The sequence below is a fragment of the Crotalus tigris genome, unplaced genomic scaffold (assembly GCF_016545835.1).
Source record: "Crotalus tigris isolate CLP2741 ecotype Arizona unplaced genomic scaffold, ASM1654583v1 scf7180000023579.1091882, whole genome shotgun sequence".
In the NCBI taxonomy this organism is placed as follows: domain Eukaryota; kingdom Metazoa; phylum Chordata; class Lepidosauria; order Squamata; family Viperidae; genus Crotalus; species Crotalus tigris.
In genome coordinates this window covers 729873-1018230 of record NW_024100054.1, presented here as the reverse complement: position 1 = coordinate 1018230, position 288358 = coordinate 729873, and the positions used below count along the sequence as shown (strand labels likewise).

Genomic DNA, 288358 nt, shown 5'->3' with positions numbered 1-288358 from the left:
ACTGCGCTCATCAGAATGACCCGTTGTCAACTGCAAAGAAAAATGCTTTTATAAACACTCGCAGGATTGTACAGAGCAAGCTCCGCAAGATGCAGGACTCCTGGCTGAGTGCCAAAGCAGATGAAATCCAGAAGTTTGCTGCTAGAAACGATGCCAAACGATTCTATGAAGCCCTTAGATCCCTTTATGGACCTCAGCCCTTAGGAAGCTCTCCTTTACTGGATTCGAGTGGTGCAACTCTTATCACTGAGAAGAGTTGGGCCAAGCATTTCCACTCTGTGCTGAACCGCCCATCCACCATCAATAATGAGGTGATTGACAGGATACCCCAGGTAAATATCAACTATAGCCTGGATGCCCTACCATCAGAGTCTGAAACCTCACAGGCCATCAGTCAATGTTCCAGTGGTAAGGCGCCAGGATCTGATGCAATCCCAGCGGAAGTCTATAAGGCTGGTGGTGCTGTGCTTGTTGAAAAACTTACCCAGTTGTTTAGATCTTTCTGGAAACAAAGTTCCATTCCTCAGGAACTGAAAGATGCGTCCATCGTGCACCTCTACAAGAGGAAGGGAAATCGACAAGTCTGCGATAATTATAGAGGAATATCACTTCTCTCTGTTGCAGGCAAGATCTTTGCACGAGTGTTGCTAAATCGCCTGATTGACCATCTGGAACAGGGTATACTACCTGAGACACAGTGTGGTTTCTGCAAAGAGCGTGGCACAGTGGACATGATATTTGCAGCTCGACAGCTCCAGGAGAAATGTCAGAAGCAGAATCGTGAACTATACACCACCTTCATGGATCTCACCAAGGCTTTTGACACAGTTAGTCGTGAAGGATTATGGCGTATTATGTCGAAGTTTGAGTGCCCTGACAGGTTTATTCTCATGATACGACAGTTCCATGATGGCATGGCGGCTCATGTTCTGAGTAACGGTGGAGCCTCAGAGGCCTTCCCTGTTACTAATGGCTTTAAGCAAGGCTGCGTGCTGGCACCAGCCCTGTTCAACATGATGTTCTCAGCCATGCTGTCAGATGCCTTTCAGAACAGATTAACAGTGGGAGTTAATCTGAGGTACAGAACCAATGGGAAACTGTTCAACCTGCGAAGACTTCAGACTGTCACCAAGGTAAAGGAGACTGTGCTACAAGATCTCCTCTTTGCTGATGACTGTGCCCTTAATGCAGGATCGGAGCAAGAAATGCAAGCCAGCATGGACAAATTTGCAGCCACTTGTGACAACTTTGGCCTCTTCATCAACACGAAGAAAACTGAAGTGATGTACCAGCCAGTTCCAAAAGCCCAATATCAAGAGCCTACCATACAGTAAAGGGACAAAAGCTGCAAGCAGTGGGCCAATTTATGTATCTTAGTAGTACCTTCTCCCGTGCAGTGACAATTGACATCGAGGTCAACTGTAAAATTGCCAAGGCAAGTTCTGCATTTGGCAGATTGCAGACTAATGTGTGGGACCACCGTGGAATAAGTCTTGCTACCAAGCTTAAAGTTTACCAGGCAGCAGTGCTAACTACCCTGTTGTATGCTAGTGAGACCTGGACAGTGTACGGGAGGCACGTTAGGCAACTGAACTACTTCCACATGACTTGCCTTCGTAGAATTCTGAGGATCCGGTGGCAGGATAAGATACCAGACAGATGTCCTCTCCAGAGCAGGCCTATCATCAGTTTGTTGATGAAAGCCCAGATGCGCTGGGCAGGCCATGTTATAAGGATGTCAGATCGTCGCATCCCTAAACAGCTCTTCTATGGTGAGCTGTCTCAAGGAAAGCGATCACACGGGGGACAAAAGAAGTGATACAAAGACACGTTGAAAGCCTCTCTTAAATCCCTGGATATTAACAACATCTCTTGGGAACTTCTGGTGCATGATCGAGCGACATGGCGCACCTTGGTGTACCAGGGTTGCCAGACATATGAACACAGAAGGACAATCTTGGCACAAGAGAAGCGAGCACTCTGCAAAGCCAGAGCTTTAAATGCAGAAGTAATAGTGTCTACATTTCTTTGTTCAGTATGTGGCAGAACATTCCATGCTAACATCGGTCTTATTAGCCACCTACGGACACATTGTTGATGGCCCATAACCCACAAGATGTCAAGGTCTTCATCGAAATCGATGGATGAACAATATGTATTTAAAAGTCTAATGATTTCATAAAAAGGTGGGCTTAACCATCATTCACACATTTACGAATGGGGGAAAGAGCTTAATATCTCCTCAAAGATCTTCCTTCTGACATCCTCTTCGAGTCATTCATTGTAAAGGAATTTATTTCCCAATAAACCAAGTTACTTGTACATCACAAGACATTCCCCTGTCTGTATATTTCTATTTCAGAGCCTTTTAAGAGCCAAGATTCATATCCACATTTGTCTTGCCTCTCCCTTTATCATTTTTATAAATTCCTCCCTCCCGTTCAGTTTTTATAATGAACGCCAAAATATGGTGAGAGAGGCTCTGATGCGTATCCTAGCAAGTATGAAAGGAAAGGTGCCAATGGTTTCCATTTCACATCGGTGTACATTCATTGTTGCGTACTACTCACATTAGAGTTACTCAAAGTAAAGAGTAAACACATGATGAATTCCAAGCCATCCTAGATATATTTGCACCAACATAAGGTAAAATAGCTTGCCTGCATATGTGGCCACACACACACACACCAAGGTTTCCATTTTTATTAGCATTGTAGTGATTTACAAAATGTCTACTGAATCAATTGGTCTTCCCCCCCCCCCTCATTTGCTGCTAAGTGTGTTGTTTTTCTGCCATGTTATCTTCCTTTTATTCCATCAATACCCTAAGTTGTACTTAGCTGGACTTGGGCAAAAGTAGTGTTTTCTCCTTATCCTAACCAAGAACAGCATCAAGCAGTATAAAATTTGTTAGGCATGTTTTCCATTCTCTTGAAGACTTCTGAGAAGACTGGCAGAGAGTGAGAAGAAAGGCGCAGAACATAGAACACAGAATAATAGAATTGGAAAAAACCTTGGAAGTCTTCCAGTTCTGCTCAAGCTGATATGCTTTGATGCTGCGCTGTGTATTGTCAAGAGATATGATGAAGGATATGAAGGTATTAGATAGAGAAGGTAAGTTGATTTATATTCCTAACAAATGTTAGCTAAATGAGTATTATTGCTTTTTTAGGTAATCTATAAATCATAGTGAATTTGACCATCTTTCAGATGCTTAATTCTTTCACAAGGGAGATACAAGAATTCCATTCTAGGACAGAAATTGGAGGCTGGTAAATGATACACACAAAAAAAAAATCAACCCTTATAAATGACTCTCTTCAGTTATCCTGGGCAGAATATGAATGGTACCAATGGCTATCCTAAAATGCAAGAATTAACACTGAGAATTCAAGTATGCCACTGGCCATTTTCTGGTATTAGAGATTGGGATAATGTGGATTTTTGCTTTGAGCACAAAAGACAGACTCAATAAAAATCACACAGTGTGGTCCACTTTGAAGTTGATATTCAAACTGTATATTTTAACCAAGTTATGATGAAGTAGGGTACTTGTACAATCAGTTCAGTCAGCAAGAACACATTTAAACTTCAAAACCTTTTACACCAAATTAGTTCTAGTGTTGCTCAAAGCAAGTGGAACCAGCATGATTTCTCTGAAATTTTTACAATCCTGAACAAAACATTAAATTGCCGGCTGGTTTTGCAAATCCAACTTTTCTTACAGCAACTTAACACTCTATTGCCTATTTCTCTCTTATGAAATGACTGAAATTAAGAGCGAAGAATGAAGGAAATGTATCTCACAGATAACGCATGAAAATGGAAATTTAAATTAAAAATCTCCTTCCTGCCATTTGGCATAAGATAACTATATATGTCACATAACTTTACAAGGGCTAATAATTGGATAAAACAGAATAACAGAATTACAGAGCTGGAATGGACCTTGGAGGTCTTCTAATCCAACTCCATTCTCAAACAGGAGACCCTATATATTTCAGACAAATGGTGGTCCAATCTCTTCTTAAAAACCTCCAGTATTGGAACACACACACACCTCCTGAAGGCAAGTAGTTCGACTGATTAATTGTTCTCACTGATAGGAAATTTCTCCTTAGTTCTTGTTTGGTTCTCTCATTGATTAGTTTCCATCCATTGATTATTATCTTGCCTACTGTATTTAACATCATACTAGCAGCAAATCCCACAACATCAAAATTCTTCATAGAATACGTATAGCTGAGTAGATGACCAGCCCTGGTCAACTCTGGCTATATTTCAGAAGGCTATATAGGGTTGTGAGTAGGCTGTAAGCTAGACTGAGAAATCAAACAAAAACAATGTAAGGCAGTAATGAACCACTTTGGTACTGTTGCCAAGAACAACTACATGAATGCATTTGTGAAATCATCAGAAGCCGACTTGGCAATATTTTGCTTCTTCCACCAACCCTGTCTGGCCTTAGTTACACTACTCCATTTCAGTATATGATGGATTATGCAATGAAAATTGGAAAGGAAATATTCACAACACTTTCAGTTGGACTAGTTTAAAGCAAAATACATTTTTGTGCCTAAGATATATTGTTTATTTCTTTTATTTGCATTCCTTATATTGGTAGCATGAAGGAGCTTCTGTAGGAGAAAGAAGGAAATGAATTCCCCTAGATCATATCTATACACTTTTTAAACTACAGCCACCCCACTTCTCCAGATAGATTTTCTTTCTCCCACATAGTAGAGTTCAAAGAAGCAAAGGTGGGAAATTGTTCATGTTTATAGTGGGCTGTCATACAGGGTGTTGATCTTAATGAATTAGGAGTTGTTCAGGGACACTCTATAGATAAACACACAAGGGAGATAAAAACAAAATAACCTAGTAGCTGGATCAATAAATTGTGAGCAGTTGGTAGTATTAACGCTCAATAATTAATGCCCAGTTGGTTCACCCAATAGTTTTATATGGCCAACCACCAAATCCACTGAGTCCTCTTTACACACTAATGAGATGCACATCCTTTGTTGATTGTTAGATGTTTCTCTTCTTGATCATGTCAGCAATGATACAGTATTGCAGCAAATGGACATTGCACCAATACCTAAAAAAATGAGGGGAAAACACCTACTGTGGTATGGCCACATCCTACAAGTAGCACCCCACACTGTTGCCTGCATTGCCTTCCACTTTAACACAGGTTGCAACACACAATAAAGGCAGACATGAAAAATGCCCAGTTGGACCCAGCCGCTGTGTTTGATTGTGCAAGATGGCCTTTGTCAATCCCAAAAAGCGGATCCTGTACCTGTAGGAATAACGCTAGGAAGATGACGAGTTGGTAGCATTAACCATCATAAATATATAACAGGTCCCTTGTAAATTAGTCCTACTGAAGTGGGCCTGAAAGAGGAATTAGAGAGGATGTGGAAAGTAAAAGCCAAAGTGATCTCAGTGGTGGTAGGAGCACTTGGGGCTGTGACTCCTAAGGTGGGAGAGTGGCTCCAACAGATCCCATGAACAACATCAGAGCTGCTCTCCAGAAGAGAGCAGTGCTTGGAACAGGTAAGATCCTGTGCAGAGCCCTCAAACTCCTAGGGCAGAAGGCCCAAGATCAAGAAAGATACGTTCCACCCATAGTGGTAAGAAGAGAATTTTTTTAAAATATATATGTAGATTTAGATATACGCATCAGACAGAGGATCCAAATAGATCCAGGATATTTCCTCATATCAATGATTTATACGTTAATACTCTGGTCATGAACTTGCTTCTGGCAGGGATGCTGGTTCTTGTTATGTTAAGCGTGGCTCAAACACACAGCCCTGTCATCCATAAATGCAGCAGATGGTTCAATTGGCTTTTCCTCCCTTCAGTCTCTCAGTATTTCCTTCCCTTTCTGTATTCTGCAGCTTCCATTGAAGAACAAGGGTTTTTTAGTTTCTATGGGTTGAGAGGCGCGTTTTCCCCTTTACATGTTCCACGAAAGGATAATGATGCTGTCAATGCTAGAAGCCTATTATTTCAGCTGGAGAGGAATGAATTGCACCAGAACGGGCGCCGTTTATCAAATCTCCTGAGGCTCATTCAATATCTCTCCCTTGCCAGTCCCCTGGCTGCTGATGCAGATAACTGGAGATGTCAACGTTCGGTGCAAACTGTTCCCTGAAAAGAAAAAGACTTATTACTGCTCATTTATTTCATCAGCAGTGCTCTGGACCCATCTGCCATAGCAATGTTTTCAATTCCTCTCGGAGAAGAGGAGTCCAGTAAGAATTGACTGTAAAAGGTAGACAAAAAGTTGCAAAACAATTCTGATGTTTCACTGCGTACACAAACAAAGGATTTGATTACTGTATATTGTTTTGTACAGAAACCCTGACAACAATTTCTTCAGTAGAATTGGCGTGCTTTAAAAAGCAAATGGATCATTCAACAGCGCATTACCGTTTTCTTGCAATACCTTATTAGTTTTTTTATACTCTTTATACTCCTCACTTTCCACTCCGCCCTTTAATAGCAACATGAAGCTGCTAGCGGTAGTAGCAGTAATCCATAAGGTCCAGGTAAGCTATTATCTGCTGAAGGTTGAAGTGTCCCATGCATATACAGGTAGTCCTCGACATACGACCATAATTGACTCCACAATTATAGTTGTAAATTGTGGCGGTCATTAAGAGGGTCACCACATGACCATGACTGATTTTATAACCATTTTTGCAGTGGTCTTTAAGTGAACATTGTGGACATTAAGTGAATGCTGAGGTAAATAGCTCTGACAAAAAAAAATTGCAGTATGCATTGGCCAGTTGCCAAGCAACCAAAATGTGATCGTGTGGCGGGGGGGGGGAGCAAATTTGGAATCTCAAAACCTTGTTATAAGTACCTTTTGTGGAGTCCGATATAACTTCAGACAGAAGTAAATCAAGGACTAAATGTCTATGTGAGTTTTCCTGAGAGTAGGAATCTCACCCAAGCAAGTTTTATGCTTTGGCAGAAAGGAGATTGATTTACAAGGGGGGGGGGCAGAATAGAAGTAGGCAAAGCCTTACACCTAACTAACTATATCTTCCCATCAGAATTCATGTATCCTAAAACCAAAGGCAAAAGGGAATGATCTCTGGTCATGATTTTATTATAGTGATTCTGATTAGCAAATTTCTAGGTAAAGAGGGACACAGAGCTGGGCCTTGACTCTTTATCTATACCCCACTGTTTCTTAGTCATTAAGTTATGAGATACTGAAGAGTCAGCAGCATTGAATTCACACTTCTGCTATTATTGAGACACTGATAATACCCTGCTATGCCTATACATTCATGGTAAAAACCTGGGGGTCAGAAGGGGGGGGAATGGAAGTCTTTACCTAGTGCCTGGGAGCATTGTCTAGGTTACACGGGTAGGCAACCTTGGCTCTTTTATGACTCGTGGACTTCAACTCCCAGAATCCCTGAGCCAGCCCTATCTGCCTATTGAAAAACATGAATTAGTTAAGCTGATTGGCTCAAAATCATCCAGGACATTTCCATGACTGAGGATAAACTTAAAGCTGGATCTTTTCACTTCTAATCCAATGACTTTCTCTTTACATCACACCGGATCCAAAATTACAAATAAATTCCAGGAGTAACATTAAAGCAAACTTACTAAAATCAGTGGGACAAATTTCTTTGCAGATATCAAACTCAGAACTGTATTCTAGCATGTCTCTAAGCACTATATGTGGTGTGAACTCTTTATGTTATTTCCACCCTATTTTTCACAAAGGTATTGTGTTTTGATCGAAAATAAGAACTTAACAGTTTTAATTAAATGTTGTACCATAAAATTCAGAAGAGACTTTTTTTTCACAGGGAGGTAATAGGACAATGTAACTTCAGTATGAAGAACTCCTTATCTAAATTAATGCAATAAAGTCATTGCTGTGTTTTTTATCTGCAATTGAAGAGCTAATCTCACTGTAGATTCTCTGCCTTTTTTCATACAAGATGAAAAATGATTTCCAGCAGTTGCCCTGTCATTGCTCTGTTATTCCACAGGATGTCCTCATTTACTCATTCCAAAAAGGCAGAGAGGCTGAAGGGCTTAAAGTACTGCTTTTTCAACCCTTTTTATAAAGTAATATCATGTACGTCTCCATAGAAGTCAGCCCTACTGATTGCAGTGGGTTGTCTTCTAAGTAAAAGAATTAAAGATTCACCCTAGCTCAGTGTTTCTCAACCTTGACAATTTTAAGGCATGTGGACTTCAACTCCCAGAATTCTGGGAGTTGCAGTCCACATGCCTTAAAATTGTCAAGGTTAGCTGCTCATCATTTAACTTATTTTTTTTATTTTATTTTATTTTATTTATTTGTTAAATTTATTTGCCACATAGTTCATCATGATAACTTACAATAATAAAAAGGAAGAAATGAAAAGAGTGTAAACAGAACAGAAGTGAAGTAATTAGAACAATAAAATAAGAAATGAAAAAGAACACAACTAGAATACATCAACATAATAACATTCTTGTTGCATATATTGAAAATGTTCTTTAGCAGCATACAATCTTAAAATATCTTTTGTTCAAAAATGGAGTAGTTAAGGAGGCCCAAATGCTACCTAATTATCAAGAATACATATGTAGATTTTTCTAAACAAAGAAGCATTCCTAGGAGGAGAGAAAGTAGAATATGTGGAGTTTCTCATCAAAACAATACACATTCTTGTGCAAGTTGGCTAAAGCTAATTGGATTGCAGTCCAGTGAGATTGGTCCCATGAGATTTGTCCATTAGGGGTATTTAGGCTTAATCAGCACAATCTTGCAATAATTAAATTAATGCTTCAACTCTCTTCTTCCATCTTGATGGTAAAAGACTTCATGCATCTTAAGTAAATGTGATCAAACGTAAGTGGAGAAACATTAATTGCCTTTTTCTTCATGGGTCTGAAAACTGGAAATGAATGCCAATATATCAATGCCCCTGGACAGGGATGGAAGATAATCAAAATCTCAGTAAGATGGCAGAGAGAGCATCAAGATGCAAGGCCTGCCCCATTGAAATATGTGTTGATGCACACACAAAAGAGACAGCTCTGGCATCGTGATACTCCCTTCACCATTTTGCTGATTTTACTCTCCTTGCAATACTCTTGGGCTTCTGTGTTACAAAATCATGTGCAGGTAGTCTTCAACTTATGACCTGTAACTGAGCCAGGAATTACGAACATAAGTCATTGTGGTCATTAAGTGGATCATCAAGTAACCAGACCTGACTTTAGGACATTTTTTGCGGTGGCCATTAAACAAACGGTGCAATTATTAAGTGACTCATTACACCCAACTGACGTTTTTTGGGAATCCAGAAATAAATTCTGAAAACCGGTGGGAAAAAAGTAAAAAAATGTGCACATATTGATTGTGGGAAGGTGCGAATGGTATAAAGGTGAGCTGGTTGCCAAGTACTCAAAATGAGATCATGTGACTGAGAGTGCAGCTATCATAATTTCAAAAGCATAAGTATCTTTGGGGGGGAGGGGGCTGCAGTCATTTTGAACAGTCACTAAGTGACTCCTCATATGTCAAGGACTTCCTGTATTCTGAATTGAGTTTTCCAGCTCTGCAAAATCAGAACAGTTATTAAGATTTGAATGCACTATTAAGGTTTATCCAGGATAAGTAAGACTTAGTCAGATTGTAGGAGAAGAAAAGGGAAAGCCTGGAAGTGGAGTCAAGAGAGGACTCACCTTAGAATTGTTATGTGACCACAAATGCTCCAAATCCAGCCCTCCCCCTTGAATTCCATTGACTGTTGTTCAGTCACTAAGTCATATCCAAATCTTCACAGCCCCATGGACCATAGCATGTCAGGCCCCCCGTCCTCAGTTATCTCCTGGATTTAGCCCAAATTCAAGAATGAAAGTGATGGATGGTTTACATGAAACACCTTAATTTACAGTTACATAATAATTAAAAGTTACAGACATAAGGAGAAGATGCATAGAAAGAGACCGGGTGAACTGACCCTGGTTCTGAAATTTGCTTTTTAATTCATTGGTGGAGGAAAATGGTCTTTGATAGTGCTGAATGCAGAATGTTCTGGTGACTGGATTACTATCTTGAACTCGAGAAAAAAATAAAATATAAATCTAACGAATGAATAAATAGATACCACTTACTTAATATATAGACCAGTGTTTCTCAACTTCGGCAAATTTAAGATGTGGAGACTTCAGCTCCCCAAAAATCTACAGCCAGCATTACTGCTAGAGAATTCTGGGAGTTCAAATTCCCACATCTTTAAGCTGCTGAAGTTAAGAAGCACTAGTATACACAAACACACTTTATTTCAGTCATTGACCACTCAGTGTATATGTTCTATATAGTAAATAAATACCCTGTATAGTCTAAAAAAATGTAGCAGATATTAGGCCTGCTTTGCTATTGTTATTCTTGTTTTAAAAAAGCATATTACTATGGAAACTGTTGGAGATATGTTTAGTTTATTAATATTAATAGGGTATCAGCACACCACTTTATTTTATTGCCAAATCCAAAGTTAGCACAGCCCATCTGTTGAGGCAAAATTGTTGTAGCTTTATTGGATGGCATATTTCTGCCATGGAAGTTTAATCTTTGGTAGAAAGGTGCCAACAGTTGATAAACACAGTGCCTCTGCTGTGGATATTACTCAGAACTGAAGAAAGAGTCATACATTTACATTTTGCATGGCTAATATAATTATTTTGAAAGCTCTGTGAAGAAAGATGTCAAAATCCTGATCGTATATCAAGGCTAGCTCTTATTATTCAGCTCACAAGCAATATTGCCTCCTCAATATCAATTGTATTGACTTTGCAATTAAGAATGTACTTACATAGTAAGAAAGAAGGAAGGAAGGAAGGAAGGAAGGAAGGAAGGAAGGAAGGAAGGAAGGAAGGAAGGAAGGAAGGAAGGAAGGAAGGAAGGTGCTCAGTGCAAACCTATCTAAAAACTGTTTCTATCAAGATGCTTGGAGCAAAAAAATGTAGGCAAAACAATTTTTTCAGTAAAAAGAGATGAAACATTGTATTGTCCATTGTGCAATAAAAGAAAAGAAAAAAAGACTGCTGTAGTATCCAAAGAAAAGTAAATCAAGGGATGGGTGTATATGTTTGCTTTTCTACTGGAGCTGGGGGTGGTAGGTTCTTCTGTTTGATGTATCCTCAGATTTCTTAAACTGTTGAAGACAACTGGGAAAGTTCAGCAGGCGAAGACCAGAACAAACAGGGGCAATTGTTCCCATGTTTTTCTCTTTACAATAGAATCTACCTCTTCAAATGGTGACTATTTTTCAGAGGCCATGTGTTCGGGTCCAATTTAGGAAAGGGGAGAAATGGCAGCCATCAAATAAGTTGTAAGTTGTGTCTCTGGTGGAAAACCAGTTCTCTTACATGGCTTTTTATCAAATCCTGACAATTCACTGCATGATATATCAGTTTTGTTGTTATCCCTTTCCTTTTTTGCTGATGCTAAGTTTGTACACCCTGATCTATGCAATGGGGTAGGGAAGAGGGAGAGAGAAATAAGCAGGATCCTTGGAATGACTATAGCCAAGGAGTCTGCATGTTACCATTTAACACGAGAGAAAAAAGAGTGATAGTGGGGAAAAAATACTTTAAAATCTGACTAACCAGTACTTTAGGATGGTATGTTTAAGAGCTAGAGGTCATGGGGAAGATGGGCTTCTGCTGCCCAAAAGCAGGTTCTAAATCAGGGGTTCTCAACCTTGGCAACTTTAAGACTTGTGGACTTCAACTCCCAGAATTCCTCAGCCAGCAAAGCTGGCTGAGGAATTCTGGGAGTTGAAGTCCACAAGTCTTAAAGTTGCCAAGGTTGAGAACCCCTGTTCTAAATATTTTGTCTTTACAAAATGCAGTTTTGTGGGTTGGAATTCTGTTGTTCTGGGCAGAGAAATATGATTCAGTTTGTATTTGCTATTTCCAAAGAAGTAAATGCACAACTCTGCATTGTGGTTAATGTTGAAAAGCCATTTTTTTCTGGTTATCTTTGCATATCAAGCATCATTGGTAGCCAGAATATACCCAGTATGAACCTACTTAAAGAAAGTGGTTTCAGTTACCCATGAGTGAGTTATATCCAGAATTCATTCTCTACTCTGAACTGTTTTAAAAACCTTAAATTCAGAAATGGCAGAAAGTCCAAAATACAGCTGCAAGAATGTTACGCCGTTGATCATTCAAATGTTTCCAGTATCAGTTTAAACTGCTGATAATAATCTACAGCTGGCTTTAAAAATTACCTTAAAAACTGATTTATTCAAATGTCCTTCCCTGGACATCAAGATCAGTATTGGATCTGGATTGCTTCTCTGAATCAACATTAGCAAAAAAAAAAAAAAAAAAATGCACCAAGGATATACACTTCTCATTGGTAACATCAAACCTTTTGACACTTCCCATCCAGCAAGATAACTTTCCTCTCCTCATTAATGTTGAATTTATTAACTGCAGCAAGGTTATTAGTAGGTTCATATTGGAAGAAAGATTCGTTGCCTACTTTAGAAGAATGGATATTTAAAGTTTCTAATTTAGCAGAAATGGCAAAAATTTCAGCTTATTTAAAGGATCATACACAAGAAAGATATATTATTGTATGGAGAAGATGGATAGATTATATTCAGAAGAAGTATGGGACTATAAAGTTTCATTTACTTTATGAGTAAATTTTATAGTAAATGTTTTATAAGAGATTTTTTTATGATGATATAATTTAAGGGGAGTTAAGGGTTAAGTATGATTTTTTTTTCCTTTCTCTTTTTTTTCTTTTTTTCTTTTTTACTCTATATTGTTAATTTTGTTATTAATAACCCTGTACTCTGCTCTGGGAAGTGAGGGGGGGTTGAGGGTGGGTGGGTGGGTGTGTGGGTGGGTAAATAGGTAGATAATTAGGATAATATAGATAGGGTAATTTAGAGAGGTGCTGCTTGGGCATTCCCCCTACGCTGTATTCCTGTATTCGTGAGGGATGAGAGGGGAGGAAGGTGAAGGGAGGAAGTAGGATGGTAAGAGGAGAAGGGGAGGGGAAGAGAGTAGTGAGGGGAGGAGAGAAAGAGGAGGGAAGTAAGTAAGGAAGGTATTAGGGAGGGTGGATGCAGCTTGGGGGGAGGGAGCAAGCGGCACCTATGGTTATGGTTATGATTATGAATTTATTTTATTTTGCAAAGTGAATTATGTTGGATAAATGGAAAATAAATTTTTTTTAAAAAAAAAGATCAGTATTGGATCTGGATTGCTTCTCTGAATCAACATTAGCAAAAAAAAAAAAAAATGCACCAAGGATATACACTTCTCATTGGTAACATCAAACCTTTTGGCACTTCCCATCCAGCAAGATAACTTTCCTCTCCTCATTAAGTAGTGCTTGGAAATATATATTTTTTATTCCATTCTGTCACCTTGTAATGCTACTGTTTGCTTTTAGTGTTTTATTAAATTTTTTAAACATAATTTTAACCAGAGGCAGTGTGATGCTGTGGTTAAGAAGCTGGACTAAGAGCAGCAAGCTTTGCATTCTCATCCCTTTGTAGGCATGGAAACCTAATTAGCATCAGGCTGTGGGACAAACTAACTGAAAAACAATGCTCTTTTGACTTCTTCGATGAAAAACAAAAAAAAATTGTCTAGCTGTATTATCATTTGGAACTATTTCGTGCTTGAAAAGGATAGAAATAAAACTATAGGATAGAAAATGAAATATCGGGGATCTGATGTCAAGACTTGTTTAGATTATAGAACTATCATGCATTGTTATGGTTTTTGTTTAGGTTCTATATGTTATGCTTTAATTTTTGTTTAAATTTAAAGTATAAGGCTATTTTATTATACATTTGTACCTGTGCTGAAGAAAGTTGGAAGTTACTCTTTTTCTATATCTTTTTTCTTATATTTCTTTTCTTTTCCTGTTACATCTTTAATTCTTTCTTTTGATTTTGTTTAACTTTCTCTTGCCATTGTTCTGTACTTTGTTAAATTGAATGAAGTTATATTTTATTTAAAAAGTAACGCTCTTTATTGCATCATTCATTGATATTCACTACAAAAGTTAGAGAAAGGACAGCATGAAGGAAGCAGACCCTGCAATTAATTGCGACAAAGACTAAGAACAACAAAATTTAATTCTTTGTTTCCTTTTATTGCTTTTATATGATCTTTAAATTTAAAAAGTGCAGACATTTGTCTTACTAAAAATAATTGTAAATGTGATCATACCAAAATGCAGCATTAGCAAAATCTTTCACTATAAACATTTAAATATAGACATAGCCAGTGGTGGGGTTCAAATATGTGAACAACCGGTACTCTGTGTGGATGCGCTTCAGGAAGTGCATTCTGGGCACTAAAAAATTAGCTACCAGCTGAATCCCACCACTGGGCATAGCCATAAACTACACTAATTTGGTGTAGTACAAGCATGTTCAGCCCACAACCCAGGGGACACATGTGGCCCTCAGCAAGTAGTAATGCAGCCCCACAGGATCATAAACTTTTAATATTATGTGATTTATACATATTAACTATATTATATATTTTATATGCGACCTAATACAATTTCTCTTCACTCAATGAAGTCGGGCAAGCCAAAAGGTTGGACACCTATGGTGTAGTGGTTAAGGCAACAGGCTAGAAACCAGGAGACTGTGAGTTTCAGTGCTGTCCCACTCACAAAGACAGCCGGCTGACCTTGGGCCAGACAATCTCTCTCAGCCTGGGAAGCAGACAAGAGAAAAACCTCTTTTGAAATCTTGTCAACAAAACTGTAGGGACTTATCACCACAAATGTGATAAGTTAAATGTGACTTGAAGATACACACACACACACACACACACAGCCATAAATATGTGATATTCTTAAGATAGGATAAAGGAGTGCAATTTCTGATTACTGAGACTGTGTTGTTTTCCTTTAAACACTGCAGAAGCAGTTATTAATTGTCTTAATAATATGAAGTCTGTGTGTCTCAAAAGCAGTTGCCTAATTGCTTTTACTCAGACAAGCAAAAGGTAACAGGCAAAATAGCAGAAATTGTGACAATCCATTTAACATAGTTTTTCACTCAAGCATTTCTCATATGTATGAAGAGACAAGAACAAAGTTTGTGTGACAAGGCCATTGCTTTCACTTGAACTGTGAGAAATAAAGCATTTATCTTTTGGATTACAGCTGAAAATGTCAGAACAGAGATGTAAATTAATGCATTATTTTCCTGACTTTACCAAGTCATTCATCCATTTCACCTTTTCCATGAACCCCATTACTGCTTCAAAGTGTGTGTGTCATTTGAATATCCATCTTTATTCCAGCATTCACTTACTCATGATTAGGACTAAAATGGGAAAGAGATGCAGCCTATACTCAAAACAACATCCTAAAGCCTTGCACACTCATATGGATTTCTGCATATTGGTTTGATGCTTGTATAGAGGCCTGCAAATATCAGAAAGGAGGCTGTGAGCCAATTGGCTTGATCATCATGATAAACCTATCCACAGTTACAGACTTCGGTAACCCCGGCTTTTCATATAGGACAGGTGTATGTGTTTATGGGCCTCTCCCAGATTACTTGCAAAGATTGTCAACAACCCACATGGATTCATAGAAAACTGAAAATATCATTTGCATTCAACTTTCATCAATTGTAACTACATAAACAGTAGGTATGGATAGACAATTCAATCCCCAGTCCCATCATTTAGAGGAGGGGGGTCTCCAAACCTAGCAACTTTGAGTTGAAATCTACAAGTCTTAAAGTTGCCAAGTTTGGAGACCTCTGATTTAGAGTAGCAATGATACAGGAGTAAGTAGCAGAGTAGCAGCTGTTGCACTAAGCAAAGAAAGTGTAATGGCACACAGCCCCTAATAATTTCATAGACCATAATAAACAATTGAGTTTCTGGCAACTCAGAAGAGGGATGCCAACATCTCTCTCCATTTATCCCACAACTATATAGTTTTTGCAGTTGTTATGGATATACAAACTTCTGAAAGAACTCAAAAGAGAAATGTTCTACCCATTGCATCCTGCCTTTTTAGCAGGATTTATCTAGATTTAAAGCATCCATCTAAGCTATCCCTAACGTCTGGAAGACTCCTATACTCAGTGAGCTAGCCTGAGTAGTACCAGGGTATCAGACGTCTACCTTCAATTTCATTTTAATTTTAAGCAATGAGAATTTGGTCCCCACTTTTAGCAAGGCAAAACAACCTAAAACATGAAGCCTTCCTGCAGATTTCAAAGATCAATTTCAATCAAAGAGCAGAAAGTGACAAAAAGTGCAACTCAGAGAATACAGGCACATCTTGACAAGCTTATGCCCAGAAGGGGAATGCACCTGCTTTTCTTCTGCTTTCACACACTTGGGTAATAAGCATGCCAGTATCAAGGTAGGGTGGGAGAAGCCATGCCATCTGCCTTCTCTTCCAAGGTTTCACATTTCTCCCTAGCTTTTTTCCTTGATCAAAGCTTAATGATGGCTTTGTTCCTACTCTAGAGAAGCTGTTCAGTGAGCGATTTCCTTTTTCGTCCAGAAAATTCAGATTCTGCGCTCCCTATCTCAAGGCAGCAGTAACAGCCAATGAAAGATTCATAATAGACTGTTAAAGCCAGGAGTGCAAACACTGTGATCAGTTAGCTTAGCTTGGCTGGTAATATTCCATATTCTGTAAAATTATAGTAAGGCATTCTCACTCTATGCCAGTAGTATTCCTGAACAAGTATCCAATTAATTGTTCCAGAGATGAACGGACCTGGTATGTACGAGCTATGAAGCACATAATTCAAATACTTACATTTTTTCAAGTGTGGTTCCAAAACAACTAAGAATTGGCTAGAAAAACCTAAAATTCTCAAGAGAGACCTCCATTTTGAATCAACCATCACTCTTTCCTTGCTCACTGAAAAGATAAACGAGAGGGAAGAGGATTGCTGGAAGCCATAATAAAATCTAATGAGGTTTGATGGAGTAAACTCTTACTGGGATTCTCATATGAGAATCCTCCCACGTTAGCGTTTTTCTAATGACTAACACAAGTAATTGGTAAGAAAAAAAATATGATCCTTAGGAATCTGCTCATGCTTTGGAGAGCAGAAAAGAGGCACTCATGTGTCTCTAACTTCAGCTGCCTTGAGTTTATTAGCTGAGCAACAGAGGCAGCTGCATACTTTCACTTTCATTGTTTTACACACTTTTGAAGCCCTACATAGCTTGGTGCTGAGGTATTGCTCCAACTTATGGTATTCTCCAGACATTTTTGATCTGCCCAACATACGTATACATGTGGGTTCCTATTATCAAAAAGTGAGAAATCCTAGAGATGCTGCACCTGCACTTTGAAATAGGCTTCACACACACACACACACACACACTCCCCTAAATTTAGTCATTCCTTACACTTCTGTCTTTCTGCAATCTGTTAAAAATTGAGCCTTTGAGGGATAAATTGTCACCGGTGGTTATAGATTTCTGCTTGCAAAGAGTGAATTGTGTTATGTTGTTGTCCCCATTTATTTCATACTGGGGATATTTTATTGCATTGTGAGTTTCTTGTAAACCACCCAGACTCTACTGTTTATGGGAAGAAATCCAACAAATAAATAAATAAGAGTTCAAGCCTTTTTTCCTCCCACTCCTAGAAGAGTTCTCTTCTTTCAATTTGGGGAGGGGTTGTCAGGAACCCCATTAATCCTTCCCTGCAAGAAGCCACAGGATGGATCAGAGTTTGATGGAAGAGACAGTCTTGCAAGAATCGAGTTCCAAAGCCAAAGTGACAATCAACACTTTGAAGTATAGTTGGAAACAAATTGGGCATCAGTGCAGTGACCATATATAGCAGTGCCATATTATTTTCCAATATAAATTTTATATGCTGTTTCTAAACAAGAAGGAACAACAGCAAGAAGGCAGTTTCAGATTTTCCTGGTTGTCTGTCTTCATCATACTGGAGAAATTTTCTAAAGATAAGTAACATGCCTGAGGCTCACAAATACAATGCAGATGAAAAACATGTTCATCATGGTGCTTATTGGCTGTCATTCTACAGTGTTGTTATTGGATTTCTATTCCATCTTAGATTTATCCAAATCTGTCTCTTCCCACCAATCAATATTCCCAATGAGAGAGCTTTTTACTAGGGTAGGTGAAATGACGATATCCATCACTCACACCTGGATATAGATTTTGTGGGACAACTCATCTTCTTCTAGATGAATTCCTGCTGCTGAACTTTTCAGTCTTGTCACAAGAGGAGGACTGAAGATTAGTCCCTGATCTCACCATCCAGACTTTTACCAACCAACTTCCTGTCATCCACAAATGACAATGATGATAGGTGAATGATGTCTCTTGAAGACTCTCTCAACTGAATTGCAATAACGTGACCTCATCCGTTGAAAAGACTGTGTTCACAATACTTGGTTAGTGTTTTGTGCATTATTTGAAATTAGGCCGTTTAGTTAGCTTAGGTTAAGTAACAGGATTTACAACCTTGCTTATAAGGGGATAAGTTCCTTTTTTATGACCAGAACACTCAAAACAATTTGAGTTTTGTTCTACATGGAATCCAGAAAACACAAGTTATGTTCAACTTTGTTCCAACAAATTATCAACTTTAAATGCTTGGAGAGAACATTCAAGAGGGCTGTTTGTTCTGAGTTCAAGACAAACATATTTTTCCATTTTATGTAGACTCTTCAATAGCTACTTTATTGAAATATTTTTGGAACTTTCTTAACAATTGCTAAAGCAAGTCAGAGAGTGTAATGTTTGCATATACCCTTGGACCTGCTCCAAATTTGCATCAGAGTCTCTTATTCTTGCAGAAAATTATTTCTGAGCTCATAAGGTTAACTGAGTAGTGTGCAAGCAAATCTCTTGGAAATATAATTGCCATGCTACATCAAACATCAATCTGCACTTTCTCCCTCATTAATTTCCACATCATTTTTGTCTTGCTATTCACATCATCATCTGAATCCCCTAACACCACAAACTATGTTTGAGTCCAAGTAAGGCTTTCAGACTTTCAATGGAAGAAGATTGAAGCAAATCAAACATATCATTGCAATTAAGAACCTCTTGGGATATTTCTCATGTTTTCTTGCTCTTCCAACATTCAATGTGCTTAGCTGGAAAAATGAAACTCATCTTGTAGGGGGGGAAAGTCTAGAATCAGAACTGGTTCACATATTTTCTGAGGCTCTTTTTTTGTACATGTAGCTTACATATTAAACCTATATTTAATATGTCAGCCCTACCATTAGACAGCAAGTCGGCTGTATCAGATTGCCTATTTGAGCTGTCATGAAAGAAAAATGAAATATGAGTTGTATGATTTATTATACTTATATTTTAGAGAAGGGAAATGGTGTCATATCTGCATTAGGGCCAAATTACAGTATGCGGCATGCTTTAGCTACTATGTTTTGCTTTGGATGTCTTAGTTCATTCCTGCGTACGTCAGGATCTTGATCACAGAATTAATGGAAGTTATCTAATGGAACATGGGAAAACAAAATGTTTCTTGTCCCTAATACCTCTCCATCCATTAGGTTTATGTCAACCCAAAGCAAATGATTTTATAATTAAGAACTCCAAAATTTCTCAATTTAATTCAGGAAAATATTTTTGTGCACTCTACTTGAAACACTCCCATCATTCTCTGGTAGATCTCTGCTCTTACAACCGCTACCTAACTGTCACAATGTCCTCTTCTGCCAAATAATGAAATCCATTTTATTTCTTACGTTAGATAATAGCATATTATTATCTTATTAATTGGAGAAGGGAGTGTATATTTTGCTGTTCTGTTAAAAAAGCATTATAGAATTTCTTCCTCCTTTTTTCTTCTATTTTTTTCAAGCAGCTGAGAAATGATATTATATAAATTATATACTTTCGTAATTCATTTTCAAAGAGTTGGACTTTTATCTGATTCTTTAGCAACAGGCCTGTATAAAACGTAGTGGAGGGGGAAAAAAAACCCCTGGGTTTTCTTTTCTTAAATTGACAATTTATCTAAAACCAGCTATGCTGACCCCTTTTCCCTACCAAGTTCCTTTCAGAGTCGAACTTCATTCCAGTGGCTATTCCTCTGGGAATATCCAAAGATAAATTACCCTCACTTGGAAAAAAAAAAAAAAGCAATAGCACCAATCTTTTAGAGAAGATTACATACATAAACTGTAAATAAAGTACAAAATCTACAGCAATAAAACTGATTAAAAAGCACATCAAGGGACTGTTGCATTTGAGGCCAAGGCCAACTCATCTTTGACACATCTTCATCTCCAGAAGACAGAGATGGCATTCTATTCGCCATATTGTCAGGAGATGCGTGCGTACATGGGCAAGTTGGCTTGATCACTGTTGCATCCTGTCCATTTTTCCCAGTATGCCCATTCACTTGTAGCCTAACACACAGCTGCAAAGTTGAGATCGGCTTCACCTCCTCCATCTCTGGGAAAGCATGGAGAGGGTCTTGCTAGCAACAAGCTAGAGGGGGAGAGAATAATTGGGAGAACAGGCTTCCCCATGCCTTTGTAACTCACCACTTCAAGACACCTTCCACCCAGTCCAACCAAAGGGGGATCCAACCAGGATGGCTGTGTTCAGGATGCAAGACAATGGCCACTTTGGGAAAGAAGAGCACAGGCCGGAAGCAGGAGGGCTGCAGACTCTCATAGCAGGCCTTCCCAGCAAGGGAATGCACCTCTAGACACAAAGGATGTGACACACATGTCTATGGAGATTCTCAATCATCCAGGTCATGGTTGTCCCAGAGGTGCTTTTCCAAAAGGCAACTGGATTTTCTTGGGGTTTTTTTTCTTGAAAACATTTTGCTTCTCATCCAAGAAGCTTCTTCAGTTCTTCATACCCGTCTTGCACGAAAAGCAAAACATTTCCAAGAGGGGGGAAAAACCCCAAGAAAACCCAGTTGCCTTTTGGAAAAGCGTGACACATACGCACTTCTGATGTGACCTGAAGCTTGAATCTGGAGAGCTTTCCATCAAGGCTGTTGCTCAGCCAGCACTCAAGACCTGCCTTCTGAAACTGTCTCCAATCGGCACCAGCCTTCCACACTTTCTTATATCTCCTGCCCAGGGGCCTTGGGTTTTTCCCTAGCCTCACCGTCTTCCCCCAGAGGGAGCTTTAAGAGTAGTGAATATCAACTCAAATAATGTTTGATTGAAAGACCCTACATTGTCAGGCTTCACAATTAACTGGAAAACACCAAATGCCAATTGCTTTTTTCTTCTTTGTCTTCTTCTAGGACAGAACACATTTATTTAATCCATTTTAGCTTGTTTTCCATTAAAAGCTGAGGCTGAACTAAATTTGCGCTAATTGCAGCTTCTTATAAGATGGTGACCTGTGCCAAATTGAAGGCAAAACATTTTTCCCCCTTTAAGAACTGCCAATATAATTTTTATTTCTTGCCAGAATAGGAAATAATTTTCAGGCATTGCTGCATCTTCCGAAGAGACAGATTCTGCCAAGTTTCAGATGATTAAGTTCAAAGGTTTTATATTACTATTCCACAACAATCAAACCAAATATTGGTGTTCTCATGAAATGAGAAATGCTGCCCTATTAGTTCTCTGCCACAGGCAAAGGGCAAAAAAATAGTTCTGTTTTGTAATAAAATGTGCTTTTATATCATAAATGTTATGCTTAATTGCATAATATAACACTTTTCGGTTTCAACTCACTAGAGGCTTTTGGATCAATGGAATGAAAAGATATCAGTGTTTCAGCCTTTGTGATAATGAACTAGTGACAAGCTGAGTTAAGACACTGGTCTAAATAAGCGAAGGTGATCAGATACCAGATCAAGTTCCCCTTCCCTTACCCCTAAAGTATAACATCACTAAAGCCAAGTAGCAACATCCTGTTGAAAGAAGTCTTCATCAGGGTCCAGTCCAAGCCGGGAATAAACAAAATGGAGACTGCTTTAGAACAAAGGCTGTAGTTTATTGAAGAGCAGAGCCAGATGGAGGACTCTGGGAAGGGGAGCACATGGAACAGGGAGTGGTGGGTTTTTATATCTTCTTGGGGTGTTTGGAGTTGTTCCTGTGGCATGAACTTTGACCTGAGGTTCAGTGTGCATTGCTGGTATTCTGATGGTGGTGGGTTAATCCTATTATATCCTAAAGGTCATATCCTGCTTCCCTGTGGCTGTGGCTGATGGCTATGTCCTGTGTTGGATTTTTTTGGGGTGAGGGGTTGTTAGTTCTAGGGATCTTTGTCTTTCTAATCCCATCAGCTCTAAGCTTCCTGGTGCCAGTCTTTCTGAAAGGATTATCATATTTGCATTTCTACAGAGCTGGTCTCTGCTTAGGTGAGGGAGATTTGGGGCTATTAAGAAAAACTGGGCATGCTTTTCTGCCTTTTTAAGATCCCTTGAGAAAATATAATATTCTGCCTTTTTAATATTTCCTTCTCTGGAGGGGTGACTTCCCACAATCCTTTTTGAAAATTCCTGTGCCATAGTCCAGAGGCCCCCAACCTTTTGAGCACCAGGGACCGGTTCTGTGGAGAGAAGTTTTTCCGTGGAAGAGACGGGGCGTGGTTTCATGTGCTGCCTGCATCCCAGGGATGGGGCTTCACTTGTTTGCACAGCCCAGTTGCTGGTATGCCATGGCCTGGTGCCGGTCCATGGACCAGGGATTGGGGACCCCTGCCATAGCCCATCAAGTTAGGAGAAGAGGCAGACTGAGCCTAGACTAGTTCCCACAAGTGCTCCAAATCCAGTCCCCTTGAATTCAGTTGATTCTTATCAGCCAATTTAGTACTGACCATTACTTGACTAGATTCTTATGTATAGGCTTAAGCAATAAATCTTCTTTACTGGGACTTAACATATAGTCCTGATTTTTTGCACCTGACATCAGGAGGTTTTTAATCCTGTATTTCTCTTAGATTGACTATAACCAGGGCTTTTTTTTCTCATAGAATGCCCAGAACGGATTTCTGGCATCTTTTTTGGATGGAACCTTGTAGAGTAGGCAAGGCAGGTTGTATGACGTGTGTGAGTTCCAGCACCTTTTTTTTTTTTTTTTTTAGAAAAAAAAGCACTGACTGTAACAACCACCGAAAACCTAGAAATTCTACTTGGAAGCATTCATAAATACTGACATTACCTTTAACATGGTCTGTTTAATAAGCCACAATTGGCTGAATTCAGATATCATACTAAACCATCCATTATCATACCATTTTAAATATCAGTAGAATATATTGATCCAAACCAAACATACCTTATAATCAATTTAGCATGATGTCTCTCCATCTAATAGATAGTGTAAGATTAGGCCTCAAGTCAAGATCAATTCTTTCACAGACTATATTAAGATGATTTTCTTGGCAATAGCATAACAGAAACAGTTTGCCACCTCTATCTTTAAGAGTTTTGTTTCAGCTTCCCAGTCCAGTCTATATTTCAGAGATTTCCTAATGTTCTTATATCCAGTTTTTTTTAAAGGAAATTGGTTGACTGAGTGCTTCCACTTGCTTATAAATTAATGATGAGTAGCTACTGATAATTAGCCCCAATAGTTAGGCCATTAGCATTATTCTCACATGATGGGGAATTAGGTGAATAATATACACATTGTTGACATATCTAAGACCATTTCATAACAACATGGCTAGGATATCAGTTAAGTCAGATACTTAAAGGAACATTAAATGCAGGGTTAAAAGCTGGCTGAGGAATTCTGGGAGTTGAAGTCCACAAATCTTAAAGTTGCCAAGGTTGAGGACCCCTGATTAAATGGATAATCTCAATGCCATAAACCAAATAAAATTTTATGATAAACCCATTGCTTCTTTTTCACTAATGGTCTGTCTGTCCATCCATGTATCTATCCATCCATCTTTTTGTTTCCTGGTAAGGAGAAAAGTGCCCAGTTCCAGTTCGACTTCAACAGTTCCCACATTCTTCTTTTATAACACAAAATAAATTAAGGATTGGAAGTTCATGCTAGATTCCAAGCCTGAAATAAACCCGATTCGAATCAATAACGCCAACTTCAACAGAGCATAGCTGTGAATATTTGGCAACAGGCTTCTGTGTTAATTCTTTGGTCTTCGTTAATATCCTTCTCGACCATTAAGATATGATGGGGGGGGGGTCCCCTTATCTTACAAATGCAAAGGTTGTCCGTCGCCTTAGATTCAGAAAAGCAAATCTCCCTCGCTTACAAGCCCTGCTTGACCTCCACCCAGCCCACGCATACACAACCGAAGAAGTCAAGAGGGGCTCCTTTGAACAAAGAACCCAAATCGCCCTCACAGCCTCTCCAAGCTCCTGAAATCCATCTTAAAATCGGGGAGGACTGAACCATTTTCTTCCAAATTGATCGATCTGCTCTTGTAGGACCCAGGAGAGAAAGGGAAGGAGAGGGGAGGTCGGGAGAGAGGGGGGGGGGAAGGACCCTTTCCTTCTCATTAATTCACTAATGACCAAAGCACGATCGCCTCCCTCGTTTAAAATAAGCCCGCTCTGGTGAAAAAAAATAACAACAATCTACCTCCCCCTCCCGTACCCCATTCTTGGGAGGGGGGGACGGAGGGGGGGGGAAAGGCGGTGTTATTTATAAACAGCCCTGGCTGCAATTTGCAGAGAGCTTTCTGGCTCGGCCGAGGATGCTGCAGCTTTAAGAGAAGGGATCAAGGCTGATTGGACCTAAAGGAGAGGGGTGGGGGGGATGGGGGAAAGAAGGGGAGGAGTGAGCGGCGAACGCGGGGGAGAGAAAATGGGCATCTTTTCTGGGCTTCTCCGGAGGGATGGCTGGGGTTTAGAAGAAAGAAGCGCCCGCTGGAGCTAGGCGGGGGCTCGTCCCTGGGACCGGCAAGCCAGCTTGGTCAAAGCGGGTGAGTAACACGCGCGGTGTCATTCAAGAACTTCACTCGCGTCCGTCCCGCTCGTGTAAACTGCCTTTCTGCTTCACCCCTTGCACTTTTTCTTTCTTTCTTTCTTTCTTTTTTTCAACTCTGGTACGATCTTCTTTGGTTGGGAAATATAGGAAAACATACATTTCGCAACTCTTCTGCAACTTCTTTCGGCAATAGTTTTCGGGGTAGCGAGCTGATCCTCTCTCTCTCTCTCTCTCTCTCTCTCTCTCTCTCTCTCTTCCACCCCACGCGGATTATTCATTCCTGCGCTTACTCTCCCCGTAAGCGTGATGCATTCGGGCACTATTCTCGAGGCAACCTATTTCGGCCACGGGTGCTGGCGAGACCGATCTTCAAAGGTCCACTTTTTCGAGAAAAGGCGTTTGGGGTTTTTTTGGGGGGGGGGTGTTGGTTTTTTTTTTTTTTTAAAGAGCCCGATTCAATAACGCCCCAGAGGACAAAGCCTTGGAAGGGAGCGGGCTGGATGCAAAGATGCAAAACCAGCCTTTCGAAACAGCGCTTCCGTAGCATAAACAAATTCGAATTAGGAATAGTCATTTTAATTAATCATGGTTTGTATAAGTAGGTTTGGAATTTGGGGGAGGAGAATGAAAATCTGAACCTGTTCAGGTGTGAAGGGAAAACAGAGTTAGGAAGAAAAACATAATGCCAAACAAGTGGCAAGCTGGTGAGAATAAACTGGTCAAATCCTTACAAACTTAGTCAAATGACTGTAAGGATGCTTCTCTGGATTAGGATTTGTGCAGGTAACATGCTATTAGAGTTGGTGGTAGAAGGTCAAGCCACACAATTTCTTGCTGTAAGCTTAAAGAAACAATGCTGATAACAAACAATTGAGAAATCAGATATTTAGCAACTTCTGTAGTTAATGATGTGAAAGAAGCAAAACTAATCCTCTGAAGATCCTCTAACAGTGGATCCTAATCCTTACAAGTTTATCCCATATTATCTGTTATTCCTTAAGGTACAGCATGATTCTTGTGCAGTTGTGGACCAGTTGTTGTGAACCTAGCATAGCCAGCTTAGCTGAAAATTTTAAGAAATGAAAGCAATCTTCTCGTTTCAGGATGAGCTTTGCTTCTGTAGACATTGCATGCAACTTGGCTCTTGAACGTGATCATGTGACACCTTTGCCACATAGCTAGCTTGCAACGCTGGGGGGGGGGTTGTTTTAGATGTGACAACTTTCCAGCACCAAGGCAACTTTCGTTTCACAAGGGAGAACGTAGTGTTCTGTCAAATCTGGGCTTTCATCACCTGTGGGGGTGTTGATCCAGTGTGTGGAAGTTGTCATCATGCTGTTACTGTATTTCAGCCTGTTTGTGATAGTGTAGTACAGAGGGAAGAGTGCTGCAGCTGGAAAGTGTGGTTAAAAAAAAAATAAAAAGAACTGCAACTGCATACACCATGTAATGAATTATGCAGGGATTTACACCTTCCAAATTCTCAGCAGATGTGTTCAACTTGCAAACTCACTGAATCTGTATTGACATAATACTAAAAGAACGCTGGAAATGTTCTTTATTCTTTGGCTCTTGGTATACAAAGTATTGGAATGGTGAAAAGGAGATGAATTCTGTGTTTGTATTATGAACAGATAAGATTCAGTATATTTTTCATGCTTCTCCGTTAACTAACATGCTGAATACATCTTAATATGGATCTCAGTAAGCAAACGCATAGGGAGTAGGAAGAATGAAAGTTATAAATCAGTGGTTCTCAGCCTTTTTAATGCCGCGACCCCCAACCGGTCGTAAGTCGAGGACTACTCAACCGGTCGTAAGTCGAGGACTACTCAACTGGTGCAGCACTATTTGCAGAATGGGACTTTTGGCGGGCTCAGCAGGGCAGAGACAGCCTGGACAATTCCTATTGGCTTTTGAAAGCCAATAGAATTAGACTCTATTCAAGAGAGTCTATTCTATTGGCTTTCAAAAGCCAATAGAATAAAAGGGAGTAGCACAGCTAAGGAAAAGGGGAAAAAAATGGCGGACTGCATTGTTTGGCGACCCCCGTGAAATGGTCGCCAAACAAGTCACATACTGTAAAATGGCTTGCTTCATTCTAGTGTAGCTTATTCTGCAAACCTAGGCAATTGTGATCTATCATCCAGGTTTGTGTATTACTGTGTGCCAGACTAGCAAACTGGTTTTATTAATAACCAATGATCAAAAACCCAGGGCTGAATACCATGTGCAAATCTTGTGGGGCTCCAGGAGTATAAACTATTGCCATTATAACAATAACAGATTAAGTATGTATTAAATGATACAAGAAAAAAGGATCCTAAATGAAATATTGGATTCCCAAGACCCCTTAAATTGATTCAGAAAGAATGGCTTCTGAAATGCCACAGTAAGACTGCATAGAAGCCCTTTTCTGTGCAATTATTCTATGATTATTTGAGTTAATTATTCTATGATTTGATTCTACAATTTAATTATTATAATAATTCTATAGTTATTCCTTCCTATTCATTATTTGTATGTAAATGGGCAGAATTTTGGTTATGTTCTATAGTAGACCAGTTCTTAAACAGGGGAGATTATACCAAAGGGATCATTTGAGCTTATCCTAGGCTAATGGACTAATGTTTAATTAGTTGTCTGTGAGTTGAGGATCCCGTTTGGGACTGCTGCTATGCTTGAATAACACAACACTCTGGGTTTTGAGGCTGGGGGTGGTGATGGTATTATTTGAGACTGAGGACAGGAGTAATTGGGTCAAACAATTTAAGATCTAAATTAAGCTTTGGCTTTCCTGAATTGCACATTCAAATAATAGTTCCTGTTCTACCGATTATGTACTTTGTTGAGATGCAAGAAATTCGAAGCTGGTGCCTTTGTCCAAGAGGTTCTTGTTTCATTTAGACATGATTATTGTTATCTTTGGGGCCATCTGACCCAGGCCATCTCCATTTCACAGAGGCCAAGAAGGTAGGATGAGAATCCCTCCCCTAGGAGAGGTTAAGGGGACAGAATCAAAATTCAAAATTCAGAAATCATGTTCTTTTAAAGGGCTGTTGGGGCTTGGGAATGCAATTTAGCAGTCAATCCATGAAAAAATATTTACTTAGCTAAGAAGTCATGTGGTTGGTGTTAACTTCGATTTTAATGTTTAACGGTTTACTGTGGTATGTGATTTTTACCCTATTGTGAATAATCTAGAATCGTTTGCTGGAGGTAGCATACGTGTTCCTTTATGTATAAATAAACATTTATGCCTAAATCCAATCCAGCGTGAAAACTAGTATGTTTCAGCAATTGAGGTGGGAAATTTGGATCAGGTGCACTCAGGTTCAAGTCTATATTCAATCATAGAATCCACGGGATAATTGGGGCCAGTTATTTTCTCCAAGCCCACTGAGCTTCACTTTCAAACATCATTAGTAGTCTAATCCTGAATAGCCAAAATAATCAAGGCATGGCTGAATTGATAAGGCTGAACTGAATCTGAGTTCCCTCCCACTCAAAAATGAGGGATTTTTTTGAGCTCCAATTGAATTCTGTTATGTATAAATGCTGTTTTAATTATGGTCTGCTGCATATTATTAGCTGGATTCACTCATAGCACTTAAGGTGTAAATTATGGTTTTCCAAATTGCATGGCTGGGATCACGCTAATCCAAAACCAAAAAGACCTAAAGTAAGACTTACCAAGATGTGCCGTTATCAAGTACACAATATACTAGAAATTACTTAGAAGTATATCTCAATTTCGCACCAGTGTTATGTGTATTTCCTTAGAGAAGGAATATTTTGTCCTTTTTTTTGCTTTATTTCTTCTTGGCTGCAGGAGGGGGTTATTTTTTTCACCTTACCTCCCTTGGTTCTGCCTACCAAAAATAAAAGTCAGCCCCTTTCCAAAAGATCCCTATTTTAACTATGATCATTCCCTAAATCTAAAATGATAGATTTTTGTAATCATAGTTTAAGTGATTATTAGTACTTGAGCTTTAGGAGAAGCCTTATGTGGATATTGAAATCTTTTTTTAAAGTAAGTGAGTCATATTTTTAGGAAGTTTCACCCATCTGTGTCTTAGTAAATATACAGCTTTAATTCACTGTAATGGGACTCTGCATTAATGTCCAAAATAAACAAGCTATGTCCTACCTAGACAGTACAAACAACAACTATAAGGTCCTGACCCTGAAATTGTAGTTGTCTATACTGTCTTGCAATCAATAAGCTTTCTGCAAAGACTCATGTGTACATAATTGGGACCTCAGTTGAATGCTATTTAGAGAAACTAGCAAGGGAGAATTAAAAAATGTGCATAGCAGCTTTGTTTCATTCATCGTCTTGATGCTCATTTTCAAAATCAAATTGGAAACTAACCCTCTGTGTACATTAAAATGTGTCTTGCACAACTGTGCCCACTGCCTGGGGTCAGTAGGGTCAAATATTCCATAATACTGGTAAGTAGGAACAGCTTGCATTAAGTGTAGGCAGAAAAAAGGTCAATACCCTTGAACGAAAAGGCTATGAACATTACACTGGACATATAACTAATTTACCATGTCACTAGAAGCCAAGATTCTGGAGAATAAAATGCAAATCAAGTTTGAAAAAGGCATACTTTATTTTATAGATCTGGGTTGTATGTAGCTTTGTCACCCCAGTACTAATTTGGGGGTGAGCCATTTATACTTTGCTGTGGCTATTTTGATACCCTGTCTTAGATCAAGGAATGGATATGTCACAACAATTATAATGCGCAAATCAAATGATGTTGCAGTGGAGAAATGACCCTGACTGTTGGTCCATCTATGCTTGTGTGGTCTGTTGTGATTAAATATATTTGTCCCAAATCTTGGGTAAGAGTTCAACAGTATAAGTAGATTTAGGCAGAAAGAGGGTTATCTGCATGTAACCTTCTTTCGTCAAAATAATGAATGCATCTTGATGCTGCAAGCTTCTCCCTTTCACACATACACTTGACATTATAACACATGTAGAACATAAGTGGGGTTTGCATCATGTTCTGTCCATCAACCAACCCACATCTCCTCTGGGTGCATCACTGATGCAACACATTCTCTTTGCCTGAGAAATCAGCACTGGAAATTTGGATTTTTCCCTGGGGGATAAAATGAGCAATATAAATAGGATAAGAAGATTCCAAAGCTATGTGAATAATTCTGAAACCATGGAATTCTTCTACTTAATAATATTTCTTTACACAATGATCTATGGAGAAAGACTATTTCATCAAAGCCAATCCTCCTCACCCCCTCAAATATCTGGCAACTAAATAGTTTGCCAACTGTTCTTAAATCTTAATCTCTCCAATATGAGTAGGAGATTATGAAATTCCAAGATCTGAAGGCTTTCAAAACAGTAAATTTTTTAGATGTTTCCTTATTTCTCAACCTTCTGAACATTGGCTCTTTTATTTATATTTATTAATTCTAATAAAACAGATAAGGGTGTCACATTCCCATTTATAAAGAAGAGATTACATTTATGGTTAGGGATGGCTTGAGTAAGGGAGGGCCAAAGACCAACTCAGATGAGAATGTTCAGACAGGAATGGCTGATAAAGCTTAAAGTCCTGTGTGCACATGTTTGAAGACTGAATGTTGACATGAGCACCTGTGTGACCTGCATGTTAATCAGCTCCTTTCGATGCAGGTATTAGGCTTAATAAATCCAACAGGCAGAGCCTCCAAAGTGGCCAGTCAGTGTGCAGCTCTCACAATACTAAGTCAGAATTCCCCTAGTATCTCATATGATTGGCTGCCATGCTGGCTAGGACAGCTGGCAACTGTGGTTTCCACAACATTTGAAGTATTGCACATCGTGCACTTCTTCCTAGAATAAACTGTGTCTCATATTTGAGAATCCAAAGGAGCTACCGTATTTTCCGGCGTATAAGACGATTTTCTAAACCAGTGGTTCTCAACCTTTCTAATGCCGTGACCCCATAATACAGTTCCCCATGTTGTGGTGACCACCAAGTGGGTATGGCCACCAATAAGAGGGAGTAGGACAGCTAGGAAAAAGGGAAAAAATGGCGGACAGCGTGGTTTGGCGACCCCCGTGAAATGGTCACTCGACCCCAAATGGGGTCCCGACCCACAGGTTGAGAACCACTGTTCTAAACCATGAAAATCTTCTCCGAAGTCGGGGGTTGTCTTATACGCCGAGTCGACTTATACGCCGAGTCGTCTTATACACTGGAAAATACTGTATTTTCCGGCGTATGAGACGACTTTCTAACCATGCAAATCGTCTCCGAAGTCGGGGGTCGTCTTATACGCTGAGTCATCTTATACACCAGAAAATACGGTACTCTGATTCCATAATCAACACTTTGTATTTTCCAACTGGTCATAATTTTAGTCTGTATACTTTGTTAATATTTAAAAGAGGAATCACATACAGTATCAGTAACCTACTATATCAACAGTGGTTCTAATGATTCTTTGTAGTGTACTCTCTCTCTCTCTCTCTCTCTCTCTCTCTCACACACACACACACACACAGAGAGAGAGAGAGAGAGAGAGAGAGAGAGAGAGAGAGAGAAGGATGACATTTAAGATTCTTCCCAACAAATAAAAATTGCATAAAATTCTTTTTCTTGATTTATTTGTAACAAGACAGAACTTCACATCTGCCTCTTTTCACCCAATCTACTCACGCATACCAAAAGAAGTTTCTTTCTAACGGTCTCAACCTAACAATGTTAACAATGCAAGGGTGGGGCTGCCAGAGAGGCACAACATAGACATTAAAAAATCAAAACTGATGAATTCCGTCTGCCCAAGCTATTGGACGCCTGCCCCGTCACACGTAGACTTCACTTTTATTTGGCAGTGAACCTTTGTGATGTAAGTGGATAGCATGATATGATGAATAATCATCTTAACTGGCATTGTTGTGCCTTGTGGATTTCCCTGCAGAAGATATAGCAAGAAGAGAAGGGATGCTGAGGAACACACATTGTTGTGAGTTTCTTTAGAACCTTCTAACATTCTCTGGCATATAAGTCACAAAAGTGGGTGCTCAGATCGCCCAATCTGTTCTGAGGCTCAATTCAGAACTAGGGGAATGGACTGATTTGGTATTGATTATTCTTGGACACTGTGATCCCACTTCATGGTCAGATTTAGTTTGAGGTTTGGAAAAAAAAGCAAAGAATGAGTCTGTCACATTTCAGCATACTTTGTTTTGTTTTTCATCAGAATAGGAAGAGATTTACAGTCACACTAGAGCAGGGGTAGGCAACCTTGGCTCTTTTATGACTCGTGGACTTCAACTCCCAGAATTCCTGAGTCAGCATAGTTGCCAACATAGCTGACTCAGGAATTCTGGGAGTTGAAGTCCACGAGTCATAAAAAAGCCAAGAATGCCTACCCCTGCACTAGAGCATTTATTGGGGAGGCAGCAATAGAAGTCACTTTCTATATTCTGGCATAAAATCTAATGGGTGAGCTACCACAAAACCACCACCATCACCAAATCCAGTAAAATCTCTGACCCACATCTGAAAATCTCCAGTGATAATCAGTCCACTGTCCTTGGCCGACCTTGTCTTGTCTTGTCTCTCTTTTAGTAAGGATATATATATATATATATATATATATATATATATATATATATATATATATATATATATATATATATATATATATTGCTATTCAATCTGAATTTCTCCCCCTTCCCCACCTCCACCCTTTTTATTTCAACCCATGGGTCTTCATTCCACCTTTGGCTTCAATAAAGAGTAGGTCATTCTGTTCAGTTGTATAGATCTGTTCAGTTGTATAGACTTCCCTCAGACCCTTCCTCTCCTTCTTTCCTTCTTTCCTTCCTTCCTTCCTTCCTAAGTACAGAGTGGTGGGAAAATATTTGAGATGAGGGAGGGAGAAAAACAGGCAAGAAACGCAGCTGGGGAGGTGTCACCCTTTGTGAGGAATGAAGAAATGCACCATCACCTGGAAGTGGCCAGCACATGGGCCTCACCTACTTCACATATCTGGCTTGGTGGGCTCTGGGGAAGGGGATGCCATGAGCAGCATGAGAGTCAACATTACCTGCGCAATGCTGCCCAGCCCCCAGCCTGCCCGGTGCTCTCCTCACAGCACCGAGAGGCTAAGCCAGGTGGCGTGAATCTGAAAAGAAGCGCGATGCCATCCAGTCCCCAGCCTGCCTGGTCTCGGCAGGCAGCAGTGCGCTCTCCTCACAGCACCAAGAGGTTGAGCCAGGCGGTGCAAAGCTCGCCAGCTTTGCACCTTGCTCCCTGCTGAAACTGGGCAGGCTGGGGGCTAAGCAGCATTGCACTTCTCATCAGATTCGCACCACCTGGCTCAGCTCTTGGTGCTGTGAGCAGACTGCCCCACTGCCTGATGAAACTGGGCAGGCTGGGAGCTGGGTGGCCTCGTGCTTGTTTTTGGATTCGCACCGCCCGGCTTAGCCTCTCGGCGCTGTGAGGAGAGCGCCCCACTGCCTGCTGAAACCCCTCCCCCGGAGCCCATCAAGCCGGATATGTGAAGTAGGTGAGGGCCATGTGGTGGCCACTTCCAGGCAATGGTGCATTTCTTCATTCCTCACAAAGGGTGACACCTCCCCAGCATACACCCAGTGGGCGGGGCCAACACAGCAGGAACTGGTTCCTCACTTTTTCCAGATGGCATTGTAGAGCTAAGACTGAATGTGTTTCAGCATAGACGGCCACCACAAAATTGTACATTGGCTCCCGGCTGGCCTGGGCAAGGGCCAAGGCAGCGGGGACCGTTCCCTCACTGTTTCCAGGATGGCTTTGTGGGCCACATGAAACCACTTTGGGCCGCATCCGGCCCCCAGGCCTTGTGTTTGACATGTCTGCCTTAATAGGTGAGTGGCTGACAGTAAACTCCCACAATAATATCACTTTTGTTGCTAACATTTTTTAATCTTACTCTAAGGCTTGCAACATAACTGTGGTATTTAGAGAATTTGTTTCAGAGGCATGTAGCTTCTTTACATACAAAGCCACATTAAGTCCCTTAAGTTTTATATCCTTCATTCTAATCCCATCAGGTTTATGTAGGGCTTTTTTTCTCATAGAACGCCCAGAACGGAGTTCTGGCACCTTTTTTGGATGGAACCTTATAGGGTAGGCAAGGCAGGTTGTATGACATGTGTGAGTTCTGGCACCTTTTTTTTTTTTTTTTTTAGAAAAAAAGCACTGGGTTGATGTGATGTGAAGGTACAATCGTGTTTGCCCTCCTGGTTTATTATCCATATTCTGAGCACAAATGTACAAACAATTGGCCCTAAGGATGTCCCTGTTGATCTCCATGCTACATATACTGGACCTTTCCATGTCCCCTTTCCTACCTTAAATTTCCTCGACTCTGTCCTACCATGTTTCTAAAGGCCAGGGCTTTTCTATCTGAGTCTAGGTCTCTTTTTAATCTCTTCTTTCTGGGTTAGGTTAAAGCTCCCTCGATCAGATTAAAAAAAAAACAAAACAAAAACCTCCTGCCAAGCCTATTTTTCTAGCAGTGTTGTTTGTGCTTGGTTAAGCAGGAATGGAGAACAATCAGTCCATTTGATGAGCCCGATAATCTTTTCATTATAACCTGGACACAAGCATTAGGAAGAGAGTACACGTCTAGCTTATCTGTTCTTTATGACGGTGAGCTTCTCACCGCTCACCGCCTTCCTTATTTTGCATCTCGGAGAAGAACTTTGCTTTTGGTGGTCCTTGTAGAATTGAGAGTCCTTTCCATTGCTCTGGAAAGGTTGAGATGATAGCTATTTTTTGGCTTGCTTTCCTTGTTTGTTTTTCAAAACCTCACATCAGTTGGTCAATTCCAGTGATACAGACTTCACCTTGACTTGTGCGCTTTCTGGCCACTTACCTCTCACCACTCCCTTTCAGCTGTTTTCCTTACAGAATCTTCCTTTTGCCACCTCTTGAATAGCGTTTTATATCCTGTCCTCCATAGAAGTCGCTTTATGTTGGCCTTAAATGTGTGCCCTCTGTGCTTCACTTTCATTTCTTCACTTTCTGTGATGTGTCCTAAAGAAGAAAGATTGACTCCCACTCCTTACCTCCCACAAAGCCGGGTTCTTTGTATGCTTCAAGTGTAATTAGTATACTTAGATACATACCTATCTTTTTTTTCCCCTCAAATGTGCTGTCAGAAATTTACTTGCAAGCTGAGGATATAGCTCCATCTGCTCCCTGATCGTAGGATTGGTCAGGTGCAACACAACCCTCTTCTTTTCATATCGTGCATTTAGATCATTTCTCAAGAAGTAAGGAAATAAATACATGCAGGAAAAAAAATTAGAGGCCAGTACAGTCAATTAAACAAATCTCTCCCCAAACTCTGCAGATCAACTTCCACAATTCACCACCTTCTTTCAAAGCTCTCCTTTCCCTATTTGCTTTCCTGGTCACATATTCCCAGCTGCTTGCCCTTTTCTAAAAACAAAATGGTTTAATTCAAGTAGAGTGGTAGAGTATGTAGGACATGAAGTCCATCAACATCAGGGAAGCTGCATGCAGCCATGTTTGTGCTACTGAACTGGATTTAGTGGAGTGACCTCCCTGGAAAAGGGTCTCAAAAAGGTACCATGGCATGTATGCAAACAGGTAGTCCTTGACTTCTAACAGTTCATTTAGTGACCATTCAAAGTTACAACGGCACTGAAAAAAGTGACTTATGACCATTTTTCACACAACCGTTGCAACATCCCCATAATCATATGATCAAAATTCAGGCGCTTGGCAACTGACTCATATTTATGATGGTTGCAGTGTCCCGGAGTCATGTGATCACCTTTTGTGACTTTCTGACAAGCAAAGTCAATGGGGAAGCCAGATTCACTTAACAGCCGTGCGACTAACTTGACAACTGCAGTCATTCGCTTAACAACTGTGGCAAGAAAAGTCGTAAAATGGGGCAAAACTCACTTAACAACTATCTCACTTAGCAACAGAAATGTTGGGCTCAATTGTGGTCATAAGTCAAGGACTACCTGTACTCAAAGCTACTTGAAAGAAATATCACTATTTTAATGTAAATGCTCATGAACAGTTCTTGGGCAACACAACTACTGGCAAACCTTGAATGTAGAAGAGCACTTATTGCTTCCTTCTTTGCCAATTGGTGCAGTCCACTGCATTTTGCACTTTATTTTGACAATTTTTTGAGCTTGGTGCAGGGACTGGAGAGAAGTGTTTTTCCACTCTGCCCTATAACAACAAATGACCAAGCCCAGCAGGAAAGCAAATCTGAGGATGAATTCAGGTTCAAGGCTGAAAGGGGAGGATATTATTCCCAGACTTGAGCAAGAGCAATAACTTAAAAGGTTAAAGAAACACCCCTCAAAGTACTGCTTTAAAGATCAAAGAGGTTGAGGCGGGCTAAGCGGGGTGGTGACCAACGTGAGGGATTGTATTCCAGTTTGAAACAGAAGTAGTGTCAACTCATGAGAGGGAGAAAAGCAGAGGTGGGATGTTTGGGCCATGGCTTTCTGTGAGTTGGTTCCACCTTCAAACCGTTTGAGACTCATGGGAGATGAATCTGGGTAGGCACAGCACTCTTCTCTAGAATGATATACATGAAATAAATGCTAGTGTGGAATCCTCTGAGAGTAGGAGGAGGAGATGGGAGGTAAATAACTTGGAATAAAAAAAAGAACTAAGTACCCCTCCCTTAGTTTTCCTATAGCAAATTGCCAACCTAAGACAGTGTAATTTCTGCTTCAGCAATTTATGTCACATTTGTAATACTGGATGTATTCTGGAGCTGGGAGAAGGCTACCAGATGGAAATTATCTCTTGTCTATAAAATAAGTGGACCTGATCTTTCTCCTGAATATCTTCTCCCACAAGGATCAACTTTCCTATTATAATTGTGACTCAGGAATGGCGCAGTAAAAATCAACTTTATTTATAGGTTTTATCTTCCCTTTTCTGCCCTAAATTGTATTCCGGAGCACCTTAGCCGGGTCTTTAAAATAGAAGAAATAAAATGTCTAATTGTGCCTTTTAAAAAATTGGGTGTTTTGCAGGGACAGGAGGAAAGCTAAACCATTAGGAGGAGGTGAGGTACCCAAATCTCACCAAAATCAATCCAGGAAATTTCAGATCACATGGTCTTTTGATTGCAACAACCACATGCTTCAGCTGTTTCTGCAGCATTCCTAGTAATCAGTTTGCAGCTCACAAGAGTACTTATTTATTTATAGCAATTAAGATGACTGCTCAGCTCACAACTGTGAGAATGCCATATCAAATAGAGCCTGAGATCACTTCAGATTCCTGGATAACAATAAGGTATTGTTAAAGCCAAAGCAATCCACATACCATCTTGCTCGCCACGCAAAACACTACCCCTGAGCATCTGATTGGGTGGGATCATTCTGATTGGAGCATGGATTTGTCAATCCTTAAATCCACTACTTCTCCCCCCCACACACACACTCCCACTCCCAAAACAATCCGTACAGTGACCATTTATTGCTTTTGGTTTGGTTAAATAATGTACACCTGTGTATGGGAGAAATTGTCCCAAACAAATATTGCTCTATCTGATTGTACAATGCCAGTGCAAGTCTTGGTAAGATATTATGGCAAGTTCTCAAATAGCACTCCAACAACAAAGGGGCACAAGTAGTCTTTTTGGTATTATCCTGTGTATGAGGACAGTTATAAGTGGCTATTAATCTAAACCAGGGGTCTTCAAACTTGGCCCTTTTATGACTTGTGGACTTCAACTCCCAGAATTTCTCAGCCAGCCACACTGGCTGAGAAATTCTGGGAGTTGAAGTCCACAAGTCATAAAAGGGCCAAGTTTGAAGACCCCTGATCTAAAACAGTTCATTATTAATTATGACAAAATACAGATTATAGATGTTGGGAAAACCAGGAAAATAAAAGAGGAGAATTACAAATGAGAGTCCAGTGTCAGTTTATATATCTAGTGATTATCTCATTCAATTTGTGCTTTTTAAAGCTAGATGAAAATGTTGGCCAAACATGAAATTGGTTTATTTTTGTTTTGGCAAACAAAGTATGTTGATTCTGCCTGCACTTAATGATTTACAGGCAAAACCAACAGGAAAGTTACTCCTTGCAGTATAAGCATAACCCTAACTTGGAACAGTGAAATAATTTATTTTATTTAAAGTTAACATCTGAGGGTGGTATTTTAGATCCCACACAAACTACTTTCCTTGTTAGGAGTTGAAGCCAGTTTGTTGACGTCTTTAGTATGTGGTGGGCTGATAGTTTATTGGAGTTAACTATTATATGGAAATAGTCAAAATCTTACAAAGCTTTAATATCCCACACAATGAGTGGATTTAATTATTCACAAGGTAATAGCCTTGATAGAGTTTTTGTCTGATTATCTTTTCTTTTTTCTTAAGTCAAGGAAGAAAAAAAAATCATCATGATGAATAAGCGTGTTGTGAATTTAGATTTTCGTGAATTGCTGGGAGTCATCATTATATGAGCATTGTCTCTTTTTTCTACCGAGTATCAGAAGCTGCCTTCTGTAGTGACTCCTCTGTGATTACTTTTGGGTTGTTCAGAATGCTTTCCTGGCAGAGTTTATGGATGGTTGCAATTAAAACCCAGGAATGTACATATTTTTTATAGGCAGAGGTGTACAGCAATATGGATAGAGAATAAAAAGGACTAAATTGAAAAAAGTAGCATTGGTTTTTCTTCTGATGAATCAGATCCACAGAAATAAGTCAGTCACTTACACCCTGGTTGCCTAACAGCTTGACTACTGCAATGCGCTCTAAATGGGGCTGCCCTTGAAAACCACCAGAAGGTTAGCTGGTCCAGAATGCAGTGGTACAGGAAATGATGGGTATGCCCATATATCACCTCTGTTTTGCCAGCTGCACTGGTTGCCAGTTTGCTTCCATGCACAGTTCAAAGTACAGCAGTTATCTATGAAACCTATATGGCAAAGAACTTGGTTCCTTATGGGAGTTCCTGTCTCCCCTTGTAGCTGCTTGGTCAATTTGATCTGGCAGGATTTGTATAATCCAGCTCCTTCAGATTAATGATGCCATTTATCAGGGCCCTGGAAGCAGATCTTTTCAGTAGCAACACCTGTCCTCTGGAATAAGATTCCCTGCAAGATCCAAATGATTCCAACCTACTGATGTTTTTGAATAACTTTGAAGACCTGGTTCTTCATCTAGGCCAGGGGTAGGCAACCTTGGCTCTTTTATGACTTGTGGACCTCAACTCCCAGAATTCCTGAGCCAAGGTGGCTCAGGAATTCTGGGAGTTGAAGTCCACGAGTCATAAAAGAGCCAAGGTTGCCTACCCCTGATCCAGGCCTTTGCCAAAAGAAAACAAAGCCTTCTTTGGATGATGTGGGTTTGTTCCATTTCATTCCTGTCCATTTTTTATTTGTTAACCTTGCCATATTTACTCTTCTTTTTTCCCCACCACTCTATTTTCTTCCTGTTTTTAACATTTTTATTTTTATTCCCAGGTTAATTTGGGAATCAGAGGGCATATAGATTTAATAAATAATATTAATAATCTACCTCAATTTCTAGTTGGCTTTCTGATTATGAAATCTGGCCTGTTGCCCTATCAATGTGATTAAAAATAGTGAATGAAGTTAGAGAATATTGTCAAATTATAAATGAGATCTTCCTTTAATTATCTTTTATATTGATATATAAATCATCTTGGATACAATAATACATTACAAATATTTGAATTATATTCCAAGTAGCATATTCTTCCTTGTCTGCTCTTTTCCATTATTTGTATGATCTTTTCTAAAACAGAACAGATGTGAAGATTTAATTTGCATTAAATGAAGATGACAGCTAAATACCTTTTTTATTTTAAAATTTGGTAGCATTCTTTTTCCTCATTCTGAGGAAAATAATGGACCTGGAGATAATTGAATTAAGATTGCTGCCCTAATGTGAACAATATGTGGCAAAACGATATCTATTTAGACTATTTCTTTATGAGAAAAAATGGATAATGCTTTTAAGATTCAATATTTTATTAATGAACTTGTCTTGAATTTCTAGAAAAACTCAATGTAGGGAAAAAGAGAGATACGGAGGCAGATAAGATAAAGCTTATTGATTGGGGGGGAAATAAAATGAGCCAAAGCTGAGGTGATGCTAAATGTAAGGCTTGAATTCCATTGACTTTTTTTTCAATTGCTGATATCTACAGTCAGAAAAGAAAGCCATTTTCATTAGGGTTGAGACTTAACTCTGTTAAGTTCCTGCTATGATCCCAATAAAAAACTCTTCTCCCCGGGCCTTAATATTAACAAAGTTTTAAAATGATGAGCTTTAAGTGATGCATTTAGTATGTCATGCACGTTGCTGCTAAAAAAAATCACTGATTAGAATCTGCTTTAAGATCTGGCAACATGCTTAGGATTATAATTCTCATAAAACTGCACACTTTGTAACTAGCCAAAGGAGCATTGTTTAGTCTTTAAGGCATCATTTCTCAGCCTTGGCAGCTTCAAGACGTGTGGACTTCAACTCTGCTTTGTTCTGTTGGCTTGCATGTTGTTCTCTTCTACAGGTATTCACTTTATCTTTGGAACAGTCCCAGGAATTAAATCAGGTTAACAGAATAAGTATAATGGTTCAAAATTCATGGCTGCGTAGAGATTGTACAGGTTTACCTTTTGCAGTCACTGAAACAGGTAAACCACAATGGAAAGCAATCCTACCTTGTTCCCCCAGGTCTTCACTCTTGTCAGTACAGCAACCGACTCCTGGATAACCTTGATCCTCCCCTTGATTTTTTTGTTCTTCTTTGCTATTGATTGTCATGCCCTTTGAAAGACCAGAAAGTCCCTTGCTTTCTGTGGAAATATCAGAGATCATTAATTGGAAATATCAGAGAACATTAGTTGGTTTAAGGCTCAGTCCTGCCTACAGCATTTTCAAGAGGACTTGTGACCACCCATTTAAACAGTTCCTCCTACTCATGAGAATGATTATCCTCAATCAAACACCAATGCCGCTGTACTTGGGCACTCCATAAATTTAAAAGAAAGGTAAAGGTTTCCCCTGCCCAATCTCAACCAACTCCCTTGAGCGGTGCTCATCTCCATTTCCTAAACAAGTGAGCCAATGTTGTCCAAAGATATTTCCATAGTCACGTGGCCAGCATGACTATATGGCAAGGTGCACAGAATGCTGTTACCTTCCCACCAAAGTGGTACCTATTTATCTACTACTATTTTCATGGTTTCGAACTGCTAGGTGGGCAGTTGCTGGAGCAAGGAACAGGAGCTCATGGCACGTCATTGGGTCTCTAACCTGGGTTGCCTGCTTTCCAGCTGACAAGCTCAGAGTCTTTAAACGCTGAGCCATTACGCCCCCTTCCTATATAATAAAAGCAAATAATTACAATGGGGAGCAGAAAAATAGCTACGTGCATTAGGATTAGTATATATTCTTCTCCCTTTCTGGTAAAATTAGGTCCATATAAAAAAAACTACAGTTCTTCATTCTGAAATTAGCAGTCAACTATGCTCAAGCCTGGCTACAATTGGTAATCCCAATTGTAACTGTTCACCATTTGTATCTTTACAACAGTTTAAGTTCACGGCCTGCTTCAGGTATTCAGCAGCTCTGGAACTGTTTTCTTCCACACTGCTCTTAAGATAATAAAACCCTTACTTTTCCACCCAATTTTATTCCTGAAAGTCTGAGAAGTTGGTTCTGAAAATTCTTTCCTAATAGCTGAGGTGTAATTCAATACAACAATGTCATATCTTTTTTTTTTCTTCACGAAACTAACGGGGTTTGCTGTAAATTCTGCACAGATGGCCGTATGTGGGAGGACATGCATTTCCAAATTTGTTCATGTTCATGCTGGTTTTCATTTTTTAAAAAAAGAACTAGAAAAAAATGTTTTATTCTTCTTAAAAAATAGATCTTAGAAAAAGAACCCACAGCTGTTTCTCTTTTTCTTCCATATTACAATTAAAGGCCTGATTCTGTTTTTTCTCTTTGTTCAGCAATTATATGTAATATGTATTGCAATCCCTTCAAGAGCTTGTATGAGATGTCACTTCTAGATTGACTCAAAGTGATAATCTGAACAATTCAGTTACTCATAAGCCATCCCTCCTTTCAGACAGCTAGGCAGTTCACAAATGTCATACTTTAATGAGAGGAACATATATGACCATAACCCAGAGTCACTGGGAGTCAGGCTGCATATAAATTTAAGCATTTAATAAATTGTTATTATCCTCCACCTGCTTCTCAATAAAATTTGCCAAAATAAAAATTGGAAGAAGGGGTTCTCTCTGCTGCTGTGAATAACCACTAGAAAACGCATAACCAAGTTTCTCTTTTCCATCCGAAATAATTTGGATTTCTCCATGACTATGGAGTCTTCAGAACTATGATGGTCAAATCCTTGAAAGCAAACAATTGGATATTGGTATATGGGTATGAACTGTATTTTGATCACTATGGAACAAATGTGGAATGAAATCACTTTAGTGGAAAGAAATGATATGGAGAGCTGGCTGAGAGGGGCTCTGAACAGACTATATAATTACACTTTGGTCTTAGAAGCAGGAGGCCGGCCTCCAAGATTTCATAAACAGCTTCAGGGGAATGCTTTGTTTCAATTTTCATTAATGTGACACACTCCTTCAGAGCTTTACCCAGCTCTCATGTGCATTGTCAGTTTTATCTCTAAAAACAAAGGGTAAGTATACATTGCCTGGATTTCATTCTTCCTGTCTGCTTTGAAAAAGCAGAGGAAAGTGTTAATTTCTTTGTGAGAAAGGGTAGATTCTTTGTTGCACAGCATGTTCCTTGGTATTGCGTAGCTCTTTGTTCAGAGATTCCAGGGTGTTTTGCTTCTGTTGAAATCAGTTGATTAGTTTTGCTGTGGCTTAATCAGTGAAGAAAAAATAATTAGCCTACAGTGTTTCTTCAGCTAAAGAGCCCCATGGTGCAGACAGTCAATAATGTGGAATGTTCTCTGGAAAGGTCTCCATTTCCCTCTCCCTAAATGCCAATGTTTTTCCCCAATGATCACCTAGACTCCATCCAGGTGACTTCCAACTGTATATATCTCAACTCCCAGACAGAGATTACCCTCATTGGGAATCTAGTCCTTTTTTGATTCCTCTTCTAGCAGGAGTTGTAAGTCCAGGAGTACCCCCAAAGTGCATATCAAGTTTGCCTGGGGCAATGATACACCATCCAGGACCAGAAATAGATAAACCTTGTCACTGAAAGGCCCAAATACTCAAAGCCACTCAGACTTGCTTGGGTTGAGTCAAAGCCCATTGCCCCCCATCAAAGCTCCTTCAGCCTCCAGGCACTCTGACAGGACATCCATGGTATCACTCAGGTAGCTGGGAGTGGAGACATAAAGATGGGTATCACCAACTTATTGATGATACCTCACCTGAAATCATTGGATCACCTATTCCAGTAGCTTCATGTAGATGTTACATAGGAAAAGAGAGAGAACAGAGTCCTGGACACCTTATAAAGTAGGGGTCACGGGCTAAATCTTCCCCCTATCAATACTGACTGGAACCAACCAGAAGGAAGGAGAACCAGAACAATACAGTGCCACCCATCCCCAACTTTGGAAGCTAGTCCATAAGGATATCATGATCAATGTATCAAAGGCCACTGAGAGGTCATAAAAAGCATGGATGGACAGCCCCATCCCAATCCTACTAGAAGTCGTCCAAGAGTATGAACAATGCCATCCCAGTCCCATAATCCAGCCTGAATCCTGATTAAAAGAGGTCCAGATAATCAATCCACTTCAGCCAGGGTCCTTTGAAGCTGCCATGTGACTACTCTCTTCCTGAAAAAATTGAAGGTTGGAGACTGAATCAAAATTGTCCAAACTAGTTGAGTCAACCAATAACTCTTTGGGGAGAGGGTGTACCACTTCCTCTTTAAGAGACAGCGAAACTACTCCATCCGTCAAGGAAGAATTAACCAAAACTCAGACCCAATTAAAGGTCCCCTCCTGCATAGCCTTTAATCAGCCAGCAGAGGCAGAGATCTAACACAAAAGTGGCCAAGCTAGCAGCTGCAAGGACCCTGTTGAGGTCCTCAGGTTTGATGGAACTCAAACCTCTGTAACCTCCTTTGGTTCTGCTCCAAGACTAGAGTCAAATGTAGAGAAAATATGAGTGACTGTATTTGCTGGATGTGGAGCATATTCCTCATAACAGCCCTATAGGTGAATCTCAGTATTACTCCCTTCAAGGAGAGACCAAGTCACCCAAAACAGGGTGGAGAAATTGTTTATGTTTTGCTGCCCTTACTGCCATAAGGTAGACTCTAACAGAGGCTCTAGCTCATATTTGATCGCCTTCACTCCCCATTTTCTGCCAGTGGTACTCTAGGCCAGGGGTCCCCAACCCTCAGTCCATGGACCAGCACCGGGCCACAACATGCCAGCAACCAGGCACATAAACAAGCAAAGTCCCATCCGCGAGATGCAGGCAGAACACAAAACCACATCCCCTCTGGTCCATGGAAAAACCTCTCCACAGAACCGGTCCCTGGTGCCCAAAAGGTTGGGGACCTCTGCTCTAGACACATCTCTTAGTATGTATTTCAGAGATCTTTAACCCCACTGACTCTGATATGACAACTTATTGGCTCTCTGACTGAGTCATACATTGGTACACTCTGCCTCCATTCTGTAGGAAATGTTTCAGAAATGTCACCTTTTTCATACTAGAGACAGTTTTCTATTCTTAAGCCATGCTTATTATTTCCATATGTTTTTTTCAAGATACTTGAATGTATGATACATATAGATAATCAATTAGCAATTACATAGAGATCTACACTCACCATAAACTAAACATGAAGTAGGAATAAAAGAGAAAAATCATTTTCCTCATCATCACCCTCCCAGAATTAGTCCTTTGTCAAAGAAGGTTACCTGAGGCATTTGAACTATCAATGGCTCACTATCTTGCTTACTGAAATATAAATTAAAGGCACAGAGAAGTGCCACAAAAATACTGAATAACCTATTTTGCACCCAATTCAACACAGAGAGAGTTTCTTTTCCCTCAGTCAAATTCTACATTGCGGAGGGTGAGAAGCCAAACCTGGCTGCCAATCTGTGGAAGCTGTACAGCAAAATGTGATTTACTCTTTCTTTTTGCTCCATTTTACAAAACTGTTTCTAATTAAGCATTTGGGGTTAGGATGCCAAAATTACAGCCCAGTTTCTGTCCATTGCCGATCTCCTCCTAATGTGCCTGCCAGGCCAGTTCTGACCTGTTTTTAAGAGAATCAATAGTGCAATCAGAATGGGGGATTCATTTCAGTTATTGGCCAGGGAGCTCACAAAATCCTTCCCAGATCCTAAAATAGTGCATAGGGCAGTGACTCCAAACAAACCTCTCCAATTATCTCATTTTCCATGGAAATTTGATAGCGTGCTAGTAGTGGAGTTCTGGTTGCTGAAATCTTTTGCCATTTTAACTATTGGTAAGTTGTACTTGATTAATGTTCTTCCTTTAGATTTGTGAGCTAGAGGTTTATTATCTCTGACAAAGTCTCATAGAAATATATTACCACCTCAGTGTTATTGCTGCCTGTACTGTAAATGTGGAAGACAACTATTAGGGCAAGGAAGTTTTTAGTGGTATTCTCCAGTTTCTTTGTGGGTTTTCTTTCTTTTGTACATAATGTGGTTAGTTAAAGTTTTAACTTTCCCCAAATTGTAGAACAGTGTTTCTCAACCTTGACAATTTTAAGGCATGTGAACTTCAACTCCCAGAATTCCACAGCCAGCAATGCTGACTGTGGAATTCTGGGAGTTGAAGTCCACATGCCTTAAAATTGTCAAGGTTGAGAAACACTGTTGTAGTACAATCTCTAAAGAAAGAAAAATATATAGATGCATATCAAGGATGATGTTTTAATTGAAATGTCCTTGGGTACTATTCAGATGATACACCTACTGAGAAGGTGTATCACTACACTATTAACAGGCATTGTGTTATTTACATTTCCTATAATTGTAAAGGGGCACGATGGCTCAGCGGTTAAAGACATTGAGCTTGTCATCTGGAAAGCTGACAGTTCAGCTTTGACACCCAAGCGCTGCGCAACAGGGTGACCTTCTGTTACTTGCCCCAGCTCCTGCCCACCTAGCAGTTCAACTAATGCAAATGTGAGTAGATAAATAGGTACCACTTTGGTAGGAAGATAACAGCACTCTACGCACTTTGGTGTATAGTAATGCTCACCACATGACAACAGAAATGTCTTTGAACAATGCTGGCTCCCTTGGCTAAGTAATGGAGATGAGCACCGTCTCCTAGAGTCGGACACAATTACCTATATTTGTAAACACCTAAAACAGTGGGCTACATCTGTTTGTGTCGTAAAGAAGCCGTTTTAATTTAGATAACACAGACGCAGAATAAAGTTTGAAAAGTAATAGGAATAAAATGCTAAGTAAAAGAAATTTGGCGGTAAGTTCTGTACTGGGAGCAAACAGCAGCATCCTTGGGGGAGGGGCAAGATGACAGTTATAGGCTTATGTACTAAAGCAGTGGTTCTCAACCTTTTCTAATGCCGCGACCCCATAATACAGTTCCCCATGTTGTGGTGACCCCCAACCACTTATGCATCACCGGGTGCCAGGGGTGTGGCCAAAGAAAAGGGGGGGAAATGGCAGACAGCCTTGTTTGGCCACCCCCGTGAAATGGTCGTTCGACCCCAAATGGGGTCCCGACCCACAGGTTGAGAACCACTGACCTAAAAGATGGCAAAAACTCTATTTGTTTTGAGAGTCAGTATAGACCTATCCTGGAAAGTTGCTGTAGACTAGAGGGAATAATATGGATAACATCCATAGGCTTTTGATGCGGATGGAGGCTTCCAGCCACTGAAAGAAAATGAGGTTCTGTCTTGTATTTACCCTTCTTTTCTAAGAGTTGACATGGCTTGTTTTATTGCTTTATCTCAATATTTCATGCTCATCTCAATAAAGTGACTTACACCTTGATTGAAGAGAAGAAGAAGTAAAACATTAGTTTACCATGTATTAGAAAAAGGAACCCTTCCCCAGGATGCAAATATCTTCTTCTTAAAAACTTCCAGAAGTGGAGCATTCACCACTTCTGGAGGCAGGTTGTTCCACTGGTTAATTGTTCTAACTGTCAGGAAGTTTCTCCTTAGTTCTAGGTTGCTTCTCTCCTTGCTTAGTTTCCACCCGTTGCTTCTTGTCCTGCCTTCAGGCCCCCTGGAAAACACTGTAGCTTGACTCCCTCTTCTTTGTGGCAGCCCCTGAGATATTAGAATACTGCTATCATGTTCCCCCTCATCCTTCTCTTCATTATATCTCAAGTATGTTAAATTAACACTTACTGCAGTAAGAAATATTGGTGCAAATTTGTTGAAAATATAGTGGATTTCTATGCATCCATCAAAAAGGTGTATGTAGGTTCTATATAAAGTTATGACAATATTTTTTTTTAACTTTTCAGTGTTGTTGGCACATTGGAAAAATACCCTGTGGATTTGCACTGTCTATGGGACCCTTTTCTGTTTCTTTTGAAGAGAGTTGGCACTAAGTTTTTCAATGGATGGTTTACAGCTTTTGTCCTTGGACAATTCATCTGATATGTTTCCTCTTCTTCTTCTTAGAAATCCATATATGGACTAAGGTTGACGTATCATAATTATCCCTAGCGTGATTTCAGATGTGTCGTGGTTCATTTCTGGGAATCCCTTCTTTGTTTACGCTGTTTTCTGTGTAAATTTTACAAAGGCAAGCCTCCAGAGACAGTGATCCATCTTGAAATTAGAGTGTGTGTGAGAGAGGGAGAATGTTTATTTTACTCCCAGGATATACTGTAGTGGCATTGAGCTAGAAGCAAATGAATGTATACATAGGCTGTGCACTGAATTTTGTCAATGAATGCTTGATGCACAGCAGTTTAGTCCAAAAATGAAACTCAACTGTGATTCAATGGGATTTGGCTGGGATACAATCCCAATCCTCTCTTGACATCCCCCAAGAAGGTTTATTTAATTCTATGTGTTTTGTTTAAGGATATTGTTTCAAAAATCAAGTCAGGCATATTTGCAGCAGAGAGAATTTTCTATCCACAAACTTCTCAAGAATATGAGCAATCCGTCTTGGATTGGTGGTCAACGTAAAGTATGAAACTGATAATGCTGCCTACATCCATTATAGGCAAAAGAAAATAAATCTTTTGTGGCGGAACTTTGCTTCTTTCTGGAAATTTAGAGAGCTTGTTTGATATGGAAATTGCTTGGGGGAGAGAGGACGTTAATAAACAGGATGAAATAAATGATAACAATAATGCACACTATTAGAGCTACTAATCTTGAATAAAAAAATGTATCTAAATCTAAAAAGGAACGTAAAAGTTCAACCTTAATAATTTAACAATGTAAACATAAAACATCCTGTAAAATTTAAAAAGCTGGGGTATTAATCCAGGAGAACCAAAAATAATTATTACAACACACAAAGCAAAGGAATTACTAATGTAAAGCTTGAGACCAATTGTTAACTCACATTCGTCATCCTAACGTGGATTTTTTTTTAATTTATAGCCAATTTGCATTTTTGTTAGAAAAAGTTGAAAAACATGGCCTTTAGAACTTCAAAGCAGGATTTCTTCCCCTCCGCTCCCCCTTCCCCCAGAGAAAGAGGATTTTACAGCCCTGGAATCTGGGATATTATTTTTATTTGGGTACTAAAACACAATGCTTATCCTTTATTTGTACAGCAGTTTCTGGCATTTAAAGATTCCTCCAGCTGAACAGAAGGAAAATTGTCAAGACATTATTTTAAAAATTTTATGTTTGTTTGTATCCTACCTTTATTATTTTTACAAATAACTCAAAGCAATGAGCATATCCAACACACTTTCCTCCTCCTATTTTCACCACAATAACAACCCTGTGAGATGAACTGTAAGGTGACCAACTGTCCTCCTTTAGGGAGGACAGTCCTCCTTTTGTAAGTTCTGTCCTCCCTCGAAAAGTGTCCTGCTACATGTCCTCCTTTTCGATATTTGAAGACTAATCTGCAGGGCTTTTTTTCTCATAGAATGCTCAGAACGGCGTTCCGGCACCTTTTTTGATGTTTTTTTTTTCAACTTTTGCATGAGCTGTTCTACTCCCGCTATTGGCTTTCGAAAGCCAATAGGAATTGCTACTGAGCGCACCAAAACACCCGGCTGGCAAACTTTGCACATGCAAGTTGTCTGTATTATTGTTGCAATGAATAAAATATTTCTTTTATTTATGATATTTGTTTTCTTCAATTTATTTGTGTCCTCCTTTTCATTGTAAAAAAGTTGGTCACCTTATGAATTGGGTTGGAAGAAAGTGACTGGCCCAAAGTCAGCCAACTGGCTTTCCTTGGCTAAGGTGTGACTAGAACTCATGGTCTCCCACTTTCTAGCATCATGCCTTAACCACTGCACCAAATTGTATATAAATAACTCAAGGCAGTAAACATGTATATTTCTTCCTCCTCCTATTTTCCCTACATTAACCCCGTGATGTGAGGGAGAGGGACTGATCCAAGGACGGATGATTTACATGTATGGCATTTCAGTTGTGAGGCCAAGGACATCCTCTGAATAAAGACTGTGCTCTAAAGTTTGTCAGAATCCTTCCTTGGATTCCACATATCTCTTTCTCGTCCAAAATAAACATAAAGGGAGAGTTATAACACTGATCAAAGGATTTCCCCTTTGATTTGCAATGCCTTGAGAAGTTTGATCTGTGGTGACCTAATTAATAATCTGAAGGCATTATTAATTGGGGTATCAGAGGGCTGTGGTTTCTAGGAGAGACTTGCCCATTTCCAGGGATTGTGTTAATGGGAAAGGCCACATTTTGAGAATTTCAAATCATTTCCTTTTTGGTTGGATGAGTGTCCTTTTTCTATTATATCTACATGGGCAGGCAACTGAACTTCTGGAATATCTGATTTCTTTCTGCTGAATAGTTAATTCAGATGCATTGTTTCTATGTTGCTATACAATAAGGAAAACATTCTTCACTTGAGCGTTAAAAATATTTAAGCAATGGTCACAGCTTTTTTTAAAAAAAATAAATCCTTGAAGGAATTCATCAAGGAATAGTATCTTCTATTTAAAAAAATGATGAGCACTTTGTATATAACCTATTCCAGCTGGAGAAATGGAAACATAACTATACTTTTTATGAAGTTTAAAGGGGCTTAATTAGAGAACCAGTATTGCGTAATTACTAGAGGACACATGCACAGCCTTTTACAGCTGGATGGCTACATTGGACCTTTGAGTGGTATATTTGCACATTTAATTAGAAGTAAATTCAAATTTAAACACAGTACAGATTAATGCAACATTTGGAGATTGGAAGAAGTACCAGTAAAGGAGAATGTTTGTAGTTCAAGTTTCAAATGAGGGCTCCTTGGCGCTCTCTGAGCTTGGTTACTTTCTTGCAGACATTTCATTATCCAAACTAGGTAACATCATCAGACTAACACTGATGATGTTATCTAATTTGGGTAATGAAACATCTGCAAGAAAACAACCAAGCTCAGAAAGCACCAAAGACCCCTCACTGGAAAAAATACCATGTTCATCTATGACACCTTCAAGATTAACCAACTTTATTGGGACATAGGCTTTTTTATCAGCAGCAAATTTCTTCATCAGATGTCACATTTGGCTAAATTTTAGAAAGTATCTGAGGGCTGCACCAAAGATTTTGAAGGTTGCAGGTTTTATACTCCTGAGCCATCCCATTCAACAGGCACTAGATAAGTCACTATTTTATCAGCCTAACCAACCTCGTAGGCATTTTAAAAGAAGAAAATAGGAAGTCCCTAAGTGAAATAAATGTGGTAAGAGTAGCAGAAACAACCAGTTGACATTAATTTGTTCAACATTGTTGCACCAAGCTAAAAAAAAAAAATCCAACAGTGGAAAGAGAGTTGTGTTTCTCCCAAGTGGCTATTTGCACATGATGATATGCAGTTAATCTTCTGCACTAGTCACTTCCATTCCAACATGCATCACAGAGAAAGGTATTAAACCTGTTGCCTTACACAGCACTATTACATTTAAATATCAGTGGAGCGGAAGGATAAAGGCAGAGTTTAAGTGTTTCTGTATATACTTCTGCAGAGCCAACTATCAGTGTAAATATATTTGAGCCTTAGGGGGGGTGTTTTTTTTCCTTTTTGCTCTTGTTTCTGTACTTGGTCCCTTCCCAAGGATCAATTATCTAATTCTGTCTTGCAGTTATGGGTCCTGAAATCTACTGATGGTGTTGATCTTGCCAATGAACTTGAGATCGGGAATGGGAAGAGAAAGACGTAATCTCTGCTCATCCCTTTAGCTGCAGGATTACTGAAGGGTTGAAGCTCAGCAACATTCTGCTTCTGCCTGCCCAAGTAATTGACAGTGATGTGAGTTGTATTTGCTGAGGTTATAATTTTGCGACTCCCGACGTTACAGCTCAGTGTTCATCAAGACGAAATGCTCTTGGCTGACTTTTTTGTGCCATTCAAGCACCATAAGTAGAATATGAATCATATTGCTCCTCTTTCAGCATAGATTGAGAAGAGCGGGTTTGTGGTTTTGTGTGTTCCCTGAGGTGAAGATGCCTGGCGAGCCTCAAATGGAGCTCGGGATTATAGAGAGGCTCTTTGAAAAGCTTCTTGTTGCTTACACAAACACTTAATAGAAAGGATTCATGTTGGCTGCCAGGTTTACACTAGGACTTTTAGATGGTGTTCATATTGAGGGACAGAATGGGGGTTTTACTGGGGGGAAAATGCAGGCCCTACACCGTCTTCCCCAGTTCTTGGTACTCTGCAAAAATCTCTAGCCAGCATGGTCATTGTGGGGACATTGTTGATAGAGAGAATGTCGTACAGGTAGTCCTCAACTTACAACCACAGTTGGCCCAAAATTTATGTTTCTAAATGAGACACGTGGTAAATGAGTTTTGCCCCATTTTACAACTGTTTGTTGCCACAGTTGTTAACTGAATCACTGCACTTGTTAAGTTAGTAACAGGACTGTTAAGTAAATCTGACTTCCCCACTGGTTTTGCTTAGGTCAGAAGGCCACAAAAGGTGATCATGTGACCCCGGGACACTGCAACCGTCATAAATATGAGCCAGTTGCCTTGTGCCTGAATTTTGATCACATGACCATGGGGATGCTGCAATGATCATAAGTGCGAAAAATGGTCATACGTCACTTTTTGCAATGCTATTGTAACTTTGAACGATCACTAAATGAACTATTGTAAATTGAGGATTGGCTGCATTGCTGTTCCATGGATTTTCTGTGAGGCATATTAAGGGCAAGGCCAGACTCCAGCATAAGCTAAACATGAGCTAAACAAGCTTCAAAATATGAAGGGGCCACCTAAAATTTCAGATTTTTTATTAAATCAGATATAGTTTTATTATTTTATACATGAAAATCTTCATAAAATTAAGTGCACCTGTATAGTTCACATAACCCTCATTACTAAATAAAGATAGGCTTTATTACTACTTGCATGCACACCTCCAAAATGGGACCTTCCCAATCCTATCATGGGTTTCTTAGGTTTCCTGGTAGCATTGTTGCCAAATTCAGTTGTTAACAGTCTTATTCTCTGTTAGTGCTTGTCAAGCAGACTCTCTATAGTTTCCCATAGCTTAGGTCTCACTATGTCTAAATCCTCTGCTGGTTTAGGTGCATGGATTTCACAGCCAGTGGAAAAATCATCAACAAATTGCTGTAAATGGTAAAATTTCTAACAGGTGGCTATTCAGTTAATGTTTGCTTCTTCCTCCAGCCCATTTTTGGAGGTGCAATTGCTGGCTAAGGAATTCTGGTAGTTGAAATCCACAAGTCATAAAAGGGCCAAGTTTGAAGACCCTTGCTTTAGGCTATATCACTTGCCTGGACATACTATCATGGCAAAGGAGACACTGGAAAATATTGCTTGACTTTTTTTGTTGCCTCACAAATTATAGTAAACTAACTTAAATAGGCTTTCCTGGATGTGCCCAGTATTTAGATCAGGGGTGTCAAACTCACAACGTCACATGACGTGTCATGACGTATCGTGACTTTTTCCCCATTGCCGCCAATGAGGTGGGCACGGTTTGGGCATGACGCCATCCGGGCCGGCAGCTTGACACCCCTGATTTAGATCCTCAGAAAAGCCATAAGCAGAGACAGCATAGCCACTGCAGACATCAGTATATCATATGCAACTTTAACTGCTCTAATGGTATGTGGGAATGACCTTGAGGGATGAGAGGAGGAGATACTGCCTAGGAAACAATCAGACAAGAGAGAGGGAAGCCCCCAGGGGCTAAATCAGTGTTTTTCAACCTTGACAATTTTAAGGCATGTGGACTTCAACTCCCAGAATTCCACAGCCAGCAATGCTGGCTGTGGAATTCTGGGAGTTGAAGTCCACATGCCTTAAAATTGTCAAGGTTGAGAAACACTGGGCTAAATAGTCAAAGGAAGAAATTTAGGAAGGACCTGTCCTAGTTGACCAGGCAGTTAAAAGTGGCTGCAGGAGATACGTGCCTTCAGACTTGAAAGATTCTTTTAATGTAGCCTTACAGTAAGGTAGATTTAGCTCATCTCATTGTCTTTCCTATCTGGGTTACCTGGAAGGGTTGACAGCTGAAGCTCTGAACACTCTATTGTGGGGGCCTATTATAAAATGTAGTAGGGAATATTTTGGTATAAACTTACTTAAGGTTGCACTGTTAGGGCTCTTTCTAAGCCATCAATTGAATGGGATGGATGAAGACCCAGATTTTATGTGTGTGTGTGTATTTTATATATCTGCATGAGGGTCCTACTGATTGCTTTTAAGCTGATTAGGAGACAGAAGAGGGCTACCACAAACATACCAAATGACAATCCAGCATCTGTTGTTGTGTATGAGTTGTGTGTTTTTTTCTGAAGGTTTCATAACAGGATTAAGCCATTTGAACGTCACACATGTTACCATGGCTACAGTAAATCATTTTCATGCACAGCTTCTGAGTCAGGAAGTTTCTCTCCAAAATGTCTCCTTATTTCCATAGAACTTTCTCTCTGTTTTTTTCCATGGCTGGGTTCTGAACTTCATAATCCCTTTCAAACTGTGAGGATTAATTACTGCTCAGAACGGGAAGCAAAATCGTATAACTTTAACTTACTTACTGACTTCCTCTTGAACTAATCTACTGTTTGTAAGTCCAGCCAGAAGGAACTACAGCAGCAGTTCTCAACCTGTGGGTCGGGACCCCATTTGGGGTCGAACGACCATTTCACGGGGGTCGCCAAACAACACAGTCTGCCATTTTTTCCCCCTTTTCCTTAGCTGTGCTACTCCCTTTTATTCTATTGGCTTTTGAAAGCCAATAGAATAGACTCTCTTGAATAGAGTCTAATTCTATTGGCTTTCAAAAGCCAATAGGAATTGTCCAGGCTGTCTCTGCCCTGCTGAGCCCGACAAAAGTCCCATTCTGCAAACAGTGCTGCACCAGTTGAGTAGTCCTCGACTTACGACCGGTTGAGTAGTCCTCGACGTACGACCGGTTGGGGGGGTCGTGGCACTAAAAAGGTTGAGAACCACTGAACTAGAGTATTAATGGCCGCTTTTAGGAAATGTAATGCTCACAAAAAATAAAACTTTTAGCAAGTGGTCCGAGTGAATGCCTCTGCTCAAAGTGTTCTTGAAGACCTTGCCTGAGTTTAGGAAGGCCCATATAATGGGGGCAATAATTAATTTTAACCTAAGCTTTGAAAGTTATATTTGAATGATCAGCTTCAACTTCAGGTAAAGAAATATTTTTGTTTGTCTGGAATTGTGGCAAATATCTGTAGCTCAGGTGTAGGATGAGGGCGAAGGTTTGTTCTACAAGCTTGTGGGTTGTTTCCAGACATATTGTTACCCATCTTCAGTGTGGTTTAGGGGATCCCCTAAATGCTGCTGAAGATGTTACCTAGCCTGGTAGGTAACATTTGGAAACCAACCCACAAGCTCGGAGAATGAACCTTCATCCTCAGTTTTGTTTGTGTCTGTGGTGGAAATCCAAGCCATGTCTTCCTGGTCCTCGGGCCTTTGCAAATCTTGTGAAAAGAACACAACTGCAAATCTGTAGTTCTTGGCAAAGCGGCATATATTTATTACTTCATCCACAAATCATTTGAGCCTTTACCGTATATTTTTCTTAATACAATACAAACAAAGAAGACAATAGAACAAATTTCCCAATAACAGAATAGCTAACAGATGGAGATATTTTTAACTCTTCTTTGTGCCTGACTTGTTATTTCGGAGAGCTCCTTGTTACTTCTTTTGACTTCTCCTTGATACATAAGCTAGACAACGATAAGCAAAATGAAATGACACCTGGAGAAGATCATGATGCTTTTGGTCAAAAGGAAATTGGATTTTGAGGTTTAGTGTTAAATCTGTTCAGGAAGGGTTGTGTCTTGCTGAAATAGTAGGTGGGGATTCTATTTGATTCTCTAGTGGGGTCAAGAAGCACCGTATGCACAACTTGGTCTGCCAATCATAAACATGAATCAGCTGGTAACAGGGCGTTCAACCGTTGTTCAACTTTCGACTGCAGCTATCTAAGCTGAAGTATAATGTGCTCCAGGAGAGAGGAAGAGAGCTTCCCCTGTTTCACTACCAAGAGACAAAATTCACATTGTATGATCTTTATCCTTTCCACTTTAAATTGGACTTCTGAATTACTTTTTTAAATAATGTGTCTATGCATTTTTTCAAAGTTTGCTTTGATATTTTATTTCAATTGCATTTGAATGGATGATGGGTTATACATCTTATAATAACAGCTAACACGCTGTTGCCAAACTACGCTGTTTCAAGCATGTCGTTTCTATTCTAGATTTGGCCCCATTCGACACCATGGCTACCAGCGCAGTGCCAAGTGAGAACCTGCCCACTTATAAATTAGTGGTGGTTGGAGATGGAGGTGTAGGGAAAAGCGCCCTCACCATTCAGTTTTTCCAGAAAATCTTCGTGCCAGATTATGACCCAACGATTGAAGACTCCTATCTGAAGCACACAGAGATAGATGGGCAGTGGGCAATTCTGGATGGTAAGTTACTTTTTCCAGATTTGACTGGCTTTTCAATGAAAGTCCCCAGTGTTTTCACACATAAATTTGTGCTATATGTTATACGCTTGATATCAAGGCAGCTAATAGAACTTAACTAGCTCAGTTCAGGTTATGCTTATTTTATCCATAGCAACTTTTTAAGTAAGTCCGCAAATAATTTACCAACAACTACTACTATAACTGTGGCTAGTTCAGGAAGGATGCTGCATTTTGACCATCTTCTGTGCCAGGAGCAGAGCGAGAGAGACTTTTTCTCTCCTCTCAATTCATCTGCAATAATTTGTTTAGTGACTGTTGGAAGTTAGAACAGCACTGAAAAAAGTGACTTATGACCTTTTTTTTCATACCTATGACAATTGCAGCATCCCCAGGCAATCAAGATTCAGTCGCTTGACAGTTGCAGCAGTTTCAGAGTCATTACCTTTTGCAACCTTCTGATAAGCAAAGTCATTGGGAAGCCAGATTCGCTTAATGCTTAGTAACGCTTAACAACCATGTTACTAACATAACAACTCCAGTGATTTATTTAACACTTGTGGCAAGGAAGGTCATAAAATGAGTAAAATTCACTTAACAGCTGTCTTGCCTAGCAACAGAAATTTTGAGCTTGGTTATGGTTGTAAATTGAGGACTACTGTACCCTTTGTTGAGCCAAAAGGGAGATCAAGGTGCTTAGTGTCCCCTCAACTACCAGCTATCCTGTGCACTGTTTCTTATGTAATAAGCTTAATGGACTGGGGGGCATAAGGTAGGATCTTAACATTTTTGAAATATTCTGGCCAGCAACTAGACTCTAGAAAGAGTACAGAGAAGAGCAACAAAGATGATTAGGGGACTGGAGGCTAAAACATATAAGGAATGGTTGCTGGAATTGGGTATGTCTAGTTTAATGAAGAGAAGGACGAGGGGGGACATGATAGCAGTGTTCCAATATCTCAGGGGCTGCCACAAAGAAGAGGGAGTCAAGCTATTCTCCAAAGCTCCTGAAGGCAGGACAATTAACCAGTGGAACAACCTGCCTCCAGAAACGGTGAATGCTCCAACACTGGAAGTCTTTAAGAAGAGACTGGACAGCCATTTGTCCGAAATGGTATAGAGTTTCTTGCCTGAGCAGGGGGTTGGACTAGATGACCTCCAAGGTCCCTTCCCACATTGTTGTTGTTGTTATACAACTTCAATGGCCAGAACTTATAATTGGATATAGAAAAGAAATGAGATGAATAATCTTGGGTCACTTTATTTGTTTGTTCATTATATTTATATAGCCACCATCTTTCAACCAATTCTGGGTTATTTCCAACTATTTCCAGCATAAATGGAATAATGCAGAAACTTTCTCCTTACGGTGTTCCTGGAAGCCTTTCCACAGAAATATTAAGAAATACTCTTGTGCCGGCTCTGGGGACACAAGATGACACAAAGAGATGAAGAAAGTTGCAATATAATTTATTTTATGGCAGTGCTTCAGTTCTAGCCAATATCCAAAGATGAATGGCAGATAAGAGTTTCTTTTTCATTAGAACTGGGGAGATAGAGAGTGTGAAATCTTCTATATGATCTCACAACTATTATGGCCAAACAGGTATTGAGACCTAGGCCTTCTTCAAGACTTTTGATTGCAAATAAATGTATTTCTTTTCCATTCAAAGTTTTCGTAACAGTGATTAAATAAACGTAAGTCATCTCTGAACTCAGCTCAGCCATGGCTGTCTTTCTGATTTTTTTTTTCACATGTGTTTTCTTTTTTAAGAACAAGTCCATCTGAAAAAGAAAAAAAGTGTAAAAAGCTATGAAAATGTATAAACAATGGGTTATTAGTGGTGGGATGCTGTCTGACAATTTCTGCAATTTCGTCCCCATGGAATTTTCATTCTTTCTTTCTTGGAATCAGCATGTCCAGTTCCTGATGGCTTAATATATATGCATATTTAGTTGATTTGCATATACTACGGCAATCTAAGAATGACAGTTGCTTGACCAATTAGTTTCATTTCAGTATCATCAAATACTATCCCCCCAAATCCTTAATTTTTGAAAAATTATTAACAGGTAGCTGTGAAGGAAGGAAGAAAGACAACATATAATTGTTTTGAGCCCTAATTGCTTTAATGCAAGCAGAGTTAAAAATAAAACAGCTTTTTCAACTGAGAAAATGTATTAACCCTGGAAAGAGGAGCCAATTTAATCTTCTTCTTCTTCTTTTGCAATATATGCTGAAGCTTAACTATAGAACGTTTGCTCATTATCTATTAGGAATTTTTATAACTCTGATGTTACAGGTATACAATTAAAATTCCAATAAAAACAATGGCTTAAGACTAAGTGCTACTTTACAAAACCACATTTATGAAAGATATGTTCAAGTGGTCCTCAGCTAACGAGCGTAATTAAACTGAAACTCCGTCACTAAGTATGCCAGCTGTAAAATGTCAAATTATGTGACTGCGCCAACTTACAATGGAAATTTTGGTGATCCCAGTTACAGTCATTAAGCCAGCGATGTGCAGTTATTCAGTACAACATGACATGACCACAACTTGCAATTTACTGCCTACTTCCAACAAGCAAAGTCAGTGGGGAAGCTGGCAGGAAGTCACAAGTCATGCTCATGACAAACTTCCCTTTGTTCAGGTCCTTTTCTTGCATTGAAATGTAATCTCGTGGAGTCCAATTAGATGAGGAAAAAAGCATATTTCCCAAACTTCATCGCACGCTCAGTGGCCTGAAATGCTTAGAAACCATTTGGTGCTCAGAAGGAGACGTAGGAAAGGGACAACCTGAAGTCTCAGGCACTGGTTTTCTCTTTGGGAAGAGACAGGAATCCAGAAGCTCTTGCTTGCACCACTGAAACTGTGTATCAGGCAAACAAGCAGGCAAGACATCTGCCATTGCAGGTGCAAGATCTTATAGTTGCTGGGCTGTTTGTGTCATGGCTCCAGAAGCTGTGGACTGTCACACCATGTGATGCTGATGCTGCTTTTCCTGGTGGCATTAGAGTGCCTGCAGGTTTCTCACTGGATGAGCATGGTGTACAAGCTAGACACCAACTGCACAGTGGAGACAGCACTGAAAGCAGACACTATGGGAACAGCTTACCCAAGAACAGCACACAAGGCCTAGTAGGCAACCGCTGTGGTGGAACAGCCCCCCACATAGAAGGCTGCAACCCAAAGTTGGAATACAAGTTCCCCACGTCACTCGGAGGCTCTTTGGGAGAAAAAGCAGCAGGAGTGACATGACTTCCTGCCAGCTTTCCCACTGACTTTGCCTGTGGGAAGTTGGCAGTGAAGGTTGCAAATGATTGTCCTAAATCAGGGGTCCCCAACCCCCAGTTCATGGACCGGTACCGGGCCACAGCGTGCCAGCACAAACAAGCAAAGCCCCGTCTGTGGGATGCAGGCAGCACACAAAACCATGCACACTCTGGTCCATGGAAAAACCTTTCTCCACGGAACCGGTCCCTGGTACCCAAAAGATTGGGGACCTCTGCCATAAATGATTGAGGGACACTGCAACCATCGTAATTACAAGCTAGTTGCCAAATGCCCAAATTGTGATCATATGATCATGGAGATGCTATGACGGCCACAACTTCAAGGACTGATTGCAAGTTCCCCTCAGTGTTATATGGCTGCTGAATGAATGGTCACTCAGTGAGAACTACTTGCATTGTCTCCTTCGATCCAGCATGTTGGTTGCTAGCCACAGGAAAGTGGAATCCAGATATTTGCAGTCCAGTTTATTCAGTGGCAAGCAACTATATTTCAAGTTTTAGTTTAAAATCTTCCCATAAGCTTTATTAGCATTGTTCACAATGTTTTGTTTGGACCACTAGTAGATGCATTTTTACTTCATTTTTAAAAAGCATATTTTTTCAGCTGTCTGCTTTTGTATAAACAGCCAAGGCAACTTGAGAGTGAATTGACCAGGTGCAATTGTCGATGATGATTTTGAAAAGCATTCAGTCTTGTGTGATTGGCTAAGGAGCTTATTGTTTCCTTTAAATAATAAGGGTTTTTTAAAAGAAGCATTATTTCCAGTTACCATTATATTACAGGACTTCTTAAAGATTATCACCAGATGGTTGTGAAAAGTAACTTTCTTTTTTTTAAAAAAAAAAAAAGAAAAGGGAATGGAAAAAACATCAAATCAAGATTAAAGTGGGGTACCTCTAAGCCAGGGGTCTTCAAACTTGGCCCTTTTATGACTTGTGAACTTCAACTCCCAGAATTCCTCAGCCAGGCACGCTGGCTGAGGAATTCTGGGAGTTGAAGTCCACAAGTCATAAAAGGGCCAAGTTTGAAGACCTCTGCTCTAAGCTTAGGTCAGAAAATCCCAGTGTTACCTCAGGCCTAATATTCATGAAGCAATGTAGAGTACAGTGAATCTGAATTTGCACCACAGGGGTTAGAGTAAGCCTGACCAATGGTGAAGAAAACTCCTGTTTCGGCAACATCCAAGAGAACTCACTCTGGTTTTATAGTTTGAACTTCATTAACATGAGCTGTGCTGTGCTGATCACTTCAAAAGCCTTTAGCAGGCGAATATCCCAGCAATAGGAGTCTTGCCCCACTGTCTTTCGGATTGGCTGATGCTGATCTTGAGCCAGACATTAAATGTTTCTCTCCTCTCATAGAAGAGAGGGACTGTTTTGAATCCTGACTTTTACCATGGTAGAAGGACAAATGTTCTTTCCACCACTCTTCAAAACAGAGGGTGGTTTCTCTCTTTTGTATTTCTTTCACAAATCATGCTTTAAAGCAACAAGCTTCAGGACTTCTTAACCCCATTTGTTTCCGATGAAGGAATGATTACAGCACATTTATTTACACAAGTAAATGTCATGCCAGAAGCATGCAATAAGATGTGCTGTAATATACCATAACATATTAATATAGTATATAACATACACACACACACACACACACACACACACACACACGGTACAAAAAAGACATCCAAGGTCCCTTCCAACTCTTATTCTGTTACACGTGTGGGTGTGGGTGTGCATGTGTGTTACATAACATATATATTGTACTATAACCAGAAATATTAAGAGCCAGTTTGGTATGGTAGCTAAGGAGCCGGGCTAGAAACTGGGAAACTGAGTTCTAGATTTGCCTTTGCATGAAGCAAAGAATCTAGGCCTATCCCTCTCTTTTCAACCTAATTCACAGAGATGTTGTTGTGGGAAAAATAGATGAAAGGAATCTTGAACCAACAGACAATATTGGTAGAATGACATAATCATCCCCATCATTGTACAATACTGTATTAGGAGCCTGCTACTGTTTGCTAAGCAAAGCACATGAAAAGTAGGAGAACTTTTTTCTGATATTGTTCTTTCTGGGTATAAAGAAAGGAATGGATCCAGCGTTATGAGTCACAATTTTGGGGATACTTATCTTAGTGTTGATGCTGTCTACCTATAGTTGCCATCTGTGAGTGTATAATAATAATAGTAATAATGATGATGATGATGATGATATCAAGAGAGGAATATTTCAAGGAGATTCATTATCACCACTACTATTTGTTATTGCACTGTTTCCTCTGTCAACCATAATTAAATAACTCAGGACATGGCTATCAAACATCAAAAACATCTGCCAGACTATCCCACCTCCTTTACATGGATGATCTGAAGCTGTATGGAAAAACATCATATGAAATAGAATTGCTGCTCAACACTGCCCGTATATATAGCCAAGATATTGCAGTGGAGTTTGGCTTGGACAAATGTGCCACATTTGCTATCAAACAAGGAAAAATAGTGAAAACTGAAGGAATCAAGATGCCCCATGAAAATAACATTAAGAATCTGAATGAGGAAGATTACTACAAATACTTGGGTACCCTTCAAGCTGACAACATCAAGCACACTGAAGTCAAGAAAAAGATTAGAGATGAATACATCAAGTGAGTGAAGAAGATCTTAAAGTCCAAACTCAATGGAGGAAATACCATGAAGGTAATCAACACCTGGGCAATTCCAGTCATTAGATACACAGCTGGAATAGTGGACTGGACTCAAGCAGAACTAAAAGCAATGGATAGGAAGACTAGAAAAATAATGACAATGAATCATGCCCTTCATCCATGCAGTAACATTGACAGACTCTATCTACCAAGGCAAATAGGTGGACGTGGAATGCTGCAAGCACATCAGATGGTTGAAGAAGAAAAAATGGCTTTGGAAGAATATCTGAAAAACAATGATGAAGATGCACTGAAATTAGTATATCAGAAAAGCTTGCTGACTACTGGAGAGACCAAACTGTTCTACAAGAAAGACCAAATGAAGAACAGAATAGAGGCATGGGAAGACAAAGCACTACATGGCCAGTACATTAAAAAAATAGCTGGGAAAGCAGATAATAACAAGACCTGGCAATAGCTAAGAGCAGGAAAGTTGAAGAAAGAGACCGAGGGACTAATTTGGACTTCACAAGACCAAGCCTTAAAGACAAATGCATACAAAGTCAAAATTGAGAAGACAGCAACAGACAGTAAGTGCCGCCTATGCAAAGAAGCTGAAGAAACAGTGGATCACCTGGTAAGTTGCTGCAAGAAGATTGCACAGACTGACTACAAGCAGCGGCATGACAAAGTAGCAACAATGGTGCATTGGAAGATCTGCAAGAAATATCATTTGCCTGTAAGCAAGAACTGGTGAGATCATAAAATAGAGAAAGTGATAGAAAATGATAAAATTAAACTGCTCTGGGACTTCAGAATTCAAACATACAAGCACCTGCAACATAACACCCTGGACTTAATAATTGTCGATAAGAATGACAAAAAAGTCTGGATAGTGGACGTGGCAGTGCCTGGAGACAGCAGAATAGACGAGAAAGAACTGGAGAAGGTAACAAAATACAAAGACCTACAAATAGAAATAGAAAGACTGTGGCAAAGGCAAGCAAGAGTAGTACCAATAGTCAGTGCTTTTTTTTCTAAAAAAAAAAAAAAAAAAGGTGCCGGAACTCACATACGTCATACAACCCGCCTTGCCTACCCTAAAAGGTTCCATCCAAAAAAGGTGCCAGAACTCCGTTCTGGGCGTTCTATGAGAAAAAAAAGCCCTGCCAATAGTAATAGGCGCCTTGGATGCAATCCCAAAACAACTGGAGCACCACTTGAACACCATTGGCATTGACAAATTCGCCATTAGTCATTTGCAAAAGGCAGGAACTTACTAGGAACTGCCTCCATCCTGTGATGATATCTGTAATAACATCAAACATCCACATCTGCCTATCCCAGGTCCTTGGTAAGGACTTGATACGTAGACAAAAATACCAAACCCAGTCTGAATATCTGGCTGACTGTGCGATGATCAATAATAATAATAATAATAATAATAATAATAAGAAGAAGAAGAAGAAGAAGAAGAAGAAGAAGAAGAAGAAGAAGAAGAGAAGAAGAAGAAGAAGAAGAAGAAGAAGAAGAAGAAGAAGAAGAAGAAGAAGAAGAAGAAGAAGAAGAAGAAGAAGAAGAAGTTGGAAAGGACCTTGGAGGTCATCTAGTCCAACCCCTGCTCAGGCAGAAAACCCTATACGATTTCTGACAAATGGCTATCCAGTCTCTTCTTAAAAACTTCCAGCGTTGGAGCATTCACAGCTTCTGGAGGCAAGTTGTTAATTGTTCTGACTGTCAGGAAATTTCTCCTTAGTTCTAGGTTGCTTCTCCCTTTGGTTAGTTTCCATCCGTTGCTTCTTGTCCTGCCTTCAGGTGCTTTGGAGAATAGTTTGACTCCCTCTTCTTTGTGGCAGCCCCTGAGTGACATAAGATATGTGATAGTTATGGGTGTTGCAGCTGCTGTATTTTCTTCCTTTCTGTCACTGTTGTGTGGCTGAATTGCTGCTTTCTAGATTCAGGGATGCTTCTGTTGCCTTTAATCATCAGGAACAATCTTCAGGCAGCCATAACATCTGATTCCCAGGAGCATTGAAATGGTTACACTGCTATGTAGTTGAGTGATGTCAGAAGAGAATAATTGCAGCTTTTTGTGGTAGCCATCCTGCCACTGGTGGTTTTCGTTACTTCCCACTATGCCCAGTGAGAGGATATTCAGTGGTTTTTAGATGCAGTATACAGAAACGCTGGCAGAAAAGAGAATAGTAATTAACTTTCAAGACCAGAGGTGTGTCCTTACCACAGTTTTTGATCAGGCTAGTTATGGATATCCAGGGAAGAAGGAGAATTTTTTCTATAAATGTTTTGAGACATTTCTGTCTTTATTTGTCATGTCCTTAAAAACCAAGTCCTAGTCTTGCAGACAAAACTTCAGCTGGGGTGGGAGATTAGCCTTCATTCAGATTAAAAACTGCCCTTGATTTGTCCTATCTTAGATTGCAAGTGGTGAGTCATTCAGCTGAAACCATAAGTCAGATCATACATTGCAGTGGCGAGAGAAGATTTGGACTAGTCCTTTCTAAGCATTTGTCCTAATGCAAGTAGTCCTTGTCTTACCACCACATCGAGCCCAAAGTTTCTGTTGCTAGGTGAGACAGTTGCTAAGTGAGCTTTGCCCCATTCTATGATCTTTCTTGCCACAGTTGTTAAGTGAATCACTGCTGTTGTTAAGTTAGTAACCCGGTGGTTAAGTGAAACTGCCTTCCCCGTTGACTTTTGCTTGTCTGAAGGTTGCAAAAGGTGATGAAGATCTGACCTTGGGGCACAGCAACAGTCATAAATATGAACCAGTTGCCAAGCATCTGAATTTTGATGAGGCACTATCCAGAACAGTCAATGTTCCATGAGATCTCAAGGCTTTTTTTTATTCCCTTCCATTCAGTCGTGTTCAATTCTCAGAGACAACCTGGACCAGTCCCTGCAGCTTTCTAGGCAAGATTTTCAGAAGTGGTTTGCCATTGACAATCTTCCTAGGGCAGTGATGGCAAACCTTTTAGAGATCGAGTGCCCAAAAACTGCCCACCCAGCCACCCACTGCCTCCCTAGACCGCCACAGATCACCCAGGCAGCCCTGCAGTGCCATAGCAGCCACGCCCTCCGTCTGCACCCCACAGCATCATCTGCATGCAATGGGGCATAAGGGCAGAGTCTTGTCCCCACTGCCCAGCCGCCATGTCCTTGGCTGCGCTGCTCCGTGCGGGCCGCTCTTGGGGGTGAATCTCCTCCGGGGGGCTGCTGGTGAGGTGGGGGCCACAGGGGAAGGTGGGGCTGGGGCGACAGCGCATGTGCCCACAGAGAGGGCTCTGAGTGCCACCTCTGGCATGCGTGCCATAGGTTTGCCACCACTGTCTTAGGGCTAAGAGAGAGGTGACTGGCCCAGTGTCACCCAGGAGGCTTTGTGTCTAAGGTGGGACTACAGTCTCTTTGTTTCTAGCCCGGTGCCTTTACCACTACACCAAAGTGGCTTTCAAGGCTTGAACCTCCTCAAATGAGGTTTTAATACAGATAGACTTTGACCTACAACCATTTGTTCAGTGGCCAGTGTTTACAACAGCACTGAAACAAGTGACATATGACCGTTTTTTCACACTGACAATCGTTGCAGCATTCCCATGATCACATAAATCAAACTTCAGACTTTTGGCAATTGGCATATATGTATGACAGTTGCAATGTCCCGGGGTCATAGGGTCACCTTTTGTGACCTTCTGACAAGCAAAGTCAATGGGGAAGCTAGAGTCACTTTGTGTTACTAATCTAACAACTCCAGCAATTCACTTAACAACAGCAAGAAAGGTTGTGAAATGGGTCAAAACTCACTTAACAACTCTCTTACCTAGCTACATAAATTTTGGGGTCAATTGTGGTCGTACGTTGAGGACTACCTATACTTAAAAAAAAAAAAGAGGGAACCATACCCACCATATCTCTGCTACTAGAACACAGCACAGTATGTCTCTTTTTCAGAGATCTTTCTTTTCTTAATGGCCTTAAATAATTATTTAACAATGGCTGTGAGGGTTGAGCTTCCCCCATTAGGAAGTGAAAAGGCATGAAAAATAATTTCCCTTATAATACAAGAGAAAGGCTCTTTCTGTGAAGAAAAGTACAAACCTAAAAAGGCCATTTATTACACAGCAGGCTTTGATCTGACCATATGGAAACTACAAAAAACACTGAGATTAAGGATAAGAACAGCCTCCTTTTAGACCAGATTGCTGGCTAGGAATTTTTGCAAAAGCAACCCAAATGCATCTGGAATCACCAAACCCAAAGGACTTGCAGTCTGAATCACCAAATTATATGTGCTCACATCTGAAATGCTCATTCTTCTGATGAGCTTTCGAAGGAGGGATGGGGAAAAACACGGCATTAATGATTCAGGGGCATTACATTCACCTAATCCAGGGGTCTTCAAACTTGGCCCTTTTATGACCTGTGGACTTCAATTCCCAGAATTCCTCAGCCAGGCACGCTGGCTGAGGAATTCTGGGAGTTGAAGTCCATAAGTCATAAAAGGGCCAAGTTTGAAGACCCCTGACCTAATCCATACCTACACACGCATAATAAACACCTGAGGCAAGGGGAGTCCTGCTTCCAAGGCATTCTTTGGAAAGTTTACTACTACTTTACTCATCTCATATAAAACCTTCACGTTGAGCTTGGCTCCTGGCTGCTGGGCCCTGTCTATGCCATTTACTAGGCAGCAGAATGGAAATGATTTGCCCTTGCCTTATTATGGGATTATTACTTCATTTTTTATTTGTTTTGTTATGGAACCACATGGGTTAATCCAGCTGGTTATCATTTGCTGAGACAAAAGAAACCTATAGCCTATCTACCATTGTGTTTAGGCTCCCCTTTGCATGGATCTTCCTTCAAATGTGAACAGTAGGGACAGAGCCAGAAAAAAGCCCATTTCCTTTTACATATTTACTATCTACATAGCGGCCCATGTTTGGATATAACGGGTCTGATGTGGTTTGGAGAAGTGACCAAAGTGGGCAAGTGATTTCTTTCAATCGTTTTCTTTTTTTTTCCCTCTCTGTTCTCACTAGTTCTGGACACTGCTGGTCAAGAAGAATTCAGTGCAATGAGAGAGCAGTACATGAGGACAGGAGATGGCTTTCTTATAGTCTATTCAGTCACAGATAAAGCCAGCTTTGAACACGTGGATAGGTTCCATCAACTCATTCTTCGGGTTAAGGACAGGTAGGTGCCCTCCAGCCTCTAGAAAAAATGTTTTTCAGTGTGGCCAATCCATGGTTTCAACTGGCAGTCATGTGTAGAAAACTAGAGATGTAAAATGTTGTTGAAGTGCTTTAGCTGCTACACTAGATGATGTTATTTGAGCGAACCATAAAACATCAGTTACTGTTTTGTGGAAGGATTTAAATCTGATATTCCCATACCAGCTGCAAAGATAGATTGTATTGATATTTCTTGTTCTTCTTTTTGTCTTTCAGAGAATCTTTTCCAATGATTTTAGTGGCCAACAAAGTTGATTTGATGCATTTGAGAAAAATCACCCAGGACCAAGGGAAGGAAATGGCAGCCAAGCACAATGTACGTCCCCTTGTTGTCTTCTCATCCTGTTCTGTGGCTGTGACTTGGAAATTGTCCAAGGGTGCTCACAAGGTGGAATAAAAATAGTCAGGGTGGTGACCATCAAATTGGCAAGTCACTTAAATCGCATGTCACAGTTGCCATCTTGACTTTTTTCACAATACCCTGCATATTTCTCTGATATTGTCCCTGACTCAAACTGTCCCCAGGATACCCTTTTAGAGTAAAATTGTTGTCAGAGCAGGAGGGATGTCATCAGTGGAATTAGAAAACAAATTATGAAGTGGATTTGGGATAAGCAACTTGATGGTGGCAAAGTTAAGGCAGGAAGAGTAAGTGTCTTTTTCCTTTACAGAATTGTAAATTCATTTTAATTCCACTGCAAAAAAAAAAATTCCTCAGAGGTTGCATGTCATGGAGTAGATCTGGAGTAGGAACTACTGAGGATCTTCTGGGTCCTAATCCCCTTTGTCACCCGTCTCCCACTATTCCCTTTAGCTGAGATGGGTTTAGAATCCAGAAAATCCTCAGCTCCATACTCTATAGGAGGATTGTTTGATATCATATCTGTCAGTGCCATAAAGAAAAGGATCAGAGACCAGTGGAGAAGGGAATGCTAAATTCCACTGCTGATCTAGAATCGTTTATGCATTGTTCTTACCCACAATCCTGTTCATTTTGCAAATATTTGTTTAAAAAAAACTAGTAAATAATGCATTTATGTCATTGCTTAAATGATATTTTGAGTATGTCAGATCTATTAGAAAAGCATAGCAACCCTCAGAGATACTGAACTGGTTTGTGAAAACTCCTCAGATATTTGTATACTGAGTTCATTACTTAAGAAGCAAATGGGAAACGACTATCTAGACATTGGGTGATTTAAATACTTCCCACTCACAATTTGAAGCTAGCTTGACAACATGCAAGTTTTCAGTGTACAGATATTGCAGAGAAAGTCTGAGATTTATTAGGCTCTAAAGGACGTTTGAAGGGAGGGGAAGGTGGGCGAAGTTTCAGTCAGACAGAAAGGCTCCATTTTAACAGTACCATTGCTTAGCATTTGCGATCTTAGTGCCAATATGCAGGGTCATAAAACCTCATTTAGAATACCATATATAGTTATGCCTGTCCCTTCTTCATCCCCTCCACCAATGAGAGAAAAAAAAATTGAGCAGAACTAGATACACTACACAAAGGTTATCCTTATAAATGGCCAACAAAAAGAATTACGTTAAAAACAAGCCTCTTTTTAACTTGGAAAAGACGATTGAGGGCACGTGCACACTGCATGCTTAAACTGGTACCTTTTTGTGAGGATACAGGCTTAACTTTAAGCTAATTTAAGAAAAACCTGTCTGTGCAGACACTTGGTCAGTGGCTGATAAGAAATTCAGTCTGAACTGGAAGGTAGCAGGGGCCTCCATTGGTCAATTCTACTGCAGCTCCACCTTCCCTTTCTCTGTTCCAGGAAAGTAATGGCCAGTTGCTTTTGTTTCCATGTGCTTTTTTTTACTGGAAATATATGCTTTTCTATGTTTGTGTTTGTAAATATACCAATCCACTCCTACACAAATATATGTTTGCAAAATTAAATAGACACACACATCCAAGCCTAAAGTATCAAAAGCACAGTTTTAACATAAGGAGGCCCATTTTGCATTTTCCCAGCTTTTCTTCCAGAAAGTCTGCTGTATGTTACAAGTCTTTCTCAGTGACTGAGTGCTTATTATATTTGTTTGAGATGCAGAATTGATATGTAGAATTCTACAGTTCAGATCCTGGTAAAAACATATTTTTAATTAGTGTTTTTCTTTTCCTGAGCAAACTATTTTTCTTACTGCGATATATATATATATATATATATATATATATATATATATATATATATATATATATATATATATATATATATATATATGTTTTCTGAGGTTTTCGCGGGTGTTTGTATGTAGGTCTTTGGTTATTCGCGTTTTCTCCCACGTAAAATTGGAAGTGTCTTGGCGACGTTTCGACGAAGTCTCATTCGTCATCTTCAGGCTGGTGCTTTTGGCTTCGTGCTTCTAGGAGCATTGCAGTATAGCAGTTAAAAAATGTCAAGGTGTAATCAATTAGACATCTGTCTGAAAAACTTCCTGCATATATATATGTACTTCCCCTCTCTTTTGGGGGATATACTGTTTTATTGTTTTTTTCAGTCATTTGAAGTAGAAATTGAAGAACTTTACTCCCAACTCTCAGCATTCACATAGTGCTACTCCAGTTATTCCAGCTCTCAACTCTGGGTATATAAAGGCAGTGATGTGAACTGCTTTCACCCAACAAGTATTCTTGGTTTTGTAATTTTGGAGGGAAATCCATGAACATGAGACCACTATGAAAGCTTGCAATGCTGTGCCCCTAAAAAACAACTTTATACAAGACTATAAAAGAAGCTTTTGAAAAATTGCCCATACTTCTTTCTTTATTAACCTTTTCTATAGCAATGTACAGATAGTCCTTGACTTACAACTGTTCATTTAGTGACCCTTTGAAGTGACAATGGCACTGAAAAAAGTGACTTAGTGACCGGTTTAACACTGTTGCACCAACCCCTGTGGTCACGTGATCAAAATTCAGATGTTTATTTATTTATTTATTTATGAGACTTATATACCACTTTAAGTGCAAGCACTCTCTAAGCTGTGTACACCAGTAAGCAATGTATATATATATATATATTTACATTGCCCCCAACAATCTGGGTCCTCATTTTACCTACCCCGGAAGGATGGAAGGCTGAGTCAACCTTGAGCCGGTGAGATTTGAACCTCTGACCTGCTGAACACAGTCAGATGTTTGGCAACTGGTTTGTATTTACGATGGTTGTTGTGTCCCAGGCTCATGTGATCACCTTTGGTGACCTTCTGACAAGCAAAATCAATGGGGAAATCGGAGTTATTTAACAACCGTGTTACAGTGATTCATTTAACTGTGGCAAGAAAGGTCATAAAATGGGACAAAATTCACTTAACAAATGTCTCACTTAGCAAAAGAATTTTTGGGCTCGATTGTGGTCATTAGTCAAAGATTACCTGTAAATGATGACCCCTCTGAATAGTTTTATTTTTCTACATCCCAGGAATTCAGCCTAGGGGAGAAAAAAACCCAATACCCTAACTTAGCATACAAAACAGTCTCTTTTCCTGTTTTAAATAGCATTTGCACTGTGCTTTCCCATATTTCTTACACTAAATGTGCATAGTATCTATGTAAACATCACTGAGCCTTTGTTTTCCAGATTCCATATATAGAAACTAGTGCTAAGGATCCTCCGCTGAATGTTGACAGAGCCTTCCATGATCTTGTTCGAGTAATCAGGTGAGCTATCCCACTATTAAATCGGTATGGTACTGATTCGGCTTCCACTCATATATCATGACTCAAACTTACTTTAGAAAGAATAGTTCATGAATCATTCACTAAGCATTAGTTTTCAGCCTCAGCCATAGACCCTATTTATTTAAATATTTATTCATACATTTTTTACTTACCAGGAAATCTGTAATGATTGTTATTTTTAATCCATATTTATCTTGGACAAATAAAACTTTCAAAGAATAACATCAAAACATAACCATCATATTCTATGGCAGGGGTGTCAAACTGCCAGCCCACAGGCCAGTTGCGGAGGCAATGCAAAAAAAGTCGCAACACATCATGTGATACAGTGAGTTTGACACCCGTGTTCTATGGCAATAAGGCTTTTTTTATTTTAAAATCTTAATAGTCTAAGAGGACTAAAAGATTCCCATTCCTAAATAATTGAGACATTAAGTAAAGCAGCCTTCCCCCCCCCCTTTGGAACAAAAACCTTTTTTGAATGAAGGCGAATATACATGTCCCAGGATAATGTTGCAGGATCCAATCTGGGTCGAAAACTGGGACCAGAGTTTCTGTCTTCTGAGCTTTTGGACTCTTGTACTGGAGCCCATCTAGAGAAAAGTTTCCTGAAGATGGGCTGCTAGAGAGAAGTTCCCTAAAGATGTGCTCCAGCATAAGTCTGAAAGCTCGGAAGATAGATCCAATCTGGTGACCGACCCAGATTGGATCCTACAAAAATCTCTTTGTCCATCTCTGAATAGGTTGAACCAACGGACAAATATCACAGGTTTGATGTCCTTCCAAACATTAAAAGAAGCTATTCCACTGAAAACCAAATAAAATTTGTCCCTTTTTGTGTGTGTAAAAAAGAAAAATGAAACTTCGGGGAACTGATTGACCTATCACTGTTTCAAGGCTTAATGCTAAACCAGGATTTTGAAGTTTTGAGTTTTATAATAAGAATTCTTCTGTTACCCTAATCTGGACTGGATATGAGAACTTCAGGTTCACGTTTCTGACCGCACTAAGCCCAGCCCACACACTCCAAAAGGAAGAAATAGTGTTACAGGTGAATATGGTGTATAAACTAAGCCTGGGAGAATCTGTGTTTGTTTTCAGAATGTTTGATCTTTCTAAGAAGCAAGCAAAATCTCTGAGAAGCAAGCTAAACATTCTGAAAAGCAAGCAAAACAACCATAGAAAGCCCAGCCAGATTATGAAGTGAGACTGGCTGGAAATATATATATATATATATATATAGGAGAGGTGAAGAGAATTCCCCCAAGAGGCTTTTTAAAACCTGTTCGTGGCTGACCTTAGCGATCAAGACAAAATTTCATTCTTGAGCCACCTCTTATGATCACATATCTTCTGGCAAACATAACCCTTCATTGTGCTAAGCAGGTTTGTAGCAACCTCCACCCTGAAGCACCAAGGGGGCAGGATGTTTTAGCAATCGTGTCCCGACCCATTGCTCTTCTTATATATAGAAGAAACTAGCCACCTTTCCTCAAAGGGTCATTGTTCTGCTTTCCAAACTTCATTAATCAAAGGGCTTTAGCTGTGATGTGACATCTGACACTAGATGCTTTGCATGTATACATTCTTATTTTTTGAAAAACGGGGGGGGGGGAGAGAAACATACTAATTATTTGAGCCAAGAAAGTTACACACCCTTGCCTTGCAGTTGTATTCTCAGGAAGCTTTCCTAGAATAGGGCCTTCTCTGACTTCCAGCCTTAGCTACACAAAATAGATAGTGTAGCCTTGATGTCTGCAGGATACAAGTTTTTCAGTCATTGCACATTCTTCTGGCTGTTTCTAGTTGGCAATGAAGGAATGCAAGGGAAGAGAGATTTAGAGGTCAAGAAAGCTTAATAAACACTGCTTAGTTTAGCCTGGCACTTAAAAAAACAGCATTATAGTTGCATTATATCATTGTACAGTTTTATTTTTGTTTTTGTTTCAAGAAAAATAATATATAGTAAAGTCCTTACATGCCTCATAAACAGCTTTGGGGCACTTTCTTGCTTCTTATGTTCGCCAATTTGAAACAGGACTTGCCCACAGAAGTTAGCAGAGACTGGGGCAGGGGTAGTTAGTGAGTGGATGAGAACAGAAGGACAACTTTACTGTAGTTTCTTTGGTTTGAGGTTGTGGGTAATCAAGCTGTCAACGAAAACCATCTTTCTAAAACTGGAAAGTACATCATATGGGCTACACTTGGTTTCACCAAAATGTTTCTAACTTAATGTTCTTCAGATGGATTCAACAATTTGCAGAATTTGGGGAAAGTTGGAAAAGGCTGCTAGAGGTTCTCTAGTGTAGATCAGTATTGACTACATGGTGTCTTTCAAATCTAAAAATGCAAGTAGTCCTCAACTTACAACAATTTGTTTAGCGACCATTCGAAGTTACAACAGTACTGAAAAAAAATGACTTATGACCATTTTTCACTCTTATGACCGTTGTAGCATCCCCATGGTCATGTGATCAAAATTCAGACCCGTGACAACTAACTCGTATTTATGACAGTCGCAGTGTCCCGGGGTCATGGGATCACCTTTTGTGACCTTCTGACAAGCGAAGTCAATAGAAAAACCAGATTCACTTAACAACTGTGGCAAGAAAGGTTGTAAAGTGGGGCAAAATTCACTTAACAAATGTTTCACTTAGCAACAGAAATTTTGGGCTCAGTTGAGGTCATAAGTCGAGGTATATCTGTAGTCCCATCGATACCCAAGATGAATTAAAAAGCAATGAAATCTCATGCAGTTTTAACAATCTTGAGTAAGAATGCAAAACGTACATGGGATGCTTTGCAGTCACATTATTCTTACAAAGATTTTACAAGAATCTGCATTCTTGCATGTGATTTCGGTGATCTCAATCTGAGTTCTCATGAAATAGTAGGAGATTTAGTGGATGGTCTTCAGGCTTGAAAATACTGCTGACTACTAAATGAATGATCAGTTCAGTCTTTTTAAATCATATCAGATGAAATTGTGCACAGATTTACTTTGGGGTTGATTTTCTTGAGATCAGTCGAAATTAACTTTTTAATAGTTACATATATTCCCTTGTGGCGTCTCATGTTTTCAATAGGTTATTTTTATCTGCTCATGCTAAGGATAGATACACTCACAAGTACTACTGATTTTCTATTATGGGGCTTACTGAACAGACTGCAGCTGGAATTGAGACTGGTTGTCTTTTTATTACAGTGGAACAGTGGGTTTAAAATATATCTTTATAGCTTAAAATGTAGGTGTTTTAGATAGATACAGTACATACACTGTCTGGCTGCCCATAAAACTATAAAAATTAAATACTGTATCTTTTTGCTGCAGCCACTAATTCCAAACTGCAGAAATAAATTTGTCCGTCCATCCATCCATCCATCCATCCATCCATATTGATTCTGCATAAGCTGAAAGTGGCATAAACTCTTTGTCTGTATTTAATTTCCCTTTGAGATTTTCATAGCAAAATTTTCTTTTGTCCTTCCAAAAAGTTTTTGCTTTAGAAAATTCATGTTTAGGCTTTAGAATCCCTATAGAAACTTTGGATCAAACCAGATATGGCATTCAGTCACTTGAGACTAAGTAGAATTATGAGATTCATATTGCACTAAGCCATGTTTACTTTTATCTTCGTATGATATGCACCTTAGGTCAGTGAAAAAAAGACATGGTTTATTTTAAGACAAGGAACCATAATGTGAATAATGAATCTTTATTAGTTTGTTGGTTCTAACTATTAGAATAACTATTAGCATAAAGTAAGAGCAGCAAAAATAGTATTGGGGAAAAAACATGGATTGCTAATCAAACCATGATAACTTTGAGTTACCTTGATGTGTGAATACAGGATTTTCCTTTAGTCTTTCATCTCCAATTCTTTGGGGAGTCATAATTTTTCCTCACAGTTCCTTTTAGTTTTCTGCCTGCAAAGGCTGCTACAATTACTGCTTTAGTTTTGACATCAAAATAATCAATTAATGTAACAAACACCAATTAGAATAGAGCTGGAAGGGATCTTGGAGCTCTTCTAGTCCAGGGGTGTCAAACTGCTGGCCTGCGGGCCAGACGCATCATGCGGAAGCTGCGCCCACCTCATTGCCGGCAATGGCAAAACTCTCCCAATACGTTGCACGATGTCACGCGATATCACGAGTTTGACATGTCTGTTCTAGTCCAACCCCCTGCTCAAGCAGGAAACCCTATACCATTTCAGACAGGTGGCTGTCCAGTATTTTCTTAAAAACCTCCAATGATGAAGCATCTTCAACTTCTGAAGGCAAGCTATTCTCAGTGATTAATTGTCCTCACTGTTAGGAACTTTCTTCTTAATTCCAGATTGCTTCTCTCCTTGAGTAGTTTTCATTGTTTCTTGTCTTGCCTTCTGGTGCTTTGGAAAATAAGTTGTGGCAGCCCCTCAAATACTGGAATACTGCTATCATGTCACCCCTAGTCCTTCTTTTCTCTAGACTAGCCATACCCAATTCCTGCAACTGTTCTTCATATGTTTTTGTCTCCAGGCCCTTAATCATCTTAGTTGTTATTCTTTGCCCTTTTTCCAAAGTCTCAACATCTTTTTTGTAATGTGATGACCAAAGTAAGGTTCTTGATTCAGCTGGCTTCTCTGTTCTCTGTGGTTCTGATCAGTTACTCTGTTCCCTCTGCAGGACACAAAGATGCCATCTGCTTATTTGTGTGACACTGTGCTTTTATTCTGTTTTCTATCTGATTTTGTGAGCTGCCCAGTCTCATTTTGGAGTCAGGTGGCGGGCGCCTAAATCCAATAAACAAATAAATAAATAATAACTCATGTGCAAGCTGTTCAGGAAAATAGTTTATTCAACTTCAAAGGCTTTCCAATGCTAAAGAGAGAAATCTTAACGACAGAGCTTCTGCTTTGCCTGCAGAGTCAAGACTCCTGGGGTAGATAGACCAATGGGCTCCATAGTGGGGAATCTATGTAGCTGACAAATGTTTTTGGATGGGGGGGTTGTGTTCCTTGCTTCTCTTTCTGGCAGATATTTCATTACTAGCCTGGAAATGAAAAGACTGCAAAAGGAGACCAAGCTCAAGAACGCAAAAAGCCCAACAGACTAATGCTCTGGCTCTGTAGATGGCAATTCTCAATGTAGCTAATATCTATGTTTCTAGCTTAGTGGAATTATTTAGCACTATTAAAATGAGGCATCATATTTTAGCCTCAACTGTACTGGGTTCCTTATTGCAACCAGGTTTGTTGACTACAGTTGGAAGGTTCATACACTCTGATGTCCTGTGAACATTAGTTGACAAACCATGTTAAGACAAAAGCAGACAAAGCACATTTTGGTTCTGCATGCAAAATCAGTCTAAATCATCAGACAAGCATGATGTAATTAAACTTTTCTCACAGGAGGAAAAAAATGCTCCTTCAAGGAGGGAGGGAGAATGTTTGGTTCATTCACCACTTTTGTAATGGAAATCACCCACCGCCACAACTATTGTGTGAGTTCTGTGCCCAGGACTTCTTAGCTCCTGGTTCTAGTTCTAGCTATAGCTAGAACCAAGAACTAAGGTGTCCTAGGCAGATGTCTAATTTTAGGCATAGAATCAAGTTCATGCGAAGTAATATTACCGCTTTATAAAGCCCTAGTAAGACCACACCTGGAATATTGCAGCCAATTTTGGTCACCATATCACAAAAAAGATGTTGAGAGCTTGGAAAAAATTCAGAGAAGAGCAACTAAGATTATCAGGGGCCTGGAGACTAAAACATATGAAGAACGGCTAAGGGACTTGGGTTTGGCTAGTCTAAAGAAAAGAAGAAATTGGGGAGACCTGAGCTCCAGTATCTGGGGCTGCCACAAGGCACAGGGGGCCAGTTTGTTCACCAAAGCACCAGATGGAAGGACGAGAAACAACAGTTGGAAACTGATCAAAGAGAGAAACAACCTGGAATTGAGGAGAAATTTGCTGACAGTGAGAACAATCAATCAGTGGAACAGCTTGCCTCCAGAAATCATGGACGCTCTATCACTGGACATTTTTAAAAGGAGACTGGACATTCACCCATCTGAGATGGTATAGGTTCTCCTGCTTGAGCAGGCGACTGGACTAGAAGACCTCCAAGGTCCCTTCCAGCTCCTATTCTATTCTATTCTATTCTATTCTATTCTATTCTATTCTATTCTAATATATAATATATTATTGACTGCTGACTGCCAGCAGTTCAGTCCTGGCCGGCTGAAGGTTAACTCAGCCTTCCATCCTTTCAAGATTGGTAAGATGAGGACCCAGATTGTTGGGGGCAATATGCTGACTCTGTAAACTGCTTAGAGAGGGCTGTGAAGTGGTATATAAGTCTATATGCTATTCTATTGCTATAGATAATAAAATGTCTAGTTCTAGAATTAAAATTCCAGTTCTAGCTAGTCCTTCAATCTTAAAAGCAGTACTGATATATCTTCTATGTTCCCAAACAGGCAACAGGTTCCAGAAAAGAACCAGAAGAAGAAAAAGACCAAGTGGCGAGGAGACAGAGCAACTGGTTCCCACAAACTGCATTGTGTGATTTTGTGACTGTCTCTCCCTGTGTTTTTCTGGGGGGTTTTCCCATTCCAACTTGAACCTAAAGAAACAATTGTACAACCTAACTGCAACTTGACTTTTCAAGGAAACAGTTCCTGCCCAAAAGAGCTCAAAGGGAAAAGTTCTGGGCATTTTTGAGTTTCAGCCACACGATTATTTGGCAAACGATGCAGAATGGTTTTACCTTTAAAAAAAGAAAAGAAAAGCATGTTACTCCAAAACAGGGGCAAAACAAAACCCAGGTTTTATGACTGTTGGCCATTTCAATAGTCATTATCTTAAAATTACTGGGGTGACTAAAAATGTTTTATGTGCAAGCATTCCTAAGGGGACCTTACTTCTAAAGAGTCACTAATGGCTTTACTTAGTACTGAGCGTCTTGTCAATCAGGGTCAATATTTCCTTTCTTGGCAGAATTTCCTTTTGCACTGGATTCCTGGTATGTCTTCAGTGATGCAAATCATGTATATGTGTGTCTGTGTGTGTATACAAAAGAAGCTGGTGTGTAGCCAGATCTTTATAAGGCAGTGCCAGCAAAAAGGATGAAGAAACATGAGGGGGAGGGGTTGTCAGTCCCCATCCGGGTTGTTCAACCTATGTGCAGGTTGTGTTTTGTCAGTGAAAGGTGGCTCTGAAAAGAGTGAGAGGGCAGCCATTTTGCTAGTCCTGAGAAGTATTTAAATTAAATGGTTATTTGCAAATAATAAATATTTGTAAATTTTGTTATTTACTTTTGTTATTTTGAAGAAAAGAAACATGGATAAAATGTTGATGTAGGTATAAACTGAACACATGATGCCTGGCTATGAAAGTGCTGATTCTGTAGTTTCTGCAGTTTTCGTGGCAAGAGTTTTTGGAAGTGGTTTGCTGATTCTGTGCTGGTTGATACTTTTGGCCTTTTTGTTTAAGCCCCATAATGTAACACCAGTTTTCCCATTATAGCTCTTTCTGGATAGCTTGGATTTTTATTTGGAAACAGAAAATGTCTTCTTCAGTAAAACAGTTGCTGTTCTCATGCTATTAATACAGTCTTATATTCAGAAGTTTTGCCTCTACTTCTAAAACTCAAGGATTACAGTATTTAATGCTTGGACTTATATGTAGGTGCAATACAACTGCATGTATTTTTCATGTAGGTTCCATCTGAGTCATAATCTTTTTAAAATGGAAAGGATTCCATGCTACTCTATATTCAGGAAGATATTTTCATAAACATACTGTCAGGCAGCATGGTGGATAATGGAATGATGTATATTGATCCATATCATGTATATTGTATATGTATATTGATTCATATTAACCACTTCATCAAGTTGGCTGAAAATGATCAGTGGTGTTCAAACATGATGCACGTATCTTTGTATTCAGAAATGAGATAGCAGAAGAACCACAATGTACTTGAAAGCAAAGGAACTAGGAAACAGGTTCCAAGCATTGGTAATCATTGTATCAAGTGTTTCAGAGATTTAGTTTTATTCTGGAGACTAAACAATACCACATTTTATTCCTTTATCAGATTGCATCATAAGGAAATGGGGCGCAAATTATAGCACAGTATGATATTTGAAGCAGTATAGCACAATTAAGACGTCAAGCTGTCCTGCCAAAGTTTATTTTTTTGTTCCAAATGTTACCTATCTTAAAGAACGAACGTAATTTAGATGAATGGCAAAAAGGTATTAATAAATTTGTTTGGGCAGGGAAAAAACCAAGGGTGAAACTTAAAATAATGCAAGATTTTAGGTGGATCAAGGTACCAAATATGAAATGTATGATGTAGTATTGACATTGATTAGCGATGAATTTAACAAATACAGAAATATATTTTGGGACCTATTTTTTGGATGGCATGCCTATTTAATATTTAATAAAAAAGTGGATTGAGTCTCATATTATAAGAAACTCTTTGCACTTCATCAAGTTGGCTGAAAATGATCAGTGGTGTTCAAACATGATGCACGTATCTTTGTATTCAGAAATGAGATAGCAGAAGAACCACAATGTACTTGAAAGCATTTGGATAAGGAACTAGGAAACAGGTTCCAAGCATTGGTAATCATTAAGTATCAAGTGAATTTCAGAGATTTAGTTTTATTCTGGAGACTAAAGGACAATACCACATTTTATTCCTTTATCAGATTGCATACAACATAAGGAAATGGGGCGCATATATGCTTTATAGCATTCATGTTATGATATTTGAAGCAGTATAGCACAATTAAGACGTCAAGCTGAAATTGGAAAGGTTCAAATTCAGGTCCCTCATTAAACATAACTTTCACTGGATAATCTTGGGCCAGATAGACTTTCTGCCTACTCCATATCCCTACTAAACCAATGGGAATTACTAGCATACATGTTTTGTTTCGAATTCAACCAACGTCACGCCCTCCAGGTATCTGTTGAATTATGTCTGCCATGCCTCTAGCCTTTACTAGTAAAAATGATTCTGTAACTCTGGCTTTAGACACAAAAACTTAGTATACCTTGTTTGGGTCAGGTTAAAGCCCATCTTAATCCAGCATTTGGTGTCTCATAATGGCTTACCAGACACTTCTGAACTACATACTGCACAAAAGTGATGGAAACATATCTCTCTTCCACATTCTCTCTACAACAATTATTTGGAGGTAATTATTACCCAGAGGTAATAATGAGACTTCAAAAATCAAGAGCCTTAAAATCAGGGGTCTCAAACTGCCAGCCCGCGGGCCGGTTTCATCATACCGAAGCCGCGCCCAACCCATTGCTGGCAATGCAAAAAGAGTTGTGATACTTTGCGACACATCACGTGACATGGCGAGTTTGACACCCGTGCCTTAAATAGAACTGTCCTACATGAATTTTTCCAATCTTTTTTTTAAAGCCATCCAAATTAGTGGCCCTCATCCTGTCTTATGATAATAAATAGATGGAGACCACTTTTAAAACTGCTGGCATGATATACAGCTCTGGGGAGCAAGCCGCTGCTCTAATTAATGTTGTGTGAATTACACCCGCACATATATAGACTTTGGATAAAGTGCATAATAGTGGAGGAAAACTCCAAAAGTATGCAGTGAGAGAATACAAATATATACAGAATTCAGGGCAGAGCAAACGGTCCAGAGAGAACAATTGTTCTTATGAACTGCAGCTCTGGGCTTAGTTGAAGCCAAATTATAAAGAGAGCTTTCAGTGCACACGTAAGAGAGGTTCACCCATTCCATGCTGGTTTTTCCCCCTTTAAAGCAACTGTTCTGCCAGATGAGAGTAATGAATATGCAGCAGTTCATGGGAATAGCCTCTCTGGCAATTAGCACAAGGGCTGATGTGGAAAGAGGGCAGGCAGACAGACCCTCTTTGCATCTCAATAACGGGAGCACCTCTGCTGTTGTAGCTGAGTGGTGGAAACCAGCCAGGAAGTCTGGCACACACTTCTGGTACAAACAGACCCTTGTATGCCTATTTCCCAATGAAAGCTGGTGTGGGTGTGGGCATGTGTGTAAAATACAAATGCAAAGCACCGAAACAACTGCAGGAAATTCAGAAGGAGAACTGATACCCCAACCCTTCTCACGCCATTGTGGAGAAGGAACAAAACACAATGATGTGATTTGGAGAACCAGCAGCTCCTTTCTTTCTTTTTTGACCTTCCTGTTCTTGGTCACTTGGATTGAGCTGAATTCCCATCACTTCTACATGTTCAAGAAGTATGGGGGGGGGGAAATGCTTCCATCTTCTCATAATTTCAGCTACTATGATGGGGTGGGGAGAACATCTGACCATTCCCTTGATTAAACATAAGCCATGTGTAAGGAAATAATGTCTAAGAAAAATTAAGAAAAAAAGGAAATGGTATATATGCTAGCTTAAGCTTCTGGAGGAAAGGCAGAGCATCCATTTAGGATAAAATATATTTTCCTGCTGACACAAAATTCAGAACTTAACAAACCACCTGTTATTCCTAAAAATAAAAAAGCTTGTGTAATCTTTCATGTGGGGAAGATTTAATGAGAAATCCCCTTGTAAAGCCAAGAAAATCACATAAGCAGAATCAGAGTAGAGCCAGTGGTCCAGAGAGAAAAATATCAGCATCAGTAAAAAGGAGTTTATGGAGGGGGAACCAGGAAAAGTGGCAATTGCATGTACAGAATTACAAATAATTCAGCACAGTCCATCTAATTTATTTGTTACATGTATCTTGGGTTTCAGGGCATCCTCAATTCCTTGTAGAGAAGATGGTTTGAGAGAGGACATTGGGACTTCTTGTAGTGAACTTAAGCAGGATCTCACTAATAATGCTTCTTCCCACTATCCTACTTATTGAAAATGGATGATACGTGAAGAAGCAGCTTTTTCAAAAACAAAAACTGAATTCCCTTTATTCAGGCTTCTTAGTCTGCAGCCAACCAATCAGATATTTCAGGAGATGATGCCAAAAACTAGAGATTGTCATAACATCTTGTATTCCAATATCAGAGGGTGGTTTTCTGCAAAGCATGAGTTATGTTTTTGCCCAAAATGACCTCTAAACAAGCCATCAACAATCAAACAAAGTCTCGTCTAGTGTGCCCTGGCTGCTGCTGTGCCATTTGGTGCTTGGAGATTCTGTGGACCAGAGTAGCCATAATACAGAGAAGGGTGAGAAAGGATAGGCTACATCTCCACTTGGTTCCCAGAAATGGAACTTGTGAAGCCATCAGAAGATAGCACTGTTGCTGCCCACTCAAGTTTATTACTTGCCATTCACAAATTAGCATGTTTTCGTGCTTCCCTTGTCTCTCACTACATATTAAAGAGAAGCCACAGGACATTATTGAGCCTGTTTTTAGTTTAATATGGTTCATGGATGAATGTCTATGCTCCACTAATTTTATTCCTTTCTAAAATACTTTAACCAACTTATTCTTAAAAGACTCTAAGCCATATGAAAACAGAAACAAGCCATTGCAAAAATAAATACAAAGAAATGGCAGATATGTCCTGTTTACTTGGATTGGGTGGGAGAGGCAGCCTTGTAGCTATGCAGCCCTTGAGCCATTTTGGATTTTATAGGTAAGAGCCAGCATCTTGAATGGCATTCAGAAACAAACTGATAAGTCAATACTACTCTCACTGCAAAGATATTACATAACAATAATAAGAATATCCCACCCGCATTTGAATGTATCTGAGTAAGAATGTGTGTATGTTTGTTATATTGAAAGAAGAAACCAGATACCATCTACTATACTTGCATTGAATTACTGGTGCATTTTTTAGCTCTATGGCATATGCAATACCAATCCTTCAGTTCATTAGAGGTTTCTGCCATGTGTTCCTAAGCATCAAGATCGAAAGCGTGATCCAGTTACAGTTACAGTTTCAAATCCATTTGAATGAAAAATGTGTTTGAGCAAGATCCAGGGGCACCTCTAGCAATTTTGCTTTCTGTTTTAGTTGAGCTAGAAGTCCAAAAAACAAAAAAGAGAAGCAGCTGATTTGGGGAGCCATAAACAGGCAGCCATTTTTAGCTATTTCATATATTTGGGGTAGAAAAACGTTCTTATACAATCATCAGCCTCAGGGTCTAAATAAGCTGGGTCTGTAGACTTTGCTCATGAGCTAAATGGGGAGGATTTATAAATCAGGCTTGTCTCCCATCAGCATTGATGACAAGTATGCCAGCTACAACCAAGATCCAGATAATATGTGGTGCTTGTTCCAAGTTATTATGTTTTAGTTCTTCATTAACAGATAGCTACCATATAGAAAGATTGTGAAGACTGCATTAGTAGTATGCATGGAAACTCTGCTAAAACTGAATTGGAACAGGATGTTTTGTTTTGCTTTGTTGTTTGCTTGTATTTTTTTTTAACTTCCATTTTGTTACCAACCTCCACGATTTAATGTTTTCCTTCCAAGCAGCACAAGAGAGCTATGCCATAAAGCCACCAGGGAAACAAGATTATTAGCTTGACCTCGTGGCATAATAAATCCACCATAAGCACAGTCATATCTTCTCCTTGCTGTTAAGAATGCATTCATTCGGATCTTAGAGGATTAGTCACTGGCAATAAATACATAATCTGGCATGCTCATCAAATGCATGAAATGTTAGGCATGCATTACCTTGATTTTTAAGTCACAATTAGAAAAGAAATAGGTTTTGTAAATTTAGGACAGGAATGTATCAACATAGTTTTGAAAATTTTCTTATTTGCATATGCCAAATAATTATGCTTTTCTATACATCAGACTGAAGTGCAATCTGGCATGCTCTTAGCTCTTGGGAAGGAGGACACTTGTGACAACATAATTGTCTTTCTCCTAGAAATAGTGATTACAATCGTATTAAAAAGGTCGGGTGAGGTAGCTGCCTGCCATTAAAAGCTTGTCTATTGGGAGAAGATGTTTTGTCCAGCCAAAGGGCAAGAAGAGATGTGGTGCATTTCTTCCCTTTTGTATTCCTTAAACAATTTTAACTCAACCTTTAAAGCACATCCTGCCCCGGAATAAGCCCTCAAGCCAGTAGTAGGAAAGAACATACCTATGACTCTTGGTGCTATCTGAGCTTGGTTGTTTTCTTGCAGACATTAAGACTGTCCATGTACTGTGAAATTAATTTACACTCACCAACACTGATAGGGCATGCTATTAGAATATAAAATGAGAGTAAACCGCATTCCGTACTAGTACTGATGATGTAACCTAGTTGGGTAATGAAACATCTGCAAGAAAACAACCAAGCTCAGAGAGCACTAAGGATCCCTCATTTCAACTCTGATCTACAAATATCCTAAGATTCTGTATATAAACAGAATCAAGGATATCATGGCTTCACTTCTGCCTCATGAGCACACAGTTGTAATACAAGTATGATCAGTGGGGATGGTAATTTTTTTACAGAAGGAAAAATAGCAAATGTGATGTATGGAGCACATATGATCCAGATGCCAAGATCCAGCCAGCAAGCAAAGTGGTTTTACAGAATTAGCACTGTTTGGCCTTGGATACTTGTGCATCATTTTTTACAATCTTCTGTGTCTTTCTCTTTAGCAGCAGCTTCACAAATAGAAAGTTGTGATATAGCAAATTCCCAATCAGCATGAGAGTTAGGTTTTATGTAACAAACTCGAAGAGGATGTATTAAAGACATGTTTTTCTATCTATAATCAATAAATATGCTATTATATGGAAGTGAAGACATCCACCTCAAATCCCAAACATAAAGAGGTAGCAGGGCAGGAGTTCCTGGTCTGGGCTGCAAAAATCCAGACTATCACAAGAAGACAGCAAAAAGCATATTTTCTGTAAGTCCATGCTGTCATCTCCTGGTTGTCCAGATATTTGCAGATGAACTCTGGTAAAACTAGGTGAGGGGGTTTTTTTGTTTTGTTTTTGCACTAAAATTGACAGGAACCCACTCACTTCATTCAAGAGATCATTTTGTTCTGCCAACTCAAAGTACATCGCATTTTGGGTGGCTGATTCAGATATTTGCATGCAGCTAAGTACTTCTGTGTGGAGCTTTTAACATTCACCTGATTCAAAAGGAGAAGGAGGAAGGTGAGGAAGATCGTGGGAACCTCCTGCTTAAGGATGTTTCAGTTCAGACATCATGACTGAGAGAAGCAATTGGGACCAGAGGCAAGCAGAAGGCTAAATTGAAATCAGGATGAAAACAGAAGGCAGCCCCATAGTTAGGATAAAGAATTAAACCATAAACAGAAGATCTGCCAGACATTGGGGGGGGGGGGTTTACTACAATAAGACATCAGTTGCAAGCCTCTTCCTGTCCAAAACAATCCATTGGCCATTAAGAATAGGGAAAGTCAGTCCATGTCTGAAAAGTGGCTGCAGGTATATATGGAAGCCTACTTCACCAGGTGTGGCAGAAAGCAGCAGTTTCTGACATGAATACTAGACTCTCTTCATCAAGGTCAAGAAGTGACCCAATTTGCTTCAATGAGGCACTTTGCATTGCCTCACAGTGTCAGCAGGTACTAATAACAATCGAAAGAGACTTTCAATTGTTTCAACAGTTCTATTTCCTCTTGTGGTGGTTCTAACAACTGCCTGTTAGTTGTTTCCTGTAAAAGTCCACATTCTTACCAGTGTCTTCATGCACAATTACAGTATTCTTGGTAATATGTATTTGGAGCTTGGTCTGGGTAAAAGAAAATAGGTAATCATTTTTGAATGTAAAGAAAAGCCAGTTTGGTGTTAAAAACTGAGAGGTTAAAAACTGGGAGGCCAGGAGTTCTAGTCCCTCTTTAGCTATGTAGAAATCACTCTATTTTAGCCCTAGGAAGGAAGAAATAGCAAACCACTTCTGAAAAACATTGCCAAGAAAATTGCAGGGACTTATTCAGGCAGTCTTTGAGAACTGAACACAATTGAACAGATTTTTTTAAAAAGGATATTTTTACAAAAAGGCACTTTTCAATTATCAGTTCTTAGCACAGGACTGCCAATCAAAATTCATAATGTGGCTCTGGCAACAGAGGTGTGTGTTAAAAATGGAAGTAATAGAAAATACAGGTGGTTTACAAATAGGAGACAATGTCATAGTCATATGAATTCCTGTCAAAATTCCTGTATATATTTGGCTAAATATCAGATAAGGCTGTTTTGTGGAAAAATCAATACTAATTCACAATTTTTGTGCAGCATTATTGTAATGAAGACACAGGTGAAACATCTTCATTGTTTAAGACTGAACTTATGTATTAAGTTCTGTGCAGTGCATTTTGAAGATTTTTTTTTTTTGTAAAGCTATAGAGAATCTGTCATCATGGAATGTTAGCTCGACAGAAGAGTTCTTTTTAAATTAAGAGCTTTGTTTCCAGTGTCATAAAAAGTGGAAGCAAATGGTTTTTCCATCTATTCATAATGGGCTAATGATAAGCACAATTGAGTGAGTCTACAGAAAGAATGGCACAATAGTACCATTTACGCCTAAGGTAGATAATTTGTAGAACCTGATTGATTGATTGACTGATTGACTGATTAGTTGATTGATTGGTTGGTTGGTTGATTGAATTGAATGAATGAATATATACTATTAATTCAGTGTTAGTATTTAGAAATCTGGTTTTAATAGAATCCTGGAATTCACCAGGTATAGCCAAGTATGAGCCATCTATATAGGTTTGATAGGTTGAACTAAGGAGAAATTTCCTAACAGTAAGAGCAATTAACCAACGATAAAGCTTGCCTCCCAAAGGTGTGGGTGCTCCAACATTGGGGGTTTTCTAGAAAAGATTGGATATCCATTTGTTCGGAATGGTATAAGGCAGGGGTAGGCAACCTTGGCTCTTTTATGACTCGTGGACTTCAACTCCCAGAATACCTGAGCCAGCGCTGGCTCAGGAATTCTGGGAGTTGAAGTCCACGAGTCATAAAAGAGCCAAGGTTGCCTATCCCTGGGGTAAGGACTCCTGTCTTGGGCAGGATGTTGGATTAGAAGACCTCCAAGGTCCCTTCCAGCCCCATGATTCTATGATATATTCAAAGAAGGAAACAACAGGATGTTTTGGAACAATAAGATATGTTGGTTTATTACAGGAAACCAAAAGCAGTGCTTTAGCAAGCAGTGCCTATTTTCTCACAAACTTTTACTTTGAGTCCTGCAGATGAACCAATATTAATATAAATAAAAATAAGGATAAAGATAAAGATAAATGCATACATATATACAAGAATGTAGAGGACTCACCAAAAGAAGGCAATCATCTTGGTGAGCCTATGAGTTATTATCAAATAAAAAACCCATTGTTCAGTGGTAGTTATAAGCAATTTTAACCTTATTGGTGCCTAGTTATCCAGAAGTCACCTGTCAAGTAATTCCTCCTTTCACATTGCCTCCAATTGTCCATTACAAGTCTACATATGGTCTATTAATTTTGCTACAGTATCAGACTTCCTGAACAATGTTGTGGATTCACCATCCCTTACTCTTTAAAGCCAGACAAAAGCCATGCATAATGCATCAACCCGTGGAGCAAATTCAGCAGAATATCTTCCTCTTTCACAAGTTCTGTTCTTGCTGCCACAAGTTAATAATACTAAAGGGTTCAAAATAAAAAGGAGAAATCGATGTGTAAATCAAAGAGACCATTACATGTATCATATATCTTCTTGAGATTAAGTGGTCCCTTGGTTCCCAAAGGGCTGAAGAAAACTGGGATCCCCTGAAAGCAGGAGGTAATTCTCTTGGATGTTATCCAGCAATTAAAACATTACTCAAGATAAAACAGATGTGCAGATTTTAGGAGCAGAGCCATAAATCCACCTTTATAAACGAGCTCTGGGCAATGACGTATATTTACAGAAATGAGTGATGAGTTGTAGTCTAAAAAAATCTATCTGCAGAATATCAGAGTGAGGCAAGGCTCCTTGTGAAGGCAAGAAGACTTAAAATAAGTACAGCACTGCGAGTTGGACAATGTACAGTTCCTCAATAACTCAGTTGGTGTTAGCTTTGCTCTGTTTAATTGTCGACACCAAATAAGAGAATGGAAACGTTAGCATTGACGTTAATGCTTAGTAAACATATATTTGGGGGATTTCCCTGTGCCTTGATGAAATATCGGTAATAATATTCAAGTTACACTATTCCTTAAATTGATTCTACCACTTATGTGCCAAATATGCATGCAAAGTGCTCTTGTTTGGTCTTGAGTATGTTTACTGCTTATTAACAGAGCAACAAGAACTCTCCAAGGCACTGCGGGATCTAAAACAGTAAGGAAACATCACATCCAATCTTCAAAGGATGAAATTGCAAGCAAAGCACTATAACTGCCCACTTGAAACTGATGATTTCTTCAGATGAGAATACAGATATGATAATGCATGCATGCATGCATTTGAAAATTGTTGCCAGCTTCTAATAGTATCAACAGAACACGATTTTGTGCAGTCATGCTGACTTTTTCTTCTAGATTCTTTGTTTTGTTTTGTTTTCCGGAAACATTAACCATGGGTGCTAATACAGGTACTCTTGTCCAGCTATGGTCAAGAACACTGAATAACAAGGCCCTCCCTGTTCACCAGGACAACACACAGTCCATTACAAGATTGAAATCCTGCAGGCCAACATGGAAAACACCTATTCATGGTCTATTGGTTTGATCTTCGAGCTTGGAGATTTGTCTCCATTTGGGGGGGGGGGACATCTTCAGTGCGCTTTGAATTGTGCTCGTCTATTCAAACATGTCTCAAACAGCTATTCATTTAATATCTATCCAGTTTAACCCCGAGAATGCTTGGAGAGAGGAGTGGGAGGACAGCACACACACCTCCAAGAAAGAAATGTTTTGGGAATATTCAAGGGCAGAATATTATATTTCCCCAAAGAATCTTAAAGGCAGAAAAGCAGGCCCAGTTTTTCTAATAACCCCAAGCAGAAACTAAGCAGAAGCTAGGTCTCTAGAAATGCAGATTTGATAATCCTATTCAGAAAGGTTGGGGCCAGGAAACTAGGAGCTGATGAGATTAGAAAGGCAAAGATCCCTAAAATCTACATATCCCACCCAAACTCTAAAGATATGACCTTTAAGACATAATATGATTAACCCACCACCATCAAAATACCAAAAGGACATGCTCAAAGTTCAGGTCAAAGTTCATGCCATAGGAACAGGAACTCCGAACACAAAAGCCCAAGAAGGTATACAAACCCACCACTCCCAGCTACATGTGGTCAACTTTCCCAGAGCCATCTTTCTGTCTGGCTCTGGGAAACAGAAAGAAAGAAACCTTCTTTCTAAACCAGTCTCCATTTTGTTTATTCCTGGCTTGGACTGATGAAGATTTTTCTTTTAACAAAGAAATGGTGCAAGGTGCCTTCTTCTGGCCTGACCATTAGTGATCCCTCTGTCAAACCACCTGGTTTTAACCTGCCTCGCTCTGTCTGGTCAAAATAGAACAAAATTAGGTGTGATACTGGAAGAAGTGCCTCTGACCTGTATCAATGGGGATGGAAAGATTCCCCTTGTTATGATTGTGGTGCCAGTGTGCAAACTATTAAACATATTGTACAAGATTGCCCATGATATGCATTCTCTGGTTCCCTAGAAGATCTGCACAAAGCAAATTGCCAGAGTGATCACTTGGATCGCTGAATTGGACGTCCAGTTATGAGACCACTGCCATACTCTGTAGAAGTTTTAGATCTTAAATTATGTGGGTTATGTGTATATGTTTACTTCTGTCATGTTCTCATCATATACTAAATAATAGCAGGTAGTCCTTGACTTGCAGCCACAATCGAGTCCAAAATTTCTGTTGCTAAGCGAGACATTTGTTAAGCGGGTTTGGCCCCATTTTACGATTTTCTTGCCACAGTTGTTAAGTGAATCAGTGCAGTTCTTAAGTTAGTAACATGGCTTCCCTATTGACTTTGCTTGTCAGAAGGTCACAAAAGGTGATTACATGACCCTGGGACACTGCAACTGTCATAAATATGAGTAACATATGACATTTGAAGTAAACTGGGTTCCCCACTCTGCTATGGAACTAAGTAGGGTGCCAAAAGGTTCTGTGTCTCTTTTCCCATCTTTTGTGAGCCCTCTGACACAATGGATAGAGCCAGAAAACCAAAAGGATGGAAGCAGCGGTGGAAAAATTGAGTTATGAGCAAAATATGACAATCACTGAGATTGAATGCTAACTTTAACCATATTTTTTTTCCACTGTGGTTTTCTGAACAACCCAAGTAGCTTGATTTATCTACAATACTAACCCATGCACCATGGCTGTATAGCCACAATCACATGCTGCAGATGCTCCAAACGAAGCAAAGCATACAATACATAGTGTAAATTGGATCCTCCCATAGAGCATCTTGAATGAAGTATAGTGGTTTTGGAATAAAAATCCTTGCCAGGGGAAGATCAGAAATCAGGTGAGAAAACAAAAATCACTGCTTCGGTCCCAGCCAGCTCTCAGTCATTCTTAAAAGGTATTTTTTTATTTGGGTTTGGGAAAATTTGTTTCAGAAATCCTGCTCCAGCCATGGTTAATCGTGTTATTGAATCTATCCCTTTAGGGCCTGAAAAAGAGAATGTGCTGGTAAGGAGGAATGAAAATAAAAAATGTGTGCACTACATGTAACCAGTCAGAGCTCAGTCAATGTTCTGATATAGTTCTGGTTTGAATATAGAAAATAAAATTTCCTCAGCCTGTTATTCCTGTCTGGTTTTGTGGGCTGCATCCCTTGAGGACTTGAAAGGCAGAACCTCTGCTAGTGGAATAGAGCAAAATATGACATGCCCTTTGCAACAGCTCTCCACCCATTCATGATCTTGACATGTAGTAGGCAGTTAGCTAGTTAATTTTACATTCTGCCTTTCCTCCAAGAGCTCAAAGTGATATGTTGACAGATATGCAGAGGGAGAGCATCACAGCTTCACAAAATAGCTACTACGCTAGCTCACCAGTTGTAAAATAGTGGCTTTGGGTTTCAGGTTCTTATTTATCTAAAGGATTTGCCATCTTTAGGGCAGATACTGTCCCAGACAGACCTCATGCATAATCTGGGGGTCCTTCTGCTCCAGTTGCACCCTTTCTGGACCAGGAGGCTCTACTGTCAATCACCCATGCCCTAAGACACCTCCCAGATGGACTACTGTAATTCACTGTACATGGGGCTGCCCTTGAAGAGTATCTGGAAGCTTCAGCTGGTGCAAAATGAAGCAGCATGGGCAGTTTACAAGTGCCCCCAAGAATAGCACATCTTACATCTCTGCTCTAGGACCTGCAATGGTTACCAGTTTCTCTGTATATCCTCTAGTTTACTACAACTACTAGCCTTTTCACTTGGCAGGTTTCCAAAGATTCTAAACAAAGTCCTGCCTGCTGTTTTTATTTTTTACAACTTTCTTAGAAGTGCTGTTCTTAATAGAGGATAATATTTTGTTTTTAATTAAAATCATCTTTAACAAACAAAAATCCTGTGGAGCACAGAGTTGGTAAATGCCAAGGAACATCCTACAGACACTTTGATGCCTGGGGTCATTATGATGGGAATTTCATTACTACCATGTTATTGGATATTTCTTTATGAAAAATACAATCCTATGCTTTCAATAGCTTTATGTGTCAAGGATTTACAGTCTTATCAAAACTGCTAATTTGCCAATCTGCATTTGGCAATATTCAGACCCTCATTAAGCTATGAATTATTGTTGCCTTTGTCTTATGAGAATGGATTTTAATAGAGCTTAATGAATTTTGAGCCTGTTTCTTCTTTAGCGATCCTCTTCAATGGTCATTTTAAGTGTTGTGGATACATGTGTATAAGACAAAGCTTGGTTCAAAATGAGAATGACCAAACCAATTATTAATTAAGCAAGTTTTATTTCTAACACAAAGGAGAATTTTTTTTTTAAGGAAATACATTATAAGCAAAGCCTAACACCTCTCTAGCTATATCCTACCAGGAGATTCAGAGAGCATTCACCCCAGGTAAGTGTTTCTAGGAACAAAGGCAGAAGAAGAGACCTAACATCAGCAATCTCTTATGTAGAACAAGCAGGCAGAGGGACAAAGAAAAGACACAGAGTGAATCCTGAACTGTCTAAGTGCACCCCATTGCCCTTGTGATCAGGAGATGAGATGCTGAAGAATGAGTGTTACCAAATATCCTGGGTACTGAACCAGTGTTATATATTGTTTTCAGAAAAGTTACAGGTAGTCCTTGACGTACGACCACAATTGGGAATTTCAGTCATTACGTTGTGATGGTTGTAAGTTGAGGCACCTATATGATGGGATGATCATTTTTATAGGGGTTGTTAAGTGAATCACAAGGTTGTACATTTTGCCAGACACTGGCACGAAACATCACAAATCATGGTCATTTAACTATGGGACCACGGCAACCAGTCATAAATGTGAGCCAATTGCCAAGTACACAAAATACAGCCATGACATGGGGAGGGGACAAAATTACAATGGTTGGAAATACTTTATGAGCCATACCCTTTCCAAGGCTGTTGTATCTTTGAACAGTGGTTTAATTACTGGTCATAAATTACTTGAACTACAAGTAACTTCTTAAATTGTACTACTATATCTTCTAGACTGCAAAGTTCAGAGGGCCACTAGATGATAGCAAAGAGTTAAAGATAATGCAAGGTCTTGGCTGTCATTTCGTGATTTTTTTTCTGCAGTCCAGAAAGGGTAGCCCAATGAATCAAGAAGAGAAGTCAGGTGTACAATTGCAGGTATTTTGTGGAAGAACCATTGCCTGCTCCCAAAACTGGAAATGTGAGAATAGAGTAGAGTAGAGTAGAATAGAATAGAATAGAATAGAATAGAATAGAATAGAATAGAATAGAATAGAATAGGAGGCTGGAAGGGACCTTGGAGGTCTTCTAGTCCAGCCCCCCACTCAAGCAGGAGAACCTATACCATCTCAGACAAGTGACTGTCCAGTCTCCTCTTAAAAATCTCCAGTGATGGAGCAGCCATGATTTCTGGAGGCAAGCTGTTCCACTGGTTAATTGTCCTCACTGTCAGGAAGTTTCTCCTTAATTTCAGGTTGCTTCTCTCTTTGATCAGTTTCCAACCATTGTTCCTTGTCCTGCCATCTGGTGCTTTGGAGAATAGTTTGATGCCCTCTTCTTTGTGGCAGCCCCTCAAATATTGGAATACTGCTATCATGTCACCCCTATTTCTTCTTTTCTTTAGACAAACCAAACCCAAGTCCTGCAGCCATTCTTCATATTTTAGTCTGCAGGCCTTGGCCCAAAGAGTTAGGTTTATTTTTTCTTCTGTTCAATCGTGTCCGATTTTCAGAGATTGCCTGGACAAGTCAATGCAGTTATTTTGGCAAGATTTTCAGAAGTGGTTTGCCATTAATTCCTTCCTAATGCTCAAAGAGAGTAGCCAATCCAAGGCCACCTAGCTGGCTTAATGCCCAAACAGCGACTAGAACTCACTATTTCCCAGTTCCTAGCCTAATGCCTTAATCTCTACACCAAATTGGCTCTCCATTTAGGAGTGGCTGTAATATTATTTTATAGAATTAAGTAACAGCTAAAAATCTATATGGGCCAAAGATAAAATCAAACACATTCAACACAGGTGTTCAGTTGCAAAAAGAAAAATGTAGGTTTCTGTAAGTTTCATTTTACATCAATCGTGGGAAGATGGTTCAACTATAATTACCAACACCCCCTGTCAACACGACCGGATTGTCCAGCAGTCTTTTAAGAGCTATACCTCTCATCTCCGTTTTTTGGCACAGACAGAATAATACGTTTCTTCGCAGAATTATTCTCCTAAAGAGATCGTAACATATATTATAATGTGTCATTGAAATGACAGAGTGAATAGAGACTTTCAGCCAAATTATCTCTTCAAAGCAAGCCTGACTAAACTCAGCACTGCAATTCTGCCACCAACGGCATACACAGCGGCTTAAAAGCAGCAAGATGGCAGTTACGGCATTGTGACAGGAACCCTTTAGTACATAAGCCTATAACTGCCATCTTGACCTTTTGCCCCTCCCCCAAGGATGCTGCTGTTTGCTCCCAGTACAGAACTTACCGCCAAATTTCTTTTACTTAGCATTTTATTCCTATTACTTTTCAAACTTTATTCTGCGTCTGTGTTATCTAAATTAAAACGGCTTCTTTACAACACAAACACATGGAGGCACAGATGTAGCCCTTTATCAGCTATCTGCAAATTGTCCAAATAGAAATCACTCTTCTTCTTTTAGCACAGCTCCCACATGAGATTTAACTTTGCCCAACTGCAAATAAATTAACAAGAATGTACCAATGCATTCAACATTATAAATAATGCCCAAGCCTTTCCTTCCAACTCTTTAGACTTGTCTGGGAGAATGTGAATTCTCAAATCTCCCGTGATGCCAAATTTGAGGGAGAAATTGCAATCTTTATACAGCATTAGAGTGCCCAGCAGGTTCCTGATATAAGAACTGAAAATGCATTGCAACCAGCAAGCAGTAGCTGGGGGATTTTTATAGCTCTGTCTCTGCCCTTCCGAGGCAGCAGCTTACACATACATTGTTGGCATTAAAACGTACTTTCAACTTCATTATTACAGTAAAACAGACATCTGACTTATTAACAAAGAACAGACTCATATTCATTCAGTTTCACACCCAGGCAAGCGTATAGTATCATGCACAGACTGAAAATGGAAGGAAAAAAAATCATAGACTTGTCAGAGATTCTGGATATGTTTTCTCAAGAAACCAGAGCTCAATTTTTATTAACTCTCCTTCCTACACACTGGATATTTCAGAGTGTTTGTTCCAGAGAGCAGTATGCCCCAGGCTTCTATGAAGGGAAAGCATAGGAAAACAGTTGTTTTCTCTCCTTCTGCTTTCTCCACTGGAAGGCCACCATTTCTCCATCTTTCAATATTTCAGAGCTATTCTGGATTTTACAAAATTGATCTGGGACTTGGATTTAACCTATGGAATAAAAAGGATGAAGATATTATATAATGAAACTTTAAAAAAAAGAAGTTTCAAATGTCTGGGAGTTATGTTCCATGCCACATGGGGTCACTGGAAGCAGACACAGATTTTATAGGTTCATATGTCCAAAAAAATGTTAGGGAAATTAAAATTGTTTTACACAAAAGGCAGGAAATGCATTCCTGTAGCCTTGAAATTATTGGTTGTCAGTTCCTTAGTTCAGCTGCTCTATAGCTGTCAGACTAGCCTCTACTCAGACTACAAGTAGGGGAAATAGTGCAATCTAAATTCATAATATTGCTGCTTTAATTGTCCATCCAAACCAGCTTTCAGACTACTATGGTGATCGCATTGCTGAAAATCATGTTACAAGTGTGGCTGTTAATACTTAACTATTGCTTGAGATGTCATTAGTTCCCTTGGGACTGACTCCCCTTGTCCTCTGTGACCAGTTTCAGTTTTCATGGTCCCAGGCATGTATGGAAAGTTTTTTATCATGCAGCCTTTGTTAGATTTCATATATATATAGTATTTTAGAATTTACTCAAGCTAAAGAACTAATCAGAAAAAGATTTCTAGATATCAAACATTAAATTGAGACTAACCTAATCTCAGAACCCTTTAATGTATGAACAGAACATGCCAGATAGAAATTGGTTATTAATTTTTTATTACATTTATATCCAATTCGTTTTGAGAACAACTTGATAATGATATCGGTAGATTTACTTTGCTATCCCATCGAAGATCCTTTGTTAAAGCCAGGTTCAGTACCGCACTTTCAGCAATTCCATATAAGAAATGTAATGGTGTCCTTATGGCCTATGTCTCAGGGGCTGTTGAATTTCTTCTTGTATTCTCAGCTGTCCTTTTACAAGGACAGGTAAGGGAGAGAGGAAAACCCTCTCTCTTCTTACTACAGTCTGGATTGCTCTTTTTATGTCAATCTTCGCCTCTCAAATAAGCTAAACTCAGTTGTACACAATGTTGACAAGTGTTATATGGTGGTAGTTAACCTCCATAAGCACAATATCAATATTTTGTATGATATTTTAGATCAGTGGTTCTCAACCTGTGGGTCGGGACCCCATTTGGGGTCAAACGACCATTTCATGGGGGTCGCCAAACAACGCAGTCCGCCTTTTTTTTTCCCCCCTTTTCCTTAGCTGTGCTACTCCCTTTTATTCTATTGGCTTTGAAAGCCAATAGAATAGACTCTCTTGAATAGAGTCTAATTCTATTGGCTTTCAAAAGCCAATAGGAATTGTCCAGGCTGTCTCTGCCCTGCTGAGCCCGCCAAAAGTCCCATTCTGCAAACGGTGCTGCACCAGTTGAGTAGTCCTCAACTTACGACCGGTTGGGGGTCGCGGCATTAAAAAGGTTGAAAACCACTGTTTTAGATTTATACAGTTGGCATTCAATTGTTACTCTATTTCATTTTAGTTTGTTTGCGGTTTATGATCAGAGCCTGAGCTCTGATTCATATTAAGTTCTGGCAAAATCCATTCAGAGACATGTATAATTCTTGCACTTGCATTAGGTTTGAAGGTGCAGAGAAGCTCAATCTTATCTGCATGCAGAACGCATCATAAAGCCCTACATTCATTTTACTGGTACTGTTCTTGAGTGCCAGGAAGATAAAAAGCATAACATTTGGCTCCAATTCTCTCTTCCCTATTCCCATCCATCCTGTTCTGCATGACCTACAAGTTAATCTCCCTCTGGAATTCTTTGACTGTATTGCACTACTGGCTATGGAACATTCTTGTGTGTTAAAGATTCAAGTCAGTAAGAATGCATTTTTAAAAATCACAGCTATTATATAACCTGGCTAGAAAAGTGTCAGTTTTACATTTGACCAAATTTGTCTGTATTTACAGCATACTTATAATGCAGTATTACAAAAAGGCTAGAACCCAGGTATAAGCAAAACAAAACAAAAACAAATTTGATATAGTTGTTTTTCCCTTTTCCTCTGCAAATCTATTCCGATACTAGAGGTCAGTAGTCAAGGACACAGTTGCATTAAGAGGCATTTCATCAGCAAATAACTAGAAGAGTGTCTAACCCACAGTCACAGGATCCAAGAGAAGTGAATATATGTTCCTCAAGGTTGAACTGTAGAGTCATCTCCTGATAGTACAATATAAAATTGATTTAAGTGCCAGCAATTCAGCACTACCTGTTACTAACCACATTGATAGTTTGTCTCCACAATGATCCGTGTCCTCAATTTTACCTTTCAAATATTTTGGTTGCACAGTCATTGCGATTGTAATCAAATATGTCCACTTTAGTGCTGGATGTGCTGTTCTTCTTTTTCTTGCAGGTTTTCAAGCATTATGGGTTTTTTTGAGGGAATTGGGTCTGCATACGCTGTGTCCAGAATGGACACAGCATATGCAGTGAGTGAGGATTCTGGCTTGATTTGTTCTATGATCCATTTTTTTGTGTGTGTATTCCTGGCTGTCTGTGGTATCCTTAAAAGTCTTCTCCAGCACTGAAGTTCAAATGTGCTAATAATTTTTTTATCCTATTTGTTACAAGTTCAGTTTTCATATCCATTGAGTGGCATAGGAAATATTAAATACAGTACATGATGATTAATCATACTTGTATTACTATAACTCTATTAATTTGTCCTGGTCGCATCATACTTTTGTTCAACTATTCCTACAGTATTTTTTGGAGTATAGCCCTTGGCCCAAACTTGCCCATCCCTAATATTTAGGAATTGTGGACCAGAAAATATTGCAGTATTTCTCACAAGCCAAGGTATTCTCAGTAATAGATTATTTGGTCTTCCAACTTACAAGATTCATTCATTCATTCATTCACTCACTCACTCACTTATTCACTCACTCACTCAATTTATATGAATGCCTATTTCGCTAAACAATTCTGGATGGCTAACAATATTAAAACCACACAAAATATACAATGAAAATTAGACAAGGAAAAAAACACACAAGAAAACCACATAACAACACCTAGGGTCAACATTTATCTCACACAAATTGGCTGTGTTATTTCAACAGAGATTTTAAAACACAGTAGGTCACACCAATGCAAATAGTTCTCAGATTTTATGATATTGTTATGTCCTAACATTTCAAATAAGATCAACCTATTTCATTACATTAATATCACAAATTCAGGACTTTGCTCTAAGTAAAAAAAGTTAAAGTAAAGTTTAAATCGAATCCTAATTTGGAAAATGTAAGCCTGACAGGAAAAATATATTTCACATACAGAATTTCCTTTAAATTTGATGACGTTTCTTTTTAATAACAAAAGGTTGTAAAATTTGTTTCTCTTTGGTCAGAGAACTCAAGGCAAAAATAGAAATGCTTTGATATCCCTCTTGAGTATAGATATTGAATCTATGACGTTTAGAATTTTCTTTTCTGTTATAAGTCCTTGATTTACCACAGTTCATTTAGTGACTATTCAAAGTTACAACAGCACTGAAAAATGTAACTTATGACTGTTTTTCTGTTACGACCTTTGCAGCATCCCCATGATCATGTGATCAAAATTCAGATGCTTGGCAACTGATTTATATTTATGACCTTAGCTGTGTCCCAAGGTCGTGTGATCCGCTTTTGCAACCTTCTGACAAGCAAAGTCAATGGGGGGGCCAGATTCACTTAACAACTGGGTTACTAACTTAACAACTGCAGTGATTCACTTAACAACTGTGGCAAGCAAGGTCGTAAAACTCACTTAACAAATGTCTCACTTAACAACAAACATTTTGGGCTCAGTTGTGGTCCTAAGTCAAGGACTACCTATATTTAGCTTTTCCTCTGTTCTTTTTAATAGTGCTAATAATCAAAAATACTAAAAATACATTAGTTAAGAAGCATCAGCTGCTTTTCTAAACCCATTAAATATACTTCTCCTTAGATCTGGGTTGAAATATTACAGTCTTGTGACCAGAATCCTCCTGAATGAAGTATGTATACGCATATATACTTGGGACAAATTTTCATTCATCAGTCATAATTATATGCATCAAGTTCCATTTTAAAAGAATCGAATGAAGTAACATTTTTATTAGGTGTTTAAATGCCAGCATTTGCAATATTGTTAGAACAACTAATCCTAAAATTTAACATTTTTCCCTTTCTGTTCAGACTGGAAAAAGTTTCTGGAAAGCACAATCTTGTCTAATCCTGTCAGACATTTTCCTTCCTGCTCTGACGGGACAAGCAGGAAAAATATGACTTTTAGGCTTAGCTATTTTAAAGTAGGCAAAAATTTAATAACCAGTCCTTGCAGCATTTTCTTTTAGTTAATTGGTTTTGTTTTTGTAATGTTCAGTTAATTTAATCACTAGCATACATTTACGCTTTTTTTTTTCTTTACTGCCTTATCGCTATTTAATGTTTTTCACTATTTTCACTTTATTTCCATGGACATTACTTCATTCTCCAGAAACTTTCTGGACTGAGAAATTGGAGGGGGGGGGGAAATAGCTCTCTAGCTTAGCTCAGAGCAATTTTTCATCTAAACTTTGCAATACGTAGAACAACAGATTTATTGTAGATGTGCCATTTAAGAAAATCATGTAAGCCATTATATTGCTACTGTCAACCACTGTGGGCCCTTTTTAACTCTCCAAATATTCCTTTACGTGTGTGTAACAGAGAGGGAATTGAAATGTCCTTTAAGACTTGATAAAGGGGCAGCAGAAAAATGTAATTGTGTTTCAATAAAGAGAAAGGTGGAAGGGATGAATGAACTACGTATGTATAAAGGATACATACAACTGAAGGCTTGAAAGAGGAGATAGCTTTCTTGACAAGACATCCTAGGATACCAAGGGTATCTTACAGAGATGAAATCCATTTTACTGTTACTATTGTGATCCTTAAGTTTGCCTAAGCTGAGCTTACATTGCAGAAATGGCATCAGTCTCCAGGGATTTTCTGCCAAAAAACCCTGAACCCTAGGTACAGGTTGACATAACCATAACCATTAGGAACTAGGATGCATTTGTTTAAACATATAAGCAGTAGGAAATACTATAGAGGACGTAATCAATTTTTAGCTGATGCCAAATCTGTTGTGCAATTTACACTGTGTTGCAAGTCATTTTTATACCAAATACAAATATACATCTAAGTTTTTTCAGACTAGAATAGAGTTGGAAGGGATCTTGGAGGTCTTCATACCATTTCAGACAAGTGGCTGTCCAGTCTCTAGTGATGAAGCACCCCCAACTTCTGAAGGCACTGGTTAATTGTCCTGTTAGGAAGTTTCTCCTTAATTCCAGGCTGCTTCTCTCCTTGATTAGTCTCCATCAGTTGTTTCTTATAATAATAATAATAATAATAAAGTTGGAAGGGACCTTGGAGGTCATCTAGTCCAACCCCCTGCTCAGGCAGGAAACCCTATACTATTTCAGACATTTCAGTCTTGTCTTCTGGTGCTTTGGAGAATAATTTGACCCCCTCTTCTTTGTGGCAGCCCCTCAAATACTGGAATACTGCTATCATGTCACCCTTAGTCCTTCTTTTCTCTAGACTAGCCATACCTTATTTCTGCAACCGTTCTTCATATGTTTTAGCCTCCAGGCCTTTAACCATCTTAGTTGCTCTTCTCTGCACTTTTTCCAATGTCTCAACATCTTTTTTGTAATGTGATAACCAAAATTGGATGCAGTATTCCAGGTGTGGTCTTACTAAGCTTTTATAAAGCGGTACTAATACTTCACATGATTTTGATTCTATGCCTCTGTTTATACAATCAAGGATTGTATTAGCTTTTTTGGCTGCTGCCACACTCTGCTAGCTCATATTTGATTGTTCACTAGGACTCTAAGATCCCCCTCACAGGGACCATTCACAACTATTTTAAAGTTGAAGATTAATCCAAATGGTAGTGCATTTTTGGCTGTATTTGCATAAATAATGATGGCATCACCCACCTGTACTGAATCACATCAACCCTTATTTCAGAGGTAAACAATTGTATTTTCCATTATTTTAATCTTAATAATATTATATAAAATATACATATAATTTATTTCCAATGGTTTGTAAATGAATGCAGTGTCTATCTGTCCTGCTGTTTTCTGTCCAATAAGCATGAACATCCCCACACCCTACTGCTTTGGGCAGATGATCAAAGCAGTGCTGCATTATCCACAGTGTTCCAGTAAAGGCAGAGCTACCAATTTCAAGCTTGATATACAACATTTGGAAATTGAAGTATTCCATAATAGACACGTTTTGTACAATCCTACTAAATACACATTTCCTCCTCTTAACATCAGTGAAACAGAATAATTCCAAATCAATCTTGGCATTCCTATGCTGGGTATGGTGGCAAACTTCAGTTGTCTTCCAGGATCCTAATGCTAGCATTTTGGCAAGTTTGCATTTGGACTCCTTTACCAAAACATACAAGCACGATGCAGAGGCATACATACTGTATTAAGTACATACTGTACAAAAAAAGGTAGGGCTTCAACTGCATAGTTACAACTATCTTTTCTATTTCTTTTCCTCTTTCCCCAATAGGAATCCCTGCTCAATCAAATTTTTCTTCTTCTGATTTCAATTACCTGTGTTTCCATTTTGATCCCAGTTTTCTCCTCTTTGTACCAATATTCTTGCTAGCTCCCTTTTGTCCAGAGATCCGCCACAGCTTTCTAAAATACAAAGTTTTCCCCCCCCTCCCCCCTTCAGAAGCAAATCAAAGCTTTTCCTTCTATGCAGAAGCTATTATCTGAGACAGTATGCTATTGATGACTGAGCCTGCCTGGAAGGTACTAAGTGTTATCTAGGATGCGCTGTTGTACTGCTGTGTTCTTAGTGATCAGCTTGTTTAGATGATCACATTGTATAGAATAGCCAATTGAGTGCAGAGGAAGCAAAGGCATGTTTCATACTGCAGGCCTTGGGGCAGATTGCAATAAAAAATGATTACCAACATTTTGGGACTGTGTGGCTAGTGTTAAGTCACTGGGGAATGGTAATTGTTGTGGTGTAGAAGTATCAGGTTATTAATCCATGCTGGCTCAGAAATTCTGGGAGTTGAAGTCCATGAGTCATAAAAGAGCCAAGGGTGCCTACCCCTGGCCTATACAGACTCCATCAGCCAAGGAATTTCAACTGTGGGATCTAGAGAAGAGCCTTTTCTGCCACGGACCTTTTGGAAAATCTTGTCATGGGAGATGAGATCTGCCCCTACCTTTCTGACCTTCAGGAAATTGGTGTGGGCCCTTGATAGGGAAGCTGCAGGCAGGAGGTAGTTGGTGCAGTGACAGAAAATGCACCATCTCCGCTCCACTCTGAGCTTGTAGTGTTTTGTCTATATTTAACCTTTTGCAATTTTAAACTGTTTTTATATTTCTAATTCCTTTTATATCTCTATTTTTACTAAATTTAATCCCCTCGGAGTCTCTTTGAACAGTGAGATGGACAGCATATTAAATCAATCAATGAATCAATCATGAAATGTGTTGGGTGAGAGAGAATGGCTGGCTCAAAGCCACCGAACCAGTTTTCATGCGAAAGGTAGGACTAGAACTCATGGTCTTCTGATTTCTAGCCAGGTGCCTTAATCATGAGACCAAACAGATGTTCTAATTTTCATTCTATAGGAAAGGGGGAGAATGGGAAAAATAAAATCCTTCTGTATTCAATTTCCTTATCCTATCACTACTGTGAAAGTATATTTTAAAATATTCAAAGAAATGAATTAAGCATTATTCTAAAGACATGGAACAGTTGGGAAAAAAATACCTTGTACACAAGCATTTTTTCCATTCCATCATTCCAATTTGACAGGAAACAAAGTATTGTGTTAAAAAAACCCTAGAATTGAAACAAATGAAAATCATGTATAATTTTACTTTTAGTTTGCTTCCAATGAAGCACAATAAATTGCTAAATTGGAATTACTTCAGAATATGTCCTATAGCACCATCTAGCAGGCTAATCTAAAAGTAAATTGTAATAATATTTTCAGGTACTCATTCCCAAAACATAAAACCTTTTGCAGTCAGAAATTGTCATTGCTACTAGCTGAGATAACTTTACAAGAAATGTATTTGTAAATGTAATGGCTATACGATACCTACATGTTCAGAACATGAGGCTATAGGTGGTGGGAAATAAATGATGATGGTTATCCTCATGCACAGAAACATCTGAAACTAAAATCCAGGTCTGTTTTTTCTTCACAGTCGCCTCTGTGGGGAGGAAAAACAGTCGTAGATTTTAGTTTCACTTACTTCCATTGCAGAACAGTAAAAATCTGTTGTAAATATGTTTGTCCAAAAAGTTAAGGTACCAGAACTTAGGCAAACAAACTATCATACACTGATATTACAACAAAACTTAGTTTTAAATTTTGTTAAGTAATGAAATAATTCATCTAAGTTACCAATCTTTCCATTCAAATCTCTTTCTATAAGTGGCACCAGTCCCAATGATGCGATTTCCATAGGGTTTGGAGCACTGGGCTGATTAATTATTAACTTGCTTTCAGTCTCAGAAGAAACACTGCAAAGGCGGTTTTGCTGAATTTCCTCTGGAGTTATGGTTTCTCATTGGCAGGAACTCCTGCCTCATCCTACCTTTTGATTTATTCTATTCCATTTCCACCTTTTCTTCTGGGATGGCCTTGCTGCTCCATCTGCACTGTAGCCAGTTGAAATTTTAATCTTTGTACCCTCTTTTGAAAACAAATTGTGGCAAAGGCAGAATAAGAAAGAGGATGGAGTGGTGACTAGCTGCCATTTTTAATAATCCCCAATAGGGGATTATTCAGAAAGTAATGATCAGATCAAGAAGGGGAAGGAGGTGATCCTTGCCAAGTATTAATGCTGCATGATTGCAAAGAGTTGGGTAGGGGGAGAAAACAATGTTAAGGGGGCCAAATACCTTCTCAAGTAAATCCCTGCCATTTAAGCCTCAAACCACAAATACAACAGTTCCAAAAATAGTAACCAATTTGCTCTGATCTAATAAAAAAATAAATACATGCATCAATTTGTAACTTAAATCATCTGCATTTTCTTAGTTAGCAATCCTCTTTCACATTAGAATATTATACAACGCCAATAAACATTTAAAAACAAAGCAAAATATCAACCATGATAAGAGAGCACCATGCAACTCTTGGAATATTATGAAAAATGTGCTATTGGTTAGATATACTGGTCAGTTCCATATATATTGCTACAGTGCTCTGGGATTAGTGTTAATTATGAAGTGGATGAGAGAAATCCATGATTTACAAACCACAAAATCAATCTATCTACCCATCTACACACACACACACACACACACACACACACTACTAAAGCCAAGCAAATCATTTTTTGGCTCAGCCCAAGTGAGTAAACACAGCCAGTGTGGTTGGGTGTATGTGCATATGCTAAAGCATTTTGATATATAATCGGAAACAATACTTTAAAAGGGATAGGAAGTGAGGAGAAAGCATACATTTATCTTGTTTTTTCCTTGATTAAAACAACATTGAAAAGATGATTCCATTGTTTGCTTTTGAATATTTTAAAAACACAGCAGCAGAATTTGTGTTTTAACAGCAAGTATCCACAGCTGTAACTCAAAGCAGCATGCAAACACACACACACATACACTCCAGTGTTCCATGACATGATCTAGTTGTAATATAGCAAGGACCCTGGATCATTCCCATTTCTAATATAAAATACTAATCACATAGCTAGTCAAAATACAAAATCGATGGCCTTGCCAAGGACTCTTTGGGTGGGAGTTCCTCTCAGGATCCCTCCAGCAAGGGAGTCTCGTTCCAGCCTTTCTGTGCTAAAGAGTCCTTTACTCCCTCCAAGGTATCTGGCCATTTCCACAACTGTCCAGAGTAGACAAGAGTAGGCCATATTTTCCCCAAGCCACATTTCCTGCCAACTTAACAGCTGCTTTTGGCTCCCTTCACCTCTAAGGCACAATTATATTAAATATAACATATGTTTGCAGATGATTACGGATGGTGTGTAGATAGGAATTCCCAGATAGGAAATACATTTAAAGTGCAGGAATCTCTGGGAACTGTGAGAGGTGGTTTCCACCTAAAAGACACCAATGGTCCTAAATGATATTCGCAGACGCAGTTTTTTTCTTTCTTCCTTTCTTCATTCTTTCTTTCTCCAGAAGACACTACTAGGTCTTAGGTTCGTCTGACTCCTCACTTTAAGTTTCCGAAGGCTGGATCTTAGGAGCCGGAAAACGAGCTCTGAGCGGAGAAAGAAAAAAACCAAAAGCAACGCAAAGTCCTACTCAGAGCAGAGGTGGGGAACGAGCCCTTTTACGACTTGTGGACTTCAACTCCCAGAATCATAAAAATCATAAAAGTCATAAAAGCCGCCCCCCTTCCCCAACCCCGAAGCAAGAAGTGACCTTGCGCCAGAATATAAAGACTTCCTCGTCGCCATAGCAACTCCGAGCTTCTGCGATGACGTCGGTCCCTCTCTGCGTTGCGACACTCGGCTTTTGCGGCAGCTCACCTGCTTTATGGCTTTCACGTGTTGTTTTCCCCCCCCCTTCTCTTCCTGGCGCAAGGTAAAAGGTAAAAGCGGGGTTCTGGGCAGTTTCTCTCCGTTAAATTGCACGCTAATGTAGAAACCTAGTCTTTCCGTGCCCGCCTAGGTATATTACGTGTACGCGTCTTGGTTTTCAGATTAAACGATAAATAACCCAATTGGGAGGCGATAGGCCAGGGTAAGCCAAAGTGAAAGGCCTTTTCTGTGTTCTGTATAAAGTCGGATATTTAGAAAGGGAAAAGCTTGATCTATACACATGTTGTATATAGTATGTTTAAATGCGTGTTATGTATGTGTACACTTTGAGAGCAAGCAACTAAATTTAATTTTTAATGTGTGCCATTGTGCCCACAGTAAAAAATAACAAGATTATCTATCTATCTATCTATCTATCTATCTACCTACCTATCTATCTATCTATCTATCTATCTGATGGAATGGACTGGAAATTAGCTCTGAATGGGATTCTTAATGGCGGTACAATGCTTTATATTGAGTTGAGGATAATAATTTTTATAATTTATGCCGCCCGATTCCCAGTCAAGAGTTGTAAAGTGATTTACAAAGCCAAAGAGGGTGAAATATGAATAAAGTACACGGTAATTAAATGCAAAGTTTATTTCAATAAGGAGATCCTTGAATTGTGCTATCAATCTATGAACTACAGACTAGCTATGCGATCTGGAATTAGCCCAGAGTTGCTGTTCTAGCCAAAAAGGAAAAAAAAAAAAAGGGTTGAGGCTGACATATTTCATGCATCGTTGCAGCATTGTACAGATATATGTATGTGCTTTAAGACTTTTAAGCTATTTTAAACTTATTGTTGCTTGGTATTTGAACAGAAAGTGAAGCAGCTTCCTTGCTGTGGTGGCAATACCCCAGTGAACTGTATTTCTTCTGACCTTCTTTGACTAATTGATCCTGTGATTTATCTACTTACTTTTACTATATTGCTATTCATAAAGTTGTCCATGGGGTCGCGATGGGTCGGACACGACTTTGCAAGTAACAACAACATTCATAAAGTGTCATCTGTAGTGCAGCTGCCCTTTGTATTGCTTTTTCTCATCATGATGATCAATTTAATTTTTAAAAAACTATTCAAAAACACAGGGCTGAAAAGAATGGTAGGACTGATAGAGAAAGAACTCAACATGCAATAGAATAATGCCTGTCAGATAAGCTTCTCTAACAAAAAGATAAAATTGAGAATGTATAGTAATTATTTGCGTGTATGTGTGTTGCGCGCGCGCGCAAACACACACACACACACACACACACACACACACACACACACACATATATATATATATATATATATATATATTTTCTGAGGTTTTCGCCTACATATATATACATATATATATATATTAGCTATACAAGTAAAAATATGACTCTTGGGTATTTCCATATTAAAATAAATTAAAATAGTCCCGCGTTGACTGGTCCGATAAGGGAACAGAGAATTATGAGCAGAGCATACTCGGCGACATGACGGAGAGACCGCCCAGTGAAAGATGAGGACGGAGGATCTAGACGCAATGAATGGAAGACTGACCAATTACGAACTAAACAGCAACAGACCGTCACTCATACAGTCCAAAGAGGTTGCTCTCAAGAACATAGAGGGGGGAGTGGCGTTGGACCCAATGAAACACAATTTGAGACAACATCTGTAAAAAGGGATGGGAGAGAGAATAACACAAAACAGGATGGAATACTCAAACCACGATTACAGAAGACGGGGGGATCGGACCGTAACTCGATCGAGATAGTTGGAGGAGCTAGGAGAAAACAGGAGATAACACACATACCCCCTAGCAAGCAGAACCATGGACAGGAGGTTGGTGGGAGGGAGACAACCACTACCCATGAGGGAAGTGAAAGGACTCCGACCAGCCCCAGGATTGGTGAAGGAGATATGCGCAATGGAGCACAGAGAAGGAGTAACAAAAGAACTACACCCTGATGTAGGACACACACTCAGATTACAGCGCGCTCAGCTGGGACCCATGACATGGTCTAGGAGCTGAGTGCAGATGATTAGTGGTTGCATATAAGCTTTCCCAACAACTGCCTTTTACACCCTGACGATGTCAAGAGCTCTTGACGAAAGCTAGGTTCAGTTAATAAATTTTCTATATTTTTATTCTCTTGGTGATCGACTTGTTATTGATTTTAATATGTGTGTGTGTGTGTAGGGAGAGAGAGTCTTGATGATTCAGGGCATTGCTTATAAACACAATCATGTGTGGCATAAATTGTAAAATAAGAAATTAACCCAACATTAATATTTTAATGGCTGACTGTCAAGTGAAATCAGAATCCATTTTTTTATCACTATTCTGCTAATACCAGTTATATTAACTTTAATGATCACATCTATACAGTAGACTATGCATCTAGAAAAGGAAGTAATTCTCTTGGCTTTCTGTGACTGTAATTTATGTTTGTAAGCACAAACTAGACATGTTTTTTGGCAATTGACTTACCTTCCATTGCTGTTCCCAGAGAACAGCTTGTACAGAAAGTGTTTCAATTCTTTGCTTTCATTGCAGTCAATCAGAAGTTACCTTCACAGATACACAGAGACCCTGCTTTCTGATCATCATGGAATGGGAATTTGCCTCTTATTGTAAATTGCATATATAAGAGCATCTGCATTCCAGTTGTGACTATATCAAGGCAAAACATCCATCCCTGACTGATTTGGACAGCTGTTTTGAATCATCATTATATAAGTAGTCCTTGACTTACAATCATTCATTTAGCAACTGTTTGAAGTTACAATAGCATTGAAAAAGTTGACTTATGACTATCTATGACCGCTGCAGCATCCCTGTGGTCATGTGATCAGAACTTGGGTGCTTGGCAACCAGTGTCTATTTGATGGTTGCAGCACCCTGGGGTTATGTAATCACCATCTGTGACCTCCCCAACTGGCTTCTGACAAGCAAAATCAATGGAGGAAATTGGATTTGCTTATCGACCAAGCGATTCACTTAAGAATTGTGCAATGATTTGTTTAACAATTGTGGAAAAAGGATTGTAAAGTTGAGCACAATTCACGTAATAACCACCTGGCTTAGCAAAGAAATTCTGGTCCCAATTGTGGTCATGTCAAAGACTACCGGCACAAAATTATAGTATAAGTAGGAGATTAAGGCTATATGTCAGGGTAATTATGAAGCTCCTCTGTTAACCCATGCCTTTTTCTAGCCATATCTTTCCCCAAATTTTGCTTCAGGCTGTTTCCTTATGCACATGCATGCACGCCCTCTTTGCTGTTGGAAAAGACGTGGCTTTGGTAACAGCATGAAAAGTTGTGCTTCATTACTGTACTCCTGCAGTTCCTTTCTGGTTATTGAATACAGTGTTATTGCTCTATCCATTTAAAGCAGGGGTGTCAAACTCAATTTCATTGAGGGCCGCATCAGCATTGCAGTTGCCCTCGGGGGTCGGGGGGGCTGTGGCCAGGGTGAGTACAGCCTACTGGGTGGGCGTGGATGGAGTGGGTGTGGCCTACTGGGTGGGTATGGCCAGCTCTACATTGTTCGCGTCAAGGGTGCCTGTGGGGGCCTGAGCAGGAGTGGGACAGATCTGAGGGTCTCTGGCAGAAGGGGGTGGGACCAGGGCAAGCGCCAAGGCATGGTCTATTTCTTCATTCCTCACAAAGGGTGACGCCTCCCAGCATGCACCAGGGGGCGGGGCGACACAGCAGGGGCTGGTTCCTCGCTGTTTCTAGATGGCCTTGTGGAGCTAAGACTGAATGCATTTCAGCATAATAGCCACCACAAAATTGTACATTTGATCCTGGCCGGACAGGGCCAAGGCAGTGGGGGCCGTTCCCTCACTGTTTCCAAGATGGCTTCGCAGGCCATATGAAACCACTTCGCGGGCCACATCTGGCCCCCGGGCCTTGTGTTTGACATGTCTGGTTTAAAGTAATTCCACTTAATCATTAAGATTTTTCTTTTTGTGCAGATATATTCCTCCTTGAACAGAATCTGGCTGGAAGTTGAACATGGCATTTCATTCTCTATGGAAGGCAGTCTCTTTAATGGAGAAACATAGGACTGCTTTTTTGTCCATTTCTTGTGCTGGATTGTTTGGTGCCAACTTGACTTTCCATGTCTTCTCAAAGGAGTTGTTCAAATCACTGTATCAGGCTTGGAACCATGGAAAGCCATTGGAGCTTTCAGAAGACTTGCAGAACCTGTTCTATAACATCCTCCAAGATGTCAAAGTGAAATCAGCAGATCGTTACGATGCCATTAAGACTTGCACATTGCATCCTGTAAGCGCTGGTCTACCATGGAGAGCCAAAGGCTGCATGGTGGGCATCCCATATCATTTCAATAATAGATCCAGTGACGAACAGCAGATTACCAAGATAGGTGTTCACCTTAAAGGCAAGAAAGTGGACTGGACAAGCCCAGAGGGCCTGGCCTTGAAGAATGCCTTGACACTTTCTCCAGAGGCTCAGAAGTTTGCCATTGCAAGAGAGATCATTGATTTGCAACAAAATAGGCCTCTAATATGTGCAACAGTTGGTCCCATTTGTCTGGCTGGGTCCTATATTTCTGGAGTAACTGTAAAGCAGGTCTTGGGTTTATATTATGCTCCAGTACTACTTCGAAGCATTTACAACATGGCAGTTGTGGCAGTTGGGCTGATGGGCTATTGTCTATTATATGATACCATAAGCCAGGCATTCGATTATAGGGCAGACAGAAAGGCAGCTTCCATTTCTCCCAGTTTTGCTAGAGGTGGGGTGGAATTCTACGATAAGGTTTTGTCACAGAATAAAGCTTTTCGGACTATCTTGGGTAAAGAAGGTAAGCAAATATATGCTTCAAATGGTAATATTCTCCCAAAGTTCAGATTAAAGCACCCACCGCACACTTCCAGAAGAAATCTCATTAGTAATACCTTAAACATACCCCAGGCACAGGAAAAACATGATTAAAAGTTAAGATAATAAATTATGGCTATTTTTTTTTTAATTTGCAGCCTGGCTTTGGTTTTCTTAAAATGTCATTACTGTTAATATATGAAAAAAAATAAGATTGGTGGTATTATCTGGCTCCAGCTTTCCATGAATTAAATAAAAAAAATGTAAAAGTCTCATCAAAGGTTGTAAATATCTTTTAAATCCATATTAAAACCTAAGTGTTGCCTACCAGGTCATGAGCTTAAAAAAAATTGCTTTTCCTTTCACTTAACATATTTTTGAAAGAAAATATTATTGCATCTTTACTTTGTAAAATATTTTGAACAAGAAAAAAAAGATAATGTGCATAGGTTTTGGTAACCATTTTATTATTAAAGGGTGATAACATGTAAGCTGCTATGTAAGTGCCAAAGTGTTATCTAGCGGAGGTATTCAGGGGAAAGCAGATTTATAACCTCAGACTGAAAAAAAAAGTTCAATATTGATCACTTAGCAGCCATCAGAAAGTTTTGCTTATATAGGTATATATATCCTATCTTTCTTCTGGAAGTTCATGGTAAAAGATACCTCATTTTCTTTCCATAATCTGTGAGGTAGGACATGGTGATAGGTAATGATTGATATTTAATCATAATGGTTTCAAATCGTGCAAGAATCCTGTCTCTTTAAATCTAATGCATCATCATCATCATCATCTCCATGTCATTTGTTTCCCTGATCCTTCTCATATAATATCAGAGTCTTTGGAAAATCCATAGAATAAAATTCCCACCGAAAGTCTACTAAGCATGTACCCTTCTCTTCCTTTCTTCCTTCATTAGCTCCTGCTTAAATTGTGTTGAGTATTCTGCAGCATTTACTTCTATACTTGTCTTTTGTGTCTCACATTGAAGAATGTGGAAGATGCTGCTAAAAACCCTGAGAAACACTGCAACTTCCACAGTCAAGGACGAAAATTATCGGGCAGCCCTTTCCTGTGAATGCAGATGCGCTAACTCAGACATGTCAAACACAAGGCCCGGGGGCCGGATGCACCCCGCGAAGTGGTTTCATGTGGCCCATGAAGCCATCCTGGAAACAGTGAGGGAACAGCCCCCACAGCCTTGGCCCTGGCCCAGGCCAGCCGGGAGCCAAAGTACAATTTTGTGGTGGCCATCTTGGCACTTACCCCAGTGGACCATGCCTTGGCACTTGACCCGGTCCCACCCCCTTCTGCCAGAGACCCTCAGATCTGTCCCACTCCTGCCCAGGCCTCCACAGGCACCCTTGACGCGAATGATGTAGAACTGGCCACGTCCACCCAGTAGGCCACACCCACTCTGGCCACGCCCACCCAGTAGGCTGCAACCACTCTGGCCACACCTACCCAGCCCCCCAAGGGCAACCTCAACGCTGATGCGGCCCTCAGTGAAATTGAGTTTGACACCCCTGCTCTTAACTTTTGCAATACTTTAGTGGAGCTCAAAAGGATGATTCTGTTTAATTGTATTCCATAGCATAAGAAAAGATTTGTATGCAATAGCTTAGGCCTTTTTGTGAGAGGTGAGACAAGACTGAGGGGGGAAAAGCGAAATGTCTCTGCCATGTAAATAATTATTTTTATAAAGAAGCAGAAGATATTAATTACAATTAGAGCAAAACACCATACCAATTTGAGGTTCAATAAAAAGTCATGCTTACAGAAGAAATAGTTTGAAAAAAACGTGTGGATGTACAGAAATCTGCAATTTTTGAATTGTAGAATTAGAACGTATTCTGAAGGTTGCAGTACATTTGTATAGATTTTAGCATTATTGTAGACATCCGCCAAACCTTATCATATAAGGTGTTTCAGTGAAGAACGTTACAATTTATCTGAGCATTAAAGCAAGGCTCATATCACTGTCCTCTTCAGTATACATTTGTGCTGTCTTCTAAGGTCGATCTGTCATTTTTCTTATAAGAAAACTCAGCAAGCTGCCTGCATTATCTTCATAAATCCCTAATTTTAATACATAACTAAGTACCATTTAATAATAATAATAAAGTTGGAAGGGACCTTGGAGGTCATCTGGTCCAACCCCCTGCTCAGGAAGGAAACCCTATACCATTTCAGACAAATGGCCGTCCAGTCTCTTCTTAAAAACAGGCTGATGTACTCGTTGCCCAGCCAATAATCTTCCCCAAAGTTACCAAAAACCATTTTACATGTCCAAAACCTCTGACCATCTCATTTCAATATTGTGGCTGATTTTTGAGATTGCTGTCCACAAGTTTGCAGGAGTTTTAAGGATATTTATTTTATTTGAAAAATTTATATTACCATCTACTAGCTCACAGGTGACTCAAGGCAACTTACAGGAAATAAAAAAAAACAATAGAAAAGAAATTTAAAAATGATACAAAATTAAAATAATAACCCCCACCTCCCTTTTTATATTATATAAAAGTTGCTGACTCTATCTGGAACATTTTTTTTTATTGAAAGTTTATAAAATTTTACAATAAAATACTCCCCCCGCCCAACCCCTCACCCCCTCCCCCTTACTTCCCAGAGCTAAATACAGTGTTAAAAAACAAAAAACAGAGAATTTAAAAGAACATCAAACAATTATACATATATCCAAAAAACAAAATTTTAAACGCTTTAACTCCAGTGCATAAAAACAAAAATTACCATCCTTGAACATAATCTATCTGGAACATTTTATTAGAGACACATATAAGGCGTAGCTAGGAAATAGAATTATTTAAATAATAATTAGGTATGGATGGCAAGGTTTTGTCCTAGACAGTGTTACTGTGAAATAATCCAGTTTACTATTGGTGCAAAACAGCGAAGTCTTAAATGTTTTTTGCCATATGCTAAATAAATAAATAAACTTAATGCTGATGTGTAAGAAATTCAAAGTATATTTTTAGCCAGCTGATAACTTTGAATAACAGAATTGGAAGGGACCTTGCCGGTCTTCTATTTATTTATTTATTTTATTTATTTATATGCCGCCCAATCCCAAAGGACTCAGGGCGGCGTACAAAATTAAAACAATCATCGAGAATAAAACAATAAAATAATACAATCATACCGCAAGTCCGATCATGTTCCCCCCCCCCCAGGGACATCAGCCCCAGGCCTGCCGGAACAGGAGAGTTTTAACGGCTTTCTTAAAGGCCGGCAGGGTGAGAGTTGTTCGAACCTCGGGGGGAAGTTGATTCCACCAGGTCGGAGCCACCACAGAAAAGGCCCTTCCCTGAGGGCCCACCAGCCGACATTGTCTGGCCGACGGGACCTGAAGGAGGCCCAATCTATGGGACCTCACCGGTCTCTGGGAACTGTGTGGCAGTATGCAGTCCTGTAAGTAACCTGGCCCTATGCCATGAAGGGCTTTAAAGGTGATAACCAACACCTTGAATTGCATCCAGAGACCCACAGGAAGCCAGTGCAGCTCGCGGAGGATAGGTGACACGTGGGCATACCTTGGCATGCCCACAATCGCTCTCGCGGCTGCATTCTGAACCAACTGCAGCCTCCGAACGCTCTTCAAGGGTAGCCTCATGTAGAGCGCATTACAGTAATCCAGTCTTGAGGTGACGAGGGCATGAGTGACTGTGAGTAAAGCCTCTCGGTCCAGATAAGGCCGCAACTGGTGCACCAGGCGAACCTGGGCAAAGGTCCCCCTGGCCACAGCCGATAGATGTTGTTCCAAATTTAGCTGTGAGTCCAGGAGGACACCCAAGTTGTGTGCCTGCACTGAGGGAGGTAAATTTGCCCCCCCCAGGACTAATGATGGACCATCCAGTTGACCTTTGGGAGGCAAGACCCAGAGCCACTCGGTCTTGTCAGGGTTGAGTCTAAGCCTGTTCACCCCCATCCAGACCCTCACATCTTCCAGGCACCGGCACATCACATCGACTGCTTCACTGAAAGGACACGGGGTGGAGATATATAATTGGGTATCATCCGCGTACTGATGATACCTCACCCCGTGTCGCCGAATGATCTCACCCAGGGGTTTCATGTAGATGTTAAAAAGGAGGGGGGACAGGACTGAGCCCTGAGGCACCCCATGATCAAGGCGCCTAGGGGTCGATCTCTGTCCGCCCAACACCGACTGCGACCTGTCAGAGAGGTAGGAGAACCACCGCAATACGGTGCCGCCCACCCCCACCTCTCCGAGACGATGCAGAAGGATACCATGGTCGATGGTATCGAAAGCCGCTGAGAGGTCAAGAAGCACCAGGATAGAGGAGTGACCCCTATCCCGGGCTCGCCAGAGGTCATCGGTCAGTGCGACCAAAGCAGTCTCAGTGCTGTAGCCGGGCCTGAAACCAGATTGAAAAGGGTCCAGATAATTAGTTTCATCCAAGGATCGCAAGAGTTGGGACGCCACCACCTTCTCTACAACCTTCCCCACAAAGGGGAAGTTGGAGACAGGACGAAAGTTCTTCAAAACAGCTGGGTCCAGGGAAGGCTTCTTGAGGAGGGGCCTCACCACCGCTTCCTTTAAAGGTTGCGGGAAAGACCCCTCCATCAAGGAGGCATTGATTATTGCCTGGAGCCAGCCTCGTGTCACCTCCCTACTGGCAGAGATCAGCCAGGAGGGGCACGGGTCCAATAAACAGGTGGCGGCATTCATTGCCCTCACGGCCTTGTCCACTTCATCAGGGGTCACAGGCTCAAACTTGCTCCAGATAACATGACTAAGACCAGCCCCCGGCAACTCGGCTGGCACTGCCCAGTCGGAGTCCAGGTCTCTCTGAATCTGAGTGATTTTGTCCGAAAGAAACTGAACAAACTCCTCAGCTCTCCCCTGCAAGGGTTCCTCCGCCTCCTCCACTTTAAGAAGGGAACGGGTCACCCTAAACAGGGCGTCCGGGCGAGATTCTGCGGATGCAATAAGTGCGGAAAAGTGAACATGCTTTGCCGCCCTTATCGCCACTAAATAAGTCCTAAGATAGGCTCTTAATAGTGATCAGTCAGATTCAGAGTTACTGGCCCTCCAACGTCGCTCTAGACGTCTCTTGTGGCGCTTCATCTCCCGGAGCTCCTCAGTAAACCAAGGCGCCCTCCGGGGACCACCACCACAGAGAGGTCGCAAAGGCGCAATTCGATCCAGGGCCCCGGACGCCGCCTCATTCCAGGCCGCAACCAGGGACCCGGACGAGTTGTGGACAAGGGAGTCAGGTATTTCCCCAAGATCCTCCTGGAACCGATCTGGGTCCATTAGGCGCCTGGGGCGGAACCACCTAGTCGGCTCCCTCTCCCTGCGGAAAGAATTACAAAATACTATCAATGATGGTTAAGTGACGTAAGAGTTTTTCAATTTGTTTATCCTCAATCATTCTTGAGGGAAATACAATATCATTTCTCCATTGCAAAAAAGATTGCCCACAAATATCTAGGGCAGTGTGATTTAACTAACTGATCTTCAGGATTGAATGTTTTCAGAGAACACTAGCTGCACGTAACATTATCCCAACATTTATTTCTCCATTTAATCTTCTTTTGCTCCTTTGCAGTAAATGACTTCCTTCTGAAGATATTGTGGAATCTATAACTAGTCCAACTAGCACTTAGCCAGCCGGAGTACAAGATTTAGTGAGACCCTCAGGACTCTAGTTTGGGAACAAGATATGCAATACCGGTAGTTCTCGACTTACGAGCACAATCGAGCCCAAAATTTCTGTTGCTAAGCAAGGCATTTATTAAGTGGCTTTTGCCCCCCATTTTACAACGTTTCTTGCCACAGTTAAGTGAATCGCTGCAGTTGTTGGTGACCCGGTTGTTAAGTGAATCTGGCTTCCCGATTGGCTTTGCTTGTCAGAAGGTGGGAAAAGGTGATCACATGACCCCCTCACATGAGACACTGCGACCGTCATAAATATGAATCAGTTGCCAAGCATCTGAATTTTGATCACATGACCATGGGGATGCTGCTACAGCGTAAGTTTGAAAAACGGTCGTAAGTGACTTTTTTTAGTGCTGTTGTAACTTTGAACGGTCACTAAACAAATTGTTGTAAGTTGAGAGCTACCTGCGTATAGTTTCTTCAGTCAGCAAAGTGATTTTTTTTTCAACAAAGTGATTCTGTTTTCCTTTCTGCCAGGTGTCTTTTGGTTAAGTTTTCAAACACCCAGGCTGCATTTCAGTGATACACGTCTTCTGTTCATGTCTAAATTAGGGAAGTGCAACAGGGAAGGGATGAGAAGGAAGCTACTGGCTAACTTTTGAGACAATGTAAAAAAAATAAGTGAATGCAAATGACCAAAGAAGCTGGATTCAGTTTTGCATTTAAATGACTTCTTAAATTATTTAGCTACTTTCACGCAAGGTCAAGAGCTTCCAGATCAGATCTGTCGGCACAACAGGGGGTGCAGTTTGTTGCTTTCCCTTGGCCACAGTGGGAGTTAGTGTGCTTAAAAAGAGGAGTGAGGGAAGGAAAATTCAGCAGAGGGGTTTTAAAAAGCAATTTCTGAATCTTTGCCTCAAAATTACCATTCACCTCTACCAATAGGTTATTTCTGTGGGTTAGCTGAATAGAGGCCCTATTGAAATCTAGGAGAAAAAAAAATAATCTTGGCTGATGTAAAGAGTAAAGAAAATCACCTTAATAGAAGCATTGCCTAGGTAAAGGAGGCTGAAGCTCTTAATTGAAGAAACAATCAAGAAAAATCTCTGCTTGAATTCGCTTTTTTTTTTTTTTTAGCTCTCTGCAGAAGCCTTCTGTTCTGCTGAATGGGCATTAATTAAAAAAAAAGGAGGTCAAGAAGCATTAAAGATGAGTGACAACTGAGCCATTCATTTGGGAAAAATTAATGTGGCAAAGCAATAGGAGATATTTACCGTGGTTATATGAATACAAAATGAGCGTATTGCTCTTGGTAAGTGGACCTAGAATGCATAAAATACCAATCCCTTGATACGATTTTTTTTATTTTCGGATATTTTAGAATCCTTAAATTTGGGTGATAATTTCTTCACGGCTTGCTTGATTTCTGACATAAAGGTGGAATGTTACTAAAATTATGCGGCCCAGATTCATTCGTAATGCATGGGGCTTGTACCTGTAAGGTAGTAGTTTTCCATGCCATATAGTGATTTTCTTAAAGAACAGGTGGATATTGCTTACTTAGGAAGTATGATAAAATCTATCATAGTTGAAAATGTAGGTGATCTGACAGATGACGACCTGTGAGGTAACATGGTAGTAAATAATAAGTAATGCCACAATCATGATCAAGAGTTACAAGATTCTTTACTATACCCAATCCTAATAATAGTGGTTTTCCTCTTATTATGGAGTTGATTTCTTGGTCTGATCTATGTCTTGGGATTGACAGAATTCTGGATTCAATACATAGACAGCCAAAGTAATAGACAATCATAAAAATATTCTTCCTGTCAACAAGTGTGTGTGTCTGTTTGTATACAAAATATATATACATTCAGCATGTACACACACACACACACACTATCTGGGAACAAACAGCTACTTCCAAACATGCCTGTCTTCCAAGAACAAGAAAACCTATATACAGATTTTTACATACTTGATGTGAATTGTTACCTTGCGGTGATCAGTAGAACCATCCTAAAGGCAGGTCATTGGAATAATAGACCTGGGCATGGGGAAATGGATTAGGGATTACAAGACAGACCCTCTGAGAACGAATGGCAATGTGGAACTGGAAGGACAGTTGCTAGTCTGATTACACTCCGATTATATTACCCTCTCATTCTTTTCCCAGCTACCATCATTCACATTCCACATTCAGCCTCAGAGGGAGATCATTCCAGAGCCCACCCTTCCAACCTCAGGTGTCATTTATTCCAGCCTCACCTTACATTTGCCAATGCATCTAATATTTTTGTTCTTCTATTCAGTCATGTCCAATTCTATGGTAGGTGACTGCCTGCAGTTTTTTTGGGCAAGGTTTTTCAGAGTAGTTTGCCACTGCTTCCTTCCTAGGGCTGAGAGGAAGTGACTGGCCCAAGGTACCCAACTGGCTTTGTGCCTTAGACAGGACTAGAACTCATGGTCTTCCGTTTTTTAGTCTGGTGCCTTAACCACTACACAAAATGCCTCTTTGGCTAGCATTTACTGAAGAAGAGAAACAGAATAGAAGATACATTGATGTTTGCAATAGAATATTTTAGTAGGAAGGAAATTTAAAATCATCTGGCAGCAAGGGTAACACAAACTCATTTCAATATTTTTGGCCCTTCTGCTTCCTTTCAGAATCCATTCCATGCTTTATTCCCTGTAGAGCTTCCACTGATTTCAATGGAGCCTATTCAGGGCAGTAATCTTTTCTCAGCTCCTATTATTTCCTAAGGCTGTTCACAGAGCTCTCATTATTTCCTATGGTAATTCTTATCCTTTGTTTTAATATGACCCTTTGTAGGCAATTTCCCTTTCTGTAACCTTTTAAAAAAAAGAAAAAAGAAAACCAGATTAATCTGCATGGGTTCTGCAGAAGAGTAATGCAAGATTTTTTTTTTTTTTTTTTAGAAAAAAAGGTAACCTGCTCTGTTGGAACAAAATGTTCCAAATATTAGGGAAGGCTGTTCAATGATTGAAAACTTCTCTACTGACATTTTAAAACCCTAGATAAATGTGATGGATAAGAATACTGTCTCAAACTTACAATGGGAAAAGAATTGCTCTTCATCTGGGCAAACTTAGAGCTGAGTTTGTCCTCAGGAAGAATTGTAAAGTATTAGTTTGCTTCTCCACAGATCTAAAGTGGAATCAGTAGATGTCATCATCTGGATTCTTGGAGCTCTGTCTCCATGTAGGCTATATCTGAATATTTATAATAATATAATAGAGTTGGGAGACAATTAGGTTTGAATCTTAGAAGAAGAGGCTGTTTTGATCGTAGAGGAATTTTTGCTATTCCATGCAAGAATTCACAGCAAAACATTCCAGAGAGATGGCTGTCTATTTTAGAATGATAAGGATAAGGTAAAATGTAAGATAGAACAAGACAAGACAACCTTGACCTTCCTCTGGATGACATTCCTTCAAGTATTCAAAATTTGTTATATGGTCCCTCCTCAGTCTTTTCCTCTCTATTATTGAGACTTATCCCATTCACCCTCTACAGCAAGGGTCTTCAAACTTGGCCCTTTTATGACTTGTGGACTTCAACTCCCAAATTCCTCAGCCAGGCACTCTGGCTGAGGAATTCTGGGAGTTGAAGTCCACAAGTCAAAAAAGGGCCAAGTTTGAAGACCCCTGCCCTACAGTATCTCTTCAGACAGCTTTCTGTCTAATCCCCCAATTATCCTTGTTGCCTTTTCCTAAACTTATTCCAATTTTTCCTAATCCTTAAAATCTCAGGTTCAGAATTAAACACAATACTTGAAATGGGCTGACCAAGGCAAAAAGAAAAATGTTGGAAGCATTACTTCCCATGACTTGGAAACTATATTTTTATTGATACAACCTACAATCCTACATGTTTTTTTTTTCAGAAATATGATTCTACCGATGTATAATTACTGTCTGATTATAGTTCCAAGAATGTTTTTCATAAGTACTATTGGCAAGCTATGTATTCTATATGTTTGCATTTGATTTCTGTTTTCTAACTGAAGCACTTTGCATTTGTCTTTAAATGTTACATTATTATTTGCAGTTCACTTCTCTAATTTTTCATTTATACATCCTTACCAAAATGAGATTGAATAATTTATTGTTCTTTATTGCATGTTCTTTTTCTCTTTCATTTTTGCACAGATGTAAACATTTTTCTTCACCATATGCTGTAAATAAAAACCACTAGATTTTTTTTAAAAAAAATGATTTAAGATAGTTAAAAATGTGAGAAAACAAAACTAATCAATTCATGCATTAAGGTTTATAATCTTTTGAGATTTTCCAATTTTTAAAATATTTACGATTTTTAACCTCTACAACCTAGATCTGATTCCTTGTCTTTGTTGTATTAATATTTGATCAGGCTACTTTTTTCCCAATGACATAATTCCTAGTTGTATGACAGCAAATCTTTAGAAGAAAGAAAAGGGAGGGAAAAAAACAATGGAAATTCAATCAAAAAGCCCATTTAATATAGTTTCCAACTCCTAGTGTTATTCATGTTTCCTGAGTTCCCCATATTATTATTATTATTATTAAAAAACTGCTATTGCCAGAGCCTACCCAGATTTTCTTAAAAAGAATATACACTGAATAACAGGAAATTTCATATGCTTGATAAAATACTTATGACAAATTCATTACATTTACTATAATGAAAGTATCAGGATGCCTTCTGTTGGTTTAGGAATTTGCCTCTTCTCTGCAGCACTGATAAAAGAGTAAGCATGATCATAAATGTAGAGTTCTTTGGGAAAGGAACACCAACCATTCTCCCTAGTGGGTTATGTCAAAACTTTCCATTTCTGTACATTCAATAATCTTGCTACAGTAATCATATATTGAAATAATCTTCCAGGGCTTTTTCTATCTTTTAATCCTAAAAGGAAAAGTTCCAGTTTCAATTTAATATTGATCTGTAAAATCTTCTGTATTAAAGTATGTACATGAATCCTTCATGTTGTTCACATTTCCAACATGCACCTAAACCATTTTTATACTCTTAATTTATAGAGTCCTATTATTTTTGGATCTTGCCAAATAGTTAACAGTTCTTTGAACTGGAAAACAAGAGCCAATTTAACTGGGGTATTTCTCTCAAAATACTGATACTACTAATTAATATTTGATTCTAACTGATACTTGAGTATTGTTTAACAACAGCACAGCTGTGGTCTTGTGCAATTTCTTTTCAGTGGGATTTATCTACAGGCCAATAACACACTGCTGCTTACTTTTCAAATCTGATCTAAAGTGAGAGGAGGCAATTAAGCAATTAAGAGGTATACCATTTATGTCCAGAAGATAGGCTGTGATTTTGTCCATTTGGTCTAATCATGATGAATGCTAATTTGCACTTCTTATTCTGTGTATATAAGCCCTTCCAAAAGATTGTTGAAATTGGTAAGGAAAGGCTGACTAATGGTTATCTTATCACCAGTTACCACCATTGTCTAGCGTGCAGTCATGATTTGGTAAATTTCCCATTGTCATGGATCCAAGACTGACCCATGGTGATTACAGTGTCCTCAGCATTCCCTGAATAATTGCGTAGCCTCAGAGTATAACCATTCCCTTTGTTATCTACTTTGAATCTTTGGTAATTTGCATGGTGGCTTTTTCCATTACTGTCGGTATGATAATTTTCACAGTGAAGACATTATGTCTTAGAGGTACATGAATTCATTACAAAAAAATTACCCAGTATTGTTGGATACAAGGAAGGTTTCTTGAGGAGATGGACCATAGCCTTGTTAAATGCTGTGGTACCACTTCCTCTTCAAGGAAGCATTTCATGTTATCTCTTGGAAGATCTTAACCAACGACTAATATATAGGAGCTGTGGTGGCACAGAATGCAGTTTTGCAGGCTAATTCTGCTGACTGCCAGCAGCAGCAGCAGTTCAATCCTTATTGGCTCAAAATTGACTCAGCCTCTCATCCTTCTGAGGTCAGCAAAGTGAGGACCCAGATTGTTGGGGGCAATATGCTGACTCTGTAAACCACTTAGAGAGGGCTGTAAAGCACTGTGAAGCAGCATATAAGTTTAAGTACTAGTGCTATTCTCATGGCACCGAGGATCCTGTCTGGTTTCTCAAGTACAATAAGTTCTAACTCTTCCTACTAAGTAACTACGCTAGACTGTGCCCTAAGGGACCTGCACAACTGTAGTGTAAAGCCAAGTAATTTAACTGACAGATGCCTAGAATAATCTTTGTAATGGCCCTGCAATTGTTTGCCGGTCCATTCTTCCCCAGGAAAGGTTACATTCCTCTGAACAAAGCTGTTGGATGGCTATCTACAGATGCAATAAGAACAAATACATTCATGTTTTGTCAGTCTTATCATCGTATGGTAATTCTTAAGAAAGGTTTTTACCTATGTTCAATCAGATTCATCCTTGCTTTCCTTCAACAGTGGTTTCATCTTCTGGAGCTCCTGAGGAATCAAGGGTAGAGTGTAGAGAGTAAGTAAGATAAACATGGTGGAAGTATGAAAGAACTCTACCCTAGGGGAAAGGAGGCAAGCCTTTTTTTTTTTTAAGTTCAGAGGAAAAAGAAAATATTAGGAAGGAGATTAGACAGATGCCCCCCTAATTCATAGGAGTATTAGAAGGGAGAGTAGATACAGCACAATAAGATTTGTAAGATTCTGTTATTATAGCCAAACTGTAGTTTTAACCTTCTTGTGGAGCTGACACAGAGAAAGGCCACAGCGACAATCCATGGATGTTTTTTCATTCCAGATAGCAGTTATAGCATTGGCCAAACCATGCATCAAAATCTCAGGAACCACTGCACCCTTCCTCTGAAACAACAAGGTCCATCAGATGCTGAAGGTGGAATCTAAAATAGATTCTTCTCTGCAGCAAGCAGTATCTGCACAAAATTCTAGGACTAACCCAGTGATCCAAGCATGGCAAGGAATTGATGGTGATAACTTCTAATTTCAGACCATGCCACCACTGCCTTGAGATAAAAACCGGGTTAAAATGTGATTACTACTGTGAATTGGCTCCATACACAACTGGATCAGGTCCATGGTGGCCATGAACTCCTAAGCCACCTCCAAAGTCATGCTCACAAAGGCAAATTAGTCTCCTAGTGCCATTAGTTTGGGAAAATCACTGCCAATCCAGACTTGGCCTCAGGTAACCCTAGTAGGGAAGCTGCTATGTAGCAAGGCCAATAGCAGCAGTGCTATCTAATCCTAGCACCTAATCTCAACAGGAGTCAAAATCAGCTATCTCAGCTGCAGTGTCTCTGAAAGCTACCAGGTTCTGAAATAACTAGCTATTCCATACTCTGCCTTGGGATCATGGCTGGTGCCACACTCAAAACCAGGTGGGTACACCTGCAAGAGGGGAATTCCCCTCTTTATGCCCAGGCAGTTCTCAGTTATACACTTCAAAACAGCCCTCTCGTCTAATGTTAAAACAGGGATGAAAGGAACTTTATTATAGACTGATCTGGCAGCAGACAAAAAATCCAGGACACTCAGCACATCATCCTCAATGGGGAAACCTAACACAGAGAGAACTCCACTAATACCAAGTGTCCCCTGATTCTCTTGCTTCTTTGGGTCACACTTCCACATTTTTGCCTCAGCTAAAGAGAGTTTTTCCTGTTCTGGGATGTTCTCTGGACTTCATTGCCTTTCCTGGAAGCTTCAGTTGCCCATTTGTGAATTTCTCATCTACCCTCATGTATTGTGGAGTAGAAACTCTTTCCTAAAGCTCCTTCCCTTTTGCTTCCAGTAAAGACATCAGCTTGCACATTTAGCAGCTTCAGTCATGATCTGGCACTTCAGATTGTGCAAACATTGCACAAACTTACCAGATCATGACCAAACTTCCCTCCCAGTCCATGTTCCTTGGAGTCTTCTCTGCTAACTTTCATAACCCTCCTTGTTTACTTGCTATATCTGTGAGATGCCTCTATGAATGAGGGCTAACCTGGACTAGGAGGATGGGAAAAAAAGTAGTGGAAACAGAGAAACTTTTTTGACTTTTTTTTGTTTTTGCTAAATTCATGCTTGTTGTTTGCTTGCTCAGTGAAATTGGGCTTGCTTTTCTGGAAACTGGATTCCTTCCATGCCCCTTGAGTACGTCAATAATCCCCCGTATTCCTCTGGTCCTTCTCCCTTTGTTTCTTTCTCTTGGGTTTTCATAATATAGAATAGTCTAATCTTTCCCACTAGGCACTAGGCCACTCAGGTATGAACTAAATCATATTCCTGATGAATATACAATAGAGGTGACAAATAGATTTAAGGAATTAGATCTGATAGACAGAGTGCCTGAAGAATTATGGATGGAAGTTCGCAACATTGTACAAGAGGTAGCAACTAAAACCATCCCAAAGAAAAAGAAATGCAAGAAAGCAAAATGGCTGTCTGAGGAAGCTTTGCAAATAGCTGAGGAAAGAAGGGAAGCGAAAGGCAAAGGAGAAAGAGAAAGATACACCCAATTGAATGCAGAATTCCAGAGAGTAGCTAGAAGAGATAAGAATGCCTTCTTAAATGAACAGTGCAAAGAAATAGAAGAAAACAACAGAACAGGGAGGACTAGAGATCTCTTCAAGAAAATTGGAGATATGAAGGGAACGTTTCATGCAAAGATGGGCATGATAAAGGACCAAAATGGCAGAGACCTAACAGAGGCAGAAGAGATTAAGAAGAGATAGCAAAACTACACAGAAGAACTATACAAAAATGAGCTTAACATCCCAGATAACCACAATGAGATGGTCACTGACCTCGAACCAGACATCCTAGAATGTGAAGTGAAAAGGGCCTTAGAAAATCTGAGCAACAACAAAGCTAGTGGAGGTGACAGTATTCCAGCTGAGCTATTCAAAATTTTAAAAGATGATGCAGTAAAAGTGCTACACTCAATTTGCCAGCAAATTTGGAAAACTCAATAGTGGCCACAGGATTGGAGAAGATCAGTTTACATTCCAATTCCAAAGAAAGGCAATGCCAAAGAATGTTCAAACTATCGCACCATTGCACTCATTTCACATGCTAGTAAAGTTATGCTTAAAATCCTACAAGCTAGACTCCAGCAGTATGTGGATCGAGAACTACCAGAAGTACAGGCAGGATTTCAAAGAGGCAGAGGAACTAGAGATCAAATTGCCAACATACGCTGGATCATGAAGAAAGCTAGGGAGTTCCAGAAAAACATCTACTTCTGCTTCATTGACTATGCAAAAGCCTTTGATTGTGTGGATCACAACAAATTGTGGCAAGTTCTTAAAGAGATGGGAGTACCAGACCATCTCATTTGTCTCTGGAGAAACCTATATGCGGGTCAAGAAGCAACAGTGAGAACTGGACACGGAACCACTGATTGGTTCAAAATTGGAAAAGGAGTCCGGCAAGGCTGTATACTGTCGCCCTGCCTATTTAACTTATATGCAAAGCACATCATGAGAAAGGCAGGGCTAGATGAAACAAAAGTTGGAATTAAGATTGCCGGGAGAAATATCAACAACCTCAGATATGCAGATGATACCACTCTAATGACAGAAAGTGAAGAGGAACTAAAGAGCCTCTTGATGCGGGTGAAGAAGGAGAGTGCAAAAGTTGGCTTGAAACTCAACATTAAGAAAACCAAAATCATGGCATCCGGTCCTCCCAATTCCTGGCAAATAGATGGGGAAGAAATGGAGGTAGTGACAGATTTTATTTTTCTGTGCTCCAAGATCACCTCAGATGGGGACTGCAGCCAAGAAATTAAAAGACGCTTGCTCATGGTGAGGAAAGCTATGGCAAATCTAGACAGCATACTAAAAAGTAGAGACATCACTCTGCCAACAAAAGTGCGTATAGTCCAGGCCATGGTTTTCCCAGTTGCAATGTATGGCTGTGAAAGTTGGACCATAAGAAAGGCTGAGCGCAAAAGAATTGAGGCCTTTGAACTATGGTGATGGAGAAGACTCCTGCAAGTCCCTTGGACTGCAAGGCGTTCAAACGGTCAGTCCTAGAAGAGGTCAACCCTGACTGCTCTTTAGAAGGCCAGATCCTGAAGTTGAAACTCAAATACTTTGGCCACCTAATGAGAAGGAAGGACTCACTGGAGAAGGGCCTAATGCTGGGAAAGATTGAGGGCAATAGAAGAAGGGGACGACAGAGAATGAGATGGCTGGATGGAGTCACTGAAGCAGTAGGTGTGAACTTAAATGGACTCCAGAAGATGGTAGAGGACAGGAAGACCTGGAGGAACGTTGTCCATGGGGTCGCGATGGGTCGGACACGACTTCGCAATTAACAACAACAACAACAATCTTTCCTAACTGGATGGTGCTTTTCAGAGATGCTTAGTTTTTGATGGTTCAAAAGTAGGAAAGACTATCTTTTGTTGTCTTTCTGATAGGGATGGGTAATTTGATTTAGGTAACAGCTCGTGCTAATTTGCCTTCTTTTTCATCGCTGTCTGAAAGGTTTTATAGCAAAAGGACAATAATTCCAGCTGTTCTATTAAAAAGAGCTTAGTGGGGTAGGCAACCTTGGCTCTTTTATGACTCGTGGACTGGCTCAGGAATTCTGGGAGTTGAAGTCCACGAGTCATAAAAGAGCCAAGGTTGCCTACCCCCTGGCTTAGACCAAACCAAAGGATTTCTTTTGACAATCATTAGGAAGGTGGCAAATAGATTGGATTGGAAATAGGCTACTTGCAGAAAAAGGGCCAGTCTTCTATTTTTTATTTTTGCCACAAAGTTAATCACCCTTGCTTCGGACTGTTTTGTCTAAGTTGGAGGGGGGAAAACCAGTGGCATTAATTATCAGCTTAAATTGATAAACCAACTTAAATTATCAACCTCTCATTTAATTGGTCTTAGAAGTTAAGCAATCGATCAAGGTCCTATTGTAGAATAAGGTGAAGACATGTTATTTCCTTCCCTTTGTGCCAGATTTACCTGACTATACTGCCTCCTAGAGGCACTTTTAAGTTAATGCAGGGTTTCCTCTCAGTATTGCCACAATCATGTCTGTTTTCCACTGATCGATATTGTAAAGAATTTAATGCTGGCTCTGCCATTGATGGCGTATCAGTTTTGTGGCCTCAGTGTTTGTCCATGCCCTGGTTTTAGGGACAGGTGAAATTTCACTGGGGCTTCACAGTCAGAACATATGTAAAAAAGCAAAGTGCCAATTCTCACCAGTGACATTAACAGCTATGCTACCCAGTTCACAAGAAAACACTGAACTATGCCAGCCCACTAATTGCATGTGACTGAGCATTTTGCCTAGCTGAAAAAAGCAAAGGCAGGCTTTCTTTGGTGTGTATGTGGAGTAATTATCTTAATATACAGTTTGAAGAGTTTCTGTAAATTTTTCAAATGAATGAGGGTTTTTTTTAAAAAAAAAAATGGGAAGATTAAAAGGTAGTATAAGTGATTTATATTACACGGGAACAGACAGCATATTTCTAACGCTTGAGTCTACGATTGAATTTCTGTTTTGGCTCTGAGATATCAAGTGTATGAATAATAAATAATCCTGTGTGTTATTGTATTTTTCAATCAGTGATGCTTTTTCTTCGATTTTCACTTGAGAAGCCTGGTGTTCACCCATTAATTCCACTTTGTTTTACATATTTGAGAGGGAACCGGAGTTTTCCTTGATTGCGCTGGGCATTTTTTGTGTAATAATCTTGGCTAATATCCCACAAGAAACACCCAAGTTCATCACACCCTGTTCCCTGGATAAATCAGAATATAGTCTGCTAACACAGATATATTTTAAACTGGATAAAGAAAGGATTGGAAAACTGAAAGGCTGGTCATTTGGTAGAACCCAGGCAGTTTACATTTTAAAATTTTACAAGTTGGAGAGATAAAAAAGAAACTCAATGTACGGTTATTATCAGGAAGACAATGCATCTACTGCTTTTTAACCTAAACATAGTCTGAAGCTCTGTTTCTATTTGCCCTTAATCATAGTAAAACTGACAACAAAATTTGGCTCATTCAGGGAATAGACACTGTAAGAAATTCTAGGACTGTACTGGTATAAGCCAGTGTTTTCCTACCTTAGCAACTTTAAAATGTATGGATTTTAACTTCGTGCTGGCTGGGAGTTGAAGTCCACGTGGATCTCTTAAAATGGCTTGAGGTTGAGAAATACTGATGTAAGCTACAATAATGGAATCTTGAAAGCCTGACAGAGTTTCTTCTTTCCTCTCTCTTTTATACCCAAGAGAGCCAATCTTGAGTCTCTTTTTCACCCTTCCTGTCTTCCTGGACCAAGCTGATGTTTTTGCAATGGCTGTTACATACTTTTTTCAAGCCTACCTTTGTACTCTTCTATGAACATTAATTTCCATTCTTGCTGCCATGACCTTGCACTTGTTTTGTTCCCAGCCCATTATGAGAACTTTAAATAACCATTAGCTGTGTTGATATAAAAGGAACAGTTCCCCTCTTATATTGGTGTAGGCTTTCACAGACAGTATCTCTTAGCCAGTGTTGGGCTTCAGGATTTAGTGACCGTAGTTCAGAGAACAGACTTCCTGACATTTTGTCAGCAACTGGTGACAGACTCGCCCTTGCCAATCTGCACCAATCAGAAACCAGCTCAGCTAAAGGCCAATCAGAAGTCAGCTGCCTATAAAGAAAGGAGCCCAGTTAATCTCTTCTCAGTTGCCTTTGGTCTGCATAGGAGGCTACTTTGCTTCTGAAAATGTCAACCGCGCTCGCCAGCCAAACATAAGAAATCTGTTTTCTAATCTAGACCATGTTCACTAATCCCTGAAGCCCAACACTACCCTGCAGTTCCCCTTTATTCAGATATTGTTAGCTTGGAACAAGTTAAACAGATATACACAACATCCAATCATTCCTAGTAAGTAGAATTTATTGTACAAAGACTAAAAAGCCATTAAAGAAAAGTTCTGGTGTCAGTGAGATAATATTGAAATGTTTGCTTCTCTTTTGCCTGCTCAAGTTATACAGTGGATCTTTTCTGGATGGGAGGGCCCATTCCCATCCATCTCCTGTTCTAGCAATAGGCAGATTGTTTTCTGCTGACTATGTGAGAACTAACTCTCATATCACTTCAAATTGTATAAAAGCCATTATGTTTTGCCTTCCATTACTGTGGAGAATTCAGCTGACCTGTTGTAAGTATAGTTGGAGGTGTTTGAAAAGTGTTGGGGGGGGGGGAGAGGGAAGACTCTATGTCCTCTCATCCAGTTGCTAGCCAGTCCATACTGCAGCCATTTCTCTCCCGTCCATCATTTGATTTCTCTGTTGCACTTGCTTCCTATGTTCCTTTCATATCCATCAACTGCAATCCACCTTTATTTTGACAGTAAATCTCTAAGCTTCCAACAAGATGGAGAACAAAACAGAATTCCGTTACTTTATCTAGGCAAAAAGGAACATTTTTCACCCTTTCATTTTAACACAAATTCAAAATGTAGCCTTATATTTAGCTGCAGCAGCCTCATTTCTCTTTATTGCCGTGTCCAAAATAACAGATGTTGAATTTGGTATGCGTGGCTTATTGGCCATTTACCCTGCACCGTATTTCTCAGTTGCAATCCCTTCATTCTGCCTTGGTGTAAAAAACCGGTTGTCTGCATTAGCCACCTTCAATTCTCCAGCTCTATAGGCTCAGCTAATTGCATAATTGGGAGCCCCTTCTCCCTGGGGCCATTTGTATTGTTATATCTTCCCCATTTAAGCTGGGAGAGGCCCAAAAAGGGAATAAGAGGAGGAGCAAACAAATGAGGAGCAAACAAATGATCCTTGTGAAGACAGGCAAGGTTTTGTAGTGTGCTAACATGTGCATGTTTTTCATGTTGGTTGCTGACATGCTAAAAGGCATTAGTAGCAAAGCCAAAGTAGAAAGCTAACCACTTCACTTATTATAAGTGGTAATCAGAAATCAGGACAATGCCATTCAGGGATGACAACGCAATGCAGTTGTCAAAGGGAGGACTTAATGACCATTACCATTGGAACCCTTGTAATATGTTAAACTCCATCAGAGTTGAATCCAAACTATATGGGATCAGAAGTGAAGCTGAATTTCTCCAACAGTGATGGTGTATTGGAGACCCAGATTTACTCCCCTCCCCCAAAAAAAAGTTTGGAAAAAAAAAATGAGTAGGATGCCCAGTCAAACCATAGAGAGTCAGTAGATGCCTAGAAGGCAAATTGTAACAATACATCAGTGTTTCTCAACCTTGACAATTTTAAGGCATGTGGACTTCAACTCCCAGAATTCCACAGCCAGCAATGCTGGCTGTGGAATTCTGGGAGTTGAAGTCCACATGCCTTAAAATTGTCAAGGTTGAGAAACACTGCAATACATTGAGTTCATTTAAAAATAGCGCCCTCTGTTGGGGAAGCTGAATAGTGGTAGTTTCTGTTTACTACATTTATTTTTAAATGGATGCTCTGAGGCTGTTAAGCAGAATCAAAGTTTACAGGCAATGTGGTAAATCAGTGGTGAAGCTTTCAGTTAAGATTTCTATTGTATCTGAGAGCAATAGACTGCCAAGAAGAAGATGATAAATAGAAAATAACACTCTTCATGACCGTATCTGGAGTAGATGCCCTTGAACTATATTGCACACTTATATTCAAGAAAAAAACCCTGTGGTTAAAAAAAAAAAGTGAGGCCAAGAAGGAATTTAATATAGTATATGAAAGATTCCAGTCATGCTTAAAAAAGGAGCTTGAACAAGTCAAAGACTTTATAATATGAAAAACCAACTATGGAGCAAATTTTGTGATGCTGCTATGTAGACTGAATATTTGATTAAAGATCTTATTACATAAGAAATAAAATAATGCAAGGAGGCTTACTTAGAGAGGTGAATTTGTACTGAGAAAGCACTACTGATGTATATCTAGCAGTATATCACTCACAATTGAAAATGATGGGATAGAGCAAGGATAATGCTCCAATATTGGCCATCATCCAAGTTAAAGAATTATTTAAGTCAGAAACACAACTTGGACCCTCAAAAACAAAACAAATGTTACAAGTGCGAAAAAAATAACCACATGGCTAAAATGTGCAAAATTACAAAAACAGTTCCAGGCCTGAGAAAGGAGACTGGCTTCAAACAATACTTGATGGTGGAATTTTCAATGAATATAAGATCAATACTAGCTTGCAACTTGGTATAAGAGCTAAAAGCGACTACAGTTGATTAAAATGCTATGCCAGATTTTTCCTTAATAGCCATAGACCTAAAGACAGATACTGAAAACCCAATAGCTACACTGGGAGGCTGTGAACCCACTTTGAAAGTGAAAATCACTATGATAGAAAAACATTGTGACAACAACCTTTCATACTGAGGTCTGGTGAGCATTTTGGTATGAGCCACCATTATCCAGGCTGATCATTTTTTCACAAGGCATGACAGTATAACTAGGCATATAAACCGTTGGCACACCTGTAGAATTTTGTCAATAATTTTGTCAAGATAAGAGCATTTTATCCTATTAGGAGCCATGGTGGAGCAATGGTTAGAATGCAGTCACTTTCCTCAGCATATGCCAGCCAAGTGGTATGAAAGCATGCAAATGCAAGTAGATAAATAGGTACCACTTTGTTGGGGGAAACATGGCATTTCCAGCGACAATACGAGTACAATTGGTGGGGAAAGCTCTGGATAATACAAGCCTTTTGAGTGGGAACTACCCTGCCCCCTGTGGTGTGCTCTGGATAGCGTGCAAGCATGAACTGAACAGACTAGCAATTGTCAACACCAAAAGCAACTATTTTGTATTAACTCTGTATGGCTGTGCATAACTCTGTAATGTAACATCGCCATACGCTAAATAATAACCTGGCATGGCATCACAGTGCCCATTAAAGCAACTGATAAATGAAGCCATTTTCAGACTAGATGGCCTGGAACTAAATTTGTATTTCCCCAAACTTTCCATGTAATCCCATTATAGAAATCTAGAATTCTTTTCTATAATTTCATCAAGGATTATTAGGAAGGTGGGTTTATTCTCTAGAGAATTTCTGATTTTCTAGGACTGCCCTTGACTGGACAAAGCAAAAAGCAGTCTCCCCCCAAAAGGCTTTCTCCCTCTTATTAAGGATTAGCAGAAATAAAACCAAGGAGAAAAAATAAATGCCTGTCTTTAAACTTCCAAATATAAGCCAAGATGTTCTTTTTCCAGCATCCTCTCTGCAGTGAATGTGTATCCTTAATGCAGGGATGTCAAACTGCCAGCCCGCAGGCTGGACGCGTCATCCAGAAGCCACGCACACCCCATTGCCGGCAATGGCAAACCCGTCCCGATATATTGCACGACATCACATGACGTCGCAAGTTTGACATGTCTGCCTTAATGAAATCTTATTTAAGGAGCTCAAAAGTAATAATGTATATCTAGTGTAGTGTGGCTGATTTTACTTGGAATTCTAGGTATGCATCATAGTTGCTTCCCATTTGTTTGTTTGTTTATTTATTAATTTATTTGATTGATCGATCGATTGATTGATTTCTATAGCCACCTATCTCAATAAATGAGTCTAGGTGGCTCACAATTTACAAACATATATTACAATTACAATCTTAACATTTTCAAACAATAAAAACCATTAGAACACTAACAAACATTAAAACATGCTCTAATTTAAGTATATACAAAGCAAAACACCTGGCCTGTTAACAATACAGCCAGGAAGCAGAGTCCTTGGCACACGTAGCATCCCAGGTTCAGAAGCATTAAAGCTTTACAAAAGACTAACAGAGCTGGGTCCAACCCTTCAGCCAGAATATTTATTTTTATGCCTAAAGCAGTGTTTCTCAACCTTGACAATTTTAAGGCATGTGGACTTCAACTCCCAGAATTCCACAGCCAGCAAAGCTGGCTGTGGAATTCTGGGAGTTGAAGTCCACATGCCTTAAAATTGTCAAGGTTGAGAAACACTGGCCTAAAGATTAAGCTTCACTGATTTTAGAAGGGAATTTTCCATTAGTCTCTTCTCCACATGCAGGACTATATGGTTAAACACCTTCTGTGTTTCAGGATTGACATTTCTGGACTTTGGGCAGGAAGAGCCAATCACCTTCCTTTCTAGGAAATAGAAAGCTTCCAAGAACTGAGCTGAAGGGGGGGGGGGAATCTGAGCTGATGGACCAAAAATTCCCTAACTTGTCAAACTAGGGAGGTATCAGGAAGTTCAGTCTGACCAATGATACCTACTGTCTAATTGGGGAAGCCTTGGGGAAAAAGGACTGCCAGGGAGGTTTCAAAGTATTTCTCCTCTTGGTTTCTAACAGGTTCAAGATTCTTTAGCACCAATTGCATATCGTGTGTACCTAGCCCAGGTTTTGGGTTCCTTCCTCCTACATATGCAGGTGTGTAGGCACACATGCATACAAAGCTGAGCCTGCATGCTTGATAACTACCCACTCCCAGTTAGGCTGAATTATGCTGAGCTTTGAGAACTATCTGGAAAAAAGAGGTGATATCATGGTGGGAAGCAATTTCATAAGAGACAGCATGGAGAAGTGAGCAAGCAAAACATCTTTAAGTGGCAGAAAATATTTGAATTGGACGAAAAGGGACTAAAAAAAGGCCACGATGGGTTCTAAAAGTTGGGATGAGATGCTATGGGAGCAGACCAAAAGACAGCAAAGAGATGTAGGATTTCAAAACTGGAAATGACCTCTAAGAACTAGTCCAACCAGATCAGGAATGGCTGCAGCTGGTGCACTAATCGCCTTTTGGATATAATGGCTTAATTACATTCTTTCTCCAGAGTTTCAGCAGTTATAAAAGCTCTGAGATTCTAGCCACAAGTCTCTGTTGGTGTCCTGTGATACACATTTGTTACTACATGCTGATGTAGCCTCTACCACTTTCTCTTCCTCAAAGTTTTTTTTTTTTTCTCCCAATGGTGAGGATCAAGTCCAAGACAGCCAAGCCTCATTTTTCGTTTTCCACCTTCTGGTCTGTTTTTTTTTTTTTTTAACCGAGAGGTAAAATCATGTTGGCATAACCTCCAATGCTGGACGACTGGGCCATTGTATTTTCGTAGGAACTTGTGTACTTTCCCAGGGAACCACTGCCAGCTGGCAACCTTGCTGATGACATGATAGAAGAGAGGAGACAAAGGGCAACAGCTGCAGCAAAACCAACATCAGTATCCATTCGGTCCGGCTGTTGTAGTATCCATTCTGACTGAGAAACAACTCATCATCATCAAGCAGTGGAGGTAGTTCCTTGTAACCAGAAAATTAAAGGAACAGGATATGAGTTCTGCATAAAATAATAAAACAAAACAAAACAAAACTGGCATTTCCAACCGAGAAGCAGCAGATAAGAAAAGAATGCTTAATCTTCCCCTTCTACACCCCATTTTTAATTCCCCCTGACCTTGGGGGAAAGAAAGAAAGTAGTCTCAAGAGGTAACTGTTGTTGGGTATGCAAAAGACTGAACATCCTTTTTTCACAAGAAACTCCTTCATTAGCTTTTGTGCCTTCTCAGACTGGGAAATTACAGAGTTGAACAAAACATGAAGTTACGCCTTTAGTAATATGTACCTCTTAACTTCACTTCCTAATTTGTGTTGTTTTCCAGTTCAACAACCTAGCACTAAATAACATATCAGCTAGAATCATGTGAAGATTCTGTTCCAATCCAAAAGCAACTTCATATCTTTGAAATCTCATCATGTCAAGAGCTTAAAGGGACATAGCTGAAATATAGGAAAACTAGTATATACTATATTAGTTCCCCAGCCAATATGACCATTCTGATGTCATGCTGGTTGGGGAATTTTGTGAGCTGAAGTCAACGCATTTCAAAATTCCCAAAGTTGAGAAATATCGATTAGAGAGCTATGTCTCTCCTCCTTAGCAATGAGAAGCTACCCTGTGTGTTTTCAACAGGCTCTGCAGATGATTGGTTTATAACATTTAGGCTTATATACTCCCCCATAGCTCTTTACAGCGCTCTTTGGGCGGTTTACAATGTAGAAGCATTATTTGCCTACTGCCGACAATCTGGGTCCTCATTTTACTGATCTCAGAAAGATGGAAGACTGAGTTAACGTTGAACCCCATCAGGATCAAACTCCAAAATGTGGGCCATTTGCCTGCAATACTGCACTTTAACCAGTGTGCCACCAGGGTTCTCCTTATGATCATGATTATATCATTAGGATTCCAGTAACTTCTGGAAGAATTACTTCCTCTCGTTGGGTGGAGCTTTTTGCACTGAGCAATTCTTTATATAAGTGCTTGGGTCTGTTTGGGCACCCAAAGATGGATCCTGTCAGGACTTGCATTTCTCTTTCTATATTTGGACAAGTATTTTATTATAGGGAAGCTCAAATGGAAGAATATTTAGAAATTTGGAATCCATGTAGTCATTTGCGTGTTCACTTACTCGTTTTCAAATGTGAATAATTTAATTGTATAGCATGACATGAATATATTTATGATACTGGGTTTGAGTGAGAAATGTTTTCACAGGACTTTTCCTATCATAATCATAATCAGATTTAATCTGATGTCACTATGTGCAAACTTACATGAAAACTGATGTACCCAATCTTGTTCTTTTAACACTTCCCTCTTGATTACTCTGCCTGCTTCTTTGTCAGCTTTGCCACTATAACAAAATTAATTGCACTTCTGATACAGATCTTTGGTTATGAACTTTGATTAGAGGTAGTGCCGGTCTTAAAATTCAAGCGAGGTGTTTTAAGTCTTGGCGGACTTTGATAAAGTATGTATGACCTACTAGCTATGTGAATAGTTCAGCTGATGATGCTGAAGTAAGCATCTATCTTATTATTTTGCTTACTGCTACAAATAAGCTTTGTTGTGCATTTTCACAAAAAACCCTAGCAATGCAGATCATGATGTCTAATGTCACTTGTTTCTTTAGTTGGGAAAATGCAAATTTAAGAAAGTCTGCTGGAATGTTTGGATCTGAGTTTTGAATTAACAGAACTGCTGAATTCAATTAACTCTAGTTTCAACTTCTAGATTTCTAAACTTCCTGAAAAGTTCCTCAGGACTACTGCAAATTCACGGAGTTTCCTAATCTTGGTCCTCCAGCTCTTTACCATCTGAGTGGGTGAACAATAAAAGACAATGAGCAGTTAGCTCTAAGCTACTGTATCTTGCTTTTCTTCATTACTGTAACACCGACTAGATCCAGAAAGGGGAAAAAAATGAGTAGTGACAATGGTGTCAAGATAAAGATGAAGGTCCAGAGGAAAAGGAAACCATTTTGGCCAGGGACCCCACCCATCCCAAACCTTGCAACTGGCAGTACATCTGATTTTCTAAACATGTCTTTCTAAATTGAATGATGCAAATTTCATAGTATCCATTGTTCTGTGATTACTATTGATTGTAAAGTCACTTCGGAAAGAACATAACACACGTTCCCTTAGTGGACTTGCATTGGTGCATTCCTTAGTAGTGAGATTGGCTCTATTCTGATGTCACAAATTCAGTTGTTTAGTTGAAGCATTTTTAGAGCTGTTCCTGGTAGGTAATATCGAATAAGCTCATGTCTGTTTGGAGTTCATTGCAGGTCAAAGTTTAGTCATTATTTCTAGGTTTATGCAACCAGCTAAGCTGTCCAGATAGTCCTTGCTTGATGTCCACACATTCTGTGACCATTTGAAGTTACAATGATGCTGAATGAAGAGGACTTATAGCAGGTTGTAAGTTGTGGCCATCACATTGTCCTTGCAAACATGTGGTTACAATTTGGGTACTCGGCAACTGCCTGCAATTATGACTTTATACCATTCTATGGACATCTTGCCCCTTCTATTTTTTTTTTTTATTTTTTAATTTGTATTAGTTCTTATATTTTTTTAATTGTAGTGTTTAATAAATTTATTATAACAATATTTACATTAAAACCTCCTATCCATCCTAACATGCACTTGGTGAGATCCATAATTAATTATTTTGTGCTTTCTAGTTTCAGCCTGCCTATAAAGTGAAAGCAACCTAATCCTGGCCATAAAACATGGATGCAGATTATGAGGCAGTTAATTCCACAGTTTCACTGTTGAACTTGTTTGGAATAGTTGATGTTACACTTCATCAGTTAAGAGGAGAAAAAGATATGCTGCTACATGCCACTTAAATTTCTAATGTTGGCCATATCAATGCAACGAGTATCAATGCAACTCTGACTGGGAGCCACCACAGTTGGCTGAAAAATGGGAAACTAAATATTTCAAATAAATAAATAAATACAGTAAGATTAAAACCACAGGAAATAATTTGCCTGTTAACTCATCCCAATCACTCTGGATTTTGTGACTGAATAATGTTCAAATGCAATATATTGCATCCCAATGTCAACTGAATTTTTTTGCTTTCCTTTTCAGGCCGAAGTTTCCAGAAAAGTTTGTATCTGGCAGAATTTGACTAGGTTGAGAAAAAAAAAAGATGGTAGGATAGCTAATTGTGTTATTTCAAGTAAAGGAAGCTATTTATCCATCATAGATGTTCTGATGAGAGCTTCAGTAGTTTAGCTTATTTTTAGGCCTCGGATCTAGCTCAAATCTCTGAATTATGCAAAGCTTATGAGTACAGCTAACTGTTTATCAAGTGCTGACTGATCATTGTACGATTATCATTAAGTGGTAAACCTGAAGTAAACTGAACAATTTCTTTGCATCTTTTCTGTAGCAGATGTGAGGCAGATACCTATGACTGAATTGACTTTCTCGGGAAAGGAATCTAAAAAAACAAAGTCAATAATGATGAACCAATATATAATACTAAACCTTTCTGGCAAACTGGAAATAGATATATCATTGAATCCAGATGAGATCCATCCAGCAGATTATTTTAAAAAAATCTGTAAGTGAAACTATTGATCTTCCAACCAGGATAGCTAATCTCCCCCCCCCCCCACAGTCTAGCCTCTGTACCAAAGATTGGCCAATCTAATCCTATAATTTAACAAAAAAAGTTTCAAGAATATATTAATGTAACCTTTTTTTCCTAAGCAAATTAATAGATAAATATCCAAGCAGTGTGACATTACTAATATTTTAGAATCTAAGAGATGATAAAGAATACTCAACAGATTTCTCCAACAGAAAAACAGGGTAGATATAATTGCAACTGTATTTCAATATAAGAAGTTTAGATTGTTGCAGTTTGAGACAAAAATAAATAAAATCCTAAATGCACATATCTCAGATATGTTAACTGAAAAGGAAATTACTCACACAGTGCATTAAAGTTATGATTGTTTTAGCCATGAATTGTTAAGTGAGTCATACTGGCTGGTTTCACTATAAAACATAATTTACAAACCACAATGATTATGTTAACACATTACACTAAACCTTAACCAAGCAAACAGGCACTAATTAAAAAATTAGTGGCAATATTATGCATAACAACAGAAATGTGTTTATGTAGTTTAATAAAACCTTTTCCTTCCTCCATCTATTTGGCTAAAGAATTCACTATGGCACAGGGAAGGAAGGAAGGAATTTTTTGTTTTTTGTTTATTTAATCCTTGTTATCTTTCATTTATGCTTACTATATAGACAATATATAAAAACAAGACATGAATGACAGAATTCAATGACATGGTTATGAATAATGCTTCATTTCTTGCACAGGAGAATATTTTGCCTTCTCCGGAAGGAGATAACATTAATCATTAACTCCCTGACAAAATATTTGACTGGTTAGAAGGTACATATGTAATTTGATTCTGTTCTCATACTACATGTCATCATCTCAAACTCTCCAAGCATGCCAAAGGTTTTGAAGTTAGTACTGACTTAGGTCGTTTCTTCAAAATCAGCTGGGAAGGAGAACTTTTATATTTCACCTCCAAAACCCTAGGTAGTCTCCCCTTTGTGCAAGACAAAAGAGATTTAGGATTTTCAGGCAACAGAAGGGGAGAAAAAAGCTCTTTCACCATGACTGCCAAAGTCAAATGATATTCCAGTTTTAAGCTGGAAAAAGATCCATTAGATCTTCGCCGTTAGAAATGTGATGTCCCAAATTATCAGCCTTCTCAGCCAACTAAATGTGATACAGGATTTCTGTGCTGTTACTAGGTGCAGAGAAAATTGCATATTGCTAAGTGATGATTGACTCCTACTGATTTTATTCTAAAAAATAAGTGTGCCATAATTAGGAGATATTATACGCAGAAGAAAATGGTTTAATATGCAAATCTGGCAACCCCTAAGGGATGGCAGAGCTCCACCCCTACCTAGTGAGTGCTCTTTAGAAGCAGGGGATAAAGTTGGCAAGCATTAAAAATATTCCAACTTCAAATAAATAAGTATCTGATATTGTCAAGATTGACCTGTTCTTCTAAAACACAAACATTGCCTGAAAACCTCCAATAGGCACCACACCCTGAAACACTCCCCAAGTTGGAGTTTAGTCAAGATTATGCAACAACTGAGAGCATAATTGTCTTTGATAGTATTCATTTGTTGCTAATGTTACAGGAGATTTTAGTGAATGTGCAACACCTTCGTTTAATGATACACAGCTTGCTTTCTGGTATGCACTATAGGAAGGGCTGAGTGAGTAATCCTTTGAACTGAGAAATGTAACATTCCTTTTTAGCTACAGATAGAGAGAAATGGGTCATGGTTTATTAATTCAACATATCTGATTCACCTACAATAGACTTCCATTTGAGTAATTCTTGGTATAATGACAATTATAAATTACCTCTTTGCTTCAAACTGGTTAGCTACACTGTATAAGTTGGTATATATAGGTCACAACTATTTCCTGCACATGATTGCAACCTAATTCAGATATGCTAAACTAGGTTTTGCGTAACTTTAGTTTTGCTAAGCTACAAATGAAGGATTCATACATTTCACTGAGCCATAAATCATGGCTTGCAGTCTACCATGATTAGTTTCACATTATGCCAAAGCCAAACTACGCTACAACTCGGTATGATTTGTGAATCCAGTCTTTTTAGTTTTCCAAAGCACAGATACATCTTTTTCCTGGTCTTGCTATAAAAGCCTTCTAATCAGTAGAAAGGATGAACCTTGGACCTTACGCTCCGTCAAGTAGACAAAGTCTAAATCACATGCTCTGCTGCTGAGCTGTAGGTCTCAAATAGCCTTGCTTAACAGGCACGTCTAGTTTTGTGCACTGCCAAAATATGCAGAACTGAACCAAGGGCTTTGGTGTGCAGCAGCTGATTTGACTGACACTCATCTGGGAACCAGTTCTTCTGGAACACCAGACTGCAGAGGTTCCTAGAACAAGATTCAATTTGTGAGTGAGAATCTCCACACAGCTTAAAAAAAAAAAGGCTGTGATTTATCAGATACAGATGCAGGCATTTCCCATCCGAACATATCTCAGTCCCCGTCCTGTTTTCAAGATTCTCCATCTCCAGTTTTCCAATTTTTTGTGAAAGTGCTTTTTGTACCACTTGGACTCCATGCCTTATTCTCTGCCCTTTGTCTACATACTGCTCTTATTTGGCTACAATCTTAAAACAACCCAGAGCATTATAAGTTTGTATTAAAGCAACAACTATCTGACATATTAACGTGTACAAAGAAACAGAAGTAAAGTGTGTAGTGTTTCCTGATAAGAATGTTGCCCATGATTATTTGCATTGTATTCATATATTTAAATGTACTGTATATTTCTAACGGTAAATACTGAACTGTCTTCCACCTTTGATATCAGCAAATCGGAAAATTGCCTAATGCTTCAGCCCACATTTCCAATCATCCATAACTTCCAATACTTGAATGATAAAGTGGCTGATTTGTTCTACCTGGTAATAAATTGTGTAAAATGAGCTTATGTTAAAAATGCTATTGCGGGTAAAATGGTCTAGGCATGCTTTGCAATTTGAATTATATTGGCAGAATCCAGGCCATTACTAAGTTACAGGCTGTTGAAGGGTTGAATATTATATTGCATTAATATTTAGTTGAAGAACTAAGGACTTTTAGAATAAAGTCAAGCAAGCCTCAAGAGTTTGCAGGTTAAAATACTCATTCAGATTTGTTTTCACCCCTGAAATTCCTTTAGCAAGATTCTACTAGTATTGCCACATTATCTCACAGCTAGTTTTCTTTTATTGTTACTCGACTGCAGCAGAAAAGCAAAACTCCCTCCCCCCAAAAAACAACAACAAAAAAGGACACATTTTCTTTCATGTTTTCTGTAATTTGTACTGATGTCAGTGATGCTTCACTGAATCCTGCATGAGATATACAATGAAACACAGATCACAGTATTCGGCTTGAATGGCACCAGGCAGGATGCCAGCACCGCATTCATCTCCACAGAAATTACCTCAAATGTTAATGCATGAGAATGTGCAGTTAATTTTCACAGCATCCCCTTCTGTTAATGGAGAAAAAGTACTTCTCCAAGTGACTGCACTGAACGAGGCCTTTAGGAAACTTCCCTTTAGAGAAGCCTTCAGGAGACGCCATTGAATATGGTCCTCTTGAGAGATCCATGGGGACCCAGGAAGCGTGTCTTCTCGGGCATGGCTCCTAGTGTCTGGGAATAAACTTCCGTGCAGCTCCTGTCGACATTCTGGAAGGCTTGAAGACCTGGCTGGTACCAAGCCTTGGGCTGAGATGGAGGGCTGGTTTTTTTTTTAATTATTGTTAATTATTGTTAAAATAATTATTGTGAGCAGTCCAGAGTGGGTTTAAAGTTGGGTGGTGCCTAAACTGAACTGAACTGAATATATACCCACCCCACACTCTGGTAATGGTATTGAATTCCATCGGGAAACCCCAACCAATTCCTTTTCCTGTTTAATAGGCTGTGATTTTGAGTTATCTTCTCTGAGATCAAAATTTATCTCATACTTAAAACAGAATAGCTATGTATTCTTCTGGCCTCTGATTTCTTTTTTTTTTAATTCAAAAAAAGGGACCCAGAAATACTTCAAATCAAGCGACCAGTCAAGCACCTCTGTAATGTCTTCAAGAAAACTCCTGTTCTCTCAGCGCTGGAACAAAACACAGTATCACTTATTTCATTATAGCCTTTTGACAAGAGTTGCTGCAAAATCACAAACTGCGTACTAGGGAGTACTATACAGAAGGTAATTCAGAAGTAGCTGTGCATGTTTTTGCACAGATTGCTTACCTGAAATTCTGTAAATATTCTTGAAGTTTGTTTAGATTACAGTGTTTCTCAACCTTGGCAACTTTACGAAGTGTGGACTTCAACTCCCAGAATTCTCCAGCTAGCGTTGCTGGAGGATTTTGGGAGTTGAAGTCCACACATCGTAAAGTTGCCAAGTTGAGAAACACTGGTTTAGAAGGAACAGTACATATTTACATGGGATGGAAACTGGACTTAGAAAATTGTTATGGATATATTATCAGTCTTTATTTAAATATAATAAACATTCTATTTAACAGGGTAATAGAGGAGAAACATCTATATACTATGAAAATTATTGTGCCTGTTTGTATCTTTCAACTGTGTGAAACACTGCATCATGGGGCAACAATATTTGAACCAAGGTACCTCAAATGGGCTAACTTACAGAAAATGCATCCAAAATCTGGGACCAGGATCACTCCTGTGGAATTGAAATTTGGCAAAGTTACGGCTGCCTCAGTGCTACCGTGCCTTCCGACTACACTTCCCAGAAACCTGTAGATTGTGTTGGTACAAGGGAAGATGTAGGGGTGTATTCCAATCTGATGGTGGCAATGCTGACAGGCAACCAACACCTGGTTGCTTTCGAATCAAGCTGAAATTTGAATTCTCTTAACAGCCGTGAGCAGCAAAGGAAAGACAAGGGATTGACTTGGTGTGCCTGCTGGTGAGGTAGGCCTGGCTGGGGGACACTGGTGATTGAAGGGTAAATGCTCTTCCTCCCTAGGAGGGGGATCTTGAGGACACATCAGGATGGGGAGTGGGGGTGCAGTTTTCTTCACAATCCTTGGCTCACTTTCTTCCCCCCTCCCTCCCAGCAAAGTGGCAGGGAGTTCCATCGGACAGTCAAGGCGGAGGAAGAGCTATTTTCCACACAAGCAACATCAACAGAGAAGTCAGCAGGAAGTCAGAGGTCAGTCCTGTTCACATTGCATTGTTTGGCTGCCCGTGAACACTCCGTTTCTCTGCTTGGGTAAGAGAATATCTTAGTCATCGGTTGTCTAATTATCCATTGAATGAATGAATGTCCATTAAATGGTAAATGGGACTTTGTGAGGTAAAAACACACTTGTACATGAAAAAAATAATGTACCTTTATTTGATAACAGTGAAAAACACTTTTGAGGGAAGCAGCAAACACTGCTAGGGAAAAAAAATGTTATTGACTGAAATGTGGGCAAAATTCATGAAACAGCAGACTCAATCCATTAAATGCAAAGCCTGCTAAATCAGTGGTTCTCAACCTTTTTAATGCTGCGACCCCCACCGGTCGTAAGTCGAGGACTACCCAACCGGTCGTAAGTCGAGGACTTTCCCTGCCCGGGAGCGCCGTGCATGCGTGGTGCCGCCCCCTGCGCCGGCCGAGGCGTAGCTGGCAAGCGGCAGAGACGGCACAGGCCGACCACCGGTTGGGCCACCAGCTCGCCCACCCCAAGGGAGGTAAGGCACCCGCCGGGCGTCATGCACGCCAGGAACCCTCCCTGCACCCACTGGCCTCCCACCTCCCACCCCTGACCCTCTTTTACTTACATTTTTAGTAGTTGCTCAGCAGGGAGGGGTGGAAGCTTCCAGACAGCTCGCCTTCGCTGCAGACAACTTGCAGCACCATTTGTAGAATGGGACTTTTGGCTGGCTGAGCAGGGCAGAGACAGCCTGGACAATTCCTATTGGCTTTTGAAAGCCAATAGAATTAGACTCTAGTCAAGAGAGTCTATTCTATTGGCTTTCAAAAGCCAATAGAATAAAAGGGAGTAGCACAGCTAAGGAAAAGGGGAAAAAAATGGCAGACTGCGTTGTTTGGCGACCCCCGTGAAATGGTCGTTCGACCCCAAATGGGGTCCCGACCCACAGGTTAAGAACCACTGTGCTAAACTGAGTCGATTAAATCATGCCCTTTGATTTAAAATCAGAAACCTTATGTACTACTACCTTGACTAATTATTTTTACTCCTTTCTGTTTTAGAAGTTTCAGTTCAGATTACTTTTTTCTAAATTAATCATCACAAATTGCTAGTACTATTGCTAATATTACTATTATTAAACCAGTAACAATGCTATCCAGTAACAAAATTCTTTGGGTTTCCCCCCCCCCCCAAAACTATGTCTATGGAACATGGAGAGGGGGAATATTTAATTCCCATCTCTCTCTGAATAGCCAAATATTCTCCAAAGTGACAGAAAAGGTTCCAGAGCATATTTAGGAAACACAGGCAAACAGGCAGGAGAAATTCCTACTGTGCAAATAAACCTTCATTCACTTCATCCTAAATAATATTTTTTTAAAAAAACTTTAAATTTTATGCAGTGAAAGATACAATAATCAGGGTCTATCAAACTGACACTTTTTGTAAATGTTGCATAGAAATACTTTTAAGAATAGCATATCTATCAAATCTGATAATGTAACAGATGTTATCAAAATCATTCCTGCCAATAAGTCTAATGTTATCTTCCAAAATTCCAGCTAAACTTAGACACCTGAGAGCTTCATGAAGAGGACAACATAAATATAAAGTCTTGGAGGTTAAATGTCTCATCTTTCTGTGAAAAGAATTGTTCCGCAGGCATAAGGAGGGAAGATCCTTTCTAGCTCAGGCCATAGCCCAACTAGTCCAGTGATCAACTGGGTGCAATTGGGAAGTTCACAAATCTGGACTGGATTTTAATTTTTCCTTCCATCAACCAATTATTACAGTCTGCTATTTTTCAGGTATGGTAAACAACAATGAGTATTAATAGCCATTGATGGCTTGGTCACCTATTCCACAAAAGCTGTGAATGCTCCAACACTGGAAGTTTTTAAGAAGAGACTGGACAGCCATTTGTCTCTGTGATGGTGAACTTTTTAGAGACTGAGTGCCCAAACTGCAACCCCAAACTCACTTATGCATCGTCGAGTGTCAGGTGGGTGTGGCCAATTGGTTGGGCATGACCCACTGGGTGGGCGTGGCTGCGGTGGTAATGGCAGACTGGGTGGAACTAAAAAGTTCAATCAATTCCAACTTTGCAAGATCTTTTTTTTTCCCATGAGAAGTTGAAATTGACTGATTGAACCTTTTTTTTTGCACATGACGGCGGAGGCCTAAAGCGAAAAGGTTTTATAAAACCCAGCTGAAGGCCTAGGACTGGGGCGACAGCTTGCGTGCCCACAGAGAGGGCTCTGAGTGCCGCCTCTGGCACTCGTGCCATAGGTTCACCACCACTGGTATAGGGTTTCCTGCCTGAATAGGGAGCTGGACTAGAAAACCTCCAAGGTCCCTTCCAACATCATCATCATTATATACTCTTTTAAAATCATCTAAAGGATACCTCAAGCTCCAACACTGTCAAAGGAGGAGGAAAATTGTCTGTGTTATTTATGCCATACGTGATCTTATATAGCTTCTTTTACTCATCTTCATTCCAAGCGAATGAAGCCCAATTGCTGTAGGCTTTCCTTATAGATTTACACCAGCTCTGAACATTGTGGTTGTCCTGTCTTCTAAATCTATATTTTTAAGGGGTGACCAAAATGATACATATCTCTTCACAGACACATTTATCACTGTGATGTTCGTTTTCTTTCTAAAGATTTACGTGTGAATTTACATGTCTTTTTTCTTCTAGCACCAGTTGACAGTTTCTTCAAAGGGTCGACCATGATTCCAGATTTCCTTTCCCTTCCTACTGCAGGGTTAAAATCCAGTAACATACAGATGAAGTAATTTTGTGTCAGCATAAATATTTTATGCTTGTCTGCACTGAATGATATTTGCCATTTTGAAATTGTTCATTTCATCCGAACAGCTTCTTTTGCAGGACCTCACAATCTTTCTTTTCAATTATTTATTCTAAACTCAGTATCACCAACAAATAAAATTACTTTTCATAGTTTACACCAGCTACAAAGTTATAAAGCACTGATCCTTGGTAGACTCTCACTAGTGCCAAAGTGAGAAATGCCCACTGATTCCTCTTAAAGGATGATACTGTATATATTTTTTTGCCTTTAATAGCATCTCTGATCTTGTGCATTTGCTACTTTGGCACTCCGTTGGATAGAGAAAGCTTCATTCTCATGACTACTATGGCATCATCATCATCATGAACTGGGTAATGCTATTATCACCCCAAAAGTCACTCCCAGCTTCTCTAATTCAACTGCGTTGGCCCTACAGGAACAAATTAGCTTGATGACACCCAAGCACTCATTGCACTAATCACACACACACACACACACACATACACACTTTCTGCCAAGAAGTGAAACCATGACACAAATGACATTCTGTACAAAAAAACTAAATATCACCGCACCCTTTCTGTTTGATCTTTGATATATTAATTTTCAGATATTCTTCACTGTGCTATGTCATCTAAAGTTTACTGCACGTTCTTTGAAGTCTTAGTCAACAATATGGCAATGTCTCCATACTAAAGTTTACAGTGCTCACATTTATATCTCCAAGCAATACTCATCTAATGTCACCAAAAACATTCTTGAATATTTTTGCCCAAAATAAGCTCAACAAGTCAGAACACCACACATCCTTTATTTTATTCCATGGTCCATCTGGAGCCATTTGCTAAGCATTCCATTAAATCTTATCCATATTTTTCTTCCATCATCTACTGCTCATACTGACTTGGTTTTTAACTAAATGAATTCTTGCCAAATCTGAATCTTATTGATCAGTCTTTTCACAATATAAAGAAAACCCAATTCCAATTCAGTTACAGTCTGTTTTGAGTGCTTTTCCTACTTCAGCAATTCTCTGAAAATTAGGTTTTAACTTGGAATGTCAGGATTGAGGTTTTGTAATAAAGTACTTTTCAACCAAATGCCTTTCTTTTTCATCTCCATGTTCTGCTATACTGTATGCTCTCCTGCTTTTATTCAATTCATTACTGAACTCTCAAGGTCATGTCAAATATATTTCACAGTCTTTAAAACACAAAGACTTTTGCTTTGTTAAAATACGATATTCCAACTCTGTTTCCCCAAGTTCATACCAATATATATCTTAATTATATTTTTAAGCTGCCTATAAAAAGAAACTGTGTGTTTAAACTTTTAAAACCTGGCACAATGAGTAATTTAGGAGCTTCAGAAGTTATTAGCACAACAAAAAAGTATTTTAACTGAATATATTGCCATTTAGAAGCTTTAAGGCAATCTAATTTTTTCTTGCACTACATCAAATGCTGAAGAAGTTATTAAAAATAACCTTGTCCACGGCATTAAAGCCATTTTTGCCTAAATAGGAAGGAAAAGGAAAGTGCATGGCGTAGCATAATACAGCATCTGTCTACAGTTGCTTAATTCAGATCATCTCAAAGTGTAAATTTTTCAAGTGCACAGAGGTCAAATGTAAACTTTTGCCCCTAAGTGCTCAATATAGTTCTTGCCGTCTTTAATTCTAAAAGAAAAGTTGAAACGAGAACTAGGACAAGAGGATTCATGTGTGTAGTTGTGTCCAAATCACTTGGATTCCAATAAAACAGCATCTCCATCTACATACAGAAGTTGCAGTCTAGATTTTTTTTAAAAAAAACCCCTCAGCTGTGTACCTTCCTTAGGCTATTAGTAGACGTAATAATAATTTAATATTTCTTCTTACCATAAATAATTGAATTTTAACTACCTATTGTATCAATAGAAAATTGGATTAAACAGTCTAAGATGCTTAAAAGAAATACTGTATTTCCCCCAAAAAACAATATCAAGGTATTTTTAACAAATGCTCCAAGTTTGACAAATTTCAGATATGCTAGATCCAATGAATGACAATTTAGCAAATGACTGTACACCATTCTTTTCCACATTCCACATTCTTGCACCCTTTTGGCTTTGCAGTAATACTGAGAGGTGCAGACTAGTTACCAGCCTTGGCTGAACCTATACCAGAAGCCTCACAGGCTATTCTATGAATAGTAAGATCTCCAATCAAAACTGCTGCCAGAATCTTGCCATCCAGGAGATATGTGCAATATATAGCCAGTGGTAGTACTGTGAGAAGAGAAAAATGCTGTAGAAGTATTTCTTAGCTAATAAAGCCATTGTAGGGGCTCACTGCATTTTAAATCATTTATGTGCCCCAATACGACTAAGGCACTGCCATGCTATTTCTGAATCACTTTTTCAGCTGTTCCTGTTTTGCATATAGCTTTTCATACAGAAACATCCACCTAAGTTTAATACACTTAATTATAATTACATTTTTTAAAGTTTAGCTTGAAATCTAAAACTCATGGCATTGAGGAGTGAACACTTCCAAACAGCCTACATATTATTAATGCATTATGCAAAGGTTGGGCAAAACTGATAGTATCTCTTAGCTTATGAAATACCTGCTACTAGCCCAAAAGGATGACTCATGGTTAAGATTAAACAAGATCATCAACAGGGAATGCACTAATGAGTTCTTACCAGCAAATGTAATGGTAATTCATTAAAAAGCAGCTTTCAACAATAACTGCATTATTTTTAAACTGCTTATACAGGTTGCCTATTCTGTGGCAAACATCTTTTTATAGAGACCTGGCTTTCTCCATCTAATGCATGGAAAGGTAGTATCTGAGAGAAGGTTATACTGGTAAAATGTTTTGGCACCCTTCAGAATGCAATATTGCAACTCTTTAATGTAATTACACATACCCTCGTGTCCGTCTGCAGGGAAGTTTCCTCCACAGTATCCTAATCCTGAAATAAATACAACTGCTTTAATGAGTTGCATTTGTGTTCTGAAGCACCTCTTCTAAACAGGAGGTACAGCCAGAGCACTCAAAGCTTTATCATTTAACTTCATTTCTTTATGCAGAACAGCTATTATTTTTCAATAGCAAATAATGCTGCTTCGTTGTAGTCATGCAGTTCAAACAGGCAGAATGCTGGTGAATATAAATTTAAAACCTAACCCACTTTTTTGTTTTGAAAATTACTGAACGAATTTGAACAAGGCCAGATTTGACCCGTCGTGTACAGAGTTATTAGATTAAGGCTGCTCTCTCTCATTTTTAGTAAGTGTACTAAATGAATAAATAAATGCTGATTTTTTTTTGTGCCCAGTGATAGCAGCTAGTGTCCTTCCTAGAGCATTAATTGCTGCAATGTATCTGACTTAGCCAAATGCTCCAATTGATACAAAATGCAGGGACTTATTTGTGTAAGTTTGAGAGCCATTGGCACCATATAACTCTGGTTTTGTGAGCACTGCATTGACTAGCAATAGATTTCAGAGTGCAATTTGAAATGCTTGTTTTTAAACTGTACACCTTGTTGCTTCCTCATGCACAGAAATGCCTGCTTTTTCTAAAAACCTACTGGTCTGGTTTATTCAGCCAGAATGAAGATGTTGAGAGAGCATCCTTATCAGTGAAATTAGGAAAAAGGGCTAGAAACCTGGTATTTTTTTCTGGATATGCTCTAGTACTTTGGAACATATCTCCAAAGATCCATCTCTCCCTAACACCCTTGCAGAACTTTTAACAATGAGAAAGAAGTTATTATTGGATGCTGGTTGTTGCTAGGGATAGGATATTTTTTTTATGTTTCTATGTTTCATGAGTAATTTCTATAAACTGTCAAGAGACCTTGGAGAGTCAGCAATATAGGAATGATGTAAGTAAATAAATAGGTTTTCAAAAACATAAAACTGTGGTGCTGGAATAAAAAATATACTATCGCCAGAGCTTCCTATGATTGACTGCTCTATTTTCCAATTTTAAAAAGTTTCATGAAGAAAATGTCAAGGGTTTTTCAATTACCAAAAGATATGATATATACCTTGCAATCCCCAAGAACCTTTTAAACAACTCATAACCTTTTAAATGACTCAGGTATCACACTCCATGGTTCTAATGTTATATTAACACAGGAAGCACCAATAATTCTCTAGCTAATTCCCTATAAATACCCTGTAAAACTGGTGAGTTTTTAAAATAATGCATTAGAAATAATAGTTCCAAAACTGGTTTAGGATCTACAGTTGGTACAGCTGCCAAGATTTTTTTTTTTTAAACTGTTCATAGTTTAGCTGTTTCAAGAGCTCCATTGGGTAATGATCCTCTTCTAAACCCAACAAAGTAAATAATTGGTATTTTTTTCCAATTCAAAGTTGTCCAGCAGTATTCTGTATTTTCTCCCTGTTTTTCCCCCCTAAACCATTACAATCTGCACCATCTATGTCTGCAATTCTTCATTACACACACAGTTTTTATGCACAATTTTCCTTCTTTGATCTACCTCTTTCTGCATACTGGACAGGTTTTTTTTTGTCCAGGCCACCCCTATCATTGAAGTAATTACCAGGGAGAAAGTAACCTTCCCCAAGCATCATGGGTACTTTGGGATGTGAATTTTATTGGCAATTGTCCTTACTACCCCAAGGACTTTTATGGGCCAGGGAGAGGGCGCCAAACATTTTCATCTTCCATTTTTAACAATATCATAACCTCTCACTACTTTTTTTCCATACAACAAAAAATCTTTTAAGAAAAAAAAAACCAGATATGCTGCACAATGTCTTTTGATTCATAGCTACAAATCTTCCATCTGAGCATTTGTAGAGCAATAAACAAAAATTCATTAGTGAAGGTGGGAGGCATCAGGAGTGCCTTGAAGCAATGGCTACCATAAAGGCAGCTAATTTTTGCCTTTCCCACTGAAGTGCATATACATGTATATTGATTACATGAGGTGAAAAGAAAGAAAGGTTGTCCATTATGGAAAAAGACTCTGCATATATATGGCAGAAATTATAAGTGTGTGCATCCATGAGTGGAAAAAGACACTGGATTTTTGTCTACAAAGGGAATCTTTGCTCTCATTTATGTAAGAAAAGAGCAGAAGGAAATGATATGTACCGTATATTCCGGCGTATAAGACGACTTTCTAAACACTTAAAATCTTCGCAAAAGTGGGGGGTCGTCTTATACGCCGGAAAAATATTACTCAGCAAGTTTTCTCTTCCCCCCCCCCTCTCTCTCACTCAAAAAGAGTCCTAGGGTTATTATTAAAACCAGCCGATCAACTAAAGATATCTCTGAGAGTACGATAGGCATTATCTGGCTGTTGTGACGGTAAGATTTCCTGGAGGTTTAATCCCCATTCTATAATGCTACATTGCAAACCGTCTCCTCTCTTCTTCCCTCCCTTTTGCATCCCAATTCCTTGCCCACCCCTCCAGAACTGCGGATTGGTAGTGGCCATCCCCTGATTAATTCATTCAAAGGAAGTAGAAAGGGATGGCCCATGTAATGGGGAAGGGGGGAAAAGAATTGTAGGGTGGTTTTTTTATATAATGAAAACAAACCTAAGCATCTGCGTCCATTCGAGGCACTTTTCAGTGCTTCTTCATGCAAGCTTTTCAGCGTTTACCTCTCACTGCCGGTGAGAGTAGCTTGGGGGAGGCGGAGCTTATGGGTCTGGAAGGGGAGGGGTGTCAGCTAAATTCCTCTCGGAGTTAAGAAGCAGGAATGGAGTGGGGACAGAAAACAGCTACACAATCCTTTTGCCCGAGCTTATGCAAGCAGTTTCTCCCCCCCCTGCCTAAATAAACTTGCATGGTGCATTTGTGGTGTTATTTATGACAGATCCTGGCTGGTCAATCTGGCTCCCATCTATAAGTACTGTAGTGCACTGAGTTTTAATAACAAATTAAAAGGAAAGCATTTACTCCCCCCCCCATTACCTGAAAAGGGGGCAACTTATCACATTTATGGAAATGCAAGTTTTCGAAGGGCGAATGCCTTTCTTACTTAGCTTATTAACTGCTTCCTTTCCTTCTTCCCTAAACATTCTGGCTGTCTCCAATTTCATTCTTGGTAGTGTTGCTTTAAAAAACTGCTGAGAAGTCCTTTTGCAGGCAGGGCAATTTTCATCAAGGTGTGTGTGCGATTGACAAGGCAGAGCCTTTGAAAAACAGGCAGGCTTTCTGCTCACTCAGCTTGGAGAGGCTGTGGAGTATTCGCAGGGTGGAAGACTGAGAGGAGGAGATCCCTGTGTGCAGCCTGTTTGCTCCAAGCCAAAGCTTGCTACTGGGGGGAGGGCAATGGAAGGGACCCAGGGAGTCACACGCATGCCTACATGTGCACGCACACACCCTGAGCTACTCATTTGGACTTACAGGTGGCCAATGAGAACTCAGAAACTGTGCTCCCTTTCCCCCTCCCTCATGGAATTAGCTTGTCCATTTTTTCCCTAGGGCCTATACAGGAGTAGGCAACCTTGGCTCTTTTATGACTCATGGACTTCAACTCCCAGAATTCCTGAGCCAGCATAGCTGGCTCAGGAATTCTGGAAGTTGAAGTCCATGAGTCATAAAAGAGCCAAGGTTGCCTACCCCTGGCCTATAAGATGACAGGAAGGGTTGGGCAGGCAGGGAGAGCTGATCCACCCAATCCAAGCAGGCTTTGTATACAACAACCAGCTAAGGTTCATCGCTTGCTGTGATTGGCTGGTTGTTGTATACTGGGTACATACAGTACAGCACCAGTATCTGTACCAGTTCATACAGTACAGCACCAATACATACAGTACAGTATACAATGTCCAATAGTCAAGACCCATCATGGCTACACCAGCAAGAAGAAGAAATATGAAGCCAGTTTCAAACTTAAAGTTGTAAACTTTGCCATGGAACATAATAACTGCGCTGCTGCAAGACAATATGGAGTAACAGAAAAGATGGTTCGGGACTGGAAGCAAATGAAAAAGCATTAAAGAGTATGCCAAGGGGTAAGTGTGCATTAAGAAGAGGCACCCCACATTGGCCAGAACTTGAAAAACATGTAGCAGACATGGTGAATGAGCATCGCCAAAACGGTTATGTAGTGACACGAAATAAAATACGTTTGTTTGCACTTCAGTGGGCCAAATCTAACCCAGATCACAGCAACAGATTTAAGGCCACTGCATCCTGGTGTACTAGATTCTTGGAAAGGCATAATATGGTACTGAGGCAAAAGACGAAAATTGCACAAAAATTACCTGCAGATCTTGATAGCAAAGTAATTAGTTTCCATCAATACATAATACAACAGCGCATTAAACATGGCTATGCATTAAGTAGTATTGGAAATATGGATGAAACTCCAATGAATTTTGATATGGTTGGAAATAAAACTGTCCATCAGAAAGGTGAAAAAACAATTTTAATTAAAACAACAGGACATGAGAAGTCCAGTTTTACAGTGGTACTAGCATGCACAGCTGATGGTGCCAAACTGAGACCAATGATTATTTTTAAAAGAAAAACAATGCCAAAACTCAAGTTCCCTGTTGGTTGTTTTGTACATGTGAATGAAAAAGGCTGGATGGATGAAGAAGGGGTAAAGCTATGGCTTGATAATGTATGGAGCAGGCGACCAGGTGGACTTATTCAAAAACGTAGTCTACTGGTGTGGGATATGTTCAGGGCTCATTTAACTCCCAGCACCAAGCAAAAGCTTGCAAGACTAAACACAGATGTGGCAGTTATTCCTGCAGGATTAACATCGTTAGTACAGCCACTGGATGTATGCCTAAACAAGCCATTTAAAGATCGCATTCGAGAACAGTGGAATGAATGGATGGTTAGTGGCGAAAAGTCATTCACAAAAGGAGGAAACATGCGTGCTCCACAATTGGATGTTTTGTGCAAGTTTGTCATAAAAGCCTGGAATGATATTGATGCAGAAACAATAATCAAGTCTTTCAAGAAGTGTGGCATATCAAATTCATTAGATGGTATGGAGGACGACTACTTGTGGCAAGATGAAGAGGAAGCCGAAGCTGAGACCACACCATCTGATACGGAATTCGATCCATACGATGACTGCCTTGCAAATGTATCACAAGATGTCATTGATATTTTTATGATATCAGATGATGAACAGGATGATTTTAAAGGCTTTTAAAGGGAAAGTATATGCCAGCAAAACCTATAAAAATAGCTTGCAGTTATGATGGGCGTTGCTGACTCGCCAGGGACTTGCCCGGCACTTGCTCTCTCTATTGTTTGTTATCTTCCTCCTATCATCATCAGTTCCAGTTTGGTTGACAGCTTAGAAAACAAATAGCATGGCAGCTCCCATGGGTTTATTGTCTTATCCTTCCTTTCAGCTTTAGAGTGAATTAGGAAAAGTTTAATCACTTGCACTGTTTTATGTTTACATGTTTGATGACAAACAGCCTTATGTTTATAAGTGACAGTTTTCCTGCTAAGTACCTTTATGTAATAAGCATTTGAATTAAAATTACCATATTGAAATCAAATCTGATGTTTTTTAATTTTTATTTGGTGTGCGTTGAAAGAGGGGTAGTCTTATACGGCGAGTATAGCCCAAACTCTATATTTTAACTGGAAAAGTTGGGGGTCGTCTTATACGCCCAGTCGTCTTATACGCCGGAATATACGGTATGTATGCAAGCAAGAGGAGGCTGCATGTATTGGGCGGGTGCCCTCATTGCTCAGTTTTGCATAAACATGACCCCCTGAAGACTTAATTTATGTGTCCTAGGGCTAATCCTACTCAAGACATAGGTTTTAATACGTAAAAAGCTTCAGAATTCTAAACAATTTAAAAGTCTATAAGACTGTATCATTTTTTACTTTTCTACTGTTAATTTGTTACATTGAATGCAAAATATTTATACATACATATACATCTTTTATAAAAACTTTCATATACAAATATTGGATTTGCATGAAGTTCTCAATTTAAATTTACTTTTCTTTTATGTGTGTGTGTGTGTGTGTATGTGTGCGCACGCATTATAAAACAAGCAGAGTAATAAAGTAAGAAACGAAAGGAAAAAAAGTAAATAAAAAGTGGAAAAAACTTGAAGAAACAGAAAAGACAGATTGATATAAAGAGGTGGCTTCCTACAATCTTGACAGCAGTTATAAGTACAAATATATAGGTAGTCCTTGACTTACAACAGTTCATTTAGTGATTGTTCAAAATTATAATAGTGCTAAAAAAAGTGTTTTTCACAATTACAACTGTTGCAGCATCCCCATGTTCATGTGATCAAAATTCAGATGCTGGTTTATATTTATGAGTGTTGCAGTGTCCTGAGGTCCTGTGGTTAGCTTTGGCAAACTTCTGACACGCAAAGCCAATGAGGAAGCCAGATTCACTTAACAACCATGTTACTAACTTAACAATTGCAATGATTAACAACTATGGCAAGAAAGGTCATAAAATGGGGCAAAACTCACTTAACAAATGTCTCACTTTGCAACATAAATTTTGGGCTCAATTGTGATCATAAGTCAAGGACTACCTGTATTTCAACTTCTCTCTCCCAAATTACATTGTATATTTTTTATTTCTATAAAGTAAACTGTCTAATCATCAAAACCCTATATCACAAGTTCATTTTTTTTCATTTTTATGCAAAAAGTCTCCAGTCACCAATAAACATAGATACTGTTTTTACTTTAATCAAAGAATTCATTTATTTCAGAAAAATCTTCACCAACCAGTGCGTAGAGTTGGATCTTTCCATCTCTGTGCCTGTAATAATCTCGCTGCAGTAATCATAGATTGAAATCTTCCATGGCTGTTTTTAAATTGATTATCCATTAATCCTGAAAGGAAATTATTATGGGCGTATAAAACAGCTTAAAAAATTGAATTCAAATACATACTTATACAGAGGATTTGAAGCCGGAACTTTATTTTATAGAATTACTGGATAGATTTAAATGGCTTTTCCTAATTTTTAGACAGGACTTCTATTTGAAAAAAACCAACCATCCACCATCCATGAATGAAACGAACAACAGAAAAATATACGATACACACGAATCTACACAAATATACGTTTTTGAAGAGTCGCCCCCTCTTCAGACATACCAGCAGATATCACTTCTCTGCTCTTTACTATAAGCGCCTTCAATCTCCGTTATCTTTTGCAAACAAAATGCTACAAACCCACAAAACCATCCCGAACGGCCCGAAAAGTAATTCGGGACTCGCAGAGAAAAAGGTTTCCTTTAATGCTCTAGAAGCGCTCTAGATTTTTTTCAGACATTAACAGACGTGTTGGCCAACCAATGGGCCGGCCGAGAAAAGGAAAGGGCGGAGCTTCAGGTAGCAACATCCAATCTCGTGGCAGACACAGCCAAGCAGCGGCCGCTGAAGAGGCGCGTCCTGCGGGAAAGGGCAAGAGAGAGAGGCGAGGAGGTGGAAGTCGGAAGCTCTCGCGAGAGCCGGCCCGTCCACTCGAGACTGGGTGACTGCGCAGCTGCCATGTTGGTTGCTATGCTGCTGCCTGTCTGAGGGCAGGCGGGAGGAAAGGAAGGAGGGAGGCTGGCTCTGGGGAGGGGAGAAAGACGGAGGAGGCGGCAGCACCAGCACCCGCGGTTGCTGCCAGTCCTCGACCCCCCCTCCCCTTCTTTCCTCAGCGCAGACAGGCTTTACCCTGCTGGATAGCTACCGCGCCTCCCCCCCTCCTCACCCTCCGTTCCAGAAGAAGGAAGCGAGAGAAGAGGAAGAAATTCTCCTTGGGGGTGGGTGGGGTAAGACGAGGGTGCTTTCCCCTCAGGGAAGCGACGACTGAACCCTCCTTTGCCCCTTCTCGCTCGATTTCCCCTGCGGCTGGGGAGGCGGGAAGACTCGGTCGCCTTCCGCGGCTCCTCTCTCCAGATCTCCCTCTCTCTCTCTCTCTCTCTCCCTCATCCTCGCCTTTTCTGCTTGCAGTAGGAATGTGGGGGGGCCTTGAGTTGAGAGCGGGGCGCTCGGGGCAACGGCTGCTGGAGACCCCCCTTCCTTTTGGCCTGCTGTCGCGTGGGGACACAAGAACTAAATTGAACTGAGCGGGGAAGGGCTTGAACTCGCCCTTTGGGGGGGTAAATACCCCCCCTTCCTTTTTTTACTTTACCTTTCGGCTTTCGAGTTGGTTTGTGGCTTCATTTATCGTTCTCTGGAAGGACGAGGCTTGTTTTATGAAGGTAAGGAAATCTCTGCTTTTTTTTTTTTTTTAAAGAAACTTGCCAGGTTAACGTGAGAAACCCCCCCCCCCGAACACCACCCCTTCTCCTTACCGCTCCAAATATTATTACGTAGTTCTCTATAGTAAGGTAGGTAGAGCAAGCAAAATTGCCACTTCGCTCTCCCTGTGGATGATTGCTCGGGTCTTGAGTGTGAATTGTGGGCTGACCTCAACATATGCATGCGTGTGTGTGACAACACTTTGAAGGTGCGTGGGGTGATCGATGGTTGGAGTTGCCAGATCGACGTTGTCTCGCGTTGGGTTGAACAATTTTGAATTTCCTGAGGACGGAGAATACAACGTCCCCTGAAAAGAAACCCTGTCCGATTATCCGAATTGCTCCAGAAAACAGTTGAAGAGGCGGTTAGAATTAATGCTGGTGTCTGCTTGCAAAAGACAGCAAAAGATCCCGATGACTCTTTTTTCTTTCCTTCTTATTTTGTGAAGCTGTGCTACACTAATAGCAATAGAGGGACATATTCGGAATATATTCGTTTCGAAAATCCAAAGGATGAGAATGGCTGTCCTGAAGCGTGCAGTGTTGTGTTGCGTCCTATTATATTAGCCGGAGAAGCAGCAGGATTACGTTATTCTTTAAGAGGGAGTGAAGAAACGACAAAATTAGGTTGCCTGAAGGCATGCTGGGGTCCCCAATTGAATTACTTAGTTGCAGAGATAAAGATATTGGAAAATAAGTAGCAAAGGCATGGAAATGATTTATAATATGAAAGAATGTATTTTTCAAGAGTGAAATTAAAATAGATGAAATGTTATGTTTAAAAAATTGAAACAGCCTGCTAGCCTTTACCTTAAAGCATCTTTTCTAAATCTACTCTGAGAGTTAAAAATGAAACTAGAGTTATATTACTTTACCTGTTTAAGAGATGCATATCTATATATTGAATTGCATCTGTAAGGATTTAGTGTGGCAATATCACAATCTCAGAGCAGCCACTTACGCTGCTGCATAGGTAATGTAGCATGATAAAATGTTGATAAATCATAAAGATATTTTTATGAAGACCCTTTGCAGTTTGTTTTACAATTCTTAAGTAAACCTTTAAGAAGAGTAAAATATGATACTCTAAGGAGTACCTTGTGTAAAACTGCCTTTTTACCTTTTCTCATAGGAAAAAAAATGCATTAAGCCAGAAGCTGAGATTCAAAATGCCATTCAGAAAAACAGAAATAGTGACAATGTGCAACTTTAAAGTATGAAAAGAGTTTTTCAATTTTAAGATTAAATTAGACCACTCTACTGATAGATTAACTTATTTATGGTTTATGTTTTAGTGTAGAAAATTGTTCCTTGTTTATCAAAATTCCAGTGCATCTGGATACTTTCTATGCCTAGGTTACATACTTGCTGAATGTACTCCTTCATGCTGTTCTCACTTGCAGAGAAAAAATGATTATAAGTCGGCTATAATTTTAAATTTATATAGTGCTAATATCAAAACAATATAATACTGATGTGAAAATAATAGTTATTTGTAAAAGTAGTATAATTAGAACTTTAGAAACTTAAAATAGTGAAACAGTTTAATTTCACTATCATTTTTATGGTTTTTGAAAATCCAAAATAATACATTGCATGTATTAACTGAAAACCAAATAACAGTAATTATATATGTTTTATCTTCATATTTTAGGTTATAATCTTTGTATTAGCTAAGAAAGCAGTATATTTGTACTTTGAGACATTTTATACTAGGAAATCAATAAATGGTACCCATCAAATGTTTTGGACCACAGTTCTTAAAATCTGGCCATATTTGGATACAGCTGATGGAGATTGTATTCCCCTCAAATAGAAAGCACATGAAGTTACTAACTGCAATTTTGTTCACCAATTTTTATAATAAAAATATTGGTATGTGATATAGGTTTATTAGTATAATAAGCACATTATATAAAGATATGCTTATGTTTGTTTATTTATTTGGTTTTTATCCCACTTTTATTACTTTATAAGTAACTCAAGGTGGTGAACATTTATAATACACCTTCCTTCTCTTATTTTCCCCAACAACAACCCTTTGAGATGTGTTGGAGTGAGAATAAATGACTGGCCCAATGTCACCCAGTTTCATGCCTAAGGCAAAATTAGAACACACAGTCTTAACCACTATATTAAACTGCTGTTTATTAACCCTATCATAATATTTGCTAGGCTCTGCGTAGATCTGGATTCAAAATGTACATTGTGTTTCAATACATGCAATGGGTATGCAAGAAGCAGCTGTTGGGAACACCTTAAAGCAGGGGTCTCCAATCCCCGGTCTATGGACCGGTACCGGTCTGTGGCATGCCAGCAACCAGTCTGCATAAACAAGGAAAGCCCCATCTGTGGGATGCAGGCAGCACACAAAACCACTCACGTTGTGGTCCATGGAAAAACTTTTCTCCACAGAACCAGTCCCTGGTGCCCAAAAGGTTGGGGGCCTCTGCCTTAAAGCAGCTATATCTTTTCCTTGGCTCATGCAATTGCTTTCTTCAGATGCAGACAAACCCAGAAAAAGACATTAGTTTAAAATGCTTCTGAACATGCTATGTGTGAATTAATGGATAACCTGAATTGTATTTTTCTTTTTGAATTCAGATCACTGCGCAACTCTTACACTTGTATTCATTCTTTTTAATTTTATATTTAATAAGATTTTTTTCTCAATACATTTTATGGAATAAATTCAAAGTATACTTTATACATTTTAATGATAAAACATTTAGGATGTTTCATTGGAAGCCACATTATAAGTTGTGTGCTTTGGAGGAAGTCACTTAGTAAAATAATGCTTTTTGAATGATCTTAGTGAGTGGCAACAATTTTGTTGTCCTTGAGTGATCTTGGAAGCTAAGCAAAGTTGACTCTTAATATGTGGATGGGTGCTCTCTGGGAATTTCACAGCTGATGGCAAGATTGAGAATTTTTAAAAAAAATCTTAGCAGAAGGAATGATAGATCACTTCCATAAAGTTGCCAAAACTGCATGGATGCAGTTACAAGAGTGGAGCTTGACCTAATAATGTATTCTACTTGTTTTAACTCTTGATTTCATTTGGCTTAGAGGTTCTATTAGCATGTCAGGCAATTAATATTTGTGAAATATTTGTTGTACAAATGTATTGTCATGTTCTTTTATTGAAGACATGCCATAAATATATTGAAATTAGACGTTTTGATGTTTTGCTAAGAATCAGGGATATATTCAGTTCAATTAAAAATGATCCACATGTGCAAACAAGTTTCTCTGCATCCTGTTATATAGTATGGGTTATCACATCTGCTTAATTAAATGGTTGTGGTGGTCTGTTATCTTGTTACTCTGTTAGTCTGCTTGGTTGTCTCCTGTACTAGAGCTGGAAAATGTAACAGCAAAAACCATTGGATTAGATGAAATGGGAGGTGTCAGTGTAAGCTACCTGTTTATATGGATTAAGCTGAGCGGAAGGCAAAGAGAAGAAAACTACTTCATTTATATCAGTGGTTCTCAACCTTTTTAATGCCGCGACCCCCAACCAGTCGTAGGTTGAGGACTACTCAACCGGTCGTAAGTCGAGGACTACTCAACTGGTGCAGCACCGTTTGCAGAATGGGGCTTTTGGCGGGCTCAGCAGGGCAGAGACAGCCTGGACAATTCTTATTGGCTTTTGAAAGCCAATAAAATTAGACTCTATTCAAGAAACTCTATTCTATTGGCTTTCAAAAGCCAATAGAATAAAAGGGAGTAGCACAGCTAAGGAAAAGGGGAAAAAAATGGCGGACTGCATTGTTTGGCGACCCCCGTGAAATGGTCATTCGACCCCAAATGGGGTCCCGACCCACAGATTAAGAACCACTGATTTTTATGATAACGAGTCAATGAAAAGACATGGAAATGAACTGCTTACTTTTATCTTGTGAATTTAGGCTACTCTCACTACAAGATTAAATGATGACAAGTATTTGTTTAAAGAATGCTATGGATTTAAAGCCAAATTGAAGACTACAGTACTAAAATTATGTGATGCTGCAAAATATTACATGGATTATACCGAATAACAAAAGCCTGTTTTCCCTTTCCTAGTTCTCATTTCTTTTATTTTAGAGATTCAGGCTAAGAACTTTAATTATCACTGTGTGTGTTTGTGTGGTTCAATACATAATTTACTATCTAGAAAAATCTAAATATCACAGTGTCTTTTTATTTGGTATGTTGACCTGAATATATTTCAAAAAGATACTGCAAGGATTAAATATTAGTTTTTCCAGTTGCAAAAACTCTTCAGGGTTTATTTGGATTGCATCTTGTCCCCAATTATTGTAGAGTTCTTAAGCTATTCTGATTGTGATGAGTAGGTGATATGTTGCCTGCATTATATTAAAACTGGACTACAAAAGACCTGTTTCACACAACTAGACCTGCAGATCACTTTCTCAGAAAATGGCATATCATTGTGTCTTCCCATGTTGCTTGTTACTTGCTCATTTAGCTCAAGAGAAAAGAATAAAAGAAAATGAAAAAAATCTTTGTGTACAATATTGCATTACATGGTTGAGTTATATTGGTAACACTATTTTGGATTGGATTGAAATTTGAAGTAAATGAATGTGTTTAATATTTTTGTCATCTAAAGTCTTATTGACATGTAGATTTAAATACTTGAAGCTGCAAACAAAATTGCTTTTCGTAATATGTACATTGGACATTGTTTTAGCATTTAGGTATATAGATTCTGAATACATATGACATAATTTGTTTCTTTTGCTTCCTGAATCAAAAAGAAAAGAGGAAACCTTCTCCTTGCTCAAACATTGAAACAAATAAACATTGGAAAGTACTACTCCAGTTAGATTTGGTATGCATCCTCTGCATAGGAGAAAGCTAGCAGTCTGCTTCTGCTCTAAACATGTAATCAGTTCAAATGTATCTTGTATGTACAAGGAAGCCAGATCTTGCTGCAATTTCCTATTATAGTGGCAAGCCTATAAATGGAATTGCCACACCTAAACTCAATTAAAGCTAATTATAAAGTGCTGGGTTTCTTTTTTTTAATTTGATATACATTGAATCCAATAATAATGCTCCTCATACCATTGAGTTTTTCTTACAATTGCTATGGTCTTGTTTTCTGGTAATTTGGGGTCAAGATACTCTGTAGTCCCTCTGAGCTTCTGGAAGCTCAGAGGGACTACAGCTGCAGCTGCCAAAAAGGCCAACACAGTGCTAGGCTGCATTAACAGAGGGATAGAATCAAGATCACGTGAAGTATTGATACCACTCTTCAATGCCTTGATAAGGCCACACTTGGAATACTGCATCCAGTTTTGGTCACCACGATGTAAAAAAGATGTTGAGACTCTAGAAAGAGTACAGAGAAGAGCAACAAAGATGATTAGGGGACTGGAGGCTAAAACATATAAGGAATTGGGTATGTCTAGTTTAACAAAGAGAAGGACAAGGAGGGACATGATAGCAGTATTCCAATATCTCAGGGGCTGCCATAAAGAAGAGGGAATTAAGCTATTTTCCAAAGCACCTGAAGGCAGGACAAGAAGCAACGGGTGGAAACTAATCAAGGAGAGAAGCAACCTAGAACTAAGGAGAAACTTCCTGACAGTGAGAACAATTAATCAGTGTAACAGCCTGCCTCCAGAAGCAGTAAATGCTCCAACACTGGAAGTTTTTAAGAAGAGACTGGACAGCCATTTGTCCGAAATGGTGTAGGGTTTCCTGCCTGAGCAGGGGGTTGGACTAGATGACCTCCAAGGTCCCTTCCAACTTTACTACTATTACTATTACTAAATTATTCTGTGCTGTGTTGAAGGGATTTGGCTTTTTTGTAGCTTTCTAGAATGCCCACATAAGACTTTGTTTAAAATAAATTTGATTATTTTATTTCTAAGTTTAACTTTAATGTATCTAATTTTAACTTTAGTTTTGTGATTTTTATTGTATACTACAGAATGACTTCGATACATACTGTACAGGTAGATCACAGTTGAGCCCAAAATTTCTCTTGCAAAAGAGTTGTTGAGTTTTGCCTCATTTTATGACCTTTCTTGCCACAGTTGGTAAGTGAATCACTGCAGTTGATAAGTTAGCAACACAGTTGTTAAATGAATCTGACTTCCCTGTTGACTTTGCTTGTTAGAAGTTGCAAAAGGTGATTACATGGCCCTAGGACGCAGGTCGGCAACCTGTAGCTCCGGAGCCACCTGCGGCTCCCTCCTCCTCTGCCATTTGCAGAGAGAGACAGAGAGAGGCTTCCCTTCTCTCTCTCTCTCTCTCTCTCTCTCTCTCTCTCTCTCTCTCTCTCTCTCTCTCTGTGTGTGTGTGTGTGTAAAAAAGAGAGGGTGCCATCACCCTGTTTGACGAGCCGACAAGCTTACTGGCCGGGGCTCCTGCCTTGGCTGAGTCTCTGCAGGAAACAGGAAACAGGAAGGGCAGAAGAGAGCTAGCTAGACCAGCTATGCTGGCTCAGGAATTCTGGGAGTTGAAGTCCATGAGTCATAAAAGAGCCGAGGTTGCCTACCCCTGAACTTGTTGGAGAACAGTTTGAAGCCAGCTTGCCAGGTGAGCAGAAGATCGGAGAGAGGGAGAGAGAGGGGGGAGGGAGAGAGAGAGAGAGAGGAAAGAGTGAGGGAAGAGGACTGGCAGAACAAGGGCAGAAAGAGGGAGAGGGAGGGAGGGAGAGAAAGAGAGACAGACCCTTTTGATATCTAAAATGAAGATAACACTGCATACAGTATATCCTTTTTTACCTTTATTATATCTATATCATAAAGGTAAAAAAGGATATATGCAGTGTTATCTTCATTTTAGATATCAAAAGGGTTTTGCGGCTCCCAGTGTTTTGTTTTCGGTGGGAAATGGCTCCAAGTGGCTCTTTGAGTGTTTTCGGTTGCCTACCCCTGCCCTAGGACATCGCAACCCTCGTAAACATGAACCAATTGCCAAGCATCCAAATTTTGATCACATGACCATAGGGATGCTGGAATGGTTATAAGTGTGAAAAACAGTCATATGTTACTTTTTTCAGTGCCATTGTAACTTTGAATGGTCATTAAATGAATGGTTGTAAGCCCAGGACTATCTGTAGTATATTTCATTTAACAAACATGCATAATTTATTTAATTCTTGGATTTTTCCTTGATAGCAATGCATCCTTGTCTTTTTTCAACAAGAAACTTCCTGATATTTTGATCTACAATTCTACTGCATGTGCAGTTAACATTAAGGTATATATAGGATCACACTTAACAAAAACATTGTAAACATCTATTTTTTGTCCCAGTACAGAGAAATTATGTTCCTTTTTTCTATTAAGCTGCTGTTTTATATGCTGGTTGGGGAATAATATAGTTAATGGGAATGGTATAAAGAGAAACATGGAGGATTTAGTCCTCTTCAGTAATGTCTGTTGCATTGATGTTGCTGGATAATTAAATTTCGCTTCTAATGATCCCATTTTATTTTACTCTTTTGCTGTTGTATTGGGATTACTAATAGCACTGAGGTAGCACAGAAGTCCTTTATGGATTGCATAAATCCTTTGGCTTGACCATCCTTTTGCTTACAAGAAAATCCAGAGAAACTGCTTTAATGTCACAACTATCACTAATAGTGGGCTATTGAAAAGGACTTTGTATTAAAAATTAATCTGTATCGAAGGTTGAAAAGAAGGCAAGTTTCCTTTCTGATGGGGAGGAGGTTTTGGGGAAATTTGATCTTAGGAGTGCTATGATAAGAAATGGTTAAGAAAAATGATTGTATCTGGCATTAGCAGATGCTATTATGATATTGAAAAGTAGCAGTCTAGAAGACCGTGTATATATTAAACTTATTAGTACAATACATTTAATACATACAATACATTAGTACATACATTTAAGGATGATTTGTTAAAAGAAGGCATCAATAAATATGTTCCTAAATATTACTGATTTGGGTTCCTTGTCTCATCTTGGGTCCTTTTATTTTCAAATTGACTAATCATAAGCTTTCAGTATGACTGATTTTGCCACCTATTATCCACACTATAAACATTAGTGAACAAGCAAATCTTTCTTTGGAGTCTAACAACTGTTCTTTCTTTTGTGCCATGTGCATTCTGGTACCATCACTGCTTGTAAAGTAATAGAAAGCCACCAATCATACTGCTTTTAACTAAACAGCTATAACATAATTATGTATAGAAGAATAGTGTTGCAAGTAGGCAAATGGAAGCCAAGGTATAACGGGGAATGGTAAGGGTAAGAAATTATAACTAAGGGTCAGTTGTTTTATGAGATGGGCAACTATATAAATTTGAAGAATAAAAAATAAAACCTTTGGCTCAAAATTCAGCTGTCTCTTGACTGAATTTGAGGATATTATAGCTGCAGTAGTGTTTTCTGAAATGCTAATCATGTCTCATTGATTCCAGTGGGAATTGATCAATGTGAATAGCAGATTTAATGTGCCAAGACTGTATATCTAATAACTCTTAGCAGCTTTAAATAAGTGGTATTTACCGGGGATCCATCTTGGATGACAACGAGGATCGCCAGCAACGGATGGAACAGTGGGAGACAGCTAGTGTAAAGAGCACCAGGGTGGGAGACGAAGGTAGAAGCGCCAGACCATATGATGTCTGGATTAGTGCTACTTGCGCAGGAAAGGGGAAGAGGATGGGGAACATGGAACAGGGAGAGACCACCGACTCACAGTTGGAGAGGGCGAGGGGAGATGCTTGGAGCCCTAATACAGCGTGGGGAAGTACTAAGGGAATATCAAAGGGTCCCCCCAAGACCCGTGGTAGAGAGAAGGGTGGCACGGGAGTAAATGCCATTAAAGGGGGGGAAGATAAAAGGATTTTAACAAACTTAAGAACCAACATTGAGACAGTGAGTAGCAATGCTCAAAGGAGTAATAGAGGAGGGCTGGATGCACACGTCAAAGAAACAACTAGAACACAAATTATTCAGCCAGGACCAGTGACGCGGTCTAGGAGCCGGGTGTAAGCGTTAGCTAACCTTATTTAAGGTGTCCCCATTAACTGCCTTTTAACCCTGACGATGTGGGAAGTTTCCAACGAAAGCTAGGTTTTATTAATCACATGAACTGTATGTATGTATATATACATACACACATACATACATACATAATACAACAGAACTGAATGTCAGTGTTTAGAAGTGTGCAGTGTTTGGCTCCAAAGTAGGAAAGGTACTTCAGATTTGATGTTGGCCCACCTGCTGTACCTGTCTATGGATCTCCAAAAAAAAAAGAACTCTCTTTTCGGGACTCATTTGGTAGCTATGTGGTTGCAGAAAAATCCATGTTTTGAGTTAAAGAGGCAGCTAATAGCTTATTGTAGAACAATTTTCCATACAATGCAGGTAGTTACAACTATTAGTTTAGTGACTGTTTGGGGTTACAAAGGCACTGAAAAAATTATGACTGTTTTTCACACTTTTTCACACATTTCAACATCCTCAAGATCATGTGATCAAAATTCGGCACTTGGCAACTGGCATGTATTTATGATCATTGCACTGTCGGGTCATGTGATCATCATTTGTAATCTTCCCAGCTGGCTTCCAACAAGTAAAGTCAATGGGAGAAACCAGATTTGCATGATTTGCTTAACAACTGTGGCAAAAAGGTTGTAAAATGGGGCAAAACTCACTTAACTGTTTTGCTTAGCAATGGAAATGTTGGATTCAATGGGGGTCATAAATTGAAGACTTCCTGTAGTGTAATCTATCTAAGTGTTCCTCATTACATTTCATGTTAATGATAAAGGAATATAATACTACATTGAAATAGTTAATAATGCTTTGAGTGAATTTTTTTTCTGTTGACATTCAGTGTCATGTGATTCCTCTTTTTGTAAATTCAGGAATGGAGAAGATACAATATAGCTGTTGAATTTCAACCTAGAGTGGCTTAGCCAGCAGTTCTTCATTTGTAAGATGTTCCATCTCATTGACTAGTTCACACATCACATTAAGCCTTAGTGTGGCTTATCGTATTATGTAAGTCCAACCAATTGTATTTTATTTGAGAAGCAAGTTTGCAATAAATAATAGCTTTTAAGAAACCAGTCACTGGATTCAGTCCAGACCTATGGGTGATTTTTTCCCCAGTGAGATACTTTTAAGTCAAAGAAGAGGGAAAAACAATTTTAGTTTGAAAGGTTGCTCTGAAAAATTGCTCCAGAAAGTTGGAGAATTCTACAAAGTAACATAAGTAAACATTGCTGCAGGCTGAATGTATTATGAACCCCCCCCCACCTTATTTCATTTGTAGCTTTTACTTAATAGATTTCATTTCATTTTGTTTCACTCTCATGGAATCTCTTGCCATCTGGAGATGTGGGGATTTATTCTAGGGCCTTTTACATTATATACATTGCATAGGACTACAACTTTTTGTCAGCCTCAGTTGGAACAAACATAAAACACCTGATATGCACATCTGCTCAAATGCTTTTCATGGAACTGTACAAGAATGTCAGAAGGTTCAGTTGCCCCTTCTCCAATAAAGAACAATCCTCAGATTTCTAGTCTATATATTTTAACATATATTTTAACATTATATGAGGCACACCTCAAAATTATGACACAATCTTTCTTCAGAATTAAATGTGGAAAAACTTGGAAAGTCTCCTCCTGTTCCCATGATAATTTCTCAATAGTCCTTGCTTTTGGTAAGCCTTAAGGGTGGAGAAGTGAATGGGAATTCTGAAAAGTAAATGCTCCTGTTCTTACATTTAAAACAACCCCAATCCTCTTAAAAGTCAGAAATTGTCCTGAAAGGGGGAAAAAAAACAGTTTGGGGAGGGGAGGGTTAAAAGTAGGAATGCAATAATGACTTCCAAAGTCCACCTGTTTCCATTTTCACCCATGATTCTCCTGCCTACCAAAAAAGAGGCAAAGCATTTTTGGCCATTCTTGCTGATAGTATCACGAAAAATACTTAATAATTTATTAAGACTGTTTCTTTCATGGAATATAACTTTCAACTAAAAGAATGGGCAAGTGTGGATAAATGGTGGTATATTCTGCAAGTACAAGTATGTGCTGTTTGTAATAGCTTTGTCTGTTCTGGTGAAAGTTTTACTAATATGTTTGCTGCTGATTTAAAATCTTCAGTTGCACAATGCCTTTCCACTTACATATGAATTACCAATTTCCCTAGCAAGATGCTGAACCAGTGGAAAAAAGGGGTTGCAGGGCAAGGTATAAAATTTTATAACCCAAATGTAAATACTCGCATACATTTATTCTTAAGCACTATGTTATTCAACCATGTTTTTTTTCTTGACTTGGCTTGCGTATGCAGTGAAAGAATTTTATCCATTTTGCTGGTTTTCTAATGCTAATGGTTATCTGGCAGACAAAGAGGTAGAATGCATCAAAGCACTAAGAATTAGCATTTGTTATATTGTGCACAGTAATTTTGCCCAAGTTAAAAGCTTATCTTAGGACTGAAGATTCCATTCAGCTTCAACACAATGTAATACATCTAATTTTGTTTCTAATGTCAGACAGGTCCTTTTCGTTTTGGACAAAATGTTGATGGTCTGTTTAAACCCATAATAAAAGTACCAACTATTGCAGGTTTGGAAGTTGGAGACAGGATGTCCAACAGGAATAACCAAGTAGCATGAGGGTAAATGTATAAGTAAAGACAAAGAGGTTTTGGCAGGAAAATATTTGAGTGGTTTTAACGGGGAGAAATCATGGCATGTTTGCAAACTTTTGGTATACATTAACTAGTACAAATTGCCTAGTAGCAAATTCTTAGGTGAGAACTATCAATTGCTTAAAGTGACAGAATATTTAAGTTTTACAAATGTCTACCCTTCATATCATCTGTTTATATTTCATTTTTAGATATGGAAAATTGTGTAGCATTTCTTAAAGCTGCGGCTGGTTTGATGTTTACATTTAGTTATAGCAGTGGTTCTCAACCTTTTTAATGCCGCGACCCCCAACCGGTTGTAAATCGAGGATTACTCAACCGGTCATAAGTCGAGGACTACTCAATTAGTGCAGCACCGTTTGCAGAATGGGACTTTTGGCGGGCAGAGCAGGGCAGAGACAGCCTGGACAATTCCTATTGGCTTTTGAAAGCCAATAGAATTAGACTCTATTCAAGAGAGTCTATTCTATTGGCTTTCAAAAGCCAATAGAATAAAAGGGAGTAGCACAGCTAAGGAAAAGGGGGAAAAATAGCGGACTGCATTTGGCGACCCCCGTGAAATGGTCATTCGACCCCAAATGGGGTCCCGACCCACAGGTTGAGAACCACTGAGTTATAGAGATTGCCTATGGACTGTAGTATTAACAATAGATTGCCTTATTTTGAAGTTGCTCTTGTCTTCTTCTAAGTGTGTATGAGAGAAAATTGTTATTGTTGGGAGGAACTCTAGTTCTATACCATCTTTTGTGCTGGATGGGGTTTCATTGCCCGAAACCAACCCTGTGCATAATCTGGGGCCATCCTGGACTGAAAAAGCAGGTGTCAATCATGGCTAGAAGGGCCTTTAATTATGCCACCAGTTGTATCCATTCTATATCAAGGGGTCCTGCTCTCTGTCACTGATGCCGTGGGCCCCTCCCAATTGGCCTATTGCAATGGTCTTTACATGGGACTGTCCTTGAGGAATATACAAAAATTTCAGCCTCTGCAAAATGTAGCAACACAAGCAGTTATGTGTGTTTCTGGTAAAACATATGTTACATCTCTACTGCATGAGCTACATTGGTTACCAGTTTGTTTCTGGGTCTAATTCAAGGTGTTGTTGTTGACCTGTAAAGGTCTACATAGCATGGGACCAGTTTATTTGAGGGACCACTGTGTCTTTCCCACCAATCCAACTGAGTGTTACGGGTTCAGTTGCCTATGCAGTTACAATCAGGTGAAAAAGAAAATACACCCTCATTAAGTTCTATGGTTTTATATATCAGGACATAGTAAAAATCAGGGTAGATTTGATTTAAATCATGATTTAAATCATTAGTAAAAAAGCTTGATTTAAATCAACTTGATTTAAATCATAATTTTTAAAGAGCAAGTGTCATCTCTGTCCCGCAGCGGCTCCTCTTACCCTCTGTTGATTCACTGACAGTCCCATTCACTTTAATGGGATGGCTGATGATGCGGCAGTGACACAACAAGGTGAGGGATGTGGCGGGCAGCAGGTGAAAGGATGCCCGTTAACAAGTGCTGCCATGATGGATCTGAAATGACAGGTGCTCTTTAAATGTAAGGACTCATTCTTGCTAGTAGTTAGAATCTTTAACATTATTTGCAAACAAAATGAAGGTTTCCTATTTAGAATAATAAGCTGTCAGATTAGCAAAACAGCGATATCAGAACCGATTTTAGGTTAGTAGGTTAATCACACATACGTGTTTCCCCGAAAATTAGACCTACCTCGAAAATAAGACCTTCCCATTCTCCATTCTCTTCAGTGGTGGTGATGGAGGGCTAGCGGCAGGGGAGGCTTGCACTGCCTGGTCACGGCGCAAGCCATGGGAGAGTTGGTGGAGGAGGATGCGGTGGCTGCCATTGGCAGATGATCTGTGGGGTGAAGTGCGAAGAAAGCCCCTCCAGCGGCACACAGCAGCAGCAGAGCCTTTCACCATCACTCCCCTCTGGCTCTGAAATGCGGAGGGGGACCGAGCCTACTCCACCCATCCTCTATAGCATGGTAGTCCAGCTTGGGAGTGGAGTGGAAGGGAAGATCATCAAGCAAGGAATGGCTTGGCTGGTGAGGCCCTGAAATAAATGGGGCCCGTAGGGTAGCTCCCCCACCTGCCTCAACTTGTGGCAGCAGTGTGATGTGCTGTGCAGCCTCCTGCCACGAGCGGCCGTAGTAGAAGTAGGCCAACAGCCACACGGGCACCTGCTGGCGGGGCTGTTGGTACCCCATCACAAAAAATATAAGACACCTGCCCAAAATAAGACCTAATGCCTCTTTTGGAGGCAAAAATAATGTAAGACCGGATCTTACTTTTGGAGAAACATAGTTGGAGAACTACTCAAATTCTTTTGTTTAATTAAAACACTTAGAGCCTGGTACAGATGCATTTTTCTTCAAACAATCATACAGTTTGTAGTGTACATAGATTTGCAAAACAATGGGATGAAAGAATATTTCTGAACTTTGTTTTATGATTTATCTCATGGTTACTGTGAAATTGTGTGAATGCATCAATGCAGTGCATGTTATCTCAACTTGCAAACTCATTCATTGAATGAGTTTACCAAAAATGTAAATATTGCAGAATATGCAGCAGGGGTCTTCAAATTTGGCCCTTTTATGACTTGTGGACTTCAACTCCCAGAATTCCTCAGCCAGCATGCCTGGCTGAGGAATTCTAGGAGTTGAAGTCCACAAGTCATAAAAGGGCCAAGTTTGAAGACCCCTGATATACAGCCTCATGCTCCATAACTAAGCTCCATTTCATGCTGAATAAACTGAATTATTAATGTATCCTAAATAGAAAACTATATTTAGATAGATTTTTACTCCAAAAGCATTTTATTAAAGTAAATTTGATAAAAATAAAAAAATCAATTTAAATAAAAAAATCTGATTTAAATAAAAGAAAATACATTTTTTTTATTTTTAAAATCAATTATTATGCACCCTGGTAAAAATCATCTGGTCGTTAGAGTTCTTAAAAGTAGGTAAATACAACCTCAGATGAACAGCAACACATGGCCTTGTACATCAAGTGTGCCTTTGCTGTGGTACCCACATTGTAGAATATTTTCCCCCTGACTCTTCTGAGCTTCTGAAGGTTCCTCAAGAACTGGTTGCCAAAAGGCCTAGGGAGGGCAGGTTAACAATTGAGGGGGCAGGTTAACAATTGAGGGGGCTCCATTATTATTAGCATCCCTTCGTTTACTATTTGTTTTAGCCCTATTTGTATTTTTTTTTTTAATAATGATGTTGCTTTTAGATACTGTTTGGTTTTGTTGTACACTGTCTATAATCACTTGTTTGTAAGATATGGCTATGTGAATTAAATAAAAAAATAAGATAAAAGAACACAAATTTTAGAAAAGGAATTTAAAAATAGAGAAAATAGTGAATAGGTAGGAAAAAGATTATAAAGATTATAATAGATTATATAATTATAAAAGATTATAAAGAAGTGGTTTTCAGTCTTTTAAATAGCTGTTACAAACACGTGTGTTTTACCTCTCCCTCTAAAAATGCATCATAATTTCCTTCTTTCCATAATCTATCCTTTCAAGTCATCAAACTCATAAATCACAAGTTCATTTTTTTCTTTTTTCAACAAAAAGCCCATAAGGGATTTCCAGTTACTAATAAATGAAGTTATTGTCTTTTTTTCTAATCAAATTAGTCAATTTTGCCATCTCTGCTAAACTTCATCAGCCATTCCTCTGTTGTGGGTATTTCAGAGTCTTTCCATTTTTGTGAGTATGATAACCTCACAGCAGTTATATACACAAAAACAATATGACATAATTCTTTTCTAATTGTCTATCCATTAGTTCCAGCAAGAAAAATTATGGTTTTGGTTACATGTGATTTTTTAAAATTTTGATATCACTGTATATATTTGAACCCCAAATTTCCTGGATTTTTTTTTTTAACAAATCCACCAGGCAATATCATTTATGTTGTCCATATCTCCAGCATAGATTTGAAGTACCTTTGTACATTCTGGATATTTTTTTAGGAATCATATACCAATGCTGTATCATTTTATCAACGTTCTCTTTTATAACATAATATTCAGTCTGTTCAACCACATATTCTGCCATTTTTCCCTCCTATATTTTGTCCAAAATTATTAACCCATTTTGTCATATATCAGACTATACTTCTAATGTTATGTTAGGAGGAACCTAATTAATCCTGAAATTGTCTACATTTAGTTAAATTTTACAAAAGTAAGTAAAAAGAATAAAATAAATAGTATTGTACTTTGTGCTTGTATACTTATTTTTATGGATCCTGAAGATAACAGCAGAAATACGCAAATATAAATCAATGTGTTCATACTTGAAATAATGTTATAAATCCAGGAAGACAGACTTGTGGGTCTGAGTGATCAACTTAGACTTGATCTTCAGTAGCAACACACAGCATACCAAGGGGAGTTCTAACAGCAATTTGCAACATGAAACGCAAGTCAACTATTCACATAAAAAGACTGACATTTGTTGTTCATGTGCATATACGTGTTCCCTTTCTCTTATTATTTCTTTGTTTATGAAAGCATAAGGAAGTGCTCCATTGGCATTGAATGGAGCACTTTGGTTGTCTTAATTTCTGCATAAAACTATTTTTTAATTCATTTTTCAGCTACATACAAACATTTAAAAATGATTAATATCTTGCATTTTCTCTCTAGAGTTCCTAGGTCTGTGGGGTTCGTATTGAGTAAAATAGAAGTTTTCAGTAATTCTCTATTCCTAAAAAAAATCAGGAATGTTCATTAATCACAGTATGTGAAATGAACCCATTCTCCAGCATGACGAGTGGCGAATCCACCAATGGGTTAACTTCGTCTTCTGCCCGTAGACTAGTCATCTAATTTTGCTCCGCCTCTACTCCTGGGGCCTCCCTTTCCCAGTCTCGACTAGTCTTGAGCCCGATTAGACTGAATTTCATTGACTCCTGAAGATAAGGTCGTATTTCTTGATTTTCTTGATATTCTGACTAATTCGAAGGGGGGGGGGAATCGCTAGAAAAAGAACGGCTGTTCGCTTTCCTTTTCCTTTTCTGCTGCCTGATTGGCCGATCGCAGCACAGCCACGAGGTTCGCTTGAGTCCAGCCGGTAGCCGGACAGACAAAGAGCGGACGCCATTTTCCGGTCATAAAGTTTGACCCTGGGCAAAAAGGGAGAAGCATTCCTCCTTCTCCTTCCATTTCACCCCTCCCACAGGGATTTCCAGCCACAAGAGGAGAGCTTCCCACTAGCCAGCTGATCCGTGGGTAAATTTAAACCTCCCATGGTTCCTACGGCAGTCTGAGCCGTGGAGGGCTAACAGAGCACTCGCCGTCTTTTCTTCTGAAACTAGTCGAATCACCCGAGGATCAGCTGGTCTGCGGAGAGCCTTTAAACTCCGCGACTCTCCCGAAGATCAGCTGGTCCACGGAGAGTTGCAACTTCATGGCTTAATTGAAGCTCCTCCGTCCGGTAGAGAGCTAGTCTTCAAAAGTTACCTGATTTGGCTCTGTTCTCAGACGCGAATGCAAACGGAGTTCAGCAGCCTCCAGGGAGCCCGGCTGAGCTGCACAGGCAGAATAGCTACCTCCACGTGGTCTGAGGCCAGGGAATCGGAGTCAGACTTCCTTCCTTCTTCCTAGCCACACCAATAATAATAATAATAATAATAATAATAATAATAATAATAATAATAAAAATTGGTAAAGAGTTAAATCAATTATCAATAAATCCTGAATTAGCCTGAACTGAGAATCCCCTTCAGTCTTACAAATGGCAGATACAAACACAGCCCAAACAGCGCAGGAACCTTCCATCAGCAGCCCTGCTGCTCGTGAGAGACAGAGATCCTCCAAACAGGAAGTGGCTGGCAAGATCAAGGCCAAGGCAATCTCTACAAAAAGGCCTTCCAAAGCTGTGGATAGAGAGGCTAAGCAACGACACCAGCCCTAGAGAAACAATTTTCTCGAGCTGAAAGGAGGCAAAATTCTACTGAGGACGAATTAGAGCCACCCAATTACAGGGAGGAGGAAATATTTGGCCCAAGAAAGCCTAGTCAGGACCCTCTGGAAGCAGAGGCCGATACAGAACAGGGGATTGGATCTCCCCTAAGCAAGGGGCCTGGAGATCTGGGTTTAGAATCAGGCACCTGTCGCTCAGACATTCATGGAGCAATGTCTTCAGAGCACTTACAATCCCTGATATCTCAGGCTGTCACACAGGCCATGGCCTCCTCAAGGCACCATTGTTCCAGAACAGGGTCTGTGGCTTCAAGGGGCGGCTCCCTTTCCCAAGAGGAGGCCTCTGAATACCAAGACACTATTTCCTCCTCTAGGTCCTCCAGAGGCAGGAGGGCTCCTGCGGAGGACCACAAGCTGATGGACCAGAAGCTGTCCGATGAAGAGGATATATCGCCAGATCCTCCTTCATTTGTGGGCCACTTTAACCCGTCCTTATTCAAGACACTGCTGCACAAGGCCAGCAGCACCGCAAAAATCGAGAGGCCTCCGATTCTGCAGAAAGGACCTTCCACCAGTCCCTCAACTAGTAAGGTCACAAACAATGAAGTGTTCTCACAGCCCACTTATACCCAACATTTTGTTCCCTGCCCATCTCTCTCCTTTGATTCTGTTCAGAACAATATGGGGGCACTGAATTCCTTCCTCCCAATGGGGGGGGGCAGACAAGAAAATGTTCAACATAGACCTTGCGCTATCAGAGATAATAGAAGTGCCGACAGTAGATGAACCCATTGCAACCCTTTTTTCTCCACCCCCAATAGCCGGGGATGCAGCGGAGGCCCTGAAATCAGAAGACAAGGAGATGGACCTCATCTTCCACAGGGCACACCAGGCCTCGACGTGGACAATCAAGGCAGGCATCACTACGTTCTTCTTCACAGGACATCTCTTCTTTGGCTCCGCCAACTCCAGTCGAGTATTCCCCCAGTGGAGGAGAAAACTCACCAGAATTTAAGAAGGTTAGTAGCGGCAGCGGAGCTCATGTCAGATTCCTCCTTACACGCAACCAATTTCTCTGCCAGAGCAATAGCGTACAACACTGGTGCACGCAGATTGCTGTGGCTCAAGCATTGGAGAGCGGACATGAAGGCTACGTGGCATTTAGCGGCAGTACCCTATAAGGGTGGCCGGCTCTTTGGCGAGGCGCTTGACCCTTACCGAATTAAAAATAAGGACAAATGCAAGATCCTGGCCCCCCTGACAAAGAGGATGGAGAGGAGAGCTCCCTCCTATTCCCGCAGACCGGCCTTCTGACCTGATGCAGGCATGGATCAGGGGACCTTTTCCCATCCCTATCAGCCCAGATCGGACCGTCAAGGTAAGCGAAACAATAACAGGGACAGGTTCAGACAACAGGCCCAAGCAAGACGGCCCTTTCGAGGAGCCGGGGGGCATCCCTAGCGCAGATCCAAGTGACGGCCCAGGGGCCCCCTCATTGGTGGCCGGCTAGCCCTTTTTGCCCACAAATGGTAAGCCACCACCACGGACCTCTGGGTCCTAAATACCATCAGATTCAGCCTATCCCTAGAATTCTTCTCAACACCCCCGAACCAGTTCATTCCTTGCCCATCTCCAAAAGATCTGATCAAGAAGGACCTCATTAAGGAGGCCATCCAACACCTCCTGGACATTCAGGCTATAGAACCGGTAGAAAGAGATCAGTGCAGACAAGGATTCTATTCCATCCTATTCATAGTCCCAAAGAATTTGGAGGGGTGGAGAGCAATACTAGACCTAAAGAGTCTGAACTGACACCTGAAGTACAAAAAATTCAGAATGCAAACCCTTTGCTCGATATTAGCAAGCATCAGGAAGGGGGACCTTCTGACGTCCATAGATCTGACGGAGGCCTACCTTCACATTCCCATACTTCCGGATCACCAGAGGTTCCTCAGGTTCTACCACACAGGTCAACACTTCCAATACAGGGCCCTACCTTTTGGACTTTCTTCAGCTCCCAGGGTGTTCACAAAGGTATTGGCAACAATTGCCGTGCACTTGAGAACAATTCTGGTGCGCATCCAATGCTATCTGGACGACATTCTCATCCAATCCTCATCGGCTCAGACAGCACAGTCAGACCTGGCACTGACTCTGAAAACCCTTCAAGATCACGGGTTCTCAGTAAACTTTCAGAAAAGTCAGACCGTTCCCTCAAACCATCTTCTTCATCTGGGAGCGGTCATAGACACACAAAAGTGCATGGTCCATCTCTCTCAGGACCGTCAACACAGCATTCGAACCCTGGTCAGGCTCATCCGAAGGAAACGGTCCTCAACGCTGGCTATACTCTCACAGCTGCTAGGAAAGATGGTGTCATGCCTCGCAATCATACCTTGGGCAAGGCTACACTCCAGAGAGCTCCAGTGGTTCCTACTTCCGTTTCAAAGAGTGGGGATAGGCTCCTCAAACCGAAGAGTGAAGGTGCCACCAAAGGTCTTGAGGTCGCTCCAGTGGTGGTCCTCCCCAGTGATGGGGAAGGGACACTTGTTCAAGGAAGCCAACTGAGTCACTCTTACAACAGATGCCAGCCTATTCGGCTGGGGAGCACACCTGCAATCACAGCTAGCACAGGGTCAATGGTCAAAGAAAGACCTAAAGCACAACATAAACTGGCTAGAACTCAGAGCCATACACCTGGCCCCCCGTCACTTCCGCAGCGCAGTGGCGCATCGACACGTGCTCATACTCAACAGACAACGTGGCAGCCAAAGCACATGTCAACCAACAAGGAGGCATGCGATCCAGGGCCCTCATGAACGAAGCACAAGCGCTGGGAACCTGGGCAGAAAACAACCTAGCCTCCATCAAGGCCAGCACATCTCAGGAGAAGCCAATCGCCAGGCAGACTTCCTGAGCAGGACAACAATAGACCATTCAGAGTGGAGCCTGCACCCTGCCCTCTTCAGAGAGGCAGCAGAGAGATTTGGCCATCCAGTGTTGGACCTGTTTGCCAGTCCAAAGAATACTCAGCTTCTGAGGTTCTTCTCTCGTTTTCCGACACCAGGAGCAGAGGGAGTGGATGCACTCCAAGGCCACTGGTCGAAAGGACTGCTGTATGCATTCCCACCTCTTCCTCTGATACAAGCAACCATCAGGAAGATATTGCAGGAACAGGCGGAGGTGATACTTATTGCACCACACTGGCCAAGACGGCCGTGGTTTGCTGATCTCGTAAACCTATCTACATCTCCACCGTGGAGGATTCTACACGACCAAATTTCCCTCAGCCAGGGATCCCTGCTACATCCAGACCCACAATGGCTCCAATTGACTGCCTGGCGCTTCAGCGGAGTCTACTAGAAAGAGACAACTTCTCACAAAGAGTCATTAGGACTCTCCAGGCCTATAGAAGGCCTACAACTAACAGGATCTATGATTCCACTTGGAAAAATTATTGCGGTTGGTGCAACAGGCAACAACTAGACCCATGCAACATCTCTATCCCAGATATTTTAGACTACCTAGCAGAAGGTCTGGATAGGGGGTTAGCACCCAATACAATTCGTAGACAGGTGGCTGCCCTATCAACCATTCTTACCTACGGCAACTCCGAAACTCCAGCCAGACACCCAGTGGTGCGATCCTTTGTAAAGGGCGCATCTAACAGTAGGCCACTTGTGGTACACAGATACCCTGCTTGGGATCTACCTTACCTCCATTTGAGCCTGTCAGGACCTGTGACGTACAGTACCTGACTCTTAAGGTCGCCTTCTTAGTCGCTGTTACCTCAGCAAGATGCATCTCAGAACTAGCAGCCCTGTCAATGAGGGAGGACCTTTGTACCTTCCACACGGACAGGTTAGTGTTACGTTTGGACCTCTCCTTCTTTCCAAAGGTCATTTCCCTATTCCACAGAGCACAGGAGGTGGTGCTACCAAACCTTTGCCCCAAACCGTCCCATGAACTGGAGCACAAGTGGCACACCTTAGACGTTCGCAGAGTTTTAAAGCAGTACATCAAGCAAACGGCACCCTTCCGTAAATTGGAAGGACTGTTTGTCTCCTTCCATTCTCATACAAGAGGTCGGAGGGTCACTGCATCCACAATCCGTAGATGGATTAGAAGGTGTATAGCGGAGGCATACAGGGGACAGTCCTTGACGGTCCCCAGACAAATCACTGCATATTCCATGCGTAGTGCTGCAACCTCAGCAGTATGGGCAACTCAGGCTTCGATTGAAGAAATATGTAGAGCGGCAACGTGGACGTCGCCTTCCCTTTTTATAAGACACTACAAATTAGACAGATTCGCATCTGCGGAGGCCTCCTTTGGCAGGAGGGTACTCCAGTGCATAGTATCAGAGAGTGAGACACAGGCCCAGACAGCATCCCACCCACAAGGACAGTGAGACTTTGGTATGTCCCATTGATGGATTCTCCACTCGTCATGCTGGAGAAGGGGCATTGGTCTTACCTGAACGCCTTTTCTCAACATGACGATGGAGAATCCACTCCCACCCTTGAGGCCGGTCAGGTCCTGTGAGGGGAGAGGATGGAGTCAACACAAGAAAACATAGCCAAACAGCTTTCGCCTCGTCGAGACTGGGGAAGGGAGGGCGCAGGAGGAGAGGTGGAGCAAAATTGGACAACTAGTCTACGGGCAGAAGACGAAGTTAACCCATTGGTGGATTCTCCATCGTCATACTTAGAAAAGGCGTTCAGGTAAGACCAACGCCCCATTTCTGTTTGGGCTGAATTTTAACTGCCAAATTTTAGTGAGATCCCAACCCAGAGTAATAGGTTGAAAAATTGAAGTTTTATGTATTCATTAGAAAAGAAAAGAAACTCAGCCTGCAACTTATTTTTATTTTAGAATGGGATGTCATTTATAGGTCTAGGACCAGTACAGGCAGTCCTCGACTTACGACACAATTGAGCCCAAAGTTTTCATTGCTAAACAAGGCAGTTAAATGAGTTTTGCCCTACTTTATGTCCTTTTTGCCATAGTTGTTAAGCAAATCACTGCCATTTTAAGTGAATTATGAGGTTGTTAAGTGAATCTGACTTCTCCCATTGACTTTGCTTGACTTTTAAATATCCAGAAAAGGTTGTACTATGCTGTGAGAGCAGGCTGGGAAGTTATAAATGGTGATCACATGACCTCATGCAAGTGCAACTGTCCTAAATACATGCCAGTTACATGGTTGTAAGTTGAGGATTACCTGTAATATCTTTTGAGGGGATGAAATCTGCTTAGATTCACAGAAGAGATACAGGAATTTTGGAACTTTGCTCTTTAAATTCTGAGATTTAAAAAATGGGTCTAGATACTGTGTTTTGAGACACTATTACTTTTGAAGATGTGATTGCACCAACCAAATTTTAAACAATTAAGTGTAGTTATTTGGTCTAGCCAGTATGCCCAGTAAAATTTGTTGGCTATCAATTCAATAATTTAGAAGGCCACTTATAAGGTCACTTATGTTTAGGGTGAGACTTTGATAGTGAATTAATTAATTGAAATGGGGAAGATAGAATTTTAAAAGAATGGAAAATTAGAATAAAGATTAGGAAGAAGATACAATTAGAGAACAAAAGCAAATTCACTTACAATAATATGTAAGAGTGGAAAGGTGTGTGCAAAAAATATAAAAAATAGATTTTTAGATATGTCCCCTAAACCACTGACTTTGGAAGACTTCTGATAATTTCTTTCTTTTAACTGAAGATAGACATATTGATTATTCCTTCATCTCCATTTTAAATAAAGTCAATTTATGAAATTACTAAAAGCCATAATTAATTTTCAGATATTGCAAAGAATTGTTAGATTTATTATTCAGTATAAAAATGGAAATAGCTAGGTATGGTAAAGATCTCTCCCCCCCCCTCTCTCTCTCCCTCCCTCCCTCCCTCCCTCCCGAGCTTAACAGAACAGTCACAGTCATAGTGTTGCTAGTTAAGAAATATTGTATTCAAGAAAGAAGTAAAACAAAACAATTTATTGGATGTTGCTAGTGTGAGATGTGTTTCTTATACCTGTTGCAGCCTTTTCTTCCTATATTTCTCACAAATTAACAGATTGTGCTGTACTTGGTGGCCTTGAAGTGTGAAGTTATTGAGTATTTACATAACCACCAACTTTAGCCTGAAATGTTGGCTCAACTTCCCATAGGTAAAGATTCAGAACATAAATCCTGTCATGTAAATACATGGTGGCATATCTTCTTTCACACTTCATAATTAAATGGGGAAAAAGATGTTCAGACATTGCATAATAAAGGAAATTGGATATCATTGTTTTAATAAAATCAATTTCTGCTAGTTTTCTCAGTAGCTTTTAATATGTTTTATAACTTAATACAATATGTTTATATCAGATGATCTTTATTTTGTTTTCCCTGAAAAATACAGAAGAGATATGTCTATAGTACTCAATTTTTGCAAGTCTTGGGGGTTCTTCATATTCCTGGAAAGGGATTTTACCTATATTTAGCTCTCCAAAAGTTTTCAGTATTTTGTTACTCATTCTTCTTTTAATCTCTTGTTTTTTTAAGCAAAAGAATGAAACACATTTTGTAATGTAAGTCAGTTTTATAATGTTCGCACACTTCTGTTTTATAAAATTACTATCTGCTACATAGGTATCATTACGAGGCTAAATTCTTAACTAGGAGAGAAAGTGCATTTTCTAGGATTTTGGCTTTCTGTGAACTTTTCTGTGACTGAAGTTTATTTGTAGTAATAAATCCAAAATTTAATGATTTAGTTCAGTTCATCAGTGAATAATCAGTAAATTCTAAAGAGTTTCTCACAGAACTATATCCTACTAGACTTAAATATACTTAAGGTGCAATTCTGCTAATCATTTTATTTGCGTGGCTTAAAGTTTACTTTCAGGTAAACAACACTAAATCAATAAGACATTCTTCTGAGTACATATTTATGGAATGTAAATTTTGTAATTAACATTTAGAACAACTTTCTCTTATTTGCCAAGAGGGGCAATGCAATATAAACGCTACTAATCTTTGTGCCATTGTTATATTTTTGACCGTTTTGAAGTAAATATGATTTTTAGTTATCCTGGTTTTTTTTTTTTTACTGGAAGCTTCTACTCATTATGGTATATGAATGAAGACGAAAGGGGCTCCAATGGTACCAGCTTGTTGTCATAGCAAATTGACTATTTAATCCTAGTTACATTTTTTATTAATTGGCTTGAATAAAATAGCTTAACTAATTGAGAGAAAGCTTATAATGGGAGAACATTACTTGTAAATACAGTATTTTATAATATTTGTGTATTTGCATTTAATATAGAATGAAATGCTGCCTTATTTTCAAATAACTAGTGCTATGTGTGTTTGTATACATCTGTGTATTCGTGTCTAAGAAAATTGCCCAAATCATATTACTATCTGCACTACATAATAACACTGGAATCAGTTTTATTCATTGATTATGTTGACTCTGCTATAATGCCGGTTAAAATAAATACCAGGATAAATTTCTGTGGTATTAATAGTACTAATAATGCAGCTGTTTTAGACTAAGTGACATTTTGCTAGTGCTGCTGAACTTTATTGACGTTTGTTCTGTATTTTTTTTAAGGTGGTGACCCTTGTGAGTGGTATTTGATGGGACAAAGAAAATTTGTTGTAAAAATTGTTGTCTTTTAGCTCTTTTTACTTTAAAAGTTGGGTATAGAATGTTTATAGATTTGGTTAGAAATTTTTCACTCTATATATTTTATTGGATTCAAATTAAATGCATAATTATTTTAAAGCTATGGCTTTGGTAATGCTTACTTGATCATTTAAAAATGCATATATATATGGATTAAGTCTGTTCTATAGAATGTAGATTTATCTTTGTTATTATCCAGGCATGTACCTAGCCCTTCAGGTATGTCAGCTGTTCTTGTATTGTGCTAAAATATTATGTGAGTCACATAATATAGTCACCCGTATAGAGAATTCAACCAACCTGTTATAAGGCATATATCTATTTTATAGAAGTAAAGATGACAATGTAATCTGTGTTATTTTTATGCATGTAAAGATGAAAAATCACCCCGGGTGATGGAGTTGGAACTTTTGATAGAGTTGCATGCTTCTGGACTTAGTTGATGTGTTATCTGGGAGTCCTTTTAGACTCATGGCTCTTACTTACTTAGTCATGGCAGGCAGTGACTATGGTCAGGGGAGCCTTTGCACAGATTCATCTTATGCACCAGTTGCACTCATTTCTGGAATAGAAAGCTCTGCTTCTATCACTCATTCCTTAATCACTTTCTGACTGGATTACTGCAATGTGCCCTACATGGGGCTTGCATTGAACAACACTTGGAAACTTTAACTGGGCCAAAATACAGTAGCACGTCCAATTTTGGATGCTCCAGAGTTCCCCTGTGCAATGCCTAAGCCACATTGGCTTCCAATCTTCCTTAAAAGTGGCGTTGGTCACCTTTAAAGACCTTCATGGCACTTGACCATTACCTACAGAATTTCCTGTCTTTGAGGGCTCTGCCCATTCAACCACATCCCACAGGATAGGTATGCTCCCCTCTATTAAACACTATCATTCTGCAAGAATGGGCAGTTCCAGACTTGCGGAACAGCCTCCCCCTCAAGATGCAGAGGGTCCTAATACTCTTGGCCTTCCAGGAGGCTGTTTAAGATCTGGCTTTTTTCTCAGATATTAGGACTGGGATGTTAGCCCCATATACAGCTAATTGTTGTTGCTCAGTTTTTTCTTTGTTTATTTTTGTTTTGTTGTTTTGTTTATTCTTTGTTTATTTTTGTTTCATTTTTTGTTTTTGTAAATGGGTTAGTAACTCAGAATTACTGATTTAAAAGAGTGACCATGTAACATTTGTAAATGCAATAAACTAAATAATTATTTCTATATTGCTTAATAGTTGCAGTTCACTATGTAATACACAGCTCTATTGAAAGCATGTAATTGCAGAATAAATATAATTCAAATTTGGATTTAGTTGTTGCTTGTTAAATTTTTCCATGTAAAACAGTAAAATTGAAATTACTATAATGATTAGTAAATTAGTAGTATAGATAAGTAACCTTATCTTATACTTTGAATGCCAGTAATTGTGTGTTATGGGCTAGATAAGAAGTAATACCAATAAATTCATTCTGGATTACCTGAACATACCGTATTTTCCAGCATATAAGACGACTTTCTAAACCATGAAAATCTTCTCAAAAGTCGGGGGTCGTCTTATATGCCGAGTCGTCTTATACGCCGGAAAATACGGTATGTAGAATCATAGAAATCACACATGCTAATACTACTTTTATTATAAGATTAAAGTAACCAAATCTTGCCAGTCTGAATGTGCTTTCCCATCTTCATCCCTTTATACAGTATTGTATAAAGGGAGTTCTTTATGTGTTGTCATGGTTGCGATTTCCCCTGTTCCTCAAGGTTATTCCTCTGTGAGAACTTAGTACCCCTCCACTTATCACTGTCTCAAATACCCAAAATTAAAATCAGGTGCACCAGATTTGGTACAAGTTGATTAGAACATTATTAGAAAAGATCTGGGAGGAATTTGTCTTACTTAAACCTTAGGAATTTAGTTTGATTTGCTTTTTCTTGCCGAAGTGTGTAGTATCACATGTATAGATTGAAATAATTCTCTGATCTACAGAAAGAAGGCAAAATATTAGATGTATGTAAATCTGGAAAACGATTTTAAAAGATCTCCAGACAATTGGACATCACCTTCCAGAAAATCATCTACAAGCAGGGAAGATTTCAAACACCCACCAATTTGCCCAGGCCAGATTATCTCAGCAAGTTCAGCCTGACAGCAGAATGCAGGAGGCTGAGAGAAGCCTCTGAGAACTCCAGAAATTAATTAGGCAACCTAAGGTAGCTCTCACCACAGTAGAAGTCAAAATGCAGCAGTTTATAAAGAAGCTTCACAGTGCTTCTCCTGCCTTGGCTGTGCTCGCTTCAAACTCCCACCACCTGCCTATCTCCCAACCCATCTCTGCCCTTTTGACTGCCCTGAACACCACTGCCCACAGCTGATCATCGCTGTCTTTCTCCTCCTGACAATATTTTCAAGAAGACAGCTATTACATTATACATTGCCCAGAGCCCTTCTCTGAGGGAGATGGTTGGTAAAGAAATGTGAAATATAAATAAAATTCTAGAGTAAAATAAACAAGCAAGGAAACTAGACTAAGAAACAGGTAACAATCTAATCTTGCTGATTTATTTCTGGAACAATTTCTATTATGTCTCATGTTCTCTGTTATGAGAATTATAGTCAGAATATCACATTTCTTACCCCTCAGCTAGAACATAGTTCTGGTAATCTAAATACTGTACCTGACTTTTTAATGAGCACTGGAGAAGTTCAAAGATAAAATCTTACTTTTCCATCTTCTCCACCTTCAAACCAATTCATGCACAGATATGTTATGTAATACTAATACTAAAATTTGTTCCAGATTATAAACAAAACAAACTCATAGCCTAGCTAATTAACATTAACAGTTTCCAGAAGATGGTTAAATGGGAGATTTTTTCTTGGTGTACCTGTTTCCACAAGAAGGATGCTTTTCCATAATTGTTTGTGATACTTTCACCAATTTGATAAGGGCTAGTCACTTTGTTCAATATAGAATTGGATTTTACAAATTACTTTAAAAAGTGCTGTGTTCTGAAATTCTTTTATCAATATTTGCTAATAGAAAAGTTTCTCTAAATTTGATTATTTTTTCATTGCTTATTTTTTACCATTGCAATAGAATAACTTGAATGCTTTGAAAATACCGTATATGCCGGCGTACAAGGCGACCCGGCGTATAAGACGACCCCCGTCTTTGGCGCCGAGTCGCATTCCTAGAACGTCGTCTTATACGCTGGAAACTACCAGTATTTCCGGCATATAAGACGACTCGGCGTATAAGACGACCCCTGTCTTTGGCGCCGATTTTAACGCTTGCGGAAGTCGCCTTATACGCCGGCATATACAGTAAATACAATAAGGCCAGATGCTTCAATAGTGTTTGAAACAATGTCATTGCCAGGATTGTCTGATCTTCTATTTTAGATTATTAATACAAAATGTCCAGTTGAAGCTCTTGAGATATCTTCATGAGTATTGGGTCATACAAATATTTCTCTAAGATATAAATTTATTATGTTGATATTTCTTGCTGATTTTTTTATCATGTCAACTGAAGATATAGTTCAGTAATGGCGAACATTTTAGAGAATGAGTGCCCAAACTGCAACTCAAAACCCACTTATGCATCTGCGAGTGCCGGGTGGGTGTGGCCCATTGGGTGGGAGTGGCTGCAGTGGTAACTAACCCAGACTGGGTGGGACTAAAAAGTTCAATCAATCAATTCCAACTTTGCAAGATCTTTTTTTTTTCCTGCGAGAAGTTAAAATTGACTGATTGAACCTTTTTTTTTGCATACGGTGGCGGAGGCGTAAAGCGAAAAGGTTTTATAAAACCCAGCTGAAGGCCTAGGACTGGGGCAATAGCGCACGTGCCCACAGAGAGGGCTCTGAGTGCTGCCTCTGGCACCCGTGCCATAGGTTCGCCACCACTGATATAGTTCCATAAATGTGGTGGTAAAAATAGAGCTACTTCCCTGCAATCCAACTTTTTCATAATAACAATCAGTTTTTTCTTTGCCATTGTCTTTAATTACATTAGAATTGTTTCTGAGGCAGGTGTTACATTCTGAGATTATGTAGGAAATTATACTTTTTAGTCATTATCTCAGTTTGAGCACAGTGGTGAATCATAGCTGGATTAAAACATTTTATTATGTTTACACTTTGCTTAAAATATACTCTATTGAAAAAAACTAAGAGAGGTAGTTATGTTCACAGTGTAGAGGCATAAAGCATAAAGCATAATGAATAAAGTTGGGTTCATACACTGCATTAAACAAAACTAAACAAGCCACATTGTAGTTTAATATATGTAGTCCTAGTTTATCTTAATATGTAGTTTAGTAAAGCATTTCTGCAAGCTCTATTGCCAAGGCATTTTCTAAAACCAGAATGTCTGAATAACATTCAGAAGCAGATCAGGCAGCTATTTCCCTAATTTACTGAAGTATAAGTAGGATTAAATACAATACAATCGTTCAAGATTCTGTTGTTATAACCAGTCTCAGTTAAAGGAGCTTCAACCTTCCTGTGGAGTTTATTTCTTAGTCTGGCCTACCTAGTAGAGCCATGTTTGTACAACTAAAATCTCCTTCTTCCTGAAGTACAAGCATTGTGAGTTTTCCTCTATCTTGTTAAGATCAAACTTGAAATGGTAACAACTAATTATTAGGAGAATATTTTTCATGTAGATTTATATTAATGCTAACTATATAAGATATATAAGTCATTTAATTGGTTAATTATATAACCAACTTCTCATATTAGCATTGGTCACTAAGATCTGCAATTAATACTTAGACAAAAAAGTTACTTAGATTTGAAATTGATTTGAGAGAGACTTTCTTTCCTTGTTTATTATCACAGTGGAAAATGGTCTAAGATTAGGTTATTTTCCATAATATATTTGTTTGCTGGGACAAATAATAAGTCTTTCTGGTCATACAGATTGCATAGGATAATCAGCCCATTTCTTTCAGATATTGTGTGAAACTATAATGGCTGATCTTTGACCATAATAAATTGAAATTGAAACTGATATTTTTCTGTCATGTCCTCTTAAAGCATATAAGATGGGAAATGTGAATAGTGATGTGGGCTTTTATATATTCAGAAAAGGTTGCACTGATGCTGATGAGAGCAGGTAAGCAGTAGAATTGACAACATGGTGGAAAAGGCAATTTTTCTATAACCGTTTGCAAACTTTTTGTCTATTCTTGAGTAATTTTGGAATGGGACCAGAGAAAGAAATTGAAATGTGTAATTACAGTGCTTTTCTAGAAATATAGTACGGTAATGAATTTGGAAAATAACTTTTCAAATCTTTGTTTCAAAGATGCTTTTTTCAAATGGCCTTTTGTTTTTTTCTTCTCATCCAAGCTTCATCTATCTCCCCCCCCCAATCCAGTCAGAACTGATGAAGCTTCTTGAATAAGAAGCAAAACATCTTCAAGGAAAAATAAAGACAGTTCAAGCTGCCTTTTGAAAAAGCAACTTTGAGACAACCATGACCTGGATGACTGAGAATCTCCATAGACATTCTTTCAAATCTTTCTTTTTTTGAAGAGCTATCTGTAATATTTTAAATATATGTTTGATAATTTTCTACACTAAAGATTTGGCATAAATTCCTCATTAGAATATTTTGTTTCAGTTCCTTAATTTCTAGGAATTACGAGTGCAAATCTAAAGTTCTCTGATTTCTAAAGTAGGTCCCATTGTATATGGTGGAACATGCTTCCAAATAAATGTATGGGATTCAACTATAAATTCCCCCCTCCCCACATTAAAAAAAGAGGTTTATCAGTTGTAAGAAGTTTACTGAGGTCCACCATGTGAAATAAATTCTACACTATATTTTATAAATATTCATCTAGGTAAAATAAAGCTCTTCAGTTTTCCATCATCTGTGATTGCTTAAACTTTGTTTAAAATTGTAACTGTTGTTAAATTGTTAAAGATACCAGAGATTAGGGGGGAAATCCCTTGAAGAATTCAAATATTTAAATCAATTTCTAATTAAGTATTTTTCCCTCATCTGACATTTTGTTTAAGTGTAAACTATCCACTTACACTGTTTAGATTAGTGAGTTTTCTATAATAAAACACAACACGTGGGATTCTAAGTTAATAAGACTAGAAATCAAACACTTTTTGATATTGTGCTGATTTAATTCAAGAAATCTTCAGATAGTGAAGTAATCCATAATATCTAGGTGTTGCCCACTTCTTTAAAATAACTTTTGGGAGTCTCGTGGAGCATCAAACAAGAGACAGGAAAATGTAAATAAGGAATATATACTTGACAAATTTCCTCAATATTTTGCTGTTGAAATTAGATGGCAGGTGGAGAATGGACTTGGGGATCAAAATAAAGCTTCATGAAGGAAGCATATTGGCTGCTACATTTGAAACAAATTTAGATGACTAACCCAGATTTTAAACTGGCTGCCTTAAAGTAATAACCTTCACTATTAATAACATTAGTTAATCTAAAAAATGTTTTAGGTAACATATAAGCGTAACCATTTATACAGAAGACTGCTTTGAGCAATTGATTTCTCTGAAAAGGTTTCGGTTACAAGGAATTTTGTGTGATTTCTGCTACAGAGAAATACTAATCCATTATAATAAACCTAAAACTAATCCCCATATGGCACGTACCTTATCACTATAGTGCTACTTCATCTGAACTAATAGCAAAACTATAATGACAAACTATATTATAATCTAAGATAGCCAAATTTATTTAAAATGGGTATTTCTGCTTGATTTTTGAGGGTTCTTTAACCTTTCTTGACTGGGACCCTGAATACATCGGAGGCAGGGCTATTTTATATTCACAGTATCGTTCTCCAGCACTGGAGATGGATAATCCACGCAGTGGGTTGAGACTGTATTCCTGGCCAATCAGATCAGTCAGCCAAGGTTGCCACGCCTGTCCTGGACCACGACTTCCCAGTCTTGACTGATCTGGCCACAGAGACAGACGTACAACTTTGGCTCCTAGGCAGGTATAGTTCCTTTCCATTGGGGGGTTTATTTTCTAGTAGCTGAAATTGCTTACTTTAAAAGTTAATTAGAGATAATTTAATTCAATTTAATTGATTACTCTAAAATTCCCTTGCTAAATTGTAAGACTCAGGAAGTCAGATTCCCTACAGGGGAAACCACCCTCACTTAAAAGGGGGAATTCCCTAACTCCCCTCCCTCACCCAAACCCCAACCACCCTCCCACAGCCGGAGCAGCCGGCTGCCGCCTTAAACGGGGAAGCTCGTGCAACCCTCGCGTTTTTGAAAAAAAAAAAGGAAAGAAAGAAAGACAGAAAGGCAAGCAATTAGCGAGGGGAACGGAGGACAAAGGGGACGCATGCTGGGAGGGAGATTGATTACGGGAAACAGCTGGCGAGCGAAGGAGCAGTTTCTTTCACTCACCAGGCTGCTCAGGGTTTTTTAAACAAGGCGCCATTGTCTGGGCAGCTGGGAGCACGCGCGGCTCTTTGTTACAACCGCACGTGGCACCGGCAGCCTTTTTAGCACAGGCGCAGTAGTCTCCTGCTTCTTTAGACATGCGCAGTAGTCTCCTGGCAGCGGCGGCCATATTTTGTGCAAACAGGGGATCCAAGGCTCCCTGAGAAGCCTGGGTCCAGCCGCTGGAGTAAAATAATAGGCAAGCAGTACTAGGGTACTAGAGCATCTATCATTCATTTAGAGACATTCAAATCAGACACATAGCTGCTTGTTCCAGGACTTGGTGTCTTCAGTCCAAAATAAATAAGAACCTTTCATAACTAACTGTGTTCAGTTGCCTTTGGCTCCTTCCGGACTTCGGATCCCCCATTAGTGGCCCGTACGCTTCTGGATTTAGTGGTGGGTTCCAGGCATCCCCAGTCGCGTGCCTGTCCTTACCCACCATAGTCAAGCCGGGTTCCAGGCATCCCCATTAGCGTGCCTGTTCTTATCCGTGCACAGTGACTAACTGACAATTTTGCAGAGTCTGCTCCAGAGTTCCAGACGCCCCCTGTAGTGCGCCTGTCCTTACTCAAAGTTGGAGCTCTCCTACTACCTGGGTCCCCCCTATTGCGGCCCGGCGTTAGTGGAGAATGGAGGAAGCAATCATTCCCTCCACTGGAGCCCTGCCTTCATCCTCTGGAGCACCCGCTTCAGAGGATTCGGAATCCTCTGCAGCCCCTAGAAAGGCTGCAAGGAAGTCATCAAAGAAGGCTGACAAGCAGGCAATCAGAAGACACCAAGCCCTAGAAAAAGAGTTCAACAGAGCCCAGAAAAGGGCCAGAATTGAAAATAGGCAGAATGGGGGGATAGGTCCCGATCTACCGCTGGGTCTCCCTTCATCCCCACGGGGCGTTTGGTCAATAGGGAACTCATCACAGTCCCAAACAGAGGGCGGGATAGGCGAATTCTCATCGCTCTCCCGATCCCCCTCGCCACGGAGGTTACAGGAAACCCCGAGGACCACGCTAACCACAGCACCTGCAGGCAATGGTTACTCCTCCTGCATTGACGGGGGATCTGCTAGCTACCCTAATAGCACAGGCAGTGGACCGAGCATTTGAGGCCAGGGCTCAAACTTCCAAAGCCAAGCCTCTAGGACTTAGAACGAGGCATCGGGAGGAAACGGAGGACCACCAGGATCTCTCCTCCTTCTCAGACTCGTCGGTCTCAGAGGAAGCTTACCTGGACCAGCCAGGTACGTCACAAGGGATTCAAATGTCTGAGGAAGAGGAGGACACCTCACCTCAAGGGCCATCCTTCAGCTGCCTGTTTAGCCCTTCTCTTTTTGTTACCATTCTGCACAAGGCTGAGGCCACAGCCCATCTGGGACATGGGACACCAGCGGATCCTGTCACAGTTGACACGGAGGCTGAGCCAACGTTCGCCGAAAAGGTAACCACTCAATACCGCATACCATGCCCGACCATGTTCCTAAACACAATAAGGAAACAGTGGGCAGCGCCAACCTCCCTACCGCTTCCTAGCAATGCGGAGAGGAAGCTATTTAACGTAGCAAGGGAGCTAGAGGGAACATTGGAGGTGCCGGTGGTGGACGAACCCATAGGTCCCCTGATATCGGACACGGCCATATCAGGAGATTTTGCTGAGGCTCTTAAAGCCGAGGACCGAAAGAGTGAGTCCAACTACAGGAGAACGCACCAGGCAATAGCTTGGGCTACCAGGGCGACTACCTCCGCATCCTTTTTCACCAGAGCCACACTGTTGGCTCCGTGAGTTACAGGGCCGGGTTCCCATGGAGGACGTACGCACTCACCAGGAACTCAGCAAAATGGTAGCGGCCACGGAATATGCGTCGGACGCGACACTTTTAGCGACCAGGTTTTCAGCCAAGGCAATGGCGGCAAACAACACGAGCAGGCGCCTCCTCTGGCTAAAGAACTGGCAGGCAGATACCAAATCCAAGTGGAAATTGGCTTCGGCTCCGTACCAAGGGGCAAAGCTGTTTGGTGAGGCACTAACGCCATACCTGACAGAGAACAAGGACAAGCGCAAGGTCCTTAAACACATGATTAAAAGGCAGGACAAGAGACCCAGCTCCTGGGGAAGGAAACAATCCTTTCGTACGGAAACCAGGGTCAACTATTTTCAAAATTCCCAACCCTTCCAAGCTAGACAGGATAGGGAAAGACAGGGGGACAGACAGAACACAAGACATAGGCAAACGCAGGGAAGACGGCCCTTTCGGGGGAACAACCGCCCCTTCCACCGTACCAGATGACTCCCACCCAGACCTTCCCATAGGGGGCAGACTAGCAGGGTTTGCTCCCCAGTGGGAAGAGACCACCACGGACGTATGGGTCAGGAACACCATACGTCACGGTCTATCTCTAGAATTTCTCTCAAAGCCCCCGAACCACTTCCGCCCATCCCCCTGTCCCACGAACCCAACAAAGAGAAGGCTCATGAACGAGGCCGTTCAGCATCTTCTAAACATACGGGCCGTAGAACCGGTGCCTATGAACCAGAGAGACCAGGGGTTTTATTCTATCCTCTTCGTGGTCCCAAAACCCTCGGGGGGTTGGAGAGCCATTCTGGATCTAAAAAGGCTAAATTTCTACATAAAATACCGCAAATTCAAAATGCAGACACTACGCTCCATCCTTGGAAGCGTAAGGAAAGGGGATTTTCTGGCATCGATCGACCTCACGGAGGCATACTTGCACATCCCTATCTCTCTGGCTCTTTCTACGGTTCGCCTACAGGGGGCACCATTTTCAATACAGGGCACTTCCATTCGGCCTGTCATCAGCGCCCAGGGGGTTCACCAAGATTCTGGCAGTTCTGGCAGCACGCCTAAGAAACGTCCCGGTCAGAGTCCAGTGCTACCTGGACGATATTCTAATCCAGTCATCGTCCGCCCAACAATCTCAGGCGGACCTAAAGTTAGTGATAAAACTGCTGCAGGACCACGGCTTCTCGGTGAACTTTCCAAAGAGCCACCTAACCCCAGCTACGAGAATACTCCATCTGGGAGCGGTCATAGACACAGAGGAGTGCAAGGTGTACCTATCACAGGAACGCCTCAGCAGCATAAGAAAAGCCGTAAAACAGGTCAGTCAGTGACGCTGGTCTGCCTCTCCCAGCTGCTAGGGAAGATGATACCGACCATAGCAATAGTTCCTTGGGCAAGGCTGCACTCAAGAGAACTGCAGTGGTTCATGCTCCCGTTTCAGAGACAGCAACTCAGTGCATCCCGGAGGAGGGTAGGCATACTTCAGGTGGTGGCTATCTCCAGCCCTCCTCAGAGGGTCCCCCTTCAGGGAACCAGACAGAGTAGTAGTCACAACAGATGCGAGCTTATTCGGCTGGGGAGCCCACTTGGGGACCAAGTGGACACAGGGCCGCTGGTCAGCGGTGGACCTCTGACACAACATAAACTGGCTCGAGCTGCAGGCTATTCACCTAGCGTTAAGGCATTTCCAGAGCAGCATAAAAAGCAGGCACGTACTGGTCCTGACGGACAACGTGACAGCCAAGGCCCACATAAACCGTCAGGGGGGCACACACTCTCGCTCGCTCTCGGCCAAGGCCCTCCTACTGGGGGCCTGGGCGGAACAAAATCTGGCCTCCATAAAGGCCGACCACATATCGGGGGAGGCAAACATCCAAGCAGATCTGTTGAGCAGATCAACAATAGATCACTCGGAGTGGCAACTACACCCGAGGATCTTCAGGGAGATCTGTTACCGCTTCAGGCTTCCCCAGGTGGACCTATTTGCCTCTCCTTCCAATGCCCACCTAACTCGCTTCTTCTCCCGATTCCCATCCAGGGGAGCAGAGCAGACGGATGCGTTACGGAGCCCATGGCCAAGGGGACTCCTGTACGCGTTTCCACCCTTACCTCTCCTTCCGGCGGTAGTACGCAAGATTCTGCGGGAAAGAGCCAGGGTAATCCTTGTGGCCCCTTATTGGCCAAGGAGACCTTGGTTCGCAGACTTGAGGAGTCTCTCCCGCACGAATCCACAGCGGATTCCTCCGGAGAGGATCTCCCTCAAGCAGGGGGAGATCTCCCACCCAGAGCCACAATGGCTACAACTAGCCGTCTGGCTCTTGAACGGTCAATTTTAGCCAAGGGGGCTTGCTCACAGGGTGTAATTGGGGTCATACAGGCATCAAGGCGCCCCTCCACGAACCGTATCTACGAGGCCACGTGGAGAAGCTTCCAATCATGGTACTCTAAACAGGAATTGTTACTCGAAGGGATCACGGTTCCCAAGATCCTAGAATTTTTACTAGATGGCCTAGAGAGGGACCTCTCGCCAAACACGCTGCGCAGGCAAATCGCCGCCCTCTCAACTATATTTTCTGCCAGCCCCGGTGAATCCTTGGGCAAGCATCCCTTAATACGATCCTTTCTCAAGGGGGCTGCGAATATCAGACCGCCAACCGTGCACAGGTATCCATCGTGGGAACTACCACGAGTACTACAAGCTCTTACCAGAGCGCCCTTCGAACCACTCAAAACGTGACATTCGCTACCTGACCCATAAGGTAGCATTCTTAGTAGCTATCACGTCAGCTCGATGGATATCCGAGTTAGCTTCTCTCTCAACGAGGAAGGACCTGTGTCACTTTCACAGGGACAAGGTAGTCCTAAGAATAGACCCTTCCTTCATTCCAAAGGTCAACTCCTTTTTTCACAGATCACAGGAAATAGTCCTACCAGACTTCTGTCCAAACCCAGCTCATCCCCTGGAGCAACAATGGCACACCTTGGACGTACGAAGGGCACTAAGACATTACATTTCGCGCACAGCGGAATTCCGACGCTCGGAAGCGCTTTTCATATCCTTCCACCCCACCATTAGGGGCCGGAAGGTCTCGTCCTCTACCATTGGTAGGTGGATTAGGGCATGCATCACTGGGGCATACCAGGCGGAGTCCTTGCAAATCCCCAAGCATATCACGGCCCACTCCACAAGGAGCGCTGCCACCTCAGCAGCATGGGCCATGCAGACTTCTATTGAAGAAGTATGCAGGGCAGCCACTTGGGTCTCGCCCTCTCCATTCATTCGCCATTACAAAATCGACAGGTACTCCTCTGCAGAGGCCTCCTTCAGTAGGAGGGTTCTCCAGCAGGTTCTAGACCAAAGTTACACACGGGACCAGTCTATTCCCCAACCCAAGGGACAATAGGCTTTGGTATGTCCCACTGCGTGGATTATCCATCTCCAGTGCTGGAGAAGGGGCGTTGACTTACCTGAACGCCTTTTCTCAGCACAGAGATGGACAATCCACACCCACCCTTATAGACTAGGATAATAGGGTATATTTAGTTGAGCCAAAACGTCTTACTGTCAGTCAATGGCTGCGCTCGTGTCAAGACTGGGAAGTCGTGGTCCAGGACAGGCGTGGCAACTTTGGCTGACTGATCTGATTGGCCAGGAGTACAGTCTCAACCCACTGCGTGGATTATCCATCTCCGTGCTGAGAAAAGGCGTTCAAGTAAGTCAACGCCCCTTTTGATTTAATAATGGCTTTCCTATTGACTACCATTGCTTATAAAATTCAGGTATGTTATTGTTACTAAAATATAACAAATGATTAGGAAGTTAGGCAATGGTACAGTATAATGAGATACGTTTAGTAATTATATTGGAATAAACAGTCATTTTATAAAGAATAAATATTGGAAGAACAGCACAAAATTAAAGCAGCCATTTAATGCAATATTGTTTATTATTGTATAGTAATGCAATATTATATTAATGAGATTGTTGACTTTATAATTATTATATTAAAACAATTCTTTACATTGTATAAGCTTTCAAAGCTTTTCAAATCATGGCTGTTTATTTGAAAGGGTGTATTTTAAGTCATTCTCTGCCTATGGTCAGTTTTTAAACTTGATTTTAGAATTGCACATTTGAAAAGCTATTTCATACAGATATGTTGTAAAGAACACAAGTACAGTTTTTCAGAGTTGATTTTCCTTTTCATTCAGAATAAACTCAATGATTCTTTCTCCCTTTTTTGATTGGAACACAGTGTTTTATCATTTTGGATCTCAATAAACTGTTTTCAGTTTATTGCTTATTTGCTTGAAATGTTATTAACCAAATTTTCAACATCAATTTCACATAGGTTGCTTGGCCAGCTGAACTGAATCATATTCTCCAGGATATAGCAGTCAAAGTTAAGATTTAGTTTGTCTAAATGTTTGACAATATTTTATGTTAGATAATGCCATATTGTTTTCTTCCAGAAGCAAGTTTCTTTTGAGAAAGAATTATCTTGCTTTCATAATTTCAGCTTTCCTTTAAACTTTCTCCTTTAATAAAGAAGCTGACAACTTCTTTATTAGCACAATTTTCGGTTATTCATGATTTTGAATTGAAGCTTTTAACTTACTGAATTCTGCAAATGTATCTAATAGACAGGTTTCAAAATTCATTTAGACATCAAGAATTATAAGGCTTAAGAGATTTTTTTTAAAGGCTATATATTTTCCTTTTGTAGTTCTACTAAGTGGCATGGAGTATTAATATATATACAGCACAGAAACAGCAAAAGAAGCAAGTTAAACCACCTGATGACTCTGGTAGGAAAAGAGACAGATGAGAGAAACCAAACTGTTGTCTTTCCTCTGGAATGAAGAAAGTCAGTATATAGGCACAGTAAAAAAGTCATTGTTGTGGTATATGGTGCTAGCATCAGTGTAGAGGGCATGGAGTCACCTTAGTAGAATGGAATTCAGAAGCACTTGGGCAACTCATTGCAAGACCATCCCAAGGTGCTGTCGCTACATTCCAACTGTATGGGCCATCGAATATGTACCTCTTTATTATTCCTGTGTAACATTTCTGAGGATATATAACCCATAGCCTGACTTTTGACATGGCCATGGGAGCGTAACACAGTGATGGCTGTAATAATAATAATAATAAAAACATCCATTGCATCTATCTTCAAATGCTTTATTTATTTGTGAGCATTTTTTTTCACAACAATAGTCAGCAAAACGGAAACTCTTCCTCCATATTAGTTAGCCTTGGAAGATGTACCTAGGCTATGAGCAGTGCATCATTAATAACATCTATTGGTTCATCCATTGAGGAAGACTGAACTGTCTACTTCTTTTACAGACACTATCACTTTTTGATATCATTCAACATATCATGTGGAAACAATGTCATTTGCAAAGGCATCTGTTCACTTTAGTTGGCATATTCATCCTGTAGAAGTTATCTGGTCCTTGCCAATGTGTGTGAAATAGATAGGCATTTTAAAAATTAGATAGACAGACAGACAGACAGACAGACAGACAGTGATCAAAAACAAGAGTTTTATGGAACAAACAACATTATAGACTATAATGTCAAGTTGTTGTTTAACAGTTTAAGTCATTCTTTCGCTTTTCAAAGAAGCATATTTCTTTGTCAATAAAAATGCTGGGTTCATCTTTAAGATGCTTCCTCAACTTATTCTGCCTTAAGATTCATTGTTCAGTACTTCACCATAGAACACATGCTATGGCCTTGAGTATTTAATAATCAGTGAGAAGTGTGAAACCTGTATTTTAAAAATCATCTTTATACTGGTGTTTTATCAGAAATCCATCCTAAAAGGCATTTGACTCAGAAATTAAGAATGACTTTCCTAGAATATTATGTTGCTGTTTTCTTCATCTGCCAGTACAACTGATAACATAATATAGCTGTCTCCAACTTTTCCGGCTCGGGGCGGCAGAGGCAGGGAGAGAGGATGGTTTTGGGTGCTCGTTGCACTGCTTTCACAAATGCAGCTTCGCACACGTCTACACGTGCACACATGCTCACCTACCACTTCCATTGCCCAGTTCTGAACAGGCCACAGTTCAGCACTGTCCACGGGCCAGGTGTTGGGGACATACTACTTTTTACCGAGAAACAAGTTACTAGCACCATTGATTGATTTGAATTGATTTTTATCCTGCCTTTATTTTTCATCAACTCAGATGCTTCCTATTTTCCCTACAATAGCAGTGAAGTGGGTTGGATTGAGATAGACCAGTGGCATAGTCATTTATCTGGTTTTCCCGTGGAGGACTAGAACTCATTGTCTCCCATTTCTTTGCCCAGGTTCTTATCAATTGCACCAGGTCTCTTTTCAACTATTAAGTTTTGAGTCCATTAAGAATTGCCTGTACATTTGTTTATACATCTATTATCAAAGATCAAATTAAGGATAATATATAAAGAAACAGGTCAATTGTCATCAAAATGTTATGTAGTGAATAATGTTGAATTGTCCAACTTACGTATACATAAAGTAGCTTTTAGTTGAACATGTCTAAAGATGCAAACTGAATCACATAATAGAGCTTGAATGATAGAAGGTTTAATTTTAATTATCACTGATCCTTTTGTGTTTTCTCATTTTCTATTGTTGTACCTGATTATTGAGGTGCTAAGCTAGCCCCTTCTTCAAGACTGCAGAGGTGGAAGGGAAGCTATTATTACAAGAAAGTGTAGAAATCTAGAAGTGTTGGATAGATTATTCCAATTTTATGTTGCAGTTTCAGGTAGCAGTAGGGACAATGACACTTGTTATTTCAAGGCAGTAGATAACTAAAAAAGCAAGAAATGTGTTGCTGTTTTATCATCTTATCACAGAAATACTTGTTTCTGACTAGAAAATCCTACAAAAAAAATCATTTTAGCTGATGTGGACAAATAGAGAAATGGAAAGTCCTTTTTAAAAAGTAGGGTTAAATCCCATATTTATGCATCTGAGATTCCATTAACTTTGAGAATGCTCTGCTTGATTAGATTTACAAGTTACTGTTAATAGAAATTAATATTTCGTAAGGCATATTCAAAATGGAAATATAAATAGCTGTGGAGACATGAAGTTTAATAATAGTGCCTGACATGATAACTGAGATCAGCAGTACTTGTTCCTTTCCTCAAGAAAAAGTCTTAGACCTTTCCAGGTTACTTCAATAGTTTGCCACAATAGCATTTGTTAAATGCTGTATGTATCTTGATTCAAATGTGCTGATTTTTAAATAAAATAAAAAGTTATATTCCCATACGTGAATTTTGAAACTACTCAGAAAATTATAGTCCTTTAAACTTATTAATAGAAACCAAAGTTAATATCAGGTACATTGTGTTTTGATGTCACACTTAATACTGTGGTCATGTGAAAGAAAAGCACATCATTTTATGTATACATTTTAAATAAACATCACAGCCCCTGGTTCATAGTAAGCTATTTTTAATGTGTGTTCAACTTCTGTTATGTAATATATTTGTATCTTAGCTTAGTTTAAAAAAATCTTTATAACTTACTTTAATTAATCTTTGAATGTTGGTAGCACATTTCAGAAACAAAAACATAGGAAGAATTATACACATATTTGAGTTATCCCTAGCAGGGTTCCTTTTGTAACAATTGAGAAGTATTTCAGCTTTTGAAATAGTTCTTTGATGGAATATCAACTTGTGGCTTTTATCACATAATTCCTTTTGCTACCTCTTATTATATTCCCCAAATAACTGTTTTCCACCTTTTGTGAATGCTAAGTACTTCTGTAGTGTCATCTTACAGTATTTTATTTCATTTCAGTAGGGAAGCAGCAAATTAACATTGCACAAGAATATAATTTTTATATTTTGTACATAATGCTTATGGTTATGTATTTTCAAAATCTTAATGAATATTAAAATTGATTGCCTGGTGCATCCAGGGATTATACAACAATCTTTTTTGCCTGTGCTGTTTTTCTTCTGCATTGCCTTTTCCTCCTCCATGTTTCTCAAAATATTAGCTTTTCTTTTTACCCATTCCATTCTTAAAAAACAAACATTCTTAGATAATAAATCATCAGTTGACAGCTATATAAAATCAAAACACATTCTTCTATGTATTTCGAAGAAAAGTGAAATTTCATTTTCTGTGTATATCCCAAAAATATTTACTATATTTTGAGCTTTAGTTGCATTAAAAATGAAAACTAAAATAAAATTGTAATATTTGACCATTGCAAGTAAAAAGAAATCCAGTGGTTTTTTGAAAATATTTAGAAAAATAGAACTTCTTGAATTAATAAACTAAAGCAAATTTACAGGCAAGAGAGGGATGAGATGCAACTAGTGAACTTCTATTTGGCATGCATGCTCTTACTATGTATAGTGCAAGCAACTAGATAAAAACAGTGATATTCTCTAAGTGGCTCACAATTCAGAGTATCAGCAGTATCTTTGAGGATTGATGGCAAGCAAATTATGTTAGCTCTCTGTTTTGTTGTGCTAGTGTTGCAGAACTTAGATTCTGTTTCTTGTAAATATCACATATGTGTTACTTCTGTGGAGTTCACTTTTGTAGAAAATTCTTCAAATCAGTGACATCTGTGTCTTCATATTTACCTTCTAGCAATTACATCTTTTTCATGTTACCAGACATTTACAGCCATTTCTCCCTTCTCAGCTATGCTGTAAGCCTTTTAAGCATTCCCAAAACATGTTGACTAAATGCTATAAAGTCACTAGATACAACTGGTTTAACGCTCTTGTTAGTTCCTTCTACCAAACCATTCTATACTTTGTTCTTGGCTTAGGATAATAATATATGCATCTACACGGGGAGATAACCCAGTCTCCTCAGCATTGTCCATGCCAGTGGTGCATGGAAAAACATAATTCAGTCACATAACTAAAATGCATAATGCAAAATAAGAGAGGAGATATAAGTGCATAATCATAGACCAATTCTCAAAATCTTTAAAATATAGTAGAAAATAACATGTTAAACAGTTAGCTATTTAGGGATTATTTTTTGCATTTATATACCTTTAATTATAATTTCAGTATTTCTCACTTTTGTCACTTAGCGGGCTAAACAATCATTAAACAGCACTCTTGGAATTTCTGGCACTAACTTTTTTTTCTAGACAGACATTCTAATATTCATAGGCATCATTCCAACAAAGACAGATTTTAGTATAGTGTACTTTTTTTCTAACATCCCTGGAAAGTATAGCAGTGACTTGCAACCTTCCTACTGTGCATCTGTTCTTTCTCTCTAATTGTTTGCAAACCTGTGTCTACAGCTGAAACAAAGCAGCTGGAATTCAGTTTGGAAAAGCCAAGGTCCTCTATGAAAAGAATTGGTTGAAGAAAAGGCTAATGGTAGAAACTAGAATGAAATTACACAATATTGGATGTAACATTAGATATAGAACATTTTTGGTATATAAATTTCGATGGCCATATTTAAGTTGCACTTTTTAAAATCCAACTTTTAAGTACAGAAGGGGTGAAAGATGCAGTGATAAATCAATAGCTAATTTCTGTTGTTTAGAGATAAAAAAAGAATAAACTATCTAATGATGTGTTGAGACTTGGGTGAGAATGATTGAAAAGGAATAATAAAAGATATGCATGAAGTAACATAGGTATTATAAATGATGTTGCTGTGAATGTGTACTAGCACAATAATTATTTCCTGCCTGAAGGGATTAAAACTTGTCTTAACCTATATTAGAATGGTAATTTTTTTAGGAATTAAGATGGGTATTACCTATCAACTCTTGCAAGCATTAGGGTGAATGTATTAGCTTAATATTTTGCAGATGCTGACAGAAGACATTGATTTGTGGAATAAGAACAGGTTGATACACCTCCACCCTGTTCTCCTAACTATAGAGTGTTGAGGGGCCCTGGCTAGCTGAATAGTAAACATACAGAAGCTATGCAGGAGAGAAGATGAAGGGAAAATATTCCTATGTAAACAGAAGTACATTGGTACAATGTTGAATGTTACCATTAAATCTTAAGCTTCACTTATCTTCAGAAATACAGCAAAATGTAGGTAGTTCACAGAAGAATTGAAAACACCAAACCTCATTTTGTAAATGTGTTAACATTTGAAACATATTACCGTAAATGCCGGCGTATAAGATGACTTCCGCAAGCGCTGAAATCGGCGCCAAAGACGGGGGTCGTCTTATACGCCGAGTCGTCTTATACGCCGGAAATACTGGTAGTTTCCGGCGTATAAGACGACGTTCTAGGAATGCGGCCCGGCTATAAAGACGGGGGTCGTCTTATACGCCGGGTCGCCTTTTATGCCGGCATTTACGGTACATTAATAGAGGAATATGAGATGGATAGCTTTAAGGAAGTTCTTGTAGTGTGTTTTGATATCCCTAGGTATTGTAGAGGTCCCAAGCTTCAATTTTCCATCTTTATAGCAATAGCACTTAGACTTATATACTGCTTCATAGTGCTTTCCAGCTCTCTCTAAGCGATTTACAGAGTCAGCATGATGCTCCCAACAATCTGGGACTTCATTTTACCAACCTCAAAAGGATGGAAGGCTGAGTTGACCTTTAGCTAGTCAAGATTGAAGGAATCGAACTCCTGGCAGTGAGAGCAGAGTTAGCCTGCAATACTGAATTCTAACTACTGCCCACCACAGCTCCTATATAATAATTTATAACTATAGTATTTAACAGGGTTTACTGAGACCCATATAATTAATTTTTTCTTTCATCTGCAAATCTAAATGACACATCACAAACAAGTTCAGCTTTCATTGTAACATAGGAATAGATGCTACACAGTGAGCAATATAACTTCAGTAATCTGAAATGCATGCTGAAATAGCAGTATGATGGAATACTCTGTTGTCCAGCCTTAAATTGGAATTAGTGAAAACTAAAACCCAACCTCAGTTATGTAAATATTTTCATAGCTTTATAACTGAAATATAAATTTCAGAGACTTGTGGTTTGCATAGAAAAATAATTAAATAATTATTTAAAAATTGTTAAAAATGATAATAATGTCTAATGACATTCTTTTTGCAGATAAAGTTTTAATTTCTTCATGCCAATAAGTTAATGTGGTATAATAAAGGGGTTTATAGCATAAATTAAACTCTGTATAAATTCTCTACAGGAGAACTATAGGCATGTTTGGCTTATATTTGTGACAGGTTAAGATATGTTAACTATCGTATCCTATGACTGGAGAAAAGTGATAATTCTGAAGTTTATGAAGGTCATAATGTATGAAGTGACTAATTTATGGTATAAGTAAAATATGAGGCACATTTTTTCTTCAGTGATAAATCTTTTATTGCTGCCTGAGTATTATAAACTTCTTTTTAAAATCTTCACATTGTTTTTAACATTTGTAATTTGGCATTTATGAATTTTTTGTAGTCAATACATTTAATATAATATAAGAAAATTGTATTTAGTTATAAACTACATTTTATGAAATTATTTTCATGGACAAATCTGTTAAAAAGAATTCCACTGATTTGTCCATGCACACTACTCAAAGTTGTACTTCATGTGTCATTTTGTTTCAAAAGGGTTTGAGTTTAAAATCAGTGCAACTTCTAGGATTTTTTGTTATAAAGCAAATAGTATCATTTTCACAAAATTTCAGTTTAAGATTAAATAATTGATCTTATACATATTAATAATTATTAAATTTATATGCTGGACAATGCCCAGAATTATAGAGACATGGATAGTTAATCTGAACCAATTTTTTCCAGCTTATTTGCAGCAAATATACAGATTTGAACATTTCAAAAAGGCGTATTTCTGTTTGCTTAATCATGCTTGGGCTTCTAACTTGAGAAGGTTAGAAATAATAAATCTTTATTTTTTTCCTTTTAAAGACGCTGTGCGGACAGTAATGACTGGGCGTTTCCGATTGCCTGCTGGCAGAACCTACAATGTACGAGCATCTGAGCTGGCACGAGATAGACAGCATACAGAGGTGGTCTGCAATATTCTTCTTCTGGATAATACTGTACAAGCATTCAGACTTAATGTAAGTACAGTATTTGAGAAGCATTCCTATAATACAATATTAATTTCATTTTTAAGCATTTAATAACAAATTTAACACAAAATAGAATAATAGAATTGGGAGAGGTATTTATGTCATCAAATTCGACCTCCACTTTGGTACAGGAAACCTAATGAAAGCATCCTTGACCGCTTGCTATGAGATCTGTGTTTAAATATATCCAGTAAAGGAGCTCTTACATAGTAATTAATTTCATTCCAAATATCCTTAACTATTTGGAATTCTTCCTGGCAGTCAACAAAATCTGCCTTCTTGTAACTTAATACCATTATTTTGTGGCCTACTCTCTAGGATGATAGAATATAGCCACTGCGTTTTCCCAAAAGCATGGTTTTCTTTTAAGAACCTGAAGAGTATTCTTAAATTCCTCACTCATTTTACATGCTTTAGGGCTAAACTTGCCCACTTTCTTTAGCCTCTTTTCCTTTCAAGACTTAGTTTCTGGTCTTCCCATCATTCTTGTTTAATGTATTTTGCATCTGTTAATGTTTTTCTGATTCCTCTTATAGTATTGAGCCATGGTGGCTCAGTGGCGCTGTGGTTAAAATGCAGTTTTGCAGGCTGACTCTGCCCACTGCCAGGAGCTCAGTCCTGATCGGCTTAAGGTTGACTCAGCTTTCCATCTTTCCGAGATCGGTAAAATGAGGACTGAGATTTCTGGGGGCAATATGCTGACACTTAAACTTCTTAGAGAGGGTTACAAAGCTCTATGAAGTGGTATATAAGTCTTAGGTGCTATTGCTGTTGTACCAAGAACATGACACAGTGCTTGATGTGATCTGAGCAGTGCAGAATATAGTGGAATACTACGTTTTCATGATTTGGAAACTCTGCTTTGACTTTTTTTGCCTTCTTGCCAGCACATAAGATTGATGATACATATTCCTGTTCTGATAATCTACCACTAAAAATGACAAGAACAGTAATATGCTATAACAATTGTTTTGTCTTTGTTCTTGTCTCTTTTACTGGGATTTTCTAGAATATTTTTGTTAATTAACATCAACTGTCTCTGTTCTGATCTTGTTAGGAAGAAAAAGAACAGTTTAATATACAAATGATGGTTTAACAATCAAAATGGAAACCAATAGAGTTTCATTTTAGTCTGTTCACAGTGGTTTCACAAAATGGATTAATACGCAAGCAAAATCAGTACTAAAGTTTCTAATTCATAGAATCTATAATCTGTTCAACAATAGATTAACAAAAGTGTCATAGGCAAAGAGTTATTTCTTTTTCTCAGGCTCCTATTTTCAATACACAGTGATAATGGATTGCATTTTTGTTCTATAGACAACAGATAACATTTATATGATTAATTCTTAGGGAACCAAGAGCTTCTTTTTGTTCTTACTGTCATATATAAATAAAAAAATCTATTTGAAAGTATATATGAATTTGATGGTACAATGGTAATTTCAAAATAAGGATTAGAAGTAAGGAAACGGTGATAATAGGAAGAGAACAGCATTGTAAGAAGGCATACAGTATTTATCTTATTTATGTATTTTTCCCTCACATATAATATGTGATGGACATTCATTGAGAATAGAAGAAGCTGTTGAAAACATGAATGAGTAGGAGGTACAGATGGCTGAAGATGTCCCTGCTGAGGATGACCTTGAAGATCAGCCTCCCTAGCAATCTGGGAGGTGTGGAGCTTATCCCTGCTGCTTATGCATTTTAATCCTTTCTGAAACAGACAAGCAGGATTTCTGTCCTTTTTCTTGCCTGTCCTAACCAGTATCTCTTCTCTTTTTCACATTTTCACTCAGTTTCATTTTGCCTTTCTTATATGCAACATAATCTTCTCTTAATCTATTTCAATGAAGTTTTCTTTTTCTTATTTTTGATGAAAGGACAGTGGAGGATATGTGCATAATGTATGTATCTAACGCTAGTTTATTTGTATGCAAGAGAATGATTGATAAATGGTGGGAACATTTTTATAAGTAGAATACTTATTTTATCAAAAATAAAATAATATAATGTCTTATTTCATAAGAGAGCCAGTTTGGTGTAGTGGTTGAGGAACCAAGCTAGAAACCAGGAGATTGTGAGTTCTAATCTCACCTTAAGCATGAAAGCTGGTCGGGTGACTTTGAGAATTCACTCTTAGTCCATAATATCAAGCTCAAGTGACAAGCCAGTTGGCCAATTCCAGTCACAACCAATGCATCAACATTCAGTTGATCTAGTAAACATTCAGTGGACCTTGCTTGGGAGAATATGCTAGGAAGAAAAAAAATATTATTTAACTACCCTTTTTTTTTTTTAACTTTTGCCCCCCTTTTTTGGAATATGATCTTTGGGGGATACACACACACACACACACATTTTTATGCACATTTATATATAAGTGTGCTACATGTATATATTTATTATGGGGGAGGGGGAGAAAATACCAGAAGAGCTTTTAATTAGAGTTGCACCTTTAAATTGACAAGATATAAAAAGGGAGGTTACATAGGATTTCTGTCTCTCTCTCTCTCTCTCTCTCTCTCTCTCTCTCTCTCTCTCTCTCTCTCTCTCTCTCTCTCTCTCTCTCTCTCTCTCTCTCTCTCTCTGTGTGTGTGTACACATACATACACACATACACATAATATGCATTTCTGTCTCCAAATTAAAATCAAAATCTTCTCCTGTCAAGTAAATTCAGTTCTTTGGGAGGGTGATGCTTCATAACTCTAGACTCTCAAGTCTCTTTTCTGATTTTTCATTAGTGAATGTTGATTACTTTTTTCCAGTGGAATCTTTGCAGTGTTGCCAATTTGCAAATTCTTATTGATCTTGTTTAAAATACTGACCTAATTTTAGTTTTTTGAAAGATATTTCTTAACCTGTTAATAGTCAATATGTCTTGTTCCTTTTTTATGTCTTTTTCCTCTTTTACTTATTTGGTTATATTATGCTGGTTAAATAAATTTAAGACATTTTAAAGACATGAGGATTACACTCTATGATAGCATGTTTTACATTTCTTAATATGTCAAGAGGACAGAAGGAATATTACACTTGTGTTCTGAGGATCTGCACATATACACTGACACTTATATGGCTCATCTACTTAGAAGCACACAAAGAGAAGGTGTGGCTCAGTTTTGAGACTCTCTGGGAAGTATTTATGGAATATATAAAGATGTGAGTTGTCTGTGGCATTTGTTGAATTAAAACAACAAGGCCCCTCCTATTTGGGTGGAAGTGATGCTAATATTACCTAGGCCCTTCTATTCCTCCCACTCCTGTCTACTATCTAATTTTTAATTCTTATGGGTTGAAATTGGCAGGGTGTGTGTTCATATGCAGAACTATCCTTGCAACCTAAAGTGATTTCTCTCTGACTTTTTTTTTAATTAAAAAGTTTTATAAAAATTACAATATCAACCCACCCAAAAAACCCCCTCTCCCTCCCCCAATTCCCAGAACTGAATACAGGGTTACAAATATGATAATCATAATCTAACTAACATTACCAACTATATAAATAACCAAATCCATAATGCACTTTAATTTCCCTTTAACATAAACAAATTAAAAGTAAACATAATAATAATGAGAACATAAACAAATTAATATCCTAATTATTAAACAATACAGTCCCCAAATAGTTAAACAATGCTAATACTAAAAATAATAATAATATCATAATAATAGTCTAAAATTCACTCATAGGCTAAATGAAACTTTTTAGTCCCATATTTATTCTAAATATAATTTATCCATCTTCTCCAGACCGAAATATATCTTTCTTGTGAATGATCCTTCAAATAAGCAGAAATCTTAGCCATTTCTGCTAAATTTGACACTTTAATCGTCCATTCTTCTATAGTAGGCAAGCAATCCTTCTTCCAATATTGCCCTACTAATAACCTTGCGGCTGTTATCAAATTCAACATCAAATTAATTTCTTTAGCATCACAATCTGTAATAACACCCAATAAAAATAATTATGGAGTAAACTTTATCTTTCTCTTTAAAATCTTTAAAATGTTTTTATAAAACATTTTATAAAAATTTTCTCTTAAATTTTCTGCCTGGGTAAATTTTACATTTCTGACCCAAATTACCTCCCATGTATCCAATGGAATCGGTTCTTGAATATTTTGAGCCCACTTTACCATACAATCTTTAACTAATTCCGTTTCCGAATCCATTTCTATTAAAACATTATAAATTCTCTTTATATGCACTTGGTTTTGATCTTTAATCTGTTTTACCAAATTCTCATCCATTAAAGTAATACCAGCCTTTTGATCTAACTTCCACCTAACTAACAATTGATTATACTGAAACCAAGATTGTACCATATTTTCTTGCTTTAACTCAACTAATGATTTTAATTGCCAATCATTCCCTACCAATCTAAGTAATTCCTTATAAGAAATCCTATCCAAATTCACACCCCTGGATACCCCCTCTATCGCGTGTCCAGGAATCCCCCAAATTGGTGTTTTATCATTTAACCTATAATAATACTTCTTCCAGACACGCAATAAAGCACTTCTTAAAATATGGGATTTAAAAACCTGATCTACTTTTTTATCATAAATTAAATATGCATGCCATCCATATAGTAAATCCCATTCCTCAAGAGAAAGTATATTTATATTTGTTAAATTAAGCCAATCACTAATCAATGTTAAAGCCACTGCATCATAATATAATTTCAAATTAGGCGCCTTAAGTCCGCCTCTTTCCCGTACATCTTGTATAATCTTGAACTTAACTCTTGGTTTTTTGCCCGCCCAAATAAATTTATTAATACCCTTCTGCCATTCATCCAAATTGGCATCTTTTTTCAAAATAGGTATCATTTGAAACAAAAAAAGAAACTTTGGAAGAACATTCATTTTAACCGCTGAGATTCTCCCCAACAAAGATAATTGTATTATTTTCCAATCATTTAAATCCTTTTGCACTTTTACCCATAATGTCTCATAATTATTTTTATATAATTTAACATTAGAAGCTGTAATATATACTCCCAGATATTTAACCTTTTTCACTATTTCAAAACCTGTTAATTTAGCTAACATGTCCTTTTCCTTCGTAGACATATTTTTTGGTAATATTTTAGTCTTATTGTTATTCACTTTAAAACCAGAAACTTTCCCATACTGGGTTATGATTTCCACCAAATCCCTTACCGAATCTGTCGGTTGAGATAAAGTCACAATCAAATCATCCGCAAAAGCTCTCAACCTATAATCATTCTGTTTTATTTTTATTCCCTTTATTGTAGTTGATTCACGAATTTTAATTAATAAAATCTCCATTGTTAAAATGAATAACAATGGGAATAATGGACATCCCTGTCTTGTACCCTTTTCAATTTTAAATGCTTCTGTTAATCTCCCATTAATTATAATTTGTGCCGATTGTTGTTGATATATAGCAGTGGTTCTCAACCTTTTTAATGCCGTGACCCCCAACCAGTCGTAAGTCGAGGACTACTCAACCGGTCGTAAGTCGAGGACTACTCAACTGGTGCAGCACCATTTGCAGACTGGGACTTTTGGCGGGCTCAGCAGGGCAGAGACAGCCTGGACAATTCCTATTGGCTTTGGAAAGCCAATAGAATTAGACTATTCAAGAGAGTCTATTCTATTGGCTTTCAAAAGCCAATAGAATAAAAGGGAGTAGCATAGCTAAGGAAAAGGGGGAAAGAAATGGTGGACTGCGTTATTTGGCAACCCCCGTGAAATGGTCGTTCGACCCCAAATGGGGTCCCGACCCACAGGTTGAGAACCACTGATATATAGCCTTAAGAGCATATAAAAATTTCCCCAAAATTCATTTTCTCTACAACTCTCAATAAAAATTGCCAATTTAACTGATCAAAAGCTTTTTCAGCATCCAAAAATATCAAAACTGCAGGAATTTGATTATTCTTGTCCAAGTACTCAATTAAATTAACAATTTGTCTTACATTATATTTCATATATCTCCCAGTTATAAATCCAGATTGATCACTATGGATCAATTGCTTCAAAACATGCATTAATCTATTTGCCAATATTTTCGAAAAAATCTTATAATCTGTGTTCAAAAGAGATATAGGTCTATAATTCTTAGGCTGGTTAAGATCTTGATCCTCCTTTGGGATCAACAATATAAAAGCCCTTCTCCAAGATGGAGGTATTTCTGCACCCAACAAAATACTATTAAAAAGTTCCTTTAATGGTTCTATCATTTCTTCAGATAACATTTTATAATAGATTGCTGTTAATCCATCTGTACCAGGAGCCTTACTAACCTTTAATTGTTTAATTGCCCAAATGATTTCCTCCGAAGTAACTAAACAATTCATCTCATCTCGTTGATCGTTTGAAAGTCTGGGAAAATGTGCTGCCTGTAGATACTTTTCTATATCTGAAACTTGTATGCTTTCACTAGCATATAACTTTGAATAAAAATCTAAAAAACTCCTTTTAATCAAATTTTGTTGATATACCTCTTTACCTTTATAATCTATTTTCTCTATAACCCTTAACTTCTGTTTCTTCCGTAATTGATAAGCCAACCACCTACCAGGCTTATTTGCATTACAGAACGTGTTATGTTTCATATACCACAAGTTAGTTGCAATCTGATCAGCCATTAACATATTAAATTGCTCCCTAAGCATAGTTATAGAAACCTTTAAACTATTGTCCAATGGATTTAAAATAAGAGCCTTCTCTTTCAGTTTAATCTCTTCTTCCAACTCTTTACATTTTTGCATCTGTTTATGCCTGTGCGCATTATTCATATGAATCAGAACCCCTCTCATGTAAGCTTTACTAGCATCCTACACCATTGACACCGAGATACCCTTATACATATTCAAAAGGAAAAATTCCTTCAAATATTCTCTATATTTCTGTGAATTCCCCTCATATCTAAATAAATTTTCATTCAATCTCCAAGTCCTTCTATTCCCATCTTCAACAGATAACTCCAGCCATACAGGACTATGGTCTGACAATATTCTAGGGAAAATCTTGGCATTCTTAACCCTAGAAAAAAGATCAGTAGTGATTAAAAAAAAGTCAATTCTAGAATACGATTGATGCCTGTCCGAGAAAAAAGTAAAGTCTCTTTCTTCAATGTTTTGTTCCCGCCAAATGTCTCTAAGTTCCAAATCATCCTTCAAATCAAAAAAAGCTTTAGGTAATTTAGCGTGATTAGGAGATTTAAAAAAAACCCTTCTTATCCTTACTTGAATCTAAAACACCATTCCAATCACCCATCATAATAACAGATTTATAATCCAATTGAGTTAGCTTCTGATGTAACAACTTATAGAATTGTTTTTGTTGTTGATTGGGGGCGTATAATCCAATAATAAAAATTTCTTTCCTTGTAATACTAATTCAATAATAACATATCTTCCTTGTGTATCAGAATCAATTAATTTACCCGATAAGTCTTTTCTTACATAAATAACTACACCCCCTTTTTTTTCTGGAGCAGAAGCTGTAAAATGTGGTCACAACTGAGAATTAATCAAATACTTTTGATCCTTTAAAGCAATATGAGTCTCCTGCAAGCAAACAACGTCATTCTTATGATGTTTCAAATAATGAAATACTTTCTTTTCTGTGATGAATTCAAGCCATTAACATTCCATGTCAGAAACTTTGCCATCCTTAATGGCTTGAAGCCTCTGGAACAGAGCTTGAAGATCTGCTGTTGATGATCTCTTTGGTCTTGTTCCTCCCATGGGCTCTGTAATAGTCGAACCTTGTATTATGGATCCAACATCAGCCTTCTGCTGTTCCTTTTCTTTACGTCTATGCGCTGCACGAGTCATCCTCTGTTCCTTTGAATCACCTTTTACCTCCAAACACTGTTCCATAGGTCCAGACTGTAAATCTCCTGCAACCAATAACATTGCAGCTTCAGATTGTTCTTCCAATCTTTCTTCTGTTCTCTTAGATCGTGGAGATGGTGGCGAACCTGCTTTCCAACAGGTATCTCCCATCTGAACTGAATCTGTCGAGTTTTAAGCCCCTCAGCCAGAAAAGCAAAATCCTTTCTTTTTCTAAGGATTTTTGAGCTGCAATTTGAAATCTCTGCTTATAAAAAGCCTATATAATTTCATTACGAAGGGATCTCCTAGAAAAATAAATGACCACATCTCTAGGTAAATTTCTCTGCCTCGCAATCCATGAATTGACTCTAAATATGCTATCAATCTCTCTCAATATTTCCTCAGCTTCACATCCCAAAATAGGAGCAATTTCTCTTGCCACCTCCTCTCTCAAATCCTCTCGTGGATTCTCCTTCAATCCTCTTATTCGCAAAGCAAATTCCATGTGTCTATATTGTGACATGATAACTTCATCCTGTGTTGAATCAATCTTATCTTCAACTTTACCAAGCCTGTATTCTAATTTCGCAGTATTTTCCACAACTTCGTCCACCCTTCCATCTATACGTTCGATATGGGCGGCAAGCCCTTGAAATGCAAGAACAATGTCTTCCCTCATCTCCCTGTTCTTATTCTCAAAAAGCTCTGCCACTTCATTTTTAATATCTTGTGCTGTTTTTTTTCAAAGCGTCCTGTATATCTTTAAGTGTAAATGCTGGTGGTGGAGGAGATGGTGGGGGTGATATAGGCTTAGTAGTCTGAGTTACAGGAGAGGAGATTGAAGCTTTAGGAACCACAGGGATTCCAAGACGCTTTGAAGCCATTTTCTGTCTATTTAAAACCACTTCTTATAAAATCAGCAATTTCCAAAAAAAAAAAGGGGGACTAATTCCAAAAAGAAAAAGGGAAAAAAAAGAAAGATTCTTGCTTTTTAAGTAACCAAAATCTGATACATGTTTAAACTTTGTTGCCAAATATAAGTCTTTGTTAACTCTGTCTTTTCAATCAAAAAAAAAAAAACAACACCACTCCAGCGCCATTTTTCCACTCTTTGTTTTAGTGGAATCAAAAGGTGGAGAAGAATTTTTTAACTCTTTTTTGAGTTAAAGTCCCAAACATTAACAATTCTTATCTCTCCTGGTCAGCTCCATCTGCTTTTAATTAACTCACAAGTCTCTTTAAAATGCAGATGTGGAAGCGGCGTCTTGCTTTGTTCCTGAAAAACAGGACAAAGGCGTCCTGGAATGCGGAGAAACGCCTCAGGCTCGGGGGGGAGCTCTCATCCTATAACCTCCAAATAATTAAGGAGGTGCAGGGGAGCTCTACCCCTACCCGTGCAAAAAGCTCACCTCTTCTTCTCCCGAGGAAAGAGGTTTCAAGCCGCAGAACAGCTGATATTCGCCGTCCCCGCGGGCTTTCACGCGATCTCTCTCTGGCCTTTTTATAACCTTTGCAGCACATATAGTGATATAGCCATTTTTTTTCCAAAAGTTGACAGAATTCTCCTAGTGTACTTGAAAATGGAACTTTGCTGAATTAAATATCTCAGTGTCCCTCCCAAATAAAATGAAGTTAAAATAAGAATATACATAATAATACATTTTTTTTATTTTAATGTTTTTGTACACTTAAAATAGGTATCACTTTGTTTCCCCAAAAAGCAGATTATAACACACCATAATATTTACTCCCAATCTTATATTCTTCAGTGGAAAACTAATGTTACTAATATTTATTACTTTAATTCACTATAAAATAAAATATTACAAGATTCAACATTAACATAGTGCAAAACTGTCAGTTTTTCTAAATCAAAGACTGACATTCCAATTTTGTTACTATTATTTTCCAGTGTATTCCCAGTGTGTTTTGCAATTAAATTTAAATGTAATAAATATGCCAGTTATAACAAGTAGTAATTTTACCTATTTCTATCATTGCTTACGTACTTAGTCTTTGCTGCTGATCATAAGCAAGTCCTGTGATTTAGTCTCATAAAAGGAAAGGTATTTCCCCCCCCCAAGTCATATAGAAATATTGCACAGAACTAAAAATGTGGGTAGGGAAAACACTGTGTACTTGTACTTTCATACGAAAAGTTTCATCATTTAGTGCAGTGTTCTTAAACTGGGGTAATTACTCCCGGGAGGGTAATTTGGACATATTTGGGGGTAATGGAGCACTATGTAATAGCTTGTTTGTGAGTCGATGATCCTGTTTGGGATTGCTGCTGCTGAGACGCTTTGTAAAACAACAGTCTGCTTTTTTTGTGGTAGTAATAACATCACTTGAGACTGAGAAATGGGATAATTGGATCAAAACACTTTAAGAGACACTGAAGTAGTGGATATTTAATTTTGACATGCACAGAAAGGAAATTATGTATAAATTGGCCAGCAGGTCAGAGTATGAAAGAAGGTCTAAAAGGAACAGAGGAAATAAAGGTGTGGTTAAACAGCATACCTGTCAGATATAAGAGGAAGAGACAAGTTTATATTCTCATGGGTAGGGCAGACTATTGAAAATGTTCTACAAGTACTAAGTCTACAATGAAATTTAGTGGAAGTAGAGGTGATTTAACTCAAATGCATATTGACATACAACCATTTCAACATGTGCAACTTTATTTAATTATTCTTTTCAAGAGAAGCTTTATTTAAAACATTGATATCTGTAGTTCAACCAGTATTAACTTCTTATTAATTGTTTAACACCTGTTTCAATAAACCAGGAAAATATACTATAATCTCAGAGTTAATGAAAAATGCAATAAAATTCCTCTGTTCAAATTCATTGACTGGGATGATAAGAATTTAATCTTTTTTTTTTAAAGGATGCACTTTGTATCTTTGCCCCTTTAGTTTTTTAATATATAAACGAAAATGTATACAAAAGAATTTTTCTTGAATTTTTCTTGAAATTCTGTTATGAAAAATATACGAGCAAAAGAGTTGAAAGATAATGAGCATGTTTAAATTTGTGTATTCTGTTTAGGTATATGGTTGGTTTGATTTGCTAAATGAAAGAGATCTCTTCCTAAATTTCTGTATTATTTAGGGCTAATGGAAATTATTACTGGCAGAATGTTAAGTTTGGGTTGAAACTTTAGTTTTATCTGTCATCTATTTTTTGTTTTGTTTTTCTTTCTACAGAAACATGATCAGGGGCAAGTTCTGTTGGATATAGTTTTCAAACATCTTGATCTGACTGAGAGAGACTATTTTGGTTTACAAGTGGCTGATGATTCTACTGATAACCCGGTAATCCATACTATATCTTTCCATTTTCTCTTCTCTTGGCATTTGAGATTTTATTTTATTGATCATAACATATATAATTATTCTGAGGTTGCTTATAGTCAGTGCTTTTTTGTAAAAAAAAAAAAAAAAAGGTGCCGGAATTCACACGTCATACAACCCAACCCGCCTTGTCTACCCTACAAGGTTCCATCCCAAAAAGGTGCCGGAACTCCGTTCTGGGCGTTCTATGACAAAAAAAAAAGCCCTGCTTATAGTGTAGAAAAATTATTATGAGCAATGTGTTGTTCATGTTACACTTATTTTCCACCTTAAAATAAAATATATCTAGACATTTGTTTTCTGGTACAAAATAAATATCTTCAGTTTATTCTCACTGTAAATTCCTAAATTCTCTGGCCCTTTTAAATTGCAACAGATGCCCCTGAGAGGCAAATGAAAATCAAGAAGATTCTTATCTTGTCCAATTCTTGACATAGTCTATACCGTTATCAGAAATATTTCAGATCTTAAGGCAGATGTGAATTGATATTAAAAGAATCTCAATTAGCTCTATCAAAGAATACCTAGTGTTTTGCTGCTACTGTTTATTCTAGGCATCTTAAAAAATATTGGAGACTGGTCACTAATTATCAAAATTTGTAGAATCCAAACATTGATATTTCAACAGCTTCTTTTAGAGACTATGGAAAACATGTCTCCTGATATTTTTTTCACATGTTTAATCTATCTAACCAGTTTGGCTCTGATAGTTTGTTAATACTCCAGGATAGAGAAGGGTTTATTATATATAAAATCCCTTTGTGGGTACATATGGGAGACTGCAACAGAAAAACAATATGCAATCCTCAGTTCATTCAGACTTTTTCCCTGCGCTAAAATCATGTATCATTGGTTTTAATTTTGTCCTAGAATAGACTAAGAAATATGGCAATGAATAGATATCTATTAATAATGGTCTAATCAGAACCTATAACTAAATTCTGGAATAAATGCATAATGATAGACTAATACCATGCTATCAATAGTAGATGAATATTTGCGATAATAGAAATTAGTCCAAAATGCAAATAACCATGAAAGCAGTTTCTAAATCATGATAAAGTCATAGCCAAAGTGCTCAAATAAACTGAAAGAAGAGTATAATCTTAATAAGCAAAAAATGAATAGAAAATCAAGGTAATTATGTTTATAATTTTAAGTAGTTTCACAAATCACTGTTTGTAACTTATATTGTACCAGGTATCCTCAAACTCAGTCCTTAATGTCTCATTCATTGTTTTCATGGCACCCACAGCAGTTCTCAAACTAAGTGTCCTAGTGCCCTGAGAACAGTTAGGACACCACCATTTATTCTGAAATCAGAACTATAGTGTGCTCTTAATTACTATAGTTCATCAGGAATATCTATTTATTCTTTTTGAGTTTATTAAAATAAACATCTCATTAATTAACTTAGTTGGCTAGTTTTGTAGCCTAAGATAATTCTTATAGATGGTTCATATATTGCTGTTATATGGAGATCATAATGGGCACTTCCAGAGGTGTGCTCTTACTCCAGCTGTTTAAAATAATGGAACACTTAGGTAAGAATGTTGTAATCTTATGAGAGAGATTATATGAATAATACGTCGTAGACTATGAAAGAGCTTTGGCAAATGCATTAGCTGGGATATGTAAGAAAAGTAGCAAGGTTAATTATAATTTGTTACTCTCAAAGTGGACCCTTCCTTTCCCTTTCCATATATATATAATTAAATTTTGCTCTTGTCTCAGTCTTGCCAGTTTTCTTGCTTGATTTAATTTACCATTAGGAAGGAAACACAGAGTAATTTGTAACAAAAAAATCCCACCCCAAAAAGTATTTGCATAACAACATCAAAATCTAGTGTAGAGTTTGTTAAATAGTGTGACTAGACTTAGTACAATATATTCAATTTAGCTAATTATCTATTATATCTGAATGGAATTTTATAATCTGTTTTATGCAAAATGAGAGTTTACGAGTGCACAAAAAGTATCTAGAAAGATTATGTGTTTCCTCCAAAGTTTATTAAACTTAAATTCGTTAAATCAAGGGTTTGCTGCATTACCAAACAGTTTTAACAAAGCTAACCAGCTTGATTTTAAAACAAAAAATTCTCCACTAATTATTCTTGGTATTCTTAATATTCATCTTATATATTGATATGCACTACTGTATTTTCATTACAATTTCTTTTAACCTAAATAACTTTTCTCCTTTAACTTTCTCCATCATGTTCGCTCATTTTTATTAATGTAATATTTGTAATTTTTCAAATTCCCCCAAGAATCCTATGGTTAAATAGTATCTTTTTGCTCTCTCTCTCTCTCTCCCCCCCCCCATCTCCCTTTCCCCCCCCTCTCTGTACCATAAAGTTACTTACCAAAAGATGGCAATTTAGTTTGTTGATTTTTATAAAAATCAAATCATAGTGATTGTACATTTCATGAATGTCAGCTCCATCTATGATGATTGAGTCTGCAGAGAATGAGTTCTAGAAATTATTTGACTAGAAAAGCACTCAAAATATTGCACACACAAATTAGTAACACCCACTGGCTCATAGTACTGAGAGAAGCAAAATTAGGCAAGAGTAATTTCCTAAAGAAAATAGAACTATTTTAAACAGGATACATGTGGCCTTTTGTTCTTTCTAATCACCAAGGTACACATCTAAATTCAATTTATCCCAAATTGGTTTCTTGTCAAATTGGGGGATGGGGAGTAGAGAAGAAAGCCAATATGACGTGTTCATTACAGGTGTTTCCAGATGACTACATTAAATAAAAATATTTAATATTTTCAATATTAAAATATACTTTCTTAATCCAGAAGTTAAAACTGGTAGGGACAATAATTTCCTTTGGGATTAAATGGGAAAATCATTTCTTTCGGGGTTAAATGGGATTCTTTATTAAATTGATATATTTAGAAAGAAACTGAAATAATCTTGTTTTATGGATTTTTCCATATGCTTGCCTGACATTGATTCAAGCTGTTGTTTTACAGACTAATTTTAGATTTAAAACATTTTGATGTATAGATTAGGGGACATTTAAATTTTTAGCATACCATCCCCCAAAGCTATAGCATAATAACTTTGAGATATTGTTATGTTATGTTTATCCTGCATTGCTAGCCAAATGGGCTGCATATAATATAATCTGTGAGTGTTGATTCAGGGTTTCCAGAGCAGGTCGAAGTGTTTACCTGTATCTGGCTGTCCAGATGAATATGCCATGTATTTTATGAACTCTGTGCTCATTTCAGTATCACTGCAAAAACAAAAACAAAGTCTTTAACATTTCCTTGTTTTGAAACGTATTTTGTTTTGGAAAAAATATAATAAGCCAATATTTTCTCTCCCTCAGAGGTGGCTGGATCCAAACAAGCCAATTAGGAAACAGTTGAAAAGTGAGCAAAATATTTTATCTACTTTGAATAAAAATTATAATTAAATTTAGGTAAAACCTGAAGTAAGCTAAAATATCAAATTCTAATCCAATGTGTTGGTTCGTTTTAGGAGGATCACCCCACAATTTGAACTTCAGAGTCAAATTTTTTGTAAGCGATCCTAGTAAACTTCAAGAAGAATACACACGGTATCTGTCTTTTTAATTTTAATAAGTTACTCTTTTGTTTTATTATGTAAAATATAATGCTGTTGGTGTTAAATTTACATACATTTGATTTTATAGAAGGCATTATGTAAGATAGTAGAGCTTCAGCCATGGGGCAAGTAAGGCTGCATCCATGGTTGTTCTAACATGGTTCAATGTGAAATCCATAATTCTCTTCCCCATGCTATTTAGTATCTACATGAAACTCTTGGGTAGGTTGTGTGTCAGTTAAGAGGGAGTTATTATCAGTGTAATGATGAAAATGAATTTTATATATTCATCTCGAGTTAAATCTGGGTGTTATCAAAGTTCTCACTCAGCATCTGGAGATTGTTGGAGCCTAGATGAGTAAAAGGTAAAATCAAATCTCTGGAAGAAAGTTGTTCATTCTAAATAGAGTTCCATTGACCCTAAAGGAGCTAGTGTGTGATTTGGAGTTTCTCTGAATTCAGCCTTCTGCTGCAAGAGCAGGTTAAACTATGGACACGGGGGCCTTTCCAAGTTTTCACTTTGGGGATATGGAGGCATTTTCAACAGTCAGTCAAGCATTCTTCACTCTCAGTTGAACTAAAGCAATACATTCCACGTAGGCCCTACCTTACATGATTGTTCAGAAGCTACAGGTGGTCCAAAATATAATAGCCTATCTGTTGAACAGAAATAGCACGTTTATCAATGTACTACTAAGGCTACAACTGCTGCTTTGGATAAAGTGCTAGTTTTTACATTTAAAACCTTCATGCCTTGGTTCCTGAGTATTTACAGATCCTCTTTTCTTGACAAAAATCAGGCTGTCCCATTCGTGCTGAGTGGGGAGTATATTGAAGGAAAGTGTGCTAAGTGTTCCCATTGACATAAAGAGAGGGCAGTGGGAGCCCAACCACATGCTGAATCTCCTTGAGTACTAGGAGGTAGAAAAGTACATAATTCCTTGAGTAAATATATAAGTATATAGCAAATATTCTGAACAGTTTATTCATAAACACGTATTCAAATTATTCATAAACACGTATTCAAATTATATGAAGTCTTCAGTGTATTGATGCAAACTATTACATGAATAATATCATGCTTTCTAAATATATACACATTTGGTAACTTTTTAAAAAATTCAGCTGCATGTTTAATGTAGAATAAGATATCTATATGAACATTTTTTTAAGAAACGTTTTTTTGAAGGCATTTATTACTGAAGTTCGTTTTTGCTAAAGTACCTTTAATCTTAGTTGAGTTCCAGCACAGAAATTATTTACAATGTATATTTTAAGAAAAAAATCAGACATCTGAATTTAATTTCATTGTGTATTTGCATACCTGCTGTGCTACATTCATTTAATCTGCTCCTATTGTCCCTTAATACCTGAAAGCCTTCCAGGACAGCACCATTTTTCTGACAAACAAGTAGTATATAATAACAGATATGTATAGAATGTATACTCTTTCAAATGTAATGTCCTTTTAATAGTAATTTTATTAAGGATTATAAATATAACAGTAAATAATGCAAACTCAGTAAATAAAAGAATAAAAAGAAAAACTGGAAAGTGCAGGAAAGAAAGAGGAAAAAAGAAAAAAGGGGAAAATAGAAATTAAAAAGAAAGAATATAATAAAGGAAATCTATAAAGATGTGACTTCACACCTTCATTACAACAAGTATGAAGAATTTTAGTAACTTATCACTTTCTGTTAAAATACAGCAAATGATCTCTTTTTCCTATATCCCATCTCTTGTCTGTAAACAAATACATAAAGCTCGACATTTCAGTACTGATGTCAGCAAAAGTCCACTAAGACCTATCAGAGAAAACATATCTAATTTATTTTTGATCAAATAAGTCAAGTTGATATTCCTTCCTTTTACTTCTAAAAATCTTGATCTTCAGTTCCTATAAATAAGGAAACTAGAACCTTATTTGTTTTCAATTTTTCTTTGTCTTTTTCACAAAATTCTTCCAAAACTTTAACAAGCTTTTTTTGTAAATCCATTATTAGAAAGTTATCCAGGTCAAGACATCACCCAGTTTCTTTTGTTTAACCAATATAACATTTTTTATCATGTCATTCTTAATGCCTGTCTTTTTTTAAATCCACTTTCAAGTCAGTCTCAATCTTGTCAGGTAGAACTTGTTCATCTTCCATAATATCTTTTAGACGTAGTCTGTCTTTAGAGGCAGACACTATTAAAATTAATTTGTGGATCTATTACTCAAAAATATACTTCAATATGTCCAATGTTAATTTTTTTATTCATTCTATAGTTGTAAATTGAACCATGAGTGCATTTCTTTAATTAAAATCTTAACTTCCCTCGAGTCTCTTTACTGTCCAATTTTTAAATTCTTTATCTTACTATGTTTTTCAAAAAACATTTTTTTCAATGGAAAAGAATCTTTATATTCTCCAGTACAGGAGATGGATAATCCACGGATGGGTTTTCTCTGTCTGCCTGCTCTTGAGACCAAGTAGCCAAAGCTTGACACGCCCCCACTTCCTGTGGAGTCCATTCTTAACTTGGTCTCTGCTCGAAGAAGACTCGTTTTGGCGTGGCTCTCAGCTTATCAGGTTAGACAAGAAATCCATTGATTGATTATCCCTTGATAATTGGCTTCCCCTTCCCAAAAAAAAAAAAAAATTGCCACCTATAGGAATTTAACCACAAAATTTTCTGGGGATCAGTCCTGATCTCAAACCTAAAATTAAAAAGGGGATTGGTGGGGAGGGAAATTTCCCCACAGATATCAGCCAGCCCCAGGGCTCTGGGGGGTGAAAAGGGGGGGAAGAAGGCATCAGCAGAGACTACTTGCTGAACCTTTTCCCCAACCACTAAGTTTTCCTTGGGAATTCCAAATTTATCTCAGATTTATCTGTACCCTTAATCCATTCATAACTTTCTAATATCAATGAAAGAGAATATTTGTAGCTCAGGATTGAAATGAGGGGTCCTTGGTGCTCTCTGAGCTTGGTTATTTTCAGGCAGAAGTTTCATTACCCAAACTAGATAACATCATCAGTGCTAATAAGGAGTGGGGTTTCTTCTCAAACACTGATGATGTTACCTAGTTTGGGTTGTGAAATGTCTGCCTGAAAATAACCAAGCTCAGAGAGCATCAAGGACCCCTCACTTTCTAATATCAAAATTTTAATCACCCTTTTGCTATTTATTCCCAAAAAAAGTTTTTTTTTCAATTTCTTAAACTCCTAATGCTTTAAACCCACCGGAGACCACTATCTTGTGGTCTTCTCCTGAGGAGCAGCTGTCCACAGCACTTCTGAGGAATCCGAACTGTTCTCTTTATCTGGAGAAGAATTATTGAAGAACCAGCCTATCTACCAGCCTTTAATTCCACTGAGGTCATTGGCTCCATTTTTTGCAGAGTGATCAGCAAAGAAGTCCTTTTTTTAGATTAAGTTGCCATTCAGTTTTAGTTCAGAGTACAGGTAGCCCTCAACTTACAACAGTTCACTTAGTGACTGTTTGAAGTTACAATGGCACTGAAAAAGTGACTTATCACCATTTTTCGCACTTATGACCATTACAGCATCCCCACGGTCACGTGATTTATATTCGGATGCTTGACAACTGATTCATATTTATTATGGTTGCAGTGCCCAGGGAACATCTGATCACCTTTTGCAACCTTCTGCCAAGCAAAGTCAATGGGGAAACTAGATTCACTTAACAACCATGTTACTAATTTAATAACTGCAGTGATTTACTTAACAAATGTGGCAAGAAATGTCATATAATGAGATAAAACTCATTTAACAAATGTCTCAGCAATATAAATTTTGGGTTCAATTTTTGTTGTAAGTTGAGGACTACCTGTATATAATTTTTAAAATGCATTTAATAGATTGGAATGGATCTCTAAGATTACCCCGTATGATAGATCTTTCCCTAGAACAGAGGTAGGCAACCTTGGCTCTTTTATGGCTCGTGGACTTCAACTCCCAGAATTCCTGAGCCATCCATGCTGAGGGGAAGGGAGAGGTTTCCAAGCTGAGCCATGCTGGCTCAGAAATTCTGGGAGTTGAAGTCCACGAGTCATAAAAGAGCCAAGGTTGCCTACCCCTGCCCTAGGAGAATGGAAAGACTTGTCCTTCGGTGATAGTCTCCGTGTACCAAGATAACATAAGCAATATTTTAAATTCAAAAGAATAAATCCTAAGAGCCAAGCAAAATAATTTTTAAAGTTGGAATCTTTACCCTAAAGAAGCTTATATAAAAAGGAAACACCTGCCTAGAATATGGAACTAAAATGCAAAATCCCATTACATAAATATGTCAAAACAAAATCCTGAGCATTTCAACATTTTTACAAATCCTCACACTCAGTTCATGAATGGAAGCAAGACATTATCTGAGATGCAGAGAATATTAAAACATCAGATTTAATGCATTTGTTGTTGTTAGTTGCAAAGTCGTGTCTGACTCATCGTGACCCCATGGACAACGTTCCTCCAGGCCTTTCTATCCTCTACCATCTTCTGGAGTCCATATGCACTCCAATAGCAGTGTATCTGAAACCTCATTTGATTATTTTTAAATGTGTATTAATTAAATAAATGGTTGTAAATATTGATGACAGACCAGTATCATATTTCTCTGACATTGATTATCCAGTCTCAGATATGGAAGAAATAGGACATGGAGCTAACAAGATTGCCTAACAATTACATTAGATTTCAGATCTTCACCTCAATCTTTCGCATTAGTTGATTTATTTATTTTAGTGTAATAATAAAAAGAATTTGGCTTTAATTTTTTGTGTTTTACTAGCCAAAATAAGGGCATTTCATAAAATGCAGGTGCCAAAGTCAAAAGACATCTTAATTTTGTTAGATAAGAATATAATAGTAAGCTTGTCAACTAGTTGTTCTTGTTTACTTTTCTTTAAGGTACCAGTATTTTTTGCAAATTAAACAAGATATTCTTACTGGAAGGTAAGATTTGTTTGTTTTACAAACTTGAGTGTCTTGTGATTCAGGGCAGGGATGGGCAGCATTCATTAAACAGCATGACATAATGCTACAATCAAGTGATTGCATGCATTCTGTGAAAAGTTTAAAATGTGTGTACTAGAACATTGTAAATGCATATGTAATGATAGAACATCACATTTTATAATGAATTCAGAATTATACTAAATAGAGTTTTAACGCTAACATTTTCTTATCTGTCTGTTAAAATTCCTGCACTTCCAATTCCCAACAGATGTAGAATTTCTATTCCTTCCAGGTAGATAATATGTTCTCTTAAAATATATGGTGACGATGTTTGCTTTGAATGACATGTTAGGATTCTGAGAAACTGCTCATTTACATGTGCCTCTCTCCGAGTTGCCACCTACAAAACACAAACTCTGATTTACATGTTAATAGATTTGGAGATCTTGTCACTATCAAGCTAGGATATAAAAACTATGGTTCTTAATTAATAATTCCTGGCTTGTCTAGATGTCAAGATATCTGGTTTTGATATTGATAAATAAATTCCCTTTGTTTATGGTTGTAATATGAGAAAAACAGAACCACTGATAGGCTGCATCAGTATTCATCTTGAACATAGCTATGAAACAAACATTATCCAAAATTCTGGCTTAGTATTTTGATGTGTCTATACAGATAGTCCTCAGTTAATGACTGCCCTGTTTAGTGACCATTTAAAGTTACAATGGTGCTGAAAAAGTAAGTTTATGACTAGTTCTCAAAGTTACGTCACACTGCAGCGTCCCTATGTAAACGGGCATTTTGCAACCAATGCACATTTACAACCATCACAATTTCCCACAGTTATATGATTGCCATTTGTGAGCTTCACAGCTGGCTTCTGACAAGCAAAGTCAATGGAGAAACCAGCAGTAAAATCACATGATAATTTTAATGACTTAATGACCCCAGGTGATTTGCTTAACAACTACAGTGGAACTGATTTTGTACAGTAAATTCTGTGTGATCATGTGATATTTCACGGAATGGTTGCACAGCTTAATGATAGAGTTGCTGGTCCCAATTGTGTTATTAAGTGAGGAATATCTGTACATATCAGTTTATTCATATCCAAAAATAATAAAATGTATACTTTTAATCATTTAAATATCAATTGATAGACTTATTTTTATTTTTAAAAATAGGAAAGTATATCAGCTCATGAAAAATGTACAAAGTTTTCATAAGGAAACATAGCCACACAGTTCAATAGGGTCACCTAATTTAAATACATTGGTAAAACAGTTTGGATTTAAATATTGTAGTTCATAGTTGATATTTTTTAGGTTTTGTTTTTTACCTTTTACAGATTGCCCTGTCCTTATAATACTGCTGTACTTTTGGCTTCCTATGCTGTTCAGTGTAAGTACATATGTAAGTGTTTAAAATTGAGAACATAATGGTCATGCTCCATCTTGTTATGTTGTGTTACTTCGTGCTATGTTGTGCCCCTTTCCTGCAAATTCATGATATTTACAGATCTATATAATAGAAAACTGATAGCTCTTTTCCAGTATTGCTCCCTAGCAGGTGATATTTTAGATATGTTGCCTGTACTCTTAAGTGCTAATCAGTACCAGACTAGTAACCATAGAGAGTCCGTCTTTTATCTACTCTGCTTTTAAAGCTAGCTAAATGGGTGGGCCATCACTATATTTTAATAGTTTAAATAGTTCTATAGTTTAAATATGCTTTAAGATTTTTTTAATGTTATATTTAGGTTCCTGGTTATGCTAGTTTTTAATGTTGATCTGGTGCAGATTTTATATTTTTAAAATATACTTCATTTTATTAAGTGTATTTCTTTAAATGGCTTGTATTACAATCTTACAACTATTACAAATTTCTGTTTGGTTTATTCCCCAAAAGGTAAGAATGTGGTTGCTGTCATAATATTATCAGTAACATTGATTCATTCATTACATGCTATCAAGTTAGTGTCAATTCTTAGTGGCCACATAGATGGATTTTATCCATAAGGATTTTGCACAACCTGGTCCTTCAGGTTTTTCAAAGGGACACCCATTACTACTATAACTGAATGGATATACCTTGCTGCTGGGTCTTCTTTTCTTCCCTTTCCTTCTGCCTTTTCCAACATTATAGACTTCTACAGAGGGCTAGATCTTCTCATAATGTGTCTAGTTATTTGTGCCTTGAATGAATTCTGGTTGATTTCTTTGATGATCCATTTGTTCGTTTTCTTGGCTGTCCACAGTATTCTCAAGAGTCTTCTTCAATATCAAAGTTCAAAAGTATCAGTTCCTTTTCTAGCCTGCTTCTTCAAATTTAAATGTTCACTTACATAGTGTCATACAGAAAATTACAGTTTGCATTCATTTTTATTTACATTTAATCTTAGTCTTTTTTTTACTGTGTAGTATCATTAACATAACACAGGTTATTTATGTTTCATCCAGGGGATGGTATGGAATTCTCAATTTTCTAAATACTTTCTACAGCATGAAATGACAAACACAATTAAAGGACTTTTTATAATCAGTTAAGTACACACTGACTTATTTTGGTATTCCTTGGCTTTCTCATTTGTCCTGTGTGCATCAGCAATAATTTCTCATGTTCCTCAGCCTTTTGTAAATCCAACTTGAACATCTGGCATATTTCTTTTCCTGGAATATACCAGTACTCTAATCTGCATTGGATGATTCTAAGCATTATTTTGCTAGCATGTGAAATTAAGGATATTGTACTGTGGTTTTCAGATTCTGTTAAATCCTTTTCTTTGCTATTGGTATGTAGATTGAACCTTCCAGGTTGTTAGATACTGTTTTTTTCTCTCCAGATTTGCTACCACAGCTTAGTTAGAACCATTATTTAGTTTTCTTCTGTTGTTTCATGTATTTCTGTAGATATGCCATAAATGTAACCTTCTGATTCGCTCTGGCCAGAGTGCTGATCTAACTTCATCTTCTAGTACTAGATGTTCTTGTAAGTAGGAGTATCTTCTATGGCAATTTCGATATTGAAATCTCTATTGTATATAGTTTCAGTGTATTCTTTCCATCTTTTTTTAATCTTCTCTGGATCAGTTACTATCTGTTCCTCGGGTGAAGTGAGCTGCAGCTCACGAAAGGTTGTAACTTGTAATAAATTTTTTAGTTAGAAAAGGCCCTACCAGTCTCTTTCTGATTCTTTGATGATTCTTTGCCATCATTGACTAACATAGCTCTTGTAAAAAAACTGTGTGTTGGTATCCTTTAGTGTACCGTTTTGAATTTGGAACTTATTTCTCATTTTGGAGATTTTTTGGAAGACTTACCCCATTTTTCTGTGTACGTTTCCATTTTCATTTACAGTTTTGTCTCTTCTAGTAGCTATTTGAAATTCTTCATTGTTTGTTCCTGTGATTTTTTGGGGGAGGGGGGTTGAGTGGGTGTTGCATTTATCTCTTCTTTTTTTGCAATTTTCATTCTTTGGTCTGACATACAATTTGCTTTCTTCTGTTTCCTGATCTTTGGCAATCTGTTTACACAGTCATTCTTAACAAATTCTTTACGTTTGTTGCTTAGTTCCTCTGATCTTTTATCAATAAGGTCCAAAGCTTCTAAATGATTCCTAATGTTCTCGTTAAAAATGGGGGGTATGTGCTCAAGATCATATGATAGAAAGTGCTTGGCTTTCTTCTTCCACTTTACCTTAATTAGGTAATTGCATATGAGCAATATCTAATCTGTTCTACAGTTGGTCCTGCCCATGTCTTTGTTGTTAATAATTGAGTTCTTCTACTTCCTTCTGCCAATAATATAGTCAATCTGATTTCTGTGTGCTTCATCTGGGAAATACTGTGTATGTAAAATGGTGCTTTAAAGTTTGTGAACCCTTTTGAATTTTTAATATTTCTGCATAAAAGTGGCCTAAAACACGATCTGTTTGCACAAGTCTTAAAATTAGATAAAGAGAATCCAATTAAATAAATGAACTATAAATATTATACTTGTTCATTTATTCATTAAGGAAAATGATCCAAAGCTACTATTAGTATGTGGCAAAAATAGAACTTTTAGAATTATCAGTTAATTTGAAGGGGAAATTAGAGTCAGCTATATCAATCATTGGAATGATTATCAGATATGTATGTGGAAGGTCCTGCATTATTTAAAGAACACAATTCTGGGTATTCACTATACAATCTGTGAAAGTGTATCATGGCTCGAACAAAGAGATTTCTGAGGACTTCTGAAAAACAGTTGTTGATGTTCAGCTGGCTGGAAAAGGTTATAAAACTACTTCCCAAGTGTTGGACTCCACCAATCCACTGTCAGGCAGATTGTGTACAAATAGAAGCAATTTAGCACCTTTGTTACCTTTGCAATAATTGCAAATATCTGTAGCTCGGATGTAGGATGAGGGTGAAGGTTTGTTCTCCAAGTTTGCTGGTTGGTTTCCGAACATTTCGTTAACAGGCTGTAATCTCTACCCACACCTACACCAAACAACAACAGTTCAATTGGAGCAACACAAAAATCATCAGCCACCCTACCACACGCCACGCTCGTGCATCCATTGAAGCCTGGCACTCCACAAGCAATTCCATGAACAGACACATCAACCTACAACCAGCCTATGAACCCCTCAGAATCCAAATCAACTGCAAAGCCAACAAGAGATAGCACCGACCCTCAACCAACCCACGTAAGTTGCCTCTCCCCCCCCCAGCAGTTCACCTCCCCGTGAGCCTGACCTGATGTAACCTCCCCATCGCAAGATTCTCACTGATGACTCACACCTGACCCATCACAAGACCCTTACTTGACACACCCACCACCTAAAGCCCTTACAAACAGAAGAACACTGACACTGACATCCCCTAAACTCCACAGATGTTACCTAGCCTAGTTCAGAAACCAACCCACAAGCTTGGAGAATGAACCTTCACCCTCACTTTGTTACTTTCCCCAGGAGTGGTCAACCAGTCAAGATCATACCAAAAGCAAGGCATGTAATACTCTAGGAAGTTTCAAAAACTCCTAGGGCAATTTCTTAAGAAACTAAAGATCTGTCTTGCATTGACAAATGACACTGTTCATGAGACCACCATCAAAAGAACATTGAACAACAATGGTGTAGAGGGCAGTATTGTAAGGAGAAAGCCACTACTCTCTAAGAAGAACATTTCTGCTTGCCTACAGTTTGTGAAAGATCATAAAGCTATTGGAAAAATGTTTGATGCATGGATGAGACCAAGCTAGAACACTTTTGCTTGAATGAAAAGTGTTTGGCAAAAGGCAAATACTAGATTTCAGCATTTCTGTGAAATGTGGCTTGGGCCTGCTTGCTTTTTTCGGACCAGGACAGCTTGCCATCATTGATGGATCTATGAACTGAAGCTCAAGAAAAAGTGGGTCATGCAACAATATAATGACCTAAAATACAAAATAGTACAGCCAAAGAATGATTAATGCTGAAGTTAAAGTTACTGTTTTAGAATGGCCAAGTCAAGGTCCTGATTTTAATCCTGTAGAAATGATGTGGAAGGAGGCTAATTCTTGTGTAGAAGCTCTCCAGCATCCCTTAGTTGAAGCTGTTCTATAGGGAGAAGTGGACTAAAATTCCTCCAAGCCAATGTGCAGGACTGATCAACATTTGTTGCAGTTATTGCTGCCCATGATACTCCACTTACTGAAAGCAAAAGTTCATATACTTTTTGTCACACACGAATCCATTGACAGTTGCTGATATAGGACACAAGTTTATTTCTGTCATAGTGTTTTCTGATAGTATGTTCTGTTTAATTTTTAAAAAAGGTTTAAAGATGACCAGTGCATACTTCAACTTTAGATAGTGGCACAGAATTATGATTATTTTGAGATTTGTGGTATGAGTCTAATATTACCTAACTGTGTCTAAACTCACTTACTTAGACTTATATAAAAACTTTCAACATAGAAGATAGAAGAAAACGCAGCTTAAAAATCTGGAATATTAGAATGTTATTGGACCAATATATTTGTTGTAAGAACAGAGTCTTCTGAAAAAAGGTTTGCACTAGTTCAGTGATGGTGAACCTGATATGTATGTCAAAGGTGATACAACATGACATTTTAGGTGACATGTCAGCTTTCAACGCCTGACAACAATTAATCTCGAAAGCATAGCCCATACTTGTGTGGTTTTTGATGGCCGCAGAAAATAGCATGTGCTCTCACATAGCTTCTGGAAGTTGCACAAGGACAGGGTGTGCTTTCACACAGTTTTGAAGGCTGCAGAGGCTGTGGAAGAGCTTTCTCTGAAGCTGCTTGAAGAGCAAAGGCCTTGTGTAATCCAGAGCAGCCCTGGGTAGGCCACAGGGTCCTGCAAATAGAAAGAGAACATTGCTTGCAGGTAAGAGGCACGTGACAGATCCTGGGTAGCATTGAGTGCAGGGACAAATATTTCATTCCTCAAGGCTTGTGCGCCTTGGGGGAATGGTACGAAGCAGCCTTTTTGAGTGGCAGCAATGACTTTAGGGCTGAAATCAAAGCCTGGCCTCTACCTAAGGCGCAGCTCAGCTCTAGCACATCTAGAACATTGTTCAGGGTGGCCTAGATGGAGGGTGGAAGATAGAGAATTGTTTCTCATTTGTTTGGGGTGGGAGTGTTAACCTGCCAGTATAGTCAAGTTGAGCATTTTTTGAATTTTTGACATGCCAAGCCCAAAAGGTTTACCATCATTTACACTAGTACAGGGGTAGGCAACCTTGGCTCTTTTATGACTCGTGGAGCTGGCTCAGGAATTCTGGGAGTTGAAGTCCACAAGTCATAAAAGAGCCAAGGTTGCCTACCCCTGCACTAGTACAACAGAAAGGCACTTAGACATACATTATTTAGTTATTTATAAAACAGTTCAGGAACTTTGTATGCAATTGAACATTTGTTTGAAATTTTATTTGTAGTAACTGCCACTCCCAGGGAGGCAAGTAGATTTGTAAGTTGAACTGTAGCTTATCTCTTTGAAATTGGGTGTTGTGCAAAGAAAAGGTTCCAGGGGCACCTACAATGCAGTGTTGTCTATATTACTAGGGTTGACTATGCATATAAATATATCTTTTCCAAAAATACTTAATAATGTTCAGTGTTGCCTATAGAAATACAGGTAGTTCTCAGTTTATGACCACAATTCAGCCCAAAACATCTGTAGGTAAACAAGACAGTTGTTAAGTGGATTTTACCCCATTTTACGGCCTTCCTGGCCACCGTTGTTAAGTGAATCACTGCAGTTGTTAAGTTAGTAACACGGTTGTTAAGTGAATTTGGCTTCCCCATTGAGTTTACTTTTCAGAAGGTTGCAAAAGATCATCACAAGAACCCGAGAGACTACAACGTCATAAATATGAATCAGTTGCCAAGCGTGTGAATTTTGATCACATGACCATAGGGATGCTGCAAGCAGTCATAAGTGTAAAGACTGATCATAAGTCCCTTTTTTCAGTGCTGTTCTAACTTCGAACAGTCACTAAATGAACTGTTGTAAATCGAGGACTACCTGTACTATCATCAAATATTTAACATTAGAGGAATGGTACTTGAATATCAGATAATTCAATTGAATTATATCTGTGATTCAATGAAAAAAAAATTGAGGGCTAGTCATATGGAATTCATAGGACTTGTTTTCAAGCAAACTTGCACCACATGTTTGAAATCTTTCTGGCACTAATATTCAAAAATTGATTCATGTATATTCGTCTTTACAGGATTACATTCAAGTTGATTCATTTGTGCAAAGATGTGAAGAGATAACTTCACATCTATTTTTATTTGCATATCTCTTGTTTGTTCTGCAAGTTGTGAAACAGGGCTGCTGTTATATAAATAGCTTATTTTAACTTTCAGCTGAACTGGGAGACTACAACCTTACGGATAACTTCCCGGGCTACCTCTCAGATTACTCTTTCATCCCTGGCCAGCCTCAAGACTTTGAAAAAGAAATATCCAAACTACATCAGCAACATATGTAAGCATGACAAAAAATATAAAATTATAATCAAAAAATGACATGGCAGAACTATTATGGCAGAACTATTATGTCTGAATTATAAACTATCTTTTTCCATGGTGTGTTATTCACTTTTTATGAAGAAATAAAACATTTAAAGCAAACATAATTGCAGTCCCATAAACGTGAGACATTGTGAAAAAGCACACCCTTGTCCTTTTTTGACACTATATTTATGTTGAGTTCCTACTAATAGGGTCCATTAAATAAGGTATGCAAAACTACACTTTTGCAATCAACGATTTTTGTATAATACTGTAAGTACATTCTTCTGGCATCTACAGAGCTTCAGTATAAAACTATTTAATCGAAAAATAATTTATTAAATAAAAACAATATGTAATATATTATTAACATTGTTCCCCCTTTTTGAAATACCACATTTTATGCAGAAAGTTTTGTTTTTAGGCAAGGACTTAGATTTTACAAGCATTTTAAAAGAATTTAAAGTTTGCCTGTTTTTGCCTCCATATAGAGGTTTGTCTCCAGCTGAAGCAGAGTTTAGTTATCTCAGTACTGCCCGAACCTTAGAACTCTATGGAGTTGAACTGCACTATGCAAGGGTAGGTTTGAATTAATTGCTACTGTTTAAATGGATATCATCTGTATACTTGTTTTGTATGAATTATCGGTTTTAAATACATTTAAGTATTCAGAGTAACTGAGCGTGAATTTAAATGTATAAAGTGATATATTCATAATTTAATCCACTTATGTTTTGTTTTATATAACCCATTTACTTAATGCTTTTAATAAAAAAAATTTTTAACCACAAACCTGGCTCGTCAAGTAGTTAGTATTTTAAAAGGCTGAAATTTTGTCCACCTTTACATATGAGTAAATATTAGCTGCTTCTAAATTGTATTCAAAGTTTTGTTTTCACATGGTGTGCTTAAAAATGTATTGATGGAAAGCAATGTATTTATTCTCTTAATTTTCATGGGGCACTTTATAATTAAAATCATAACTTATTAAAATTAAAAAAGGAAAGTTTGTAGTAGCAAATAAGTAGTAGCTATTGAGTGCTAAGTTTTGAATTGTTTCCTCTCTTCCTCTTCTCTGCACTTGATTAATCTGGTTCTTCCATCTTCTCATCTTTTCTTATTATTCTTATCTTATCTATAGTAATAAAGAGCTTAGACTCAGAGAATCAAGGTGTTCAGCTGAGCATACAGTCATTGCTGACACATCCACATACATTTTAGCCCAATAAAGGAGAAGAAATCATGCATATGCTGAGCCTTCATTGTATATAGCAGTTAACAATCTTTCACCGATACATTATTTTTTCTCCTCCCCTCTCCCATTGACCCCCCCATTCCACTGAAATGTATAAATAAATACATTGACACGGAATATAAGAAGCAAGTATCAGCTTCTGAAGTCTTATCACAAACAATAAGTGGCTGCCTTTAAGATTAAGGTATCATAAACTTTGCCCTTTTTCATAGATGCAATTCTTACCTATAGTAATAAAGAGCTTAGAGAATCAGGAAATGCATGTGATCTTATAGTTCAGAGTTCATGATAGACTCAAGCACATTTGTTTAGTGTTTCACTTATTTTTTAATCAGAAATGGAAGATTGCACTTTGTAATTAACTTAGTTATAAGAATTAATTTAATATGTTTGCTGGTTAATCAATTAAATATTAAACTTTCCTTAAGCCCAGAAAAGAGGGAGAACTAGTTTTGGAAGAAGGCTAGCAACCACTCCCTGTTATACATAGTATAACGTTGTGATGATATTGCTTCAGGGCATTTAAAGACGGCCATGCTTAATCAGAATGTTCAGTTATATTACAACTAGTTCTCGACTTATGATCACAGTTGGGAACACAGTCTTGGTCGCTGAGTGAAGTGGTTGTTAAGCAAGACATTACCTGACCTTGCTCAGTGGCCGCAATTCCAGCATTCCCAATCATTGAAATATCTCATGGTCATTAATGGACAGAGTCCCAAGTCCTAGTGCCGGGGTGTTTCAAGGGGGGAGGTCCTGTGACTCCTGGCGCAGTCGATGTGTGAGTTGTGAGAGTACTGCAGTACAGTACAAAGCCACAGCCACTCCTGGGGGCCTCAGCGGTCCCAGCCCAGCAACATCGCACTTGTCATTGCCAACACTAGAGCCTCTTACACAGGCATTTTCATAACATAGCAGGTTACTATATTTTTTCAAGTTTTGTGATGATTCTAATTTTATTCCATAAAGTAGTTCCTTAAGATCAGTTGTATTTAAATATAGAATAGTTCTATATAGGAGAAGCTTAGGACATTGGTTGTTAGTGAGAGTATAGGGAACGCAGAAGAGCCGGAATATGATATTAAGTCAAAAAATGTTTTTCCCTTAATGCGAATTGACATTAGAGACTCAGCAAGGAAGAGTTATTGCTTCTTTACAAATGATAAAAGTTGTAAGAAAAGAGAAAACAAGTATTCATAATTTTCCTGTTCTTTTTATAGGATCAAAGTAATAATGAAATTATGATTGGAGTAATGTCAGGAGGCATACTAATTTATAAGAACAGGGTACGAATTAATACCTTCCCATGGTAAGGATATGTTTTAAAAGTATTATTATTTCCTATGTACAGGTATTCCTTGCTGAATGACATTAATTAGGACTGGAAACTCCATCATTAAGGGGCATGGTCATAAGTAAGTTAAGCAAGGACTTTTTGTGACCTCAACTTGTCAGCATCCTGCCAGCTTCCCTCTTAATTTCATTCTTCAGAAGCCAGCAGGAAAGGTTACCAGTTGCAATTAAATAACTGCAGGGCACTGCAGTGGCTGTAACTGTGAGGACTGATCAAAACTAGGATTCGTTAGTGTAGATGGCATTCAAATGTTCGTTGGATGTTGTTAAACAAGGGCTACCTATGTACAGTGATAGCTTTCATTTTTAAGTATACATATTTTAAGTATAAGTTAGTCACCTAAGAGTTGTAAAACAAAAATGCCTCAGAATACTACATGCTGCAGGGTTTATAGGTTAAATGGGGGGGGGGGGTTTAAAACATGTCAGATTAATTTTTAATCAACTCTTAAGAGTCAGAATTCAATATTATGCCTTCCTGACCAACTGCAATTGCAAATGTTCTTCAGGGACAAACTCATGCAAAGCACGTTGCAATAAGTAAAATACGTGTGGTTGTGAGTAGGGTCTTTTGATCTAGGAAATCACTGTAATGGTATGTGAGAAAAACCTTGAGAGACAGGGTGAAAAAATGCTGCCCAGGAAACAGATAAGAGTAGGTATAGCCTGCAGCTGGGCCGAGAAAGGGGCTCAGAAGTAAGCCTCCCTAGCTTCTCATGCTGTAAAGGAAAGAACAGGAGATTTGTACTCTCAAACTTGCAAGATTCTATTAATATAGTCTTGCAATAAAATAGAACTAGTACATCTGGCTGTGTTTCCTGTCCAGTCTACCTGGGAAGACTGATAGGGTGCAAATGGGCACACCAGATCTATTTTTTCTCTTTGAGCAGGAGCCAAGATTCCTGGAGAACCTCCAGATGGCAACTATCTCTGACTGGAGGAATATCGCCTCAACCAAAGTTAAAGATGTCAGATCATCAGATATGAGGGATCGTAAAACCCACAGTCAGTTAGTCTCATTAGGGTTGAGCTGAAGCTAATTCTTTCCCATACAGGCCAATACAGCCTCCAGGCATTGGGAAGGCATCTTGATAACATCACTTGGGTGGCCCAAGGCAAAGATATACACTAATGATACTTAACTCTGTACCAACAAATGACTTCACCCAGCAGTTTCATGTAAATGTTAAATAGAAATAGGGAGTTGAGCCCTGCTGCACTTGACAGACCAAAGGCCTAGAACTGGACTTCTCCCCTCACTATCCCCCCCCCCCCCAACACCAAATAGAATTGGCCTTGGAGGAAGGAGAAGAACCACTGATGAACAATGCCTCCCACTCCCAACTTTCTCAGCTGGGTTAAAATATGGGTGTCAAACTCGTCGCGTCATATGATGTGTCGCGGCGTCTCGTGAGTTTTTTTGCATTGCCGGAGTTGGGGTGGGCGCGGCCTCCTTATGATGCAACTGCCCTTTGGGCTGGCAGTTTGACACCCCTAGGTTAGAAGGATATCTTAATTGATGGTATTGAAAGCTGCTGAAAGGCTAAGCAGGGCTAGGATGACCATACCGTGCACTTGTTTACTTAATTATCTACTCTGGTTATCAAGCCAATATAGACCTATATAGTATTAAAGATTATGTCGCTTTTTAAAAATGTTTCCTTATTCATGATTAAGATAAGTTTAAATGATTTTTGTTCTCCTATTTTTCATGCATTAGTATAGTATTTTCCAGTGACAATAATGAGCCATTCAAAGTAGGAATCTATAGGTTTTTAGTTACCTGAATTATTTCCTGCATTCATAGCTTTTGTATGTAAAAAATAATTTATATTTTGATAAACATAATCAAGAGATAGGCAGCCCATATAAATTGAATAAATAAATATAAGAAAAGACACTTTTGCTGATAATAGTCTTCTTTGAGGTATAGTGCTATAGTGATAATATTTAGGTTGGAAAAGATTTAGACAGGTAAATGAAATGATAGATATTTGTCTTGTGAATGTTGAATATAGTGACCATCCTTGTCCAATTAATACATCTGAAGAAATGATTATCTTATTGTGATTTTTTTTATTTCATTAGGTTGAAGATCATAAAAATTTCTTTTAAGTGCAAACAGTTTTTCATTCAACTTAGAAAAGAATTAGTGAGTATTGATACTTCTAATTAATATATTTCATACTAGATTATATTTTATTTTGAAAATGTTCTCTATAGAGCGTACCTGATTAAAATATAAAAATATATTAATTTTGTAATTGTCTTAATAGTAGGCTAAATTATTGTTAATATAGTAAATCTGGCTGAAATTATTCTTTGTGCATAGAGCCAGAGGGAGATTGAAAAAGGCCATACATGTCTAACTTATACTAGCAGCTTGATAAGAAGCTCTCTGAAATTGTTAATAATCTCCTTTTGGAGGGAGGAAGATAAAAAAAATGCTAAAATCTGCTATCATCAATCTGTGACTGTAGTCACAAAGCTTTCCTTCTGGACAGGTTGGCCTTTCATCTTCCAGCATCTTTGGTTCCTGTCCTACTGAATGTTGTCACTTTTAATCTAACAATGTTTCTATTATTGCTAGCTGGTTTCTAGCTCTTAGGAAAGCAGAAGCACTGGCTTAGGCTGATAGGAAGCTGATAATTGCTTCTGAGCATTAACAGCTGGCAGCTAATATATCACCCATGGCAGAGAAATTATATAGATGGACAGGGATGGAAAGAAAAATGTGGATTTTATTTACCTTTTTTGGTGCTCACTAAGCCAAAACCCTCATGTTGGTTCACTCTAATGAATCCTGTACCAAACTTTACCAATTTAACGTTGTGTGTATTAGGGGATGGGGTTGTGAAGCAATACTATTTATATAATACTTGTGCTATCTCCATCTTACATACATTGTAGTACTTAAATAAGAGTCCTTTGGAACTGACAAACAAATATATATCCTTTCTTTCTAGCATGAATCTAGAGAAACTTTATTGGGATTCAACATGGTAAATTATCGAGCATGTAAGAATTTATGGAAAGCTTGTGTAGAACATCACACTTTTTTTCGGTTGGACAGACCACTGCCACCTCAGAAGAACTTTTTTGCACATTATTTTACTTTAGGGTCAAAGTTTCGGTACTGGTAAGTTGCATCTATATTTCATATGATGGTGTAAGAATAATAAAAATAAATGTTACAATTGAAAACTTACTATAAAGTTGTTGCTGTTAATTTGATAGCCCAAATATGAAAAAAAAAAATTGGTGGCCAAGTATTGTAACATTTTGGGGAGTATTACATTATATGCATAGATGAGATTGGGTGCAAGAGAAAGATTTGTTGATGTCTTTGTTTTTTAAACTGATTTGTTACTTTAGCTTACCCTGCAGTATTCATATTTCTATAATATGACAGGAAACTGCTCTTTCAGCAGGCTTTACCATCCACATGACTCCTGGGTTACAAAAAGGACACTTCAGGAGCCTTCAGTCCTTGGTGCACAGATTAGTCACCCACACTGCACCCAACCACATTTCTGACTCACGAATTTTGTTTGAAAACTGAGGTTGTTCCATAGACCTAGCACCCCTGAAAAAGGACTGGTTTAGTCTGCGTTAGGCTGAAGTTTAAAATGAGCTGGAAAACTTATTGACCACTTTGTGTGGTCAGACCAAGGAGGGAAATAGGCAGTACCAAGACTGGCTATAATTATCACGGGAAGGAGACCATTAAAGCAGTGTTCAGGTCACAGAATCTTCCAGTTAGAAATACCTAAGTAGAAGTTATATTTGTAGTGATGGTGTTCTCTGACACTTTTAAAGACAGACAGACATCCCTAAATGCAAATACAGCTAAAGTAATCGTACAGATATGACGTACACATTAAAATTATTTGTAGGATTACAGGAAGGCGGTCTCATTGTTTATTGTTGGCAATACTGTTACAAATTTTTCTCTTCATTTTGGAATGTCACGCTATTTTTTTTTTAATTTTAGACAAATAAAGTACTTATTTTTCTTTACAATCTCAATATTACACTTCCCTTTCAGTGGGAGAACAGAGGTCCAGTCTGTACAATATGGCAAAGAAAGGGCAAACAAGGACAGGGTGTTTGCCAGGTAAGCCACTTAAAGTGACTTGCATGTAGTATGATAAACATATTCATATAGCCTCTTATTTAGATTTCTCCTTACTTTCAAAATGGATTGGGTGTAACCAATCAATAATAACCCTATATAGAAGTTCTCTTGACATATAAAATTTTAGACACATGGAAGCAGGAACAAGACTGGGTTTGTTGCCATACTTTCCAGGGAAATATGGAAGCTGATCAAGACTCCACTGGCTTTCAGCATTGATGAGTAAGATCTGATGGAAATCCTGATCCGCAAAAATTCAAAATTCCATGAAGGGATGTTTTATTCTTTACACCTACCGTAAATGCCGGCGTATAAGACGACTTCCGCGAGCGCTGAAATCGGCGCCAAAGACGGGGGTCGTCTTATACGCCGAGTCGTCTTATACGCCGGAAATACTGGTAGTTTCCGGCGTATAAGATGACGTTCTAGGAATGCGGCCTGGCTATAAAGACGGGGGTCGTCTTATACGCCGGGTCGCCTAATACGCCGGTATATACGGTATTTTCTCCGTTTGCTCAGTTAACTTTCCTCTAGAATATGTCCCAGCTCCTGGTATTATTCTAGTTGGGCCATAGACTTGCCCAGAAACTAATATAGTTCAAAGGTGATACTGTGGAGCATTTTTTCATTGCTTACCTAGATCTGTTTGGTCTAGTATTTGGAAACCAGGAGACTGTGGGACTTTGCCTAGTCCCACTTCAGGCATAAAAAGCTGGCTGGGTGACCTTGGCCAGTCACTCTCTCTCAGCTCAACCCATCTCGCAGGGTGGTTGTTGTGGGGAAAATAGAAGGAGGAAGGTATGTTGGGTATGTTCACCACCTTAAGTTATTTATAAAAATAATAAAGGATGGATTTTAAAAAAAATCTTTAATACCAAAAATTAGTAATGTAATTTCTGAGTATTTTCTACCAATAGAAACAATAACTGAAATCTGAATAACAGGGTCAAAAATCCTACCTCTTCAACCACAAGAAAAGTGGAATGGACTGATATGGACTTGCTTATTATGTGCCTCAGTTTCTCAAACTTGCAGTCCCTGGACACTGAAAGTTATACTGTAAACCATTAACTATATTGTAAAGCATCCCTCTATGGTTACCAGTAGCAAAAACAGAAAAATGATCTCAGGTGTTATCCCAGAAAAAATATGAAGAGGCAATAAAAAACAAAAGTATAGTCAAGTTATTGAAGATTACCTTAGAACAGTGTTTCTCAACCATGACAATTTTAAGGCATGTGGACTTCAGCGTTGCTGGCTGTGGAATTCTGGGAGTTGAAGTCCACATGCCTTAAAATTGTCAAGGTTGAGAAACACTGCCTTAGAAGAAAGTGAGAAAAAGGAGGAGAGCATCAGAGAGCGGCTTTGTTGCATTCTGGCAGTGAAGGAGAAAATCGGGCAGGAGGAACTGAGTGAAAAGCTTTGAGTCTCTCAGGATGAAGAAAAAAACCAAATGCGAGTGGATTCTCAGTGTCAGAGAGGAGTGTTCCTAGACCATGCAGAGCAGATGAAGAGAAAAGGAACCGGAACCAGCCTAAAGTTTCCAAAAGCTAGTTGCTAATCATAATCCCTAGAAAGGACCACAATTCGGACCAGAACTTCTGTTGCTAAGTAAGGTGGTCATTAAGTGAGTCCCATTCAATTTTACAACTTCTCTGCCACTGTTGTTAAGTGAAGACTGCAGTCATTAAGTGAATTGTGTGGTCATTAAGTGGATCTGGCTTCCCCCATTGACTTTGTCGGAAACTGGAAACCATCTAGAAAGATCGCAAATGACAATCCCGTGATCCCAGGATGTTGCAACCTTATCAATACTTGCTAGTTGCAAAGCACCCAAAGTTTGATCATGTGATGCTGCAACAGCCATGAGTACAACAACTGGGTATAAGTCACTTTTTTCAATATTGTCATGATTTCAGTCACTGAATGGTTGTAAATCAAGGATTACCCATATACTTACTCTAGAAATCCGGAAAAGTCTATCGTGCTATAATACAAAGAAACAAATGTCTTTATAAATGGGCTTTCCAGAGGAAAAGATGTGTTGCAGATGCCAAAGACATACTTTATGAAAAGAAGAACTAGAAACTAGAAGAATGCATCACTGTATATATTTTATGGAAGATCACAAAAAATATTGAGGGTTCAATAATGTTGTCTTGATTACATTAAAGGAGAGTGAAGCCTTTCTTTGTGCCCAAACCTTAACTTTTACAAAGTGAGCATTGCATTGTTGTCTTGTCAGATATGTCATCGTTGTCTTTGATTACCAATCCCTGCCAACTTAACAACTACAAATCAATGAAACAGAAGCTGAGAGACAGAATACAATAATAGTGAAAAAAAGCTGAGCATTTACATAGCCCTATACGTGCAGGTCCCTTCCCATGCAAATGTTTGAGGATAGAAGCCAGCAGAGAAAAGAGACTAATCTTCACCCAAATCCTGAAAGTGTGTGTTTGAGCAAACAGCAACTGACTTAATTCAAAAGAACTTGCTTCCTAAAAATTTTTCATTTTGCATATTTGATAATGTAAGCTGAATAATGACACGATCTTGTATTCTAAAACCCTTCTTCTTATTCTTTATTTATTTATTTATAAGTAAAGGAAATTGTATCCTTTTATAGCAAAATATAATCTGAAAGCATCTGTGACTACTCGTACTTTGAACCATGTTTCCGTTATTTTCATCTCTTTCTGATGTATACCTCTTTATCAAATGATTTTTTTTTATGTTTGGCAAAAATGATCCAAGTAAATAAAGCAATTTAGTTACTAAATGTTCTCAAGATCATAGATATTAGAAGAGAAAACTAAAAAGTGGTGGTGGTAGAAGATATACTGTTGTAATGTGGCAAATTTTTCTTTGAAATTTCCACAAAGAACAGGAAGTTTTGGTAACAGTCATGAGTGGGTGGGACTGTGAATTTCAAAATTTTAATAATGTTCTAAATGTAGTTTGACAGTTCAGTGTTTTTGCCTGGCTTAACAAGTTACAGAAGCAACTTTCTGTTTGATCATTAAGGTGAGTTTTCCAAAGAGTTGCATCATTCCTAAAAAGAAAATGCATGCTCATTTAATCTGCAAAAAGTTGGTAACATTTTTATCCAGGCTACCTTAGATTTTTCTTTTTCCTTATATTTTGGATGAGCAGATCAAGTTTTGTAGAAAACGGTGCTTATCCCTGTTGTCCTTAAAAGCACTTTAGAAATGATAGTATGGTAGTATAGTAGTATGGTAGTTGTTGTATTGTTTTTTTAAACTTTTGAAACAACTTTTTTTTAGAAAACAATAACATTTGAGCTAGTAACATGGATACTAGAAATGTACATAAGCATAAATAAATATAGTTGATGTTCTAATGATTATGTTAGATATATCTGTGCATCACACTTCATTTAAATCAATTTCTATGAATTGTTGAAAAATAAGTGTGTGATCACTTCTATCTTTCACAGCTACCTTATGACTAGATTTTTAAAAACTGGTTGTCATATTCAGCTATGATTCAGCTAAGCCAGTAAAAATTCTTAAATTTTATTAAGAGCTGGAGGTTTTTTTAATGCGCAAATATGTCACATGTCTTTGTTTTTTATGTCACATTTGTTCACTGCATCTGAAACTCAAAATTTCAGCACTGCTTATAACGTTGAAATAGAATTCTTCTAAAAGTTTGGATTTTTGTGTCTATAAATGTAAAGTTGATTTGACTTCTCCTTTGCAAATGGTTTGCTTTGAAGATAGCTGTAAATTACGCAAATAATTGTAGTAAAGGACTAATTTAGAGTTAAGAAAAAAAAGAAAGAAGCATGCTTTCTTTCACAAACAGTTTTCCTCCCCCCATATGTGGCACTGTAGATGGTTCTCAGCCCTTAGCAATACAGAATTACTGTAAAAAGAGCACATATGGATAATTTGCTCTGTCTTTAGTTATCCTTCTTCTCATTGCATTTGATTATTTTTCTCTTGTGAATAGTCCCATGAGAATCTGTGTATATATTTGTGGAAGAAATGGTCAAATAACATGCACTGCATTTCAGTACCTATAAAGAGGGAGGCTAGTTTTATTTATTTTTTATTTCAATTTCCAATAGTTTCAGATACATCATTCTACGTAATTTTGTGTAAATTTGTTTTAGATCCCCAAGTAAACCTTTGGCTCGCAAATTGATAAGTGGGATGGACTGGGAGGTTGTCAGCAGAAATTCATTGTCTGATGACAGGTTAGAAACTCAAAGTTTACCATCCCGTTCTCCACCTGGAACCCCTAATCAGTAAGTAAAGTTAAATAATCCCTTTGCAACCAGTTACCTGTTTCTCATTTGATTAATGAAAGTAAATCGTTGTAACATTCTTCCTTGGTGTGCTAAAATAATGTCATAGTGAAGCACACACATATAACTGAAGCAGGATTTAGCTATCGGCTCAATATATTAGATTTTTTAAGAATACTTGCATTTCCCAGTTTCATTCTGGGAAAAGAAAACTTCCCATTGAGAATAATTTTCTTCAGTAGCCTTTACTGTGAGATGTGAACAGTAAGTTGTTTTTAATAGAATAATATTCAGAATTCTAATAAAACCAGATACACCTGTTTTTTGTCCCCCTTGAGCATTTTACAGTATAGCTTAAGATTATTAGTTTTTATGCATCAATTTTATGCAAAACTGTTGTAGCATGTAATATTAGCCATGATTTTTAAAAAATATTGATTTATTTATCGCTAATTTCAGAATATTTTTCATATATAGTTGATATTTTATTTGTGCAGGAAGTAAATATAAAGCATCATTAAGGATGAGGATAAAATTGTCTTTAATATGTGTATAATACCTAATTTTAATTATATCTAAACCGTTTTTGAACAAATTTTCTATGTGTTATACAGAATAGTTGTACAATATCTCTTGTATCTAGGTTTCACTGTATTTAACAGGTTTACTCCTAAGAAAGTGCATCTAGACATAGAATTTGTATTTGCATCATTCAAGTCATATTACTTATTTTGATGAAATTAATTTAAAGCCACCGTGTTCTGTTTTGAATAACCTATGGTTTATCCCTTTCATTTCTTGGTTACATTGTGGCTTTGTTTGAAAATTATATCACAGCATAATTTAGCACAATATAGCTAATCTGGGTTTACTTTAGGTTACATAAGCTTATCCCATCTAGCCTGCTGTGAGGAACAGAACATTGGAAATAGGAAAGTGAAATTTGTTTAAATAAGCAATAGATTAAGCTAACTAGGGCTTAAATACAATAGCAAACTGTGTTTGATTTAAATCAGGAAGTGGATGCTTCCAAATTTTTTTCATAGTTATATAAGCCTATAGTTTATCCAGGTCATTTATATAGTTAAAACTATAGTTTTAACATCATATATAACCAGGTTTCTCTTTCTGTTCAAATGGAACTTCACGTAATTTAGTTACATAAATAGTGAGTCTTACAGAATGAAACGGTGCAGAAGACCCTATTTCTGAGCTCAGAACTCTGCACAAATACTAGTATCTATCTATAAAGGTAATACATTTTACTTCCTGTACAAGCTAAACCACAATCAGGGAGGTTCTCTTTATTCTTTGTGTAACTATTTTTTAATTTCCTCTTTTTCTAGCAAGCTACGTGAAAAGAAAGGAGACCAGGTGTTTTTATTTTATTTTATTTAAATCTATATCTTGCAAAAATCCTTCAGAAGGAAAGATAATATTTGTACTGAAGTATTCTCCGGCATGATGATTGAAGAATCCACCAATGGGTTATTTCAGTCCTCCTGCCCAATCAGACTAAGTTGCCAAGTTGTCATGCCCCTCCTTGACTGGAACCTCTCAGTTTCATCTTAGTCTTCCGCCCATGAGTACTTGATAACTTGACTCTCAGGTTCATTTCTGGCAGGTTAGACAAAATTAAATTGTTAAACCCATTAGTGGATTGTTTGAATTGGAGAATTAGAGGCTCCCAGCCTCTGATTATTCCCTTTACAGGGGATTCTGTCCCCTATTCCTTTTAAACAGGGGAGGAAAGAAGTATTCCTCTCCACATTAAGGGGGGGGGGTGGCTGTTCTTTCCCTAAACTCAGCAGTTAGCTGAGTCTCATTCGCAGCCCATTTTAGGATACGGGGGGGTGACTCCCTTCTCCCTATAGCTCAGCCAGGGCTGAGTCTCCTTCCCATTCCCCTTTCAGGGCATCCAGTCCCTCTTGCGGCTGCCATTTTGAGGCCACGTGGCCTTATACTTCTGACCGGACTCAGTCAGCACTCCCTCGCTTGCGGCCACCATTTTGAGGCCGTTTGGCCTCCAGCTTCTTGCCGAAGCCTCTTCGGCCGGCTGACAGGCTGAATAGAGCGAATTGCAAGCGCTGCGGGGGACAAGTGGAGTACTTCAATTCTCTTTGCTCCGGCTGCCTTTTGAAAAGAAAGAGGCCCTGCTAAGGCGCCATGAGCAGCGTCGCACCAAACAGCTGTTAGGTGCGAATTACTTAATCTCTCCCCCTTTGATCTTTAGAAACTTGGAGGCTCTAGATTTCATTGCAGGGCCTTGTTATAGATCGAATCCAAGCCTCGATCGTCAGACCCAACCCCCACCCACCCAGGGTTCAATGCAACCACCATTTTGTGAGGCAGGAACTTTTCATAGGGAAGGTTCTAGTTGCGGGCGCCATTTTGTGTGCTCTGCTCATACCAATTTAAAGTGTGTGTGTGTGTGTGTGTGTGTGTGTGTGTGTGTGTGGACTAAATATAAGATATTACAATCACAAGATTTGTGGATCCCTCCAACTTGCTGACAAAAAGATCTATTAAGTCCTGCTTGCCTAACACTCCTTCGCCTTAGTCTCTGCCACTCTGCATCTAGTGGTTGCTTGCCAGGACCTGACCATTGCCACTATTGTGAGACACGTGTGATTTCATCACTATTTTGGCCTCAGGACTGGCATACAGATTGTCCTTAGCCTTGGTGACAAGCTCTTTGTAGCGCCAAGCGTGAGTCCGGCTTAGCCAGTGGGCCGGCTCATGTTAATCCACGTGCAGTCAGTCCCTCCACGGGGGGCAACTGACGTCTCTTGCAGAGTGAGCCAGTTCCAGAGCCTCATCTGGGACACTTCTCAATCGCCATGGCAAACCTCACTGAGCCACAGCCTTTAGATACAGACAACCAATCCAGCCAAGCCGATCTGGTTCCAGAAGCGCCTAAGGGAAAGGCCAAAGCGAAATCCAAATACGGCAGGAAGGCTAGTAAGGCAAGCGACAAGCAGGCCGATCGCACGCACAGAGCCCTGGAGAAACAATTCTCCAGGGCCCAACGCTTGTCAGCTGGGCAAGAACATATGCCTCCGCTCCCCCCACCTGCAGCTCCTGAGGCAGGATGCAACTACTGGCTTCATCGAGAGCGTGGTCACTGGAGTGTAAGCATCAGCAGGTCTTGATTCAGACCTTTGGTCAGGGAGGGCCACCCCTCTTTGGGGAGGACCTCGATCTGCCAGGCCCTTCTACGGCACCCACAGCGACATTCACACCGATTGCTGCGGAATTACAACCTCCGCTTGAACCATCCTTTACCGACCAGCTGCAATCATTGATATTGCAAGCAGTTCTTCAAGCCATGGCCTCATCAGGTCACCATCAAACGTCACCCATACTGAGGTCCTCATCAGCGCCCACTACCTCATCATGACCTACATTCGATCGTACCGGCATGGTTTCACCATCCCACTCACCTGAATCCAATTCTTCCAACGCTTCGGATTATGACGAAGGTGCAGACCAGTGGTCGGATTGCGAGGAGCCTCCACAAGACTCCCAACCCATGGCAGAACTCTTCAATACCTCTCTTTTTCCTTCCTTACTGTGCAGGGCCTGTGCAGTGGGTAAGCTCACCTCCGAACCGGTCCCCACCCCAGAGTCTTCCACCACTCAAAACACGAATCCCCTGTTAGCTGAACCAGTAGTTAGACACCTACAAATACTCTGTCCTCCCTTATTCCTGAAGAATATTCAGGGACAATGGGAATCACTGGCAGCTCAGCCATCCCAGGAAGAGGCTGAGCGCAAGATTGTGGACATGGCCCAAACTTTGACGGACTTATTGGAGGTACCCAAAGTGGATGAATCCCTAGCCCCACCTTTCTCAGCAGCCAGTCTTCCAGCAGATGTTTCTGACGCCCTTAAGGCGGAAGATAAGAAATCTGAACTAGCATTGCGCAAAGTTCACCAGGCATCTGCATGGGCAGCGAAGGCGGCAACCTCCACCTCATTCATCGCTAGAATCTCCCTTACCTGGCTTAGACAGTTACAGGACAGAATTCCCCTGGAGATCAGGGTCCATCAGGACCTGACCAAACTCATAGCGACCTCTGAGTATATGGCGGATGTCTCCTTATATTCCGCCAAACACACCTTATACTCCGCCAAACACTCGGGCAATGGCTTCCAGCGTAGTCGCTCGGACGCTACTCTGGCTTAAAAATTGGAGGGCCGAAAGCAAACACAAGTGGCGAGCGGCCACCGCCCCCTTCAAGGGAGGCAGATTATTTGGGGAGGCATTAACTCCATATCTCATAGAAAATAAACAGAAGCAGAAAGTCATCTCTCATTTGACGAGGAGCGCTAGCTGGCGCTTCCTCCCCTATGGTCACTGTCAGCCATTTTGGACTGGCACTACGGCAGATTCGGGACAATCCTACCAGCCTTCAGCTGCCAAAACAATGTACATTTGACAGGACGAGCTATAGGGACTGGTCCCAGTATCAGACCCAGAACAAGTCTTCCTTTCGTGGCAGAGGGTGTCGTCCCTTCCGTCGTACCAAATGACTTAGGGGGGACTTCTCCCATTGGCAGCAGACTCACTCTTTTCATCCACCAATGAGAAAACACAACCACAGACTCCTGGGTTCTGCGTATCATAAGAGAAGGCCTTCAAATCCACGCCCATAGACCATTTTATCTCTTGTACAACCATGAGAAACCCAATAAAAAGAGGGCTCATGGAGGACGCCATTCAACACTTACTAAGCATCAAGGCCACAGAGGAGGTCCCCCTGAACCAGGCAGGACAGGGGTATTACTCCATACTATTTGTAGTCCCCAAATCCTCGGGGATGGAGAGCAATCCTCGACCTCAAAAGTCTGAACCTCCATCTCCAGTACTGGAAGTTCAAAATGCAAACGTTCCATTCCATCTTGGGCAGTGTCAGGCAAGGAGATCTCATGACCTCAATAGATCTAACAGAGGCATATCTGCACATTCCCATCGTCTCAGAGCATCGCAGGTTTCTGCGGTTTTGTTATCTCAACCATCACTTCCAGTACAGGGCCCTACCATTTGGCCTTTCCTCCACCCCCAGGGTCTTCACCAAAATCCTGGTGGTGCTGGCAGCTCACTTGAGATTGGTCCCGGTGCGCGTCCAGTGTTACCTGGACGACATACTGATCCAATCACATTCCATTACAACCGCCCATTCTGACTTGGCCCTCACTATCAAGACTCTCCAGAACCACGGGTTCTTGATAAATTTCAAAAAGAGCCAAACATCTCCCTTGACCTGTCTGTTACACCTGGGTGCGGTAATAGACACGGACTCTTGCCACGTGTTTCTGTCAGAGGAACGGCGCAGGAGCATCAGAGACCTGGCCCTCAGGATATGCAGGAGCAGGGCAGTGCCACTAGCTCTCCTTTCCCAAGTCCTGGGGAAGTTGATATCCTGCATAGCGATAGTGCCGTGGGCCTGACTGCATGCCCAGACCCTCCAGTGGTTTCTGCTCCCGTACCAGAGACAATACACCAGTATCTCCAACCAGTTGGTGTACGGCCTCGCCAGGTGTGTCTCTCTTTCGACTGGTGGACATCCTCGGCCATCCGCAAGGGGACTCTTTTCAGGGAGCCTTGCTATGCCATTGTGGCCACGGACGCAAGTCTCTTCAGTTGGGGTGCACACCTCCAAACTCGGATGGCTCAGGGACAGACCTGAGACACAGCATAAATTAGTTGGAGCTCACAGCGATCCATCTGGCTCTCAAGCATTTCCAAACAGTGATCAAGGGGCAACATGTGCTGGTCCTAACGGACAACATGGCTGCAAAAGCTCATGTGAACTGGCAAGGGGGCACTCAATCCAGGGCACTCATGACGGAGGCTCGGGCTCCTGGGCAAAGAGCAACCTGCTTTCCACCAGGGCCGAGCACATCTCGGGAGAAGCGAATTGTCAGGCAGACTTCCTCAGCAGGTCGATAGTGGACCATTCGAAGTGGAGGTTACACCCAGATATCCTCAGGGAGGTCTCGAACAGGTTTGGTCATCCAATCATGGACCTGTTCGCCTCACCGGAAAACACCCAGCTGCCCAGATTCTTTTCACGCTTCCCCTCTCGGGGAGTGGAGGGGACAGACACCCTATGCAGCCCGTGGCCGCAAGGCCTTTTGTACGCCTTTCCCCCGCTGCCTCTGCTTCCAGCAGTGGTCAGGAAGGTCCTGGAGGAGCAGGCGGAGTTAATCTTTATTGTACCTCACTGGCCCAGAAGACTGTGGTTCACAAACCTGGTGAGCCTCTCCATCTCAGATCGGTGGCGGATCCACGACAGTCGCATACGGTTGACGCAGGGGGATCTACAACATCCAGACCCCCAATGGTTACAGTTAGCTGCCTGGCACTTGAACTCAGAAGTCATATTCGTCAGGGGTGATTGACATGATCCAGGCTGCCAGGAGACTGGACTAATCGTATTTACGATCATACTTGGAGGAACTTCTGTCACTGGTGTGACAAGAATCACGTGAGTCTGTCCCAGGTAACCACCCCAAGGGTATTAGACTACTTGTTGGAGGGTGTCAACAAGGGATTGTCGCCCAACACCATTCGTAGACAGGTAGCGGCTCTCTCCACGTTGCTTTCCTGGGTCTCATCAGAGACCTTGTCCCAGCACCCTATGGTCCGCTCCTTCCTTAAAGGAGTTATCAATAGCAGACCTCCCGTGGTTCACAGGTATCCCTCCTGGGAGCTACTCCGGGGTCTGCAGGCACTAACTTCCTCACCCTTTGAACCCATTAGAACCTGTTTCTTGCGGTTCTTGTCACTTAAGGTTTCCATCCTGATAGCCATTACCTCCGCCAGGCGCATCTCGGAACTGGCCTCTTTATCAATCAGGAAGGACCTGTGCATGTTTCACAAAGACAGGGTGGTTCTTAGGTTAGATCCCTCCTTTATCCCTAAGATAAACACAGTGTTCCATAGATCACAGGAAGTTATTCTTCCAGACTTCTGTCCCCGCCCATCACATGACTTGGAACGGCAATGGCACTCATTGTATGTACGTATAGCCTTGCGCTGTTATATCAAACACATGGCAGCCTTCCGTAAGTCTGAAGTCCTGTTTGTATCCTTTAAGCCTTCATCCATGGGGCAAAAGGTATCCGCCTCCACCATTGGTAGGTGGATCAGGGCTTGCATAGCAGGTGCATACGTATCACTTGCCCTGCCCATTCCTAGTTATGTGACAGCTCACTCCACCCGCAGTGCTGCCACATCGGCGGTGTGGGCAATTCAAGCATCCATTGAGGACATTTGCAGGGCGGCGACATGGTCCTCGCCTTCCCCTTTCATTAGGCATTACCGATTGAACAAATTTGCCTCAGCTCAGGCCGCCTTCAGTAGACGAATCCTCCAACAGGTAGTGCCAGCATCAGGGTTACAGGCCCCAACTGATTTCCTTCCATAGGGACGCCAGGAGCTTTGGTACGTCCCATTGGTGGATTCTTCAGTCATCATGCTGGAGAAGGAGCGTTGGCTTACCTGAACGCCTCTTCTCAGCATGATGATGAAGAATCCATGCCCTCCCCTCTAGAGGTCAGTTAGCTCCGTGCCCAGGGCTTGTTTTTTTCCTGGTATCTGCTCTGAGAGTTGTCACGTCAAACTGTTGTCATTGGCTACACTGTCAATGAAACTGGGAGGTTCCAGTCAAGGAGGTGCGTGACAACTTGACAACTTAGTCTGATTGGGCAGCACGACTGAAATAACCCATAGGTGGATTCTTCATCATCATGCTGAGAAGAGGCGTTCAGGTAAGGCAATGCTCCATTTCTGTAATATTAGGACACCGTTTAAGATTCATGTTGATTCCTCATCTATTGATGCATGCCACACATGTATCATTTATATAGATGTCAGTCAGTGTTAGAGATAATACTGTGGTTGCAAATGTCTTATTGATTTCTAATATATTTCTTACAAAATTTGTTTTACTATTACTTATTGACTGCTTTTCACACCAATAGAGAGCATGCATTTAGGAGTGCAATCAGTAGCATTTATAGAAATTGATTTGATATTTCTTAGAAATGCTGGTAAAATTATTTAAAAGCACAGAACTTACAAATCTTTACTAATGGGTTAATAAATAATTGTTCTTTCCATGCTCAGTCGCAACTCCACATTTACTCAAGAGGGAAACCGTTTACGGCCATCTTCAGTTGGACATTTAGTAGACCATGTAGTCCATACTTCACCCAGTGAGGTATTTGCAAATCATCGGTCACCTTCTTCTACAAAGGCCAATAGTATAATTCTAGAATCATCACCGTAAGTTTGATTTTTGTAATCCTGCAAAGACATTTTGTACTGCTATAACATAGAGACTTTCCATATTTCTTCCATATAGCTATACGGTTGGCAGATCTCATTTTTATATTTAATTATACCTTGTAAGTAAAAACTGAAGTAACATAAGGGATCTAATTTTAGATAGAATATAAATATATAGCATAATAATAGCAAATCGTAAATTTATCAGGTAGCTTCATATAAGCAATCTAGCAACCATATCACCCCTCCATTTGTGCTGTGGGAGATAATACTTATCTACTTTATAGTATTTGTAAATATTTTTACACAGTGTAAAATAGCACACTCAAATGGCCATATACAGTGGGGCAAAAAAGTATTTAGTCAGCCACCAATTGTGCAAGTTCTCCCACTTAAAAAGATGAGAGAGGCCTGTAATTGTCATCATAGGTAGATCTCAACTATGAGATACAAAATGAGAGAACAAATCCAGACAATCACATTGTCTGATTTGGAAAGAATTTATTTGCAAATTATGGTGGAAAATAAATATGTGGTCAATATCAAAAGTTCATCTCAATACTTTGTTATATATCCTTTGTTGGCAATGACAGAGGTCAGACATTTTCTGTAAGTCTTCACAAGGTTGGCACACACTGTTGCTGGTATGTTGGCCCATTCCTCCATGCAGATCTCCTCTAGAGCAGTGATGTTTTGGGGCTGTCGCTGGGCAACTCCCTCCAAAGGTTTTCTAAGGGGTTGAGATCTGGAGACTGGCTAGGCCACTCCAGGACCTTGAAATGCTTCTTATGAAGCCACTCCTTCGTTGCCCGGGCAGTGTGTTTGGGATCATTGTCATGCTGAAAGACCCAGCCACGTTTCATTTCAATGCTCTTGCTGATGGAAGGAGGTTTGCACTCAAAATCTCACGATACATGGCCCCATTCATTCTTTCCTGTACACGGATCAGTCGTCCTGGTCCCTTTGCAGAGAAACAGCCCCAAAGCATGATGTTGCCACCCCCATGCTTCACAGTAGGTATGGTGTTCTTTGGATGCAACTCAGCATTCTCTCTCCTCCAAACATGACGAGTTGTGTTTCTACCAAACAGTTCTACTTTGGTTTCATCTGACCATATGACATTCTCCCAATCCTATTCTGGATCATCCAAATGCTCTCTAGCAAACTTCAGACAGGCCCGGACATGTACTGGCTTAAGCAGGGGGACATGTCTGGCACTGCAGGATCTGAGTCCCTGGCGGCGTAGTGTGTTACTGATGGCTGCCTTTGTTACGTTGGTCCCAACTCTCTGCAGGTCATTCACTAGGTCCCCCCATGTGGTTCTGGGATTTTTGCTCACCGTTCTTGTGATCACGTTGACCCCACGGGGTGAGATCTTGCATGGAGCCCCAGATCGAGGGAGATTATCAGTGGTCTTGTATGTCTTCCATTTTCTAATTATTGCTCCCACAGTTGATTTCTTCACACCAAGCTGCTTGCCTATTGCAGATTCAGTCTTCCCAGCCTGGTGCAGGTCTACAATTTTGTTTCTGGTGTCCTTCGACAGCTCTTTGGTCTTCACCATAGCGGAGTTTGGAGTGTGACTGAGGTTGTGGACAGGTGTCTTTTATACTGATAACAAGTTCAAACAGGTGCCATTAATACAGGTAATGAGTGGAGGACAGAGGAGCCTCTTAAAGAAGAAGTTACAGGTCTGTGAGAGCCAGAAATCTTACTTGTTTATAGGTGACAACATACTTATTTTCCACCATAATTTGCAAATCAATTCTTTCCAAATCAGACAGTGTGATTATCTGCATTTGTTTTCTCATTTTGTCTCTCATAGTTGAGGTCTACCTATGATGACAATTACAGGCCTCTCTCATCTTTTTAAGTGGGAGAACTTGCACAATTGGTGGCTGACTAAATACTTTTTTGCCCCACTGTAAATATTAAACATGTGTTATACAGTTATTGGAAATGATTTCTCATTTTCCCCTTAAATAAAATGGGTCATGGTTCAATATTAGTGTGTTAGAATACCACAAATTTAACCTTTTAAAGAAGTCATTGGAAAAATTAATAGAATCCATATACAGTATATTGACTAATACATTACTTGTGCTTAAGAGATATAGTAACATTTGGAAGATATAGTATCAGATTTATGTGACATAGCACTTAGCTGAATAGGAATATTTCAGGTTTTTTATTTGATTATGCACATTGTGAATGAAATAATACAGAAAGCTACTTTGATTCAAAATATTCCACTTACACATCCATTGTTTTAAACATTCAAAGGAAATTAAGAGCTAACTGGGTAAATATAAGGTTAGGAAGTTTTTTTCCAGTTTATTCTTAATCCTCACAATTTATTATGGTAATATATTACCGTGTATTACACTTGGAACCATAGTATTATATTAGTTCAGGTTTTTTTGTATATGTTGTAAATTTTATTTGCCTTTCACGTTTGAAAAAAAAAGAATTTAAACACGATAATGTCCTGGATATTATGTTCTAATGGAAATGTATTCTCAGGATTTAATCAGATTACAATTAAAATTGGGAAGAGGAGTTGCTAAGTAATACATACTAGTTTGTAAATTAATACCAATATATGAAATCATTTGTACCTTGCATTTCTATATGAGGCTAGTGAATTCCCAAGCCTACTAATTTAAATGAGTCTGAAAACAAGTCAGTGACAACCTTGGTTATTTTTACTTGGATATGCTATTGTGGGAATTGTATTGAAATTGTCAGTTTTGCAGTGTGAATAAGTGAATTGTCATTAAGACTTTAGATACATGAATTTCTAGAAATTTGTGTAAACTGCAGATGAATTACTGTACAGACTTGTCAAATTGCAAAATAATAGTATATTATCAGGCCAACTTTGAACACTGTCTTTTACAAGACACTTCTTAAAGATTTCTACTAGTGCATTTGGATTTTAGTAACGATGGATGTAGGTGTGTTTGGATAATCTGTCATACCTGGTTTATGGTGTAACCGTTGGTGCTTTTCCTTCCGCTTCCTCCTGGGCATATCTGAAAGCACTGATCTATCATTTAATCTGAGATTGCCACAAATAGCATAAATGTTTCCCCCTTTGGAAAATGCCAGAGATGGAACCCAAATGTTTTTCCTAATGAAAACATTTTTGTCATGCAAGCATATGGGATAAACTGGGTATTTACTTAAGAATATCATTGGAAAGCCTGTAGTAGAATATAAGGCATATATGTGGCATAATAGAAAGTAAGCAGAATTAATCTTTTAGAACACATAGAATAATTCTATTAAAAAAGAATCAAAAAGAAATAGTTCTGTTGACCCTAGTTTTGGGATGAGGCACACACCTAAAAAGCCAGCTAGGATGGGGTATGAAGCTTCCCCATGCGCCCCATACCCACTTACCTCGCAGCCAGGCCTCTCCTTGCCGGCCCACTTCTTCTGAGGCGTCTTCTGCAGCCACTTGCAGAAGTCATAGGCTTTTCCAGAAGGCCCCTGCAGCCAAGAACTGAGCTATGGATTCAATCTATAGCTCAGTTCTGCAAGTCTTGTGCAGCCAAGGACTGAGCTATAGATTGAATCCATAGCTTGGTACTCGGCTGCATAGGCCTTCCAGAAAGCCTGACTGAAATGCAGGCCGGAATGCAGCTGCAGAATGAAGCTGCTGCTTTGGCCAGAAGAAATGGACCTGCTGGGTGGAGCTGTCGGTGCTGGAGGTGAGTATAAAAAACACCCCCTGAAAATAAGTCCTGGTGCCTCTTTTGGAGGCAAAAAAAAAAAAAAAGACCCAGTTTTATTTTCGGGGAAACATGGTATGTTCTGGGAAGCTCAGAAGTATAGACATATATACCTGCACATAATCTGAAATAAAAGCATGAAGGGAAAAATCTATAATTTAAGAAAAACTGTACATATTAAGTGGGACTGGAAAACTGACCAGATTTGGATACTGAAGTGAAGAGAAATAAAACAGTATGAAACAGTATGTGCACAAAATAACATTTTATTGCAAATTCTATTTTTTCCTAATTTATAATTGGAATCATGAATATAAACAATGTGCAAAAATTAGTGTTTTCACTGAAAGGCTGGACTAGTTTTTGACAAATTATATGCAGAAATTACAGCCTTTGTATAAACTATATCTACCTGATTTCTTCCCAATGCAATGCCTTATGGCCTGCACGAAGTCCTCCTTGGGTCTCTTGCCTTTTTCTAAGAAATTCTTCTCAAAGATATAATGGGCAAGAAACAAGTAGGAAACCTCCCCCCCCCCCGACCAGCTTTTAATCATGTTACATTTAAGTCCCATCTTCTGTTCTATTGGTTATTTATGCCAGTTGCTGAGGACTTGTACTTTAATTCACACACCCATATTCTGTAGTTGTCTTAAAGATGCATTCTTTTTAACGTGTAAATTTCAAAAACATCTTTTTATTTTCTCATGTTATATGTAGGTCTCAAGAGACCCCTATAGATGGCCAACCACCTGCACTGCCACCTAAACAATCTAAAAAGAATAGTTGGAACCAAATTCATTATTCACATTCACAGATAGAATTGGATAACCATATAAATGAAACATATGATGATGATTCTTCCTCGTCTCCTGAAAAATCTACTGTAAGATTTTTTTCCACACTTGTTCGATTTGAATATATTAATAACTTTAGGGCTTATGTACATTGATTTCAATTATTGTAATTTATAAATCTGTTAAATGATACTTGTATGTTAATTTGTATTAGCTACATATTAGAGAGACAGCTTGATGTAGTGATTAAGGCATCAGTCTAGAAACCAGGAGAGTTCTAGTCCTGCCTTAGGCACAAAACTAGCTGGGTGATCTTGGGCCAGCCACTTTCTCTCAACCCTAGGAAAGTCAATGGTAAATCACTTCTGAAAAACTTTACCTAATAAACTGCAGAGATTTGTCCAGAAGGGGGAAAAAAAGCTATATATTTCTGTTTCTGCGCATAGTTCTTTACTGGCAATGGGATACTGTGGTAAATTGCAATCTGCAGGTACTTATCTTACATCCCAAATACTGAATCCCTGTTTTTGAGCATTCAGCCATGTCTGTCTATCAGGAAAACATTCTCCTTCCTCTCTACATATCCAAAGTCTGTTTCAGAAAGCTGAAAGACTCTGAGAAGCAGAAGGGCTCAACCTAGGTTTGCTGATTTGTTTTCTAGTGTATCTAGTATTTATTTATTTATTTATTTATGAGACTTATATACCGCTTTAAGTGCAAGCACTCTCTAAGCGGTATGTTAAAATCGGATTATATATTCTCTTTCTTTATTCCCTATGTAATTTTCTGTTTACATGATTGTAACTCCGTGAAAAACAATTGAGCTCCAATTATTAGAAGAGGAAATAATTAGTTTAGTAATAAGAAATTATAGATATTTTTAAAATTCAGCTGTGCTCTTTAATAGAAGTTGGCATTAGTGTAAACAATACTTCGTTTGAGGGTCCTTGGTGCTCTCTGAGCTTGCTTGTTTTCTTGCTGACATTTCATTATCCAAATTACTTTGTTTTCATTTTCAGCCAAATGGTGGGATTCTTCATGACAATCTTGTTCTAATCAGAATAAGACCTGATGAAAATGGCAGATTTGGTTTCAATGTAAAGGTATTAAAATTTTTGTTATATCTTTGGCTACTTTAATACTTAGAGAGGGTTTTATTTTTACATATTTTCATTATTTATGTTTCTTTCAAAAGGGTGGATATGACCAGAAGATGCCTGTCATTGTGTCTAGGGTGGCCCCCGGAACACCTGTAAGTCTGATCAAAGGAAGTTCACAATGATATATATGGTTAACTTTCAGTACTTTGTTTAATTTTTTTATTTCTTTACAACTATTTTCATAACAGCGAGTTCTGATGCATCATTTTAACATTAGAAATGGAAGCTTGGGATATAAGAATTATAAGTTACTTTATCTAATCAGAGGAAATCTTTTAAACTTCCTAGTTCTTAGGGTTTTTTTTAAACAAAATACTTTATTGTATTATAAGATGCAAGTTATCACATTATATAATTTGGATTCAGTGGTATTTATGTAATAAAGGCAGTGCTTGCTTAACTAATTGAGACTTATGATCTCACTGTTGCCATAATTGTTAAGCAAATCACCCACAATTGTTAAGTAAGACTGTGACTTGTGATTTTATTGTTGGTGTCTCCATTGACTGCTTGTCAGAAGCCGACTGTAAAGCATTGAAATGGCAATCAGGTGACCCTGGGATGCTGTTGTCAGTCCACTAGTTGTGAAGTGCCAGAATCTTGATCTTTTGACTGCAGGGATGCTGTGACAGTAGTAAGTGCAAGGACTGGTCACAGAGTTACTTTTTCAGCGCCATTATAATTTTGAACAGTCACTAATCAGGGCAGTCATGAAGTGAGGACTGCTTATATTAATTAACTAAAGATTATTACTACCATGATGATTTAAGAAACGTAAACCTTTAAAGATTTAAAAAAATCACTATTAACTATGATTTCTGAAATGATAACGTTAATGAACATAAGGTTACTTAAATTGTACCTCTAGAATCGAGTGTAGCATTAAAACCTGCGAAGTGCATTACATTATTTTATTATATAATAAAGTTTTCCATTTTAAGCTTAATGCTTAATATTATGGTCTTTGCTTTATTGTAACTTGAGGTTTATGTACATTAAAAAAAGAAAATGGAACATAAAAGTAAAAGAGTTTGCTCATAGAAGTAGATAAGTATTTGGTTTATAATTTCCCCTTTCTTTATACTTTTATCAATTTGCAAGATTTACAGATGGTCCCTTGACTTATAACCGACCGCTTAATAACTGCTTGAAATTATAATGAGACCATAATAGGTGTTTTATGGCTAAAAAGCACTTCTGGCTGTCATAATCTGTTATTTTACGCACCCCTCCCCACATTCACAAGACCATATTTCGGGCACTTGGCATCAGCTCACCTTTTAGATCAGTTTTAGCATCCCATGGTCACATCACTGTGATTTTCGAAGTTTTTTCCAGTTTTTGGGAAAAAAAATATTCAATCAGAAGAATAGGTTCTCATTTACTACCAATGTGTTTGCTTAATGGCCATGGATTCACTTAATGATCATGATGGTTCACGTAGTGATTACAGTAAAAAATATAAAATCTGGTCTAGTCACGTTGCTTTGATTTACTATCATAATAACTACTAGATATCCAAACTCAGTTGCATTTGTAAGTCAAGGACTACATTTGTAAATATTGTAAATATCGTGTTAAATGATTATGTTTATCTTGCTCCAATTTCCCATCTCTATAAGATGCTATGAAATGTTTAATATGTTGGAAACACAGTGGGTAAGGTGAACATTGTCTAAGAATGTAACATCAAAAATCGTATGCAACATGTAGAGAAAATGTTTTTTCTCTCTAATACAATATTTGGGGGGTCTTCCAATAAAGTTAAATGCAGGGAACTTTAGAGGGATAAAGAAAAATAAGCACTTTTCAGGTCTTTAGATATGATGATGCCCACTTATTTAGATTCTTTTAAAATGATGTTTCACAAATTGGTGGAAGGCAGGACGTTAAAAGCTACTAACCTTGATATTTGCTTTAAAGTAGCTTATTTATTATTGTAGTTCAGTTCCCTATTGTATTAAATAGATTCTTCTGTGCATTGCTGGTAAACAATCAAAATTTCTCTTTGTGATAGTGTGAATATTAAACGATTACATCAGGGAACTCTAAAAAGTTACTGTACAATTTTTTCTTTATTAGTTATAATTGTTTCTTAAATTTATTTGTCACTAGGTGGCTTACAATAATAAAAACAAATAAAATGAAAGTATAAACAAGTTCTGTTGCCAAAGCAACACAATAACATTATATCAATATGAAAACCAAAAAGATGGATGGGTGGAGAGCAGTGGGGGAGAGAGAGGTGGAGTCTGCATCAATCCAGCAGACACCTCCAGTGTGGAACTCCCCCATTTGGTCCCCAGGCCAACCGGCAGAGCCAGGTCTTCAGAATCTTACAACGGAGAGAAAGGATAGTGGAGGCAGATCTCACCTTGGAGGGTATGATGTTCCAAAGGGTGGGAGCTGCAGCAGGGAAGGCTCTTCTTCTTAATCCTGATAGTCAGAGTTCTTTGACTGAAGGATCCAAAGTATTCTAACTCTACCAGCACGAGGCAGTTCATCAGGTAGCCTGGATCTATCTTTTTATCCATTTTATCTAGCTTTCTTTATTCCATTGTCCAATTTTATTCTTAAACAGAAAAAAATATTTTAGAACTTATTAGGATAAACTAAAGAAATGTCAGAAAGTTTTTTTCTGGAAAGGCAATATATAAATATAAAAAAATAAATAATGAACAAGTTAGCAATATTTTTGAGTTTATTATTTCGATATGACATAAACTGGATTATTTAACAGCTGTATTTAGATGTGTAACTCTGAAGTACATAACTTAATATTACGATACTGATTGTATCCTTCTGCTTTTCCTCTTCAAACACAGCAATGAGGGAAATATTAAAAGCTTCTGTTATTGAATAAGTGTAGTTCAATATGTTTTTGATAAATCATGGTTAGGGGAGACAAGTCAATTTCATAAAGTATTATTTGAAGCTTGCTTTTCTTTTTGTCCAGGATCACATGCTGTTACAATCTGCAATTGATTAAAAAAAAGTGAAAACTTCCAAAATCTTTCCTACAACTACTCCAGTGGGCAAAGTATATTAAACAAGTATAGCATTTGTATGCTGACTGTGATTTAGCACTCTATCTAATTCTTCAGTATGTCCATTTTGTGCTTTTAAGCAGTTAATTTAAAAAGAAAAGGCACGTCTCTTATCCACTGGAGTAAAACTTTGTTTCATGTTGCAGGCAGATGTTTGTGTCCCTCGTTTGAATGAAGGGGACCAGGTTGTACTGATCAACGGCAGGGATATATCAGAACACACCCACGATCAAGTTGTTATGTTTATTAAAGCTAGCTGTGAGCGGCACTCAGGGGAACTTGTACTCCTAGTTCGACCCAATGGTGAGTAATTTTACCTGTATAAAACATGCTTCTTTTTTCCCTTTATACTATGCTGTCATTAGAGCAGTGGTTCTCAACCTGTGGGTCGGGACCCCATTTGGGGTTGAATGACCATTTCACGGGGGTCGCCAAACAAGGCTGTCCGCCATTTTTCCCCCCTTTTCTTTGGCCACGCCCCTGGCACCCGGTGATGTATAAGTGGTTGGGGGTCACCACAACATGGGGAACTGTATTATGGGGTCGCGGCATTAGAAAGGTTGAGAACCACTGCATTAGAGCATTTGTTGTGAGATTTATTCTGCCTATTGTCCTTATATACTCATTGTTTTAGTGTTATTTAAATTGTCAGCTGCTTTTCTATATATAAAAAGAAAAATAGCCAAGTCAGTGTTTGTCCTCTAATAGGGTACACAATGGTTAAATAGTTCAGTGAGCATTATATAATTGTCCTAATCTGCTAGTTCAAATGTTGAGACTGTTGAACGTTCTAGATATGACAAATTAAATCAACATAAACAACCTAAGAAGGAATTTACTTTCATCTTTATGCCTTATTAGGGGCGGCGCAGTGGCTCAGTGGTTAAGATGCTGGGCTTGTCGGCTGGAAAGCCGGCAGCCAGGTTCAAGACCCGAGTGCCATGTGACCCAGCTCCTGCCAACCTAGCAGTTTGAAAGTATGCAAACGCAAGTAGATAAATAGCTACCATTCATTGAAAAGATAACTGCACCCCGTGGGATCATGCTGGCCACATGGCCACGGAAATGTCTTCAGAGAGCGCTGGCTCAGTGGCCTTGAAATGGAGATGAGCACTTCCCCCTAGAGTCGGCAACAACCAGCGGAATAAAATCCGCAGGGATTCCTTTACCTTTTTTTTTATTATGCCTTATTATAATTGTTTAATTTGAAAACATTACTTAGAATTGTAAATAGGTCTACATGCTGTATAAATTTTTAAAAGAATTTGGATTATAATAGAATCTTATACAAACTAAACTTAAAGAGCATATAGAGAAACTAAGAAGTGCAAGATAAAGGAAAGAAAAAGAGAATAAAGAGTAAAGTAAGAATATAATAGAGAGAGAAGAGATACCGTATTTTCCGGCGTATAAGATGACTCGGCGTATAAAACGACCCCCGACTTCGGAGAAGATTTGCATGGTTAGAAAGTCGTCTTATATGCTGGAAAATACGGTATATAAAGAAATGGTTTTGAACCTTCATCACAAAAGTATAAACAAATTTAGTAACTTCATCCTCTCTAAATTACAAACATGTATCTATTCATCCCATATCTCTTACCTATAAGCAAGATTTTCTTTAGGTATCTTCTATTAGTTTGTTTAAAGAAACATGTACATCTATAGTTATCATCATGGCTTGCTGCTTTGTATTTCTTGAATTGATACATGAATAAGTTTTCTTTCTTCCCCAGCCAAATCTAAAGCTGTCCTGGAGAACTTTATATAGAGAGAACTTTTCTTGCTTGTTCATTAATCATTTTATGTGTATGTCTGATATATCTTTTCATGTTACTTTTTCCCCTAAAAAAATCCAGAAATATTTGTCTTTTCACTAAAGAAGAAGTTTCACTTCCCTTGAGCATTTTGCTACTTTTTTATTCTCTTGTGATATTAACTGAAATGGGAAACTAGAAATTACAAATATAAAATTGCATCAAACCATAGATTTTTTTTTCTAATGGTTATTTCTATTATTTTACTCAATTTTTATTATCCTTAGAGAACTGCCTTTCTTGTCTATTTCCTGCTTCTGATCTTTTCATAATTGTTTCTTTTATTATTTGTACCAATATATTGTTGCTCATCATATTGTTCTTGATGAAAGTTATAGACCTTTGTGCTTTCATCATTTTGGCAAAATTTCCACTTTTTAAAAAGAAAGCTTCCTTTACTTTTCATAGCTGCTTTAGCTTTGGGCAATTAGTGTTCCAAAATTAAGAATGCTGTCTTATATTCATTTCTTTGGAAGCAAGCCTCATTGAACCTAATGTGACTTACAGTCTGAACCAGTGCATTTTACATTTAAGTATCTCATTTTTAAATTTTTCTCGTAAGCCAGATGAATACAACGTTTTCTTAATAAGCTTCTGTATAACCCATTGTGGCATCTTGTTGGCTGGGTATGAGATAATTAATTCTGGTTTATTGCTCAGTGACAATATAAGAACATTTAGAAGAAAAATATAACCAGAAATAAAACGAGCTAAGCAGGTTGAAATTACTGCACTAGGTCAACAAGCAAGAGAGTATAACTTTAATCCATTATTTGATTATGTGTTCTATTTTAAGTTGCCAAACTGCTAAAAGTAGCATTAGTTTAAATGAAAGAGTTTGAAATTAAAAAGCAAACACCATAATTTCCACCTCCACATTTTTTCAGTTTTGTTTTTGTTCTAACCAGTACTAATAAAATATGTTTGTTTTCCACAAATACTGTCTGGCACATAAGTGTCAAACACATGCTGTTTCAGATAGGAAACATATGGAGGATAATTGTTAAATGAGAATACCATGAAATCTAGTAAAAAAATTACAACCTTCCTTTTCCCCTGCTCAAATCTTGGGTAGGAGATTCTTGTCTACTGTGTGGTTCCTAATGTAAAGGGTTAAAGGAATCCTCTGAAGCAGATTTCAAAACTATAAGAATATAGAGAAAGTAATTACCTGAAATACCTGCATTTCTAGTGGACTAGGCTATAATTCCTTCTGGGATGGCTTATTCTGAATTTCATACGTTAGTCTGAACAAGCCCCGAGCCATCTGGATTTCATAGTTGGCCTGTGTGATGTCTAGTTTCTTCCAGTATTTTCTAGCTGAAGATAAAGACTGAGTTTAGATACAGAGTAATGGCATCTGACTGAATGATGTAGTTGTGTTGTCAGTCAGAAGTTTATACCTTGTAATCATCTGGCTGAGGCTTTATTATTGCTTTGCAGAGAGGTTTGAAAAACTAACTGAAGGCTCCATGATGGATAGTGGTAAATCATGAGTAAATGATTAAGATTCCTAATATGGAATCTCTAGATTCCAGGAAGGGCTGAGAAAGATCCCATGCTCCTTGGCATCGGGACTAACTTGATTGCAGATCAAAATCAAGGCCCACCTGTAGAAAGGTCAAGACCTGAGATGTAGATGCTGACCTATTCGGAGCATTTTTCAAATTCCAAGAATAGTAAAACTTTCAAGAATAATATACAAATGTGTTTGTTTGCATCCTGTCTTTATTATTTTTACAAATAACTCAAGGCGGGGAACAGTATCCAATACACTTTCCTCCTCTGTTTTCCTCACAACAACCACCCTGTGAGGTGAGTTGGGCTAAGAGACAGTGACTGGCCCAAAGTCACCCAGCTGGTTTCCATAGCTAAGCCAGGACTCAAATTCACAGCCTCCTGCTTTCTAGCTTAGTGCTTATCAGTCACTGTCTCCCAGTTTCCAGTCTAAAATATAATATCCAAAGAAGGGGAAATGGGGAAGAAAAGTAGAAAAAGAGCTTAAGTATCAGTTGTTAAAGTTACAGTTCTTATCTGACCATTTTAGACAAAAAGTTCAGCAGTATGCTGCCAGCTGAGTAACAGATGGAGAGAGCCAAAGGCAATTGGTTTCTCATGTAAACTATTAAAATAGCTCTACTTCTGTTCTCTCATGTTATTTTGAAGCTCAGTTCCTCTGCTGATATATTTTAATAATAGCCTGCAGCAAAATATTGTATACAAAAAGGTGCCACTTAAATCCAAACAAAAATTAATCAGTATTCTCTCACACCTAATATTATTCACAATACTTTTATACCATGTTGTAATGTTGTGTTTTCAACAAAAACATTACCTAAATATATTTGTTTCCAAAGGAATACAATTTGACTCCTCGTTTTAGTAATTCTGCTACTTTCGGTTTATTATAGCTATTTACGATGTAGTAGAAGAAAAGCTAGAAAGTGAGCCAGATTTCCAGTACATACCTGACAAGTCCCCACTTGATGGAATTCACTATGATGATAATGCTCTGAGAGAATCAATGTTTCAGCTAGCGGAAGGGCTTATCACTGGAACAGTCTTGGCTCAGTTTGATGTAAGTAATGTATTTCTAGAGTTTATGTTTGTGTATGCACTTTCTAGTTGTGAATTTTGGATTTTTAAAAAGCCACAGATTCAATTTAGATTAAGAAATGCCTGGCAAAATATTTGCATTACTTCATTGAAATTATTTTCTTAGGGTTTTTTTTATTTTTAAGATAGCGTAATTATCCAATTAATCTAAAATAGCATAATTATCCAGTTAATAAACTTAAGTTTTTCTGAACTTTTCCTAGCTAGTATTTTACACATTATAAAATAAGAACATTATTATTATTCAGTGAATACAAAGTTACTACAAAGCTATATAAATATCTGTATCCAGTACAAAATATATTGAAATGTAGATGTGCAAATGTAAATCAGATATTACCTTGGTTTAATCTAAAATATATGCTTTAAGACCAAGGTAGATAGTTTATTTTTGCAGGACTGCACTTTCAATTTTGTTCATTCATTTGTTCTTTAATATCTGACATTGCAAAAAGGCCACATCTGTTCAGAAGTAGTTTGAGAAAATGAAAAGGAGGGAACAGAGAGAAAAATGTACTCGGAAAAAGATTGGCCCAACTCATCAGGAGGATTTTAAACTAAAATTGAGGGGGGAGGGTGAGCAATCTTCAGAATCTCTAGAACCCAAACCAATCATAAATCCCAAGAAAACAAATCAAACAATGAAGTTGGCCGAGATGGAAAAAAAAAACCCCAAACAACATTCAGGAAGTGCAGGAAACATACACATGGACAGGCATAAAAGCCTTAAATGCTTATGTACAAATGCTCAAATCTTGGGGAACAAACAGGGCAAACTAGAAGCAATAGTACACGAGGGAGGATATGACATAGTTGGTGTTACAGAAACCTGGTGGGACGAAACCCACAAAGGGAATGGACTGATGGACGGATACAAATTGTTCAAAAGAAACAGGTCTATAAAAAGAGGAGGGGGAGTTACACTAAAAGAATACTACATATCTACAGAAACGCACATGATCAAAGATAAAATCTCTTCAGAATGCATATGGGTCAATATAAAAGAGAAAAAAAGTGACATTACCATAGGTGTACATTACAGACCACCCAACGAATCAGAAGAAATAGATGAACTCTTTGCCAAGCAGTTAATAAATTTATGTAGGAAGCATGCCACAATAGTAATGGGAGACTTCAACAGTCCAGATATTAACTGGGAGACAAATTCGGGAGATCAGATTCCTAACCAACCTAGCCGACAACTTTTGTCATCCAAAAGATGGAGAAGGGAACTAGACGTAAAGCCATACTGGACTTAATTCTAACTAATAGAGAAGAAGTGATAGAGGGAGTTGATGTTCCGGAAACTTGGGCGAAGGTGACCACCTCATACTGGAATTTAATATAATGCAAACACTAGCAACAGAAAACAATCCAACCAGTGTCTTGAACTTCAAAAGAGCTGATTTTAACAAACTCAGAGAGAACCTAGGAAAGATCCCATGGATGAAAATCCTAAATCAGTTTCCCAAGAAGTGTGGGAAACTCTCAAAAATGTGATCATAAAAGCCATTGGCAGCACAATACACTGAAAAAGAAAAACAAGAAATCCAAGAAGAAACCAGCATGGCTGAACAAAGGTCTCTTTGACACACTGAGACAAAAAGGACAAATACAAAAAATGGAAAGGGGGGCACACAAATAAGGCCGATTATCAGCAGACAGCTAGAACGTGTAAAGATGAAGTCAGGAAAGCAAGGGCTCAGAACGAACGAAGACTTGCAACAGAAATCATGGATAATAAAAGAAGTTTCTTCCAACATATTAACAAGAAGAAAAAAGTCAAGGAAATTGTAGGTCCACTAAAGAGAGAAGATGACAAGGAAATAACAGGCAACAGGGAGAAAGCAAAGCTGCTTAACTCATACTTTACATCAGTCTTCACACAAAAAGAAACTATAGTCCAACATACCAAAAAAAAACCACTGCAAAAGACAAATTAGAAACAAAAATTAAAATAAGCAAGAAAATGGTAAGAGAACACCTATCCGACCTTGATGAATATTAATCACCCGGGCCTGACAGATTACATCCCAGAGTTCTGAAGGAGCTGGCAGATGTTATCTCAGAACCACTGCACCACATCTTTCAAAAATCTTGGAGCACAGGGAAAGCACCTGAGGATTGGAAAAGGGCTGATGTGGTTCCATCTTCAAAAAAGGGAAAGGGATTTTTCTTTCTAATTTGTCTTTTGCAGTGGTACCATTGATGTTTTTATATTGATATATACAATTAAGGATCTTTAACTTACAGTGCAATATAAATGCAATAAACAATAATTAATAAATAATTTGTACTTTATGATCTATAGGCAGGCAGGAACATATTGTTGTGAATTATGTTACCTGAACATGCTGTCTCATTATGATATTCTGTTTTTGTTATCTAATCATTTGTTGCTATTTAGCAACTTTATAGGAAGAAGCCTGGGATGACAATGTCTTGTGCCAAATTACCTCAAAATATTTCCAAAAATAGATACAGAGACATTTCGCCTTGTAAGTACTTCTTTATGTGTAAGTAAACATATTGTCTTTAGTTGTCATTTGAAAAATTAAATGTTTGTCTTTATTTCAGATGATGCTACACGGGTTATTTTAAACAGTAATGATGATTACATCAATGCAAATTATATAAATGTGAGTTGACATTTACATCTTTTTCTTTATTTTCTGTTTCCAAGGTAAAATAGCTCAACATTTTAGATGTAAAAAACAATTGTTTGATTTACTTCAACAAGTTACAAAATGGCCAAAGTTCCTGCATTCACTATAAATGCAGAAACTCTTGTATATATTTTAATATATTTTCTAGCCTTCTCTTGAAATGAAATTTGATCTAATTAAGAGCATGTAAAGTTTTGACATCTCTAAACGTTTTTTTGCAAATGTCTTTTATTTTTAGATGGAAATTCCTTCTTCTAGTATAATCAATAAATACATTGCTTGTCAAGGTCCTTTGCCCAACACTTGCCCAGATTTTTGGCAGATGACCTGGGAACAAAGCTCCTCGATGGTTGTTATGTTAACCACTCAAGTGGAAAGGGGCAGAGTAAGTCCTCAATTGTAACTGTTACAACTAATAGATGCCAAGAGACTGGCTTTTATTTAGAAATTTGTCCTTTCTAAACTGTGTCAATATTTGAGATTGAACTATAACTTGATTAAATATTTGGTATTGGTCATTTTTAATATTTTCTCAAATTGAATGGGGTAAAATTGAACATTAGCATGCAACATAGATCACATTTTATAATAGTGCTACGATGGTGTGCTGCAGCTCTTCATTAAAATGGGAAAAAATGGTATGTTACCTTGCCATGATCCCATGTTAAGATAAATTGCTGTAGTATATTGTTCACTCTTTAGAAACATTCACTACTAGAAAAAGTGTACTCATACCATACATTTCCAAGAAGGTTGTCAAAATAAATTATACATTGACTAATTAAGTATAAATTAAGTAATTCTTAAAAAATAGAGAACTAATTCTTAGTTTAAGAATAAGTTTTAAAATAACAAATTATGAGTTAGTTTGCAACTTCTTTCCTGAATGGTCAGATCTAAAATATGTGATGACATGGCTAAAAGATTTAGCCAAGCCATTCAGTTCAAAAAGTAATCTTAAGGCATTGCATTAGTTACAGCTTTTATATGTTGATTGAATAGCTGAGGTGGCGCAGCAGTTAGAGTGCAGTACTGCAGGCCACTTTAGCTGACTGTGTTCAGCAGGTCAGCGGTTCAAATCTTACCGGCTCAAGGTTGACTCAGCCTTCCATCCTTCCGAGGTAGGTAAAATGAGGACCCAGATTGTTGGGGGCAATGTAAATATATATATACATTGCTTACTGGTGTACACCGCTTAGAGAGTGCTTGCACTTAAAGCGGTATATAAGTCTCATAAATAAATAAATAAATAAATAAATTCTGGTTGTTCTTCTGAAATAAAAAAAATTAAGAATTTTTATCTGTGAGAACTCTTCTAATATATTACTACAGCTTCTATGTTCAGAGAAGGCTTTCTTTTGGTCTATCAAAAGCCATTTTTACAAGTGACAAGATAATGCCATTTGTTTTTTAGCCTACATTAGAAAGTGCATTGAATTAGTTCCTGGACAACATTTAGAAAGGCAATAAATTCTACTGAGTTGTTAAAAGATTTTGGAGGAGGCTAAGACCAGTACTAGTTGACTGCTTTTTCTGAATCTTTTCCAGAATGAAAATGGTTATACAGTCTGTATTTAATAATATTTTATGCTGAGCCTTCCATTTATTAGTAACTGCTTTGAGCAACATGTTGCAGAGTGAACAAATTAGTAATATCAAATTCAGTATTGTGATGGAGAGCCAGTTTAGTGTAGTGATGAAGGCACCAGGCTGGAAACCAGGAGATTGTGAGTTCTACCAACCTTAGGCATGAAAGCAGTCTTGGACATTCAGCCCATGAGTTGCTCAGGCTTGGGTGACAAACCATTCGGTCAATTCCTATTGCAATCAATGGATCAATATTTGGTTGGTCCCCCCCCCCCCAAAAAAGCAGCCCTACAATTGCAAGAAAATGCTAAGAAGAAGAAAAAATCAGTACTATGATAATACATAACAGTAATGCCAATCAGTTTCCAACAGGTTGAAAAGAATGTGTTCCTATATTAAATGTAGTTATAAAATGTGAAAGAATTTTATCCAGTTAAGCCAAATCTAATATGGCTGCCACTAGGATTGATCATCTGAGGAATATAAAAATGTGTTATTATATACTTTTTACTTTATCCTACTAGTTTCTAAAAGTGATCTGCATCATTAATATAAATTCCAGGCTTAGTTATGTTGTATGTTGAGGACTACTTGCATGTAGAAAACTTTTTAATAGCAGTAGCAATAATAATAATATTGAGAAAATCACCATCAGTCAGTTGCAAAAACCAGTTTTCATCCTGATACCTTTAACACCAATAAACAACATATCTCAGGTCTCTGGGAGGGATTCGATAGGGGGATAAAAAAATGCCAAATCTAATCTGAACATCTAGCTGACTCTGTGACGAACCCTAATAATAATAATAAAAATCTGTTGACTTTAGGTAAAATGTCATCAATACTGGCCAGAGCCTGGCGGAAGCTCCTTATATGGAAATTTCCAAGTCACCTGCCATTCAGAAGAAGGAAATCCTGCCTATGTCTTCAGAGAGATGACATTATTTAATTTAGAGGTGAGACATTCGGTCTAATTGATCCAATTTGGTGAAATCAAGTACCTGAAGGCAACTGATGGAACTGGTTGAACTATGTGTCCTTGGTGTTCTCCGAGTTTGGTTGTTGATTGTTTTCTTGCAAACATTTCATTACCAAACTAAATAACCATCACTTCTAGAAGGGAACGGGGCTGGCTTTCATTTATATACCAGTGCGCTTGCCCTGTCAGTGCTATGGGATGGTCTGGGTGGTTCCTCGATTAGCCTGTTGTTTACTGTCAGCTTGTTTGTCTGAGTTGGTGGTTCTTGGACTGGGGTATTTTTTACTTCTTGATCGTTGGTCTAATGTCACTCTTGGAAGGCAACTTGCCATATAACTTCATTTCTTCCATATCACTTTTACTTTCTTTTTTCCTGTCACAACGGAGAGATTCCTAAAACAGCATATTATTGCTAATACTTTATTCCAAACAAAGGACTATTAATACATTATCAGAAATTAGATTTTAATTATTTTGCTATTATTTATTCTTAGAGAATAAATAATAGCAAAATAATTTTTAAAGAATAAGAAATACTGATGTTTAAACAAAGCTATTAATAAAGTAGTAACAAGAAAAGCACATTAATATTAAAGTACAAGAGTTAGCTTTAGACATAAACAAAAGAAACTATAACCAGGACCTCATAGAGAGAGGTAGTCTTTGACTTATGACTGTTCATTTAATGATAGTTCAGAGTCATGATAGCCTTGAAAAAAAAATGGCAATTCAAATACTTGGCAACCTGCTCGCAGTTACAATGGTTGCCGCTTCTTGCGGTCCTTTGCTCATGATTTGCTTCCTTCCCAGCTGGCTCTGGACAAGCAAAAGTAAATTGGTGAATCCAGATTTCCTTAACAACCAGAGTGAATTGCTTAATGACTACAGCTGTTCATTTAACAACCACAGTAAAAATGGATGTAAAGTCAGTTTTGGTTAAGTGATGACTCAGCTGTGTCACTTAGCAACTAAAACACCGCTCCCAGTTGTGGTTACAAGTTGAGGACTACCTGTAGTCTGAAGGGGCCTTTCAAAATTTGATTTTTTTTTCATTTGTTATAGTTTTTAAAATTTTCATATATGAAAGTTTTAAGATGCAACATACTTACTTCATATGGCCTTGTGCTTCCTGCAATAATTGAATGATACATGTTTTTGGAAATGCTCTGCTGAAAAGTGTTCCTCTTAAAGAAGAGGATGTAAGAGCAAAGCATCTGCTTTGCAGCATTACAAAATCACCCAATCTGCTATCTGCTTCATAAAAAAAAGAGGAAAGCCATTATCCATGAGGGCCTGTTCTGTTTGTCCACTTTCCCATCTGAAATAGATGGGAAACGCCCTCAACCTGTGGACAGAGGAAAATGCCGCTCAGCAGAGTAATCTGTGAAAAGGCACGTGCCTTTCTTTTGAGCACAGAGGCATTTGGCCTTCAGAGCCTTCGATGTTGCCCCTAGCAATCCTGGTTGCCCATCCAAACCTGGAAAATGGCTTACCTGCTGTCCAGCACTGCCTCCTTAATCCAACCAATGAACCTTCTGTTGATGACTTTTCAAGTCATACATCAGTTACTGTACCTGCGTTTCATAAAAAAAAACACATTCTTTTTAATCATTAATTTTTGGAGTTAAAGACATCCTGGTTTAACTTGCAGAGTCAAATTCTGAGGGGGCCAGTATGATGTGGTAGTTAAGGTGTTGGATTAGGAGTGAGGAAATGTAGGTTCTTGATCTTTAGTCACAAAAGTTCATTTGAAGTGAGGCCATTCACTCACCCCAATCTACTTCGGGGGGGGGGGGAAGAGGAGAGCATTTTGTTACAAGATGTTTTACAAATATAATTACACCTACAACAGCTGGTCATTTTCAAAATGCAAGAGCTAACATTTTCTATGGCTTTAAGGTGAAAGAAAAAGATAAGTGCTCCACTGATCTCTTATCAGAGACTGAAGAAAGCTGAAGTGTTGATAAGACTGGAGTGCTCCAGAATTAGATTATCTCTCTTCCCATAGACTGAATGAGTTTTTAATTCTGATTTCGTTATTCATGTGTGAACATTGGCATGCAATCCCTATGAATTGAAACAAGGCCTACTTGTTTCAGTTTTATCTCTAAAGGGAACGTCATAAATTCTTATCTAAAATCAGCTCAACAGTATAGTTAGTTTTACAACTCTGTAATTTATAGTTGTTATAATCTCCGCCTTATCCTCTCTGTGATTTTTCATGTCATGTCATTATATGTCATATGAGACTAATAACATAAAACACTGGGGCAGAATTTACTTCAAAATGTAAGCATGTTTTAGGAGAATATTGAATGCTTGTTTATTTTAGAGAAAATATTGTGTCTCAATAGAAAAATGAGGACCGTCCGCTCACTCAGATCCAGTACGTAGCATGGCCTGATCATGGAGTTCCCGATGATTCCAGTGATTTCTTAGATTTTGTATGTCTTGTCCGGAAAAGAAGGGCTGGGAAAGAAGAACCTGTTATTGTTCATTGCAGGTATTCTGTCTTTATGGAAATTCCTGTGGCCTCTTCTCCAATGCTTTTAACTGATAAATGTTATTTCATTGTGCAGTGTTCTGACTAATGATGTAGGACACACAAAAGTTAGAATGATATTGAAATAAGCAAGTAAATAAGGTAATATTCAATAATATGTTTCTTAGTTATTTTTTGAGTATCCTGTGTTGATACAGGTGGCCCTTAACCTCTGACCACAATTGGGATCAAAATTTCTGTCAATAAGCAGTACGGTCATAATGTGAGATATCATGTGACCCCCATCATTTACAGATGGCAGTCTGCTACTCCCTGTCGCCACTGTTAACCAAGAATCCTGGGTCATTAAGGAAGTACCCATCCCAATGCAAATCACACTAGGCACCGTTCCTCCCAGCCCTGAACCTCAGTAAGGTAAAGGACTGTCTCCAATTCCTCCTATCTGCCTGTCTCCCATCTCTGTCCTTTTAGCTGCCCTGCAGCCTTATAGGATGGCAAGCAACTCCAGAGTGAGAATGTGCCAAAATGCCATCTTGGCTACACCTACAGAGTAAAACTTCCCAGCAATTGAATGGAAAGTTTCCGACCAAAGGGAGCCAATGTGGGGTATGCCACTCTGCTCATCCCTGTACCTCTTCGGGCCTCTTTCCAGCCTTTGTTGGAGTTTTCCAGAATAAAAGCAGCACACACTTACATACCCCATCCTATTGTTAGTCTAAGTCTGCAGGCAATTGCTTCCCTCCCTTTAAAAATATATATCCCAACAAAGGAATACCCAAAGAAATGAGGCAAACTGAACAGAAGTCCAAGCTTCATGTGTTTCCTCTGCCCCCCCCCCACACCCCTCCTATTGGGAAGAAAGATTTTGAAAAGGGTTCTGTTTCCTTGGAACAAAAAAAACCCACCCACCCCTCAAAATGCATTTTTTTGCACAGCAGGTAGTGCAAATAAGAATGCCAGCCAATGGGAAAGACTGGAAGAGGTTTCACCTAATGGGAAAGCCGTGTGGTGTGAACAAGGAGCCATGTGTAGAAATGCTACTATGCTTGGATTACTTTAGCTGCTGTGAAATAATGTCATTATTAAAATAAATGATGGAATCCTCATCACACCTGTATTTTTTTAAAGTGTTCAGCTTTCAGAGTTACAAGGCAAATCCCCCAAAGTAATCTACTTAAAGATGTGCTAAATTATTTTCAGTGTTGATTTATATAAATTATAGAAGTATTTTAAAAGATTTAAAAAGTATTAAATTTGAAAATAATAACCTTTCTCTCCTTTGCAGTGCAGGGATTGGACGAACTGGAGTTCTTATTACTATGGAAACAGCAATGTGTCTTATTGAGTGTAATCAGCCTGTTTATCCCTTGGATATTGTAAGAACAATGAGAGATCAAAGGGCAATGATGATCCAAACACCTGTAAGTTGCTAAATAGAATAAACTGTTACCAATAACATATTAGGAATTGTAATTCCTTGTTTTGAAGAGGAAAATATTAGTTCAGTATATGGGTGGTCCTCGATTTTCAACCGTAGTAGTGACCAGAAAATTTGTTGAGCATTGCAGTCATTAAGTGAAGCATGATCACATCTGATTTTGCAATGTTTTTCTTAAGTGAATCACAATAGTTGTTAAGCACGACATCACGTAGCTGCGACTTGTGACCTCCCTGCTTACTTCCCCAATGATTTGTTGGAAGCTGGCTAGGAAGGTTAGAAATGGTGATTATGTCACTGCGGGACCCTGTTACCATTGTAAATGCGCAACTGTTGCCAAGTACCAAATCACAATCATGTGATTGTGAAGAGACTGTGATAAGCATAAGTGCAAGAACTTGTCATAAGTCACTTTTTTCAGACTGTTGTAATTTCAAACAGTTGATAAACTAATTCAGCCTAAACCAGTGTTTCTCAACCTTGACCATTTTAAAGCATGTGGACTTCAACTCCCAGAATTCCACAGCCAGCAACGCTGGCTGTGGAATTCTGGGAGTTGAAGTCCACATGCCTTAAAATGGTCAAGGTTGAGAAACACTGGTCTAAACATTGGCTGATTATGCAACTATCCATAATACTTTTGGATTTTGTCCATGGAGATTCTCAGTCATCCAGGTCATAGTTGTCCCAAAGCTGCTTTTTCAAAAGATAACTGGACCTTGTTTTTCCTTGAAGATGTTTCATTTCTCATCCAAGAAGCTTCTTCAGTTCTGAAGAAATGATCCTTGGCTCCATTTGTTGGGAAGGGTATAGTTTGTTAGAGATCAACTGAACTGCAGTAGTGCAAAGCCAGAATTGAAAATTGCGGCCAAATTCCCCAAGTTCTACTTTTCCTTCCCTTAACTGTCTCTCATTGCCCACCAAGGGTAACCAGTCAGTTGCAGGCAAGATGTTTTCATAATGGTCAGTCCAAGCATCAATTTAGTGTGTGACTCCCTCCTCCTTCCAGCTGGGTGATCTTGAGGCACCATCTGGAGGAGACTCAGCACTCAGGTTTCCGTGAAGCATTTCCCCTTCCTTCCCCTTCCCACAGTTCATGGCAGTCTGTCACCGCATGGCAGCGAAGTACAAGCAAGCATAAGGTGGCAGCTGATACAAAGTCCAGTTGCCTTTTGAAAAAGCACCTTTGGGATATCCATAATAGCAAAATCTTACTGATACATGGTTATGGATAATTGTTTTATATTGTATTCCAAGACAATTGTGTTTTATCATCATCATCATTCTAGCCATTGTCTGTCCACTACAGGATGAAGGCCTCTTCCGCATGTTTCCAACCTATGTGGTCCTGAGCTTTTTTTTCCAATTGGGCCCGCAATACTTGCTGATGTTGTCGATCCATCTTGCTTTAGGTCTCTTTCGTGGATGCTGTTTATCAAGTGGGATCCATTTTATGCCTGCCTTGGTCCACCTGCCATCAGTTCTTCTTGCTATGTGACCAGCCCATTTCCATTTCAATTCTTTTACTCTCTTGATGATATCAGATACTTTCATTTGTTCTCTAATCCATGTGCAGGTTTTTCTATCTTGTCTTGTAATGCCGAACATGTATCTTTCCATGGTCTTTGCGCCACTCATAGCTTTTGTATTAATTGTGAGATTAGTGTCCATATTTCACCGGCATATGTTAGAGCAGGCAACACACACTGATTGAAAACTTTTCTCTTTAGGCATAGGAGGACGTTGTTCTTGAAAATTACACTTAGCTTGCTGAATGCCTACCAACCACATTTAACAGACCCGTTCAAGTTCCTGTATTGTATTACTTTCCATTGAGATCCATTGGCCAAGGTATATGTAGTGGTCTCCTATATCTAGTTCTTCTCCAGATATAAAAAAATTTCTTTAGTGAATTTATTACATATAACCTGGCTGTTTTTCAGGTTTATTTTTAAGCCAAATTGTTCTGCTTCGTGCAGCTCTTGTATGTATCTCTTCTGGATCTTGTGAGAAGAGAACAACATCATCTGCAAATCTTAAGTTGAGTTTTATATATAGAATTAAATCTTCAAGAAAAGACCATCTAAAATAATTAATTTCAATCATGTTAAAATCAGTTGCACAATCAGACTTGTATTTAAATAGCTTTTCCTAATTATCCCATATGGTAAAAAGATACTGTCTTAAGACAGCAAATGCAAGTGGGAAAAAAAATCTCTTTACCCAAGATGATCCCTTTGAATTTTTGTCAGTTCTCCCTCTTGTTGCAGCTTCTTTGCTTCATACCACATTCTTCTAACACAGTGGTTCTCAATCTTTTTAATGCCGCAACCCCCAACCGGTTGTAAGTCAAGGACTACTCAATCGGTCGTAAGTCGAGGACTACTCAACTGGTGCAGCACTGTTTGCAGAATGGGACTTTTGGTGGGCTCAGCAGGGCAGAGACAGCCTGGACAATTCCTATTGGCTTTTGAAAGCCAATAGAATTAGACTCTATTCAAGAGAGTCTATTCTATTGGCTTTCAAAAGCCAATAGAATAAAAGGGAGTAGCACAGCTAAGGAAAAGGGGAAAAAATGGCGGACTGCGTTGTTTGGCGACCCCTGTGAAATGGTCGTTTGACCCCAAATGGGGTCCCGACCCACAGGTTGAGAACCGCTGTTCTAACAATTCAACAAATTTTAAAAGACACATATGAAGGCGGAAAAGCCCAGCTGCAAACATGAGCTGTTGCTTTCATTTGTATGGATTTCCACCATGGGCATGCAGCTCAGCATTGTATATAAGTATATTAAGTAACATTTCACATTTGAAGACATGCTAGATTCATATTCTGGTCAATTTAATCTTTAAAAAACTATGTATCTCACATTGTAGCTTACCTATTTCCTAAAAGCAAAAATGTTTGCTAATGGACAACATAATTTTCTGCACACAGTTGAAAAATATATGTTAGTCCTATTTGGCTGCTTGTATTACTCACAGTTTTCATATGCATAAAATAGAATAGAATATCTTTTATTGTCATTGTGTAATTCACAATGAAATTAAGTGCTATCCACAGTGCACAGTACACACAAGTAAAAATCACAAATAAGAACATACATTATACACAAACATCTTTCACATTCTATTCACCATTGCACTGCCCCTAATATTGCACTTCAGTGTTGTACTATACAGTAGTATTTAATATGATTACAGCTCTGGGATAAAAACTATTTTTCAGCCTATTTGTTTTTATTTTTATTATCCTATACCGTCTGCCAGATGGTAATAGTTCAAAAAAAGAATGTCCTGGATGAGATGAGACTTTAAGAATTTTATGAGCTTTCCTAAGAGAGCGGGAACTGTACAGTTTGTCTTGGGGGTTGGAGAGGGCAGGCAACAATCCTCTGGGTGATCTTAATGAACTTCTGGAGTGCTTTCCTATCTGCTACTGTGCAGTTGGCAAACCACACATAAATGCAATAGGTTAGAATGTTCTCTGTGGAGCAACGGTAGACGTTTGTTCCTTTATGTTTATAGTATTTGGCTCAGGATATATCATATAAAAGTATATAGAGTTTACTAGGTAGTTTTAGGAGGAAAAGACACATAACAAATACAAAATCAGTAACTCTATACCATTTATATGTTGTAAATTCCCTTTCTCAAACAGTTAACAGTCGTGCTACAGATATTCAAAGAATGGTACACTTGATTATATCAATGTCTTCATTAAAAACTTTCTGCTTGCCTATCCTTGGTTTTTGCCAAAAATGTTATTTGAGCACTTTAGATATTTTTCTTCTGTTCTATAACACACTTTTGTACATTCAGCAAAAGAAATCTATGGATGAAAATATTCTTGCTAAAATATTTTTCTGGATCAAGGTGTATACTTGTTTCAAATGAAGCCATTAACCATGCTTCACTATGTTTAAAATCTGTGAGAGGATGAACTTTGCATTAAAACTTAAAAGTGAATTTAAATACATATGAGTAAGATACTACACTGTTGTTTCAATTATATGGTATTAGTAAAATTAGAATCAGAATTAAGTTTACTTTTCCTTTGCAAATGTGCACATTTCCACATAATATCCACAAGATGGCATTGTCTTATTTTTCATCCTTTTTTTAAAACCACTACAGTATTTGAATCAGATATCTAGACTCACACTATGCCATTAAAAATAGTACCCTGTCACAATCACATATTGTACTTGATTTGCTTGTTTGTTTAATTTATTTATTTAATTGAGTTATTTGCTGCCCATCAGATAACAAAATGACTTTATACATAGCATATCAGTAATTAATAGATGCAGATTAAAATCTGGAAAGGTAGGTCTTGGATAAAGTGCTATTTATTAAAGCTACAGAATGTTGCAGTGTAATGACCTTCAGGATAGATGACAAAAAGACACAAGAAGTGGCCTACAATAATGTTAAAGAAAAACTGGTAAAGTTCATTAAGCAATATCTAGCTAATGAAATTAGTGATGAGCTAATGCTTTATGTTGGCATAATCAAAGTTGATTTTTGTGCACAGATGAAAATTATATCCTAGCAAATAGCAGAAAATACAGTACAAACACCCTGAATATTGTTTGCAGTTGGCCTATTTTTTCATTTGGAAAGTAGTTTGTAGAGCAAATAGCGGGATAAGTACAGTTTTTGTATATTAAAGAAACTAGAGTTCTTAATTCTATTAATCAGTAAGAGTAATTAATAAAGCATTAAGCATAAAGTATACAAAGAGTATCATTCACAGTTGGAAGATTTCAGATTTGCTAGTTAAAAGTTAGGAGTATGGGATTTAGATTCTGAATATTACATTTCTTATTGGTGTTAAGAGTTTTATATATTTAAATATTTTTAAAGTTTGGCATGGTATCTTGAAAGTTTATTGATAATCTTTAAAATTGTTTCATTCTGCCATACAAATAATTGCTCTCTTTTTTTCCAGAGTCAATACAGATTCGTTTGTGAGGCTATTTTGAAAGTGTACAAAGAAGAACTTGTTAGACCTTTAAAGACATCACTGAATAAATAGGAAGCAAAACATAACTTTCAGAGAAGACGCTACATAAGACACAAATTGTACTTGTGCTATAATGTTTCTTGAAAGAAATGATGTCTGAAAACAATGAAGAACTGAAAAGGACTTCAGCACTATTGCACTTTAAGTTAAAACTGAAAATCAGTCTCTAAAACACTATGATTTTTCTGTATTGAAAGACTCCATTCATGCTTTGCTTCAAACAAGCCACAGAATTAATGAGCTCCATGAGTTCTGGATAATTTTCCAGACTTGGTTGCAGTGCCATATAGCCCTTTTGTTCAAAATGCTACAAAAAAGAAAAAGGAAAAAAAAAAGCTTGGAATACTTTCATTCTTTGACACTTGTTTCTAAAGCAACAACAATACATGCAAAGCTATTTCTTCCAATGCTAAAGTTGTCATGTTATTTTATACCTTTTGGTGAAATATTAGCAATATTCCTTCTATTAGATACACTGCCTACTGAAACAGCACATTTCTCCCTGTGCCCTTCTAGAATCTAACCTGATTACTAACAGAAGGTTGCAGTATGATCTAACCCAATAATAGCTGCATAATGGCCCACTGAACCAGCATTTTGTTTAGTTGGTATATGAACATTCTTTGTACAACTAGTTCTAATCCTGTTTCTCGGAGGATTATAGCACCAGTGTGTTCGGAAACATTGATGGCGTTACCTATGGGAATGAATGTGTGTATTTTGTCTTAACCCCTTAAGTGCCTTGAGACTTACAGTGTATGTCTTAATGGCAAGGGACTTGTTGTGGCCCTCAAGGGGAAGCTATCATCATAATTAGATTCATTTTGAAATATGATCCTTGGTGCTTAGAATATGGTACAGTAAGTGGTCACAAAAACACTGTTCCTTTTCTCTCTGTAAGTACCTATGGGTACTTTTTACTGTGGATAGCAAAAACACTCTAGCCTATTAAGTATATAACCTTCGTTTACTGCTATGAATTGAAATGGAAATTCTGACACATTCCTTTCAACTGGTAAACTGCTAGCAATTTATAATTGAAAGCCAATATATTGATTTAGAATTTGTTCTTCTGTTTTTCCCTCGCATTGAAAAGTAATAACTTGACTAGGATATACCATTTTAATTGTATTGATCTTCTGCTTGAAATGTGAAAATCCAAGGTGAGATTTCCCTATCATAGTTATTTTTCTCCAAGTTCATGTTTGTTGCTTCTCAAGTCATGTTTATGTTTTTAAAAGAAAATTGGGTCGTTAAAAGTTTTATCATTGTCCCTCAGAGCTTTCCGATAAGCTCTTTGGGTCTCTCTACGATACTTCATTCAGGAATTGGCATATACCGTTGGAATTAGCAGTATCTGAACAGATTGCATATAGGTTTGTTTTTTGTTTCAGTCAGAAATGTTTTCTAGGGCAGTTAAAATCCACCAGGCAATGAATAATCCTTCCCTAGCTAAGTTGACAATTTAATTCTTTATGAACTTAAATCTATCTGTAGATAAATATTTTGATTTGCTGCCAGTTTTTAAAAAGCAAGATATGCAGAATATATGGAATGAGAATATGAAGTTTGTAAAATGCATTTGTGTGTGTGTGTGTGTGTGTGAGAGATTAGAAAGAGAGTGAATGAGCATGTATGTGTATATAGATACGTGCGAGCACACACACGCTCTTATATTGTGATGAGAGAAACTTACAGATATGTCAGTAGATAAGGAGGCACTTTCTCCAAATCCCCTTTTCCTGCTGTCAGTTGTACTTTCTTAGAACTTGTAGAGGGCTGGAAATAGACGTATCTATTTCTCATAACTGCTTCCACAGAGGGATCCCTCACCTTAGATTAAGAGTCTTCCATGGACAGGAGAAATTTCTGTATGTAACATGATGCCTCAATCCAACTATTATGCATTGAGGACATTCCCAGTCAGTTTAAATGCTAATATATAACCCTATGCCATGATGTGAAATGAAGGAGTTAACAAAATCTTTTAGATTTGTTTTAAATAGGCTTGTAAGCTAAGCAGTATTGTTTCTTAAACCAAATCTAGCATATTTCTTTAATAGTTCTTTATTGCCATCACACATGCATATACACCCCAGTACTACCATCAAGGACTTGATCAGCTATTTTTTTTTTTTTACCCATCTTGTGGTTCAAACGAGATTGAATCTTTCAAAAATCCCCACATTCTTAAAAGAGCTTTTTCCAAACTAGAAATATAGTTTTTGTTTTCACAAACTGAAGCAAGTGTGAAATGCACTTCTATTTCTGACAGCAGTGAAAATGAATGGAGTGATGGAATCAAGGTTATTCTAGATAAGACAACTGAAAGGCTTTTGATGGGCTCTTACTATTCTGTAGAAATAAGAGATTGGAGAGGGGAGTTTCATATGATAAAGTGCAATGTGGGAACAGGCATCAAAGTCTGCAATCATCTAAACTTTTCTTACATATTGATGTAAGCAATGTAAACCTTTTAATGGAATGCGGTGGTTCTTACTACTAGCTTTTGGTAAATGCAAATAATAAACGTACATCTATTCATGTTTGCTTAAAAAGAAGCTTCATAACTGGAAAGTGTGTTGACTTAGATACTATTTTTAATTAGAGTATTGTGTTAGTTATTTGCAAGGCTGGCTTGCATTTGGAACAAATTAAAATAAATATTAAGTTATACCTATACCATTAATTAAGCCACTTAATGATCTTACTAATATATATATATTTGTCTCTTTGTAAGATTGTTGAAGGGAAAATCTCTAGGATGGCTCAGCAATGTGTATTGTTAATATTGTACATACACTCATATTTGTATGTAAGATTGCCAAAGTAATTTAAATCTACAAGAAACATTGCTACAACAAGATACAGTATTGTAGCAAAGTTTTGGTATTTGGTACTTTATCCAACATAGAGTCAGAAATGTTAACCACCTTAATGTCTTCCCTCCAAGCTGATTTATGAGTTACTAATCCATGCCAACAAAAACATTTTGAAATTATATTTCTTTGGTAAGGACACAAACTAAAGGAATTTAAATGCCTAAATTAGATAAATGGAATAATAAAAGTATCCTTATGTCTTTGAAATGAATATAAAAAGTTAATCTGCCCACAATGATATTAATATTTTACTAATATTTTATATGACCTAAAAGTTAATACTGCTAATTGCTTTGCAATGGGTTATGAGGATCTGCATTAAGCTGAAAGGAAAAATATTTTTGTATGTGTTTCATTCTGTACAAAACATGAAAATGTGTTTCAGGCATAATGTTATATAAAATGATGAGTGTTATGGATGTTGGATTTTATGGAGAAATATTTTCTTACTATTTGCTAAAAACTGGGGAGAAAAATTGTAACATTTCCTGTTTTCTAATTCAAGTTGCTTTCATTGTAAATAAGAGCAATAGGGTAATAGTTTTGTGCCAATGTATTTTTTTTTAATGTAGAAAATTATAACTATTTAAGGTACTTTTGAAGATTTGACTCATACAGAAATCTAAGACTCTTAAGACTTGTTAAAATGGTTTTTGTTTTGTTTTGCCTTTTAAGTTGTGTGGCTTTGGGGTGATGGGGTTATACCAAGTTAAAGTATCCAGTCATTTTCTGAGGAATGCAACTGGCTAATTGCACCATTTAGAGAAATCCCTCCAAATCAAAGTGGAATATGCATCTCTAGTAATAACAACAATGTTCCTACATTTTAAGTAGTAATAGTAGTAGTATGTGAATAAAATTATTCTTGAATAGTTGATGGAAACATTTGGACAAGTAAATTTTGGATAAAAATTGAACTATGTTAAATTACAGCATTACACACCATTATAGAAACAATAAAGTCCACCAAGTATCTACTCTGCAGGCCAAAATATTTTGCCACTTTAATTCCCCTCTCCCCAAAATCATGCTGCAGCTTTCATCAATACCTTTATATAAAGATTTTACTAATATTTTCTACTTGTAAAATACACATTAGTTCTAATATCTTCAAGTGTTGTAATACTAGTATCCTGCAATTAATTTTTTAGAGATGCTGCTCTCCTCTAATCAGAAGGCCCAAAATGCAAGTGAAGAGAGCTGGAGGGGGGGGTTGTTTTGTTTTTTGATAGAACCAGTATGGATGGGACTTTGTTGGAAGCAAAGTACTGATTAGAAGGTAACATCTGTGGAAGATGCAATGAGTTGCTTCATTCAGATGCAGCTGTTTAGGGAGGATAAGTAGTAGAGAGAAAGTGGGATCTCAGAAATTTTTGCATCTGGTGGAGGCAGAATTCCCTTAGATTTTTAGAAGGGAATTCTAATTCTCTTTTGATGGACATGTCTACCCCAAACATTGTATCAAACCATACATGTTTCATTCAAGTGTCCCTCTTCACTGTGACTAAGCTGTCTACAAGGAATGGAGACACCTGGTACTAGTAATTTTATATTAATGTATAGTTGACAACAATCACAAATTATTTAGATTTATACATGCTTTAAAATCCATAGATCTACACATGATGTAAAGCTTATTTGACCAGCATATTGTCTGCATGTGTATTCCACCCATATACAAGAGTAATATATTGGACCATACAGATTAACCTCCTAAATAAATAGAAAGTGTATAAAGTGGCAGGAAAGAACTTGCCCTAGTTATTAATAAAATTCTAGATGTTATATTATAAAAGAGCAGAGGACCAGAAAAAAAAAATTCCTTCCAGAATCCCTATGAATATTACAATAAGGCTCTTCCCTGAAGAAATATTCCAGCAAAGATATTTCCTCCTCTGTATGCAGCCATTCACCATGTGCTTACAGCTAAACATTGTGGGCATAGCAGATCCTGAGATGCATTAAAATAGCCATGGTAGTGATTTATAGTACATCTAACTGAATATAAAAATTCATTTTGCCAGTTGGATTTGCTTCCAAGCAAATAAGTTGAGAGATGCCTTAATTACAAATATAGTGACTTGGATGTAAAGATACTCTTACATTTGTGAGAGGTTTCTGGGTTGCAGAAGGGGATTCCTTGCAACAGCCCTCCCCAATCTGGACATCTTCCAAATGAATGTGGAATTCTGGAAGCTGAAGTTCATACATCCAGTGGATTCCCAAATTGGGAAAGGCTGCCTAACAATTTCTGTTTACTCATTACAGATCTGTGCCACAACACATGCCATTGGTTCCTAATATTCAGGATGGATTTTAAATTCAAAAAGTGTAAAAGTGCAGTATTTTGGACTCAGTCTATTAGCTAAAAAGTTTTTGTTTTATACCGGGGAGATGATAATCTCATTTTTCTGATATGCTCCGCATTTGTTACAAATCTGTTTTAAGTGTTTGTGTGTGGACTGATTAATTTTAATATGCAGCTGCCATGTTTTCAAAAACATGGAAGATTAACTTTTTCAGTTAGTGCCATTGTCACACACTGCAAAATAAGAAACATTTGGTACAGACCTAAATCATCTAGTTCACTGTAATATTTAAATAGCTTATTTCAGGGGTCTTCAAACTTAGCCCTTTTAAGACTTGTGGACTTCATCTCCCAGAATTCCTCAGCCAGGCACACTGGCTGAGGAATTCTGGGAGTTAAAGTCCACAAGTCATAAAAGGGCCAAGTTTGAAGACCCCTGGCTTATTTTAAAAATGGAGAGACATTTAAAACATGGAATTGCTAGAAGGGTCAAACTAATATATTTGTTTTAATTTAATTTAGTTATATTGTAATGGCTAAGCTAGAAATGCAAACCAAAGCTAAAATACATTTCTCAATCTTCTGAGTGGCATAGTAACAAATAAGAAAAAAAAATCATCTTGGGTTGGATAATTGCCTGTTGAGCTTTGAAGGTTTCATTCCCTAGGTTTAAATATTCCTTCATATCAGTGGCAATCTGGGTCATTAGAATATTTAAAGAAATAATTCCACTGGCTGTTTGGTAAAAGTATATTGTCTTAAGTAAAATGTTATTGCATGTTAACTCCTACACAAAACTTTGAAGACCACTATACTACCATAATATTTTGGAAATGATTCCCCTGGGAAACAAAAGTGGATAGTTTGGAAATTAAGAGTTTGACAATATTTGCTTACTTATTACTTATTTAACATCCTTTAAGTGTATTTCATTTTTATCTAAATTTCTTAAAAGTTCAAAATAGTAGCACTTTATATAATGCTTTACTACTGAAAAACTTTTTAGATAAAACAAATCTATTATATGATTAGAGAGATGTTTAACTTAATGAGAGTTTATTGGGGTGGTTCATAATGTGAATATTTTAAAGCTTACTTTTTCAGTTTGCTTCCATCCATGTTAAAATACATTAATTAACTCCAAATTCTTAATCCTGCCATCTTCCAGATGAATTCTTAATGTTAATGCTTCTGTATCCATTATAGTGCTAGGACAGCGTATTTCATGATAAAGCAGTGCAGTTCTGAATCACAATACCTTTTTTCAGGTTTAGTTTCAGAATTGTAATAGTCAGCCGTGAGATTAAAATAATCCCATAAATACTTATGTTCTTTTATAATTATTTTTTTCAATGTCTGATATTTGCCATAAATGAAAAAATTATAATTGGATCCAGTACAGTTCAATGTCTAGTTATTTAGACATTTTCAGACTTGGGAGACCTTGGAGGAAAACCTCAAATGCAGCTTAATTATGAAAGCAAAAATTATTGAAACTTTAATATAAATGTGGGAAGGAGTTACATGCCCACACAATGCTTTGATTCCTGTCTAGCATTTTTACATTTGTTTTAAAATCTATAAATCAGCAAGAGTTGTTTGCATAACTTTATAAAGAGTAGGTAATGCACAAAAATAATTTTAAGAGGGAAAGTTGCAATTTATGTAGGTAAAGTCTATGATAGAATTGGAGCTTCTAAAACAATTAGCACTAAGTTATATTGTATTGTTCTATTGTTTAATAAACTAACCGGCATGATTATTTCCACACATTAGAGGCTGGTTTCAAGTGTAACATTAATATGGATACTAACTAATGATGTGATTCTCCTAGTAAATTCTAAAACAATTTTGTGTTTATATGTAGGATTTCTTTCTTTCCTTTTTTCTGGCACAGGTGCTATTCTGTATGTAAATACTAAAGGATATAAAATCTAGTGTCTGAATCATACCCACTGTTCTATGGGTGGCCATATTTATTTTTTGCTGGAATGAATTTGCATGTTTTTTGTGATTTTGCGTTCTCCAGTTCATCTGGATGCTACACTGCTTTGGGCTTTGACCATCTCATTTATATCTAAAGCCAAGATAACTGTCCATCTTTTGTTCATTGTGCAAGTTTGTTCTCATAGAGATTAAATTGTCTTTGAACTTGCGTGTTTTCATTTTTTAGAAACCAAGATTATTCAGCTAAGCCTGTATATTAAATAACAGGAAATGTGGTCTGTTTAACATGCACTTGGATTTGTTTAACACTGGACAATGTAGAAAGAATTAATCATTCATCACTGCAGCTACTGTATGTGTTAAAAGGGCCTTATATATTTTGCCTGCATTGGAGTATATGGAGAGTCCTCATCATTAATAAGGTACACTAATGATATACAATACCAGCAGCTCCCAGAAGAAGATAAATATTTAACATTTAACAAATCTTGTTTTTAGTCTTAAGAGCAAATTCCTTCTATTATGTGAAACATATGCTGTTATACATATTTTGTGGATATATTTAATTTTGATTGACAAATAGTTGTCTAGGTTCAAACTTGAAAAATATATAGTTTACTTGTAAATCTTAATTGTTTAATTGCAAAATAAAGATGTGCTTTAGTAAAAAAATTAAAGGATTCTTTTTTATTATGAAAACCTGTGTCTTTAAGTATGCTATATTATTCCATATTATTTGTATAGTTTTTGGAAATGCTAGATACCTATTTTCTGACAAATAGGAATTCACACTCTGTGTAAGTTTGCACATACTTGCCCCCAGCTAGCACTGAAACTGTATGCTTAATCCTACTTATAGTAAAAATTACAAATGAGATGTTTTATTCTGGGCCCACTTATTGCTTTTTGGGTTACATTTCCCAGCATCTTATTCAAAGCCAAGTAGACTTTGAGATGAAAATTATAGTCTTGTAACAGATGTTAATTTATGTTTTTATGTGTATTTATTTGCTTGTATCCCATTTTAGACCAATAAATGATGCTCAAACCAGCTAAGAAACCAGAAAATATAAAGTGTAATTAATACATGCCTAGAAACAAATGGTGAATTTAGCCCAACCATAAGACAAACACTCAACTGCACCTCTAACTTCCACTGCTTTATATTACTATATTTCTGTTTTTAATCTCTATTATGTAGCATTGCTTTGACTAGCTTCAACAATTTGAAGCAGCTAATAAATTGATTAAATACACAACTACATATAACTTTAGCTGACAAAATACAATAGTACAGGCCTGGCATGTATTTTACCTACCAACAGAAAAAATAAAATATAAGATACTAGCCAGATCACCTTTTCTTAGGAATTTCAAACTCTGAACAACCCCCAAGTTTCACACTTTCTCAGAGGAAAAAGGCCTTAGTCCTACTTGGGAAGAAGGAAAGTTCCATATTTGCTGACATTTATATGACTTTATTCATAGTACTTACTGCCTTATCTTTGGGGCAGGGCTGTTGTCTAACTGCAACAACTTAGGTAATATAAATCTTTGTGTCACACCCATTCTTAATTCCCATTTTCTAAAGGTGACTATTTTCTATCAGAGTTTGTATTCACCATAAAAGATCAAGTTGGAGCATATCATAGTAGTCCAATCCACTATGTCATTGATGAATTACAACTCTAGTCTCCCCCTGGTTACATTTGGTCTAATGTAATGTAATGTAGTGACAGATTTTATTTTTCTGGGCTCCAAGATCACCTCAGATGGGGACTGCAGCCAAGAAATTAAAAGACGCTTGCTCCTGGGGAGGAAAGCTATGGCAAATCTAGACAGCATGCTAAAAAGCAGAGACATCACCCTGCCAACAAAAGTGCGTATAGTCCAGGCCATGGTTTTCCCAGTCGCAATGTATGGCTGTGAAAGTTGGACCATAAGAAAGGCTGAGCGCCAAAGAATTGAGGCCTTTGAACTATGGTGCTGGAGAAGACTCCTGCGAGTCCCTTGGACTGCAAGGCGTTCAAACCGGTCAGTCCTAGAAGAGATCAACCCCGACTGCTCTTTAGAAGGCCAGATCCTGAAGTTGAAACTCAAATATTTTGGCCACCTAATGAGAAGGAAGGACTCACTGGAGAAGGGCCTAATGCTGGGAAAAATTGAGGGCAGTAGAAGAAGGAGATGACAGAGAATGAGATGGCTGGATGGAGTCACTGAAGCAGTAGGTGAGAACTTAAATGGACTCCAGAAGATGGTAGAGGACAGGAAGACCTGGAGGAACATTGTCCATGGGGTCGCAATGGGTCGGACACGACTTCGCAATTAACAACAACAACAACAATGTAAAATGAAAAGATCCATTTTTGACCAAAAATTTGGTCTAAATTTACACATTTGCTTAGCACATTTTTGATGGCTAACTAAAGTTTAGAGTGAGTTTTAACTCTTCAGATTGAAAAACCAGTTGAATCTCAGGATGTTATGATGAATTAGTCCAGGATATATGAATGGTTTCTAATACACTATGTTATTCCTCCCCTGAAATAGATTTTGGATCTCCATCCTTCTGGTACACTCGTTGAAACATCTGTTTGGTAAAATAGCTGAAGACCTGCCTGTTTGATTATGCTTTCCTAGACTAATAACTATTCCAGGATTAGATTGTTTTTAAATTGCCTGCGACAAAGTTTACCATATTTTGTTTTATTTTTAAAAAAACACTAATACCCTGGTGCCACCCTAGCTCGGCTGCCAAAATCCTCCGGACTGCGAGTTGTCAGTTCAAGTACAGAAAACTATTTTTAACACTTGGCTCCTATCTCATGATAGTCCGGATTTGGGCAGCCCGGATATAGAAGCCGTCGTATTATCTTTTTCCATAAACTCAAAGGTGTGGTTAAGAATAACGTTTAAAAACAGGATTGGCTTTAAAAGCCTTAAGAGAATAAACCCAGTCGGTAAACTACTAAATGATTCGTATAGGGTTTCGGGA

At 38.6% G+C, this 288358-nt stretch overlaps 3 protein-coding genes and 2 long non-coding RNA genes across 13 annotated transcripts; 4 read left to right on the top strand and 1 right to left on the bottom strand.

Annotated features, from left to right (window-relative positions):
- Positions 1-24778: 24778 nt before the first annotated feature.
- On the top strand, positions 24779-78251 carry MRAS (muscle RAS oncogene homolog). Of its 4 annotated transcripts, XM_039319353.1 has the most exons (7): positions 24780-24912; positions 51228-51394; positions 55859-56071; positions 67069-67222; positions 67477-67576; positions 70857-70936; positions 77420-77516. In XM_039319353.1, exons 3-7 carry the CDS (start codon positions 55879-55881, stop codon positions 77514-77516), a joined length of 624 nt encoding a protein of 207 aa, XP_039175287.1. In that variant the 5' UTR covers positions 24780-24912; positions 51228-51394; positions 55859-55878. The 4 variants fall into 4 exon arrangements, with proteins under 4 accessions (XP_039175285.1, XP_039175288.1, XP_039175287.1 ...); XM_039319351.1 differs by lacking the exon at positions 51228-51394 and having other exon boundaries at positions 24779-24912; XM_039319354.1 differs by lacking the exons at positions 51228-51394; positions 70857-70936 and having other exon boundaries at positions 24779-24912; positions 77420-78251.
- Positions 78252-105423: 27172 nt separating this feature from the next.
- Positions 105424-110681, top strand: TMEM177 (transmembrane protein 177). Its single transcript, XM_039319350.1, has 2 exons — positions 105424-105522; positions 109481-110681. Exon 2 carries the CDS (start codon positions 109521-109523, stop codon positions 110463-110465), a length of 945 nt encoding a protein of 314 aa, XP_039175284.1. The 5' UTR covers positions 105424-105522; positions 109481-109520; the 3' UTR covers positions 110466-110681.
- A 27255-nt stretch (positions 110682-137936) lies between these two features.
- LOC120297110 lies at positions 137937-145908 on the top strand. 2 transcript variants are annotated; one of them, XR_005553694.1, is made up of 3 exons: positions 137937-143082; positions 144880-145073; positions 145776-145908. It is a non-coding gene; the product is annotated as an uncharacterized LOC120297110 (long non-coding RNA). The 2 variants fall into 2 exon arrangements; XR_005553693.1 differs by having other exon boundaries at positions 137937-143142.
- A 9650-nt stretch (positions 145909-155558) lies between these two features.
- Positions 155559-156194, bottom strand: LOC120297111. The gene is made up of 2 exons (XR_005553695.1): positions 155994-156194; positions 155559-155725 (listed from the first exon to the last, which is right to left on the bottom strand). It is a non-coding gene; the product is annotated as an uncharacterized LOC120297111 (long non-coding RNA).
- A 262-nt stretch (positions 156195-156456) lies between these two features.
- On the top strand, positions 156457-286035 carry PTPN4 (protein tyrosine phosphatase non-receptor type 4). Of its 5 annotated transcripts, none has more exons than XM_039319346.1 (28): positions 156457-157090; positions 175606-175803; positions 203611-203765; positions 214812-214919; positions 218313-218355; positions 218465-218543; positions 223462-223506; positions 224861-224925; positions 231384-231504; positions 232022-232109; positions 234006-234094; positions 236227-236290; positions 237105-237277; positions 238187-238255; positions 242418-242552; positions 250690-250848; positions 255309-255474; positions 256405-256488; positions 256581-256637; positions 259739-259895; positions 263821-263987; positions 266433-266523; positions 266603-266664; positions 266930-267076; positions 269106-269234; positions 271612-271760; positions 273046-273181; positions 278152-278238. In XM_039319346.1, exons 3-28 carry the CDS (start codon positions 203628-203630, stop codon positions 278236-278238), a joined length of 2808 nt encoding a protein of 935 aa, XP_039175280.1. In that variant the 5' UTR covers positions 156457-157090; positions 175606-175803; positions 203611-203627. The 5 variants fall into 5 exon arrangements, 4 of the variants coding, with proteins under 4 accessions (XP_039175280.1, XP_039175281.1, XP_039175279.1 ...); XR_005553692.1 differs by lacking the exon at positions 175606-175803 and adding an exon at positions 274929-275049 and having other exon boundaries at positions 156461-157090; positions 278152-286035; XM_039319347.1 differs by lacking the exon at positions 175606-175803 and having other exon boundaries at positions 156461-157090; positions 224861-224913.
- Positions 286036-288358: the final 2323 nt, after the last annotated feature.

Bases quoted from the DNA above. Each gene is read 5' to 3' on its own strand.
- PTPN4 (XM_039319345.1), top strand. From the start codon at position 203,628: ATGACTGGGCGTTTCCGATTGCCTGCTGGCAGAACCTACAATGTACGA. The intron at 242,553-250,689 runs GTAAGTAAAGTT...TTCCATGCTCAG, and splicing joins CCACCTGGAACCCCTAATCA to TCGCAACTCCACATTTACTC. The intron at 271,761-273,045 runs GTATTCTGTCTT...TCTCCTTTGCAG, and splicing joins CCTGTTATTGTTCATTGCAG to TGCAGGGATTGGACGAACTG.
- MRAS (XM_039319352.1), top strand. From the start codon at position 55,879: ATGGCTACCAGCGCAGTGCCAAGTGAGAACCTGCCCACTTATAAATTA. The intron at 67,223-67,476 runs GTAGGTGCCCTC...TTTGTCTTTCAG, and splicing joins ATTCTTCGGGTTAAGGACAG to AGAATCTTTTCCAATGATTT. The intron at 70,937-77,419 runs GTGAGCTATCCC...GTTCCCAAACAG, and splicing joins GATCTTGTTCGAGTAATCAG to GCAACAGGTTCCAGAAAAGA.
- TMEM177 (XM_039319350.1), top strand. From the start codon at position 109,521: ATGGCATTTCATTCTCTATGGAAGGCAGTCTCTTTAATGGAGAAACAT.